Below are 262,777 nucleotides of genomic sequence, written 5' to 3'. Positions count from 1 at the left end.
GCCCGCCTGCCTTGTCTGGCTGGCTGGAGTCCTGGCTCCTGCCTGCCTGCCTTGGCTGGCTGACTGGAGTCCTGGCTCCTGCCTGCCTGCCTTGGCTAGCTGACTGGACTCCTGACTCCTGCCGGCCTGCCTTGGCTGGCTGGCTGGACTCTGGGCCGCTGCCTGCCTGCCTTGTCTGGCTGACTGGAGTCCGGACTCCTGCCTGCCTGCCTTGGCTGGCTGACTGGAGTTCTGACTCCTGCCTGCCTGCATTGGCTGGCTGACTGGAGTCCTGTCTCCTGCCTGCCTGCCTTGGCTAGCTGGCTGGAGTCCTGCCTCCTGCCTGCCTGCCTTGGCTGGCTGACTGGAGTCATGGTCCTTGCCTGCCTGCCTTGGCAGCCTGGCTGGATTCCTGGCCCCTGCCTGCCTGCCTTGGCTGGCTGGCTGGAGTCCTGGCTGCTGCGTGCCTGCCATGGCTGGCTGGCTGGAGTCCTGGCTCCTGCCTGTCTGCCTTGGCTGGCTGACTGGATTCGTGGTCCTTGCCTTCCTGCATTGGCTGTCTGGCTGGAACCGTGGCCGTCCTTTCCTGCCTTGTCTGGCTGGCTGCAGTCCTGGCTCCTGCCTGCCTGCCTTGGCTAGCTGGCTGGAGTCCTGGCTCCTGCCTGCCTGCCTTGGCTGGCTGGCTGGAACCGTGGCCCTCCTTGCCTGCCATGTCTGGCTGGCTGGAGTCCTGGCTCCTGCCTGCCTGCCTTGGCTGGCTAACTGGAGTCCTGGCTCCTGCCTGCCTGCCTTGGCTAGCTGACTGGAGTCCTGGCTCCTGCCTGCCTGCCTTGGCTAGCTGACTGGACTCCTGGCTCCTGCCTGCCAGCATTCGCTTGCTGACTGGAGTCCTGGCTCCTGCCTGCCTGCCTTGGCTGGCTGGCTGGAGTCCTGGCTCCTGCCTGCCTGCCTTGGCTGCCTGACTGGAGTCCTGGCTCCTGCCTGCCTGCCCTGGCTGGCTGACTGGAGTCCTGGCCCCTGCCTGCCTGCCTTGGCTGGCTGACTGGACTCCTGGCTCCTGCCTGCCAGCATTCGCTTGCTGACTGGAGTCCTGGCTCCTGCCTGCCTGCCTTGGCTGGCTGGCTGGAGTCCTGGCTCCTGCCTGCCTGCCTTGGCTGCCTGCCTGGAGTCCTGGCTCCTGCCTGCCTGCGATGGCTGGCTGACTGGAGTCCTGACTCCTGCCCGCCTGCCTTGACTGGCAGCCTGTAGTCGTGGTCCTTGCCTGCCTGCCTTGGCTGGCTGGAGTCCGGGCCCCTGCCTGCCTGCCTTGGCTGGCTGACTGGAGTCCTGGCTTCTGCCTGCCTGCCTTGGCTGGCTGGCTGGAGTCCTGGCTCCTGCCTGCCTGCCTTCGCTGGCTGACTGGAGTCCTGGCTCCTGCCTGCATGCCTTGGCTGGCTGACTGGAGTCATGGTCCTTGCCTGTCTGCCTTGTCTGGCTAGCTAAAGTCCTGGCCCCTGCCTGCCTGCCTTGGCTGTCTGACTGGAGTCCTGACTCCAGCCCGCCTGCCTTGGCTGGCTGGCTGGAGTCCTGGCTCCTGCCTGCCTGCCTTGGCTGGCTGACTGGAGTCCTGGCTCCTGCCTGCCTGCCTTGGCTAGCTGACTGGACTCCTGACTCCTGCCGGCCTGCCTTGGCTGGCTGGCTGGACTCTGGGCCGCTGCCTGCCTGCCTTGTCTGGCTGACTGGAGTCCGGACTCCTGCCTGCCTGCCTTGGCTGGCTGACTGGAGTCCTGACTCCTGCCTGCCTGCATTGGCTGGCTGACTGGAGTCCTGTCTCCTGCCTGCCTGCCTTGGCTAGCTGGCTGGAGTCCTGCCTCCTGCCTGCCTGCCTTGGCTGGCTGACTGGAGTCATGGTCCTTGCCTGCCTGCCTTGGCAGCCTGGCTGGATTCCTGGCCCCTGCCTGCCTGCCTTGGCTGGCTGGCTGGAGTCCTGGCTGCTGCGTGCCTGCCATGGCTGGCTGGCTGGAGTCCTGGCTCCTGCCTGTCTGCCTTGGCTGGCTGACTGGATTCGTGGTCCTTGCCTTCCTGCATTGGCTGTCTGGCTGGAACCGTGGCCGTCCTTTCCTGCCTTGTCTGGCTGGCTGCAGTCCTGGCTCCTGCCTGCCTGCCTTGGCTAGCTGGCTGGAGTCCTGGCTCCTGCCTGCCTGCCTTGGCTGGCTGGCTGGAACCGTGGCCCTCCTTGCCTGCCATGTCTGGCTGGCTGGAGTCCTGGCTCCTGCCTGCCTGCCTTGGCTGGCTGGCTGGAATCCTGGCTCCTGCCCGCCTGCCTTGGCTGGCTGACTGGAGTCCTGGCTCCTGCCTGCCTGCCTTGGCTAGCTGACTGGAATCCTGGCTCCTGCCTGCCTGCCTTGGCTGGCTGAATGGAGTCATGGTCCTTGCCTGCCTGCCTTGGCAGGCTGGCTGGAGTCCCGGCCCCTGCCTGCCTGCCTTGGCTGGCTCACTGGAGTCATGGTCCTTGCTTGCCTGCATTGGCTGGCTGGCTGGAGTCCTGGCTCCTGCCTGCCTGCCTTGGCTGGCTGACTGGAGTCATGGTCCTTGCCTGCCTGCCTTGGCAGGCGGGCTGGAGTCCTGGCCCCTGCCTGCCTGCCTTGGCTGGCTGACTGGAGTCCTGACTCCTGCCTGCCTGCCTTGGCTGGCTGACTGGAGTCCTGGCTCCTGCCTTCCTGCCTGGGCTGGCTGACTGGAGTCCTTCCTCATGCCTGCCTGCCTTGGCTGGCTGACTGGAGTCCTGGTCCTTGCCTGCCTGCCTTGGCTGGCTGGCTGGAGTCCTGGCCCCTGCCTGCCTGCCTTGGCTGGCTGGCTGGATTCGTGATCCTTGCCTGCCTGCATTGGCTGTCTGGCTGGAACCGTCGCCCTCCTTGCCTGCCTTGTCTGGCTGGCTGGAGTCCTGGCCACTGCCTGCCTGCCTTGTCTGGCAGCCTGTAGTCGTGGTCCTTGCTTGCCTGCATTGGCTGGCTGACTGCAGTCCTGGCTCCTGCCTGCCTGCCTTGGCTGGCTGGCTGGAGTCCTGGCTCCTGCCTGCCTATCTAGGCTGGCTGGCTGGAGTCAAGGTCCTTGCCTGCCTGCCTTGTCTGGCTGGCTGGAGTCCTGGCCCCTGCCTGCCTGCCTTGGCTGGATGGCTGGAGTCCTGACTCCAGCCCGCCTGCCTTGGCTGGCTGAATGGAGTCATGGTCCTTGCCTGCCTGCCTTGGCAGGCTGGCTGGAGTCCCGGCCCCTGCCTGCCTGCCTTGGCTGGATCACTGGAGTCATGGTCCTTGCCTGCCTGCCTTGGCAGGCTGGCTGGATTCCTGGCCCCTGCCTGCCTGCCTTGGCTGGCTGGCTGGAGTCCTGGCTCCTGCCTGTCTGCCTTGGCTGGCTGGCTGGATTCGAGGTCCTTGCCTGCCTGCATTGGCTGTCTGGCTGGAACCGTGGCCGTCCTTTCCTGCCTTGTCTGGCTGGCTGGAGTCCTGGCTCCTGCCTGCCTGCCTTGTCTGGCTGACTGGAGTCCTGGCTCCTGCCTGCCTGCCTTGGCTGGCTGACTGGAGTCCTGGCTCCTGCCTGCCTACCTTGGCTGGCTGGCTGGAGTCATGGTCCTTGCCTGTCTGCCTTGTCTGGCTGGCTGGAGTCCTGGCCCCTGCCTGCCTGCCTTGGCTGGCTGACTGGAGTCATGGTCCTTGCCTGCCTGCCTTGTCTGGCTGGCTGGAGTCCTGGCTCCTGCCTTCCTGCCATGGCTGGCTGACTGGAGTCCTGGCTCCTGCCTGCCTGCCTTGGCTAGCTGACTGGAGTCCTGGCTCCTGCCTGCCTGCATTCGCTTGCTGACTGGAGTCCTGGCTCCTGCCTGCCTGCCTTGGCTGGCTGGCTGGAGTCCTGGCTCCTGCCTGCCGGCCTTGTCTGGCTGACTGGAGTTCTGACTCCTGCCTGCCTGCCTTGGCTAGCTGGCTGGAGTCCTGGCTCCTGCCTGCCTGCATTGGCTTGCTGACTGGAGTCCTGGCTCCTGCCTGCCTGCCTTGGCTGGCTGACTGGAGTCATGGTCCTTCCCTGTTTGACTTGACAGGCTGGCTGGAGTCCTGGCTCGTGCCTGCCTGCATTCGTTTGCTGACTGGAGTCCTGGCTTCTGCCTGCCTGCCCTGGCTGGCTGACTGGAGTCCTGGCTCCTGCCTGCCTGCCTCGGCTGGCTGACTGGAGTCCTGGCTCCTGCCTGCCTGCCTTGGCTGGCTGACTGGAGTCATGGTCCTTGCCTGTCTGCCTTGTCTGGCTGACTGGAGTCCTGGCTCCTGCCTGCCTGCCTTGGCTGGCTGAATGGAGTCATGGGCCTTGCCTGCCTGCCTTGTCTGGCTGGCTGGAGTCCTGGCCCCTGCCTGCCTGCCTTGGCTGGGTGACTGGAGTCCTGACTCCTGCCCGCCTGCGTTGGCTGGCTGACTGGAGTCATGGTCCTTGCCTGCCTGCCTTGTATGGCTGGCTGGAGTCCTGGCCCCTGCCTGCCTGCCTTGGCTGGCTGGCTGGAGTCCTGGCTCCTGCCTGCCTGCCATGGGAGGCTGACTGGAGTCCTGGCTCCTGCCTGCCGGCCTTGGCTAGCTGACTGGAGTCCTGGCTCCTGCCTTCCTGCCTTTGCAGGCTTGCTGGAAACGTGGCCCTCCTTGCCTGCCATGTCTGGCTGGCTGGAGTTCTGCGCACTGCCTCCCTGCCTTGTCTGGCCGCCTGTAGTCATGGTCCTTGCTTGCCTGCCTTGGCTGGCTGGCTGGAGTCCTGGCTCCTGCCTGCCTACCTTGGCTGGCGGACTGGAGTCCTGACTGCTGCCTGCCTGCCTTGGCTAGCTGGCTGGAGTCATGGCTCCTGCCTGCCTGCATTCGCTAGCTGACTGGAGTCCTGGCTCCTGCCTGCCTGCCATGGCTGGCTGACTGGAGTCCTGCCTCCTGCCTGCCTGCCTTGGCTAGCTGACTGGAGTCCTGGCCCCTGCCTGCCTGCCTTGGCTGGCTGGCTGGAATCCTGGCTCCTGCCTGCCTTCCTTGGCTGGCTGATTGGAGTCATGGTCCTTGCCTGCCTGCCTTGGCTGGCTGACTGGAGTCCTGGCTCCTGCCTGCCTGCCTTGGCTGGGTGGCTAGAGTCCTGGCTCCTGCCTGCCTGCCATGGCTGGCTGGCTGGAGTCCTGGCTCCTGCCTGTCTGCCTTGGCTGGCTGGCTGGAGTCGTGGTCCTTGCCTGCCTGCATTGGCTGTCTGGCTGGAGTCCTGGCTCCTGCCTGCATGCCTTGGCTAGCTGGCTGGAGTCCTGGCTCCTGCCTGCCTGCCTGCATGCATTGGCTTGCTGACGGGAGTCCTGCCTCCTGCCTGCCTGCCTTGGCTAGCTGGCTGGAGTCCTGGCTCCTGCCTGCCTGCCTTGGCTGGGTGGCTAGAGTCCTGGCTCCTGCCTGCCTTGGCTGGATGGCTGGCTGTGGTTGTGGCCCCTGCCTGCCTGCCATGGCTGGCTTGCTGAAACCGTGGCCCTCCTTGCCTGCCGTGTCTGGCTGGCTGGAGTCCTGGCTCCTGCCTACCGGCCTTGGCTGGCTGACTGGAGTCATGGTCCTTGCCTGCCTGCCTTGGCAGGCGGGATGGAGTCCTGGCCCCTGCCTGCCTGCCTTGGCTGGCTGACTGGAGTCCTGACTCCTGCCTGCCTGCCTTGGCTAGCTGGCTGGAGTCCTGGCTCCTGCCTGCCTGCCATGGCTAGCTGGCTGGAATCCTGGCTCCTGCCTGCCTTCCTTGGCTGGCTGACTGGAGTCCTGGCTCCTGCCTGTCTGACTTGGCAGGCTGGCTGGAGTCCTGGCTCCTGCCTGCCTGCATTCGCTTTCTGACTGGAGTCCTGGCTCCTGCCTGCCTGCATTGTCAGGCAGCCTGTAGTCGTGGTCCTTGCTTGCCTGCCTTGGCTGGCTGACTGGAGTCCTGGCTCCTGCCTGCCTGCATTGGCTGGCTGACTGGAGTCCTGGCTCCTGCCTGCCTGCCTTGGCTGGCTGACTGGAGTCATGGCCCATGCCTACCTGCCTTGGCAGGCTGACTGGAGTCCTGACTCCTGCCTGCCTTCCTTGGCTGGCTGACTGGAGTCCTGGCCCCTGCCCGTCTGACTTGGCAGGCCGGCTTGAGTCCTGGCTCCTGCCTGCCTGCATTCACTTGCTGACTGGAGTCCTGGCTCCTGCCTGCCTGCCATGGCTGGCTGGCTGGAATCCTGGCTCCTGCCTGCCTGCATTGGCTGGCTGGCTAGAGTCCTGGCTCCAGTCTTCCTGCCTGCCTTGGCTGGCTGGCTGGAGTCCTGGCTCCTGCCTGCCTTCCTTGGCTGGGTGGCTAGAGTCCTGGCTCCTGCCTACCTGCCTGCCTTGGCTGGATGGCTGGCTGTGGTTGTGGCCCCTACCTGCCTGCCATGGCTGGCTTGCTGAAACCGTGGCCCTCCTTGCCTGCCATGTCTGGCTGGCTGGAGTCCTGGGCACTACCTGCCGGCCTTGTCTGGCAGCCTGTAGTCGTGGTCCTTCCTTGCCTGCGTTGGCTGACTGGCTGGAGTCCTGCCTCCTGCCTGCCTGCCATGGCTGGCTGACTGGAGTCCTGGCTCCTGCCTGCCTGCCTTGGCAGGCTGCCTGGAGTCCTGACTCCTGCCTGCCTTCCTTGGCTGGCTGACTGGAGTCCTGGCCCCTGCCCGTCTGACTTGGCAGGCCGGCTTGAGTCCTGGCTCCTGCCTGCCTGCATTCACTTGCTGACTGGAGTCCTGGCTCCTGCCTGACTGCCTTGGCTGGGTGGATAGAGTCCTGGCTCCTGTCTTCCTGCCTGCCTTGGCTGGCTGGCTGGAGTTCTGGCTCCTTCCTGCCTGCCTTGGCTGGCTGACTGGAGTCCTGGCTCCTGCCTGCCTGCCTTGGCTGGCAGACTGCAGTCATGGTCCTTGCCTTCCTGCCTTGGCTGGCTGACTGCAGTCCTGGCTCCTGCCTTCCTGCCTTGGCTGGCTGACTGGAGTCCTGCCACCTGCCTGCCTGCCTTGGCTGGCTGACTGGAGTCATGGTCCTTGCCTGTCTGCCTTGTCTGGCTGGCTGGAGTCCTGGCTCCTGCCTGCCTGCCTTGGCTGGCTGACTGGAGTCCTGGCTCCTGCCTGCCTTCCTTGCCTGGCTGACTGGAGTCATGGTCCTTGCCTGTCTGACTTGGCAGGCTGGCTGGAGTCCTGGCTCCTGCCTGCCTGCATTCGCTTTCTGACTGGAGTCCTGGCTCCTGCCTGCCTGCCTTGGCTGGCTGACTCGAGTCCTGGCTCCTGCCTGCCTGCCTTGGCTGGCTGGCTGGAGTCCTGGCCCCTGCCTGCCTGCCTTGGCTGGCTGACTCGAGTCCTGGCTCCTGCCTGCCTGCCATGGCTGGCTGGCTGGAGTCCTGGCTCCTGCCTGTCTGCCTTGGCTGGCTGGCTGGAGTCGTGGTCCTTGCCTGCCTGCATTGGCTGTCTGGCTGGAACAGTGGCCCTCCTTGCCTACCTTGTCTGGCTGACTGGAGTCCTGGCTCCTGCCTGCCTGCCTTGGCTGGCTGACTGGAGTCCTGGCTCCTGCCTGCCTGCCTTGGCTGGCTGACTGGAGTCCTGGCCCATGCCTGCCTGCCGTGGAAGGCTGGCTGGAGTCCTGGCCCCTGCCTGCCTGCCTTGGCTGGCTGGCTGGAGTCATGGTCCTTGCCTGCCTGCCTTGGCTGGCTGACTGGAGTCATGGTCCTTGCCTGCCTGCCTTGGCAGGCTGGCTGGAGTCCTGGCTCCTGCCTGCCTGCCTTGGCTAGCTGACTGGAGTCCTGGCTCCTGCCTGCCTGCCTTGGCTGGCTTGCTGGAACCGTGGCCCTCCTTGCCTGCCATGTCTGGCTGTCTGGAGTCCTGGCTCCTGCCTGCCTGCCTTGGCTGGCTGACTGGAGTCATGGTCCTTGCCTGCCTGCCTTGGCAGGCTGGCTGGAGTCCTGGCCCCTGCCTGCCTGCCTTGCCTGGCTGGCTGGAGTCCTGGCTCCTGCCTGCCTGCCATGGCTAGCTGGCTGGAATCCTGGCTCCTGCCTGCCTTTCTTGGCTCGCTGACTAGATTCATGGTCCTTGCCTGCCTGCCTTGGCTGGCTGACTGGAGTCCTGGCTCCTGCCTGCCTGCATTCACTTGCTGACTGGAGTCCTGGCTCCTGCCTGCCTGCCTTGGCTGGGTGGATAGAGTCCTGGCTCCTGTCTTCCTGCCTGCCTTGTCTGGCTGGCTGGAGTTCTGGCTCCTTCCTGCCTGCCATGGCTGGCTGGCTGGAATCCTGGCTCCTGCCTGCCTGCCTTGGCTGGCTGGCTAGAGTCCTGGCTCCTGTCCACCTGCCTGCCTTGGCTGGCTGGATGGAGTCCTGGCTCCTGCCTGCCTTCCTTGGCTGGGTGGCTAGAGTCCTGGCTCCTGCCTACCTGCCTGCCTTGGCTGGATGGCTGGCTGTGGTTGTGGCCCCTGCCTGCCTGCCATGGCTGGCTTGCTGAAACCGTGGCCCTCCTTGCCTGCCATGTCTGGCTGGTTGGAGTCCTGTCTCCTGCCTGCCTGCCTTTTCTGGCTGGCTGGAGTCCTGGCTTCTGCCTGCCTGCCTTGGCTGGCTGACTGGAGTCCTGGCTCCTGCCTGCCTTCCTTGCCTGGCTGACTGGAGTCCTGGCCACTGCCTGCCTGCGTTGTCTGGCAGCCTGTAGTCGTGGTCCTTGCTTGCCTGCCTTGGCTAGCTGGCTGGAGTCCTGGCCCCTGCCTGCCTGCCTTGGCTGGCTGACAGGAGTCCTGGCCACTGCCTGCCTACCTTGGCTGGCTGGCTGGAGTCCGGGCCCCTGCCTGCCTGCACTTGATTGCTGTCTGGAGTCCTGGCTCCTGCCTGCCTGCCTTGGCTGGCTGGCTGGAGTCCTGGCTCCTTCCTTCCTGCCTTGGCTGGATGGCTGGAGTCCTGGCTCCTGCCTGCCTGCCTTGGCTACCTGGCTGGAGTCCTGGCTCCTGCCTGCCTGCCTTGGCTGGCTGGCTGGATACCGGGCCCCTGCCTGCCTGCCTTGGCTGGCTGACTGGAGTCCTGGCTCCTGCCTGCCTGCCTTGGCTAGCTGGCTGGAGTCCTGGCCACTGCCTGCCTGCCCTGTCTGGCAGCCTGTAGTCGTGGTCCTAGCTTGCCTGCCTTGGCTTGCTGGCTGGAGTCCTGGCTCCTGCCTGGCTGCCTTGGCTGGCTGGCTGGAGTCCTGGCTCCTGCCTGCCTACCTTGGCTTGCTTACGGGAGTCCTGGCTCCTGCCTGCCTGCCTTGGCTGGCTGGCTGGAGTCCTGGCTCCTGCCTGCCTGCCTTGGCTAGCTGGCTGTAGTCCTGGCTCCTGTCTGCCTGCCTTGGCTAGCTGGCTGGATTCCAGACCACTGCCTGCCTGCCTTGGCTTGCTGGCTGGAGTCCTGGCTCCTGCCTGGATGCCTTGGCTTGCTGGCTGGAGTCCTGGCTCCTGCCTGGCTGCCTTGGCTACCTGGCTGGAGTCCTTGCTCCTGCCTGCCTGCCTTGGCTGGCTGGCTGGTGTCCTGGCTCCTGCCTGGCTGCCTTGGCTTGCTGACTGGAGTCCTGGCTCCTGCCTGCCTGCCGTGTCTGGCTGGCTGGAGTCTTGGCTCCTGCCTGCCTGCCTTGGCTGGCTGACTGGAGTCCTGGCCTCTGCCTGCCTGGCTTGGGTGGCTGGCTGGAGTCCGGGCCCCTGCCTGCCTGCCTTGGCTGGCTGGCTGGAGTCTTGGCTCCTGCCTGCCTGCCTTGGCTACCTGGCTGGAGTTCTGGCTCCTGCCTGCCTGCATTGGCTTGCTGACTGGAGTCCTGGCTCCTGCCTGCCTGGCTTGGCTAGCTGGCTGGAGTCCTGGCTCCTGCCTGCCTGCCTTGACTGGATGGCTGGAGTCCTGGCTCCTGCCTGGCTGCCTTGGCTTGCTGACTGGAGTTCTGGCCCCTGCCTACCTGCCTTGGCTGGCTGGCTGGAGTCCGGGCCCCTGCCTGGCTGCCTTGGCTGGCTGGCTGGAGTCCTGGCTCCTGCCTGCCTGCCTTGGCTACCTGGCTGGAGTCCTGGCTGTTGCCTGCCTGCATTGACTTGCTGACTGGAGTCCTGGCTCCTGCCTGCCTGCCTTGGCTAGGTGGCTGGAGTCCTGGCTCTTGCCTGCCTGCCATGTCCGGCTGGCTGGATTCCTGGCCACTGCCTGCCTGCCTTGGCTGGCAGCCTGTAGTCGTGGTCCTTGCTTGCCTGCCTTGGCTTGCTGGCTGGAGTCCTGGCTCCTGCCTGCCTGCATTGGCTTGCGGACTGGAGTCCTGGCTCCTGCCTGCCTGGCTTGGCTGGCTGGCTGGAGTCCTGGCTCCTGCCTGGCTGCCTTGGCTTGCTGACTGGAGTCCTGGCTCCTGCCTGCCTGCCGTGTCTGGCTGGCTGGAGTCTTGGCTCCTGCCTGCCTGCCTTGGCTGGCTGACTGGAGTCCTGGCCCCTGCCTGCCTGGCTTGGCTGGCTGGCTGGAGTCCGGGCCCCTGCCTGCCTGCCTTGGCTGGCTGGCTGGAGTCTTGGCTCCTGCCTGCCTGCCTTGGCTTCCTGGCTGGAGTCCTGGCTCCTGCCTGGCTGCCTTGGCTAGCTGGCTGGAGTCCTGGCTCTTGCCTGCCTGCCTTGGCTAACTGGCTGGAGTCCTGGCTCCTGCCTGCATGCATTGGCTTGCTGGCTGGAGTCCTGGCTCCTGCCTGCCTGCCATGTCTGGCTGGCTGGAGTCCTGGCCACTGCCTGCCTGCGTTGTCTGGCAGCCTGTAGTCGTGGTCCTTGCTTGCCTGCCTTTGCTTGCCGGCTGGAGTCCTGGCTCCTGCCTTGCTGCCGTGGTAGGCTGGCTGGAGTCCTGGCTCCTGCCTGCCTGCCTTGGCTGGCTGGCTGGATTCCTGGCTCCTGCCTGGCTGCCTTGGCTAGCTCGCTGGAGTCCTGGCCCCTGCCTGCCTGCCTTGCCTGGCTGACAGGAGTCCTGGCCACTGCCTGCCTACCTTGGCTGGCTGGCTGGAGTCCGGGCCCCTGCCTGCCTGCACTTGATTGCTGTCTGGAGTCCTGGCTCCTGCCTGCCTGCCTTGGCTGGCTGGCTGGAGTCCTGGCTCCTTCCTTCCTGCCTTGGCTGGATGGCTGGAGTCCTGGCTCCTGCCTGCCTGCCTTGGCAACCTGGCTGGAGTCCTGACCCCTGCCTGCCTGCCTTGGCTGGCTGGCTGGATACCGGGCCCCTGCCTGCCTGCCTTGGCTGGCTGACTGGAGTCCTGGCTCCTGCCTGCCTGCCTTGGCTAGCTGGCTGGAGTCCTGGCTCCTGCCTGCCTGCCATATCTGGCTGGCTGGAGTCCTGGCCACTGCCTGCCTGCCCTGTCTGGCAGCCTGTAGTCGTGGTCCTAGCTTGCCTGCCTTGTCTTGCTGGCTGGAGTCCTGGCTCCTGCCTGGCTGCCTTGGCTGGCTGGCTGGAGTCCTGGCTCCTGCCTGCCTACCTTGGCTGGCTGGCTGGAGTCCTGGCTCCTGCCTGCCTGCCTTGGCTGGCTGGCTGGAGTCCTGGCTCCTGCCTGCCTGCCTTGGCTGGCTGGCTGGAGTCCTGGCTCCTGCCTGCCTGCCTTGGCTAGCTGGCTGTAGTCCTGGCTCCTGTCTGCCTGCCTTGGCTAGCTGGCTGGATTCCAGACCACTGCCTGCCTGCCTTGGCTGGGTGGCTGGAGTCCTGGCTCCTGCCTGCCTGCCTTGGCTACCTGGCTGGAGTTCTGGCTCCTGCCTGCCTGCATTGGCTTGCTGACTGGAGTCCTGGCTCCTGCCTGCCTGGCTTGGCTAGCTGGCTGGAGTCCTGGCTCCTGCCTGTTTGCCTTGACTGGATGGCTGGATTCCTGGCCACTGCCTGCCTGCCTTGGCTGGCAGCCTGTAGTCGTGGTCCTTGCTTGCCTGCCTTGGCTTGCTGGCTGGAGTCCTGGCTCCTGCCTGCCTGCATTGGCTTGCGGACTGGAGTCCTGGCTCCTGCCTGCCTGGCTTGGCTGGCTGGCTGGAGTCCTGGCTCCTGCCTGCCTGCCTTGGCTACCTGGCTGGAGTCCTTGCTCCTGCCTGCCTGCCTTGGCTGGCTGGCTGGTGTCCTGGCTCCTGCCTGGCTGCCTTGGCTTGCTGACTGGAGTCCTGGCTCCTGCCTGCCTGCCGTGTCTGGCTGGCTGGAGTCTTGGCTCCTGCCTGCCTGCCTTGGCTGGCTGACTGGAGTCCTGGCCCCTGCCTGCCTGGCTTGGCTGGCTGGCTGGAGTCCGGGCCCCTGCCTGCCTGCCTTGGCTGGCTGGCTGGAGTCTTGGCTCCTGCCTGCCTGCCTTGGCTACCTGGCTGGAGTTCTGGCTCCTGCCTGCCTGCATTGGCTTGCTGAATGGAGTCCTGGCTCCTGCCTGCCTGGCTTGGCTAGCTGGCTGGAGTCCTGGCTCCTGCCTGGCTGCCTTGGCTTGCTGACTGGAGTTCTGGCCCCTGCCTACCTGCCTTGGCTGGCTGGCTGGAGTCCGGGCCCCTGCCTGGCTGCCTTGGCTGGCTGGCTGGAGTCCTGGCTCCTGCCTGCCTGCCTTGGCTACCTGGCTGGAGTCCTGGCTGTTGCCTGCCTGCATTGACTTGCTGACTGGAGTCCTGGCTCCTGCCTGCCTGCCTTGGCTAGGTGGCTGGAGTCCTGGCTCCTGCCTGCCTGCCTTGACTGGATGGCTGGAGTCCTGGCTCTTGCCTGCCTGCCATGTCCGGCTGGCTGGATTCCTGGCCATTGCCTGCCTGCCTTGGCTGGCAGCCTGTAGTCGTGGTCCTTGCTTGCCTGCCTTGGCTTGCTGGCTGGAGTCCTGGCTCCTGCCTGGCTGCCTTGGCTACCTGGCTGGAGTCCTGGCTCCTGCCTGCCTGCCTTGGCTGGCTGGCTGGAGTCCTGGCTCCTGCCTGCCTGCCTTGGCTTGCTGACTGGAGTCCTGGCTCCTGCCTGCCTGCCTTGGCTGGCTGGCTGGAATCTTGGCTCCTGCCTGCCTGCCTTGGCTGGCTGACTGGAGTCCTGGCCCCTGCCTGCCTGCCTTGGCTGGCTGGCTGGAGTCCTGGCTCCTGCCTGCCTGCCTTGGCTGGCTGGCTGGAGTCCTGGCTCCTGCCTGCCTGCCTTGGCTACCTGGCTGGAGTCCTGGCTCCTGCCTGTCTGCATTGGCTTGCTGACTGGAGTCCTGGCTCCTGCCTGCCTAGCTTGGCTGGCTGGCTGGAGTCTGGGCCCCTGCCTGCCTGCCTTGGCTGGCTGGCTGGAGTCCGGGACCCTGCCTGCCTGCCTTGGCTGGCTTTCTGGAGTCCTGGCTCCTGCCTGCCTGCATTGGCTTGCTGGCTGGAGTCCTGGCTCCTGCCTGCCTGCCTTGGCTAGCTGGCTGGAGTCCTGGCTCCTGCCTGCCTGCCTTGGCTGGCTGGCTGAAGTCTTGTCTCCTGCCTGCCTGCCTTGGCTGGCTGACTGGAGTCCTGGCTCTTGCCTGCCTGCCTTGGATACCTGGCTGGAGTCCTGGCTCCTGCCTGCCTGCATTGGCTTGCTGACTGGAGTCCTGGCTCCTGCCTGCCTGCCTTGGCTGGCTGGCTGGAGTCCGGGCCCCTGCCTGCCTGCCTTGGCTGGCTGGCTGGAGTCCTGGCCACTGCCTGCCTGCCTTGGCTGGCTGACTGGAGTCCTGGCCCCTGCCTGCCTGCCTTGGCTGGCTGACTGGAGTCCTGGCACCTGCCTGCCTACCTTGGCTGGCAGCCTGTAGTCGTGGTCCTTGCTTGCCTGCCTTGGCTTGCTAGTGGGAGTCCTGGCTCCTGCCTGGCTGCCTTGGCTACCTGGCTGGAGTCCTGGCTCCTGCCTGCCTGCCTTGGCTTGCTGACTGGAGTCCTGGCTCCTGCCTGCCTGCCTTGCCTGGCTGGCTGGAGTCTTGGATCCTGCCTGCCTGCCTTGGCTGGCTGACTGGAGTCCTGGCCCCTGCCTGCCTGCCTGCCTTGGCTGGCTGGAGTCCTGGCTCCTGCCTGCCTGCCTTGGCTGGCTGACTGGAGTCCTGGCCCCTGCCTGCCAGCCTTAGCTGGCTGGCTGGAGTCCGGGCTCCTGCCTGCCTGCATTGGCTTGCTGACTGGAGTCCTGGCTCCTGCCTGGCTGCCTTGGCTACCTGGCTGGAGTCCTCGCTCCTGCCTGCCTGCCTTGGCTGGCTGACTGGAGTCCTGGCCCCTGCCTGCCTGTCTTGGATACCTTGCTGGAGTCCTGGCTCCTGCCTGCCTGCCTTGGCTACCTGGCTGGAGTCCTGGCTCTTGCCTGCCTGCATTGGCTTGCTGACTGGAGTCCTGGCTCCTGCCTGCCTGGCTTGGCTAGCTGGCTGGAGTCCTGGCTCCTGCCTGCCTGCCTTGACTGGATGGCTGGAGTCCTGGCTCTTGCCTGACTGCCATGTCCGGCTGGCTGGAGTCCTGGCCACTGCCTGCCTGCCTTGTCTGGCAGCCTGTAGTCGAGGTCCTTGCTTACCTGCCTTGGATTGCTGGCTGGAGTCCTGGCTCCTGCCTGGCTGCACTGGATTTCTGTCTGGAGTCCTGGCTCCTGCCTGCCTGCCTTGGCTACCTGGCTGGAGTCCTGGCCACTGCCTGCCTGCCTTGGCTGGCTGGCTGGAGTCCGGGCCCCTGCCTGCCTGCTTTGGCTGGCTGGCTGGAGTCCTGGCTCCTGCCTGCCTGCCTTTGCTAGCTGGCTGTAGTCCTGGCCCCTCCTTGCCTGCCTTGGCTGGCTGACTGGAGTCCTGGCCCCTGCCTGCCTACCTTGGCTGACTGGCTGGAGTCCGGGCCCCTGCCTGCCTGCCTTGGATTGCTGTCTGGAGTCCTGGCTCCTGCCTGCCTGCCTTGGCTGGGTGGCTGGAGTCCTGGCCCCTGCCTGCCAGCCTTGGCTGGCTGGCTGGATGCCGGGCCCCTGCCTGCCTGCCTTGGCTGGCTTTCTGGAGTCCTGGCTCCTGGCTGCCTGCCTCGGCTACCTGGCTGGAGTCCTGGCTCCTGCCTGGCTGCCTTGGCTACCTGGCTGTTGTCCTGGCTCCTGCCTGGCTGCCTTGGCTACCTGGCTGGAGTCCTGGCTCGTGCCTGCCTGCCTTTGCTGGCTGGCTGGAGTCCTGGCTCCTGCCTGCCTGCCTTGGCTACCTGGCTGGAGTCATGGCTGTTGCCTGCCTGCATTGACTTGCTGACTGGAGTCCTGGCTCCTGCCTGCCTGCCTTGGCTAGGTGGCTTGAGTCCTGGCTCCTGCCTGCCTGCCTTGACTGGATGGCTGGAGTCCTGGCTCTTGCCTGCCTGCCATGTCCGGCTGGCTGGATTCCTGGCCACTGCCTGCCTGCCTTGGCTGGCAGCCTGTAGTCGTGGTCCTTGCTTGCCTGCCTTGGCTTGCTGGCTGGAATCCTGGCTCCTGCCTGCCTGCCTTGGCTGGCTGGCTGGAGTCCTGGCTCCTGCCTGCCTGCCTTGGCTTGCTGACTGGAGTCCTGGCTCCTGCCTGCCTGCCTTGGCTTGCTGACTGGAGTCCTGGCCCCTGCCTGCCTGCCTTGGCTGGCTGGCTGGAGTCCGGGCCCCTGCCTGCCTGCCTTGGCTGGCTGGCTGGAGTCCTGGCTCCTGCCTGCCTGCCTTGGCTACCTGGCTGGAGTCCTGGCTCCTGCCTGCCTGCAATGGCTTGCTGACTGGAGTCCTGGCTCCTGCCTGCCTAGCTTGGCTGGTGGCTGGAGTCCGGGCCCCTGCCTGCCTGCCTTGGCTGGCTTTCTGGAGTCCTGGCTCCTGCCTGCCTGCCTTGGCTAGCTGGCTGGAGTCCTGGCTCCTGCCTGCCTGCCTTGGCTACCTGGCTGGAGTCCGGGCCCCTGCCTGCCTGCATTGGATTGCTGTCTGGAGTCCTGGCTCCTGCCTGCCTGCCTTGGCTAGCTGGCTGGAGTCCTGACCACTGCCTGCCTGCCTTGGCTGGGTGGCTGGAGTCCTGGCTCCTGCCTGCCTGCCTTGGCTGGCTGACTGGAGTCCTGGCCCCTGCCTGCCAGCCTTGGCTGGCTGGCTGGAGTCCGGGCCCCTGCCTGCCTGCCTTGGCTGGCTTTCTGGAGTCCTGGCTCCTGCCTGGCTGCCTTGGCTTTCTGGCTGAAGTCCTGGCTCCTGCCTGGCTGCCTTGGCTACCTGGCTGGAGTCCTGGCTCCTGCCTGCCTGCCTTTGCTGGCTGGCTGGAGTCCTGGCTCCTGCCTGCCTGCCTTGGCTTGCTGACTGGAGTCCTGGCTCCTGCCTGCCTGCCTTGCCTGGCTGGCTGGAGTCTTGGCTCCTGCCTGCCTGCCTTGGCTGGCTGACTGGAGTCCTGGCCCCTGCCTGCCTGCCTTGGCTGGCTGGCTGGAGTCCTGGCCCCTGCCTGCCTGCCTTGGCTGGCTTTCTGGAGTCCTGGCTCCTGCCTGCCTGCCTTGGCTACCTGGCTGGATTCCTGGCTCCTGCCTGCCTGCATTGGCTAGCTGGCTGGAGTCCTGGCTCCTGCCTGCCTGCCTTGGCTAGCTGGCTGGAGTCCTGGCTCCTGCCTGGCTGCCTTGGCTACCTGGCTGGAGTCCTTGCTCCTGCCTGCCTAACTTGGCTTGCTGACTGGAGTCCTGGCTCCTGTCTGCCTGCCTTGTCTGGCTGGCTGGAGTCTTGGCTCCTGCCTGCCTGCCTTGGCTGGCTGACTGGAGTCCTGGCCCATGCCTGCCTGTCTTGGATACCTTGCTGGATTCCTGGCTCCTGCCTGCCTGCATTGTCTTGCTGACTGGAGTCCTGGCTCCTGCCTGCCTGCCTTGGCTAGCTGGCTGGAGTCCTGGCTCCTGCCTGCCTGCCTTGACTGGATGGCTGGAGTCCTGGCTCTTGCCTGACTGCCATGTCCGGCTGGCTGGAGTCCTGGCCACTGCCTGCCTGCCTTGTCTGGCAGCCTGTAGTCGAGGTCCTTGCTTACCTGCCTTGGATTGCTGGCTGGAGTCCTGGCTCCTGCCTGCCTGCCTTGGCTACCTGGCTGGAGTCCTGGCTCCTGCCTGGCTGCATTGGATTTCTGTCTGGAGTCCTGGCTCCTGCCTGCCTGCCTTGGCTACCTGGCTGGAGTCCTGGCCACTGCCTGCCTGCCTTGGCTGGCTGACTGGAGTCCTGGCACCTGCCTGCCTACCTTGGCAGGCTGCCTGGAGTCCGGGCCCCTGCCTGCCTGCCTTGGCTTGCTTACTGGAGTCCTGGCTCCTGCCTGCCTGCCTTGGCTGGCTGGCTGGAGTCCTGGCTCCTGCCTGCCTGCCTTTGCTAGCTGGCTGTAGTCCTGGCCCCTCCTTGCCTGCCTTGGCTGGCTGGCTGGAGTCCTGGCTCCTGCCTGCCTGCCTTTGCTAGCTGGCTGTAGTCCTGGCCCCTCCTTGCCTGCCTTGGCTGACTGGCTGGAGTCCGGGCTCCTGCCTGCCTGCATTGGACTGCTGTCTGGAGTCCTGGCTCCTGCCTGCCTCCCTTGGCTAGCTGGCTGGAGTCCTGACCACTGCCTGCCTGCCTTGGCTGTCTGACTGGAGTCCTGGCCCCTGCCTGCCAGCCTTGGCTGGCTGGCTGGAGTCCGGGCCCCTGCTTGCCTGCCTTGGCTGGCTTTCTGGAGTCCTGGCTCCTAGCTGCCTGCCTTGGCTACCTGGCTGGAGTCCTGGCTCCTGCCTGGCTGCCTTGGCTTGCTGGCTGGAGTCCTGGCTCCTGCCTGCCTGCCTTTGCTGGCTGGCTGGAGTCCTGGCTCCTGCCTGCCTGGCTTGGATACCTGGCTGGAGTCCTGCCTCCTGCCTGCCTGCATTGTTTTGCTGACTGGAGTCCTGGCCCCTGCCTGCCTGCCTTGGCTAGCTGGCTGGAGTCCTGGCCACTGCCTGCCTGCCTTGGCTGGCTGGCTGGAGTCCTGGCTCCTGCCTGGCTGCCTTGGCTGGCTGGCTGGAGTCCGGGCCCCTGCCTGCCTGCCTTCGCTGGCTGGCTGGAGTCCTGGCCACTGCCTGCCTGCCTTGGCTGGCTGGCTGGAGTCCTGGCTCATGCCTGCCTGCCATGTCCGGCTGGCTGGATTCGTGGCCACTGCCTGCCTGCCTTGGCTGGCTGGCTGGAGTCCTGGCTCCTGCCTGCCTGCACTGTTTTGCTGACTGGAGTCCTGGCCCCTGCCTGCCTGGCTTGGCTAGCTGGCTGGAGTCCTGGCCACGGCCTGCCTGCCTTGGCTGGCTGGCTGGAGTCCTGGCTCCTGCCTGGCTGCCTTGGCTGGCTGACTGGAGTCCTGGCCCCTGCCTGTCTACCTTGGCTGGCTGGCTGGAGTCCGGGCCCCTGCCTGGCTGCCTTGGCTGGCTGGCTGGAGTCCTGGCTCCTGCCTGGCTGCCTTGCCTGGCTGGCTGGAGTCCGGGCCCCTGCCTGCCTGCCTTCGCTGGCTGGCTGGAGTCCTGGCCACTGCCTGCCTGCCTTGGCTGGCTGGCTGGAGTCCTGGCTCCTGCCTGCCTGCCTTGGCTGGCTGACTGGAGTCCTGGCACCTGCCTGCCTGCCTTGGCTGGCTGGCTGGCTGGAGTCCGGGCCCCTGCCTGCCTGCCTTGGCTAGCTGGCTGGAGTCCTGACTCCTGCCTTCCTGCCTTGGCTGGATGGCTGGAGTCCGGGCCCCTGCCTCCCTGCCATGTCCGGCTGGCTGGATTCCTGGCCACTGCCTGCCTGCCTTGGCTGGCTGGCTGGAGTCCTGGCTCCTGCCTGCCTGCATTGTTTTGCTGACTGGAGTCCTGGCCCCTGCCTGCCTGGCTTGTCTAGCTGGCTGGAGTCCTGGCCACGGCCTGCCTGCCTTGGCTGGCTGGCTGGAGTCCTGGCTCCTGCCTGGCTGCCTTGGCTGGCTGACTGGAGTCCTGGCCCCTGCCTGTCTACCTTGGCTGGCTGGCTGGAGTCCGGGCCCCTGCCTGGCTGCCTTGGCTGGCTGGCTGGAGTCCTGGCTCCTGCCTGGCTGCCTTGCCTGGCTGGCTGGAGTCCGGGCCCCTGCCTGCCTGCCTTCGCTGGCTGGCTGGAGTCCTGGCCACTGCCTGCCTGCCTTGGCTGGCTGGCTGGAGTCCTGGCTCCTGCCTGCCTGCCTTGGCTGGCTGACTGGAGTCCTGGCACCTGCCTGCCTGCCTTGGCTGGCTGGCTGGAGTCCGGGCCCCTGCCTGCCTGCCTTGGCTAGCTGGCTGGAGTCCTGACTCCTGCCTTCCTGCCTTGGCTGGATGGCTGGAGTCCTGGCCCCTTCCTGCCTGCATTGGCTAGCTGACTGGAGTCCTGGCTCTTGCCTGCCTGCTGTGGTAGGCTGGCTGGAGTCCTGGCCCCTGCCTGCCTGCCTTGGCTGGCTGGCTAGAGTCCGGGCCTTTGCCTGCCTGCCTTGGCTAGCTGGCTGGAGTCCTGACTCCTGCCTTCCTGCCTTGGCTGGATGGCTGGAGTCCTGGCTCCTGCCTGCCTGCCTTGACAGGATGTCTGGAGTCCTGGCTCATGCCTGCCTGCCATGTCCGGCTGGCTGGATTCCTGGCTCCTGCCTGCCTGCATTGTTTTGCTGACTGGAGTCCTGGCCCCTGCCTGCCTGGCTTGGCTAGCTGGCTGGAGTCCTGGCCACGGCCTGCCTGCCTTGGCTGGCTGGCTGGAGTCCTGGCACCTGCCTGCCTACCTTGGCTGGCTGGCTGGAGTCCGGGCCCCTGCCTGCCTGCCTTGGCTTGCTTACTGGAGTCCTGGCTCCTGCCTGCCTGCCTTTGCTAGCTGGCTGTAGTCCTGGCCCCTCCTTGCCTGCCTTGGCTGGCTGACTGGAGTCCTGGCCCCTGCCTGCCTACCTTGGCTGACTGGCTGGAGTCCGGGCTCCTGCCTGCCTGTATTGGACTGCTGTCTGGAGTCCTGGCTCCTGCCTGCCTCCCTTGGCTAGCTGGCTGGAGTCCTGACCACTGCCTGCCTGCCTTGGCTGGGTGGCTGGAGTCCTGGCTCCTGCCTGCCTGCCTTGGCTGTCTGACTGGAGTCCTGGCCCCTGCCTGCCAGCCTTGGCTGGCTGGCTGGAGTCCGGGCCCCTGCTTGCCTGCCTTGGCTGGCTTTCTGGAGTCCTGGCTCCTAGCTGCCTGCCTTGGCTACCTGGCTGGATTTCTGGCCCCTGCCTACCTGCCTTGGCTGGCTGGCTGGAGTCCGGGCCCCTGCCTGCCTGCCTTGCCTGGCTGGCTGGAGTCCTGGCTCCTGCCTGCCTGGCTTGGATACCTGGCTGGAGTCCTGCCTCCTGCCTGCCTGCATTGTTTTGCTGACTGGAGTCCTGGCCCCTGCCTGCCTGCCTTGGCTAGCTGGCTGGAGTCCTGGCCACTGCCTGCCTGCCTTGGCTGGCTGGCTGGAGTCCTGGCTCCTGCCTGGCTGCCTTGGCTGGCTGACTGGAGTCCGGGCCCCTGCCTGCCTGCCTTGGCTGGCTTTCTGGAGTCCTGGCTCCTGCCTGCCTGCATTGGATTGCTGACTGGAGTCCTGGCTCCTGCCTGCCTGCCTTGGCTAGCTGGCTGGAGTCCTGGCTCATGCCTGCCTGCCATGTCCGGCTGGCTGGATTCCTGGCCACTGCCTGCCTGCCTTGTCTGGCAGCCTGTAGTCGTGGTCCTTGCCTGCCTGCCTTGGCTGGCTGGCTGGAGTCCGGGCCCCTGCCTGCCTGCCTTCGCTGGCTGGCTGGAGTCCTGGCCACTGCCTGCCTGCCTTGGCTGGCTGGCTGGAGTCCTGGCTCCTGCCTGCCTGCCTTGGCTGGCTGGCTGGAGTCCGGGCCCCTGCCTGCCTGCCTTGGCTAGCTGGCTGGAGTCCTGACTCCTGCCTTCTTGCCTTGGCTGGATGGCTGGAGTCCTGGCTCCTGCCTGCCTGCATTGTTTTGATGACTGGAGTCCTGGCCCCTGCCTGCCTGGCTTGGCTAGCTGGCTGGAGTCCTGGCCACGGCCTGCCTGCCTTAGCTGGCTGGCTGGAGTCCTGGCTCCTGCCTGGCTGCCTTGGCTGGCTGACTGGAGTCCTGGCCCCTGCCTGCCTGCCTTGGCTGGCTGGCTGGAGTCCGGGCCCCTGCCTGCCTGCCTTCGCTGGCTGGCTGGAGTCCTGGCCCCTGCCTTCCTGCCTTGGCTGGCTGGCTGGAGTCCTGGCTCCTGCCTGGCTGCCTTGCCTGGCTGGCTGGAGTCCGGGCCCCTGCCTGCCTGCCTTCGCTGGCTGGCTGGAGTCCTGGCCACTGCCTGCCTGCCTTGGCTGGCTGGCTGGAGTCCTGGCTCCTGCCTGCCTGCCTTGGCTGGCTGACTGGAGTCCTGGCACCTGCCTGCCTGCCTTGGCTGGCTGGCTGGAGTCCGGGCCCCTGCCTGCCTGCCTTGGCTAGCTGGCTGGAGTCCTGACTCCTGCCTTCCTGCCTTGGCTGGATGGCTGGAGTCCTGGCCCCTTCCTGCCTGCATTGGCTAGCTGACTGGAGTCCTGGCTCTTGCCTGCCTGCTGTGGTAGGCTGGCTGGAGTCCTGGCCCCTGCCTGCCTGCCTTGGCTGGCTGGCTAGAGTCCGGGCCTTTGCCTGCCTGCCTTGGCTAGCTGGCTGGAGTCCTGACTCCTGCCTTCCTGCCTTGGCTGGATGGCTGGAGTCCTGGCTCCTGCCTGCCTGCCTTGACAGGATGTCTGGAGTCCTGGCTCATGCCTGCCTGCCATGTCCGGCTGGCTGGATTCCTGGCTCCTGCCTGCCTGCATTGTTTTGCTGACTGGAGTCCTGGCCCCTGCCTGCCTGGCTTGGCTAGCTGGCTGGAGTCCTGGCCACGGCCTGCCTGCCTTGGCTGGCTGGCTGGAGTCCTGGCACCTGCCTGCCTACCTTGGCTGGCTGGCTGGAGTCCGGGCCCCTGCCTGCCTGCCTTGGCTTGCTTACTGGAGTCCTGGCTCCTGCCTGCCTGCCTTTGCTAGCTGGCTGTAGTCCTGGCCCCTCCTTGCCTGCCTTGGCTGGCTGACTGGAGTCCTGGCCCCTGCCTGCCTACCTTGGCTGACTGGCTGGAGTCCGGGCTCCTGCCTGCCTGTATTGGACTGCTGTCTGGAGTCCTGGCTCCTGCCTGCCTCCCTTGGCTAGCTGGCTGGAGTCCTGACCACTGCCTGCCTGCCTTGGCTGGGTGGCTGGAGTCCTGGCTCCTGCCTGCCTGCCTTGGCTGTCTGACTGGAGTCCTGGCCCCTGCCTGCCAGCCTTGGCTGGCTGGCTGGAGTCCGGGCCCCTGCTTGCCTGCCTTGGCTGGCTTTCTGGAGTCCTGGCTCCTAGCTGCCTGCCTTGGCTACCTGGCTGGATTTCTGGCCCCTGCCTACCTGCCTTGGCTGGCTGGCTGGAGTCCGGGCCCCTGCCTGCCTGCCTTGCCTGGCTGGCTGGAGTCCTGGCTCCTGCCTGCCTGGCTTGGATACCTGGCTGGAGTCCTGCCTCCTGCCTGCCTGCATTGTTTTGCTGACTGGAGTCCTGGCCCCTGCCTGCCTGCCTTGGCTAGCTGGCTGGAGTCCTGGCCACTGCCTGCCTGCCTTGGCTGGCTGGCTGGAGTCCTGGCTCCTGCCTGGCTGCCTTGGCTGGCTGACTGGAGTCCGGGCCCCTGCCTGCCTGCCTTGGCTGGCTTTCTGGAGTCCTGGCTCCTGCCTGCCTGCATTGGATTGCTGACTGGAGTCCTGGCTCCTGCCTGCCTGCCTTGGCTAGCTGGCTGGAGTCCTGGCTCATGCCTGCCTGCCATGTCCGGCTGGCTGGATTCCTGGCCACTGCCTGCCTGCCTTGTCTGGCAGCCTGTAGTCGTGGTCCTTGCCTGCCTGCCTTGGCTGGCTGGCTGGAGTCCTGGCCCCTGCCTGCCTGCCTTGGCTGGCTGGCTGGAGTCCGGGCCCCTGCCTGCCTGCCTTCGCTGGCTGGCTGGAGTCCTGGCCACTGCCTGCCTGCCTTGGCTGGCTGGCTGGAGTCCTGGCCCCTGCCTGCCTGCCTTGGCTGGCTGGCTGGAGTCCGGGCCCCTGCCTGCCTGCCTTGGCTAGCTGGCTGGAGTCCTGACTCCTGCCTTCTTGCCTTGGCTGGATGGCTGGAGTCCTGGCTCCTGCCTGCCTGCATTGTTTTGATGACTGGAGTCCTGGCCCCTGCCTGCCTGGCTTGGCTAGCTGGCTGGAGTCCTGGCCACGGCCTGCCTGCCTTAGCTGGCTGGCTGGAGTCCTGGCTCCTGCCTGGCTGCCTTGGCTGGCTGACTGGAGTCCTGGCCCCTGCCTGCCTGCCTTGGCTGGCTGGCTGGAGTCCGGGCCCCTGCCTGCCTGCCTTCGCTGGCTGGCTGGAGTCCTGGCCACTGCCTGCCTGCCTTGGCTGGCTGGCTGGAGTCCTGGCTCCTGCCTGGCTGCCTTGGCTGGCTGGCTGGAGTCCTGGCCCCTGCCTGCCTGCCTTGGCTGCCTGGCTGGAGTCCGGGCCCCTGCCTGCCTGCCATGTCCGGCTGGCTGGATTCCTGGCCACTGCCTGCCTGCCTTGGCTGGCTGACTGGAGTCCTGGCCCCTGCCTGCCTGCCTTGACTGGATGGCTGGAGTTCGGGCCCCTGCCTGCCTGCCTTCGCTGGCTGGCTGGAGTCCTGGCCACTGCCTGCCTGCCTTGGCTGGCAGGCTGGAGTCCTGGCTCCTGCCTGCCTGCCTTGGCTGGCTGACTGGAGTCCTGGCACCTGCCTGCATGCGTTGGCTGGCTGGCTGGAGTCCGGGCCCCTGCCTGCCTGCCTTGGCTAGCTGGCTGGAGTCCTGACTCCTGCCTTCCTGCCTTGGCTGGATGGCTGGAGTCCTGGCCCCTGCCTGCCTGCCTTGGCTGGCTGGCTGGAGTCCGGGCCCCTGCCTGCCTGCCTTGGCTGGCTTTCTGGAGTCCTGGCTCCTGCCTGCCTGCCTTGGCTGGCTGGCTGGAGTCCTGGCTCCTGCCTGGCTGCCTTGGCTGGCTGGCTGGAGTCCTGGCCCCTGCCTGCCTGCCTTGGCTGCCTGGCTGGAGTCCGGGCCCCTGCCTGCCTGCCTTGGCTGGATGGCTGGAGTCCTGGCTCCTGCCTGGCTGCCTTGGCTGGCTGGCTGGAGTCCTGGCTCCTGCCTGGCTGCCTTGGCTGGCTGGCTGGAGTCCGGGCCCCTGCCTGCCTGCCTTGGCTGGCTGGCTGGAGTCCGGGCCCCTGCCTGCCTGCCTTGGCTGGCTGGCTGGAGTCCGGGCCCCTGCCTGCCTGCCTTCGCTGGCTGGCTGGAGTCCTGGCCACTGCCTGCCTGCCTTGGCTGGCTGGCTGGAGTCCTGGCCCCTGCCTGCCTGCCTTGGCTGGCTGGCTGGAGTCCGGGCCCCTGCCTGCCTGCCTTGGCTAGCTGGCTGGAGTCCTGACTCCTGCCTTCCTGCCTTGGCTGGATGGCTGGAGTCCTGGCTCCTGCCTGCCTGCCTTGACAGGATGGCTGGAGTCCTGGCTCATGCCTGCCTGCCATGTCCGGCTGGCTGGATTCCTGGCCACTGCCTGCCTGCCTTGGCTGGCAGCCTGTAGTCGTGGTCCTTGCTTGCCTGCCTTGGCTACCTGGCTGGAGTCCTGTCTCCTGCCTGCCTGCCTTGGCTTGCTGACTGGAGTCCAGGCTCCTGCCTGCCTGCTTTGGCTACCTGGCTGGAATCCTGGCTCCTGCCTGCCTGCATTGGCTAGCTGACTGGAGTCCTGGCTCCTGCCTGCCTGCCTTGGCTGGCTGACTGGAGTCCTGGCTCCTGCCTGCCTGCCTTGGCTGGCTGACTGGAGTCCTGGCTCCTGCCTGCCTGCCTTGCCTGGCTGGCTGGAGTCCTGGCTCCTGCCTGCCTGCATTGGCTAGCTGACTGGAGTCCTGGCTCCTGCCTGCCTGCCTTGGCTACCTGGCTGGAGTCCTGGCCACTGCCTGCCTGCCTTGGTTGGCTGACTGGAGTCCTGGCACCTGCCTGCCTACCTTGGCTGGCTTTCTGGAGTCCTGGCTCCTGGCTGTGTGCCTTGGCTACCTGGCTGGAGTCCTGGCTCCTGCCTGGCTGCCTTGTCTACCTGGCTGGAGTCCTGGCTCCTGCCTGGCTGCCTTGGCTACCTGGCTGGAGTCCTGGCTCCTGCCTGCCTGCCTTGGCTGGCTGTCTGGAGTCCTGGCTCCTGCCTTCCTGCCTTGGCTGGATGGCTGGTGTCCGGGGCCCTGCCTGCCTGCCTTGGATGGCTGGCTGGAGTCCTGGCTCCTGCCTGCCTACCTTGGCTGGCTGCCTGGAGTCCGGGCCCCTGCCTGCCTGCCTTGGCTAGCTGGCTGGAGTCCTGGCTCCTGCCTGGCTGCCTTGGCTGGCTGACTGGAGTCCTGGCCCCTGCCTGCCTGCCTTGGTTACCTGGCGGGAGTCCTGGCTCTTGCCTGCCTGCCTTGGCTGGGTGGCTAGAGTCCTGGCTCCTGCCTGCCTGCCATGTCCGGCTGGCTGGATTCCTGGCCACTGCCTGCCTGCCTTGTCTGGCAGCCTGTAGTCGTGGTCCTTGCTTGCCTGCCTTGGCTACCCGGCTGGAGTCCTGGCTCCTGCCTGGCTGCCTTGGCTACCTGGCTGGAGTCCTGGCTCCTGCCTGCCTGCCTTGGCTTGCTGACTGGAGTCCTGGCTCCTGCCTGCCTGCTTTGGCGGGCTGGCTGGAGTCTTTGCTCCTGCCTGCCTGCCTTGGCTGGCTGACTGGAGTCCTGGATCCTGCCTGCCTGCCTTGGCTATTTGGCTGGAGTCCTGGCTCATGCCTGCCTGCATTGGCTAGCTGACTGGAGTCCTGGCTCCTGCCTGCCTGCATTGACAGGATGGCTGGAGTCCTGGCTATTGCCTGCCAGCCATGTCCGGCTGGCTGGAGTCCTGGCCACTGCCTGCCTGCCTTGTCTCGCAGCCTGTAGTCGAGGTCCTTGCTTGCCTGCCTTGGATTGCTGGCTGGAGTCCTGGCTCCTGCCTGCCTGCCTTGGCTGGCTGACTGGAGTCCTGGCACCCGCCTGCCTACCTTGGCTGGCTGCCTGGAGTCCGGGCCCCTGCCTGCCTGCCTTGGCTGGATGGCTGGAGTCCTGCCTCCGGCCTGCCTGCCTTGGCTGGCTGGCTGGAGTCCTGGCTCCTGCCTGGCTGCCTTGGCTTGCTGACTGGAGTCCTGGCCCCTGCCTGCCTGCCTTGGCTGGATGGCTGGAGTCCTGGCTCCGGCCTGCCTGCCTTGTCTGGCTGGCTGGAGTCCTGGCTCCTGCCTGGCTGCCTTGGCTTGCTGGCTGGAGTCCTGGCCCCTGCCTGCCTGCCTTGGCTGGCTGGCTGGAGTCCGGGCCCCTGCCTGCCTGCCTTCGCTGGCTGGCTGGAGCCCTGGCCACTGCCTCCCTGCCTTGGCTGGCTGGCTGGAGTCCTGGCCCCTGCCTGCCTGCCTTGGCTGGCTGACTGGAGTCCTGGCACCTGCCTGCCTGCCTTGGCTGGCTGGCTGGAGTCCGGGCCCCTGCCTGCCTGCCTTGGCTAGCTGGCTGGAGTCCTGACTCCTGCCTGCCTGCCTTGGCTGGATGGCTGGAGTCCTGGCCCCTGCCTGCCTGCCTTGGCTGGCTGGCTGGAGTCCGGGCCCCTGCCTGCCTGCCTTGGCTGGCTGGCTGGAGTCCTGACTCCTGCCTGGCTGCCTTGGCTGGCTGGCTGGAGTCCTGGCCCCTGCCTGCCTGCCTTGGCAGGCTGGCTGCAGTCCGGGCCCCTGCCTGCCTGCCTTGGCTGGCTGGCTGGAGTCCTGGCTCCTGCGTGGCTGCCTTGGCTGGCTGGCTGGAGTCCTGGCCCCTGCCTGCCTGCCTTGGCTGCCTGGCTGGAGTCCGGGCCCCTGCCTGCCTGCCTTGGCTGGATGGCTGGAGTCCTGGCTCCTGCCTGCCTAACTTGGCTGGCTGGCTGGAGTCCTGGCTCCTGCCTGCCTAACTTGGCTGGATGGCTGGAGTCCTGGCTCCTGCCTTCCTGCCTTGGCTGGATGGCTGGAGTCCTGGCTCCTGCCTGCCTGCCTTGACAGGATGGCTGGAGTCCTGGCTCATGCCTGCCTGCCATGTCCGGCTGGCTGGATTCCTGGCCACTGCCTGCCTGCCTTGTCTGGCAGCCTGTAGTCGTGGTCCTTGCTTGCCTGCCTTGGCTACCCGGCTGGAGTCCTGGCTCCTGCCTGGCTGCCTTGGATACCTGGCTGGAGTCCTGGCTCCTGCCTGCCTGCCTTGGCTTGCTGACTGGAGTCCTGGCTCCTGCCTGCCTGCTTTGGCGGGCTGGCTGGAGTCTTGGCTCCTGCCTGCCTGCCTTGGCTGGCTGACTGGAGTCCTGGCCTCTGCCTGCCTGCCTTGTCTGGCAGCCTGTAGTCGAGGTCCTTGCTTGCCTGCCTTGGATTGCTGGCTGGAGTCCTGGCTCCTGGCTGCCTACCTTGGCTGGCTGGCTGGAGTCCTGGCTCCTGGCTGCCTACCTTGGCTGGCTGGCTGGAGTCCTGGCCACTGCCTGCCTGCCTTGGCTGGCTGGCTGGAGTCCGGGCCCCTGCCTGCCTGCGTTCGCTGGCAGCCTGTAGTCGTGGTCCTTGCTTGCCTGCCTTGGCTACCTGGCTGGAGTCCTGGCTCCTGCCTGCCTGCCTTGGCTTGCTGACTGGAGTCCAGGCTCCTGCCTGCCTGCTTTGGCTACCTGGCTGGAGTCCTGGCTCCTGCCTGCCTGCATTGGCTAGCTGACTGGAGTCCTGGCTCCTGCCTGCCTGCCTTGGCTGGCTGACTGGAGTCCTGGCTCCTGCCTGCCTGTCTTGGCTGGCTGGCTGGAGTCCTGGCTCCTGCCTGCCTGCATTGGCTGGCTGACTGGAGTCCTGGCACCTGCCTGCCTACCTTGGCTGGCTGCCTGGAGTCCGGGCCCCTGCCTGGCTGCCTTGGCTGGCTGGCTGGAGTCCTGGCCCCTGCCTGCCTGCCTTGGCTGGCTGGCTGGAGTCCGGGCCCCTGCCTGCCTGCCTTGGCTAGCTGGCTGGAGTCCTGACTCCTGCCTTCCTGCCTTGGCTGGCTGGCTGGAGTCCTGGCTCCTGCCTGGCTGCCGTGGTAGGCTGGCTGGAGTCCTGGCTCCTGCCTGCCTGCCTTGGCTGGCTGGCTGGAGTCCTGGCCCCTGCCTACCTGCCTTGGCTGGCTGACTGGAGTCCTGGCCCCTGCCTGCCTACCTTGGCTGGCTGTCTGGAGTCCGGGCCCCTGCCTGCCTACCTTGGCTGGCTGGCTGGAGTCCTGGCTCCTGACTTCCTGCCTTGGCTGGATGGCTGGAGTCCTGGCTCATGCCTGCCTGCCTTGGCTGGGTGGCTAGAGTCCTGGCTCCTGCCTACCTGCCTGCCTTGACTGGATGGCTGGAGTCCTGGCTCCTGCCTGCCTGCCTTGGCGGGCTAGCTGGAACTGCGGACCATGCCTGCCTCTTTTGTCTGGCTGGCTGTGGTTGTGGCCCCTGCCTGCCTGCCTTGGCTGGCTTGATGGAACCGTGGCCCTCCTTGCCTGCCTTGGCTGGCTGGCTGGAGTCTTGGCTCCTGCCTGCCTGCCTTGGTTGGCTGACTGGAGTCCTGGCTCCTGCCTGCCTGCCTTGGCTGGCTGCCTGGAGTCTGGGCCCCTGCCTGCCTGCCTTGGCTGGCTGGCTGGAGTCCGGGCCCCTGCCTGCCTGCCTTGGCTGGCTTTCTGGAGTCCTGGCTCCTGCCTGCCTGCCTTGGCTACCTGGCTGGAGTCCTGGCTCCTGCCTGCCTGCATTGGCTTGCTGACTGGAGTCCTGGCTCCTGCCTGCCTGCCTTGTCTGGATGGCTGCAGTCCTGTCTCTTGCCTGCCTGCCATGTCCGGCTGGCAGGATTCCTGGCCACGGCCTGCCTGCCTTGTCTGGCAGCCTGTAGTCGTGGTCCTTGCTTGCCTGCCTTGGCTTGCTGGCTGGAGTCCTGGCCCTGCCTGGCTGCCTTGGCTACCTGGCTGGAGTCCTGGCTCCTGCCTGGCTGCCTTGGCTTGCTGGCTGGAGTCCTGGCTCCTGCCTGCCTGCCTTGGCTACCTGGCTGGAGTCCTGGCTCCTGCCTGCCTGCCTTGGCTGGCTGGCTGGAGTCCTGGCTCCTGCCTGCCTGCCTTGGCTTGCTGACTGGAGTCTTGGCTCCTGCCTGCCTGCCTTGGCTGGCTGACTGGAGTCCTGGCCTCTGCCTGCCTGCCTTGGTTGGCTGGCTGGAGTCCGGGCCCCTGCCTGCCTGCCTTGGCTGGCTGGCTGGAGTCGTGGACCTTGCTTGCCTGCCTTGGCTTGCTAGTGGGAGTCCTGGCTCCTGCCTGGCTGCCTTGGCTAACTGGCTGGAGTCCTGGCTCCTGCCTGCCTGCCTTGGCTTGCTGACTGGAGTCCTGGCTCCTGCCTGCCTGCCTTGCCTGGCTGGCTGGAGTCCTGGCCCCTGCCTGCCTGCCTTGGCTGGCTGGAGTCCGTGCCCCTGCCTGCCTGCCTTGGCTGGCTGGCTGGAGTCCTGGCCCCTGCCTGCCTGCCTTGGCTGGCTGGCTGGAGTCCGGGCCCCTGCCTGCCTGCCTTGGCTTGCTGACTGGAGTCCTGGCTCCTACCTGCCTGCCTTGGCTAGCTGGCTGGAGTCCTGGCTCCTGCCTGCCTGCCTTGACTGGATGGCTGCAGTCCTGTCTCTTGCCTGCCTGCCATGTCCGGCTGGCAGGATTCCTGGCCACTGCCTGCCTGCCTTGTCTGGCAGCCTGTAGTCGTGGTCCTTGCTTGCCTACCTTGGCTTGCTGGCTGGAGTCCTGGCTCCTGCCTGGCAGCCTTGGCTACCTGGCTGGAGTCCTGGCTCCTGCCTGCCTGCCTTGGCTTGCTGACTGGAGTCCTGGCTCCTGCCTGCCTGCCTTGGCTGGCTTGCTGGAGTCTTGGCTCCTGCCTGCCTGCCTTGGCTGGCTGACTGGAGTCCTGGCTCCTGCCTGCCTGCATTGGCTTGCTGACTGGAGTCCTGGCTCCTGCCTGCCTGGCTTGGCTAGCTGGCTGGAGTCCTGGCTCCTGCCTGCCTGCCTTGACTGGATGGCTGGAGTCCTGGCTCTTGCCTGCCTGCCATGTCCGGCTGGCTGGAGTCCTGGCGACTGCCTGCCTGCCTTGTCTGGCAGCCTGTAGTCGAGGTCCTTGCTTGCCTGCCTTGGATTGCTGGCTGGAGTCCTGGCTCCTGCCTGCCTGCCTTGGCTACCTGGCTGGAGTCCTGGCCACTGCCTGCCTGCCTTGGCTGGCTGATTGTAGTCCTGGCACCTGCCTGCCTACCTTGGCTGGCTGCCTGGAGTCCGGGCCCCTGCCTGCCTGCCTTGGCTGGATGGCTGGAGTCCTGGCTCCTGCCTGCATGCCTTGGCTGGCTGGTTGGAGTCCTGGCCCCTGCCTGCCTGCATTGGCTGGCTGGCTGGAGTCCGGGCCCCTGCCTGCCTACCTTGGCTGGCTGGCTGGAGTCCTGGCTCCTGACTTCCTGCCTTGGCTGGATGGCTGGAGTCCTGGCTCCGGCCTGGCTGCCTTGGCTGGGTGGCTAGAGTCCTGGCTCCTGCCTACCTGCCTGCCTTGACTGGATGGCTGGAGTCCTGGCTCCTGCCTGCCTGCCTTGGCGGGCTAGCTGGAACTGCGGACCATGCCTGCCTCTTTTGTCTGGCTGGCTGTGGTTGTGGCCCCTGCCTGCCTGCCTTGGCTGGCTTGATGGAACCGTGGCCCTCCTTGCCTGCCTTGGCTGGCTGGCTGGAGTCTTAGCTCCTGCCTGCCTGCCTTGGTTGGCTGACTGGAGTCCTGGCCCCTGCCTGCCTGCCTTGGCTGGCTGGCTGGAGTCCGGGCCCCTGCCTGCCTGCCTTGCCTGGCTGGCTGGAGTCCTGGCTCCTGCCTGCCTGGCTTGGCTAGCTGGCTGGAGTCCTGGCTCCTCCCTGCCTGCATTGGCTTGCTGACTGGAGTCCTTGCTCCTGCCTGGCTGCCTTGTCTGGCTGACTGGAGTCCTGGCTCCTGCCTGCCTGCCTTGTCTTGCTGACTGGAGTCCTGGCTCCTGCCTGCCTGCCTTGGCTACCTGGCTGGAGTCTTGGCTCCTGCCTGCCTGCATTGGCTTGCTGACTGGAGTCCTGGCTCCTGCCTGCCTGGCTTGGCTAGCTGGCTGGAGTCCTGGCTCCTGCCTGCCTGCCTTGACTGGATGGCTGGAGTCCTGGCTCTTGCATGACTGCCATGTCCGGCTGGCCGGAGTCCTGGCCACTGCCTGCCTGCCTTGTCTGGCAGCCTGTAGTCGAGGTCCTTGCTTGCCTGCCTTGTATTGCTGGCTGGAGTCCTGGCTCCTGCCTGCCTGCCTTGGCTACGCGGCTGGAGTCCTGGCTCCTGCCTGCCTGCATTGGATTTCTGTCTGGAGTCCTGGCTCCTGCCTGCCTGCCTTGGCTGGATGACTGGAGTCCTGGCCACTGCCTGCCTGCCTTGGCTGGCTGACTGGAGTCCTGGCACCTGCCTGCCTACCTTCGCTACCCGGCTGGAGTCCAGGCCCCTGCCTGCCTGCCTTGGCTGGCTGGCTGGAGTTCTGTCCACTGCCTGCCTGCCATGGCTACCTGGCTGGAGTCCTAGCCCCTGCCTGCCTGCCTTGGCTGGCTGACGGGAGTCCTGGCACCTGCCTGCCTACCTTGGCTTCCTGGCTGGAGTCCGGGCCACTGCCTGCCTACCTTGGCTGGCTGGCTGGAGTCCTGGCTCCTGCCTTCCTGCTTTGGCTGGATGGCTGGAGACCTGGCTCCTGCCTGCCTGCCTTGGCTGGCTGGCTGGAGTCCTGGCTCCTGCCTGACTGCCTTGGCTGGCTGGCTGGAGTCCTGGCCCCTGCCTGCCTGCCTTGGCTGGCTGGCTGGATTCCTGGCTCCTGCCTGCCTGCCTTGGCTGGCTGGCTGGAGTCCTGGCTTCTGCCTGCCTGCCTTGGCTACCTGGCGGGAGTCCTGGCTCCTGCCTGCCTGCCTTGGCTGGATGACTGGAGTCCTAGCTCCTGCCTGCCTGCCATGACTGGCTGGCTGGAGTCCTGGCCACTGCCTGCCTGCCTTGTCTGGCAGCCTGTAGTCGTGGTCCTTGCTTGCCTGTCATGGCTTGCTGGCTGGAGTCCTGGCTCCTGCCTGGCTGCCGTGGAAGGCAGGCTGGAGTCCTGGCTCCTGCCTGCCTGCCTTGGCTGGCTGGCTGGAGTCCTGGCCCCTGCCTCCCTGCCTTGGCTGGCTGACTGGAGTCCTGGCCCCTGCCTGCCTAACTTGGCTGGCTGACTGGAGTCCTGGCCCCTGCCTGCCTACCTTGGCTGGCTGGCTGGAGTCCGGGCCCCTGCCTGCCTAAGTTGGCTGGCTGGCTGCAGTCCTGGCTCCTGCCTTCCTGCCTTGGCTGGATGGCTGGAGTCCTGGCTCCTACCTGCCTGCATTGGCTTGCTGACTGGAGTCCTGGCTCCTGCCTGCCTGCATTGGCTTGCTGACTGGAGTCCTGGCTCCTGCCTGCCTGCCTTGGCTTGCTGACTGGAGTCCTGGCTCCTGCCTGCCTGCCGTGGTAGGCTGGCTGGAGTCCTGGCCCCTGCCTGCCTGCCTTGGCTGGCTAACTGGAGTCCTGGCCCCTGTCTGCCTACCTTGGCTGGCTGGCTGGAGTCCGGGCCCCTGCCTGCCTGCCTTGGCTGGCTAGCTGAAACTGTGGACCCTGCCTGCCTCTTTTGGCTGGCTGGCTGTGGTTGTGGCCCCTGCCTGCCTGCCTTGGCTGGATGACTGGAGTCCTGGCTCCAGCCTGCCTGCCTTGGCTACCTGGCTGGAGTCCTGGCTCCTGCCTGGCTGCCTTGGCTGTGTGGCTAGAGTCCTGGCTCCTGCCTACCTGCCTGCCCTGACTGCCTGGCTAGAATCCTGGCTCCTACCTTCCTGCCCTGGCTACCCGGCTGGAGTCCTGGCTCCTGCCTGCCTGCCTTGGCTACCTGGCTGGAGTCCTGGCTCCTGCCTGCCTGCCTTGGCTAGCTGGCTGGAGTCCTGGCTCCTGCCTGGCTGCCTTGGCTGGCTGGCTGGAGTCCTGGCTCCTGCCTGCCTGCCTTGGATACCTGGCTGGAGTCCGGGCCACTGCCTGCCTGCCTTGGCTGGATGGCTGGAGTCCTGGCTCCTGCCTACCTGCCTGCCTTGACTGCCTGGCTAGAATCCTGGCTCCTGAATGCCTGCCTTGGCTACCCTGCTGCAGTCTTGGCTCCTGCCTGCTTGCAATGGATTGCTGTCTGGAGTACTGGCCACTGCCTGCCTGCCTTGGCTGGCTGACTGGAGTCCTGGCCCCTGCCTGCCTACCTTGGCTACCTGGCTGGAGTCCTGGCTCCTGCCTGCCTGCCTTGGCTATCTGGCTGGAGTCCTGGCCCCTGCCTGCCTGCCTTGACTGGATGGCTGGAGTCCTGGCTCCTGCCTGCCTGCCATGTCTGGCTGGCTGGAGTCCTGGCCACTGCCTGCCTGCCTTGTCTGGCAGCCTGTATTCGTGGTCCTTGCTTGCCTGCCTTGGCTGGCTGGCTGGATTCCTGGCTCCTGCCTGGCTGCCTTGGCTACCTGGCTGGAGTCCTGGCTCCTGCCTGCCTGCATTGGCTTGCTGACTGGAGTCCTGGCTCCTGCCTGCCTGCCGTGGTAGGCTGGCTGGAGTCCTGGCTCCTGCCTGCCTGCCTTGGCTGGCTGGCTGGAGTCCTGGCTCCTGCCTGACTGCCTTGGCTTGCTGACTGGAGTCCTGGCTCCTGCCTGCCTGCCTTGGCTGGCTGGCTGGAGTCCTGGCTCCTGCCTGCCTGCCTTGGCTAGCTGGCTGGAGTCCTGGCCCCTGCCTGCCTGCCTTGGCTGGCTGACTGGAGTCCTGGCCCCTGCCTGCCTACCTTGGCTGGCTGGCTGGAGTCCGGGCCCCTGCCTGCCTGCCTTGGCTGGCTGGCTGGAGTCCTGGCTCCTGCCTTCCTGCCTTGGAAGGATGGCTGGAGTCCTGGCTCCTGCCTGGCTGCCTTGCCTGGCTAGCTGAAACTATGGACCCTGCCTGCCTCTTTCGGCTGGCTGGCTGTGGTTGTGTCCCCTGCCTGCCTGCCTTGGCTGGATGACTGGAGTCCTGGCTCCTGCCTGCCTGCCTTGGCTACCTGGCTGGAGTCCTGGCTCCTGCCTGCCTGCCTTGGCTGGGTGGCTAGAGTCCTGGCTCCTGCCTACCTGCCTGCCTTGACTGGCTGGCTAGAATCCTGGCTCCTGCCTGCCTGCCTTGGCTACCCGGCTGGAGTCTTGGCTCCTGCCTGCTTGCATTGGATTGCTGTCTGGAGTCCTGGCCACTGCCTGCCTGCCTTGGCTAGCTGGCTGGAGTCCTGGCCCCTGCCTGCCTGTCTTGCCTGGCTGACTGGAGCCCAGGCCCCTGCCTGCCTACCTTGGCTGGCTTGCTGGAGTCCTGGCTCCTGCCTGGCTGCCTTGGCTGGCTGGCTGGAGTCCTGGCCCTTGCCTGCCTGCCTTGGCTGGCTGGCTGGAGTTAGGGACCCTGCCTGCCTGCCTTGGCTGGCTGACTGGAGTCCTGGCTCCTGCCTGCCTGCCTTGGCTTGCTGACTGGAGTCCTGGCTCCTGCCTGCCTGCCTTGACTGGATGGCTGGAGTCCTGGCTCCTGCCTGCCTGCCATGTCTGGCTGGCTGGAGTCCTGGCCACTGCCTGCCTGCCTTGTCTGACAGCCTGTAGTCGTGGTCCTTCCTTGCCTGCCTTGGATTGCTGTCTGGAGTCCTGGCTCCTGCCTGCCTGCGTTGGCTTGCTGACTGGAGTCCTGGCCCCTGCCTGCCTGCCTTGGCTAGCTGGCTGGAGTCCTGGCTCCTGCCTGCCTGCTGTGGTAGGCTGGCTGGAGTCCTGGCTCCTGCCTGCCTGCCTTGGCTTGCTGACTGGAGTCCTGGCTCCTGCCTGCCTGCCTTGGCTTGCTGACTGGAGTCCTGGCTCCTGCCTGCCTGCCTTGGCTAGCTGGCTGGAGTCCTGGCTCCTGCATGCCTGCCTTGGCTGGCTGTCTGGAGTCCTGACTCCTGCCTGCCTGCCTTGGCTGGCTGAGTGGAGTCATGGTCCTTGCCTGCCTGCATTGGCTTGCTGACTGGAGTCCTGGCTCCTTCCTTCCTGCCTTGGCTATCTGGCTGGAGTCCTGACTCTTGCCTGCCTGCCTTGGCTAGCTGGCTGGAGTCCTGGCTCCTGCCTGCCTGCCTTGGCTGGCTGACTGGAGTCATGGTCCTGGCCTGCCTGCCTTGGCAGGCTGGCTGGAGTCCTGGCCAATGCCTGCCTGCCTTGGCTGGCTGACTGGAGTCCTGGCTCCTGCCTGCCTGCCTTGGCTGGCTTGCTGGAGTCCTGGCTCCTGCCTGCCTGCCATGGCTGGCTGACTGGAGTCCTGACTCCTGCCTGCCTGCCTTGGCTGGCTGACTGGAGTCCTTGCTCCTACCTGCCTGCCTTGGCTACCTGGCTGGAGTCCTGGCCACTGCCTGCCTGCCTTGGCTCTCTGACTGGAGTCCTGGCCCCTGCCTGCGTACCTTGGCTGGCTGGCTGGAGTCCGGGCCCCTGCCTGCCTGCCTTTGCTGGCTGGCTGGAGTCCTGGCTCCTGCCTGCCTGCCTTGGCTGGCTGGCTGGAGTCCGGGCCCCTGCCTGCCAGCCTTGGCTGGCTGGCTGGAGTCCTGGCTCCTGCCTGCCTGCCTTGGCTTCCTGGCTGGAGTCCGGGCCACTGCCTGCCTGCCTTGGCTGGATGGCTGGAGTCCTGGCTCCTGCCTTCCTGCCTTGGCTGGATGGCTGGAGACCTGGCTCCTGCCTGCCTGCCTTGGCTGGCTGGCTGGAGTCCTGGCTCCTGCCTGCCTGCCTTGGCTGGCTGGCTGGAGTCCTGGCTCCTGCCTGCCTGCCTTGGCTGGCTGGCTGGAGTCCTGGCTCCTGCCTGCCTGCCTTGGCTGGATGGCTGGAGTCCTGGCTCCTGCCTGCCTGCCTTGGCTACCTGGCGGGAGTCCTGGCTCCTGCCTGCCTGCCTTGGCTACCTGGCTGGAGTCCTGGCTCCTGCCTGCCTGCCATGTCTGCCTGCCTGGAGTCCTGGCCACTGCCTGCCTGCCTTGTCTGGCAGCCTGTAGTCGTGGTCCTTGCTTACCTGTCTTGGCTTGCTGGCTGGAGTCCTGGCTCCTGCCTGGCTGCCGTGGTAGGCTGGCTGGAGTCCTGGCTCCTGCCTGGCTGCCTTGGCTGGTGGCTGCAGTCCTGGCTCCTACCTGCCTGCATTGGCTTGCTGACTGGAGTCCTGGCTCCTGCCTGCCTGCATTGGCTTGCTGACTGCAGTCCTGGCTCCTGCCTGCCTGCCTTGGCTTGCTGACTGGAGTCCTGGCTCCTGCCTGCCTGCCGTGGTAGGCTGGCTGGAGTCCTGGCCCCTGCCTGCCTGCCTTGGCTGGATGACTGGAGTCCTGGCTCCTGCCTGCCTGCCTTGGCTACCTGGCTGGAGTCCTGGCTCCTGCCTGCCTGCCTTGGCTGGATGACTGGAGTCCTGGCTCCTGCCTGCCTGCCTTGGCTACCTGACTGGAGTCCTGGCTCCTGCCTGGCTGCCGTGGCTGTGTGGCTAGAGTCCTGGCTCCTGCCTACCTGCCTGTCCTGACTGCCTGGCTACAATCCTGGCCCCTGCCTGCGTGCCATGGCTACCTGGCAGGAGTCCTGGCTCCTGCCTGCCTGCATTGGCTTGCTGACTGGAGTCCTGGCTCCTGCCTGCCTGCCATGTCTGGCTGGCTGGAGTCCTGGCCACTGCCTGCCTGCCATGACTGGCTGGCTCCAGTCCTGGCCACTGCCTGCCTGCCTTGTCTGGCAGCCTGTAGTCGTGGTCCTTGCTTGCCTGCCTTGGCTTGCTGGCTGGACTCCTGGCTCCTGCCTGCCTGCCTTGGCTACCTGGCTGGAGTCCTGGCTCCTGCCTGCCTGCATTGGCTTGCTGACTGGAGTCCTGGCCCCTGCCTGCCTGGCTTGGCTGGCTGACTGGAGTCCTGCTCCCTGCCTTCCTACCTTGGCTGGCCGGCTGGAGTCCTGGCCACTGCCTGCCTGCCTTGTCTGGCAGCCTGTAGTCGAGGTCCTTGCTTGCCTGCCTTGGATTGCTGGCTGGAGTCCTGGCTCCTGCCTGCCTGCCTTGGCTACCCGGCTGGAGTCCTGGCTCCTGCCTGCCTGCATTGGATTTCTGTCTGGAGTCCTGGCTCCTGCCTGCCTGCCTTGGCTGGCTGGCTGGAGTCTTGGCTCCTACCTGCCTGCATTGGCTGTCTGACTGGAGTCCTGGCACCTGCCTGCCTACCTTGGCTGGCTGGCTGGAGGCCGGGCCCCTGCCTGCCTGCCTTGGTAGCTGGCTGGAGTCCTGGCTCCTGCCTTCCTGCCTTGGCTGGCTGGCTGGAGTCCGGGCCACTGCCTGCCTGCCTTGGCTGGCTGGCTGGAGTCCTGGCTCCTGCCTGCCTGCCTTGGCTACCTGGCTGGAGTCCTGGCCGCTGCCTGCCTGCCTTGGATGGCTGACTGGAGTCCTGGCACCTGCCTGCCTACCTTGGCTTCCTGGCTGGAGTCCGGGCCACTGCCTGCCTGCATTGGCTGGATGGCTGGAGTCCTGGCACCTGCCTTCCTGCATTGGCTGGATGGCTGGAGACCTGGCTCCTGCCCGCCTGCCTTGGCTGGCTGGCTGGAGTCCTGGCACCTGCCTGCCTACCTTCGCTACCCGGCTGGAGTCCAGGCCCCTGCCTGCCTGCCTTGGCTGGCTGGCTGGAGTTCTGTCCACTGCCTGCCTGCCATGGCTACCTGGCTGGAGTCCTAGCCCCTGCCTGCCTGCCTTGGCTGGCTGACGGGAGTCCTGGCACCTGCCTGCCTACCTTGGCTTCCTGGCTGGAGTCCGGGCCACTGCCTGCCTACCTTGGCTGGCTGGCTGGAGTCCTGGCTCCTGCCTTCCTGCCTTGGCTGGATGGCTGGAGACCTGGCTCCTGCCTGCCTGCCTTGGCTGGCTGGCTGGAGTCCTGGCTCCTGCCTGACTGCCTTGGCTGGCTGGCTGGAGTCCTGGCCCCTGCCTGCCTGCCTTGGCTGGCTGGCTGGATTCCTGGCTCCTGCCTGCCTGCCTTGGCTGGCTGGCTGGAGTCCTGGCTTCTGCCTGCCTGCCTTGGCTACCTGGCGGGAGTCCTGGCTCCTGCCTGCCTGCCTTGGCTGGATGACTGGAGTCCTAGCTCCTGCCTGCCTGCCATGACTGGCTGGCTGGAGTCCTGGCCACTGCCTGCCTGCCTTGTCTGGCAGCCTGTAGTCGTGGTCCTTGCTTGCCTGTCATGGCTTGCTGGCTGGAGTCCTGGCTCCTGCCTGGCTGCCGTGGAAGGCAGGCTGGAGTCCTGGCTCCTGCCTGCCTGCCTTGGCTGGCTGGCTGGAGTCCTGGCCCCTGCCTCCCTGCCTTGGCTGGCTGACTGGAGTCCTGGCCCCTGCCTGCCTAACTTGGCTGGCTGACTGGAGTCCTGGCCCCTGCCTGCCTACCTTGGCTGGCTGGCTGGAGTCCGGGCCCCTGCCTGCCTAAGTTGGCTGGCTGGCTGCAGTCCTGGCTCCTGCCTTCCTGCCTTGGCTGGATGGCTGGAGTCCTGGCTCCTACCTGCCTGCATTGGCTTGCTGACTGGAGTCCTGGCTCCTGCCTGCCTGCATTGGCTTGCTGACTGGAGTCCTGGCTCCTGCCTGCCTGCCTTGGCTTGCTGACTGGAGTCCTGGCTCCTGCCTGCCTGCCGTGGTAGGCTGGCTGGAGTCCTGGCCCCTGCCTGCCTGCCTTGGCTGGCTAACTGGAGTCCTGGCCCCTGTCTGCCTACCTTGGCTGGCTGGCTGGAGTCCGGGCCCCTGCCTGCCTGCCTTGGCTGGCTAGCTGAAACTGTGGACCCTGCCTGCCTCTTTTGGCTGGCTGGCTGTGGTTGTGGCCCCTGCCTGCCTGCCTTGGCTGGATGACTGGAGTCCTGGCTCCAGCCTGCCTGCCTTGGCTACCTGGCTGGAGTCCTGGCTCCTGCCTGGCTGCCTTGGCTGTGTGGCTAGAGTCCTGGCTCCTGCCTACCTGCCTGCCCTGACTGCCTGGCTAGAATCCTGGCTCCTACCTTCCTGCCCTGGCTACCCGGCTGGAGTCCTGGCTCCTGCCTGCCTGCCTTGGCTACCTGGCTGGAGTCCTGGCTCCTGCCTGCCTGCCTTGACTGGATGGCTGGAGTCCTGGCTCCTGCCTGCCTGCCATGTCTGGCTGGCTGGAGTCCTGGCCACTGCCTGCCTGCCTTGTCTGACAGCCTGTAGTCGTGGTCCTTCCTTGCCTGCCTTGGATTGCTGTCTGGAGTCCTGGCTCCTGCCTGCCTGCGTTGGCTTGCTGACTGGAGTCCTGGCCCCTGCCTGCCTGCCTTGGCTAGCTGGCTGGAGTCCTGGCTCCTGCCTGCCTGCTGTGGTAGGCTGGCTGGAGTCCTGGCTCCTGCCTGCCTGCCTTGGCTTGCTGACTGGAGTCCTGGCTCCTGCCTGCCTGCCTTGGCTTGCTGACTGGAGTCCTGGCTCCTGCCTGCCTGCCTTGGCTAGCTGGCTGGAGTCCTGGCTCCTGCATGCCTGCCTTGGCTGGCTGACTGGAGTCCTGACTCCTGCCTGCCTGCCTTGGCTGGCTGAGTGGAGTCATGGTCCTTGCCTGCCTGCATTGGCTTGCTGACTGGAGTCCTGGCTCCTTCCTTCCTGCCTTGGCTATCTGGCTGGAGTCCTGACTCTTGCCTGCCTGCCTTGGCTAGCTGGCTGGAGTCCTGGCTCCTGCCTGCCTGCCTTGGCTGGCTGACTGGAGTCATGGTCCTGGCCTGCCTGCCTTGGCAGTCTGGCTGGAGTCCTGGCCAATGCCTGCCTGCCTTGGCTGGCTGACTGGAGTCCTGGCTCCTGCCTGCCTGCCTTGGCTGGCTTGCTGGAGTCCTGGCTCCTGCCTGCCTGCCATGGCTGGCTGACTGGAGTCCTGACTCCTGCCTGCCTGCCTTGGCTGGCTGACTGGAGTCCTTGCTCCTACCTGCCTGCCTTGGCTACCTGGCTGGAGTCCTGGCCACTGCCTGCCTGCCTTGGCTCTCTGACTGGAGTCCTGGCCCCTGCCTGCGTACCTTGGCTGGCTGGCTGGAGTCCGGGCCCCTGCCTGCCTGCCTTTGCTGGCTGGCTGGAGTCCTGGCTCCTGCCTGCCTGCCTTGGCTGGCTGGCTGGAGTCCGGGCCCCTGCCTGCCAGCCTTGGCTGGCTGGCTGGAGTCCTGGCTCCTGCCTGCCTGCCTTGGCTTCCTGGCTGGAGTCCGGGCCACTGCCTGCCTGCCTTGGCTGGATGGCTGGAGTCCTGGCTCCTGCCTTCCTGCCTTGGCTGGATGGCTGGAGACCTGGCTCCTGCCTGCCTGCCTTGGCTGGCTGGCTGGAGTCCTGGCTCCTGCCTGCCTGCCTTGGCTGGCTGGCTGGAGTCCTGGCTCCTGCCTGCCTGCCTTGGCTGGCTGGCTGGAGTCCTGGCTCCTGCCTGCCTGCCTTGGCTGGATGGCTGGAGTCCTGGCTCCTGCCTGCCTGCCTTGGCTACCTGGCGGGAGTCCTGGCTCCTGCCTGCCTGCCTTGGCTACCTGGCTGGAGTCCTGGCTCCTGCCTGCCTGCCATGTCTGCCTGCCTGGAGTCCTGGCCACTGCCTGCCTGCCTTGTCTGGCAGCCTGTAGTCGTGGTCCTTGCTTACCTGTCTTGGCTTGCTGGCTGGAGTCCTGGCTCCTGCCTGGCTGCCGTGGTAGGCTGGCTGGAGTCCTGGCTCCTGCCTGGCTGCCTTGGTTGGTGGCTGCAGTCCTGGCTCCTACCTGCCTGCATTGGCTTGCTGACTGGAGTCCTGGCTCCTGCCTGCCTGCATTGGCTTGCTGACTGCAGTCCTGGCTCCTGCCTGCCTGCCTTGGCTTGCTGACTGGAGTCCTGGCTCCTGCCTGCCTGCCGTGGTAGGCTGGCTGGAGTCCTGGCCCCTGCCTGCCTGCCTTGGCTGGATGACTGGAGTCCTGGCTCCTGCCTGCCTGCCTTGGCTACCTGGCTGGAGTCCTGGCTCCTGCCTGCCTGCCTTGGCTGGATGACTGGAGTCCTGGCTCCTGCCTGCCTGCCTTGGCTACCTGACTGGAGTCCTGGCTCCTGCCTGGCTGCCGTGGCTGTGTGGCTAGAGTCCTGGCTCCTGCCTACCTGCCTGTCCTGACTGCCTGGCTACAATCCTGGCCCCTGCCTGCGTGCCATGGCTACCTGGCAGGAGTCCTGGCTCCTGCCTGCCTGCATTGGCTTGCTGACTGGAGTCCTGGCTCCTGCCTGCCTGCCATGTCTGGCTGGCTGGAGTCCTGGCCACTGCCTGCCTGCCATGACTGGCTGGCTCCAGTCCTGGCCACTGCCTGCCTGCCTTGTCTGGCAGCCTGTAGTCGTGGTCCTTGCTTGCCTGCCTTGGCTTGCTGGCTGGACTCCTGGCTCCTGCCTGCCTGCCTTGGCTACCTGGCTGGAGTCCTGGCTCCTGCCTGCCTGCATTGGCTTGCTGACTGGAGTCCTGGCCCCTGCCTGCCTGGCTTGGCTGGCTGACTGGAGTCCTGCTCCCTGCCTTCCTACCTTGGCTGGCCGGCTGGAGTCCTGGCCACTGCCTGCCTGCCTTGTCTGGCAGCCTGTAGTCGAGGTCCTTGCTTGCCTGCCTTGGATTGCTGGCTGGAGTCCTGGCTCCTGCCTGCCTGCCTTGGCTACCCGGCTGGAGTCCTGGCTCCTGCCTGCCTGCATTGGATTTCTGTCTGGAGTCCTGGCTCCTGCCTGCCTGCCTTGGCTGGCTGGCTGGAGTCTTGGCTCCTACCTGCCTGCATTGGCTGTCTGACTGGAGTCCTGGCACCTGCCTGCCTACCTTGGCTGGCTGGCTGGAGGCCGGGCCCCTGCCTGCCTGCCTTGGTAGCTGGCTGGAGTCCTGGCTCCTGCCTTCCTGCCTTGGCTGGCTGGCTGGAGTCCGGGCCACTGCCTGCCTGCCTTGGCTGGCTGGCTGGAGTCCTGGCTCCTGCCTGCCTGCCTTGGCTACCTGGCTGGAGTCCTGGCCGCTGCCTGCCTGCCTTGGATGGCTGACTGGAGTCCTGGCACCTGCCTGCCTACCTTGGCTTCCTGGCTGGAGTCCGGGCCACTGCCTGCCTGCATTGGCTGGATGGCTGGAGTCCTGGCACCTGCCTTCCTGCATTGGCTGGATGGCTGGAGACCTGGCTCCTGCCCGCCTGCCTTGGCTGGCTGGCTGGAGTCCTGGCTCCTGCCTGGCTGCCTTGGCTGGCTGGCTGGAGTCCTGGCCCCTGCCTGCATGCCTTGGCTGGCTACCTGGAGTCCTGGCTCCTGCCTGCCTGTCTTGGCTGGCTGGCTGGAGTCCTGGCTCCTGCCTGCCTGCCTTGGCTACCTGGCGGGAGTCCTGGCTCCTGCCTGCCTGCCTTGGCTACCTGGCTGGAGTCCTGGCTCCTGCCTGCCTGCCATGTCTGGCTGGCTGGAGTCCTGGCCACTGCCTGCCTGCCTTGTCTGGCAGCCTGTAGTCGTGTTCCTTGCTTGCCTGTCTTGGCTTGCTGGCTGGAGTCCTGGCTCCTGCCTGGCTGCCGTGGTAGGCTGGCTGGAGTCCTGGCTCCTGCCTGCCTGCCTTGGCTGGCTGGCTGGAGTCCTGGCCCCTGCCTGCCTGCCTTGGCTGGCTGACTGGGGTCCTGGCCCCTGCCTGCCTACCTTGGCTGGCTGGCTGGAGTCCGGGCCCCTGCCTGCCTACCTTGGCTGGCTGGCTGCAGTCCTGGCTCCTGCCTTCCTGCCTTGGCTGGATGGCTGGAGTCCTGGCCCCTGCCTGCCTGCCTTGGCTGCGTGGCTGGAGTCCTGGCTCCTACCTGCCTGCATTGGCTTGCTGACTGGAGTCCTGGCTCCTGCCTGCCTGCCGTGGTAGGCTGGCTGGAGTCCTGGCTCCTGCCTGCCTGCCTTGGCTTGCTGACTGGAGTCCTGGCTCCTGCCTGCCTGCCTTGGCTATCTGGCTGGAGTCCTGGCCCCTGCCTGCCTGCCTTGGCTGGCTGACAGGAGTCCTGGCCCCTGTCTGCCTACCTTGGCTGGCTGGCTGGAGTTCAGGCCCCTGCCTGCCTGCCTTGGCTGGCTGGCTGGAGTCCTGGCTCCTGCCTTCCTGCCTTGGCTGGATGGCTGGAGTCCTGGCTCCTGCCTGGCTGCCTTGGCTGGGTGGCTAGAGTCCTGGCTCCTGCCTACCTGCCTGCCTTGGCTGGCTGGCTGGAGTCCTGGCTCCTGCCTGCCTGCCTTGGCTGGCTAGCTGAAACTGTGGACCCTGCCTGCCTCTTTTGGCTGGCTGGCTGTGGTTGTGGCCCCTGCCTGCCTGCCTTGGCTGGATGACTGGAGTCCTGGCTCCTGCCTGCCTGCCTTGGCTGGATGACTGGAGTCCTGGCTCCTGCCTGCCTGCCTTGTCTGGCAGCCTGTAGTCGTGTTCCTTGCTTGCCTGTCTTGGCTTGCTGGCTGGAGTCCTGGCTCCTGCCTGGCTGCCGTGGTAGGCTGGCTGGAGTCCTGGCTCCTGCCTGCCTGCCTTGGCTGGCTGGCTGGAGTCCTGGCTCCTGCCTGCCTGCCTTGGCTGGTGGCTGGAGTCCTGGCTCCTACCTGCCTGCATTGGCTTGCTGACTGGAGTCCTGGCTCCTGCCTGCCTGCATTGGCTTGCTGACTGCAGTCCTGGCTCCTGCCTGCCTGCCTTGGCTTGCTGACTGGAGTCCTGGCTCCTGCCTGCCTGCCGTGGTAGGCTGGCTGGAGTCCTGGCCCCTGCCTGCCTGATTTGGCTGGCTGACAGGAGTCCTGGCCCCTGTCTGCCTACCTTGGCTGGCTGGCTGGAGTCCGGGCCCCTGCCTGCCTGCCTTGGCTGGCTAGCTGAAACTGTGGACCCTGCCTGCCTCTTTTGGCTGGCTGGCTGTGGTTGTGGCCCCTGCCTGCCTGCCTTGGCTGGATGACTGGAGTCCTGGCTCCTGCCTGCCTGCCTTGGCTACCTGGCTGGAGTCCTGGCTCCTGCCTGCCTGCCTTGGCTGGATGACTGGAGTCCTGGCTCCTGCCTGCCTGCCTTGGCTACCTGACTGGAGTCCTGGCTCCTGCCTGGCTGCCTTGGCTGTGTGGCTAGAGTCCTGGCTCCTGCCTACCTGCCTGTCCTGACTGCCTGGCTAGAATCCTGGCCCCTGCCTGCGTGCCATGGCTACCTGGCAGGAGTCCTGGCTCCTGCCTGCCTGCCATGTCTGGCTGGCTGTAGTCCTGGCCACTGCCTGCCTGCCATGACTGGCTGGCTCCAGTCCTGGCCACTGCCTGCCTGCCTTGTCTGGCAGCCTGTAGTCGTGGTCCTTGCTTGCCTGCCTTGGCTTGCTGGCTGGAGTCCTGGCTCCTGCCTGCCTGCATTGGCTTGCTGACTGGAGTCCTGGCCCCTGCCTGCCTGGCTTGGCTGGCTGACTGGAGTCCTGCTCCCTGCCTTCCTACCTTGGCTGGCCGGCTGGAGTCCTGGCCACTGCCTGCCTGCCTTGTCTGGCAGCCTGTAGTCGAGATCCTTGCTTGCCTGCCTTGGATTGCTGGCTGGAGTCCTGGCTCCTGACTGCCTTCCTTGGCTACCCGGCTGGAGTCCTGGCTCCTGCCTGCCTGCATTGGATTTCTGTCTGGAGTCCTGGCTCCTGCCTGCCTGCCTTGGCTACCTGGCTGAAGTCCTGGCTCCTGCCTGCCTGCCTTGGCTGGCTGACTGGAGTCCTGGCACCTGCCTGCCTACCTTGGCTGGCTGGCTGGAGGCCGGGCCCCTGCCTGCCTGCCTTGGTAGCTGGCTGGAGTCCTGGCTCCTGCCTTCCTGCCTTGGCTGGCTGGCTGGAGTCCGGGCCCCTGCCTGCCTGCCTTGGCTGGCTGGCTGGAGTCCTGGCTCCTGCCTGCCTGCCTTGGCTACCTGGCTGGAGTCCTGGCCGCTGCCTGCCTGCCTTGGCTGGCTGACTGGAGTCCTGGCACCTGCCTGCCTACCTTGGCTTCCTGGCTGGAGTCCGGGCCACTGCCTGCCTGCATTGGCTGGATGGCTGGAGACCTGGCTCCTGCCCGCCTGCCTTGGCTGGCTGGCTGGAGTCCTGGCTCCTGCCTGGCTGCCTTCGCTGGCTGGCTGGAGTCCTGGCCCCTGCCTGCCTGCCTTGGCTGGCTGGCTGGAGTCCTGGCTCCTGCCTGCCTGCCTTGGCTGGCTGGCTGGAGTCCTGGCTCCTGCCTGCCTGCCTTGGCTACCTGGCGGGAGTCCTGGCTCCTGCCTGCCTGCCTTGGCTACCTGGCTGGAGTCCTGGCTCCTGCCTGCCTGCCATGTCTGGCTGGCTGGAGTCCTGGCCACTGCCTGCCTGCCTTGTCTGGCAGCCTGTAGTCGTGTTCCTTGCTTGCCTGTCTTGGCTTGCTGGCTGGAGTCCTGGCTCCTGCCTGGCTGCCGTGGTAGGCTGGCTGGAGTCCTGGCTCCTGCCTGCCTGCCTTGGCTGGCTGGCTGGAGTCCTGGCTCCTGCCTGCCTGCCTTGGCTGGCTGGCTGGAGTCCTGGCCCCTGCCTGCCTGCCTTGGCTGGCATACTGGGGTCCTGGCCCCTGCCTGCCTACCTTGGCTGGCTGGCTGGAGTCCGGGCCCCTGCCTGCCTACCTTGGCTGGCTGGCTGCAGTCCTGGCTCCTGCCTTCCTGCCTTGGCTGGATGGCTGGAGTCCTGGCTCCTGCCTGGCTGCCTTGGCTGGGTGGCTGGAGTCCTGGCTCCTACCTGCCTGCATTGGCTTGCTGCCTGGAGTCCTGGCTCCTGCCTGCCTGCCTTGGTAGGCTGGCTGGAGTCCTGGCTCCTGCCTGCCTGCCTTGGCTTGCTGACTGGAGTCCTGGCTCCTGCCTGCCTGCCTTGGCTATCTGGCTGGAGTCCTGGCCCCTGCCTGCCTGCCTTGGCTGGCTGACAGGAGTCCTGGCCCCTGTCTGCCTACCTTGGCTGGCTGGCTGGAGTTCGGGCCCCTGCCTGCCTGCCTTGGCTGGCTGGCTGGAGTCCTGGCTCCTGCCTGGCTGCCTTGGCTGGGTGGCTAGAGTCCTGGCTCCTGCCTACCTGCCTGCCTTGGCTGGCTGGCTGGAGTCCTGGCTCCTGCCTGCCTGCCTTGACTGGATGGCTGGAGTCCTGGCTCCTGCCTACCTGCCTGCCTTGGCTGGCTGGCTGGAGTCCTGGCCAATGCCTGCCTGCCTTGTCTGGCAGTCTGTAGTCGTGGTCCCTCCTTGCCTGCCTTGGCTTGCTGGCTGGAGTCCTGGCTCCTGCCTGCCTGCCTTGGCTACCTGCCTGGAGTCCTGGCTCCTGCCTGCCTGCATTGGCTTGCTGACTGGAGTCCTGGCCCCTGCCTGCCTGCATTGGCTTGCTGACTGGAGTCCTGGCTCCTGCCTGCCTGCCTTAGCAAGCTGACTGGAGTCCTGGCTCCCGCCTGACTGCCTTGGCTAGCTGGCTGGAGTCCGGGCCCCTGCCTGCCTGCCTTGGCTAGCTGGCTGGAGTCCTGGCTCCTGCCTGGCTGCCTTGGCTGGCTGGCTGGAGTCCTGGCTCCTGCCTGGCTGCCTTGGCTACCTGGCTGGAGTCCTGGCTCCTGCCTGCCTGCATTGGCATGCTGACTGGAGTGCTGGCTCCTCCCTGCCTGCCTTGGATACCTGGCTGGTGTCCTGGTTCCTGCCTGCCTGCATTGTCTTGCTGACTGGAGTCCTGGCTCCTGCCTGCCTGCCTTGGCTGGCTGGCTGGAGTCCTGGCTCCTGCCTGCCTGCCTTGGCTGGCTGACTGGAGTCCTGGCTCCTGCCTGCCTGCATTGGCTTGCTGACTGGAGTCCTGGCTCCTGCCTGCCTGCCTTATCAAGCTGACTGGAGTCCTGGCTCCCGCCTGCCTGCCTTGGCTAGCTGGCTGGAGTCCGGGCCCATGCCTGCCTGCCTTGGCTACCTGGCTGGAGTACTGGTTCCTGCCTGCCTGCATTGGGTTGCTGAGTGGAGTCATGGCTCCTGCCTGCCTGCCTTGACTGGAAGGCTCCAGTCCTGGCTCCTGCCTACCTGCCTGCTTTGACTGGACGGCTGGAGTCCTGGCTCCAGCCTGCCTGCCATGTCTGGCTGGCTGGAGTCCTGGCCACTGCCTGCCTGCCTTGGCTGGCTGATTGGAGTCCTGGCCCCTGCCTGTCTACCTTGGCTGGCTGGCTGGAGTCCGGGACCCTGCCTGCCTGCCTTGGTTGGCTGGCTGGAGTCCTGGCCCCTGCCTGTCTACCTTGGCTGGCTGGCTGGAGTCCTGGCTCCTGCCTGCCTGCCTTGGCTGGCTGACTGGAGTCCTGGCTCCTGCCTGCCTGCCTTGGCTGGCTGGCTGGAGTCCTGGCTCCTGCCTGCCTGCATTGGCTTGCTGAGTGGAGTCATGGCTCCTGCCTGCCTGCCTTCGCTACCTGGCTGGAGTCCTGGCCCCTGCCTGCCTGCCTTGGCAACCTGGCTGGAGTCCAGGCTCCTGCCTACCTGCCTTGGGTAGCTGGCTGGAGTCCTGGCTCCATCCTGCCTGCCTTGGCTGGCTTGCTGGAGTCCTGGCTCCTGCCTGGCTGCCTTGGCTGGCTGGCTGGAATCCTGGCCCCTGCCTGCCTGCCTTGGCTGGCTGGCTGGAGTCCGGGCCCCTGCCTGCCTGCCTTGGCTACCTGGCTGGAGTCCTGGCTCCTGCCAGCCTGCCTTGGCTACCTGGCAGGAGTCCTGGCTCCTGCCTGCCTGCATTGGCTTGCTGACTGGAGTACTGGCTCCTGCCTGCCTGCCATGTCTGGCTGGCTGTAGTCCTGGCCACTGCCTGCCTGCCTTGTCTGGCAGCCTGTAGTCGTGGTCCTTGCTTGTCTGCCTTGGCTTGCTGGCTGGAGTCCTGGCTCCTGCCTGCCTGCATTGGCTGGCTGACTGGAGTCCTGGCCCCTGCCTGCCTGCCTTGGCTGGCTGACTGGAGTCCTGGCCCCTGCTTGCCTACCTTGGCTGGCTGGCTGGAGTCCAGGCCCCTGCCTGCCTGCCTTGGCTGGCTGGCTGGAGTCCTGGCTCCTGCCTTCCTGCCTTGGCTGGATGGCTGGTGTCTGGCTCCTGCCTGCCTGCCTTGGCTGGCTTGATGGAACCGTGGCCCTCCTTGCCTGCCATGTCTGGCTGGCTGGAGTCCTGGCTCCTGCCTGCCTGCCTTGGCTAGCTGGCTGGAGTCCTGGCCCCTGCCTGCCTGCCTTGGCTGGCTGGCTGGAGTCCGGGCCCCTGCCTGCCTGCCTTGGCTGGCTGGCTGGAGTCCTGGCTCCTGCCTGCCTGCCTTTGCTAGCTGGCTGTAGTCCTGGCCCCTCCTTGCCTGCCTTGGCTGGCTGACTGGAGTCCTGGCCCCTGCCTGCCTACCTTGGCTGACTGGCTGGAGTCCGGGCCCCTGCCTGCCTGCCTTGGATTGCTGTCTGGAGTCCTGGCTCCTGCCTGCCTGCCTTGGCTGGGTGGCTGGAGTCCTGGCCCCTGCCTGCCAGCCTTGGCTGGCTGGCTGGATGCCGGGCCCCTGCCTGCCTGCCTTGGCTGGCTTTCTGGAGTCCTGGCTCCTGGCTGCCTGCCTCGGCTACCTGGCTGGAGTCCTGGCTCCTGCCTGGCTGCCTTGGCTACCTGGCTGTTGTCCTGGCTCCTGCCTGGCTGCCTTGGCTACCTGGCTGGAGTCCTGGCTCGTGCCTGCCTGCCTTTGCTGGCTGGCTGGAGTCCTGGCTCCTGCCTGCCTGCCTTGGCTACCTGGCTGGAGTCATGGCTGTTGCCTGCCTGCATTGACTTGCTGACTGGAGTCCTGGCTCCTGCCTGCCTGCCTTGGCTAGGTGGCTTGAGTCCTGGCTCCTGCCTGCCTGCCTTGACTGGATGGCTGGAGTCCTGGCTCTTGCCTGCCTGCCATGTCCGGCTGGCTGGATTCCTGGCCACTGCCTGCCTGCCTTGGCTGGCAGCCTGTAGTCGTGGTCCTTGCTTGCCTGCCTTGGCTTGCTGGCTGGAATCCTGGCTCCTGCCTGCCTGCCTTGGCTGGCTGGCTGGAGTCCTGGCTCCTGCCTGCCTGCCTTGGCTTGCTGACTGGAGTCCTGGCTCCTGCCTGCCTGCCTTGGCTTGCTGACTGGAGTCCTGGCCCCTGCCTGCCTGCCTTGGCTGGCTGGCTGGAGTCCGGGCCCCTGCCTGCCTGCCTTGGCTGGCTGGCTGGAGTCCTGGCTCCTGCCTGCCTGCCTTGGCTACCTGGCTGGAGTCCTGGCTCCTGCCTGCCTGCATTGGCTTGCTGACTGGAGTCCTGGCTCCTGCCTGCCTAGCTTGGCTGGTGGCTGGAGTCCGGGCCCCTGCCTGGCTGCCTTGGCTGGCTGGCTGGAGTCCGGGACCCTGCCTGCCTGCCTTGGCTGGCTTTCTGGAGTCCTGGCTCCTGCCTGCCTGCCTTGGCTAGCTGGCTGGAGTCCTGGCTCCTGCCTGCCTGCCTTGGCTACCTGGCTGGAGTCCGGGCCCCTGCCTGCCTGCATTGGATTGCTGTCTGGAGTCCTGGCTCCTGCCTGCCTGCCTTGGCTAGCTGGCTGGAGTCCTGACCACTGCCTGCCTGCCTTGGCTGGGTGGCTGGAGTCCTGGCTCCTGCCTGCCTGCCTTGGCTGGCTGACTGGAGTCCTGGCCCCTGCCTGCCAGCCTTGGCTGGCTGGCTGGAGTCCGGGCCCCTGCCTGCCTGCCTTGGCTGGCTTTCTGGAGTCCTGGCTCCTGGCTGCCTGCCTTGGCTACCTGGCTGGAGTCCTGGCTCCTGCCTGGCTGCCTTGGCTTGCTGGCTGAAGTCCTGGCTCCTGCCTGGCTGCCTTGGCTACCTGGCTGGAGTCCTGGCTCCTGCCTGCCTGCCTTTGCTGGCTGGCTGGAGTCCTGGCTCCTGCCTGCCTGCCTTGGCTTGCTGACTGGAGTCCTGGCTCCTGCCTGCCTGCCTTGCCTGGCTGGCTGGAGTCTTGGCTCCTGCCTGCCTGCCTTGGCTGGCTGACTGGAGTCCTGGCCCCTGCCTGCCTGCCTTGGCTGGCTGGCTGGAGTCCTGGCCCCTGCCTGCCTGCCTTGGCTGGCTGGCTGGAGTCCGGGCCCCTGCCTGCCTGCCTTGGCTGGCTTTCTGGAGTCCTGGCTCCTGCCTGCCTGCCTTGGCTACCTGGCTGGATTCCTGGCTCCTGCCTGCCTGCATTGGCTAGCTGGCTGGAGTCCTGGCTCCTGCCTGCCTGCCTTGGCTACCTGGCTGGAGTCCTTGCTCCTGCCTGCCTAACTTGGCTTGCTGACTGGAGTCCTGGCTCCTGTCTGCCTGCCTTGTCTGGCTGGCTGGAGTCTTGGCTCCTGCCTGCCTGCCTTGGCTGGCTGACTGGAGTCCTGGCCCATGCCTGCCTGTCTTGGATACCTTGCTGGAGTCCTGGCTCCTGCCTGCCTGCATTGTCTTGCTGACTGGAGTCCTGGCTCCTGCCTGCCTGCCTTGGCTAGCTGGCTGGAGTCCTGGCTCCTGCCTGCCTGCCTTGACTGGATGGCTGGAGTCCTGGCTCTTGCCTGACTGCCATGTCCGGCTGGCTGGAGTCCTGGCCACTGCCTGCCTGCCTTGTCTGGCAGCCTGTAGTCGAGGTCCTTGCTTACCTGCCTTGGATTGCTGGCTGGAGTCCTGGCTCCTGCCTGCCTGCCTTGGCTACCTGGCTGGAGTCCTGGCTCCTGCCTGGCTGCATTGGATTTCTGTCTGGAGTCCTGGCTCCTGCCTGCCTGCCTTGGCTACCTGGCTGGAGTCCTGGCCACTGCCTGCCTGCCTTGGCTGGCTGACTGGAGTCCTGGCACCTGCCTGCCTACCTTGGCAGGCTGCCTGGAGTCCGGGCCCCTGCCTGCCTGCCTTGGCTTGCTTACTGGAGTCCTGGCTCCTGCCTGCCTGCCTTGGCTGGCTGGCTGGAGTCCTGGCTCCTGCCTGCCTGCCTTTGCTAGCTGGCTGTAGTCCTGGCCCCTCCTTGCCTGCCTTGGCTGGCTGGCTGGAGTCCTGACCACTGCCTGCCTGCCTTGGCTGTCTGACTGGAGTCCTGGCCCCTGCCTGCCAGCCTTGGCTGGCTGGCTGGAGTCCGGGCCCCTGCTTGCCTGCCTTGGCTGGCTTTCTGGAGTCCTGGCTCCTAGCTGCCTGCCTTGGCTACCTGGCTGGAGTCCTGGCTCCTGCCTGGCTGCCTTGGCTTGCTGGCTGGAGTCCTGGCTTCTGCCTGGCTGCCTTGGCTACCTGGCTGGAGTCCTGGCTCCTGCCTGCCTGCCTTTGCTGGCTGGCTGGAGTCCTGGCTCCTGCCTGCCTGGCTTGGATACCTGGCTGGAGTCCTGCCTCCTGCCTGCCTGCATTGTTTTGCTGACTGGAGTCCTGGCCCCTGCCTGCCTGCCTTGGCTAGCTGGCTGGAGTCCTGGCCACTGCCTGCCTGCCTTGGCTGGCTGGCTGGAGTCCTGGCTCCTGCCTGGCTGCCTTGGCTGGCTGGCTGGAGTCCGGGCCCCTGCCTGCCTGCCTTCGCTGGCTGGCTGGAGTCCTGGCCACTGCCTGCCTGCCTTGGCTGGCTGGCTGGAGTCCTGGCTCATGCCTGCCTGCCATGTCCGGCTGGCTGGATTCCTGGCCACTGCCTGCCTGCCTTGGCTGGCTGGCTGGAGTCCTGGCTCCTGCCTGCCTGCACTGTTTTGCTGACTGGAGTCCTGGCCCCTGCCTGCCTGGCTTGGCTAGCTGGCTGGAGTCCTGGCCACGGCCTGCCTGCCTTGGCTGGCTGGCTGGAGTCCTGGCTCCTGCCTGGCTGCCTTGGCTGGCTGACAGGAGTCCTGGCCCCTGCCTGTCTACCTTGGCTGGCTGGCTGGAGTCCGGGCCCCTGCCTGTCTACTTTGGCTGGCTGGCTGGAGTCCTGGCTCCTGCCTGGCTGCCTTGCCTGGCTGGCTGGAGTCCGGGCCCCTGCCTGCCTGCCTTCGCTGGCTGGCTGGAGTCCTGGCCACTGCCTGCCTGCCTTGGCTGGCTGGCTGGAGTCCTGGCTCCTGCCTGCCTGCCTTGGATGGCTGACTGGAGTCCTGGCACCTGCCTGCCTGCCTTGGCTGGCTGGCTGGAGTCCGGGCCCCTGCCTGCCTGCCTTGGCTAGCTGGCTGGAGTCCTGACTCCTGCCTTCCTGCCTTGGCTGGATGGCTGGAGTCCTGGCCCCTTCCTGCCTGCATTGGCTAGCTGACTGGAGTCCTGGCTCTTGCCTGCCTGCTGTGGTAGGCTGGCTGGAGTCCTGGCCCCTGCCTGCCTGCCTTGGCTGGCTGGCTGGAGTCCGGGCCTTTGCCTGCCTGCCTTGGCTAGCTGGCTGGAGTCCTGACTCCTGCCTTCCTGCCTTGGCTGGATGGCTGGAGTCCTGGCTCCTGCCTGCCTGCCTTGACAGGATGTCTGGAGTCCTGGCTCATGCCTGCCTGCCATGTCCGGCTGGCTGGATTCCTGGCTCCTGCCTGCCTGCATTGTTTTGCTGACTGGAGTCCTGGCCCCTGCCTGCCTGGCTTGGCTAGCTGGCTGGAGTCCTGGCCACGGCCTGCCTGCCTTGGCTGGCTGGCTGGAGTCCTGGCACCTGCCTGCCTACCTTGGCTGGCTGGCTGGAGTCCGGGCCCCTGCCTGCCTGCCTTGGCTTGCTTACTGGAGTCCTGGCTCCTGCCTGCCTGCCTTTGCTAGCTGGCTGTAGTCCTGGCCCCTCCTTGCCTGCCTTGGCTGGCTGACTGGAGTCCTGGCCCCTGCCTGCCTACCTTGGCTGACTGGCTGGAGTCCGGGCTCCTGCCTGCCTGCATTGGACTGCTGTCTGGAGTCCTGGCTCCTGCCTGCCTCCCTTGGCTAGCTGGCTGGAGTCCTGACCACTGCCTGCCTGCCTTGGCTGGGTGGCTGGAGTCCTGGCTCCTGCCTGCCTGCCTTGGCTGTCTGACTGGAGTCCTGGCCCCTGCCTGCCTGCCTTGGCTGGCTGGCTGGAGTCCGGGCCCCTGCCTGCCTGCCTTGGCTGGCTTTCTGGAGTCCTGGCCCCTGCCTGCCTGCCTTGGCTGCCTGGCTGGAGTCCGGGCCCCTGCCTGCCTGCCTTGGCTGGATGGCTGGAGTCCTGGCTCCTGCCTGCCTGCCTTGGCTGGCTGGCTGGAGTCCTGGCTCCTGCCTGGCTGCCTTGGCTGGCTGGCTGGAGTCCTGGCCCCTGCCTGCCTGCCATGGCTGGCTGGCTGGAGTCCGGGCCCCTGCCTGCCTGCCTTCGCTGGCTGGCTGGAGTCCTGGCCGCTGCCTGCCTGCCTTGGCTGGCTGGCTGGAGTCCGGGCCCCTGCCTGCCTGCCTTGGCTAGCTGGCTGGAGTCCTGACTCCTGCCTTCCTGCCTTGGCTGGATGGCTGGAGTCCTGGCTCCTGCCTGCCTGCCTTGACAGGATGGCTGGAGTCCTGGCTCATGCCTGCCTGCCATGTCCGGCTGGCTGGATTCCTGGCCACTGCCTGCCTGCCTTGGCTGGCAGCCTGTAGTCGTGGTCCTTGCTTGCCTGCCTTGGCTACCTGGCTGGAGTCCTGTCTCCTGCCTGCCTGCCTTGGCTTGCTGACTGGAGTCCAGGCTCCTGCCTGCCTGCTTTGGCTACCTGGCTGGAATCCTGGCTCCTGCCTGCCTGCATTGGCTAGCTGACTGGAGTCCTGGCTCCTGCCTGCCTGCCTTGGCTGGCTGACTGGAGTCCTGGCTCCTGCCTGCCTGCCTTGGCTGGCTGACTGGAGTCCTGGCTCCTGCCTGACTGCCTTGCCTGGCTGGCTGGAGTCCTGGCTCCTGCCTGCCTGCATTGGCTAGCTGACTGGAGTCCTGGCTCCTGCCTGCCTGCCTTGGCTGGCTGACTGGAGTCCGGGCCCCTGCCTGCCTGCCTTGGCTGGCTGGCTGGAGTCCTGGCTCCTGCCTGTCTGCCTTGACTGGATGGCTGGATTTCTGGCCCCTGCCTACCTGCCTTGGCTGGCTGGCTGGAGTCCGGGCCCCTGCCTGCCTGCCTTGCCTGGCTGGCTGGAGTCCTGGCTCCTGCCTGCCTGGCTTGGATACCTGGCTGGAGTCCTGCCTCCTGCCTGCCTGCATTGTTTTGCTGACTGGAGTCCTGGCCCCTGCCTGCCTGCCTTGGCTAGCTGGCTGGAGTCCTGGCCACTGCCTGCCTGCCTTGGCTGGCTGGCTGGAGTCCTGGCTCCTGCCTGGCTGCCTTGGCTGGCTGACTGGAGTCCGGGCCCCTGCCTGCCTGCCTTGGCTGGCTTTCTGGAGTCCTGGCTCCTGCCTGCCTGCATTGGATTGCTGACTGGAGTCCTGGCTCCTGCCTGCCTGCCTTGGCTAGCTGGCTGGAGTCCTGGCTCCTGCCTGCCTGCCTTGGCTGGATGGCTGGAGTCCTGGCTCCTGCCTGCCTGCCTTGGCTGGCTGGCTGGAGTCCTGGCTCCTGCCTGGCTGCCTTGGCTGGCTGGCTGGAGTCCTGGCCCCTGCCTGCCTGCCTTGGCTGGCTGGCTGGAGTCCGGGCCCCTGCCTGCCTGCCTTCGCTGGCTGGCTGGAGTCCTGGCCACTGCCTGCCTGCCTTGGCTGGCTGGCTGGAGTCCTGGCCCCTGCCTGCCTGCCTTGGCTGGCTGGCTGGAGTCCGGGCCCCTGCCTGCCTGCCTTGGCTAGCTGGCTGGAGTCCTGACTCCTGCCTTCCTGCCTTGGCTGGATGGCTGGAGTCCTGGCTCCTGCCTGCCTGCCTTGACAGGATGGCTGGAGTCCTGGCTCATGCCTGCCTGCCATGTCCGGCTGGCTGGATTCCTGGCCACTGCCTGCCTGCCTTGGCTGGCAGCCTGTAGTCGTGGTCCTTGCTTGCCTGCCTTGGCTACCTGGCTGGAGTCCTGTCTCCTGCCTGCCTGCCTTGGCTTGCTGACTGGAGTCCAGGCTCCTGCCTGCCTGCTTTGGCTACCTGGCTGGAATCCTGGCTCCTGCCTGCCTGCATTGGCTAGCTGACTGGAGTCCTGGCTCCTGCCTGCCTGCCTTGGCTGGCTGACTGGAGTCCTGGCTCCTGCCTGCCTGCCTTGGCTGGCTGACTGGAGTCCTGGCTCCTGCCTGCCTGCCTTGCCTGGCTGGCTGGAGTCCTGGCTCCTGCCTGCCTGCATTGGCTAGCTGACTGGAGTCCTGGCTCCTGCCTGCCTGCCTTGGCTGGCTGACTGGAGTCCGGGCCCCTGCCTGCCTGCCTTGGCTGGCTGGCTGGAGTCCTGGCTCCTGCCTGTCTGCCTTGACTGGATGGCTGGATTTCTGCCCCCTGCCTACCTGCCTTGGCTGGCTGGCTGGAGTCCGGGCCCCTGCCTGCCTGCCTTGCCTGGCTGGCTGGAGTCCTGGCTCCTGCCTGCCTGGCATGGATACCTGGCTGGAGTCCTGCCTCCTGCCTGCCTGCATTGTTTTGCTGACTGGAGTCCTGGCCCCTGCCTGCCTGCCTTGGCTAGCTGGCTGGAGTCCTGGCCACTGCCTGCCTGCCTTGGCTGGCTGGCTGGAGTCCTGGCTCCTGCCTGCCTGCATTGGATTGCTGACTGGAGTCCTGACTCCTGCCTGCCTGCCTTGGCTAGCTGGCTGGAGTCCTGGCTCCTGCCTGCCTGCCTTGACAGGATGGCTGGAGTCCTGGCTCATGCCTGCCTGCCATGTCCGGCTGGCTGGATTCCTGGCCACTGCCTGCCTGCCTTGGATGGCTGGCTGGAGTCCGGGCCCCTGCCTGCCTGCCTTGGCTAGCTGGCTGGAGTCCTGACTCCTGCCTTCTTGCCTTGGCTGGATGGCTGGAGTCCTGGCTCCTGCCTGCCTGCATTGTTTTGATGACTGGAGTCCTGGCCCCTGCCTGCCTGGCTTGGCTAGCTGGCTGGAGTCCTGGCCACGGCCTGCCTGCCTTAGCTGGCTGGCTGGAGTCCTGGCTCCTGCCTGGCTGCCTTGGCTGGCTGACTGGAGTCCTGGCCCCTGCCTGCCTGCCTTGGCTGGCTGGCTGGAGTCCGGGCCCCTGCCTGCCTGCCTTCGCTGGCTGGCTGGAGTCCTGGCCACTGCCTGGCTGCCTTGGCTGGCTGGCTGGAGTCCTGGCCACTGCCTGGCTGCCTTGGCTGGCTGGCTGGAGTCCTGGCCCCTGCCTGCCTGCCTTGGCTGCCTGGCTGGAGTCCGGGCCCCTGCCTGCCTGCCATGTCCGGCTGGCTGGATTCCTGGCCACTGCCTGCCTGCCTTGGCTGGCTGGCTGGAGTCCTGGCTCCTGCCTGCCTGCATTGTTTTGCTGACTGGAGTCCTGGCCCCTGCCTGCCTGCCTTGACTGGATGGCTGGAGTTCGGGCCCCTGCCTGCCTGCCTTCGCTGGCTGGCTGGAGTCCTGGCCACTGCCTGCCTGCCTTGGCTGGCAGGCTGGAGTCCTGGCTCCTGCCTGCCTGCCTTGGCTGGCTGGCTGGAGTCCTGGCCCCTGCCTGCCTGCCTTGGCTGGCTGGCTGGAGTCCGGGCCCCTGCCTGCCTGCCTTGGCTGGCTTTCTGGAGTCCTGGCTCCTGCCTGCCTGCCTTGGCTGGCTGGCTGGAGTCCTGGCTCCTGCCTGGCTGCCTTGGCTGGCTGGCTGGAGTCCTGGCCCCTGCCTGCCTGCCTTGGCTGCCTGGCTGGAGTCCGGGCCCCTGCCTGCCTGCCTTGGCTGGATGGCTGGAGTCCTGGCTCCTGCCTGGCTGCCTTGGCTGGCTGGCTGGAGTCCTGGCTCCTGCCTGGCTGCCTTGGCTGGCTGGCTGGAGTCCGGGCCCCTGCCTGCCTGCCTTGGCTGGCTGGCTGGAGTCCGGGCCCCTGCCTGCCTGCCTTCGCTGGCTGGCTGGAGTCCTGGCCACTGCCTGCCTGCCTTGGCTGGCTGGCTGGACTCCTGGCCCCTGCCTGCCTGCCTTGGCTGGCTGGCTGGAGTCCGGGCCCCTGCCTTCCTGCCTTGGCTGGATGGCTGGAGTCCTGGCTCCTGCCTGCCTGCCTTGACAGGATGGCTGGAGTCCTGGCTCATGCCTGCCTGCCATGTCCGGCTGGCTGGATTCCTGGCCACTGCCTGCCTGCCTTGGCTGGCAGCCTGTAGTCGTGGTCCTTGCTTGCCTGCCTTGGCTACCTGGCTGGAGTCCTGTCTCCTGCCTGCCTGCCTTGGCTTGCTGACTGGAGTCCAGGCTCCTGCCTGCCTGCTTTGGCTACCTGGCTGGAATCCTGGCTCCTGCCTGCCTGCATTGGCTAGCTGACTGGAGTCCTGGCTCCTGCCTGCCTGCCTTGGCTTGCTGACTGGAGTCCTGGCTCCTGCCTGCCTGCCTTGGCTGGCTGACTGGAGTCCTGGCTCCTGCCTGCCTGCCTTGCCTGGCTGGCTGGAGTCCTGGCTCCTGCCTGCCTGCATTGGCTAGCTGACTGGAGTCCTGGCTCCTGCCTGCCTGCATTGGCTACCTGGCTGGAGTCCTGGCCACTGCCTGCCTGCCTTGGCTGGCTGACTGGAGTCCTGGCACCTGCCTGCCTACCTTGGCTGGCTTTCTGGAGTCCTGGCTCCTGGCTGTGTGCCTTGGCTACCTGGCTGGAGTCCTGGCTCCTGCCTGGCTGCCTTGTCTACCTGGCTGGAGTCCTGGCTCCTGCCTGGCTGCCTTGGCTACCTGGCTGGAGTCCTGGCTCCTGCCTGCCTGCCTTGGCTGGCTGTCTGGAGTCCTGGCTCCTGCCTTCCTGCCTTGGCTGGATGGCTGGTGTCCGGGGCCCTGCCTGCCTGCCTTGGATGGCTGGCTGGAGTCCTGGCTCCTGCCTGCCTACCTTGGCTGGCTGCCTGGAGTCCGGGCCCCTGCCTGCCTGCCTTGGCTAGCTGGCTGGAGTCCTGGCTCCTGCCTGGCTGCCTTGGCTGGCTGACTGGAGTCCTGGCCCCTGCCTGCCTGCCTTGGTTACCTGGCGGGAGTCCTGGCTCTTGCCTGCCTGCCTTGGCTGAATGGCTAGAGTCCTGGCTCCTGCCTGCCTGCCATGTCCGGCTGGCTGGATTCCTGGCCACTGCCTGCCTGCCTTGTCTGGCAGCCTGTAGTCGTGGTCCTTGCTTGCCTGCCTTGGCTACCCGGCTGGAGTCCTGGCTCCTGCCTGGCTGCCTTGGCTACCTGGCTGGAGTCCTGGCTCCTGCCTGCCTGCCTTGGCTTGCTGACTGGAGTCCTGGCTCCTGCCTGCCTGCTTTGGCGGGCTGGCTGGAGTCTTTGCTCCTGCCTGCCTGCCTTGGCTGGCTGACTGGAGTCCTGGATCCTGCCTGCCTGCCTTGGCTATTTGGCTGGAGTCCTGGCTCATGCCTGCCTGCATTGGCTAGCTGACTGGAGTCCTGGCTCCTGCCTGCCTGCATTGACAGGATGGCTGGAGTCCTGGCTATTGCCTGCCAGCCATGTCCGGCTGGCTGGAGTCCTGGCCACTGCCTGCCTGCCTTGTCTCGCAGCCTGTAGTCGAGGTCCTTGCTTGCCTGCCTTGGATTGCTGGCTGGAGTCCTGGCTCCTGCCTGCCTGCCTTGGCTGGCTGACTGGAGTCCTGGCACCCGCCTGCCTACCTTGGCTGGCTGCCTGGAGTCCGGGCCACTGCCTGCCTGCCTTGGCTGGATGGCTGGAGTCCTGCCTCCGGCCTGCCTGCCTTGGCTGGCTGGCTGGAGTCCTGGCTCCTGCCTGGCTGCCTTGGCTTGCTGACTGGAGTCCTGGCCCCTGCCTGCCTGCCTTGGCTGGCTGGCTGGAGTCCGGGCCCCTGCCTGCCTGCCTTGGCTGGATGGCTGGAGTCCTGGCTCCGGCCTGCCTGCCTTGTCTGGCTGGCTGGAGTCCTGGCTCCTGCCTGGCTGCCTTGGCTGGCTGGCTGGAGTCCGGGCCCCTGCCTGCCTGCCTTCGCTGGCTGGCTGGAGCCCTGGCCACTGCCTGCCTGCCTTGGCTGGCTGGCTGGAGTCCTGGCCCCTGCCTGCCTGCCTTGGCTGGCTGACTGGAGTCCTGGCACCTGCCTGCCTGCCTTGGCTGGCTGGCTGGAGTCCGGGCCCCTGCCTGCCTGCCTTGGCTAGCTGGCTGGAGTCCTGACTCCTGCCTGCCTGCCTTGGCTGGATGGCTGGAGTCCTGGCCCCTGCCTGCCTGCCTTGGCTGGATGGCTGGAGTCCGGGCCCCTGCCTGCCTGCCTTGGCTGGATGGCTGGAGTCCTGGCTCCTGCCTGCCTGCCTTGGCTGGCTGGCTGGAGTCCTGGCTCCTGCCTGGCTGCCTTGGCTGGCTGGCTGGAGTCCTGGCCCCTGCCTGCCTGCCTTGGCAGGCTGGCTGCAGTCCGGGCCCCTGCCTGCCTGCCTTGGCTGGCTGGCTGGAGTCCTGGCTCCTGCGTGGCTGCCTTGGCTGGCTGGCTGGAGTCCTGGCCCCTGCCTGCCTGCCTTGGCTGCCTGGCTGGAGTCCGGGCCCCTGCCTGCCTGCCTTGGCTGGATGGCTGGAGTCCTGGCTCCTGCCTGCCTGCCTTGGCTGGCTGGCTGGAGTCCGGGCCCCTGCCTGCCTGCCTTGGCTGGATGGCTGGAGTCCTGGCTCCTGCCTGCCTGCCTTGGCTGGCTGGCTGGAGTCCTGGCTCCTGCCTGGCTGCCTTGGCTGGCTGGCTGGAGTCCTGGCCCCTGCCTGCCTGCCTTGGCAGGCTGGCTGCAGTCCGGGCCCCTGCCTGCCTGCCTTGGCTGGCTGGCTGGAGTCCTGGCTCCTGCGTGGCTGCCTTGGCTGGCTGGCTGGAGTCCTGGCCCCTGCCTGCCTGCCTTGGCTGCCTGGCTGGAGTCCGGGCCCCTGCCTGCCTGCCTTGGCTGGATGGCTGGAGTCCTGGCTCCTGCCTGCCTGCCTTGGCTGGATGGCTGGAGTCCTGCCTCCGGCCTGCCTGCCTTGGCTGGCTGGCTGGAGTCCTGGCTCCTGCCTGGCTGCCTTGGCTTGCTGACTGGAGTCCTGGCCCCTGCCTGCCTGCCTTGGCTGGCTGGCTGGAGTCCGGGCCCCTGCCTGCCTGCCTTGGCTGGATGGCTGGAGTCCTGGCTCCGGCCTGCCTGCCTTGTCTGGCTGGCTGGAGTCCTGGCTCCTGCCTGGCTGCCTTGGCTGGCTGGCTGGAGTCCGGGCCCCTGCCTGCCTGCCTTCGCTGGCTGGCTGGAGCCCTGGCCACTGCCTGCCTGCCTTGGCTGGCTGGCTGGAGTCCTGGCCCCTGCCTGCCTGCCTTGGCTGGCTGACTGGAGTCCTGGCACCTGCCTGCCTGCCTTGGCTGGCTGGCTGGAGTCCGGGCCCCTGCCTGCCTGCCTTGGCTAGCTGGCTGGAGTCCTGACTCCTGCCTGCCTGCCTTGGCTGGATGGCTGGAGTCCTGGCCCCTGCCTGCCTGCCTTGGCTGGCTGGCTGGAGTCCGGGCCCCTGCCTGCCTGCCTTGGCTGGATGGCTGGAGTCCTGGCTCCTGCCTGCCTGCCTTGGCTGGCTGGCTGGAGTCCTGGCTCCTGCCTGGCTGCCTTGGCTGGCTGGCTGGAGTCCTGGCCCCTGCCTGCCTGCCTTGGCAGGCTGGCTGCAGTCCGGGCCCCTGCCTGCCTGCCTTGGCTGGCTGGCTGGAGTCCTGGCTCCTGCGTGGCTGCCTTGGCTGGCTGGCTGGAGTCCTGGCCCCTGCCTGCCTGCCTTGGCTGCCTGGCTGGAGTCCGGGCCCCTGCCTGCCTGCCTTGGCTGGATGGCTGGAGTCCTGGCTCCGGCCTGCCTGCCTTGTCTGGCTGGCTGGAGTCCTGGCTCCTGCCTGGCTGCCTTGGCTGGCTGGCTGGAGTCCGGGCCCCTGCCTGCCTGCCTTCGCTGGCTGGCTGGAGCCCTGGCCACTGCCTGCCTGCCTTGGCTGGCTGGCTGGAGTCCTGGCCCCTGCCTGCCTGCCTTGGCTGGCTGACTGGAGTCCTGGCACCTGCCTGCCTGCCTTGGCTGGCTGGCTGGAGTCCGGGCCCCTGCCTGCCTGCCTTGGCTAGCTGGCTGGAGTCCTGACTCCTGCCTGCCTGCCTTGGCTGGATGGCTGGAGTCCTGGCCCCTGCCTGCCTGCCTTGGCTGGATGGCTGGAGTCCGGGCCCCTGCCTGCCTGCCTTGGCTGGATGGCTGGAGTCCTGGCTCCTGCCTGCCTGCCTTGGCTGGCTGGCTGGAGTCCTGGCTCCTGCCTGGCTGCCTTGGCTGGCTGGCTGGAGTCCTGGCCCCTGCCTGCCTGCCTTGGCAGGCTGGCTGCAGTCCGGGCCCCTGCCTGCCTGCCTTGGCTGGCTGGCTGGAGTCCTGGCTCCTGCGTGGCTGCCTTGGCTGGCTGGCTGGAGTCCTGGCCCCTGCCTGCCTGCCTTGGCTGCCTGGCTGGAGTCCGGGCCCCTGCCTGCCTGCCTTGGCTGGATGGCTGGAGTCCTGGCTCCTGCCTGCCTGCCTTGGCTGGCTGGCTGGAGTCCGGGCCCCTGCCTGCCTGCCTTGGCTGGATGGCTGGAGTCCTGGCTCCTGCCTGCCTGCCTTGGCTGGCTGGCTGGAGTCCTGGCTCCTGCCTGGCTGCCTTGGCTGGCTGGCTGGAGTCCTGGCCCCTGCCTGCCTGCCTTGGCAGGCTGGCTGCAGTCCGGGCCCCTGCCTGCCTGCCTTGGCTGGCTGGCTGGAGTCCTGGCTCCTGCGTGGCTGCCTTGGCTGGCTGGCTGGAGTCCTGGCCCCTGCCTGCCTGCCTTGGCTGCCTGGCTGGAGTCCGGGCCCCTGCCTGCCTGCCTTGGCTGGATGGCTGGAGTCCTGGCTCCTGCCTGCCTGCCTTGGCTGGATGGCTGGAGTCCTGCCTCCGGCCTGCCTGCCTTGGCTGGCTGGCTGGAGTCCTGGCTCCTGCCTGGCTGCCTTGGCTTGCTGACTGGAGTCCTGGCCCCTGCCTGCCTGCCTTGGCTGGCTGGCTGGAGTCCGGGCCCCTGCCTGCCTGCCTTGGCTGGATGGCTGGAGTCCTGGCTCCGGCCTGCCTGCCTTGTCTGGCTGGCTGGAGTCCTGGCTCCTGCCTGGCTGCCTTGGCTGGCTGGCTGGAGTCCGGGCCCCTGCCTGCCTGCCTTCGCTGGCTGGCTGGAGCCCTGGCCACTGCCTGCCTGCCTTGGCTGGCTGGCTGGAGTCCTGGCCCCTGCCTGCCTGCCTTGGCTGGCTGACTGGAGTCCTGGCACCTGCCTGCCTGCCTTGGCTGGCTGGCTGGAGTCCGGGCCCCTGCCTGCCTGCCTTGGCTAGCTGGCTGGAGTCCTGACTCCTGCCTGCCTGCCTTGGCTGGATGGCTGGAGTCCTGGCCCCTGCCTGCCTGCCTTGGCTGGCTGGCTGGAGTCCGGGCCCCTGCCTGCCTGCCTTGGCTGGATGGCTGGAGTCCTGGCTCCTGCCTGCCTGCCTTGGCTGGCTGGCTGGAGTCCTGGCTCCTGCCTGGCTGCCTTGGCTGGCTGGCTGGAGTCCTGGCCCCTGCCTGCCTGCCTTGGCAGGCTGGCTGCAGTCCGGGCCCCTGCCTGCCTGCCTTGGCTGGCTGGCTGGAGTCCTGGCTCCTGCGTGGCTGCCTTGGCTGGCTGGCTGGAGTCCTGGCCCCTGCCTGCCTGCCTTGGCTGCCTGGCTGGAGTCCGGGCCCCTGCCTGCCTGCCTTGGCTGGATGGCTGGAGTCCTGCCTCCTGCCTGTCTGCCTTGACAGGATGGCTGGAGTCCTGGCTCATGCCTGCCTGCCATGTCCGGCTGGCTGGATTCCTGGCCACTGCCTGCCTGCCTTGTCTGGCAGCCTTTAGTCGTGGTCCTTGCTTGCCTGCCTTGGCTACCCGGCTGGAGTCCTGGCTCCTGCCTGGCTGCCTTGGATACCTGGCTGGAGTCCTGGCTCCTGCCTGCCTGCCTTGGCTTGCTGACTGGAGTCCTGGCTCCTGCCTGCCTGCTTTGGCGGGCTGGCTGGAGTCTTGGCTCCTGCCTGCCTGCCTTGGCTGGCTGACTGGAGTCCTGGCTCCTGCCTGCCTGCCTTGGCTACCTGGCTGGAGTCCTGGCTCCTGCCTGCCTGCATTGGCTAGCTGACTGGAGTCCTGGCTCCTGCCTGCCTGGCTTGGCTAGCTGGCTGGAGTCCTGGCTCCTGCCTGCCTGCATTGACTGGATGGCTGGAGTCCTGGCTATTGCCTGCCAGCCATGTCCGGCTGGCTGGAGTCCTGGCCACTGCCTGCCTGCCTTGTCTGGCAGCCTGTAGTCGAGGTCCTTGCTTGCCTGCCTTGGATTGCTGGCTGGAGTCCTGGCTCCTGGCTGCCTACCTTGGCTGGCTGGCTGGATTCCTGGCTCCTGGCTGCCTACCTTGGTTGGCTGGCTGGAGTCCTGGCCACTGCCTGCCTGCCTTGGCTGGCTGGCTGGAGTCCGGGCCCCTGCCTGCCTGCGTTCGCTGGCAGCCTGTAGTCCTGGTCCTTGCTTGCCTGCCTTGGCTACCTGGCTGGAGTCCTGGCTCCTGCCTGCCTGCCTTGGCTTGCTGACTGGAGTCCAGGCTCCTGCCTGCCTGCTTTGGCTACCTGGCTGGAGTCCTGGCTCCTGCCTGCCTGCATTGGCTAGCTGACTGGAGTCCTGGCTCCTGCCTGCCTGCCTTGGCTGGCTGACTGGAGTCCTGGCTCCTGCCTGCCTGCCTTGGCTGGATGGCTGGAGTCCTGGCTCCTGCCTGCCTGCCTTGGCTGGCTGGCTGGAGTCCTGGCTCCTGCCTGCCTGCCTTGGCTGGCTGGCTGGAGTCCTGGCCCCTGCCTGCCTGCCTTGGCTGCCTGGCTGGAGTCCGGGCCCCTGCCTGCCTGCCTTGGCTAGCTGGCTGGAGTCCTGACTCCTGTCTTCCTGCCTTGGCTGGCTGGCTGGAGTCCTGGCTCCTGCCTGGCTCCCGTGGTAGGCTGGCTGGAGTCCTGGCTCCTGCCTGCCTACCTTGGCTGGCTGGCTGGAGTCCGGGCCCCTGCCTGCCTACCTTGGCTGGCTGGCTGCAGTCCTGGCTCCTGACTTCCTGCCTTGGCTGGATGGCTGGAGTCCTGGCTCCTGCCTGGCTGCCTTGGCTGGGTGGCTAGAGTCCTGGCTCCTGCCTACCTGCCTGCCTTGACTGGATGGCTGGAGTCCTGGCTCCTGCCTGCCTGCCTTGGCGGGCTAGCTGGAACTGCGGACCATGCCTGCCTCTTTTGTCTGGCTGGCTGTGGTTGTGGCCCCTGCCTGCCTGCCTTGGCTGGCTTGATGGAACCGTGGCCCTCCTTGCCTGCCTTGGCTGGCTGGCTGGAGTCTTGGCTCCTGCCTGCCTGCCTTGGTTGGCTGACTGGAGTCCGGGCCCCTGCCTGCCTGCCTTGGCTGGCTTTCTGGAGTCCTGGCTCCTGCCTGCCTGCCTTGGCTACCTGGCTGGAGTCCTGGCTCCTGCCTGCCTGCATTGGCTTGCTGACTGGAGTCCTGGCTCCTACCTGCCTGCCTTGGCTAGCTGGCTGGAGTCCTGGCTCCTGCCTGCCTGCCTTGTCTGGATGGCTGCAGTCCTGTCTCTTGCCTGCCTGCCATGTCCGGCTGGCAGGATTCCTGGCCACGGCCTGCCTGCCTTGTCTGGCAGCCTGTAGTCGTGGTCCTTGCTTGCCTGCCTTGGCTTGCTGGCTGGAGTCCTGGCTCCAGCCTGGCTGCCTTGGCTACCTGGCTGGAGTCCTGGCTCCTGCCTGGCTGCCTTGGCTTGCTGGCTGGAGTCCTGGCTCCTGCCTGCCTGCCTTGGCTACCTGGCTGGAGTCCTGGCTCCTGCCTGCCTGCCTTGGCTGGCTGGCTGGAGTCCTGGCTCCTGCCTGCCTGCCTTGGCTTGCTGACTGGAGTCCTGGCACCTGCCTGCCTGCCTTGGCTTGCTGGCTGGAGTCTTGGCTCCTGCCTGCCTGCCTTGGCTGGCTGACTGGAGTCCTGGCCTCTGCCTGCCTGCCTTGGTTGGCTGGCTGGAGTCCGGGCCCCTGCCTGCCTGCCTTGGCTGGCTGGCTGGAGTCGTGGACCTTGCTTGCCTGCCTTGGCTTGCTAGTGGGAGTCCTGGCTCCTGCCTGGCTGCCTTGGCTACCTGGCTGGAGTCCTGGCTCCTGCCTGCCTGCCTTGGCTGGCTGACTGGAGTCCTGGCTCCTGCCTGCCTGCCTTGCCTGGCTGGCTGGAGTCCTGGCTCCTGCCTGCCTGCATTGGCTAGCTGACTGGAGTCCTGGCTCCTGCCTGCCTGCCTTGGCTACCTGGCTGGAGTCCTGGCCACTGCCTGCCTGCCTTGGCTGGCTGACTGGAGTCCTGGCACCTGCCTGCCTACCTTGGCTGGCTTTCTGGAGTCCTGGCTCCTGGCTGCCTGCCTTGGCTACCTGGCTGGAGTCCTGGCTCCTGCCTGGCTGCCTTGTCTACCTGGCTGGAGTCCTGGCTCCTGCCTGGCTGCCTTGGCTACATGGCTGGAGTCCTGGCTCCTGCCTGCCTGCCTTGGCTGGCTGTCTGGAGTCCTGGCTCCTGCCTTCCTGCCTTGGCTGGATGGCTGGTGTCCGAGGCCCTGCCTGCCTGCCTTGGATGGCTGGCTGGAGTCCTGGCTCCTGCCTGCCTGCCTTGGCTGGCTGGCTGGAGTCCTGGCTCCTGCCTGCCTACCTTGGCTGGCTGCCTGGAGTCCGGGCCCCTGCCTGCCTGCCTTGGCTAGCTGGCTGGAGTCCTGGCTCCTGCCTGGCTGCCTTGGCTGGCTGACTGGAGTCCTGGCCCCTGCCTGCCTGCCTTGGTTACCTGGCTAGAGTCCTGGCTCCTGCCTGCCTGCCATGTCCGGCTGGCTGGATTCCTGGCCACTGCCTGCCTGCCTTGTCTGGCAGCCTGTAGTCGTGGTCCTTGCTTGCCTGCCTTGGCTACCCGGCTGGAGTCCTGGCTCCTGCCTGGCTGCCTTGGCTACCTGGCTGGAGTCCTGGCTCCTGCCTGCCTGCCTTGGCTGGCTGACTGGAGTCCTGGATCCTGCCTGCCTGCCTTGGCTATTTGGCTGGAGTCCTGGCTCATGCCTGCCTGCATTGGCTAGCTGACTGGAGTCCTGGCTCCTGCCTGCCTGCATTGACAGGATGGCTGGAGTCCTGGCTATTGCCTGCCAGCCATGTCCGGCTGGCTGGAGTCCTGGCCACTGCCTGCCTGCCTTGTCTCGCAGCCTGTAGTCGAGGTCCTTGCTTGCCTGCCTTGGATTGCTGGCTGGAGTCCTGGCTCCTGCCTGCCTGCCTTGGCTGGCTGACTGGAGTCCTGGCACCCGCCTGCCTACCTTGGCTGGCTGCCTGGAGTCCGGGCCCCTGCCTGCCTGCCTTGGCTGGATGGCTGGAGTCCTGCCTCCGGCCTGCCTGCCTTGGCTGGCTGGCTGGAGTCCTGGCTCCTGCCTTGCTGCCTTGGCTTACTGACTGGAGTCCTGGCCCCTGCCTGCCTGCCTTGGCTGGCTGGCTGGAGTCCGGGCCCCTGCCTGCCTGCCTTGGCTGGATGGCTGGAGTCCTGGCTCCGGCCTGCCTGCCTTGTCTGGCTGGCTGGAGTCCTGGCTCCTGCCTGGCTGCCTTGGCTTGCTGGCTGGAGTCCTGGCCCCTGCCTGCCTGCCTTGGCTGGCTGGCTGGAGTCCGGGCCCCTGCCTGCCTGCCTTCGCTGGCTGGCTGGAGCCCTGGCCACTGCCTCCCTGCCTTGGCTGGCTGGCTGGAGTCCTGGCCCCTGCCTGCCTGCCTTGGCTGGCTGACTGGAGTCCTGGCACCTGCCTGCCTGCCTTGGCTGGCTGGCTGGAGTCCGGGCCCCTGCCTGCCTGCCTTGGCTAGCTGGCTGGAGTCCTGACTCCTGCCTGCCTGCCTTGGCTGGATGGCTGGAGTCCTGGCCCCTGCCTGCCTGCCTTGGCTGGCTGGCTGGAGTCCGGGCCCCTGCCTGCCTGCCTTGGCTGGCTGGCTGGAGTCCTGACTCCTGCCTGGCTGCCTTGGCTGGCTGGCTGGAGTCCTGGCCCCTTCCTGCCTGCCTTGGCAGGCTGGCTGCAGTCCGGGCCCCTGCCTGCCTGCCTTGGCTGGCTGGCTGGAGTCCTGGCTCCTGCGTGGCTGCCTTGGCTGGCTGGCTGGAGTCCTGGCCCCTGCCTGCCTGCCTTGGCTGCCTGGCTGGAGTCCGGGCCCCTGCCTGCCTGCCTTGGCTGGATGGCTGGAGTCCTGGCTCCTGCCTGCCTAACTTGGCTGGCTGGCTGGAGTCCTGGCTCCTGCCTGCCTAACTTGGCTGGATGGCTGGAGTCCTGGCTCCTGCCTTCCTGCCTTGGCTGGATGGCTGGAGTCCTGGCTCCTGCCTGCCTGCCTTGACAGGATGGCTGGAGTCCTGGCTCATGCCTGCCTGCCATGTCCGGCTGGCTGGATTCCTGGCCACTGCCTGCCTGCCTTGTCTGGCAGCCTGTAGTCGTGGTCCTTGCTTGCCTGCCTTGGCTACCCGGCTGGAGTCCTGGCTCCTGCCTGGCTGCCTTGGATACCTGGCTGGAGTCCTGGCTCCTGCCTGCCTGCCTTGGCTTGCTGACTGGAGTCCTGGCTCCTGCCTGCCTGCTTTGGCGGGCTGGCTGGAGTCTTGGCTCCTGCCTGCCTGCCTTGGCTGGCTGACTGGAGTCCTGGCTCCTGCCTGCCTGCCTTGGCTACCTGGCTGGAGTCCTGGCTCCTGCCTGCCTGCATTGGCTAGCTGACTGGAGTCCTGGCTCCTGCCTGCCTGGCTTGGCTAGCTGGCTGGAGTCCTGGCTCCTGCCTGCCTGCATTGACTGGATGGCTGGAGTCCTGGCTATTGCCTGCCAGCCATGTCCGGCTGGCTGGAGTCCTGGCCACTGCCTGCCTGCCTTGCCTGGCAGCCTGTAGTCGAGGTCCTTGCTTGCCTGCCTTGGATTGCTGGCTGGAGTCCTGGCTCCTGGCTGCCTACCTTGGCTGGCTGGCTGGAGTCCTGGCTCCTGGCTGCCTACCTTGGCTGGCTGGCTGGAGTCCTGGCCACTGCCTGCCTGCCTTGGCTGGCTGGCTGGAGTCCGGGCCCCTGCCTGCCTGCGTTCGCTGGCAGCCTGTAGTCGTGGTCCTTGCTTGCCTGCCTTGGCTACCTGGCTGGAGTCCTGGCTCCTGCCTGCCTGCCTTGGCTTGCTGACTGGAGTCCAGGCTCCTGCCTGCCTGCTTTGGCTACCTGGCTGGAGTCCTGGCTCCTGCCTGCCTGCATTGGCTAGCTGACTGGAGTCCTGGCTCCTGCCTGCCTGCCTTGGCTGGCTGACTGGAGTCCTGGCTCCTGCCTGCCTGCCTTGGCTGGCTGGCTGGAGTCCTGGCTCCTGCCTGCCTGCATTGGCTGGCTGACTGGAGTCCTGGCACCTGCCTGCCTACCTTGGCTGGCTGCCTGGAGTCCGGGCCCCTGCCTGCCTGCCTTGGCTGGATGGCTGGAGTTCTGTCCACTGCCTGCCTGCCATGGCTACCTGGCTGGAGTCCTGGCACCTGCCTGCCTGCCTTGTCTGGCAGCCTGTAGTCGAGGTCCTTGCTTGCCTGCCTTGTATTGCTGGCTGGAGTCCTGGCTCCTGCCTGCCTGCCTTGGCTACGCGGCTGGAGTCCTGGCCACTGCCTGCCTGCCTTGGCTGGCTGACTGGAGTCCTGGCACCTGCCTGCCTACCTTCGCTACCCGGCTGGAGTCCAGGCCCCTGCCTGCCTGCCTTGGCTGGCTGGCTGGAGTTCTGTCCACTGCCTGCCTGCCATGGCTACCTGGCTGGAGTCCTGGCCCCTGCCTGCCTGCCTTGGCTGGCTGACGGGAGTCCTGGCACCTGCCTGCCTACCTTGGCTTCCTGGCTGGAGTCCGGGCCACTGCCTGCCTACCTTGGCTGGCTGGCTGGAGTCCTGGCTCCTGCCTTCCTGCCTTGGCTGGATGGCTGGAGACCTGGCTCCTGCCTGCCTGCCTTGGCTGGCTGGCTGGAGTCCTGGCCCCTGCCTGCCTGCCTTGGCTGGCTGGCTGGATTCCTGGCTCCTGCCTGCCTGCCTTGGCTGGCTGGCTGGAGTCCTGGCTTCTGCCTGCCTGCCTTGGCTACCTGGCGGGAGTCCTGGCTCCTGCCTGCCTGCCTTGGCTGGATGACTGGAGTCCTAGCTCCTGCCTGCCTGCCATGACTGGCTGGCTGGAGTCCTGGCCACTGCCTGCCTGCCTTGTCTGGCAGCCTGTAGTCGTGGTCCTTGCTTGCCTGTCATGGCTTGCTGGCTGGAGTCCTGGCTCCTGCCTGGCTGCCGTGGAAGGCAGGCTGGAGTCCTGGCTCCTGCCTGCCTGCCTTGGCTGGCTGGCTGGAGTCCTGGCCCCTGCCTGCCTGCCTTGGCTGGCTGACTGGAGTCCTGGCCCCTGCCTGCCTAAGTTGGCTGGCTGGCTGCAGTCCTGGCTCCTGCCTTCCTGCCTTGGCTGGATGGCTGGAGTCCTGGCTCCTGCCTGGCTGCCTTGGCTGGGTGGCTGGAGTCCTGGCTCCTACCTGCCTGCATTGGCTTGCTGACTGGAGTCCTGGCTCCTGCCTGCCTGCATTGGCTTGCTGACTGGAGTCCTGGCTCCTGCCTGCCTGCCTTGGCTTGCTGACTGGAGTCCTGGCTCCTGCCTGCCTGCCGTGGTAGGCTGGCTGGAGTCCTGGCCCCTGCCTGCCTGCCTTGGCTGGCTAACTGGAGTCCTGGCCCCTGTCTGCCTACCTTGGCTGGCTGGCTGGAGTCCGGGCCCCTGCCTGCCTGCCTTGGCTGGCTAGCTGAAACTGTGGACCCTGCCTGCCTCTTTTGGCTGGCTGGCTGTGGTTGTGGCCCCTGCCTGCCTGCCTTGGCTGGATGACTGGAGTCCTGGCTCCAGCCTGCCTGCCTTGGCTACCTGGCTGGAGTCCTGGCTCCTGCCTGGCTGCCTTGGCTGTGTGGCTAGAGTCCTGGCTCCTGCCTACCTGCCTGCCCTGACTGCCTGGCTAGAATCCTGGCTCCTACCTTCCTGCCCTGGCTACCCGGCTGGAGTCCTGGCTCCTGCCTGCCTGCCTTGGCTACCTGGCTGGAGTCCTGGCTCCTGCCTGCCTGCCTTGGCTAGCTGGCTGGAGTCCTGGCTCCTTCCTGCTTGCCTTGGCTGGCTTGCTGGAGTCCTGGCTCCTGCCTGCCTGCCTTGGATACCTGGCTGGAGTCCGGGCCACTGCCTGCCTGCCTTGGCTGGATGGCTGGAGTCCTGGCTCCTGCCTACCTGCCTGCCTTGACTGCCTGGCTAGAATCCTGGCTCCTGCATGCCTGCCTTGGCTACCCTGCTGCAGTCTTGGCTCCTGCCTGCTTGCAATGGATTGCTGTCTGGAGTCCTGGCCACTGCCTGCCTGCCTTGGCTGGCTGACTGGAGTCCTGGCCCCTGCCTGCCTACCTTGGCTACCTGGCTGGAGTCCTGGCTCCTGCCTGCCTGCCTTGGCTATCTGGCTGGAGTCCTGGCCCCTGCCTGCCTGCCTTGGCTGGCTGACAGGAGTCCTGGCTCCTGCCTTCCTGCCTTGGCTGGATGGCTGGAGTCCTGGCTCCTGCCTGCCTGCCTTGGCTGGCTGGCTAGAGTCCTGGCTCCTGCCTACCTGCCTGCCTTGGCTGGCTGGCTGGAGTCCTGGCTCCTGCCTGCCTGCCTTGGCTGGCTAGCTGAAACTGTGGACCCTGCCTGCCTCTTTTGGCTGGCTGGCTGTGGTTGTGGCCCCTGCCTGCCTACCTTGGCTGGCTGGCTGGAGTTCGGGCCCCTGCCTTCCTGACTTGGCTACCTGGCTGGAGTCCTGGCTCCTGCCTGCCTGCCTTGGCTAGCTGGCTGGAGTCCTGGCTCCTTCCTGCCTGCCTTGGCTGGCTTGCTGGAGTCCTGGCTCCTGCCTGCCTGCCTTGGCTACCTGGCTGGAGTCCTGGCTCCTGCCTGCCTGCCTTGGCTGGCTGACTGGAGTCCTGGCTCCTGCCTGCCTGCCATGTCTGGCTGGCTGTAGTCCTGGCCACTGCCTGCCTGCCATGACTGGCTGGCTCTAGTCCTGGCCACTGCCTGCCTGCCTTGTCTGGCAGCCTGTAGTCGTGGTCCATGCTTGACTGCCTTGGCTGGCTGGCTGGAGTCCTGTCTCCTGCCTGGCTGTCTTGGCTACCTGGCTGGAGTCCTGGCTCCTGCCTGCCTGCATTGGCTTGCTGACTGGAGTCCTGGCCCCTGCCTGCCTACCTTGGCTGGCCAGCACGAGTCCGGGCCCCTGCCTGCCTGCCTTGGCTGGCTGGCTGAAGACCTGGCTCCTACCTGCCTGCCTTCGATACCTGGCTGGAGTCCTGGCTCCTGCCTGCCTGCCTTGACTGGATGGCTGGAGTCCTGGCTCCTGCCTGCCTGCCATGTCTGGCTGGCTGGAGTCCTGGCCACTGCCTGCCTGCCTTGTCTGGCAGCCTGTATTCGTGGTCCTTGCTTGCCTGCCTTGGCTGGCTGGCTGGATTCCTGGCTCCTGCCTGGCTGCCTTGGCTACCTGGCTGGAGTCCTGGCTCCTGCCTGCCTGCATTGGCTTGCTGACTGGAGTCCTGGCTCCTGCCTGCCTGCCGTGGTAGGCTGGCTGGAGTCCTGGCTCCTGCCTGCCTGCCTTGGCTGGCTGGCTGGAGTCCTGGCTCCTGCCTGACTGCCTTGGCTTGCTGACTGGAGTCCTGGCTCCTGCCTGCCTGCCTTGGCTGGCTGGCTGGAGTCCTGGCTCCTGCCTGCCTGCCTTGGCTAGCTGGCTGGAGTCCTGGCCCCTGCCTGCCTGCCTTGGCTGGCTGACTGGAGTCCTGGCCCCTGCCTGCCTACCTTGGCTGGCTGGCTGGAGTCCGGGCCCCTGCCTGCCTGCCTTGGCTGGCTGGCTGGAGTCCTGGCTCCTGCCTTCCTGCCTTGGAAGGATGGCTGGAGTCCTGGCTCCTGCCTGGCTGCCTTGCCTGGCTAGCTGAAACTATGGACCCTGCCTGCCTCTTTCGGCTGGCTGGCTGTGGTTGTGTCCCCTGCCTGCCTGCCTTGGCTGGATGACTGGAGTCCTGGCTCCTGCCTGCCTGCCTTGGCTACCTGGCTGGAGTCCTGGCTCCTGCCTGCCTGCCTTGACTGGCTGGCTAGAATCCTGGCTCCTGCCTGCCTGCCTTGGCTACCCGGCTGGAGTCTTGGCTCCTGCCTGCTTGCATTGGATTGCTGTCTGGAGTCCTGGCCACTGCCTGCCTGCCTTGGCTAGCTGGCTGGAGTCCTGGCCCCTGCCTGCCTGTCTTGCCTGGCTGACTGGAGCCCAGGCCCCTGCCTGCCTACCTTGGCTGGCTTGCTGGAGTCCTGGCTCCTGCCTGGCTGCCTTGGCTGGCTGGCTGGAGTCCTGGCCCTTGCCTGCCTGCCTTGGCTGGCTGGCTGGAGTTAGGGACCCTGCCTGCCTGCCTTGGCTGGCTGACTGGAGTCCTGGCTCCTGCCTGCCTGCATTGGCTTGCTGACTGGAGTCCTGGCTCCTGCCTGCCTGCCTTGACTGGATGGCTGGAGTCCTGGCTCCTGCCTGCCTGCCATGTCTGGCTGGCTGGAGTCCTGGCCACTGCCTGCCTGCCTTGTCTGACAGCCTGTAGTCGTGGTCCTTCCTTGCCTGCCTTGGATTGCTGTCTGGAGTCCTGGCTCCTGCCTGCCTGCGTTGGCTTGCTGACTGGAGTCCTGGCCCCTGCCTGCCTGCCTTGGCTAGCTGGCTGGAGTCCTGGCTCCTGCCTGCCTGCTGTGGTAGGCTGGCTGGAGTCCTGGCTCCTGCCTGCCTACCTTGGCTTGCTGACTGGAGTCCTGGCTCTTGCCTGCCTGCCTTGGCTTGCTGACTGGAGTCCTGGCTCCTGCCTGCCTGCCTTGGCTAGCTGGCTGGAGTCCTGGCTCCTGCATGCCTGCCTTGGCTGGCTGACTGGAGTCCTGACTCCTGCCTGCCTGCCTTGGCTGGCTGAGTGGAGTCATGGTCCTTGCCTGCCTGCATTGGCTTGCTGACTGGAGTCCTGGCTCCTTCCTTCCTGCCTTGGCTATCTGGCTGGAGTCCTGACTCTTGCCTGCCTGCCTTGGCTACCTGGCTGGAGTCCTGGCCACTGCCTGCCTGCCTTGGCTCTCTGACTGGAGTCCTGGCCCCTGCCTGCGTACCTTGGCTGGCTGGCTGGAGTCCGGGCCCCTGCCTGCCTGCCTTGGCTCTCTGGCTGGAGTCCTGGCTCCTGCCTGCCTGCCTTGGCTGGCTGGCTGGAGTCCGGGCCCCTGCCTGCCAGCCTTGGCTGGCTGGCTGGAGTCCTGTCCACTGCCTGCCTGCCTTGGATACCTGGCTGGAGTCCTGGCCCCTGCCTGCCTGCCTTGGCTGGCTGACTGGAGTCCTGGCACCTGCCTGCCTACCTTGGCTTCCTGGCTGGAGTCCGGGCCACTGCCTGCCTGCCTTGGCTGGATGGCTGGAGTCCTGGCTCCTGCCTTCCTGCCTTGGCTGGATGGCTGGAGACCTGGCTCCTGCCTGCCTGCCTTGGCTGGCTGGCTGGAGTCCTGGCTCCTGCCTGCCTGCCTTGGCTGGCTGGCTGGAGTCCTGGCTCCTGCCTGCCTGCCTTGGCTGGCTGGCTGGAGTCCTGGCTCCTGCCTGCCTGCCTTGGCTGGATGGCTGGAGTCCTGGCTCCTGCCTGCCTGCCTTGGCTACCTGGCGGGAGTCCTGGCTCCTGCCTGCCTGCCTTGGCTACCTGGCTGGAGTCCTGGCTCCTGCCTGCCTGCCATGTCTGCCTGCCTGGAGTCCTGGCCACTGCCTGCCTGCCTTGTCTGGCAGCCTGTAGTCGTGGTCCTTGCTTACCTGTCTTGGCTTGCTGGCTGGAGTCCTGGCTCCTGCCTGGCTGCCGTGGTAGGCTGGCTGGAGTCCTGGCTCCTGCCTGCCTGCCTTGGCTGGCTGGCTGGAGTCCTGGCTCCTGCCTGGCTGCCTTGGCTGGTGGCTGCACTCCTGGCTCCTACCTGCCTGCATTGGCTTGCTGACTGGAGTCCTGGCTCCTGCCTGCCTGCATTGGCTTGCTGACTGCAGTCCTGGCTCCTGCCTGCCTGCCTTGGCTTGCTGACTGGAGTCCTGGCTCCTGCCTGCCTGCCGTGGTAGGCTGGCTGGAGTCCTGGCCCCTGCCTGCCTGCCTTGGCTGGATGACTGGAGTCCTGGCTCCTGCCTGCCTGCCATGTCTGGCTGGCTGGAGTCCTGGCCACTGCCTGCCTGCCATGACTGGCTGGCTCCAGTCCTGGCCACTGCCTGCCTGCCTTGTCTGGCAGCCTGTAGTCGTGGTCCTTGCTTGCCTGCCTTGGCTTGCTGGCTGGACTCCTGGCTCCTGCCTGCCTGCCTTGGCTACCTGGCTGGAGTCCTGGCTCCTGCCTGCCTGCATTGGCTTGCTGACTGGAGTCCTGGCCCCTGCCTGCCTGGCTTGGCTGGCTGACTGGAGTCCTGCTCCCTGCCTTCCTACCTTGGCTGGCCGGCTGGAGTCCTGGCCACTGCCTGCCTGCCTTGTCTGGCAGCCTGTAGTCGAGGTCCTTGCTTGCCTGCCTTGGATTGCTGGCTGGAGTCCTGGCTCCTGCCTGCCTGCCTTGGCTACCCGGCTGGAGTCCTGGCTCCTGCCTGCCTGCATTGGATTTCTGTCTGGAGTCCTGGCTCCTGCCTGCCTGCCTTGGCTACCTGGCTGGAGTCCTGGCTCCTGCCTGCCTGCATTGGCTGTCTGACTGGAGTCCTGGCACCTGCCTGCCTACCTTGGCTGGCTGGCTGGAGGCCGGGCCCCTGCCTGCCTGCCTTGGTAGCTGGCTGGAGTCCTGGCTCCTGCCTTCCTGCCTTGGCTGGCTGGCTGGAGTCCGGGCCACTGCCTGCCTGCCTTGGCTGGCTGGCTGGAGTCCTGGCTCCTGCCTGCCTGCCTTGGCTACCTGGCTGGAGTCCTGGCCGCTGCCTGCCTGCCTTGGATGGCTGACTGGAGTCCTGGCACCTGCCTGCCTACCTTGGCTTCCTGGCTGGAGTCCGGGCCACTGCCTGCCTGCATTGGCTGGATGGCTGGAGTCCTGGCACCTGCCTTCCTGCATTGGCTGGATGGCTGGAGACCTGGCTCCTGCCCGCCTGCCTTGGCTGGCTGGCTGGAGTCCTGGCTCCTGCCTGGCTGCCTTGGCTGGCTGGCTGGAGTCCTGGCCCCTGCCTGCATGCCTTGGCTGGCTACCTGGAGTCCTGGCTCCTGCCTGCCTGTCTTGGCTGGCTGGCTGGAGTCCTGGCTCCTGCCTGCCTGCCTTGGCTACCTGGTGGGAGTCCTGGCTCCTGCCTGCCTGCCTTGGCTACCTGGCTGGAGTCCTGGCTCCTGCCTACCTGCCATGTCTGGCTGGCTGGAGTCCTGGCCACTGCCTGCCTGCCTTGTCTGGCAGCCTGTAGTCGTGTTCCTTGCTTGCCTGTCTTGGCTTGCTGGCTGGAGTCCTGGCTCCTGCCTGGCTGCCGTGGTAGGCTGGCTGGAGTCCTGGCTCCTGCCTGCCTGCCTTGGCTGGCTGGCTGGAGTCCTGGCCCCTGCCTGCCTGCCTTGGCTGGCTGACTGGGGTCCTGGCCCCTGCCTGCCTACCTTGGCTGGCTGGCTGGAGTCCGGGCCCCTGCCTGCCTACCTTGTCTGGCTGGCTGCAGTCCTGGCTCCTGCCTTCCTGCCTTGGCTGGATGGCTGGAGTCCTGGCTCCTGCCTGGCTGCCTTGGCTGCGTGGCTGGAGTCCTGGCTCCTACCTGCCTGCATTGGCTTGCTGACTGGAGTCCTGGCTCCTGCCTGCCTGCCGTGGTAGGCTGGCTGGAGTCCTGGCTCCTGCCTGCCTGCCTTGGATTGATGACTGGAGTCCTGGCTCCTGCCTGCCTGCCTTGGCTATCTGGCTGGAGTCCTGGCCCCTGCCTGCCTGCCTTGGCTGGCTGACAGGAGTCCTGGCCCCTGTCTGCCTACCTTGGCTGGCTGGCTGGAGTTCAGGCCCCTGCCTGCCTGCCTTGGCTGGCTGGCTGGAGTCCTGGCTCCTGCCTTCCTGCCTTGGCTGGATGGCTGGAGTCCTGGCTCCTGCCTGGCTGCCTTGGCTGGGTGGCTAGAGTCCTGGCTCCTGCCTACCTGCCTGCCTTGGCTGGCTGGCTGGAGTCCTGGCTCCTGCCTGCCTGCCTTGGCTGGCTAGCTGAAACTGTGGACCCTGCCTGCCTCTTTTGGCTGGCTGGCTGTGGTTGTGGCCCCTGCCTGCCTGCCTTGGCTGGATGACTGGAGTCCTGGCTCCTGCCTGCCTGCCTTGGCTGGATGACTGGAGTCCTGGCTCCTGCCTGCCTGCCTTGTCTGGCAGCCTGTAGTCGTGTTCCTTGCTTGCCTGTCTTGGCTTGCTGGCTGGAGTCCTGGCTCCTGCCTGCCGGCCTTGGCTGGCTGGCTGGAGTCCTGGCTCCTGCCTGGCTGCATTGGCTGGTGGCTGGAGTCCTGGCTCCTACCTGCCTGCATTGGCTTGCTGACTGGAGTCCTGGCTCCTGCCTGCCTGCATTGGCTTGCTGACTGCAGTCCTGGCTCCTGCCTGCCTGCCTTGGCTTGCTGGCTGGAGTCCTGGCCCCTGCCTGCCTGATTTGGCTGGCTGACAGGAGTCCTGGCCCCTGTCTGCCTACCTTGGCTGGCTGGCTGGAGTCCGGGCCCCTGCCTGCCTGCCTTGGCTGGCTAGCTGAAACTGTGGACCCTGCCTGCCTCTTTTGGCTGGCTGGCTGTGGTTGTGGCCCCTGCCTGCCTGCCTTGGCTGGATGACTGGAGTCCTGGCTCCTGCCTGCCTGCCTTGGCTACCTGGCTGGAGTCCTGGCTCCTGCCTGCCTGCCTTGGCTGGATGACTGGAGTCCTGGCTCCTGCCTGCCTGCCTTGGCTACCTGACTGGAGTCCTGGCTCCTGCCTGGCTGCCTTGGCTGTGTGGCTAGAGTCCTGGCTCCTGCCTACCTGCCTGTCCTGACTGCCTGGCTAGAATCCTGGCCCCTGCCTGCGTGCCATGGCTACCTGGCAGGAGTCCTGGCTCCTGCCTGCCTGCCTTGGCTACCTGGCTGGAGTCCTGGCTCCTGCCTGCCTGCCATGTCTGGCTGGCTGTAGTCCTGGCCACTGCCTGCCTGCCTTGTCTGACAGCCTGTAGTCGTGGTCCTTCCTTGCCTGCCTTGGATTGCTGTCTGGAGTCCTGGCTCCTGCCTGCCTGCGTTGGCTTGCTGACTGGAGTCCTGGCCCCTGCCTGCCTGCCTTGGCTAGCTGGCTGGAGTCCTGGCTCCTGCCTGCCTGCTGTGGTAGGCTGGCTGGAGTCCTGGCTCCTGCCTGCCTGCCTTGGCTTGCTGACTGGAGTCCTGGCTCCTGCCTGCCTGCCTTGGCTTGCTGACTGGAGTCCTGGCTCCTGCCTGCCTGCCTTGGCTGGCTGACTGGAGTCCTGACTCCTGCCTGCCTGCCTTGGCTGGCTGAGTGGAGTCATGGTCCTTGCCTGCCTGCATTGGCTTGCTGACTGGAGTCCTGGCGCCTGCCTGCCTGCCTTTGCTAGTTGGCTGGAGTCCTGGCTCCTGCCTGCCTGCATTGGCTTGCTGACTGGAGTCCTGGCTCCTGCCTGCCTGCCTTGGCTGGCTTGCTGGAACCGTGGCCCTCTTTGCCTGCCATGTCTGGCTAGCTGGACTCCTGGCCACTGCCTGCCTGCCTTGTCTGGCAGCCTGTAGTCGTGGTCCTTGCTTGCCTGCCTTGGCTGGCTGGCTGCAGTCCTGGCTCCTGCCTGCCTGCCTTGGCTGGCTGACTGGAGTCCTGACTCCTGCCTGCCTGCATTGGCTTGCTGACTGGAGTCCTGGATCCTTCCTGCCTGCCTTTGCTAGCTGGCTGGAGTCCTGGCTCCTCACTGCCTACCTTGGCTGGCTGACTGGAGTTATGGTCCTTGCCTGCCTGCCTTGGCAGGCTGGCTGGAGTCCGGGCCCCTGCCTGCCTGCCTTGGCTGGCTTACTGGAGTCATGACTCCTGCCTGCCTGCCATGGCTGGCTGACTGGAGTCCTAGCTCCTGCCTGCCTGCCATTGCTGGCTGGCTGGATTCCTCGCTCCTGACTGCCTGCCATGGCTGAGTGGCTGGAGTCCTGGCTCCTGCCTGACTGCCTTGGCTGGCTAGCTGGAACTGTGGACCATGCCTGCCTCTTTTGGCTGGCTGGCTGTGGTTGTGGCCCCTGCCTGCCTGCCTTGGCTGGAACCGTGGCCCTCCTTGCCTGCCATGTCTGGCTGGCTGGAGTCCTGGCCACTGCCTGCCTGCCTTGTCTGGCAGCCTGTAGTCGTGGTCCTTGCTTGCCAGCCTTGGCTGGCTGGCTGGAGTCCTGGCTCCTGCCTGCCTGCCTTGGCTAGCTGGCTGGAGTGCTGGCTCCTACCTGCCTGCATTGGCTTGCTGACGGGAGTCCTGGCTCCTGCCTGCCTGCCTTGGCTAGCTGGCTGGAGTCCTGGCTCCTGCCTGCCTGCCTTGGCTGGCTGACTGCAGTCCTGGCTCCTGCCTGCCTGCCTTGGCTGGCTGACTGGAGTCCTGGCTCCTGCCTGCCTGCCTTGGCTGGCTGACTGGAGTCCTGACTCCTGCCTGTCTGCCTTGGCTAGCTGGCTGGAGTCCTGGCTCCTGCTTGCCTGCCTTGGCTGGCTGACTGGAGTCATGGTCCTTGCCTGTCTGCTTTGGCAGGCTGTCTGGAGTCCTGGCACCTGCCTGCCTGCCTTGGCTGGCTGGCTGGAGCCCGGGCCCCTGCCAGCCTGCCTTGGCTGGCTTGCTGGAGTCCTGGCTCCTGCCTGCCTGCCATGGCTGGCTGACTGGAGTCCTGACTCCTGCCTGCCTGCCTTGGCTGGCTGACTGGAGTCCTGGCTCCTGCCTGCCTGCCATGTCTATCTGGCTGGAGTCCTGGCTCCTTCCTTCCTACCTTGGCTATCTGGCTGGAGTCCTGACTCTTGCCTGCCTGCCTTGGCTGGCTGACTGGAGTCATGGTCCTGGCCTGCCTGCCTTGGCAGGCTGGCTGGAGTCCTGGCCAATGCCTGCCTGCCTTGGCTGGCTGACTGGAGTCCTGGCTCTTGCCTGCCTGCCTTGGCTGGCTTGCTGGAGTCCTGGCTCCTGCCTGCCTGCCATGGCTGGCTGACTGGAGTCCTGACTCCTGCCTGCCTGCCTTGGCTGGCTGACTGGAGTCCTTGCTCCTACCTGCCTGCCTTGGCTACCTGGCTGGAGTCCTGGCCACTGCCTGCCTGCCTTGGCTCTCTGACTGGAGTCCTGGCCCCTGCCTGCGTACCTTGGCTGGCTGGCTGGAGTCCGGGCCCCTGCCTGCCTGCCTTGGCTCTCTGGCTGGAGTCCTGGCTCCTGCCTGCCTGCCTTGGCTGGCTGGCTGGAGTCCGGGCCCCTGCCTGCCAGCCTTGGCTGGCTGGCTGGAGTCCTGTCCACTGCCTGCCTGCCTTGGCTGGCTGGCTGGAGTCCTGGCCCCTGCCTGCCTGCCTTGGCTGGCTGACTGGAGTCCTGGCACCTGCCTGCCTACCTTGGCTTCCTGGCTGGAGTCCGGGCCACTGCCTGCCTGCCTTGGCTGGATGGCTGGAGTCCTGGCTCCTGCCTTCCTGCCTTGGCTGGATGGCTGGAGACCTGGCTCCTGCCTGCCTGCCTTGGCTGGCTGGCTGGAGTCCTGGCTCCTGCCTGCCTGCCTTGGCTGGCTGGCTGGAGTCCTGGCTCCTGCCTGCCTGCATTGGCTGGATGGCTGGAGTCCTGGCTCCTGCCTGCCTGCCTTGGCTACCTGGCGGGAGTCCTGGCTCCTGCCTGCCTGCCTTGGCTACCTGGCTGGAGTCCTGGCTCCTGCCTGCCTGCCATGTCTGCCTGCCTGGAGTCCTGGCCACTGCCTGCCTGCCTTGTCTGGCAGCCTGTAGTCGTGGTCCTTGCTTACCTGTCTTGGCTTGCTGGCTGGAGTCCTGGCTCCTGCCTGGCTGCCGTGGTAGGCTGGCTGGAGTCCTGGCTCCTGCCTGCCTGCCTTGGCTGGCTGGCTGGAGTCCTGGCTCCTGCCTGGCTGCCTTGGCTGGTGGCTGCAGTCCTGGCTCCTACCTGCCTGCATTGGCTTGCTGACTGGAGTCCTGGCTCCTGCCTGCCTGCATTGGCTTGCTGACTGCAGTCCTGGCTCCTGCCTGCCTGCCTTGGCTTGCTGACTGGAGTCCTGGCTCCTGCCTGCCTGTCCTGACTGCCTGGCTACAATCCTGGCCCCTGCCTGCCTGCCTTGGCTGGATGACTGGAGTCCTGGCTCCTGCCTGCCTGCCTTGGCTACCTGGCTGGAGTCCTGGCTCCTGCCTGCCTGCCTTGGCTGGATGACTGGAGTCCTGGCTCCTGCCTGCCTGCCTTGGCTGTGTGGCTAGAGTCCTGGCTCCTGCCTACCTGCCTGTCCTGACTGCCTGGCTACAATCCTGGCCCCTGCCTGCGTGCCATGGCTACCTGGCAGGAGTCCTGGCTCCTGCCTGCCTGCATTGGCTTGCTGACTGGAGTCCTGGCTCCTGCCTGCCTGCCATGTCTGGCTGGCTGGAGTCCTGGCCACTGCCTGCCTGCCATGACTGGCTGGCTCCAGTCCTGGCCACTGCCTGCCTGCCTTGTCTGGCAGCCTGTAGTCGTGGTCCTTGCTTGCCTGCCTTGGCTTGCTGGCTGGAGTCCTGGCTCCTGCCTGCCTGCCTTGGCTACCTGGCTGGAGTCCTGGCTCCTGCCTGCCTGCATTGGCTTGCTGACTGGAGTCCTGGCCCCTGCCTGCCTGGCTTGGCTGGCTGACTGGAGTCCTGCTCCCTGCCTTCCTACCTTGGCTGGCCGGCTGGAGTCCTGGCCACTGCCTGCCTGCCTTGTCTGGCAGCCTGTAGTCGAGGTCCTTGCTTGCCTGCCTTGGATTGCTGGCTGGAGTCCTGGCTCCTGCCTGCCTGCCTTGGCTACCCGGCTGGAGTCCTGGCTCCTGCCTGCCTGCATTGGATTTCTGTCTGGAGTCCTGGCTCCTGCCTGCCTGCCTTGGCTGTCTGACTGGAGTCCTGGCACCTGCCTGCCTACCTTGGCTGGCTGGCTGGAGGCCGGGCCCCTGCCTGCCTGCCTTGGTAGCTGGCTGGAGTCCTGGCTCCTGCCTTCCTGCCTTGGCTGGCTGGCTGGAGTCCGGGCCACTGCCTGCCTGCCTTGGCTGGCTGGCTGGAGTCCTGGCTCCTGCCTGCCTGCCTTGGCTACCTGGCTGGAGTCCTGGCCACTGCCTGCCTGCCTTGGATGGCTGACTGGAGTCCTGGCACCTGCCTGCCTACCTTGGCTTCCTGGCTGGAGTCCGGGCCACTGCCTGCCTGCATTGGCTGGATGGCTGGAGTCCTGGCACCTGCCTTCCTGCATTGGCTGGATGGCTGGAGACCTGGCTCCTGCCCGCCTGCCTTGGCTGGCTGGCTGGAGTCCTGGCTCCTGCCTGGCTGCCTTGGCTGGCTGGCTGGAGTCCTGGCCCCTGCCTGCATGCCTTGGCTGGCTACCTGGAGTCCTGGCTCCTGCCTGCCTGCCTTGGCTGGCTGGCTGGAGTCCTGGCTCCTGCCTGCCTGCCTTGGCTACCTGGCGGGAGTCCTGGCTCCTGCCTGCCTGCCTTGGCTACCTGGCTGGAGTCCTGGCTCCTGCCTGGCTGCCGTGGTAGGCTGGCTGGAGTCCTGGCCCCTGCCTGCCTGCCTTGGCTGGCTGACTGGGGTCCTGGCCCCTGCCTGCCTACCTTGGCTGGCTGGCTGGAGTCCGGGCCCCTGCCTGCCTACCTTGGCTGGCTGGCTGCAGTCCTGGCTCCTGCCTTCCTGCCTTGGCTGGATGGCTGGAGTCCTGGCTCCTGCCTGGCTGCCTTGGCTGGGTGGCTGGAGTCCTGGCTCCTACCTGCCTGCATTGGCTTGCTGACTGGAGTCCTGGCTCCTGCCTGCCTGCCGTGGTAGGCTGGCTGGAGTCCTGGCTCCTGCCTGCCTGCCTTGGCTTGCTGACTGGAGTCCTGGCTCCTGCCTGCCTGCCTTGGCTATCTGGCTGGAGTCCTGGCCCCTGCCTGCCTGCCTTGGCTGGCTGACAGGAGTCCTGGCCCCTGTCTGCCTACCTTGGCTGGCTGGCTGGAGTTCGGGCCCCTGCCTGCCTGCCTTGGCTGGCTGGCTGGAGTCCTGGCTCCTGCCTGGCTGCCTTGGCTGGATGGCTGGAGTCCTGGCTCCTGCCTGCCTGCCATGTCTGGCTGGCTGGAGTCCTGGCCAATGCCTGCCTGCCTTGTCTGGCAGTCTGTAGTCGTGGTCCCTCCTTGCCTGCCTTGGCTTGCTGGCTGGAGTCCTGGCTCCTGCCTGCCTGCCTTGGCTACCTGCCTGGAGTCCTGGCTCCTGCCTGCCTGCATTGGCTTGCTGACTGGAGTCCTGGCCCCTGCCTGCCTGCATTGGCTTGCTGACTGGAGTCCTGGCTCCTGCCTGCCTGCCTTAGCAAGCTGACTGGAGTCCTGGCTCCCGCCTGACTGCCTTGGCTAGCTGGCTGGAGTCCGGGCCCCTGCCTGCCTGCCTTGGCTAGCTGGCTGGAGTCCTGGCTCCTGCCTGGCTGCCTTGGCTGGCTGGCTGGAGTCCTGGCTCCTGCCTGGCTGCCTTGGCTACCTGGCTGGAGTCCTGGCTCCTGCCTGCCTGCATTGGCATGCTGACTGGAGTGCTGGCTCCTCCCTGCCTGCCTTGGATACCTGGCTGGAGTCCTGGCTCCTGCCTGCCTGCCTTGGCTGGCTAGTTGAAACTGTGCACCCTGCCTGCCTCTTAGGCTGGCTGGCTGTGGTTGTGGCCCCTGCCTGCCTGCCTTGGCTGGATGACTGGAGTCCTGGCTCCTGCCTGCCTGCCTTGGCTGGCTGGCTGGAGTCCTGGCTCCTGCCTGCCTGCCTTGTCAGGCTGACTGGAATCCTGGCTCCTGCCTGCCTGCCTTAGATACCTGGCTGGTGTCCTGGTTCCTGCCTGCCTGCATTGTCTTGCTGACTGGAGTCCTGGCTCCTGCCTGCCTGCCTTGGCTGGCTGGCTGGAGTCCTGGCTCCTGCCTGCCTGCCTTGGCTGGCTGACTGGAGTCCTGGCTCCTGCCTGCCTGCATTGGCTTGCTGACTGGAGTCCTGGCTCCTGCCTGCCTGCCTTATCAAGCTGACTGGAGTCCTGGCTCCTGCCTGCCTGCCTTGGCTGGCTGGCTGGAATCCGGGCCCATGCCTGCCTGCCTTGGCTACCTGGCTGGAGTCCTGGTTCCTGCCTGCCTGCATTGGGTTGCTGAGTGGAGTCATGGCTCCTGCCTGCCTGCCTTGACTTCAAGGCTCCAGTCCTGGCTCCTGCCTACCTGCCTGCCTTGACTGGATGGCTGGAGTCCTGGCTCCAGCCTGCCTGCCATGTCTGGCTGGCTGGAGTCCTGGCCACTGCCTGCCTGCCTTGGCTGGCTGATTGGAGTCCTGGCCCCTGCCTGTCTACCTTGGCTGGCTGGCTGGAGTCCTGGCCCCTGCCTGCCTGCCTTGGCAACCTGGCTGGAGTCCAGGCTCCTGCCTACCTGCCTTGGGTAGCTGGCTGGAGTCCTGGCTCCATCCTGCCTGCCTTGGCTGGCTTGCTGGAGTCCTGGCTCCTGCCTGGCTGCCTTGGCTGGCTGGCTGGAATCCTGGCCCCTGCCTGCCTGCCTTGGCTGGCTGGCTGGAGTCCGGGCCCCTGCCTGCCTGCCTTGGCTACCTGGCTGGAGTCCTGGCTCCTGCCTGCCTGCATTGGCTTGCTGACTGGAGTACTGGCTCCTGCCTGCCTGCCATGTCTGGCTGGCTGTAGTCCTGGCCACTGCCTGCCTGCCTTGTCTGGCAGCCTGTAGTCGTGGTCCTTGCTTGTCTGCCTTGGCTTGCTGGCTGGAGTCCTGGCTCCTGCCTGCCTGCATTGGCTGGCTGACTGGAGTCCTGGCCCCTGCCTGCCTGCCTTGGCTGGCTGACTGGAGTCCTGGCCCCTGCTTGCCTACCTTGGCTGGCTGGCTGGAGTCCGGGCCCCTGCCTGCCTGCCTTGGCTGGCTGGCTGGAGTCCTGGCTCCTGCCTTCCTGCCTTGGCTGGATGGCTGGTGTCTGGCTCCTGCCTGCCTGCCTTGGCTGGCTTGATGGAACCGTGGCCCTCCTTGCCTGCCATGTCTGGCTGGCTGGAGTCCTGGCTCCTGCCTGCCTGCCTTGGCTAGCTGGCTGGAGTCCTGGCCCCTGCCTGCCTGCCTTGGCTGGCTGACTGGAGTCCTGGCCCCTGCCTGCCTACCTTGGTTGGCTTGCTGGAGTCCTGGCTCCTGTCTGCCTGCCTTGGTTGGCTGGCTGGAGTCCTAGCCACTGCCTGCCTGCCTTGTCTGGCTGCCTGGAGTCCTGGCTCCTGCCTTCCTGCCTTGGCTGGATGGCTGGAGTCCTCGCTCCTGCCCGGCTGCCTTCGCTACCTGGCTGGAGTCCTGGCTCCTGCCTGCCTGCCTTGGCTGGCTGACTGGAGTCCTGGCACCTGCCTGCCTGCCTTGGCTGGCTGACTGGAGTCCTGGCACCTGCCTGCCTACCTTGGCTGGCTGGCTGGAGTCCTGGCTCCTGCCTGCCTGCCTTGGCTGGATGGCTGGAGTCCTGGCTCCTGCCTTCCTGCCTTGGCTAGCTGGCTGTTGTCCTGGCTCCTGCCTGGCTGCCTTGGCTGGCTGGCTGGAGTCCGGGCCCCTACCTGCCTGCCTTGGCTGGCTGGCTGGAGTCCTGGCTCCTGCCTGACTGCCTTGGCTACCTGGCTGGAGTCCTGGCTCCTGCCTGCCTGCATTGGATTGCTGACTAGAGTCCTGGCTCCTGCCTGCCTGCCTTGACTGGATGGCTGGAGTCCTGGCCCCTGCCTGCCTGCCTTGGCTGGCTGGCTGGAGTCCTGGCTCCTGCCTGCCTGCCTTGGCTTGCTGACTGGAGTCCTGGCTCCTGCCTCCCTGCCTTGGCTGGCTGGCTGGAGTCCTGGCTCCTGCCTGCCTGCCTTGGCTAGCTGGCTGGAGTCCTGGCCCCTGCCTGCCTGCCTTGGCTGGCTGACTGGAATCCTGGCCCCTGCCTGCCTACCTTGGCTGGCTGGCTGGAGTCCTGGCTCCTGCCTGCCTGCCTTGGCTAGCTGGCTGGAGTCCTGGCCCCTGCCTGCCTGCCTTGGCTGGCTGACTGGAGTCCTGGCCCCTGCCTGCCTACATTGGTTGGCTGGCTGGAGTCTGGGCCCCTGCCTGCCTACCTTGGTTGGCTAGCTGGAGTCCTGGCCACTGCCTGCCTGCCTTGTCTGGCAGCCTGTAGTCGTGGTCCTTGCTTGCCTGCCTTGGCAGGCTGGCTGGAGTCCTGGCTCCTGCCTGCCTGCCTTGCCTAGCTGGCTGGAGTCCTGGCTCCTGCCTGCCTGCCATGTCTGGCTGGCTGGAGTCCTGGCCCCTGCCTGCCTGCCTTGGCTGGCTGGCTGGAGTCCTGGCCCCTGCCTGCCTGCCTTGGCTGGCTGACTGGAGTCCTGGCACCTGCCTGCCTACCTTGGCTGGCTGGCTGGAGTCCTGGCTCCTGCCTTCCTGCCTTAGCTAGATGGCTGGAGTCCGGGCCCCTGCCTGCCTGCCTTGGCTGGCTGGCTGGAGTCCTGGTTCCTGCCTGCCTGCCTTGGCTACCTGGCTGGAGTCCTGGCCACTGCCTGCCTGCATTGGATTGCTGACTGGAGTCCTGGCTCCTGCCTGCCTGCCTTGGCTAGCTGGCTGGAGTTCTGGCTCCTGCCTGCCTGCCTTGAATGGATGGCTGGAGTCCTGGCTCCTGCCTGCCTGCCATGTCTGGCTGGCTGGAGTCCTGGCCACTGCCTGCCTGCCTTGTCTGGCAGCCTGTATTCGTGGTCCTTGCTTGCCTGCCTTGGCTGGCTGACTGGAGTCCTGGCTCCTGCCTGCCTGCATTGTCTTGCTGACTGGAGTCCTGGCTCCTGCCTGCCTGCCTTGGCTATCTGGCTGGAGTCCTGGCTCCTGCCTGCCTGCCTTGGCTAGCTGGCTGGAGTCCGGGCCCCTGCCTGCCTGCATTGACTGGATGGCTAGAGTCCTGGCTCCTGCCTGTCTGCCTTGGCTGGCTAGCTGGAACTGTGGAACCTGACAGCCTCTTTTGGCTGGCTTGCTGGAACCGTGGCCCTCCTTGCCTGCCATGTCTGGCTGGCTGGAGTCCTGGCCACTCCCTGCCTGCCTTGTCTGGCAGCCTGTAGACGTGGTCCTTCCTTGCCTGCCTTGGCTGGCTGGCTAGAATCCTGGCTCCTGCCTGCCTGCCTTGTCTGGCTGACTGGAGTACTGGCTCCTGCCTGCCTGCATTGTCTTGCTGACTGGAGTCCTGGCTCCTGCCTGCCTGCCTTGGCTACCTGGCTGGAGTCCTGGCTCCTGCCTGCCTGCCTTGGCTAGCTGGCTGGAGTCCGGGCCCCTGCCTGCCTGCTTTGGCTACCTGGCTGGAGTCCTGGCTCCTGCCTGCCTGCATTGGCTTGCTGACTGGAGTCATGGCTCCTGCCTGCCTGCCTTGGCTAGCTGGCTGGAGTCCGGGCCCCTTCCTGCCTGCTTTGGCTACCTGGCTGGAGTCCTGGCTACTGCCTGCCTCCATTGGCTTGCTGACTGGAGTCATGGCTCCTGCCTGCCTGCCTTGACTGGATGCCTCCAGTCCTGGCTCCTGCCTGCCTGCCATGCATGGCTGGCTGGGATCCTGGCCACTGCCTTCCTGCCTTGTCTGGCAGCCTGTAGTCGTGGTCCTTGCTTGCCTGCCTTGGCTGGCTGGCTGGAGTCCTGGCTCCTGCCCGGCTGCCTTGGCTACGTGGCTGGAGTCCTGGCTCCTGCCTGCCTGCATTGGCTTGCTGACTGGAGTCCTGGCTCCTGCCTGCCTGCCTTGGCTGGCTGGCTGGAGTCCTGGCCCCTGCCTGCCTGCCTTGGCTGGCTGACTGGAGTCCTGGCACCTGCCTGCCTACCTTGGCTGGCTGGCTGGCGTCCGGGCCCCTGCCTGCCTGCCTTGGCTGGCTGGCTGGAGTCCTGTCTCCTGCCTTCCTGCCTTGGCTGGACGGCTGGAGTCCTGGCTCCTTCCTGCGTGCCTTGGCTGGCTGGCTGGAGTCCGGGCCCCTGCCTGCCTGCCTTGGCTGGCTGGCTGGAGTCCTGGCTCCTGCCTGCCTGCCTTGGCTAGCTGGCTGGAGTCCGGACCCCTGCCTGCCTGCTTTGGCTTGCTGACTGGAGTCCTGGCTCCTGCCTGCCTGCCTTGGATAGCTGGCTGGAGTCCTGGCTCCTGCCTGCCTGCCTTGAATGGATGGCTGGAGTCCTGGCCACTGCCTGCCTGCCTTGTCTGGCAGCCTGTATTCGTGGTCCTTGCTTGCCTGCCTTGGCTTGCTGGCTGGAGTCCTGGCCCCTGCCTGCCTGCCTTGGCTGGCTGACTGGAGTCCTGGTCCCTGCCTGCCTACCTTGGCTGGCTGGCTGGAGTCCGGGCCCCTGCCTGCCTGCCTTGGCTGTCTGGCTGGAGTCCTGGCTCCTGCCTTCCTGCCTTGGCTGGATGGCTGGAGTCCTGGCTCCTGCCTGGCTGCCTTGGCTGGGTGGCTAGAGTCCTGGCTCCTGCCTACCTGCCTGCCTTGACTGGATGGCTGGAGTCCTGGCTCCTGCCTGCCTGCCTTGGCTGCCTTGATGGAACCGTGGCCCTCCTTCCCTGCCATGTCTGGCTGGCTGGAGTCCTGGCCACTGCCTGCCTGCCTTGTCTGGCAGCCTGTAGTCGTGGTCCTTGATTGCCTGCCTTGGCTGGCAGGCTGGAGTCCTGGCTCCTGCCTGCCTGCCTTGGCTGGCTAGCTGGAACTGTGGCCCCTGCCTGCCTGCCTTGGCTACGTGGCTGGAGTCCTGGCTCTTGCCTGCCTGCATTGGCTTGCTGACTGGAGTCCTGGCTCCTGCCTGCCTGCCTTGGCTAGCTGGCTGGAGTCCTGGCTCCTGCCTGCCTGCCTTGACTGGATGGCTGGAGTCCTGGCTCCTGCCTGCCTGCCATGTCTGGCTGGCTGGAGTCCTGGCCACTGCCTGCCTGCCTTGGCTGGCAGCCTGTATTCGTGGTCCTTCCTTGCCTGCCTTGGCTGGTTGGCTAGAATCCTGGCTCCTGCCTGCCTGCCTTGTCTGGCTGACTGGAATCCTGGCTCCTGCCTGCCTGCCTTGGATACCTGGCTGGAGTCCTGGCTCTTGCCTGCCTGCATTGTCTTGCTGACTGGAGTCCTGGCTCCTGCCTGCCTGCCTTGGCTGGCTGGCTGGAGTCCTGGCTCCTGCCTGCCTGCCTCAGCTAGCTGGCTGGAGTCCTGGCTCCTGCCTGCCTGCCTTGGCTACCTGGCTGGAGTCCTGGCTCCTGCCTGCCTGCATTGGCTTGCTGACTGGAGTCATGGCTCCTGCCTGCCTGCCTTGACTGGATGCCTCCAGTCCTGGCTCCTGCCTGCCTGCCATGCATGGCTGGCTGGGATCCTGGCCACTGCCTGCCTGCCTTGTCTGGCAGCCGGTAGTCGTGGTCCTTGCTTGCCTGCCTTGGCTACCTGGCTGGAGTCCTGGCTCCTGCCTGCCTGCCTTGGCTTGCTGACTGGAGTCCTGGCCCCTGCCTGCCTGCCTTGGCTGGCTGGCTGGAGTCCGGGCTCCTGCCTGCCTGCCTTGGCTGGCTGGCTGGAGTCCTGGCTCCTGCCTGCCTGCCTTGAATGGATGGCTGGAGTCCTGGCTCCTGCCTACTTGCCATGTCTGGCTGGCTGGAGTCCTGGCCACTACCTGCCTGCCTTCTCTGGCAGCCTGTATTCGTGGTCCTTGCTTGCCTACCTTGGCTTGCTGGCTGGAGTCCTGGCTCCTGCCTGGCTGCCTTGGCTACCTGGCTGGAGTCCTGGCTCCTGCCTGCCTGCCGTGGTAGGCTGGCTGGAGTCCTGGCTCCTGCCTGGCTGCCTTGGCTGTCTGGCTGGAGTCCTGGCCCCTGCCTGCCTGCCTTGGCTTGCTGACTGGAGTCCTGGCCCCTGCCTGCCTGCCTTGGCTGGCTGGCTGGAGTCCTGGCTCCTGCCTGCCTGCCTTGGCTAGCTGGCTGGAGTCCTGGCCCCTGCCTTCCTGCCTTGGCTGGCTGGCTGGAGTCCTGGCTCGTGCCTTCCTGCCTTGGCTGGATGGCTGGAGTCCTGGCTCCTGCCTGGCTGCCTTGGCTGGGTGGCTAGAGTCCTGGCTCCTGCCTACCTGCCTGCCTTGACTGGATGGCAGGAGTCCTGGCTCCAGCCTGCCTGCCTTGGCTGGACGGCTGGAGTCCTGGCTCCTGCCTGCCTGCCATGTGTGGCTGGCTGGAGTCCTGGCCACTGCCTGCCTGCCTTGGCTGGCAGCCTGTAGTCGTGGTCCTTGCTTGCCTGCCTTGGCTGGCTGGCTGGAGTCCTGGCCACTGCCTGCCTGCCTTGGCAGGCTGACTGTAGTCCTGGCTCCTGCCTGCCTGCCTGCCTGCATTGGCTTGCTGACTGTAGTCCTGGCTCCTGCCTGCCAGCCTTAGCTAGCTGGCTAGAGTCCTGCCTCCAGCATGCCTGCCTTGGCTGGCTAGCTGGAACTGTGGACCCTGCCTGCCACTTTTTGCTGGCTGGTTGTGGCTGTGTCCCCTGCCTGCCTGCCTTGGCTGGCTGGCTGGAGTCCTGGCTCCTGCCTGCATGCCTTGGCTGGCTGAGTGGAGTCCTGGTTCCTGCCTGCCTGCCATGGCTGGCTGGCTGTGGTTGTGGCCCCTGCCTGCCTGCCTTGGCTGGCTTGTTGGACCCGTGGCCCACCTTGCCTGCCATGTCTGGCTGGCTGGAGTCCTGGCTCCTGCCTGCCTGCCTTGGCTACCTGGCTGGAGTCCTGGCTCCTGCCTGCCTGCCATAGCTGGCTGGCTGGAGTCCTAGCTCCTGCCTGCCTGCCTTGGCTGGCTGACTGGAATCCTGACTCCTGCCTGCCTGCCTGGCTAACTGGCTGGAGTCCTGGCTCCTGCCTGCCTGCATTGGCTTGCTGACTGGAGTCCTGGCTCCTTCCTGCCTGCATTGGCTAGCTGGCTGGAGTCCTGGCTCCTGCCTGCCTACCTTGGCTGGCTGTCTGGAGTCATGGTCCTTGCCTGCCTGCCTTGGCAGGCTGGCTGGAGTCCTGGCCCCTGCCTGCCTGCCTTGTCTGGCTGATTGGAGTCCTGGCTCCTGCCTGCCTGCCTTGGCTGTGTGGCTGGAGTCCTGGCTCCTGCCTGCCTGCCTTGGCTGGCTAGCAGGAACTGTGGACACTACCTGCCTCTTTTGGCTGGCTGGCTGTGGTTGTGGCCCCTGCCTGCCTGCCTTGGCTGGCTTGCTGGAATTGTGGCCCTCCTTGCCTGCCATGTCTGGCTGGGTGGAGTCCTGGCCCCTGCCTGCCTGCCTTCTCTGGCAGCCTGTAGTCGTGGTCCTTGATTGCCTGCCTTGGCTGGGTGGATGTAGTCCTGGCTCCTGCCTGCCTGCCTTGGCTAGCTGACTGGAGTCCTGACTCATGCCGGCCTGCCTTGGCTGGCTGACTTGAGTCCTGGCCCCTGCCTGCCTTGGCTGGCTGGCTGGAGTCGTGGTCCTTGCCTGCCTGCATTGGCTGTCTGGCTGGAACCGTGGACCTCCTTGCCATCCTTGTCTGGCTGACTGGAGTCCTGGCTCCTGCCTGCCTGCCTTGGCTGGCTGACTGCAGTCCTGGCTCCTGCCTGCCTGCCTTTGCTGGGTGGCTAGAGTCCTGGCTCCTGCCTGACTGCCATGGCTGGCTGACTGGAGTCCTGGCTCCTGCCTGCCTGCCTTTGCTGGGTGGCTAGAGTCCTGGCTCCTGTCTACCTGCCAGCCTTGACTGGATGGCTGGAGTCCTGGCTCCTGCCTGCTTGCCTTTGCTAGCTGGCTGGAGTCCAGGCTCCTGCCTGCCTGCCTTGGCTGGCTTGCTGGAACCGTGGCCCTCCTTGCCTGCCATGTCTGGCTGGCTGGAGTCCTGGCCCCTGCCTGCCTGCCTTGGCTGGCAGCCTGTAGTCGTGGTCCTTGATTGCCTGCCTTGGCTGTCTGGCTGGAGTCAGGGCCCCTGCCTGCCTGCCTTGGCTAGCTGACTGGAGTCATGGTCGTTGCCTGCCTGCCTTCGCTGTCTGGCTGGAGTCCTGGTTCCTGCCTGCCTGCCTTGGCTGGCTGACTGGAGTCCTGGCTCCTGCCTGCCTGCCTTGCCTGGCTGACTGGAGTCCTGGTTGCTGTCTGCCTGCCTTGGCTAGCTGACTGGAGCCCTGGCTCCTGCCTGCCTGCCTTGGCTGGCTTGCTGGAACCGTGGCCCTCCTTGCCTGCCATGTCTGGCTTTCTGCAGTGCTGGCCACTGCCTGCCTGCCTTGTCTTGCAGCCTCTAGTCGTGGTCCTTGCTTGCCTGCCTTGGCTGGCTGACTGGAGTCCTGGCTCCTGCCTGCCAGCCTTTGCTGGCTGACTGGAGTCCTGACTCCTTCCGGCCTGCCTTGACTGGATGGCTGGAGTCCTGGCTCCTGCCTGCCTGCCTTGGCTGGCTAGCTGGAACTGTGGACCCTGCCTGCCACTTTTGGCTGGCTGGTTGTGTTTGTGGCCCCTGCCTGCCTGCCTTGGCTGGCTTGCTGGAACCGTGGCCCTCCTTGCCAGCCATGTCTGGCTGGCTGGAGTCCTGGCTCCTGCCTGCCTGCCTTGGCTGGATGGCTGCAGTCCTAGCCCCTGCCTGCCTGCCTTCGCTGTCTGGCTGGAGTCCTGTCTCCTGCCTACCTGCCTGCCTTGACTGGATGGCTGGAGTCCTGGCTCCTGCCTGCCTGCCTTGGCTGGCTAGCTGGAACTGTGGGCCCTGCCTTCCTCTTTTGGCTGGCTGGCTGTGGTTGTGGCCCCTGCCTGCCTGCCTTGGCTGGCTTGATGGAACCGTGGCCCTCCTTGCCTGCCATGTCTGGCTGGATGCATTCCTGGCCACTGCCTGCCTGCCTTGTCTGGCAACCTGTAGTCGTGGTCCTTGCTTGCCTGCCTTGGCTGGCTGGCTGCAGTCCTGGCTCCTGCCTGCCTGCCTTGGCTGGTTGAGTGGAGTCATGGTCCTTGCCTTCCTGCCTTGGCAGGCTGGCTGGAGTCCTGGCCTCTGCCTGCCTACCTTGGCTGGCTGACTGGAGTCCTGGGTCCTGTCTTCCTGCCATGGCTGGCTGACTGGAGTCCTGGCTCCTGTCTACCTGCCTGCCTTGACTGGATGGCTGGAGTCCTAGCTCCTGCCTGCCTGCCTTGGCTGGCTGGCTGGAACTGTCGACCCTGCCTGTCTCTTTTGGCTGGCTGGCTATGGTTGTGGCCCCTGCCTGCCTGCCTTGGCTGGCTGGCAGTCTGGAACCGTAGCCCTCCTTGCCTGCCCTGTCTGGCTGGGTGGAGTCCTGGCCACTGCCTGCCTAACTTGTCTGGCAGCCTGTAGTCGTGGTCCTTGCTTGCCTGCCTTGGCTGGCTGGCTGGAGTCCTGGCTCCTGCCTGCCTGCCTTGGCTAGCTGATTGGAGTCCTGACCCCTGCCTGCCTGCCTTGTCTGGCTGGCTGGAGTCCTGGCTCCCGCCTGCCTGCCTTGGCTGCGTGACTGGAGTCATGGTCCTTGCCTGCCTGCCTTGGCTGGCTGGCTGGAGTCCTGGCTCCTGCCTGCCTGCCCTGGCTTGCTGACTAGAGACCTGGCTCCTGCCTGCCTGCCTTGGCTAGCTGGCTGGAGTCCTGGCTCCTGCCTACCTGCCTGCCTTAGCTGGATGGCTGGAGTCCTGGCTCCTGCCTACCTGCCTTGGCTGGCTGGCTGGAACTGTGGACTCTGCCTGCCTGCCTAGGCTGGCTGGCTGTGGTTGTGGCCCCTGCCTGCCTGCCTTGGCTGGCTGACTGGAGTCCTGGTTGCTGCCTGCCTGCCTTGGCTAGCTTGCTGGAACCGTGGCCCTCCTTGCCTGCCATGTCTGGCTTTCTGCAGTCCTGGCCACTGCCTGCCTGCCTTGTCTGGCAGCCTGTAGTCGTGGTCCTTGCTTGCCTGCCTTGGCTGGCTGACTGGAGTCCTGGCTCCTGCCTGCCTGCCTTGGCTGGATGGCTGGAGTCCTGGCTCCTGCCTGCCTGCCTTGGCTAGCTGGCTGGAGTCCTGGCTCCTGCCTACCTGCTTGCCTTGACTGGATGGCTGGAGTCCTGGCTCCTGCCTGCTTGCTTTGGCTGGCTAGCTGGAACTGTGGAGCCTGCCTGCCTCTTTTGGCTGGCTGGCTGTGGTTGTGGCCCCTGCCTGCCTGCCTTGGCTGACTTGATGGAACCGTGGCCCTCCTTGCCTGCCATGTCTGGCTGGCTGCAGTCCTGGCCACTGCCTGCCTGCCTTGTCTGGCAGCCTGTAGTCGTGGTCCTTGCTTGCCTGCCATGTCTGGCTGGCTGGATTCCTGGCTCCTGCCTGCCTGCCTTGGCTGGATGGCTGCAGTCCTAGCCCCTGCCTGCCTGCCTTCGCTGTCTGGCTGGAGTCCTGACTCCTGCCTACCTGCCTGCCTTGACTGGATGGCTGGAGTCCTGGCTCCTGCCTGCCTGCCTTGGCTGGCTAGCTGGAACTGTGGACCCTGCCTTCCTCTTTTGGCTGGCTGGCTGTGGTTGTGGCCCCTACCTGCCTGCCTTGGCTGGCTTGATGGAACCGTGGCCCTCCTTGCCTGCCATGTCTGGCTGGCTGCAGTCCTGGCCACTGCCTGCCTGCCTTGTCTGGCAGCCTGTAGTCGTGGTCCTTGCTTGCCTGCCTTGGCTGGCTGGCTGCAGTCCTGGCTCCTGCCTGCCTGCATTGGCTGGCTGACTGGAGTCCTGGCTCCTGCCTGCCTGCCTTGGCTGGCTGACTGGAGTCATGGTCCTTGCCTGCCTGCCTTGGCAGGCTGGCTGCAGTCCTGGCCTCTGCCTGCCTGCCTTGGCTGGGTGCCTAGAGTCCTGGCTCCTGTCTACCTGCCTGCCTTGGCTGGATGGCTGTAGACATGTTTCTTACCTACCTGCCTTGGCTGGCTGGCTGGAACCGTGGCTCTTGTATGTCTGCCTGCCTTGGCTGGATGGCTGGAGTCCTGGTTCCTGCTTGCCTGTCTTGGCTGGCTGGATGGAGTCCTGGCCCCTGCCTGCCTTCCTTGGCTGGCTGGCTGGCTGGCTGGCTGGAGTTCTGGCCCCTGAGTGCGTGCCTTTGTTGGCTGGCTGCCTTGCATCACAGCTGGTGTTCTGTTGCCAGGTTTCCCAGATCTCGAGCTTTTGTCAGGGAGGTGGCTCATGGCATCATAAAGCCTTGGCTATGCATGCCTTAGAATGTCCCTTGACAACTAAAACATGGCTGCACTGGAGGATTCGGTGACTTTGTCCTGACAGTTGCCCTGTGTGTCTGATGAACCTGTTGAATTCTGCTGGGCTCCATTTTAAGGCCATTTCTCTATCTTGTTTTTACTGTTGGTTCCACTAAAGATCTGTTGGTTGTATCAATCAGTTTGTGGATGATGCTAAGCTGGGAGGAGTTTAGACCTGCTTGAGGATAAAGAGGCCTTGCCTTGAGATCTGGACAAAATGGCCTGGGCAATGGCCTCATCAGCACAGCCGCAGCCCTCGACCACCGCCTGCACACCCCATGCGCTTCTTCCTCCTCAGCCTCGCCCTCCTCGCCCTGGGCTGCATCTCCACCACTCTGCCCAAAGCCGTGGCAGGGTGCCCCGCTGTGCCAGAGCTGGCCTCCCTGGTGGAACTGTTGTAACGAAAGGGGAAATAGTGTCCGAGTAAGAGAGGGGAGATTTAGATTGCATTAAAGGAAAAAGTCTTTCATGACAAGAGCGGTGAGGCAGTGGCACATGTTGCCCAGGGAGGTGGTGGAAGCTCAATCCTTGGAGGCATTCAGGGAGAGGCTGGAGCAGGCTCTGAGCGCCTGACCCAGCGTAGGGTCCCAGTTCACTGCAGGGAGGTTGGACCAGATGACCTGTAAGGTAAAGCATTCTATCATTCTGTCATTCTGTGACTCCTTGCATTGCTCAGTTGCCTGTCGAGCCTTTAGAGGCACCCCTGGGTCCTGCCCAGCACCGTCCTTGGCTGCTGATTTATCAGGGCAGATGGAGAGGGACTCAGCAGCAGAGATCCCCAGCCAGCTGAGTCTGCTTCTCCCTGGAGCAGCACAGCCAGGGAAGGTCATCCTGGGGTCCAGGGCAGCGCAGCCCCCGCCTCTGCAGAGCAGCCCTGCCAACTCGTGGCCCTGCAAGGAGCACAGGGAGAAAAGCAGGAGCAGCCAGCCAGGCCAGCACCAACACACTGCCCTGGGCAAGGCTCTCTGGGAACAGGGGTGGCCCTGGAGAAGGGCGTGGGAGCACTGGAGCCTGCAGGGAGGCTCACAGGAGAAAGGGAAAGTCATTTCTGCGGGCGGCTGCTGGGGGCAGGCTGCTCTGTTGCTGGCACAGCGAGGTGGGAGGCACGTAGGAGGTGCGCACACCACGGCTGGGTGCTGAGCTTCAGGGGCAATTTTGGATCCCAACCCTGGGGAAGCTCCCTGCAGCACGGGAGCTGCTGGGCACCGCCGGGCACAGCCCGGCTCCGTCCTCTCCGCGCCTCCCTGCGCGGACCGGTGGCCGCGCCCGGGATCGCCCCGAGCCTCCTCTTCTGCAGGCGGAGCCGCCCCAGCTCTCCCGGAATCCCACCCCAGCCATTTCCCACGCGGTGCCGAGGAGGGGAGGGGATGCGGGGGAGGAACGGGGCCGGCGCTCGCAGTGCTACGACACGGCCGTTTGCGCCGCCCCGTCCTTACCCGGCGGAGGGCACGGGGACGGGGCGGCTTATTGGAGCTGCAGAAACGACCGCGGGCAGAAGCGCCGAGAAACGAACGGGAAACGTTGAATCGTTGTCAGAACTGAAAGGAAAGCAGGCTGAAGAAAAACCTTAGGTAAATCCATACAGGACAGCAAAGCAGGGAGGACAAAGGACAGGGACTGATCCTGAACTGAACGCATTAGAGAACAAGAGCCTTGAGAGCAGTAATTGGCTATACAGGTAAGCGATACGCACGTCTGAAATGGTGATTTCTTCAGAAGACTGCAGGGTGTTCCTCATCAAGACAAAGGACAGTACATAAAAATATCAGGATGGATACAAGTTGAAAATTCTTTTCAGCTGGCCTGGCATCCTGGGGCAAGCTGAAGACTAGACAGGACACCAACACAGAAAGAGAACTAACAGCACAGGGGGTGCCACAGAGAAACTGGAAAGTGACCAAATCTCTGCTGTGTGAGGTAGAAAGCTGAGGGTGATACCTGCTGCCAATGAGGGGCACAGTGGAACGACAGGACGGATGCCACCTGCAGCACAGACATTCACACCAGGGGCACAGCGCAGAGCTACGATCCCAAAGCCATTATAAGGTTTGATTTAACAGTGCTGTGTGGGACGATTCAACTGCTTCAAGCTCAAACAAGCTGCAAGTGATTGATTAATCCGTACATCTCAGTGACCTCAAAACCTGACGTCTTGGAAAAAATAAACAGAACAGACCATCTCAAGGAGCAAATCTACACAACTTAATCCAGCAGGCAGTCCTGTGGCCAAATTCTGTGCTGGCAGCAAAGACTTTTTATGACCATTAGGAACATTCCCAGTTACAGAGCTACCACAACTTGGGCACTAAATACACAGACCCACCTGGGAGAACAGCAAATAAAGAAGCAACTTACCCTCCCCTTATCCAACTCCACTCACATTTAGAAGTGAAACTACAAGTTCAAATGCCAGGAAAAAATGAGGGAAAAAAATCACCTGGTATTTTCCAGGCAAACCACCAAGATCATAGAATCACAGAACATCCCAAATTGTAAGGGATCCACAAGGATCACCAAGTCCAACCTGATGCTCCAGGAAGGACAACCCAAACGCAGATGGTCTTTAAGCTGCAGCAGCTCAGGACCAGGCCCACAGCCCTGGGGAGCCTGGCCACCACCACTGGTATCAGATGCAGCAAGCACAGGGAGCAGGCAGGCAGGCACAGCAAGCAGCAAGCAAAAACCAATCTGAGAGGGGGCCTGCTTACAGAAATAAATCCGGGGCCTGCCTACAGAAAGCTCACACCTTTCACTCCAGTAAAGCTCCACCATTTTGACAGCCAAAACACAAACTGCCATTTCACTTCTCATGGCTCTTCCCTGAACTCCCACACAAACAGTTACTTCACGTCCCCTATCGCACTGCAACTGCTCAATCAATAATCTAGATTATATCTTTCACGACATAAGAAGCTCACTTCTGCTTGGTGGCAATGACAGTCCATTCCCATTGCATCCTTTCATGTGAGGAAAATCACAGCTGGCTTTCTGACAGCCTCCTTCATGATTCCCCCAAAAGCACCCAGCACTTCTTCTGAAGAGTGAAAGAAAGGAAGGTTCATGGAAATGGGCACACAAGGCTTGCAAGAGATGCAGTGCTCCAGATCATAGACAGGACCATCACAGTGCCAAGACACAGCTTATCACTAAAGGAAACATTTGAGAGCATTTTCACAACTTCTGCATAAGCTGTAATGATTCAGCATATCCAGCTTTCTTATTGTTCAGTTGGAGAAGGCAGATGCTCTCACACATCAGTCAGCAAGCACTTGGATGAGCCAGCCCTCTGCTTTTCACAACGACAGAAATCGTTACTGCCAGCTCTGACACCTTACCAGGAGATGCTTCAGCTCATTACCGTGGACTTCATTCCTTCCATCAGCAGCTGCTCCTGAACTGACCTTCATTCATACAGTGACACCACCAACTTCCAACACGAGCTGACCTGCAAAACAGAGAAAAGAGAGCAGGATGACAACCAACACGGAGATAACACGTTTTAATATTCACGAACAAAAAAAGCAGTAACAATACAGAAGGGCAGCTGCAGCAACACAGCAGTACATAAAGAAATGAAAACCTGGCCCGGCCCTGGAGCGGAGCGGCCCGGCCCCAGAGCCCCCACCTCCAGATGCCTCATTCAGCAGAGATCCATCATCTCAGCAACCACCCACTACCCAACCCGCCAGCGTTCCTGTGACCTGCCATCAGCTGACGAGACAGAAGTAAGATCACCATGATCTTCCAAGCCACGAGATGGGCCAGGACACCACAAGAGGATTCACAGTACTTTAGATGGAGCCTCATGAAGGCAGAGTAGAGAAGGACGATTGCCTCCCTCGCCCTGCTGCCCACCGCTCTTTTGTTGCAGTCCAGAATACTGTTGGCTTTCTGGGCTGCCAGCACACACTGCTGACACAGGTAAAGCTTTTTGTCTCCCAGGGAAGCCCAAGACCTTCTTGGCAGGGCTGCTGTCGAGGAGTTCTCCCACCATTTGGCAGTTGTGCTCTGGAATCCTGCCTTCAGGCATGAAAGCCAGGGAAGCGTTGCTGGTGAAGACAGAGGCAAAGAAGCCGTGAGGTACATCAGCCCTCTCTGCTCCTGTGCTTATTAACACAACAGTAGGCCCGCACCACCCCTGTCTACTCCTTTACTTGTAAGGAAACTCTATCAGCTGGAGCCTTCACACTCCTCTGTGAGTATCAGGTCCATGTCAGGTGAAAGCAGCCAAAGCTGCCCTGACTGTCACAGCCCTGACCAGCTCCCTGTCGGCCAGTGTGAGACCCAGCTGAGCATCGCCTGTGTTTCCCCCCAGCAGCTGTGTGAAGAAGTTGGCTGAACTCAGTGGCCTGTTGTTCTGCTCGGCCAGAGAATGCCAGGGCAATTGCAGCTCCCATAGTCCAAGATAGTCCACTCTTCCAGTCCAAGAGGTTTCTAGAGTGTGTGGAAGATAGCTTCCTTACACAGCTGGTACGAGAGCCTACCAGGGGTGGTGCCCTGCTTGACCTGCTCTTTGCTAACAAAGAAGGTCTGGTAGGTGATGTGAAGGTTGGAGACTGTCTAGGGCAGAGCGACCATGAAATTGTAGAGTTCTCTATTCTTGGAGATGTCAGAAGGGTGACTACCAAAACTGCTATCTTGAACCTCAAGAGGGCGGACTTTGACCTGCTCAGGACGCTTGTAGCACGGGTCCCTTGGGAGTCGCTCCTTAAGGGTAAAGGGGTCCAGGAAGCCTGGACACTCCTCAAGATGGAAATCTTAAAGGCACAAAAACAGGCTGTCCCTGAATACTGTAAGGCGAGCCATAGGGGGAGAAGACCGGTGTGGATGAGCCGGGAATTACTGTCAAGACTCAGGAAGAAAAAGAGAGTCCATGTCCTATGGAAGAAGGGACAGGCTACTAGGGGAGATTACAAGGAAGTTGCTAAGGTATGCAGGGAGGAAGTCCGGAAGGCGAAAGCCCATCTTGAACTTACATTGGCCACTGCAATAAAGCAGAATAAGAAATCCTTTTACAAATATATCAGTGGCAAGAGAAAAACCAAGGATAATCTCTATCCTTTAATTGATGCGGCGGGGAATGTGACCACAGATGACAAGGAGAAGGCTGAGGTCCTCAACGCCTTCTTTACATCTGCCTTTAATAGTCAGACCAGCTATCTTCAGGGCACTTTGTGCCCTGATCTGGATATCTGGGCTGACACGCAGAATGTCTCCCCGGAGATCGAGGTGGAGACAGTTAGAGAGCTCCTCCTCCATCTGGACAGTCACAAGTCCATGGGACCGGATGGGCTTCATCCTAGGGTGCTGAGGGAGTTGGCGGGGGTGATTGCTAAGCCGCTCTCGGCTCTACCAGTGCTCCTGGTTGACTGGAGAGGTTCCAGAGGATTGGAGGCTTGCTGATGTGACGCCCATCTACAAGAAGGGCCGTAAGGAGGATCCGGGGAACTACAGGCCTGTCAGCCTGACATCAGTGCCAGGGAAGGTCATGGAACAAATCCTCCTGGGAGAGATCACACGGCTCGTGCGCGGCGTTCACGGGATCAGGCCTAGCCAGCATGGGTTCATGAAAGGCAGGTCGTGTTTGACCAACCTCATCTCCTTCTACGACTGGGTGACCAGACTGGTAGATGAGGGAAAGGCAGTTGATGTAGTCTACCTGGACTTCAGCAAAGCCTTTGACACGGTCTCTCACAGTATCCTTCTGCGGAGACTGGCTGCCCGTGGCTTGGACAGTTTTACCCTCCGTTGGATAAGGAACTGGCTGGAGGGCCATGCTCAACGGGTGGTGGTCAATGGAGTGAAGTCTAGCTGGAGACCTGTTACAAGTGGTGTCCCCCAAGGGTCGGTACTGGGGCCCATCCTGTGTAATATCTTCATTGACGACTTAGATGAAGGGATTGAGTGTACCCTGAGTAAGTTTGCAGATGACACCAAGTTGGGAGGTGGTGTCGATCTGCCTGAGGGCAGGGAGGCCCTGCAGAGGGATCTAGATAAGCTGGATCGCTGGGCTGAGGTGAATGGGGTGAGGTTTAACAAGGCCAAGTGTCGGGTTCTGCACTTTGGCCACAACAACCCCATGCAGCGTTACAGGCTTATGGATGAGTGGTTGGATGATTGTGAAGAGGAAAGGGACCTGGGGGTGTTGGTTGATGCTTGGCTGAACAGGAGCCGACAGTGTGCCCAGGTGGCCAAGAGGGCCAACGGCATCCTGGCCTGCATTAGAAATAGTGTGGCCAGCAGGAGCAGGGAGGTGATCATCCCCCTCTACTCAGCACTGGTGAGGCTGCACCTCGAGTACTGTGTTCAGTTTTGGGCCCCTCACTACAAGAAAGACATTGAGGCCCTGGAACGTGTCCAGAGAAGGGCAACGAAACTGGTGAGGGGTCTGGAGCACAAGTCTTATGAGGAGCGGCTGAGGGAGCTGGGATTGTTCAGTCTGGAGAAGAGGAGGCTCAGGGGAGACCTCACTGCACTCTACAACTTCCTGAAGGGAGGTTGTGGTACAAAAAGGTCTGGCCTCTTCTACCAGGCAAATAGTAGGACCCGAGGAAACGGCCAGAAGTTGTACCAGAGGAGGTTTAGGTTGGATATTAGGAGAAACTTTTTCTCTCAAAGGGTGGTCAGGCACTGGAATGGCTGCCCAGGGAGGTGGTGGAGTTGCCGTCCCTGGTAGTGTTCAAGAAGTGCCTGGATGAGGAGCAACGAGAGATGGTTTGGTGCTTGTGGTACTAATAGGAATGGGAGGGTGGTTGGACTAGATGATCTTGCAGGTCATTTCCAACCTTGTGATTCTGTGTGTGTGTGTGAAATAGGCAGCTGCTCATTGATCTGCAGACACCTCAGATTGCTGACAAAAGGCTTCTGCCTGCTCTCCTTGATCAAGCAGTTGGGAAGCAGCCTGATCAAGACCACGCAACAGTTAATGATGTTATCCTATAATAGCTCAACTGACCAAAATGAGAGAATCTTTTTCATGGTGTACTGCACGTGAGTCATAGGCTCTTTCACATCTGGTCACTTAAGGATACAGTTTGCAAAAGAATCCCTCGTTTTATCTCCATCTATCACTAGCTGTATCCAATAAAGTCCTGCAAGAAGACACAAAAGCTGGGACAAGCTTGCTGATAACTGCTGAGGACACGCAGGAATGTCCATGACACAACAGCCACTGCAGTCAAGGAAGATCTAGAAAATACAGGTGATAAAGGAGAAGAGAAAGAAATAAGCTTAGTCATGCTCCAGTGGCACACGACTCCACTTGTTCGGCTAAATCCCTTTATAGGCTGCCCCCATTATGCACAGCAGGGACAGCTTCGGTTGTCCCAGATGTGGATATCTACTGACAGTGCAGGTGTTGTTGGACAAGGGAATGTCCTGCCACGCTCTGGGAGTAACAGCCTACATTTCAACAGATATTTGCATCTGCACAGCTCCTTCCTATCCTTAATCTCCACATGTGAGCATTAGTGGCTCACAAATTAGCAGTAGTGAGGTACCTCACAGGGAGGTGTCTATGTTGTGGACATCTGATCTGAGGCAAGAGGAACTGAGGGGAGTATTGGGAGGGGGGACAGAGGATCAGAATGGGGGAATAAGGAGGGGAGGGATGAGGTGAGGGTGGGGAAGGGACCCGGGAGTAAAAATGGAGAACTGGGTGGGAGGCGGGGGGGGGGGGGGGGTTGAAAAGGAATGGGGGAACTGGAGTTGGGGGGGCTCTAAAGGTCAGTGTTGGGGGGGATTGGGGGGACAGTGTGACCCTGGGGGTCAGAAAGAGGGACTGGGGGAGTTTATGGCCGAACCGTGGAGGGGAACGAGGCAGCGATGTAGCCTGGATTGGGGGGGGACGGGGACACAGCGCACCTCCCCACACCGAGCAGAGGCCCCGAACACCACAGAGGCCCCACGGGGCCAACGCAGAGCGGCCCCCGCCCCGGTGCCCCCGCGAACACCCACTTGTAGAAGCTGAAGCGGCGCTCGGAGCCCGGAGCTGCCCTGCGGCGTTGGAGCATCGCGCGGCCCCGCACTACCTCCTCACGGCCGGCTCGGCCTCGCGGCGCAGGGTGATGACGTCACACGGCCCCAACGCGCCGCTCCAGTAACCGCCCTCAGCGCGGGCAGAAAGTAACCGAGCTTTTATTCTCATTATTGCTACTAAAAATCTCTGCTGTCTTTTGCGAATTGCCGTAAATTTCCACTCGGCACACGCAGGTGCGTTCTGCGTTTCCCCAGTTGCTCCGCGCCTCCAATCTGGCACGGCCGAAGGCTTTGCGGGGCTCCTCCTGCTGATACAAAGCGGGAAGCGCCGCGGCACATCCGCACGGCTCCCTTTGCCAGCCACAGAACCCCGGCTTGCTCTGCTCCGCTCCCTGGGCTGCCGTGGGACGCCAGAGCGGCGCTGCTGATGGGGGAAGGCAGCTGCACTCCTCCCTCCCGCCAGCAGTCGTCCCTCCACACCCGCAGGAGGACGGTTTCCCTCCCAGCAGCCCACCGCACGCACTGGCCGTACCTGCGCGTGGAAGGTGTGGGCGATCTCTCCGTCCACATCGTAAACAACCAACCCCAGGAGAGTTTCACCTTCATCCTCATCTGCTCCCTCAAAGACAAGAGATGACGGCAGTCACACTTAGGCAGGCCGTGCGAAAAAGAACATGCAGAGGCCAAAGGTGGGAGCCCCTCTCCCCCACATCAGCTCTGGCAGGATTGGAGCACAAAGGAGGGTGAGCCTGAGTCAGGGCACCTGGAGCAATTGCTCCCAGCTGCTCGGCCATGAAGAGGGGCTCAATGGGGTTTTATGGGGCTCTGTGGCAAAGCTTTTCCTCGGGGCTTTCCTCCTGAAGAAGCAGTGGGCAGAGACTTACTGAGACAGCAAACTCTTTGGGGGCACTGCTGACTTCCCCAGAGGGAGAAACTGCCTTGGAGATGTGCCAGGCGGTGAAAGCCATGGGCTGGAGATGCTGATTCTGAAGGTGCTTGTGCTGGAGCTTGAATTTCAGCCTGCAGATAGCTGGCTGTGGTGGTTGGTGATGCCCGCAGCACATGGCGTAGGGGGCTTGCATAGGAGCTGAGGAGGCATGAGAGGGTCGACACCCTCCAGTTCCTGGGAGGTCCCAAATGTCCTTGGGCAACGGAGGGGGTGACAGTGGATGTGGGTGGCTGGGACAGCAGACTTTGCCTGAGCTCAGGATTGGAGTAACTCAGTTCCCGATGAGAGCACATCACATCCAATCCTACTGTCCTGCTTTCTTTCTAAAGGAACTGACCAAGAAACTGAGCAGGATGCACTGCAGGAAGGCAGCCATCCCACCCTGCCGGTCTCGGACAGTGGAACGCAGGCAGCGTCAACAGCTGGCACGCCAGGTAATTTCTGTGCTGCGTAATTTCATCCAGCATCACTAACCAGGTCAGCAACCTTGCACACCAGGTCAGCAGCCAAACCTGAGCGTGTGGGCACAGAGCACGTGTCAAAGAAGCCAGGGACGGCCCTGTGAAAATGGCTGACCTCAGTGGGGTGTGGAGAGTTGTTCCAGCGGCGTGCCAGAGGGGGGACGTGCAGACCTCTGTGACGCTGCTCAGCTCCCACCACTCGCAGTTCCCAGAGAGTTGTGTAGCAGGTGAAGGGACTGTGGGACATTGTCTCGTTTCTTCCAGGCATGAATGCAGGAAAGCACAGAGGCTGCTGTTCACAAATCTGAGCAGAAGTGCCACGTCACAGCCATGGTAATGTTCTCAGCTGTGCTGCTGTCTGCATGCTGCTGGCCTGTGGTGCTGTGATGTGGATGTGCCAGAAATACCTGGGAGTTGGCTTTTCCCCAAAACACCCGATTGCTGCACTTGGCAATGAAGCATCTGTAGTGCCAGGATCCTGGACGGCCAGATCAGCTGCTGGCAGCGCACTGCCAGGACTAACAGCTCAGATTTATCTGAAGATGAAATTGCTAACCGGAGATACGGATTGTTGTACCAGGAAATGGAGGCTGATAAAGCAGAGGTACCTACCCCAGTGTGTAGCCTAGTCTAGACAAAGAGTTCCTTAGGTCAAGCATAACCTTGTCGTTTAAAACCAGTCCATCTGTGTGTTTCCTGCTACCCCTCCTAAGTCCTTGCAATTTTTTCTTGGAAAGTTGTCATGCAGCTGTTCATAGTGTGGTGCCCTTCAGTCATGTAATGAAGCAGGCTGGCAGAAATGCATTTCAGGAAGGTGAATGAAGCTTCACACTGTGAAGGCACACGGTGTCTCACAGCTTTTGTACTTTACATGTATAATTTAAAATGCATTTCCAGTCTTTTCTTCTTTCTTTTTATAAAAATACTGAAGTCACTGCGCTTTTTTTATTGGTTTTGGTGTTCTCTTTAAGCCTGTAAAATCTGTTATCGAATTGCACTGTCATCAAGTATCTTTCTGCCTTGCCCTTCCTTTTGTTATTTCTTTTGTTTTATGTCTGGCCTATTTTTATTTTGCAAATAGAAATGTTTTCCCCATGTTCTTGTTTACTAAACAAATGATGACTTGTTCTGATCTTCACTTCTACTTGGGCATCCAGCACGGCATTTAATGGATTTGCACAGGTTAGAAACAAGCAAATTTTGAGTGTTTTCTTCTGTTTTGTTGGGAGGAGATTAAGACTGGCTGTACAGTTTTGAAAACTCTGCTCTGCAGACCAGCTACACAGTAATGTCCTGCTGACACGAATCCTGAACTTGTCTGCCCTCAGAAAGTCTTCCTGGATGTTCCTAGAAGGCTGCTAATATTCTTGGCGCTCTTGGCCTAGCTGAATTTAATTGGAAAACTCCCACTAGCTTAGCAGGACTGTCTTCTTATTTTCCAAATGAAAGAACTGGATTCGTATTTTTCTTTCTCTCTTTTTTGGATTTTTCTAACAATCTCAAAATCCGGTTGTACAATCAATGGATATTAAGATGTTATAATCACAAAAGAACAAGAGAGTGAGGCAAAGTAGACTAAGATAACAAGAGAGAATAAACGGAAGGCTTACCCGCATGCTAGGCTCACTTACAAAACCCCCAGAAGAGGGGATCTCCAGAAGAGATCCTTCCCCACTGGCAGCCAGCTCTTCAATAGGTCTAGGAGGGGTGGAGCCAGGCAGCACAGGTGGATTGCCTTCACTGTGCTCCTCTGGCTGACTCGTGGCTCGTCTCCGGTGATCAATCAGAGGTTCAGGCTGTGACTCAGCAGTTCCCAAACACCTGTGAAGCATGGCTTCCTCACAGCTTTCACACCTGTTCAGTGACTCTGTGTATTTATGCATTTATACATGAAATGACTTTATTTGTTTCTGCAATGTTGCTTTCACCTATCGTATGTTTTAGTCTGGGAGTTCAATCTGAGTTGTTTATTTAGTGCTGTGATAATGCTGAGGATCTGCTCGAGGCGCTGCAGCAGTGCAGTGCACGCTTACGTCTCAAACCCCAGGGCCCCCATCCCAAGTGATAATGCAGATAATCTGGGGCCTTCTTAAATTCCAGCACCTTTCAGAGGCTGGCTTACCCACAGCATGCTCTGCACACCACTGTTTACATATGCACACAAAAAAGCTGGGCATCTGCAAGGCTGAAAACGAGTCTTTCAGTGCTTATTAATTTTGCTCCAGGCCTTTGACATTAGTAAAGTATTCAGAAGGAAGGGCTAAAATACAAAGCTGCCACCACTTTCTCTAGTTAATGCATGCGAAGCTTCACCTCTCTAATTCCTGAGCAGTGTGCGCTGTGCAAATAAAAGCCCAGAGTCCAGAGGATGTGTAAGGAGCTCCGAGCTCTGCACTCCCTGTGCAGTGCAGTCTGGCAAAATCAACTTCTGGCATTCGCTGTTCAGAAGTGCAGTGTGCCTGAAGCAAAGTCCTTGCAATTCGCTTCTATTCAGTGAAGGATTCTTCACCTGTTTGAACAACTTGAAACATTTTAGAGTCGTGGAACACTTTTGAAAAAGGAAGGTCTTTAATATTGACATTCATGCCTGTTTAGATTATCGATTTTCCATCCAAGCTCACCTATTGGTGGTTATGCCTGAGTAAGCCATAAAAATCAGGTCTTTACTGGATACATCCCATGCCAAATATTGTTGCTGTGTTGTTTTTATTTTCTATAGGTAGGATGCCGCTGCATTTACAGTGCAATCAAATGAGAATGTGACAGAGACTCTGTAAGTGGTGGATTTGGCTTCTTTTCTAAATGGTGTGTAAAAAAAAAGGGTACTGTTTTTTGCTTTGTACAAAAATATTTGCTCCTTTGTACAAAAACATGGGTGTTTTCCATCCTCTAAATCATTAAATCTTGACCTGAAAGAATAGGTGGGTATACCATTGCAGCTGTGAATCTGTACTTTCTGAAAGTCTTTCACTAGGATAGCACTGCAAAAAAGGAAAAACAGGATGCCTAGATACTTTTAGTTTATGAAGGTACAGTCAGTTTACTTATTTATTGCACTTCAGAAAATCAAGAATGAGTGCTTTGGTCCAGGGTACAGCAGGAAGTGCTCACATGTGCTGTTGGTACACATACCTCTAATATCACTGCAGCTTTATCTATCTTCCACATTTTAGTAGGTACCATCTTTTAAGGGGGGGAATACTGTTGAAAGCATCATGCTTTGGTGGTTTCTGGGCTCCTCTTGCTGAATCCAGTTAGCCTGAATGAAGGATATGGAGTGGCAGCATTGCTGGGTGAACGCTGCCGTTACTGAGAGCAGAAGAGTGATTCTGTCTGTTGATGTGCCTTTGGTCACTGAGCACCGTGAGAGCATTCTGAGTATTTGTGTTTCTAGTTCAGATGGCAGGTAGCCTAAAGACTGCTTGTGCACAAGTGACTCAGAGCACATCGGTGCCATCTGCATTGGAACACATTACCTGTGATTTTAAGCCTGAAAGTTCCTTCCAGTATAAAGGCCCAGGAAACTCATTAGCCATCTGACCTGGGACAGATCTGCCTTTTGTTTCTCATTACAATTATCCCACAGGACAGACTTCTGCACAGTGTGGTGTAATATAATGAACATTTCTTGCTGGAACCGTGGCCCTCCTTACCTGCCATGTCTGGCTGGCTAGAGTCCTGGCCACTGCCTGCCTGCCTTGCCTGGCAGCCTGTATTAGTGGTACTTGCTTGCCTGCCTTGGCTGGGTGGCTGTAGTCCTGGCTCCTGCCTGCCTTCCTTGGCTGGCTGACTGGAGTCCTGGCTCCTGCCTACCTGCCTGCCTTGACTGGATGGCTGGAGTCCTGGCTCCTGCCTGCCTGCCTTGGCTGGCTAGCGGGAACTGTGGACCCTGCCTGCCTCTTTTGGCTGGCTGGCTGTGGTTGTGGCCCCTGCCTGCCTGCCTTGGCTGGCTTGCTGGAACCGTGGCCCTCCTTGCCTGCCATGTCTGGCTGGCGGGAGTCCTGGCCACTGCCTGCCTGCCTTGTCTGGCAGCCTGTATTCGTGGTCCTTGCCTGCCTGCCTTGGCTGGCTGGCTGGAGGCCTGGCTCCTGCCTGCCTGCCTTGGCTAGCTGGCTGGAGTCCTGGCTCCTACCTGCCTGCGTTGGCTAGCTGGCTGGAGTCCTGGCTCCTGCCTGCCTGCCTTGGCTGGCTGAGTGGAGTCATGGTCCTTGCCTGCCAGCCTTGGCAGGCTGGCTGGAGTCCTGGCTCCTGCCTGCCTGCCATGGCTGGGTGGCTGGAGTCCTGGCTCCTGCCTGCCTGCCTTGACCGGCTGGCTGGAGTCCTGGCCCCTACCTGCCTGCCTTGGCTGGCTGACTGGAGTCCTGGCCCCTACCTGCCTGCCTTGGCTGGCTGGCTGGATACCTGGCTCCTGCCTGCATGCCTTAGCTGGGTGGCTGGAACTGTGGACCCTGCCTGCCTCTTTTGGCTGGCTGGCTGTGGTTGTGGCCCCTGCCTGCCTGCCTTGGCTGGCTTGCTGAAACCGTGGCCCTCCTTGCCTGCCATGTCTGTCTGGCTGGATTCCTGGCTCCCGCCTGCCTGCCTTGGCTGGCAGAGTGGAGTCATGGTCCTTGCCTGCCTGCCTTGGCAGAGTGGCGGGACTCCGGGCCCCTGCCTGCCTGCCTTGGCTGGCTGACTGGATTCCTGGCTCCTGCCTGCCTACCTTGGCTGGCTGGATGGAGTCATGGCCTCTGCCTGCCTGCTTTTGCTGACTACATGGAGTCCTGGTTGCTGCCTGCCTCCCTTGGCTGGCTTGCTGTAAAAATGGACCTTGCCTTCCTGTATGCCTTGGCTGCCTGGCAGTCTGGAACCGTGGTCCCTGCCTGCCTACCTTGGCTCGCTGGCTGCAGTCATGGCTCCTGCATACCTGCTTTGGCTGGATGGCTGCTGTCCTGGCTCCTGCCTGCCTGCCAGCCTTGACTGGATGGCTGGAGTCCTGGCTCCTGCCTGCCTGCATTGGCTTGCTGACTGGAGTCCTGGCTCCTGCCTGCCTGCCTTGGCTAGCTGTCTGGAGTCCTGGCTCCTGCCTGCCTGCCTTGGCTGACTTGGTGGAACTGTGGACCCTGCCTGCCTGCCTTGGCTGGCTGGCTGTAGTTGTGGCCCCTGTCTGCATGCCTTGGCAGGCTTGCTGAAACCGTGGCCCTCCTTGCCTGCCATGTCTGGCTGGCTGGATTCCTGGCCACTGCCTGCCTGCCTTGTCTGGCTGCCTGTAGTCGTGGTCCTAGCTTGCCTGCCTTGGCTGGCTGGCTGAAGTCCTGGCTCCTGCCTGCCTGCCTTGGCTAGCTGGCTGGAGTCCTGGCTCCTGCCTGCCTGCCTTGGCTGGCTGACTGGAGTCATGGTCCTTGCCTGACTGCATTGTTTGGCTGGCTGGAGTCCTGGCCCCTGCCTGCCTGCTTTGGCTGGCTGACTGGAATTCTGGCTCCTGCCTGCCTGCCTTGGCTGGCTGACTGGAGTCCTGGCCCCTGCCTGCCTGGCTTGGCTGGCTGTCTGGAGTCCTGGCTCCTGCCTGCCTGCCTTGGCTGGCTGGCTGGAGTCCTGTCTCCTACCTGCCTGCGTTGGCTAGCTGGCTGGAGTCCTGGCTCCTGCCTGCCTTCCTTGGCTGGCTGACTGGAGTCATAGTCCTTGCCTGCCTGCCTTGGCAGGCTGGCTGGAGTCCTGGCTCCTGCCTGCCTGCCTTGGCTACCTGGCTGGAGTCCTGGCTCCTGCCTGCCTGCCTTGGCTAGCTGGCTGGAGTCCTGGCTCCTGCCTGCCTGCCTTGGCTGGCTAGCTGGAACTGTGGACCCTGCCTGCCTCTTTTGGCTGGCTGGCTGTGGTTGTCACCCCTGCCTGCCTGCCTAGGCTGGCTTGCTGGAACCGTGGCCCTCCTTGCCTGCCATGTCTGTCTGGCTGGAGTCCTGGCCACTGCCTGCCTGCCTTGGCTGGGTGGCTGGAGTCCTGGCTCCTGCCTGCCTGCCTTGGCTGGCTAGCTGGAACTGTGGACCCTGCCTGCCTCTTTTGTCTTGCTGGCTGTGGTTGTGCCCCCAGCCTGCCTGCCTAGGCTGGCTTGCTGGAATCGTGGCCCTCCTTGCCTGCCATGTCTGGCTGGCTGGAGTCCTGGCCACTGCCTGCCTGCCTTGTCTGGCAGCCTGTAGTCGTGGTCCTTGCTTGCCTGCAATGGCTGGGTGGCTGGAGTCCTGGCTCCTGCCTGCCTGCCTTGGCTAGCTGGCTGGAGTCCTGGCTCCTGCCTGCCTGCCTTGGCTGGCTAGCTGGAACTGTGGACCCTGCCTGCCTCTTTTGGCTGGCTGGCTGTGGTTGTCGCCCCTGCCTGCCAGCCTAGGCTGGCTTGCTGGAACCGTGGCCCTCCTTGCCTGCCATGTCTGTCTGGCTGGAGTCCTGGCCACTGCCTGCCTGCCTTGGCTGGCTGCCTGTATTAGTGGTCCTTGCTTGCCTGCCTTGGCTGGGTGGGTGTAGTCCTGGCTCCTGCCTGCCTTCCATGGCTGACTGGCTGCAGTCCTAGCTCCTGCCTGCCTGCCATGGCTGGCTGGCAGGAGTCCTGGCCCCTGCCTACCTGCCTGCCATGGCTGGCTGCCTGGAGTCCTACCCATTCCTGCCTGCCTTGGCTGGCTGGCTGGAGTCCTGGCCCCTGCCTGCCTTCCTTGGCTGGCTGGCTGGCTGGTGTCGTGGCCCCTGTTTGCCTGCCTTGGCTGGCTGGCTGGTGTCGTGGCCCCTGTTTGCCTGCCTTGGCTGGCTGACTGGAGTCCTGGCTCCTGCCTGCCTGCCTTAGCTGGCTGACTGGAGTCCTGGCTCCTGCCTGCCTGCCTTAGCTGGCTGACTGGAGTCCTGGCTCCTGCCTGCCTGCCTTGGCTGGCTGACTGGAGTCCTGGCTCCTGCCTATCTGCCTGCCTTGGCTGGCTAGCTGGAACTGTGGACCCTGCCTGCCTCTTTTGGCTGGCTGGCTGTGGTTGTCGCCCCTGCCTGCCTGCCTTGGCTGGCTTGCTTGAACCGTGGCCCTCCTTGCCTGCCATGTCTGGCTGGCTGGAGTCCTGGCCACTGCATGCCTACCTTATCTGGCTGCCGGTAGTCGTGGTCATTGCTTGCCTGCCTTGGCTGGCTGGCTGGAGTCCTGGCTCCTGCCTGCCTGCCTTGGCTGGCTGAGTGGAGTCCTGGCTCCTGCCTGCCTGCCATGCCTGGCTGGCTGGAGTCCTGGCCCCTGCTTGCCTGCCATGGCTGGGTGGCTGGAGTTCGGGCCCCTGCCTGCCTGCCTTGGCTGGCTGGATGGAGTCATGGCCCCTGCCTGCCTGCCTTGGCTGGCTGGCTGGAACCGTGGACCCTGCGTGCCTGCCCTGGCTGGTTTGCTGGAACCATGGCTCTCCTTGCCTGCCTTGGCTGGCTAGCTGGAACTGTGGCCCTGCCTGCCTGCCCTGGCTGTCATGCTGGAGTCGTGGCCCTGCGTTCCTGCCATTCCTGGCTTGCTGGAGTCATATTCCTTTCCTGGCTGCCATGGCTGGCTGGCTGGAGCCGTGGCCCCTGCCTGCCTTGTTTGGATGGCTGGCGTCCTGGCTCCTGCCTGCCTGCCTTGGCTGGCTGGCTGGAGTCGTGGTCCTTGCCTGCCTGCCTTGGCTTGCTGGCTGTAGTCGTGGTCCTTGCCTGCCTGCCTTGGCTTGCTGGCTGGATTCCTGGCCCCTGCCTGCCTTCCTTGTCTGGCTGGCTGGCTGGAGTCGTGGCCCCTGTTTGCCTGCCTTGGCTGGCTGACTGGAGTCCTGGCTCCTGCCTGCATGCCTTGGCTGGCTGGCTGGAATCCGGGCCCCTGCCTGCCTGCCTAGGCTGGCTGGCAGTCTGGAACCGTGGCCCCTGCCTTCCTACCTTGGCTAGCTGGCTGGAGTCATGGCTCCTGCTTACCTACCTTGGCTGGATGTTTGTAGTCCTGGTCCTGCCTGCCTGAATTGACTGGCTGGCTGGAGTCGTGGTCCTTGCCTGGCTGCCGTGGCTGGGTGGCTGTGGTTGTGGCCCCTGCCTGCTTGCCTTGGCTGGCTTGCTCGAACCGTGGCCCTCCTTGCCAGCCATGTCTGGCTGGCTGGAGTCCTGGCTCCTGCCTGCCTGCCTTGGCTAGCTGGCTGGGGTCCTGGCTTCTGCCTGCCTGCCTTGGCTGGCAGAGTGGAGTCATGGTCCTTGCCTGCCTGCCTTGGCAGGCTGGCGGTAGTCCGGGCCCCTGCCTGCCTGCCTTGGTTGGCTGACTGGATTCCTGGCTCCTGCCTGCCTACCTTGGCTGGCTGGATGGAGTCATGGCCTCTGCCTGCCTGCTTTTGCTGACTAGATGGATTCCTGGTTGCTGCCTGCCTCCCTTGCCTGGCTTGCTGGAACAATGGACCTTGCCTGCCTGTCTGCCTTGGCTGGCTGGCAGTCTGGAACCGTGGCCCCTGCCTGCCTACCTTGGCTCGCTGGCTGCAGTCATGGCTCCTGCATACCTGCTTTGGCTGGATGGCTGCTGTCCTGGCTCTTGCCTGCCTGCCTTGGCTGGCTGACTGGAGTCCTGGCTCCTGCCTACCTGCCTGTCTTGGCTGGCTGGCTGGAACCGTGGTCCTTGCTTGCCTGCCTTGGCTAGCTGGCTAGAGTCAAGGCTCCTGCATGACTGCCTTGGCTGGATGGCTGCAGTCCTAGCCCCTGCCTGCCTGCCTCGGCTGGCTGGCTGGAGTCCTGGCTCCTGCCTGCCTGCCTTGGCTGGCTAGCTGGAACTGTGGACCCTGCCTGCCTCTTTTGGCTGGCTGGCTGTGGTTGTGGCCCCTGCCTGCCTGCCTTGGCTGGCTTGCTGGAACCGTGGTCCTCCTTGCCTGCCATGTCTGGCTGGCTGGAGTCCTGGCCACTGCCTGCCTGCCTTATCTGGCTGCCTGTTCTCGTGGTCCTAGCTTGCGTGCCTTGGCTGGCTGGTTAGAGTCCTGGCCAATGCCTACCTGCCTGCCATGGCTGGCTGCCTGGAGTCCTACCCATGCCTGCCTGCCTTGGCTGGCTGGCTGGAGTCCTACCCATGCCTGCCTGCCTTGACTGGCTGACTGGAGTCCTGGCTCCTGCCTGCCTGCCTTGGCTGGTTGACTGGAGTAATGGCTCATGCCTGAATGCCTTGGCTGGCTGGCTGGAGTCCTGGCTCCTGCCTCCATGCCTTGGCTGGACGGCTGGAGTCCGGGCCCCTGCCTGCCTACCTTGTCTAGCAGGCGGGAGTCCGGGCCACTGCCTGCCCGGTTTAGCTAGGAGGTTGTAGTCCTTGCCCCTGCCTCCCTGCCTTGGCTGGCTTGCTTAATTCCTGGCTCCTGCCTGCATGCCACGGCTGGCTGGCTTGAACCATGGACCCTGCCTGCCTTCCATGTCTGGCTGGCTGGAGTCATGGCCCCTACTTGCCTGCCTTGGCTGGCTGACTGGAGTCCTGGCTCCTGCCTGCCTGCCTTGGCTAGCTTACTGGAGTCCTGGCTCCTGCCTGCCTGCCTTGGCTGGCTTGCTGGAGTCCTAGCCACTGCCTGCCTGCCTTGGCTGGCTGACTGGAGTCCTGGCTCCTGCCTGTCTGTCTTGGCTGGCTGGATGGAGTTATGGCCTCTGCCTGCCTGCTTTTGCTGACTGGATGGAGTCCTGGTTGCTGCCTGCCTCCCTTGGCTGAATTGCTGGAACAATGGATCTTGCCTGCCTGTCTGCGTTGGCTGGCTGGCTGGAGTCCTGGCCCCTGCCTGCCTGCCTTGGCATGCTGGCAGTCTGGAACCGTGGCCCCTGCCTGCCTGCCTTGGTAGCTGGCTGGAGTCATGGCTTCTGCATACCTTCCTTGGCTGGATGGCTGCAGTCCTGGCTCCTGCCTGCCTGCATTGCCTGGCTGGCTAGAGTCCTGGCTCCTGTCTACCTGCCTGCCTTGGCTGGCTGGCTGGAACCGTGGACCCTGCGTGCCTGCCTTGGCTTGCTGGCTAGAGTCAAGGCTCCTGCATGACTCCCTTGGCTGCATGGCTGCAGTCCTAGCCCCTGCCTGCCTGCCTTGGCTGGCTGGCTGGAACTGTGGACCCTGCCTGCCTCTTTTGGCTGGCTGGCTGTGGTTGTGGCCCCTGCCTGCCTGCCTTGGCTGGCTTGCTGGAACCGTGGCCCTCCTTGCCTGCCATTTCTGGCTGGCTGGAGTCCTGGCCACTGCCTGCCTGCCTTGGCTGGCAGCCTGTAGTCGTGGTCCTTGCTTGCCTGCCTCTGCTGTCTGGCTGGAGTGCTGGCTCCTGCCTGCCAGCCTTGGCTGGCTGACTGGAGTCCTGACTCCTGCCTGCCTGCCTTGGCTGGCTGGCTGGAAACGTGGAACCTGCCTGCCTGCCTTGGCTAGCTGGCTGGAGTCATGGCTCCTGCATCCCTGCCTAGGCTGGATGGCTGCAGTCCTAGCCCCTGCCTGCCTGTCTTGGCTGGCTGGCTGGAGTCCTGGCTCCTGCCTACCTGCCTGCCTTGGCTGGCTGGCTGGAATCCTGGCCACTGTCTGCCTGCCTTGTCTGGCACCCTGTATTCCTGGTCCTTTCTTGCCTGCCTTGGCTGGCTGGCTGTAGTCATTGTCCATGCCTGCCTGCCTTGGCTGGCTGGCTGGCTGGCTGGCTGGAGTTCTGGCCCCTGCCTGCGTGCCTTTGTTGGCTGGCTTCCTTGCATCACAGCTGGTGTTCTGTTGCCAGGTTTCCCAGATCTAGAGCTTTTGTCACGGAGGTGGCTCATGGCATCATAAAGCCTTGGCTATGCATGGCTTAGAATGTCCCTTGACAACTTAAACATGGCTGCACTGGAGGATTCGGTGACTTTGTCCTGACAGTTGCCCTGTGTGTGTGATGAACCTGTTGAATTCTGCTGGGCTCCATTTTAAGGCCATTTCTCTATCTTGTTTTTACTGTTGGTTCCACTAAAGATCTGTTGGTTGTATCAATCAGTTTGTGGATGATGCTAAGCTGGGAGGAGTTTAGACCTCCTTGAGGATAAAGAGGCCTTGCCTTGAGATCTGGACAAAATGGGGGTGGTTCCCATCTGCACGAAGAAGGGCAAGCGCTGGGTTCTGCACCTGGGACGGGGTGCCCTGGCTCTGTGTGCAGACATGAGGGGGGAAGTTCTGGAGCGCAGCCTGGCAAAAAGGGATCTGGTTTGATGGCCAATGGAATCTGAGCCGGCAGTGCGCCTGGCAGTCACAAGGGTCAACCGTACCCTGGGCTGCGTCAGGCCCAGCACTGCGTCAGGCCAGGGAAGCGGCTGTCCCGCTCTGCTCTGCGCTGTGCGGCCTCGTCTCCAGCGCTGGGGGCAGCTTGGGCTGCCACTCCATGAGATGCTAGGAGAGAGTGTCCAAAGGAGGGCTCCAGAGGTGGATAAGTTTACATCACTGATCCTCTGGACGAACCTTCCCAGGCACGCACACTCTGTATAGAGGTGTATAGATGTATATTTTGTCATACACACTGCAAGAATATCCTGAACGAGAGCAAACCAGAGAACAGTGATGGCAGCCCGAGGAAGCGCCTCGAGAGACATCGGAAGGCCTGGCATCATCCCCAGCGCTCTTTGTTCAACGAAGACTTTAAGGAATATCATATCAACAGGACCAGGAGAGCACCAAGACAGCTTGGAAACAACAGGATGGCTGTTGACTGACACCAGGTAACAAATAAATTAACAAGTAAATAGCAAATGTCAACCTTCTGATAAGGTTGTGAACCTGGAGTACCCAGCCAGTGGGGAAACAGGGGAGGGGGGAGGCAAGGGGGAGAAAGCAGGGTCTAAAGGCTGTCATGTCGTGTCCATAGGCGCTGCTGCTTGCGGGACACCGCCATTGCAATCGTGAATAAGATCTGCTTTTATCAGAGATACCGTCCTGACAAACATGACTTGGATATTTCCAACAAGACCATTCCCCTTTGTCCTAGCACTGCGACCCTCATAATCAGCCATTCCCCTCCTCTTTATACGCTCCCCTCAAGGACTGGAAGGACCTGGAGCCTTCTCTTCTCCAGGCTAAACAAGCCCAGTTCCTTCAACCTTTCTGCATAGGAGAGGTGCTCCAGCCCTCTCATCATCTTATTGGCCCTCATCTGGACCCACTCCAAGAAAGTGACTCGATTTAGACAGTGCCTTAACATATACCAAAACAAAACAAAAACACACAAACAAACAAACAAAAAGAAGACAAAAAACACCCAACTAGTTGTGTCTCTGAAAAGTTGTTATAGGGAGAATCTGCCGTATTGAGAATCGTATTGAGTATTGAGAAACCAGGCATGAACAAGGATTGTTTAATTCTTTTTTTTGTTTGTTTGTTTATTTCATTATTTTGCATCCTGGCTGGCATCACAGCCACTTCCGGACCACATCCTGCCTGCCGTGGCTAGCTGGCTAGAGTCATGGCTCCTGCATGACTGCCTTGGCTGGATGGCTGCAGTCCTGGCTCCTGCCTGCCTGCATTGGATGGCTGGCTGGAGTCCTGGCTCCTGCCTGCCTGCCTTGGCTAGCTCGCTGGAGTCCTAGATCCTTCCTGCCTGCCTTGGCTGGCTGGCTGGAACTGTGGACTCTGCCTGCCTGCCTTGGCTGGCTGGCTGGAGTCCTGGCTCCTGCCTGCCTGCCTTGGCTGGCTGCCTGGAGTCCTGGCTCCTGCCTGCCTGCCTTGGCTGGCTAGCTGAAACTGTGGACCCTGCCTGCCTCTTTTGGCTGGCTGGCTGTGGTTGTGGCCCCTGCCTGCCTGCCTTGGCTGGCTTGCTGGAACCCTTGCCCTCCTTGCCTGCCATGTCTGGCTGGCTGCAGTCCTGGCCAATGCCTGCCTGCCTTGTCTGGCAGCCTGTATTCGTGGTCCTTGCTTGCCTGCCTTCGCTGGCAGGCTGGAGTCATGGCTCCTGCCTACCTGCCTTGGCTGGCTGACTGGAGTCCTGACTCCTGCCTGCCTGCCTTGGCTGGCTGGCTGGAGTCCTGGCTCCTGCCTGCCTGCCTTGGCTGGTTGACTGCAGTCATGCTACTTGCCTGTCTGCCTTGGCAGGCTGGCTGAAGTACTGGCCCCTGCCTGCCTGCCTTGGCTGGCTGGCTGGAACTGTGGACTCTGCCGGCTTGCGTTGGCTGGCTGGCTGGAGTCCTGGCTGCTGCCTGCCTGCATTGGCTGCCTGGCTGGAGTCCTGCATCCTGCCTGCCTGCCTTGGCTGGCTGGCTGGAGTCCTGGCTCATGCCTGCCTGCATTGGCTGGCTGGCTGGAGTCCTGGATCCTGCCTGCCTGCCTTGGCTGGCTGACTGGAGTCCTGACTCCTGCCTGCCTCCCTTGGCTGGCTGGCTGGAGTCCTGGCCCCTGGCTGCCTGCCTTGGCTGGGTGGCTAGACTCCCAGCTCCTGCATACCTGCCTGCCTTGACTGGATGTCTGGATTCCTGGCTCCTGCCTGCCTGCCTTGGCTGGCTGGCTGGAACTGTGGACTTTGTCAGCCTGCGTTGGCTGGCTGGCTGCGGTTGTGGCCCCTGCCTGCCTGCCTTGGCTGGCTTGCTGGAACCCTTGCCCTCCTTGCCTGCCATGTCTGGCTGGCTGGAGTCCTGGCCACTGCCTGCCTGCCTTGTCTGGCAGCCTGTAGTCATGGTTCTTGCTTCCCTGCCTTGGCTGGCTGGCTGGAGTCCTGGCTCCTGCCTGCCTGCCTTGGCTGGGTAGCTAGAGTCCTGGCTCCTGCCTACCTGCCTGCCTTGACTGGATGGCTGGAGTCCTGGCTCCTGCCTGCCTGCATTGGCTAGGTGACTGGAGTCCTGGCCACTGCCTGCCTGCCTTGGTTGGCTGACTGGAGTCATGGTCCTTGCCTGCCTGCCTTGGCAGGCTGGCTGGAGTCCTGGCCCCTGCCTGCCTGCCTTGCCTACCTGGCTGGAGTCCTGGCTCCTGCCTGCCTGCCTTGGTTGGCTAACTGGAGTCATGGTCCTTGCCTGTCTGCCTTGGCAGGCTGGCTGGAGTCCTGGCCCCTGCCTGCCTGCCTTGGCTGGGTGGCTAGAGTCCTGGCTCCTGCCTACCTGCCTGCCTTTACTGGATGGCTGGAGTCCTGGCTCCTGCCTGCCTGCCTTGGCTGGGTGACTGGAGTCCTGGCCACTGCCTTCCTGCCTTGGCTGGGTGGCTAGAGTCCTGGCTCCTGCCTGCCTGCCTTGGCTGGCTAGCTGGAAGTGTGGACCCGGCCTGCCTCTTTTGGCTGGCTAGCTGGAACCGTGGCCCTCCTTGCCGGCCATGTCTGGCTGGCTGGAGTCCTGGCCACTGCCTGCCTGCCTTGTCTGGCAGCCTGTAGTCGTGGTCCTTGCCTACCTGCCTTGGCTGGCTGGCTGGAGTCCTGGGTCCTGCCTGCCTGCCTTGGCTAGCTGGCTGGAGTCCTGGCTCCTGCCTGCCTGCCTTGGCTTGCTGACTGGAGTCCTGGCTCCTGCCTGCCTGCCTTGGCTGGCTGACTGCAGTCATTGTCCTTGCCTGTCTGCCTTGGCAGGCTGGCTGGAGTTCTGGCTCCTGCCTGCCTGCCTTGGCTGGCTGGCTGGAGTCCTGGCTCCAGCTTGCCTGCCTGCCTTTACTGGATGTCTGGAGTCCTGGCTCCTGCCTACCTGCCTGCCTTGACTGGCTGGCTGGAGTCCTGGCTCCTGCCTGCCTGCCTTGGCTGGCTAGCTGGAACTGTGGACCCTGCCTGCCCCTTTTGTCTTGCTGGCTGTGGTTGTGGCCCCTGCCTGCCTGCCTTGGATGGCTTGTTGGAACCGTGGCCTTACTTGCCTGCCATGTCTGGCTGGCTGGAGTCCTGGCCACTGCCTGCCTGCCTTGTCTGGCAGCCTGTAGTCGTGGTCCTTGCTTGCCTGCCTTGGCTTGCTGGCTGGAGTCCTGGCTCCTGCCTGGCTGCCTTGGCTACCTGGCTGGAGTCCTGGCTCCTGCCTGCCTGCCTTTGCTGTCTGGCTGGAGTCCTGGCTCCTGCCTGCCTGCTTTGGATTGCTGACTGGAGTCCTGGCTCCTGCCTGGCTGCCTTGGCTACCTGGCTGGAGTCCTGGATCCTGCCTGGCTGCCTTGGCTGGCCGGCTGGAGTTCTGGTCCCTGCCTGCCTGCCTTGGCTGGCTGGCTGGAGTCCGGGCCCCTGCCTGCCTGCCTTGGCTACCTGGCTGGATTCCTGGATCCTGCCTGCCTGCATTGGTTTCCTGACTGGAGTCCTGGCTCCTGCCTGCCTGCCTTGGCTAGCTGGCTGGAATCCTAGCTCCTGCCTGCCTGCCTTGACTGGATGGCTGGAGTGCTGGCTCTTGCCTGCCTGCCATGTCCGGCTGGCTGGATTCCTGGCCACTGCCTGCCTGCCTTGGCTGGCAGCCTGTAGTCGTGGTCCTTGCTTGCCTGCCTTGGCTTGCTGGCTGGAGTCCTGGCTCCTGCCTGGCTGCCTTGGCTACCCGGCTGGAGTCCTGGCTCCTGCCTGCCTGCATTGGATTGCTGTCTGGAGTCCTGGCCCCTGCCTGCCTGCCTTGGCTGGCTGTCTGGAGTCCTGGCCCCTGCCTGCCTGCCTTGGCTTGCTGGCTGGAGTCCTGGCTCCTGCCTTCCTGCCTGGGCTGGATGGCTGGGGTCCTGGCTCCTGCCTGCCTTCCTTGGCTGGCTGGCTGGAGTCCTGGCTCCTGCCTGCCTGCCTTGGCTGGCTGGCTGGAGTCCTGGCCCCTGCCTGCATGCCTTGGCTGGCTGGCTGGAGTCCGGGCCACTGCCTGACTGCCATGGCTGGCTTTCTGGAGTCCTGGCTCCTGCCTGCCTGCCTTGGCTACCTGGCTGGAGTCCTGGCTCCTGCATACCTGCTTTGGCTGGATGGCTGCTGTCCTGGCTCCTGCCTGCCTGCCAGCCTTGACTGGATGGCTGGAGTCCTGGCTCCTGCCTGCCTGCATTGGCTTGCTGACTGGAGTCCTGGCTCCTGCCTGCCTGCCTTGGCTGACTTGGTGGAACTGTGGACCCTGCCTGCCTGCCTTGGCTGGCTGGCTGTAGTTGTGGCCCCTGTCTGCATGCCTTGGCAGGCTTGCTGAAACCGTGGCCCTCCTTGCCTGCCATGTCTGGCTGGCTGGATTCCTGGCCACTGCCTGCCTGCCTTGTCTGGCTGCCTGTAGTCGTGGTCCTAGCTTGCCTGCCTTGGCTGGCTGGCTGAAGTCCTGGCTCCTGCCTGCCTGCCTTGGCTGGCTGACTGGAGTCATGGTCCTTGCCTGACTGCATTGTTTGGCTGGCTGGAGTCCTGGCCCCTGCCTGCCTGCTTTGGCTGGCTGACTGGAATTCTGGCTCCTGCCTGCCTGCCTTGGCTGGCTGACTGGAGTCCTGGCCCCTGCCTGCCTGGCTTGGCTGGCTGTCTGGAGTCCTGGCTCCTGCCTGCCTGCCTTGGCTGGCTGGCTGGAGTCCTGTCTCCTACCTGCCTGCGTTGGCTAGCTGGCTGGAGTCCTGGCTCCTGCCTGCCTTCCTTGGCTGGCTGACTGGAGTCATAGTCCTTGCCTGCCTGCCTTGGCAGGCTGGCTGGAGTCCTGGCTCCTGCCTGCCTGCCTTGGCTACCTGGCTGGAGTCCTGGCTCCTGCCTGCCTGCCTTGGCTAGCTGGCTGGAGTCCTGGCTCCTGCCTGCCTGCCTTGGCTGGCTAGCTGGAACTGTGGACCCTGCCTGCCTCTTTTGGCTGGCTGGCTGTGGTTGTCACCCCTGCCTGCCTGCCTAGGCTGGCTTGCTGGAACCGTGGCCCTCCTTGCCTGCCATGTCTGTCTGGCTGGAGTCCTGGCCACTGCCTGCCTGCCTTGGCTGGGTGGCTGGAGTCCTGGCCACTGCCTGCCTGCCTTGTCTGGCAGCCTGTAGTCGTGGTCCTTGCTTGCCTGCAATGGCTGGGTGGCTGGAGTCCTGGCTCCTGCCTGCCTGCCTTGGCTAGCTGGCTGGAGTCCTGGCTCCTGCCTGCCTGCCTTGGCTGGCTAGCTGGAACTGTGGACCCTGCCTGCCTCTTTTGGCTGGCTGGCTGTGGTTGTCGCCCCTGCCTGCCAGCCTAGGCTGGCTTGCTGGAACCGTGGCCCTCCTTGCCTGCCATGTCTGTCTGGCTGGAGTCCTGGCCACTGCCTGCCTGCCTTGGCTGGCTGCCTGTATTAGTGGTCCTTGCTTGCCTGCCTTGGCTGGGTGGGTGTAGTCCTGGCTCCTGCCTGCCTTCCATGGCTGACTGGCTGCAGTCCTAGCTCCTGCCTGCCTGCCATGGCTGGCTGGCAGGAGTCCTGGCCCCTGCCTACCTGCCTGCCATGGCTGGCTGCCTGGAGTCCTACCCATTCCTGCCTGCCTTGGCTGGCTGGCTGGAGTCCTGGCCCCTGCCTGCCTTCCTTGGCTGGCTGGCTGGCTGGTGTCGTGGCCCCTGTTTGCCTGCCTTGGCTGGCTGGCTGGTGTCGTGGCCCCTGTTTGCCTGCCTTGGCTGGCTGACTGGAGTCCTGGCTCCTGCCTGCCTGCCTTAGCTGGCTGACTGGAGTCCTGGCTCCTGCCTGCCTGCCTTAGCTGGCTGACTGGAGTCCTGGCTCCTGCCTGCCTGCCTTGGCTGGCTGACTGGAGTCCTGGCTCCTGCCTATCTGCCTGTCTTGGCTGGATCGCTGGAGTCCTGGTTCCTGCCTGCCTGCCTTGGCTGGCTAGCTGGAACTGTGGACCCTGCCTGCCTCTTTTGGCTGGCTGGCTGTGGTTGTCGCCCCTGCCTGCCTGCCTTGGCTGGCTTGCTGGAACCGTGGCCCTCCTTGCCTGCCATGTCTGGCTGGCTGGAGTCCTGGCCACTGCATGCCTACCTTATCTGGCTGCCGGTAGTCGTGGTCATTGCTTGCCTGCCTTGGCTGGCTGGCTGGAGTCCTGGCTCCTGCCTGCCTGCCTTGGCTGGCTGAGTGGAGTCCTGGCTCCTGCCTGCCTGCCATGCCTGGCTGGCTGGAGTCCTGGCCCCTGCTTGCCTGCCATGGCTGGGTGGCTGGAGTTCGGGCCCCTGCCTGCCTGCCTTGGCTGGCTGGATGGAGTCATGGCCCCTGCCTGCCTGCCTTGGCTGGCTGGCTGGAACCGTGGACCCTGCGTGCCTGCCCTGGCTGGTTTGCTGGAACCATGGCTCTCCTTGCCTGCCTTGGCTGGCTAGCTGGAACTGTGGCCCTGCCTGCCTGCCCTGGCTGTCATGCTGGAGTCGTGGCCCTGCGTTCCTGCCATTCCTGGCTTGCTGGAGTCATATTCCTTTCCTGGCTGCCATGGCTGGCTGGCTGGAGCCGTGGCCCCTGCCTGCCTTGTTTGGATGGCTGGCGTCCTGGCTCCTGCCTGCCTGCCTTGGCTGGCTGGCTGGAGTCGTGGTCCTTGCCTGCCTGCCTTGGCTTGCTGGCTGTAGTCGTGGTTCTTGCCTGCCTGCCTTGGCTTGCTGGCTGGATTCCTGGCCCCTGCCTGCCTTCCTTGTCTGGCTGGCTGGCTGGAGTCGTGGCCCCTGTTTGCCTGCCTTGGCTGGCTGACTGGAGTCCTGGCTCCTGCCTGCATGCCTTGGCTGGCTGGCTGGAATCCGGGCCCCTGCCTGCCTGCCTAGGCTGGCTGGCAGTCTGGAACCGTGGCCCCTGCCTTCCTACCTTGGCTAGCTGGCTGGAGTCATGGCTCCTGCTTACCTACCTTGGCTGGATGTTTGTAGTCCTGGTCCTGCCTGCCTGAATTGACTGGCTGGCTGGAGTCGTGGTCCTTGCCTGGCTGCCGTGGCTGGGTGGCTGTGGTTGTGGCCCCTGCCTGCTTGCCTTGGCTGGCTTGCTCGAACCGTGGCCCTCCTTGCCAGCCATGTCTGGCTGGCTGGAGTCCTGGCTCCTGCCTGCCTGCCTTGGCTAGCTGGCTGGGGTCCTGGCTTCTGCCTGCCTGCCTTGGCTGGCAGAGTGGAGTCATGGTCCTTGCCTGCCTGCCTTGGCAGGCTGGCGGTAGTCCGGGCCCCTGCCTGCCTGCCTTGGTTGGCTGACTGGATTCCTGGCTCCTGCCTGCCTACCTTGGCTGGCTGGATGGAGTCATGGCCTCTGCCTGCCTGCTTTTGCTGACTAGATGGATTCCTGGTTGCTGCCTGCCTCCCTTGCCTGGCTTGCTGGAACAATGGACCTTGCCTGCCTGTCTGCCTTGGCTGGCTGGCAGTCTGGAACCGTGGCCCCTGCCTGCCTACCTTGGCTCGCTGGCTGCAGTCATGGCTCCTGCATACCTGCTTTGGCTGGATGGCTGCTGTCCTGGCTCTTGCCTGCCTGCCTTGGCTGGCTGACTGGAGTCCTGGCTCCTGCCTACCTGCCTGTCTTGGCTGGCTGGCTGGAACCGTGGTCCTTGCTTGCCTGCCTTGGCTAGCTGGCTAGAGTCAAGGCTCCTGCATGACTGCCTTGGCTGGATGGCTGCAGTCCTAGCCCCTGCCTGCCTGCCTCGGCTGGCTGGCTGGAGTCCTGGCTCCTGCCTGCCTGCCTTGGCTGGCTTGCTGGAGTCCTAGCCACTGCCTGCCTGCCTTGGCTGGCTGACTGGAGTCCTGGCTCCTGCCTGTCTGTCTTGGCTGGCTGGATGGAGTTATGGCCTCTGCCTGCCTGCTTTTGCTGACTGGATGGAGTCCTGGTTGCTGCCTGCCTCCCTTGGCTGAATTGCTGGAACAATGGATCTTGCCTGCCTGTCTGCGTTGGCTGGCTGGCTGGAGTCCTGGCCCCTGCCTGCCTGCCTTGGCATGCTGGCAGTCTGGAACCGTGGCCCCTGCCTGCCTGCCTTGGTAGCTGGCTGGAGTCATGGCTTCTGCATACCTTCCTTGGCTGGATGGCTGCAGTCCTGGCTCCTGCCTGCCTGCATTGCCTGGCTGGCTAGAGTCCTGGCTCCTGTCTACCTGCCTGCCTTGGCTGGCTGGCTGGAACCGTGGACCCTGCGTGCCTGCCTTGGCTTGCTGGCTAGAGTCAAGGCTCCTGCATGACTCCCTTGGCTGCATGGCTGCAGTCCTAGCCCCTGCCTGCCTGCCTTGGCTGGCTGGCTGGAGTACTGGCTCCTGCCTGCCTGCCTTGGCTGGCTGGCTGGAACTGTGGACCCTGCCTGCCTCTTTTGGCTGGCTGGCTGTGGTTGTGGCCCCTGCCTGCCTGCCTTGGCTGGCTTGCTGGAACCGTGGCCCTCCTTGCCTGCCATTTCTGGCTGGCTGGAGTCCTGGCCACTGCCTGCCTGCCTTGGCTGGCAGCCTGTAGTCGTGGTCCTTGCTTGCCTGCCTCTGCTGTCTGGCTGGAGTGCTGGCTCCTGCCTGCCAGCCTTGGCTGGCTGACTGGAGTCCTGACTCCTGCCTGCCTGCCTTGGCTGGCTGGCTGGAAACGTGGAACCTGCCTGCCTGCCTTGGCTAGCTGGCTGGAGTCATGGCTCCTGCATCCCTGCCTAGGCTGGATGGCTGCAGTCCTAGCCCCTGCCTGCCTGTCTTGGCTGGCTGGCTGGAGTCCTGGCTCCTGCCTACCTGCCTGCCTTGGCTGGCTGGCTGGAATCCTGGCCACTGTCTGCCTGCCTTGTCTGGCACCCTGTATTCCTGGTCCTTTCTTGCCTGCCTTGGCTGGCTGGCTGTAGTCATTGTCCATGCCTGCCTGCCTTGGCTGGCTGGCTGGCTGGCTGGCTGGAGTTCTGGCCCCTGCCTGCGTGCCTTTGTTGGCTGGCTTCCTTGCATCACAGCTGGTGTTCTGTTGCCAGGTTTCCCAGATCTAGAGCTTTTGTCACGGAGGTGGCTCATGGCATCATAAAGCCTTGGCTATGCATGGCTTAGAATGTCCCTTGACAACTTAAACATGGCTGCACTGGAGGATTCGGTGACTTTGTCCTGACAGTTGCCCTGTGTGTGTGATGAACCTGTTGAATTCTGCTGGGCTCCATTTTAAGGCCATTTCTCTATCTTGTTTTTACTGTTGGTTCCACTAAAGATCTGTTGGTTGTATCAATCAGTTTGTGGATGATGCTAAGCTGGGAGGAGTTTAGACCTCCTTGAGGATAAAGAGGCCTTGCCTTGAGATCTGGACAAAATGGGGGTGGTTCCCATCTGCACGAAGAAGGGCAAGCGCTGGGTTCTGCACCTGGGACGGGGTGCCCTGGCTCTGTGTGCAGACATGAGGGGGGAAGTTCTGGAGCGCAGCCTGGCAAAAAGGGATCTGGTTTGATGGCCAATGGAATCTGAGCCGGCAGTGCGCCTGGCAGTCACAAGGGTCAACCGTACCCTGGGCTGCGTCAGGCCCAGCACTGCGTCAGGCCAGGGAAGCGGCTGTCCCGCTCTGCTCTGCGCTGTGCGGCCTCGTCTCCAGCGCTGGGGGCAGCTTGGGCTGCCACTCCATGAGATGCTAGGAGAGAGTGTCCAAAGGAGGGCTCCAGAGGTGGATAAGTTTACATCACTGATCCTCTGGACGAACCTTCCCAGGCACGCACACTCTGTATAGAGGTGTATAGATGTATATTTTGTCATACACACTGCAAGAATATCCTGAACGAGAGCAAACCAGAGAACAGTGATGGCAGCCCGAGGAAGCGCCTCGAGAGACATCGGAAGGCCTGGCATCATCCCCAGCGCTCTTTGTTCAACGAAGACTTTAAGGAATATCATATCAACAGGACCAGGAGAGCACCAAGACAGCTTGGAAACAACAGGATGGCTGTTGACTGACACCAGGTAACAAATAAATTAACAAGTAAATAGCAAATGTCAACCTTCTGATAAGGTTGTGAACCTGGAGTACCCAGCCAGTGGGGAAACAGGGGAGGGGGGAGGCAAGGGGGAGAAAGCAGGGTCTAAAGGCTGTCATGTCGTGTCCATAGGCGCTGCTGCTTGCGGGACACCGCCATTGCAATCGTGAATAAGATCTGCTTTTATCAGAGATACCGTCCTGACAAACATGACTTGGATATTTCCAACAAGACCATTCCCCTTTGTCCTAGCACTGCGACCCTCATAATCAGCCATTCCCCTCCTCTTTATACGCTCCCCTCAAGGACTGGAAGGACCTGGAGCCTTCTCTTCTCCAGGCTAAACAAGCCCAGTTCCTTCAACCTTTCTGCATAGGAGAGGTGCTCCAGCCCTCTCATCATCTTATTGGCCCTCATCTGGACCCACTCCAAGAAAGTGACTTGATTTAGACAGTGCCTTAACATATACCAAAACAAAACAAAAACACACAAACAAACAAACAAAAAGAAGACAAAAAACACCCAACTAGTTGTGTCTCTGAAAAGTTGTTATAGGGAGAATCTGCCGTATTGAGAATCGTATTGAGTATTGAGAAACCAGGCATGAACAAGGATTGTTTAATTCTTTTTTTTGTTTGTTTGTTTATTTCATTATTTTGCATCCTGGCTGGCATCACAGCCACTTCCGGACCACATCCTGCCTGCCGTGGCTAGCTGGCTAGAGTCATGGCTCCTGCATGACTGCCTTGGCTGGATGGCTGCAGTCCTGGCTCCTGCCTGCCTGCATTGGATGGCTGGCTGGAGTCCTGGCTCCTGCCTGCCTGCCTTGGCTAGCTCGCTGGAGTCCTAGATCCTTCCTGCCTGCCTTGGCTGGCTGGCTGGAACTGTGGACTCTGCCTGCCTGCCTTGGCTGGCTGGCTGGAGTCCTGGCTCCTGCCTGCCTGCCTTGGCTGGCTGCCTGGAGTCCTGGCTCCTGCCTGCCTGCCTTGGCTGGCTAGCTGAAACTGTGGACCCTGCCTGCCTCTTTTGGCTGGCTGGCTGTGGTTGTGGCCCCTGCCTGCCTGCCTTGGCTGGCTTGCTGGAACCCTTGCCCTCCTTGCCTGCCATGTCTGGCTGGCTGCAGTCCTGGCCAATGCCTGCCTGCCTTGTCTGGCAGCCTGTATTCGTGGTCCTTGCTTGCCTGCCTTCGCTGGCAGGCTGGAGTCATGGCTCCTGCCTACCTGCCTTGGCTGGCTGACTGGAGTCCTGACTCCTGCCTGCCTGCCTTGGCTGGCTGGCTGGAGTCCTGGCTCCTGCCTGCCTGCCTTGGCTGGTTGACTGCAGTCATGCTACTTGCCTGTCTGCCTTGGCAGGCTGGCTGAAGTACTGGCCCCTGCCTGCCTGCCTTGGCTGGCTGGCTGGAACTGTGGACTCTGCCGGCTTGCGTTGGCTGGCTGGCTGGAGTCCTGGCTGCTGCCTGCCTGCATTGGCTGCCTGGCTGGAGTCCTGCATCCTGCCTGCCTGCCTTGGCTGGCTGGCTGGAGTCCTGGCTCATGCCTGCCTGCATTGGCTGGCTGGCTGGAGTCCTGGATCCTGCCTGCCTGCCTTGGCTGGCTGACTGGAGTCCTGACTCCTGCCTGCCTCCCTTGGCTGGCTGGCTGGAGTCCTGGCCCCTGGCTGCCTGCCTTGGCTGGGTGGCTAGACTCCCAGCTCCTGCATACCTGCCTGCCTTGACTGGATGTCTGGATTCCTGGCTCCTGCCTGCCTGCCTTGGCTGGCTGGCTGGAACTGTGGACTTTGTCAGCCTGCGTTGGCTGGCTGGCTGCGGTTGTGGCCCCTGCCTGCCTGCCTTGGCTGGCTTGCTGGAACCCTTGCCCTCCTTGCCTGCCATGTCTGGCTGGCTGGAGTCCTGGCCACTGCCTGCCTGCCTTGTCTGGCAGCCTGTAGTCATGGTTCTTGCTTCCCTGCCTTGGCTGGCTGGCTGGAGTCCTGGCTCCTGCCTGCCTGCCTTGGCTGGGTAGCTAGAGTCCTGGCTCCTGCCTACCTGCCTGCCTTGACTGGATGGCTGGAGTCCTGGCTCCTGCCTGCCTGCCTTGGCTAGGTGACTGGAGTCCTGGCCACTGCCTGCCTGCCTTGGTTGGCTGACTGGAGTCATGGTCCTTGCCTGCCTGCCTTGGCAGGCTGGCTGGAGTCCTGGCCCCTGCCTGCCTGCCTTGCCTACCTGGCTGGAGTCCTGGCTCCTGCCTGCCTGCCTTGGTTGGCTAACTGGAGTCATGGTCCTTGCCTGTCTGCCTTGGCAGGCTGGCTGGAGTCCTGGCCCCTGCCTGCCTGCCTTGGCTGGGTGGCTAGAGTCCTGGCTCCTGCCTACCTGCCTGCCTTTACTGGATGGCTGGAGTCCTGGCTCCTGCCTGCCTGCCTTGGCTGGGTGACTGGAGTCCTGGCCACTGCCTTCCTGCCTTGGCTGGGTGGCTAGAGTCCTGGCTCCTGCCTGCCTGCCTTGGCTGGCTAGCTGGAAGTGTGGACCCGGCCTGCCTCTTTTGGCTGGCTAGCTGGAACCGTGGCCCTCCTTGCCGGCCATGTCTGGCTGGCTGGAGTCCTGGCCACTGCCTGCCTGCCTTGTCTGGCAGCCTGTAGTCGTGGTCCTTGCTTGCCTGCCTTGGCTGGCTGGCTGGAGTCCTGGGTCCTGCCTGCCTGCCTTGGCTAGCTGGCTGGAGTCCTGGCTCCTGCCTGCCTGCCTTGGCTTGCTGACTGGAGTCCTGGCTCCTGCCTGCCTGCCTTGGCTGGCTGACTGCAGTCATTGTCCTTGCCTGTCTGCCTTGGCAGGCTGGCTGGAGTTCTGGCTCCTGCCTGCCTGCCTTGGCTGGCTGGCTGGAGTCCTGGCTCCAGCTTGCCTGCCTGCCTTTACTGGATGTCTGGAGTCCTGGCTCCTGCCTGCCTGCCTTGGCTGGTTGGCTAGAGTCCTGGCTCCTGCCTACCTGCCTGCCTTGACTGGCTGGCTGGAGTCCTGGCTCCTGCCTGCCTGCCTTGGCTGGCTAGCTGGAACTGTGGACCCTGCCTGCCCCTTTTGTCTTGCTGGCTGTGGTTGTGGCCCCTGCCTGCCTGCCTTGGATGGCTTGTTGGAACCGTGGCCTTACTTGCCTGCCATGTCTGGCTGGCTGGAGTCCTGGCCACTGCCTGCCTGCCTTGTCTGGCAGCCTGTAGTCGTGGTCCTTGCTTGCCTGCCTTGGCTTGCTGGCTGGAGTCCTGGCTCCTGCCTGGCTGCCTTGGCTACCTGGCTGGAGTCCTGGCTCCTTCCTGCCTGCCTTTGCTGTCTGGCTGGAGTCCTGGCTCCTGCCTGCCTGCTTTGGATTGCTGACTGGAGTCCTGGCTCCTGCCTGGCTGCCTTGGCTACCTGGCTGGAGTCCTGGATCCTGCCTGGCTGCCTTGGCTGGCCGGCTGGAGTTCTGGTCCCTGCCTGCCTGCCTTGGCTGGCTGGCTGGAGTCCGCGCCCCTGCCTGCCTGCCTTGGCTACCTGGCTGGATTCCTGGATCCTGCCTGCCTGCATTGGTTTCCTGACTGGAGTCCTGGCTCCTGCCTGCCTGCCTTGGCTAGCTGGCTGGAATCCTAGCTCCTGCCTGCCTGCCTTGACTGGATGGCTGGAGTGCTGGCTCTTGCCTGCCTGCCATGTCCGGCTGGCTGGAGTCCTGGCCACTGCCTGCCTGCCTTCTCTGGCAGCCTGTAGTCGTGGTCCTTGCTTGCCTGCCTTGGCTTGCTGGCTGGAGTCCTGGCTCCTGCCTGGCTGCCTTGGCTACCTGGCTGGAGTCCTGGCTCCTGCCTGCCTGCATTGGATTGCTGTCTGGAGTCCTGGCCCCTGCCTGCCTGCCTTGGCTGGCTGTCTGGAGTCCTGGCCCCTGCCTGCCTGCCTTGGCTTGCTGGCTGGAGTCCTGGCTCCTGCCTTCCTGCCTGGGCTGGATGGCTGGGGTCCTGGCTCCTGCCTGCCTTCCTTGGCTGGCTGGCTGGAGTCCTGGCTCCTGCCTGCCTGCCTTGGCTGGCTGGCTGGAGTCCTGGCCCCTGCCTGCATGCCTTGGCTGGCTGGCTGGAGTCCGGGCCACTGCCTGACTGCCATGGCTGGCTTTCTGGAGTCCTGGCTCCTGCCTGCCTGCCTTGGCTACCTGGCTGGAGTCCTGGCTCCTGCCTGCCTGCTTTGGCGTGCTGACTGGAGTCCTGGCTCCTGCCTGCCTGCCTAGACTGGATGGCTGGAGTCCTGGCCACTGCCTGCCTGGCTTGGCTGGCAGCCTATAGTCGTGGTCCTTGCTTGCCTGCCTTGGCTGGCTGGCTGGAGTCCTGGCTCCTGCCTGGCTGCCTTGGCTACCTGGCTGGAGTCCTGGCTCCTGCCTGCCTGCCTTGGCTGGCTGGCTGGAGTCCTGGCTCCTGCCTGCCTGCCTTGGCTGGCTGGCTGGAGTCCGGGCCCCTGCCTGCCTGCCTTGGCTGGCTGACTGGAGTCCTGGCTCCTGCCTGCCTGCCTTGGCTGGCTGGCTGGAGTCCTGGCTCCTGCCTGCCTGGCTTAGCTAGCTGGCTGGAGTCCTGGCTCCTGCCTGCCTGCCTTGGCTGGGTGGCTGTTCTCATGGCACCTGCCTACCTGCCTGCCTTGACTGGCTGGCTGGAGTCCTGGCTCCTGCCTGCCTGCCTTGGCTGGCTAGCTGGAACTGTGGACCCTGCCTGCCTCTTTTGGCTGGCTGGCTGTGGTTGTGGCCCCTGCCTGCCTGCCATGGCTGGCTTGTTGGAACCGTGGCCCTCCTTGCCTGCCATGTCTGGCCGGCTGGAGTCCTGGCCACTGCTTGCCTGCCTCGTCTGGCAGCCTGTATTCGTGGTCCTTGCTTGCCTGCCTTGGCTGGCTGGCTGGAGTCCTGGCTCCTGCCTGCCTGCCTTGGCTACCCGGCTGGAGTCCTGGCTCCTGCCTGCCTGCCCTGGCTGGCTGGCTGGAGTCCTGGCTCCTGCCTGCCTGCATTGGCTTGCTGATTGGAGTCCTGGCTCCTGCCTGCCTGCCTTGCCTAGCTGGCTGGAGTCCTGGCTCCTGCCTGCCTGCCATGTCTGGCTGGCTGGAGTCCTGGCCACTGCCTGCCTGCCTTGTCTGGCAGCCTGTAGTCGTGGTCCATGCTTGCCTGCCTTGGCTGGATGGCTGGAGTCCTGGCTCCTGCCTGCCTGCCTTGGCTTGCTGACTGGAGTCCTGGCTCCTGCCTGCCTGCCTTGGCTGGCTGGCTGGAGTCCTGGCTCCTGCCTGCCTGCCTTGGCTAGCTGGCTGGAGTCCTGGCTCCTGCCTGCCTGCATTGGCTTGCGGACTGGAGTCCTGGCTCCTGCCTGCCTGCCTTGTCTAGCTGGCTGGAGTCCTGGCTCCTGCCTGCCTGCCATGTCTGGCTGGCTGGAGTCCTGGCCACTGCCTGCCTGCCTTGTCTGGCAGCCTGTTGACGTGGTCCTAGATTGCCTGCCTTGGCTTGCTGGCTGGAGTCCTGGCTCCTGCCTGCCAGCCTTGGCTGGCTGGATGGAGTCCGGGCCCCTGCCTGCCTGCCTTGGGTTGCTTACTGGAGTCCTGGCTCCTGCCTGCCTGCCTTGACTGGATGGCTGGAGTCCTGGCTCCTGCCTGCCTGCCTTGTCTGGCAGCCTGTTGACGTGGTCCTTGCTTGCCTTCCTTGGCTGGCTGCCTGGAGTCCTGGCTCCTGCCTGCCTGCCTTGGCTACCTGGCTAGAGTCCTGGCTCCTGCCTGCCTGGCTTGGCTAGCTGGCTGGAGTCCTGGCTCCTGCCTGGCTGCCGTGGTAGGCTGACTGGAGTCCTGGCTCCTGCCTGCCTGCCTTGCCTAGCTGGCTGGAGTCCTGGCTCCTGCCTGCCTGCCATGTCTGGCTGGCTGGAGTCCTGGCCAGTGCATGCCAGCCTTGTCTGGCAGCCTGTAATTGTGGTCCTTGCTTGCCTGCCTTGGCTGGCTGGCTGGAGTCCGGTCCCCTGCCTGCCTGCCTTGGCTGGCTGGCTGGAGTCCTGGCTCCTGCCTGCCTGCCTTGGCTGGCTGGCTGGAGTCCTGGCTCCTGCCTGCCTGCATTGGCTTGCTGACTGGAGTCCTGGCTCCTGCCTGCCTGCCTTGCCTAGCTGGCTGGAGTCCTGGCTCCTGCCTGCCTGCCATGTCTGGCTGGCTGGAGTCCTGGCCACTGCCTGCCTGCCTTGGCTGGCTGGCTGGAGTCCGGGCCCCTGCCTTCCTGCCTTGGCTGGATGGCTGGAGTCCTGGCTCCTGCCTGGCTGCCTTGGCTGGGTGGCTAGAGTCCTGGCTCCTGCCTACCTGCCTGCCTTGACTGGCTGGCTGGAGCCCTGGCTCCTGCCTGCCTGCCTTGGCTGGCTAGCTGGAGTCCTGGCCCCTGCCTGCCTGCCTTGGCTGGCTGACAGGAGTCCTGGCTCCTGCCTGCCTGCCTTGGCTGGCTAGCTGAAACTGTGGACCCTGCCTGCCTCTTTTGGCTGGCTGGCTGTGGTTGTGGCCCCTGCCTGCCTGCCTTGGCTGGCTTGCTGGAACCGTGGCCCTCCTTGCCTGCTATGTCTGGCTGACTGGAGTCCTGGCTCCTGCCTGCCTGCCTTGGCTGGCTGGCTGGAGTCCTGGCTCCTGCCTGCCTGCATTGGATTGCTGTCTGGAGTCCTGGCTCCTGCCTGCCTGCCTTGGCTACCTGGCTGGAGTCCTGGCCCCTGCATGCCTGCCTTGGCTGGCTGGCTGGAGTCCTGGCCCCTGCCTGCCTGCCTTGGCTGGCTGGCTGGAGTCCTGGCTCCTGCCTGCCTGCCTTGGCTACCTGGCTGGAGTCCTGGCTCCTGCCTGCCTGCATTGGCTTGCGGACTGGAGTCCTGGCTCCTGCCTGCCTGCCTTGTCTAGCTGGCTGGAGTCCTGGCTCCTGCCTGCCTGCCATGTCTGGCTGGCTGGAGTCCTGGCCACTGCCTGCCTGCCTTGTCTGGCAGCCTGTAGTCGTGGTCCTAGATTGCCTGACTTGGCTTGCTGGCTGGAGTCCTGGCTCCTGCCTGGCTGCCGTGGTAGGCTGGCTGGAGTCCTGGCTCCTGCCTGCCTGCCTTGGCTGGCTGGCTGGAGTCCTGGCTCCTGCCTGCCTGCCTTGGGTTGCTTACTGGAGTCCTGGCTCCTGCCTGCCTGCCTTGGCTACCTGGCTAGAGTCCTGGCTCCTGCCTGCCTGCATGGGCATGCTGACTGGAGTCCTGGCTCCTGCCTGCCTGGCTTGGCTAGCTGGCTGGAGTCCTGGCTCTTGCCTGCCTGCCTTGTCTGGCAGCCTGTAGTCGTGGTCCTTGCTTGCCTGCCTTGGCTTGCTGGCTGGAGTCCTGGCTCCTGCCTGGCTGCCGTGGTAGGCTGGCTGGAGTCCTGGCTCCTGCCTGCCTGCCTTGGCTGGCTGGCTGGAGTCCTGGCTCCTGCCTGCCTGCCTTGGCTAGCTGGCTGGAGTCCTGGCTCCTGCCTGCCTGCCATGTCTGGCTGGCTGGAGTCCTGGCCACTGCCTGCCTGCCTTGTCTGGCAGCCTGTAGTCGTGGTCCTTGCTTGCCTGCCTTGGCTGGCTGGCTGGAGTCCTGGCTCCTGCCTGGCTGCCTTGGCTTGCTGACTGGAGTCCTGGCTCCTGCCTGCCTGCCTTGGCTTGCTGACAGGAGTCCTGGCCCCTGCCTGCCTACCTTGGCTGGCTGGCTGGAGTCCGGGCCCCTGCCTTACTGCCTTGGCTGGATGGCTGGAGTCCTGGCTCCTGCCTGGCTGCCTTGGCTGGGTGGCTAGAGTCCTGGCTCCTGCCTACCTGCCTGCCTTGACTGGATGGCTGGAGTCCTGGCTCCTGCCTGCCTGCCTTGGCTGGCTAGCTGGAACTGTGGACCCTGCCTGCCTCTTTTGTCTTGCTGGCTGTGCTTGTGGCCCCTGCCTGCCTGCCTTGGCTTGCTTGTTGGAACCGTGGCCGTCCTTGTCTGCCATGTCTGGCTGGCTGTAGTCCTGGCCACTGCCTGCCTGCCTTGTCTGGCAGCCTCTAATCGTGGTCCTTGCTTGCCTGCCTTGGCTGGCTGGCTGGAGTCCTGGCTCCTGCCTGGCTGTCTTGGCTACCTGGCTGGAGTCCTGGCTCCTGCCTGCCTGCATTGGCTTGCTGACTGGAGTCCTGGTTCCTGCCTCCCTGCCTTGGATACCTGGCTGGAGTCCTGGCTCCTGCCTGCCTGCCTTGGCTGGCTAGCTGAAACTGTGGACCCTGCCTGCCTCTTTTGGCTGGCTGGCTGTGGTTGTGGCCCCTGCCTGCCTGCCTTGGCTGGATGACTGGAGTCCTGGCTCCTGCCTGCCGGCCTTGGTTACCTGGCGGGAGTCCTGGCTCTTGCCTGCCTGCCTTGGCTACCCTGCTGGAGTCCTGGCTCCTGCCTGCCTGCATTCGATTGCTGTCTGGAGTCCTGGCTCCTGCCTGGCTGCCTTGGCTACCTGGCTGGAGTCCTGGCTCCTGCCTGCCTGCCTTGGCTACCTGGCTGGAGTCCTGGCCCCTGCCTGCCTGCCTTGGCTGGCTGGCTGGAGTCCGGGACCCTCCCTGCCTGCCTTGGCTGGCTGGCTGGAGTCCTGGCTTCTGCCTTCATGCCTTGGCTGGATGGCTGGAGTCCTGGCTCCTGCCTGCCTGCCTTGGCTTCCTGGCTGGAGTCCTGGCTCCTGCCTGGCTGCCTTGGCTAGCTGGCTGGAGTCCTGGCTCTTGCCTGCCTGCCTTGGCTAACTGGCTGGAGTCCTGGCTCCTGCCTGCATGCATTGGCTTGCTGACTGGAGTCCTGGCTCCTGCCTGCCTGCCTTGGCTAGCTGGCTGGAGTCCTGGCTCCTGCCTGCCTGCCATGTCTGGCTGGCTGGAGTCCTGGCCACTGCCTGCCTGCGTTGTCTGGCAGCCTGTAGTCGTGGTCCTTGCTTGCCTGCCTTGGCTAGCTGGCTGGAGTCCTGGCCCCTGCCTGCCTGCCTTGGCTGGCTGACAGGAGTCCTGGCCACTGCCTGCCTACCTTGGCTGGCTGGCTGGAGTCCGGGCCCCTGCCTGCCTGCACTTGATTGCTGTCTGGAGTCCTGGCTCCTGCCTGCCTGCCTTGGCTGGCTGGCTGGAGTCCTGGCTCCTTCCTTCCTGCCTTGGCTGGATGGCTGGAGTCCTGGCTCCTGCCTGCCTGCCTTGGCTACCTGGCTGGAGTCCTGGCTCCTGCCTGCCTGCCTTGGCTGGCTGGCTGGATACCGGGCCCCTGCCTGCCTGCCTTGGCTGGCTGACTGGAGTCCTGGCTCCTGCCTGCCTGCCTTGGCTAGCTGGCTGGAGTCCTGGCCACTGCCTGCCTGCCCTGTCTGGCAGCCTGTAGTCGTGGTCCTAGCTTGCCTGCCTTGGCTTGCTGGCTGGAGTCCTGGCTCCTGCCTGGCTGCCTTGGCTGGCTGGCTGGAGTCCTGGCTCCTGCCTGCCTACCTTGGCTTGCTTACGGGAGTCCTGGCTCCTGCCTGCCTGCCTTGGCTGGCTGGCTGGAGTCCTGGCTCCTGCCTGCCTGCCTTGGCTAGCTGGCTGTAGTCCTGGCTCCTGTCTGCCTGCCTTGGCTAGCTGGCTGGATTCCAGACCACTGCCTGCCTGCCTTGGCTTGCTGGCTGGAGTCCTGGCTCCTGCCTGGATGCCTTGGCTTGCTGGCTGGAGTCCTGGCTCCTGCCTGGCTGCCTTGGCTACCTGGCTGGAGTCCTTGCTCCTGCCTGCCTGCCTTGGCTGGCTGGCTGGTGTCCTGGCTCCTGCCTGGCTGCCTTGGCTTGCTGACTGGAGTCCTGGCTCCTGCCTGCCTGCCGTGTCTGGCTGGCTGGAGTCTTGGCTCCTGCCTGCCTGCCTTGGCTGGCTGACTGGAGTCCTGGCCCCTGCCTGCCTGGCTTGGGTGGCTGGCTGGAGTCCGGGCCCCTGCCTGCCTGCCTTGGCTGGCTGGCTGGAGTCTTGGCTCCTGCCTGCCTGCCTTGGCTACCTGGCTGGAGTTCTGGCTCCTGCCTGCCTGCATTGGCTTGCTGACTGGAGTCCTGGCTCCTGCCTGCCTGGCTTGGCTAGCTGGCTGGAGTCCTGGCTCCTGCCTGCCTGCCTTGACTGGATGGCTGGAGTCCTGGCTCCTGCCTGGCTGCCTTGGCTTGCTGACTGGAGTTCTGGCCCCTGCCTACCTGCCTTGGCTGGCTGGCTGGAGTCCGGGCCCCTGCCTGGCTGCCTTGGCTGGCTGGCTGGAGTCCTGGCTCCTGCCTGCCTGCCTTGGCTACCTGGCTGGAGTCCTGGCTGTTGCCTGCCTGCATTGACTTGCTGACTGGAGTCCTGGCTCCTGCCTGCCTGCCTTGGCTAGGTGGCTGGAGTCCTGGCTCCTGCCTGCCTGCCTTGACTGGATGGCTGGAGTCCTGGCTCTTGCCTGCCTGCCATGTCCGGCTGGCTGGATTCCTGGCCACTGCCTGCCTGCCTTGGCTGGCAGCCTGTAGTCGTGGTCCTTGCTTGCCTGCCTTGGCTTGCTGGCTGGAGTCCTGGCTCCTGCCTGCCTGCATTGGCTTGCGGACTGGAGTCCTGGCTCCTGCCTGCCTGGCTTGGCTGGCTGGCTGGAGTCCTGGCTCCTGCCTGGCTGCCTTGGCTACCTGGCTGGAGTCCTTGCTCCTGCCTGCCTGCCTTGGCTGGCTGGCTGGTGTCCTGGCTCCTGCCTGGCTGCCTTGGCTTGCTGACTGGAGTCCTGGCTCCTGCCTGCCTGCCGTGTCTGGCTGGCTGGAGTCTTGGCTCCTGCCTGCCTGCCTTGGCTGGCTGACTGGAGTCCTGGCCCCTGCCTGCCTGGCTTGGCTGGCTGGCTGGAGTCCGGGCCCCTGCCTGCCTGCCTTGGCTGGCTGGCTGGAGTCTTGGCTCCTGCCTGCCTGCCTTGGCTTCCTGGCTGGAGTCCTGGCTCCTGCCTGGCTGCCTTGGCTAGCTGGCTGGAGTCCTGGCTCTTGCCTGCCTGCCTTGGCTAACTGGCTGGAGTCCTGGCTCCTGCCTGCATGCATTGGCTTGCTGGCTGGAGTCCTGGCTCCTGCCTGCCTGCCATGTCTGGCTGGCTGGAGTCCTGGCCACTGCCTGCCTGCGTTGTCTGGCAGCCTGTAGTCGTGGTCCTTGCTTGCCTGCCTTTGCTTGCCGGCTGGAGTCCTGGCTCCTGCCTTGCTGCCGTGGTAGGCTGGCTGGAGTCCTGGCTCCTGCCTGCCTGCCTTGGCTAGCTCGCTGGAGTCCTGGCCCCTGCCTGCCTGCCTTGCCTGACTGACAGGAGTCCTGGCCACTGCCTGCCTACCTTGGCTGGCTGGCTGGAGTCCGGGCCCCTGCCTGCCTGCACTTGATTGCTGTCTGGAGTCCTGGCTCCTGCCTGCCTGCCTTGGCTGGCTGGCTGGAGTCCTGGCTCCTTCCTTCCTGCCTTGGCTGGATGGCTGGAGTCCTGGCTCCTGCCTGCCTGCCTTGGCAACCTGGCTGGAGTCCTGACCCCTGCCTGCCTGCCTTGGCTGGCTGGCTGGATACCGGGCCCCTGCCTGCCTGCCTTGGCTGGCTGACTGGAGTCCTGGCTCCTGCCTGCCTGCCTTGGCTAGCTGGCTGGAGTCCTGGCTCCTGCCTGCCTGCCATATCTGGCTGGCTGGAGTCCTGGCCACTGCCTGCCTGCCCTGTCTGGCAGCCTGTAGTCGTGGTCCTAGCTTGCCTGCCTTGTCTTGCTGGCTGGAGTCCTGGCTCCTGCCTGGCTGCCTTGGCTGGCTGGCTGGAGTCCTGGCTCCTGCCTGCCTACCTTGGCTGGCTGGCTGGAGTCCTGGCTCCTGCCTGCCTGCCTTGGCTGGCTGGCTGGAGTCCTGGCTCCTGCCTGCCTGCCTTGGCTGGCTGGCTGGAGTCCTGGCTCCTGCCTGCCTGCCTTGGCTAGCTGGCTGTAGTCCTGGCTCCTGTCTGCCTGCCTTGGCTAGCTGGCTGGATTCCAGACCACTGCCTGCCTGCCTTGGCTGGGTGGCTGGAGTCCTGGCTCCTGCCTGCCTGCCTTGGCTACCTGGCTGGAGTTCTGGCTCCTGCCTGCCTGCATTGGCTTGCTGACTGGAGTCCTGGCTCCTGCCTGCCTGGCTTGGCTAGCTGGCTGGAGTCCTGGCTCCTGCCTGTTTGCCTTGACTGGATGGCTGGATTCCTGGCCACTGCCTGCCTGCCTTGGCTGGCAGCCTGTAGTCGTGGTCCTTGCTTGCCTGCCTTGGCTTGCTGGCTGGAGTCCTGGCTCCTGCCTGCCTGCATTGGCTTGCGGACTGGAGTCCTGGCTCCTGCCTGCCTGGCTTGGCTGGCTGGCTGGAGTCCTGGCTCCTGCCTGCCTGCCTTGGCTACCTGGCTGGAGTCCTTGCTCCTGCCTGCCTGCCTTGGCTGGCTGGCTGGTGTCCTGGCTCCTGCCTGGCTGCCTTGGCTTGCTGACTGGAGTCCTGGCTCCTGCCTGCCTGCCTTGGCTACCTGGCTGGAGTTCTGGCTCCTGCCTGCCTGCATTGGCTTGCTGAATGGAGTCCTGGCTCCTGCCTGCCTGGCTTGGCTAGCTGGCTGGAGTCCTGGCTCCTGCCTGCCTGCCTTGACTGGATGGCTGGAGTCCTGGCTCCTGCCTGGCTGCCTTGGCTTGCTGACTGGAGTTCTGGCCCCTGCCTACCTGCCTTGGCTGGCTGGCTGGAGTCCGGGCCCCTGCCTGGCTGCCTTGGCTGGCTGGCTGGAGTCCTGGCTCCTGCCTGCCTGCCTTGGCTACCTGGCTGGAGTCCTGGCTGTTGCCTGCCTGCATTGACTTGCTGACTGGAGTCCTGGCTCCTGCCTGCCTGCCTTGGCTAGGTGGCTGGAGTCCTGGCTCCTGCCTGCCTGCCTTGACTGGATGGCTGGAGTCCTGGCTCTTGCCTGCCTGCCATGTCCGGCTGGCTGGATTCCTGGCCATTGCCTGCCTGCCTTGGCTGGCAGCCTGTAGTCGTGGTCCTTGCTTGCCTGCCTTGGCTTGCTGGCTGGAGTCCTGGCTCCTGCCTGGCTGCCTTGGCTACCTGGCTGGAGTCCTGGCTCCTGCCTGCCTGCCTTGGCTGGCTGGCTGGAGTCCTGGCTCCTGCCTGCCTGCCTTGGCTTGCTGACTGGAGTCCTGGCTCCTGCCTGCCTGCCTTGGCTGGCTGGCTGGAATCTTGGCTCCTGCCTGCCTGCCTTGGCTGGCTGACTGGAGTCCTGGCCCCTGCCTGCCTGCCTTGGCTGGCTGGCTGGAGTCCTGGCTCCTGCCTGCCTGCCTTGGCTGGCTGGCTGGAGTCCTGGCTCCTGCCTGCCTGCCTTGGCTACCTGGCTGGAGTCCTGGCTCCTGCCTGTCTGCATTGGCTTGCTGACTGGAGTCCTGGCTCCTGCCTGCCTAGCTTGGCTGGCTGGCTGGAGTCTGGGCCCCTGCCTGCCTGCCTTGGCTGGCTGGCTGGAGTCCGGGACCCTGCCTGCCTGCCTTGGCTGGCTTTCTGGAGTCCTGGCTCCTGCCTGCCTGCATTGGCTTGCTGGCTGGAGTCCTGGCTCCTGCCTGCCTGCCTTGGCTTGCTGGCTGGAGTCCTGGCTCCTGCCTGCCTGCCTTGGCTGGCTGGCTGAAGTCTTGTCTCCTGCCTGCCTGCCTTGGCTGGCTGACTGGAGTCCTGGCTCTTGCCTGCCTGCCTTGGATACCTGGCTGGAGTCCTGGCTCCTGCCTGCCTGCATTGGCTTGCTGACTGGAGTCCTGGCTCCTGCCTGCCTGCCTTGGCTGGCTGGCTGGAGTCCGGGCCCCTGCCTGCCTGCCTTGGCTGGCTGACTGGAGTCCTGGCACCTGCCTGCCTGCCTTGGCTGGCTGACTGGAGTCCTGGCACCTGCCTGCCTGCCTTGGCTGGCTGACTGGAGTCCTGGCACCTGCCTGCCTACCTTGGCTGGCAGCCTGTAGTCGTGGTCCTTGCTTGCCTGCCTTGGCTTGCTAGTGGGAGTCCTGGCTCCTGCCTGGCTGCCTTGGCTACCTGGCTGGAGTCCTGGCTCCTGCCTGCCTGCCTTGGCTTGCTGACTGGAGTCCTGGCTCCTGCCTGCCTGCCTTGCCTGGCTGGCTGGAGTCTTGGATCCTGCCTGCCTGCCTTGGCTGGCTGACTGGAGTCCTGGCCCCTGCCTGCCTGCCTGCCTTGGCTGGCTGGAGTCCTGGCTCCTGCCTGCCTGCCTTGGCTGGCTGACTGGAGTCCTGGCCCCTGCCTGCCAGCCTTAGCTGGCTGGCTGGAGTCCGGGCTCCTGCCTGCCTGCATTGGCTTGCTGACTGGAGTCCTGGCTCCTGCCTGGCTGCCTTGGCTACCTGGCTGGAGTCCTCGCTCCTGCCTGCCTGCCTTGGCTGGCTGACTGGAGTCCTGGCCCCTGCCTGCCTGTCTTGGATACCTTGCTGGAGTCCTGGCTCCTGCCTGCCTGCCTTGGCTACCTGGCTGGAGTCCTGGCTCTTGCCTGCCTGCATTGGCTTGCTGACTGGAGTCCTGGCTCCTGCCTGCCTGGCTTGGCTAGCTGGCTGGAGTCCTGGCTCCTGCCTGCCTGCCTTGACTGGATGGCTGGAGTCCTGGCTCTTGCCTGACTGCCATGTCCGGCTGGCTGGAGTCCTGGCCACTGCCTGCCTGCCTTGTCTGGCAGCCTGTAGTCGAGGTCCTTGCTTACCTGCCTTGGATTGCTGGCTGGAGTCCTGGCTCCTGCCTGGCTGCACTGGATTTCTGTCTGGAGTCCTGGCTCCTGCCTGCCTGCCTTGGCTACCTGGCTGGAGTCCTGGCCACTGCCTGCCTGCCTTGGCTGGCTGGCTGGAGTCCGGGCCCCTGCCTGCCTGCCTTGGCTGGCTGGCTGGAGTCCTGGCTCCTGCCTGCCTGCCTTTGCTAGCTGGCTGTAGTCCTGGCCCCTCCTTGCCTGCCTTGGCTGGCTGACTGGAGTCCTGGCCCCTGCCTGCCTACCTTGGCTGACTGGCTGGAGTCCGGGCCCCTGCCTGCCTGCCTTGGATTGCTGTCTGGAGTCCTGGCTCCTGCCTGCCTGCCTTGGCTGGGTGGCTGGAGTCCTGGCCCCTGCCTGCCAGCCTTGGCTGGCTGGCTGGATGCCGGGCCCCTGCCTGCCTGCCTTGGCTGGCTTTCTGGAGTCCTGGCTCCTGGCTGCCTGCCTCGGCTACCTGGCTGGAGTCCTGGCTCCTGCCTGGCTGCCTTGGCTACCTGGCTGTTGTCCTGGCTCCTGCCTGGCTGCCTTGGCTGGATGGCTGGAGTCCTGGCTCGTGCCTGCCTGCCTTTGCTGGCTGGCTGGAGTCCTGGCTCCTGCCTGCCTGCCTTGGCTACCTGGCTGGAGTCATGGCTGTTGCCTGCCTGCATTGACTTGCTGACTGGAGTCCTGGCTCCTGCCTGCCTGCCTTGACTGGATGGCTGGAGTCCTGGCTCTTGCCTGCCTGCCATGTCCGGCTGGCTGGATTCCTGGCCACTGCCTGCCTGCCTTGGCTGGCAGCCTGTAGTCGTGGTCCTTGCTTGCCTGCCTTGGCTTGCTGGCTGGAATCCTGGCTCCTGCCTGCCTGCCTTGGCTGGCTGGCTGGAGTCCTGGCTCCTGCCTGCCTGCCTTGGCTTGCTGACTGGAGTCCTGGCTCCTGCCTGCCTGCCTTGGCTTGCTGACTGGAGTCCTGGCCCCTGCCTGCCTGCCTTGGCTGGCTGGCTGGAGTCCGGGCCCCTGCCTGCCTGCCTTGGCTGGCTGGCTGGAGTCCTGGCTCCTGCCTGCCTGCCTTGGCTACCTGGCTGGAGTCCTGGCTCCTGCCTGCCTGCAATGGCTTGCTGACTGGAGTCCTGGCTCCTGCCTGCCTAGCTTGGCTGGTGGCTGGAGTCCGGGCCCCTGCCTGCCTGCCTTGGCTGGCTTTCTGGAGTCCTGGCTCCTGCCTGCCTGCCTTGGCTAGCTGGCTGGAGTCCTGGCTCCTGCCTGCCTGCCTTGGCTACCTGGCTGGAGTCCGGGCCCCTGCCTGCCTGCATTGGATTGCTGTCTGGAGTCCTGGCTCCTGCCTGCCTGCCTTGGCTAGCTGGCTGGAGTCCTGACCACTGCCTGCCTGCCTTGGCTGGGTGGCTGGAGTCCTGGCTCCTGCCTGCCTGCCTTGGCTGGCTGACTGGAGTCCTGGCCCCTGCCTGCCAGCCTTGGCTGGCTGGCTGGAGTCCGGGCCCCTGCCTGCCTGCCTTGGCTGGCTTTCTGGAGTCCTGGCTCCTGCCTGGCTGCCTTGGCTTTCTGGCTGAAGTCCTGGCTCCTGCCTGGCTGCCTTGGCTACCTGGCTGGAGTCCTGGCTCCTGCCTGCCTGCCTTTGCTGGCTGGCTGGAGTCCTGGCTCCTGCCTGCCTGCCTTGGCTTGCTGACTGGAGTCCTGGCTCCTGCCTGCCTGCCTTGCCTGGCTGGCTGGAGTCTTGGCTCCTGCCTGCCTGCCTTGGCTGGCTGACTGGAGTCCTGGCCCCTGCCTGCCTGCCTTGGCTGGCTGGCTGGAGTCCTGGCCCCTGCCTGCCTGCCTTGGCTGGCTTTCTGGAGTCCTGGCTCCTGCCTGCCTGCCTTGGCTACCTGGCTGGATTCCTGGCTCCTGCCTGCCTGCATTGGCTAGCTGGCTGGAGTCCTGGCTCCTGCCTGCCTGCCTTGGCTAGCTGGCTGGAGTCCTGGCTCCTGCCTGGCTGCCTTGGCTACCTGGCTGGAGTCCTTGCTCCTGCCTGCCTAACTTGGCTTGCTGACTGGAGTCCTGGCTCCTGTCTGCCTGCCTTGTCTGGCTGGCTGGAGTCTTGGCTCCTGCCTGCCTGCCTTGGCTGGCTGACTGGAGTCCTGGCCCATGCCTGCCTGTCTTGGATACCTTGCTGGAGTCCTGGCTCCTGCCTGCCTGCATTGTCTTGCTGACTGGAGTCCTGGCTCCTGCCTGCCTGCCTTGGCTAGCTGGCTGGAGTCCTGGCTCCTGCCTGCCTGCCTTGACTGGATGGCTGGAGTCCTGGCTCTTGCCTGACTGCCATGTCCGGCTGGCTGGAGTCCTGGCCACTGCCTGCCTGCCTTGTCTGGCAGCCTGTAGTCGAGGTCCTTGCTTACCTGCCTTGGATTGCTGGCTGGAGTCCTGGCTCCTGCCTGCCTGCCTTGGCTACCTGGCTGGAGTCCTGGCTCCTGCCTGGCTGCATTGGATTTCTGTCTGGAGTCCTGGCTCCTGCCTGCCTGCCTTGGCTACCTGGCTGGAGTCCTGGCCACTGCCTGCCTGCCTTGGCTGGCTGACTGGAGTCCTGGCACCTGCCTGCCTACCTTGGCAGGCTGCCTGGAGTCCGGGCCCCTGCCTGCCTGCCTTGGCTTGCTTACTGGAGTCCTGGCTCCTGCCTGCCTGCCTTGGCTGGCTGGCTGGAGTCCTGGCTCCTGCCTGCCTGCCTTTGCTAGCTGGCTGTAGTCCTGGCCCCTCCTTGCCTGCCTTGGCTGGCTGGCTGGAGTCCTGGCTCCTGCCTGCCTGCCTTTGCTAGCTGGCTGTAGTCCTGGCCCCTCCTTGCCTGCCTTGGCTGACTGGCTGGAGTCCGGGCTCCTGCCTGCCTGCATTGGACTGCTGTCTGGAGTCCTGGCTCCTGCCTGCCTCCCTTGGCTAGCTGGCTGGAGTCCTGACCACTGCCTGCCTGCCTTGGCTGTCTGACTGGAGTCCTGGCCCCTGCCTGCCAGCCTTGGCTGGCTGGCTGGAGTCCGGGCCCCTGCTTGCCTGCCTTGGCTGGCTTTCTGGAGTCCTGGCTCCTAGCTGCCTGCCTTGGCTACCTGGCTGGAGTCCTGGCTCCTGCCTGGCTGCCTTGGCTTGCTGGCTGGAGTCCTGGCTCCTGCCTGCCTGCCTTTGCTGGCTGGCTGGAGTCCTGGCTCCTGCCTGCCTGGCTTGGATACCTGGCTGGAGTCCTGCCTCCTGCCTGCCTGCATTGTTTTGCTGACTGGAGTCCTGGCCCCTGCCTGCCTGCCTTGGCTAGCTGGCTGGAGTCCTGGCCACTGCCTGCCTGCCTTGGCTGGCTGGCTGGAGTCCTGGCTCCTGCCTGGCTGCCTTGGCTGGCTGGCTGGAGTCCGGGCCCCTGCCTGCCTGCCTTCGCTGGCTGGCTGGAGTCCTGGCCACTGCCTGCCTGCCTTGGCTGGCTGGCTGGAGTCCTGGCTCATGCCTGCCTGCCATGTCCGGCTGGCTGGATTCGTGGCCACTGCCTGCCTGCCTTGGCTGGCTGGCTGGAGTCCTGGCTCCTGCCTGCCTGCACTGTTTTGCTGACTGGAGTCCTGGCCCCTGCCTGCCTGGCTTGGCTAGCTGGCTGGAGTCCTGGCCACGGCCTGCCTGCCTTGGCTGGCTGGCTGGAGTCCTGGCTCCTGCCTGGCTGCCTTGGCTGGCTGACTGGAGTCCTGGCCCCTGCCTGTCTACCTTGGCTGGCTGGCTGGAGTCCGGGCCCCTGCCTGGCTGCCTTGGCTGGCTGGCTGGAGTCCTGGCTCCTGCCTGGCTGCCTTGCCTGGCTGGCTGGAGTCCGGGCCCCTGCCTGCCTGCCTTCGCTGGCTGGCTGGAGTCCTGGCCACTGCCTGCCTGCCTTGGCTGGCTGGCTGGAGTCCTGGCTCCTGCCTGCCTGCCTTGGCTGGCTGACTGGAGTCCTGGCACCTGCCTGCCTGCCTTGGCTGGCTGGCTGGAGTCCGGGCCCCTGCCTGCCTGCCTTGGCTAGCTGGCTGGAGTCCTGACTCCTGCCTTCCTGCCTTGGCTGGATGGCTGGAGTCCTGGCCCCTTCCTGCCTGCATTGGCTAGCTGACTGGAGTCCTGGCTCTTGCCTGCCTGCTGTGGTAGGCTGGCTGGAGTCCTGGCCCCTGCCTGCCTGCCTTGGCTGGCTGGCTAGAGTCCGGGCCTTTGCCTGCCTGCCTTGGCTAGCTGGCTGGAGTCCTGACTCCTGCCTTCCTGCCTTGGCTGGATGGCTGGAGTCCTGGCTCCTGCCTGCCTGCCTTGACAGGATGTCTGGAGTCCTGGCTCATGCCTGCCTGCCATGTCCGGCTGGCTGGATTCCTGGCTCCTGCCTGCCTGCATTGTTTTGCTGACTGGAGTCCTGGCCCCTGCCTGCCTGGCTTGGCTAGCTGGCTGGAGTCCTGGCCACGGCCTGCCTGCCTTGGCTGGCTGGCTGGAGTCCTGGCACCTGCCTGCCTACCTTGGCTGGCTGGCTGGAGTCCGGGCCCCTGCCTGCCTGCCTTGGCTTGCTTACTGGAGTCCTGGCTCCTGCCTGCCTGCCTTTGCTAGCTGGCTGTAGTCCTGGCCCCTCCTTGCCTGCCTTGGCTGGCTGACTGGAGTCCTGGCCCCTGCCTGCCTACCTTGGCTGACTGGCTGGAGTCCGGGCTCCTGCCTGCCTGTATTGGACTGCTGTCTGGAGTCCTGGCTCCTGCCTGCCTCCCTTGGCTAGCTGGCTGGAGTCCTGACCACTGCCTGCCTGCCTTGGCTGGGTGGCTGGAGTCCTGGCTCCTGCCTGCCTGCCTTGGCTGTCTGACTGGAGTCCTGGCCCCTGCCTGCCAGCCTTGGCTGGCTGGCTGGAGTCCGGGCCCCTGCTTGCCTGCCTTGGCTGGCTTTCTGGAGTCCTGGCTCCTAGCTGCCTGCCTTGGCTACCTGGCTGGATTTCTGGCCCCTGCCTACCTGCCTTGGCTGGCTGGCTGGAGTCCGGGCCCCTGCCTGCCTGCCTTGCCTGGCTGGCTGGAGTCCTGGCTCCTGCCTGCCTGGCTTGGATACCTGGCTGGAGTCCTGCCTCCTGCCTGCCTGCATTGTTTTGCTGACTGGAGTCCTGGCCCCTGCCTGCCTGCCTTGGCTAGCTGGCTGGAGTCCTGGCCACTGCCTGCCTGCCTTGGCTGGCTGGCTGGAGTCCTGGCTCCTGCCTGGCTGCCTTGGCTGGCTGACTGGAGTCCGGGCCCCTGCCTGCCTGCCTTGGCTGGCTTTCTGGAGTCCTGGCTCCTGCCTGCCTGCATTGGATTGCTGACTGGAGTCCTGGCTCCTGCCTGCCTGCCTTGGCTAGCTGGCTGGAGTCCTGGCTCATGCCTGCCTGCCATGTCCGGCTGGCTGGATTCCTGGCCACTGCCTGCCTGCCTTGTCTGGCAGCCTGTAGTCGTGGTCCTTGCCTGCCTGCCTTGGCTGGCTGGCTGGAGTCCGGGCCCCTGCCTGCCTGCCTTCGCTGGCTGGCTGGAGTCCTGGCCACTGCCTGCCTGCCTTGGCTGGCTGGCTGGAGTCCTGGCCCCTGCCTGCCTGCCTTGGCTGGCTGGCTGGAGTCCGGGCCCCTGCCTGCCTGCCTTGGCTAGCTGGCTGGAGTCCTGACTCCTGCCTTCTTGCCTTGGCTGGATGGCTGGAGTCCTGGCTCCTGCCTGCCTGCATTGTTTTGATGACTGGAGTCCTGGCCCCTGCCTGCCTGGCTTGGCTAGCTGGCTGGAGTCCTGGCCACGGCCTGCCTGCCTTAGCTGGCTGGCTGGAGTCCTGGCTCCTGCCTGGCTGCCTTGGCTGGCTGGCTGGAGTCCGGGCCCCTGCCTGCCTGCCTTCGCTGGCTGGCTGGAGTCCTGGCCCCTGCCTGCCTGCCTTGGCTGGCTGGCTGGAGTCCTGGCTCCTGCCTGGCTGCCTTGCCTGGCTGGCTGGAGTCCGGGCCCCTGCCTGCCTGCCTTCGCTGGCTGGCTGGAGTCCTGGCCACTGCCTGCCTGCCTTGGCTGGCTGGCTGGAGTCCTGGCTCCTGCCTGCCTGCCTTGGCTGGCTGACTGGAGTCCTGGCACCTGCCTGCCTGCCTTGGCTGGCTGGCTGGAGTCCGGGCCCCTGCCTGCCTGCCTTGGCTAGCTGGCTGGAGTCCTGACTCCTGCCTTCCTGCCTTGGCTGGATGGCTGGAGTCCTGGCCCCTTCCTGCCTGCATTGGCTAGCTGACTGGAGTCCTGGCTCTTGCCTGCCTGCTGTGGTAGGCTGGCTGGAGTCCTGGCCCCTGCCTGCCTGCCTTGGCTGGCTGGCTAGAGTCCGGGCCTTTGCCTGCCTGCCTTGGCTAGCTGGCTGGAGTCCTGACTCCTGCCTTCCTGCCTTGGCTGGATGGCTGGAGTCCTGGCTCCTGCCTGCCTGCCTTGACAGGATGTCTGGAGTCCTGGCTCATGCCTGCCTGCCATGTCCGGCTGGCTGGATTCCTGGCTCCTGCCTGCCTGCATTGTTTTGCTGACTGGAGTCCTGGCCCCTGCCTGCCTGGCTTGGCTAGCTGGCTGGAGTCCTGGCCACGGCCTGCCTGCCTTGGCTGGCTGGCTGGAGTCCTGGCACCTGCCTGCCTACCTTGGCTGGCTGGCTGGAGTCCGGGCCCCTGCCTGCCTGCCTTGGCTTGCTTACTGGAGTCCTGGCTCCTGCCTGCCTGCCTTTGCTAGCTGGCTGTAGTCCTGGCCCCTCCTTGCCTGCCTTGGCTGGCTGACTGGAGTCCTGGCCCCTGCCTGCCTACCTTGGCTGACTGGCTGGAGTCCGGGCTCCTGCCTGCCTGTATTGGACTGCTGTCTGGAGTCCTGGCTCCTGCCTGCCTCCCTTGGCTAGCTGGCTGGAGTCCTGACCACTGCCTGCCTGCCTTGGCTGGGTGGCTGGAGTCCTGGCTCCTGCCTGCCTGCCTTGGCTGTCTGACTGGAGTCCTGGCCCCTGCCTGCCAGCCTTGGCTGGCTGGCTGGAGTCCGGGCCCCTGCTTGCCTGCCTTGGCTGGCTTTCTGGAGTCCTGGCTCCTAGCTGCCTGCCTTGGCTACCTGGCTGGATTTCTGGCCCCTGCCTACCTGCCTTGGCTGGCTGGCTGGAGTCCGGGCCCCTGCCTGCCTGCCTTGCCTGGCTGGCTGGAGTCCTGGCTCCTGCCTGCCTGGCTTGGATACCTGGCTGGAGTCCTGCCTCCTGCCTGCCTGCATTGTTTTGCTGACTGGAGTCCTGGCCCCTGCCTGCCTGCCTTGGCTGGCTGGCTGGAGTCCTGGCCACTGCCTGCCTGCCTTGGCTGGCTGGCTGGAGTCCTGGCTCCTGCCTGGCTGCCTTGGCTGGCTGACTGGAGTCCGGGCCCCTGCCTGCCTGCCTTGGCTGGCTTTCTGGAGTCCTGGCTCCTGCCTGCCTGCATTGGATTGCTGACTGGAGTCCTGGCTCCTGCCTGCCTGCCTTGGCTAGCTGGCTGGAGTCCTGGCTCATGCCTGCCTGCCATGTCCGGCTGGCTGGATTCCTGGCCACTGCCTGCCTGCCTTGTCTGGCAGCCTGTAGTCGTGGTCCTTGCCTGCCTGCCTTGGCTGGCTGGCTGGAGTCCTGGCCCCTGCCTGCCTGCCTTGGCTGGCTGGCTGGAGTCCGGGCCCCTGCCTGCCTGCCTTCGCTGGCTGGCTGGAGTCCTGGCCACTGCCTGCCTGCCTTGGCTGGCTGGCTGGAGTCCTGGCCCCTGCCTGCCTGCCTTGGCTGGCTGGCTGGAGTCCGGGCCCCTGCCTGCCTGCCTTGGCTAGCTGGCTGGAGTCCTGACTCCTGCCTTCTTGCCTTGGCTGGATGGCTGGAGTCCTGGCTCCTGCCTGCCTGCATTGTTTTGATGACTGGAGTCCTGGCCCCTGCCTGCCTGGCTTGGCTAGCTGGCTGGAGTCCTGGCCACGGCCTGCCTGCCTTAGCTGGCTGGCTGGAGTCCTGGCTCCTGCCTGGCTGCCTTGGCTGGCTGACTGGAGTCCTGGCCCCTGCCTGCCTGCCTTGGCTGGCTGGCTGGAGTCCGGGCCCCTGCCTGCCTGCCTTCGCTGGCTGGCTGGAGTCCTGGCCACTGCCTGCCTGCCTTGGCTGGCTGGCTGGAGTCCTGGCTCCTGCCTGGCTGCCTTGGCTGGCTGGCTGGAGTCCTGGCCCCTGCCTGCCTGCCTTGGCTGCCTGGCTGGAGTCCGGGCCCCTGCCTGCCTGCCATGTCCGGCTGGCTGGATTCCTGGCCACTGCCTGCCTGCCTTGGCTGGCTGGCTGGAGTCCTGGCTCCTGCCTGCCTGCATTGTTTTGCTGACTGGAGTCCTGGCCCCTGCCTGCCTGCCTTGACTGGATGGCTGGAGTTCGGGCCCCTGCCTGCCTGCCTTCGCTGGCTGGCTGGAGTCCTGGCCACTGCCTGCCTGCCTTGGCTGGCAGGCTGGAGTCCTGGCTCCTGCCTGCCTGCCTTGGCTGGCTGACTGGAGTCCTGGCACCTGCCTGCATGCGTTGGCTGGCTGGCTGGAGTCCGGGCCCCTGCCTGCCTGCCTTGGCTAGCTGGCTGGAGTCCTGACTCCTGCCTTCCTGCCTTGGCTGGATGGCTGGAGTCCTGGCCCCTGCCTGCCTGCCTTGGCTGGCTGGCTGGAGTCCGGGCCCCTGCCTGCCTGCCTTGGCTGGCTTTCTGGAGTCCTGGCTCCTGCCTGCCTGCCTTGGCTGGCTGGCTGGAGTCCTGGCTCCTGCCTGGCTGCCTTGGCTGGCTGGCTGGAGTCCTGGCCCCTGCCTGCCTGCCTTGGCTGCCTGGCTGGAGTCCGGGCCCCTGCCTGCCTGCCTTGGCTGGATGGCTGGAGTCCTGGCTCCTGCCTGGCTGCCTTGGCTGGCTGGCTGGAGTCCTGGCTCCTGCCTGGCTGCCTTGGCTGGCTGGCTGGAGTCCGGGCCCCTGCCTGCCTGCCTTGGCTGGCTGGCTGGAGTCCGGGCCCCTGCCTGCCTGCCTTGGCTGGCTGGCTGGAGTCCGGGCCCCTGCCTGCCTGCCTTCGCTGGCTGGCTGGAGTCCTGGCCACTGCCTGCCTGCCTTGGCTGGCTGGCTGGAGTCCTGGCCCCTGCCTGCCTGCCTTGGCTGGCTTTCTGGAGTCCTGGCTCCTGCCTGCCTGCATTGGATTGCTGACTGGAGTCCTGGCTCCTGCCTGCCTGCCTTGGCTAGCTGGCTGGAGTCCTGGCTCATGCCTGCCTGCCATGTCCGGCTGGCTGGATTCCTGGCCACTGCCTGCCTGCCTTGTCTGGCAGCCTGTAGTCGTGGTCCTTGCCTGCCTGCCTTGGCTGGCTGGCTGGAGTCCTGGCCCCTGCCTGCCTGCCTTGGCTGGCTGGCTGGAGTCCGGGCCCCTGCCTGCCTGCCTTCGCTGGCTGGCTGGAGTCCTGGCCACTGCCTGCCTGCCTTGGCTGGCTGGCTGGAGTCCTGGCCCCTGCCTGCCTGCCTTGGCTGGCTGGCTGGAGTCCGGGCCCCTGCCTGCCTGCCTTGGCTAGCTGGCTGGAGTCCTGACTCCTGCCTTCTTGCCTTGGCTGGATGGCTGGAGTCCTGGCTCCTGCCTGCCTGCATTGTTTTGATGACTGGAGTCCTGGCCCCTGCCTGCCTGGCTTGGCTAGCTGGCTGGAGTCCTGGCCACGGCCTGCCTGCCTTAGCTGGCTGGCTGGAGTCCTGGCTCCTGCCTGGCTGCCTTGGCTGGCTGACTGGAGTCCTGGCCCCTGCCTGCCTGCCTTAGCTGGCTGGCTGGAGTCCGGGCCCCTGCCTGCCTGCCTTCGCTGGCTGGCTGGAGTCCTGGCCACTGCCTGCCTGCCTTGGCTGGCTGGCTGGAGTCCTGGCTCCTGCCTGGCTGCCTTGGCTGGCTGGCTGGAGTCCTGGCCCCTGCCTGCCTGCCTTGGCTGCCTGGCTGGAGTCCGGGCCCCTGCCTGCCTGCCATGTCCGGCTGGCTGGATTCCTGGCCACTGCCTGCCTGCCTTGGCTGGCTGGCTGGAGTCCTGGCTCCTGCCTGCCTGCATTGTTTTGCTGACTGGAGTCCTGGCCCCTGCCTGCCTGCCTTGACTGGATGGCTGGAGTTCGGGCCCCTGCCTGCCTGCCTTCGCTGGCTGGCTGGAGTCCTGGCCACTGCCTGCCTGCCTTGGCTGGCAGGCTGGAGTCCTGGCTCCTGCCTGCCTGCCTTGGCTGGCTGACTGGAGTCCTGGCACCTGCCTGCATGCGTTGGCTGGCTGGCTGGAGTCCGGGCCCCTGCCTGCCTGCCTTGGCTAGCTGGCTGGAGTCCTGACTCCTGCCTTCCTGCCTTGGCTGGATGGCTGGAGTCCTGGCCCCTGCCTGCCTGCCTTGGCTGGCTGGCTGGAGTCCGGGCCCCTGCCTGCCTGCCTTGGCTGGCTTTCTGGAGTCCTGGCTCCTGCCTGCCTGCCTTGGCTGGCTGGCTGGAGTCCTGGCTCCTGCCTGGCTGCCTTGGCTGGCTGGCTGGAGTCCTGGCCCCTGCCTGCCTGCCTTGGCTGCCTGGCTGGAGTCCGGGCCCCTGCCTGCCTGCCTTGGCTGGATGGCTGGAGTCCTGGCTCCTGCCTGGCTGCCTTGGCTGGCTGGCTGGAGTCCTGGCTCCTGCCTGGCTGCCTTGGCTGGCTGGCTGGAGTCCGGGCCCCTGCCTGCCTGCCTTGGCTGGCTGGCTGGAGTCCGGGCCCCTGCCTGCCTGCCTTGGCTGGCTGGCTGGAGTCCGGGCCCCTGCCTGCCTGCCTTCGCTGGCTGGCTGGAGTCCTGGCCACTGCCTGCCTGCCTTGGCTGGCTGGCTGGAGTCCTGGCCCCTGCCTGCCTGCCTTGGCTGGCTGGCTGGAGTCCGGGCCCCTGCCTGCCTGCCTTGGCTAGCTGGCTGGAGTCCTGACTCCTGCCTTCCTGCCTTGGCTGGATGGCTGGAGTCCTGGCTCCTGCCTGCCTGCCTTGACAGGATGGCTGGAGTCCTGGCTCATGCCTGCCTGCCATGTCCGGCTGGCTGGATTCCTGGCCACTGCCTGCCTGCCTTGGCTGGCAGCCTGTAGTCGTGGTCCTTGCTTGCCTGCCTTGGCTACCTGGCTGGAGTCCTGTCTCCTGCCTGCCTGCCTTGGCTTGCTGACTGGAGTCCAGGCTCCTGCCTGCCTGCTTTGGCTACCTGGCTGGAATCCTGGCTCCTGCCTGCCTGCATTGGCTAGCTGACTGGAGTCCTGGCTCCTGCCTGCCTGCCTTGGCTGGCTGACTGGAGTCCTGGCTCCTGCCTGCCTGCCTTGGCTGGCTGACTGGAGTCCTGGCTCCTGCCTGCCTGCCTTGCCTGGCTGGCTGGAGTCCTGGCTCCTGCCTGCCTGCATTGGCTAGCTGACTGGAGTCCTGGCTCCTGCCTGCCTGCCTTGGCTACCTGGCTGGAGTCCTGGCCACTGCCTGCCTGCCTTGGTTGGCTGACTGGAGTCCTGGCACCTGCCTGCCTACCTTGGCTGGCTTTCTGGAGTCCTGGCTCCTGGCTGTGTGCCTTGGCTACCTGGCTGGAGTCCTGGCTCCTGCCTGGCTGCCTTGTCTACCTGGCTGGAGTCCTGGCTCCTGCCTGGCTGCCTTGGCTACCTGGCTGGAGTCCTGGCTCCTGCCTGCCTGCCTTGGCTGGCTGTCTGGAGTCCTGGCTCCTGCCTTCCTGCCTTGGCTGGATGGCTGGTGTCCGGGGCCCTGCCTGCCTGCCTTGGATGGCTGGCTGGAGTCCTGGCTCCAGCCTGCCTACCTTGGCTGGCTGCCTGGAGTCCGGGCCCCTGCCTGCCTGCCTTGGCTAGCTGGCTGGAGTCCTGGCTCCTGCCTGGCTGCCTTGGCTGGCTGACTGGAGTCCTGGCCCCTGCCTGCCTGCCTTGGTTACCTGGCGGGAGTCCTGGCTCTTGCCTGCCTGCCTTGGCTGGGTGGCTAGAGTCCTGGCTCCTGCCTGCCTGCCATGTCCGGCTGGCTGGATTCCTGGCCACTGCCTGCCTGCCTTGTCTGGCAGCCTGTAGTCGTGGTCCTTGCTTGCCTGCCTTGGCTACCCGGCTGGAGTCCTGGCTCCTGCCTGGCTGCCTTGGCTACCTGGCTGGAGTCCTGGCTCCTGCCTGCCTGCCTTGGCTTGCTGACTGGAGTCCTGGCTCCTGCCTGCCTGCTTTGGCGGGCTGGCTGGAGTCTTTGCTCCTGCCTGCCTGCCTTGGCTGGCTGACTGGAGTCCTGGATCCTGCCTGCCTGCCTTGGCTATTTGGCTGGAGTCCTGGCTCATGCCTGCCTGCATTGGCTAGCTGACTGGAGTCCTGGCTCCTGCCTGCCTGCATTGACAGGATGGCTGGAGTCCTGGCTATTGCCTGCCAGCCATGTCCGGCTGGCTGGAGTCCTGGCCACTGCCTGCCTGCCTTGTCTCGCAGCCTGTAGTCGAGGTCCTTGCTTGCCTGCCTTGGATTGCTGGCTGGAGTCCTGGCTCCTGCCTGCCTGCCTTGGCTGGCTGACTGGAGTCCTGGCACCCGCCTGCCTACCTTGGCTGGCTGCCTGGAGTCCGGGCCCCTGCCTGCCTGCCTTGGCTGGATGGCTGGAGTCCTGCCTCCGGCCTGCCTGCCTTGGCTGGCTGGCTGGAGTCCTGGCTCCTGCCTGGCTGCCTTGGCTTGCTGACTGGAGTCCTGGCCCCTGCCTGCCTGCCTTGGCTGGATGGCTGGAGTCCTGGCTCCGGCCTGCCTGCCTTGTCTGGCTGGCTGGAGTCCTGGCTCCTGCCTGGCTGCCTTGGCTTGCTGGCTGGAGTCCTGGCCCCTGCCTGCCTGCCTTGGCTGGCTGGCTGGAGTCCTGGCACCTGCCTGCCTGCCTTGGCTGGCTGGCTGGAGTCCGGGCCCCTGCCTGCCTGCCTTGGCTAGCTGGCTGGAGTCCTGACTCCTGCCTGCCTGCCTTGGCTGGATGGCTGGAGTCCTGGCCCCTGCCTGCCTGCCTTGGCTGGCTGGCTGGAGTCCGGGCCCCTGCCTGCCTGCCTTGGCTGGCTGGCTGGAGTCCTGACTCCTGCCTGGCTGCCTTGGCTGGCTGGCTGGAGTCCTGGCCCCTGCCTGCCTGCCTTGGCAGGCTGGCTGCAGTCCGGGCCCCTGCCTGCCTGCCTTGGCTGGCTGGCTGGAGTCCTGGCTCCTGCGTGGCTGCCTTGGCTGGCTGGCTGGAGTCCTGGCCCCTGCCTGCCTGCCTTGGCTGCCTGGCTGGAGTCCGGGCCCCTGCCTGCCTGCCTTGGCTGGATGGCTGGAGTCCTGGCTCCTGCCTGCCTAACTTGGCTGGCTGGCTGGAGTCCTGGCTCCTGCCTGCCTAACTTGGCTGGATGGCTGGAGTCCTGGCTCCTGCCTTCCTGCCTTGGCTGGATGGCTGGAGTCCTGGCTCCTGCCTGCCTGCCTTGACAGGATGGCTGGAGTCCTGGCTCATGCCTGCCTGCCATGTCCGGCTGGCTGGATTCCTGGCCACTGCCTGCCTGCCTTGTCTGGCAGCCTGTAGTCGTGGTCCTTGCTTGCCTGCCTTGGCTACCCGGCTGGAGTCCTGGCTCCTGCCTGGCTGCCTTGGATACCTGGCTGGAGTCCTGGCTCCTGCCTGCCTGCCTTGGCTTGCTGACTGGAGTCCTGGCTCCTGCCTGCCTGCTTTGGCGGGCTGGCTGGAGTCTTGGCTCCTGCCTGCCTGCCTTGGCTGGCTGACTGGAGTCCTGGCCTCTGCCTGCCTGCCTTGTCTGGCAGCCTGTAGTCGAGGTCCTTGCTTGCCTGCCTTGGATTGCTGGCTGGAGTCCTGGCTCCTGGCTGCCTACCTTGGCTGGCTGGCTGGAGTCCTGGCTCCTGGCTGCCTACCTTGGCTGGCTGGCTGGAGTCCTGGCCACTGCCTGCCTGCCTTGGCTGGCTGGCTGGAGTCCGGGCCCCTGCCTGCCTGCGTTCGCTGGCAGCCTGTAGTCGTGGTCCTTGCTTGCCTGCCTTGGCTACCTGGCTGGAGTCCTGGCTCCTGCCTGCCTGCCTTGGCTTGCTGACTGGAGTCCAGGCTCCTGCCTGCCTGCTTTGGCTACCTGGCTGGAGTCCTGGCTCCTGCCTGCCTGCCTTGGCTGGCTGACTGGAGTCCTGGCTCCTGCCTGCCTGTCTTGGCTGGCTGGCTGGAGTCCTGGCTCCTGCCTGCCTGCATTGGCTGGCTGACTGGAGTCCTGGCACCTGCCTGCCTACCTTGGCTGGCTGCCTGGAGTCCGGGCCCCTGCCTGCCTGCCTTGGCTGGATGGCTGGAGTCCTGGCTCCGGCCTGCCTGCCTTGGCTGGCTGGCTGGAGTCCTGACTCCTGCCTGGCTGCCTTGGCTGGCTGGCTGGAGTCCTGGCCCCTGCCTGCCTGCCTTGGCTGGCTGGCTGGAGTCCGGGCCCCTGCCTGCCTGCCTTGGCTAGCTGGCTGGAGTCCTGACTCCTGCCTTCCTGCCTTGGCTGGCTGGCTGGAGTCCTGGCTCCTGCCTGGCTGCCGTGGTAGGCTGGCTGGAGTCCTGGCTCCTGCCTGCCTGCCTTGGCTGGCTGGCTGGAGTCCTGGCCCCTGCCTACCTGCCTTGGCTGGCTGACTGGAGTCCTGGCCCCTGCCTGCCTACCTTGGCTGGCTGTCTGGAGTCCGGGCCCCTGCCTGCCTACCTTGGCTGGCTGGCTGGAGTCCTGGCTCCTGACTTCCTGCCTTGGCTGGATGGCTGGAGTCCTGGCTCATGCCTGCCTGCCTTGGCTGGGTGGCTAGAGTCCTGGCTCCTGCCTACCTGCCTGCCTTGACTGGATGGCTGGAGTCCTGGCTCCTGCCTGCCTGCCTTGGCGGGCTAGCTGGAACTGCGGACCATGCCTGCCTCTTTTGTCTGGCTGGCTGTGGTTGTGGCCCCTGCCTGCCTGCCTTGGCTGGCTTGATGGAACCGTGGCCCTCCTTGCCTGCCTTGGCTGGCTGGCTGGAGTCTTGGCTCCTGCCTGCCTGCCTTGGTTGGCTGACTGGAGTCCTGGCTCCTGCCTGCCTGCCTTGGCTGGCTGCCTGGAGTCTGGGCCCCTGCCTGCCTGCCTTGGCTGGCTGGCTGGAGTCCGGGCCCCTGCCTGCCTGCCTTGGCTGGCTTTCTGGAGTCCTGGCTCCTGCCTGCCTGCCTTGGCTACCTGGCTGGAGTCCTGGCTCCTGCCTGCCTGCATTGGCTTGCTGACTGGAGTCCTGGCTCCTGCCTGCCTGCCTTGTCTGGATGGCTGCAGTCCTGTCTCTTGCCTGCCTGCCATGTCCGGCTGGCAGGATTCCTGGCCACGGCCTGCCTGCCTTGTCTGGCAGCCTGTAGTCGTGGTCCTTGCTTGCCTGCCTTGGCTTGCTGGCTGGAGTCCTGGCCCTGCCTGGCTGCCTTGGCTACCTGGCTGGAGTCCTGGCTCCTGCCTGGCTGCCTTGGCTTGCTGGCTGGAGTCCTGGCTCCTGCCTGCCTGCCTTGGCTACCTGGCTGGAGTCCTGGCTCCTGCCTGCCTGCCTTGGCTGGCTGGCTGGAGTCCTGGCTCCTGCCTGCCTGCCTTGGCTTGCTGACTGGAGTCTTGGCTCCTGCCTGCCTGCCTTGGCTGGCTGACTGGAGTCCTGGCCTCTGCCTGCCTGCCTTGGTTGGCTGGCTGGAGTCCGGGCCCCTGCCTGCCTGCCTTGGCTGGCTGGCTGGAGTCGTGGACCTTGCTTGCCTGCCTTGGCTTGCTAGTGGGAGTCCTGGCTCCTGCCTGGCTGCCTTGGCTAACTGGCTGGAGTCCTGGCTCCTGCCTGCCTGCCTTGGCTTGCTGACTGGAGTCCTGGCTCCTGCCTGCCTGCCTTGCCTGGCTGGCTGGAGTCCTGGCCCCTGCCTGCCTGCCTTGGCTGGCTGGAGTCCGTGCCCCTGCCTGCCTGCCTTGGCTGGCTGGCTGGAGTCCTGGCCCCTGCCTGCCTGCCTTGGCTGGCTGGCTGGAGTCCGGGCCCCTGCCTGCCTGCCTTGGCTGGCTTTCTGGAGTCTTGGCTCCTGCCTGCCTGCCTTGGCTTGCTGACTGGAGTCCTGGCTCCTACCTGCCTGCCTTGGCTAGCTGGCTGGAGTCCTGGCTCCTGCCTGCCTGCCTTGACTGGATGGCTGCAGTCCTGTCTCTTGCCTGCCTGCCATGTCCGGCTGGCAGGATTCCTGGCCACTGCCTGCCTGCCTTGTCTGGCAGCCTGTAGTCGTGGTCCTTGCTTGCCTACCTTGGCTTGCTGGCTGGAGTCCTGGCTCCTGCCTGGCAGCCTTGGCTACCTGGCTGGAGTCCTGGCTCCTGCCTGCCTGCCTTGGCTTGCTGACTGGAGTCCTGGCTCCTGCCTGCCTGCCTTGGCTGGCTTGCTGGAGTCTTGGCTCCTGCCTGCCTGCCTTGGCTGGCTGACTGGAGTCCTGGCTCCTGCCTGCCTGCATTGGCTTGCTGACTGGAGTCCTGGCTCCTGCCTGCCTGGCTTGGCTAGCTGGCTGGAGTCCTGGCTCCTGCCTGCCTGCCTTGACTGGATGGCTGGAGTCCTGGCTCTTGCCTGCCTGCCATGTCCGGCTGGCTGGAGTCCTGGCGACTGCCTGCCTGCCTTGTCTGGCAGCCTGTAGTCGAGGTCCTTGCTTGCCTGCCTTGGATTGCTGGCTGGAGTCCTGGCTCCTGCCTGCCTGCCTTGGCTACCTGGCTGGAGTCCTGGCCACTGCCTGCCTGCCTTGGCTGGCTGATTGTAGTCCTGGCACCTGCCTGCCTACCTTGGCTGGCTGCCTGGAGTCCGGGCCCCTGCCTGCCTGCCTTGGCTGGATGGCTGGAGTCCTGGCTCCTGCCTGCATGCCTTGGCTGGCTGGTTGGAGTCCTGGCCCCTGCCTGCCTGCCTTGGCTGGCTGGCTGGAGTCCGGGCCCCTGCCTGCCTACCTTGGCTGGCTGGCTGGAGTCCTGGCTCCTGACTTCCTGCCTTGGCTGGATGGCTGGAGTCCTGGCTCCGGCCTGGCTGCCTTGGCTGGGTGGCTAGAGTCCTGGCTCCTGCCTACCTGCCTGCCTTGACTGGATGGCTGGAGTCCTGGCTCCTGCCTGCCTGCCTTGGCGGGCTAGCTGGAACTGCGGACCATGCCTGCCTCTTTTGTCTGGCTGGCTGTGGTTGTGGCCCCTGCCTGCCTGCCTTGGCTGGCTTGATGGAACCGTGGCCCTCCTTGCCTGCCTTGGCTGGCTGGCTGGAGTCTTAGCTCCTGCCTGCCTGCCTTGGTTGGCTGACTGGAGTCCTGGCCCCTGCCTGCCTGCCTTGGCTGGCTGGCTGGAGTCCGGGCCCCTGCCTGCCTGCCTTGCCTGGCTGGCTGGAGTCCTGGCTCCTGCCTGCCTGGCTTGGCTAGCTGGCTGGAGTCCTGGCTCCTCCCTGCCTGCATTGGCTTGCTGACTGGAGTCCTTGCTCCTGCCTGGCTGCCTTGTCTGGCTGACTGGAGTCCTGGCTCCTGCCTGCCTGCCTTGTCTTGCTGACTGGAGTCCTGGCTCCTGCCTGCCTGCCTTGGCTACCTGGCTGGAGTCTTGGCTCCTGCCTGCCTGCATTGGCTTGCTGACTGGAGTCCTGGCTCCTGCCTGCCTGGCTTGGCTAGCTGGCTGGAGTCCTGGCTCCTGCCTGCCTGCCTTGACTGGATGGCTGGAGTCCTGGCTCTTGCATGACTGCCATGTCCGGCTGGCCGGAGTCCTGGCCACTGCCTGCCTGCCTTGTCTGGCAGCCTGTAGTCGAGGTCCTTGCTTGCCTGCCTTGTATTGCTGGCTGGAGTCCTGGCTCCTGCCTGCCTGGCTTGGCTACGCGGCTGGAGTCCTGGCTCCTGCCTGCCTGCATTGGATTTCTGTCTGGAGTCCTGGCTCCTGCCTGCCTGCCTTGGCTGGATGACTGGAGTCCTGGCCACTGCCTGCCTGCCTTGGCTGGCTGACTGGAGTCCTGGCACCTGCCTGCCTACCTTCGCTACCCGGCTGGAGTCCAGGCCCCTGCCTGCCTGCCTTGGCTGGCTGGCTGGAGTTCTGTCCACTGCCTGCCTGCCATGGCTACCTGGCTGGAGTCCTGGCCCCTGCCTGCCTGCCTTGGCTGGCTGACGGGAGTCCTGGCACCTGCCTGCCTACCTTGGCTTCCTGGCTGGAGTCCGGGCCACTGCCTGCCTACCTTGGCTGGCTGGCTGGAGTCCTGGCTCCTGCCGTCCTGCCTTGGCTGGCTGGCTGGAGTCCTGGCTCCTGCCTGACTGCCTTGGCTGGCTGGCTGGAGTCCTGGCCCCTGCCTGCCTGCCTTGGCTGGCTGGCTGGATTCCTGGCTCCTGCCTGCCTGCCTTGGCTGGCTGGCTGGAGTCCTGGCTTCTGCCTGCCTGCCTTGGCTACCTGGCGGGAGTCCTGGCTCCTGCCTGCCTGCCTTGGCTGGATGACTGGAGTCCTAGCTCCTGCCTGCCTGCCATGACTGGCTGGCTGGAGTCCTGGCCACTGCCTGCCTGCCTTGTCTGGCAGCCTGTAGTCGTGGTCCTTGCTTGCCTGTCATGGCTTGCTGGCTGGAGTCCTGGCTCCTGCCTGGCTGCCGTGGAAGGCAGGCTGGAGTCCTGGCTCCTGCCTGCCTGCCTTGGCTGGCTGGCTGGAGTCCTGGCCCCTGCCTCCCTGCCTTGGCTGGCTGACTGGAGTCCTGGCCCCTGCCTGCCTAACTTGGCTGGCTGACTGGAGTCCTGGCCCCTGCCTGCCTACCTTGGCTGGCTGGCTGGAGTCCGGGCCCCTGCCTGCCTAAGTTGGCTGGCTGGCTGCAGTCCTGGCTCCTGCCTTCCTGCCTTGGCTGGATGGCTGGAGTCCTGGCTCCTACCTGCCTGCATTGGCTTGCTGACTGGAGTCCTGGCTCCTGCCTGCCTGCATTGGCTTGCTGACTGGAGTCCTGGCTCCTGCCTGCCTGCCTTGGCTTGCTGACTGGAGTCCTGGCTCCTGCCTGCCTGCCGTGGTAGGCTGGCTGGAGTCCTGGCCCCTGCCTGCCTGCCTTGGCTGGCTAACTGGAGTCCTGGCCCCTGTCTGCCTACCTTGGCTGGCTGGCTGGAGTCCGGGCCCCTGCCTGCCTGCCTTGGCTGGCTAGCTGAAACTGTGGACCCTGCCTGCCTCTTTTGGCTGGCTGGCTGTGGTTGTGGCCCCTGCCTGCCTGCCTTGGCTGGATGACTGGAGTCCTGGCTCCAGCCTGCCTGCCTTGGCTACCTGGCTGGAGTCCTGGCTCCTGCCTGGCTGCCTTGGCTGTGTGGCTAGAGTCCTGGCTCCTGCCTACCTGCCTGCCCTGACTGCCTGGCTAGAATCCTGGCTCCTACCTTCCTGCCCTGGCTACCCGGCTGGAGTCCTGGCTCCTGCCTGCCTGCCTTGGCTACCTGGCTGGAGTCCTGGCTCCTGCCTGCCTGCCTTGGCTAGCTGGCTGGAGTCCTGGCTCCTTCCTGCTTGCCTTGGCTGGCTTGCTGGAGTCCTGGCTCCTGCCTGGCTGCCTTGGCTGGCTGGCTGGAGTCCTGGCTCCTGCCTGCCTGCCTTGGATACCTGGCTGGAGTCCGGGCCACTGCCTGCCTGCCTTGGCTGGATGGCTGGAGTCCTGGCTCCTGCCTACCTGCCTGCCTTGACTGCCTGGCTAGAATCCTGGCTCCTGCATGCCTGCCTTGGCTACCCTGCTGCAGTCTTGGCTCCTGCCTGCTTGCAATGGATTGCTGTCTGGAGTACTGGCCACTGCCTGCCTGCCTTGGCTGGCTGACTGGAGTCCTGGCCCCTGCCTGCCTACCTTGGCTACCTGGCTGGAGTCCTGGCTCCTGCCTGCCTGCCTTGGCTATCTGGCTGGAGTCCTGGCCCCTGCCTGCCTGCCTTGACTGGATGGCTGGAGTCCTGGCTCCTGCCTGCCTGCCATGTCTGGCTGGCTGGAGTCCTGGCCACTGCCTGCCTGCCTTGTCTGGCAGCCTGTATTCGTGGTCCTTGCTTGCCTGCCTTGGCTGGCTGGCTGGATTCCTGGCTCCTGCCTGGCTGCCTTGGCTACCTGGCTGGAGTCCTGGCTCCTGCCTGCCTGCATTGGCTTGCTGACTGGAGTCCTGGCTCCTGCCTGCCTGCCGTGGTAGGCTGGCTGGAGTCCTGGCTCCTGCCTGCCTGCCTTGGCTGGCTGGCTGGAGTCCTGGCTCCTGCCTGACTGCCTTGGCTTGCTGACTGGAGTCCTGGCTCCTGCCTGCCTGCCTTGGCTGGCTGGCTGGAGTCCTGGCTCCTGCCTGCCTGCCTTGGCTAGCTGGCTGGAGTCCTGGCCCCTGCCTGCCTGCCTTGGCTGGCTGACTGGAGTCCTGGCCCCTGCCTGCCTACCTTGGCTGGCTGGCTGGAGTCCGGGCCCCTGCCTGCCTGCCTTGGCTGGCTGGCTGGAGTCCTGGCTCCTGCCTTCCTGCCTTGGAAGGATGGCTGGAGTCCTGGCTCCTGCCTGGCTGCCTTGCCTGGCTAGCTGAAACTATGGACCCTGCCTGCCTCTTTCGGCTGGCTGGCTGTGGTTGTGTCCCCTGCCTGCCTGCCTTGGCTGGATGACTGGAGTCCTGGCTCCTGCCTGCCTGCCTTGGCTACCTGGCTGGAGTCCTGGCTCCTGCCTGCCTGCCTTGGCTGGGTGGCTAGAGTCCTGGCTCCTGCCTACCTGCCTGCCTTGACTGGCTGGCTAGAATCCTGGCTCCTGCCTGCCTGCCTTGGCTACCCGGCTGGAGTCTTGGCTCCTGCCTGCTTGCATTGGATTGCTGTCTGGAGTCCTGGCCACTGCCTGCCTGCCTTGGCTAGCTGGCTGGAGTCCTGGCCCCTGCCTGCCTGTCTTGCCTGGCTGACTGGAGCCCAGGCCCCTGCCTGCCTACCTTGGCTGGCTTGCTGGAGTCCTGGCTCCTGCCTGGCTGCCTTGGCTGGCTGGCTGGAGTCCTGGCCCTTGCCTGCCTGCCTTGGCTGGCTGGCTGGAGTTAGGGACCCTGCCTGCCTGCCTTGGCTGGCTGACTGGAGTCCTGGCTCCTGCCTGCCTGCATTGGCTTGCTGACTGGAGTCCTGGCTCCTGCCTGCCTGCCTTGACTGGATGGCTGGAGTCCTGGCTCCTGCCTGCCTGCCATGTCTGGCTGGCTGGAGTCCTGGCCACTGCCTGCCTGCCTTGTCTGACAGCCTGTAGTCGTGGTCCTTCCTTGCCTGCCTTGGATTGCTGTCTGGAGTCCTGGCTCCTGCCTGCCTGCGTTGGCTTGCTGACTGGAGTCCTGGCCCCTGCCTGCCTGCCTTGGCTAGCTGGCTGGAGTCCTGGCTCCTGCCTGCCTGCTGTGGTAGGCTGGCTGGAGTCCTGGCTCCTGCCTGCCTGCCTTGGCTTGCTGACTGGAGTCCTGGCTCCTGCCTGCCTGCCTTGGCTTGCTGACTGGAGTCCTGGCTCCTGCCTGCCTGCCTTGGCTAGCTGGCTGGAGTCCTGGCTCCTGCATGCCTGCCTTGGCTGGCTGACTGGAGTCCTGACTCCTGCCTGCCTGCCTTGGCTGGCTGAGTGGAGTCATGGTCCTTGCCTGCCTGCATTGGCTTGCTGACTGGAGTCCTGGCTCCTTCCTTCCTGCCTTGGCTATCTGGCTGGAGTCCTGACTCTTGCCTGCCTGCCTTGGCTAGCTGGCTGGAGTCCTGGCTCCTGCCTGCCTGCCTTGGCTGGCTGACTGGAGTCATGGTCCTGGCCTGCCTGCCTTGGCAGGCTGGCTGGAGTCCTGGCCAATGCCTGCCTGCCTTGGCTGGCTGACTGGAGTCCTGGCTCCTGCCTGCCTGCCTTGGCTGGCTTGCTGGAGTCCTGGCTCCTGCCTGCCTGCCATGGCTGGCTGACTGGAGTCCTGACTCCTGCCTGCCTGCCTTGGCTGGCTGACTGGAGTCCTTGCTCCTACCTGCCTGCCTTGGCTACCTGGCTGGAGTCCTGGCCACTGCCTGCCTGCCTTGGCTCTCTGACTGGAGTCCTGGCCCCTGCCTGCGTACCTTGGCTGGCTGGCTGGAGTCCGGGCCCCTGCCTGCCTGCCTTTGCTGGCTGGCTGGAGTCCTGGCTCCTGCCTGCCTGCCTTGGCTGGCTGGCTGGAGTCCGGGCCCCTGCCTGCCAGCCTTGGCTGGCTGGCTGGAGTCCTGGCTCCTGCCTGCCTGCCTTGGCTTCCTGGCTGGAGTCCGGGCCACTGCCTGCCTGCCTTGGCTGGATGGCTGGAGTCCTGGCTCCTGCCTTCCTGCCTTGGCTGGATGGCTGGAGACCTGGCTCCTGCCTGCCTGCCTTGGCTGGCTGGCTGGAGTCCTGGCTCCTGCCTGCCTGCCTTGGCTGGCTGGCTGGAGTCCTGGCTCCTGCCTGCCTGCCTTGGCTGGCTGGCTGGAGTCCTGGCTCCTGCCTGCCTGCCTTGGCTGGATGGCTGGAGTCCTGGCTCCTGCCTGCCTGCCTTGGCTACCTGGCGGGAGTCCTGGCTCCTGCCTGCCTGCCTTGGCTACCTGGCTGGAGTCCTGGCTCCTGCCTGCCTGCCATGTCTGCCTGCCTGGAGTCCTGGCCACTGCCTGCCTGCCTTGTCTGGCAGCCTGTAGTCGTGGTCCTTGCTTACCTGTCTTGGCTTGCTGGCTGGAGTCCTGGCTCCTGCCTGGCTGCCGTGGTAGGCTGGCTGGAGTCCTGGCTCCTGCCTGGCTGCCTTGGCTGGTGGCTGCAGTCCTGGCTCCTACCTGCCTGCATTGGCTTGCTGACTGGAGTCCTGGCTCCTGCCTGCCTGCATTGGCTTGCTGACTGCAGTCCTGGCTCCTGCCTGCCTGCCTTGGCTTGCTGACTGGAGTCCTGGCTCCTGCCTGCCTGCCGTGGTAGGCTGGCTGGAGTCCTGGCCCCTGCCTGCCTGCCTTGGCTGGATGACTGGAGTCCTGGCTCCTGCCTGCCTGCCTTGGCTACCTGGCTGGAGTCCTGGCTCCTGCCTGCCTGCCTTGGCTGGATGACTGGAGTCCTGGCTCCTGCCTGCCTGCCTTGGCTACCTGACTGGAGTCCTGGCTCCTGCCTGGCTGCCGTGGCTGTGTGGCTAGAGTCCTGGCTCCTGCCTACCTGCCTGTCCTGACTGCCTGGCTACAATCCTGGCCCCTGCCTGCGTGCCATGGCTACCTGGCAGGAGTCCTGGCTCCTGCCTGCCTGCATTGGCTTGCTGACTGGAGTCCTGGCTCCTGCCTGCCTGCCATGTCTGGCTGGCTGGAGTCCTGGCCACTGCCTGCCTGCCATGACTGGCTGGCTCCAGTCCTGGCCACTGCCTGCCTGCCTTGTCTGGCAGCCTGTAGTCGTGGTCCTTGCTTGCCTGCCTTGGCTTGCTGGCTGGACTCCTGGCTCCTGCCTGCCTGCCTTGGCTACCTGGCTGGAGTCCTGGCTCCTGCCTGCCTGCATTGGCTTGCTGACTGGAGTCCTGGCCCCTGCCTGCCTGGCTTGGCTGGCTGACTGGAGTCCTGCTCCCTGCCTTCCTACCTTGGCTGGCCGGCTGGAGTCCTGGCCACTGCCTGCCTGCCTTGTCTGGCAGCCTGTAGTCGAGGTCCTTGCTTGCCTGCCTTGGATTGCTGGCTGGAGTCCTGGCTCCTGCCTGCCTGCCTTGGCTACCCGGCTGGAGTCCTGGCTCCTGCCTGCCTGCATTGGATTTCTGTCTGGAGTCCTGGCTCCTGCCTGCCTGCCTTGGCTACCTGGCTGGAGTCCTGGCTCCTACCTGCCTGCATTGGCTGTCTGACTGGAGTCCTGGCACCTGCCTGCCTACCTTGGCTGGCTGGCTGGAGTCCGGGCCACTGCCTGCCTGCATTGGCTGGATGGCTGGAGTCCTGGCACCTGCCTTCCTGCATTGGCTGGATGGCTGGAGACCTGGCTCCTGCCCGCCTGCCTTGGCTGGCTGGCTGGAGTCCTGGCTCCTGCCTGGCTGCCTTGGCTGGCTGGCTGGAGTCCTGGCCCCTGCCTGCATGCCTTGGCTGGCTACCTGGAGTCCTGGCTCCTGCCTGCCTGTCTTGGCTGGCTGGCTGGAGTCCTGGCTCCTGCCTGCCTGCCTTGGCTACCTGGCGGGAGTCCTGGCTCCTGCCTGCCTGCCTTGGCTACCTGGCTGGAGTCCTGGCTCCTGCCTGCCTGCCATGTCTGGCTGGCTGGAGTCCTGGCCACTGCCTGCCTGCCTTGTCTGGCAGCCTGTAGTCGTGTTCCTTGCTTGCCTGTCTTGGCTTGCTGGCTGGAGTCCTGGCTCCTGCCTGGCTGCCGTGGTAGGCTGGCTGGAGTCCTGGCTCCTGCCTGCCTGCCTTGGCTGGCTGGCTGGAGTCCTGGCCCCTGCCTGCCTGCCTTGGCTGGCTGACTGGGGTCCTGGCCCCTGCCTGCCTACCTTGGCTGGCTGGCTGGAGTCCGGGCCCCTGCCTGCCTACCTTGGCTGGCTGGCTGCAGTCCTGGCTCCTGCCTTCCTGCCTTGGCTGGATGGCTGGAGTCCTGGCCCCTGCCTGCCTGCCTTGGCTGCGTGGCTGGAGTCCTGGCTCCTACCTGCCTGCATTGGCTTGCTGACTGGAGTCCTGGCTCCTGCCTGCCTGCCGTGGTAGGCTGGCTGGAGTCCTGGCTCCTGCCTGCCTGCCTTGGCTTGCTGACTGGAGTCCTGGCTCCTGCCTGCCTGCCTTGGCTATCTGGCTGGAGTCCTGGCCCCTGCCTGCCTGCCTTGGCTGGCTGACAGGAGTCCTGGCCCCTGTCTGCCTACCTTGGCTGGCTGGCTGGAGTTCAGGCCCCTGCCTGCCTGCCTTGGCTGGCTGGCTGGAGTCCTGGCTCCTGCCTTCCTGCCTTGGCTGGATGGCTGGAGTCCTGGCTCCTGCCTGGCTGCCTTGGCTGGGTGGCTAGAGTCCTGGCTCCTGCCTACCTGCCTGCCTTGGCTGGCTGGCTGGAGTCCTGGCTCCTGCCTGCCTGCCTTGGCTGGCTAGCTGAAACTGTGGACCCTGCCTGCCTCTTTTGGCTGGCTGGCTGTGGTTGTGGCCCCTGCCTGCCTGCCTTGGCTGGATGACTGGAGTCCTGGCTCCTGCCTGCCTGCCTTGGCTGGATGACTGGAGTCCTGGCTCCTGCCTGCCTGCCTTGTCTGGCAGCCTGTAGTCGTGTTCCTTGCTTGCCTGTCTTGGCTTGCTGGCTGGAGTCCTGGCTCCTGCCTGGCTGCCGTGGTAGGCTGGCTGGAGTCCTGGCTCCTGCCTGCCTGCCTTGGCTGGCTGGCTGGAGTCCTGGCTCCTGCCTGCCTGCCTTGGCTGGTGGCTGGAGTCCTGGCTCCTACCTGCCTGCATTGGCTTGCTGACTGGAGTCCTGGCTCCTGCCTGCCTGCATTGGCTTGCTGACTGCAGTCCTGGCTCCTGCCTGCCTGCCTTGGCTTGCTGACTGGAGTCCTGGCTCCTGCCTGCCTGCCGTGGTAGGCTGGCTGGAGTCCTGGCCCCTGCCTGCCTGATTTGGCTGGCTGACAGGAGTCCTGGCCCCTGTCTGCCTACCTTGGCTGGCTGGCTGGAGTCCGGGCCCCTGCCTGCCTGCCTTGGCTGGCTAGCTGAAACTGTGGACCCTGCCTGCCTCTTTTGGCTGGCTGGCTGTGGTTGTGGCCCCTGCCTGCCTGCCTTGGCTGGATGACTGGAGTCCTGGCTCCTGCCTGCCTGCCTTGGCTACCTGGCTGGAGTCCTGGCTCCTGCCTGCCTGCCTTGGCTGGATGACTGGAGTCCTGGCTCCTGCCTGCCTGCCTTGGCTACCTGACTGGAGTCCTGGCTCCTGCCTGGCTGCCTTGGCTGTGTGGCTAGAGTCCTGGCTCCTGCCTACCTGCCTGTCCTGACTGCCTGGCTAGAATCCTGGCCCCTGCCTGCGTGCCATGGCTACCTGGCAGGAGTCCTGGCTCCTGCCTGCCTGCCATGTCTGGCTGGCTGTAGTCCTGGCCACTGCCTGCCTGCCATGACTGGCTGGCTCCAGTCCTGGCCACTGCCTGCCTGCCTTGTCTGGCAGCCTGTAGTCGTGGTCCTTGCTTGCCTGCCTTGGCTTGCTGGCTGGAGTCCTGGCTCCTGCCTGCCTGCCTTGGCTTGCTGGCTGGAGTCCTGGCTCCTGCCTGCCTGCATTGGCTTGCTGACTGGAGTCCTGGCCCCTGCCTGCCTGGCTTGGCTGGCTGACTGGAGTCCTGCTCCCTGCCTTCCTACCTTGGCTGGCCGGCTGGAGTCCTGGCCACTGCCTGCCTGCCTTGTCTGGCAGCCTGTAGTCGAGATCCTTGCTTGCCTGCCTTGGATTGCTGGCTGGAGTCCTGGCTCCTGACTGCCTTCCTTGGCTACCCGGCTGGAGTCCTGGCTCCTGCCTGCCTGCATTGGATTTCTGTCTGGAGTCCTGGCTCCTGCCTGCCTGCCTTGGCTACCTGGCTGAAGTCCTGGCTCCTGCCTGCCTGCCTTGGCTGGCTGACTGGAGTCCTGGCACCTGCCTGCCTACCTTGGCTGGCTGGCTGGAGGCCGGGCCCCTGCCTGCCTGCCTTGGTAGCTGGCTGGAGTCCTGGCTCCTGCCTTCCTGCCTTGGCTGGCTGGCTGGAGTCCGGGCCCCTGCCTGCCTGCCTTGGCTGGCTGGCTGGAGTCCTGGCTCCTGCCTGCCTGCCTTGGCTACCTGGCTGGAGTCCGGGCCACTGCCTGCCTGCCTTGGCTGGCTGGCTGGAGTCCTGGCTCCTGCCTGCCTACCTTGGCTTCCTGGCTGGAGTCCGGGCCACTGCCTGCCTGCATTGGCTGGATGGCTGGAGACCTGGCTCCTGCCCGCCTGCCTTGGCTGGCTGGCTGGAGTCCTGGCTCCTGCCTGGCTGCCTTCGCTGGCTGGCTGGAGTCCTGGCCCCTGCCTGCCTGCCTTGGCTGGCTGGCTGGAGTCCTGGCTCCTGCCTGCCTGCCTTGGCTGGCTGGCTGGAGTCCTGGCTCCTGCCTGCCTGCCTTGGCTACCTGGCGGGAGTCCTGGCTCCTGCCTGCCTGCCTTGGCTACCTGGCTGGAGTCCTGGCTCCTGCCTGCCTGCCATGTCTGGCTGGCTGGAGTCCTGGCCACTGCCTGCCTGCCTTGGCTGGCAGCCTGTAGTCGTGTTCCTTGCTTGCCTGTCTTGGCTTGCTGGCTGGAGTCCTGGCTCCTGCCTGGCTGCCGTGGTAGGCTGGCTGGAGTCCTGGCTCCTGCCTGCCTGCCTTGGCTGGCTGGCTGGAGTCCTGGCTCCTGCCTGCCTGCCTTGGCTGGCTGGCTGGAGTCCTGGCCCCTGCCTGCCTGCCTTGGCTGGCATACTGGGGTCCTGGCCCCTGCCTGCCTACCTTGGCTGGCTGGCTGGAGTCCGGGCCCCTGCCTGCCTACCTTGGCTGGCTGGCTGCAGTCCTGGCTCCTGCCTTCCTGCCTTGGCTGGATGGCTGGAGTCCTGGCTCCTGCCTGGCTGCCTTGGCTGGGTGGCTGGAGTCCTGGCTCCTACCTGCCTGCATTGGCTTGCTGACTGGAGTCCTGGCTCCTGCCTGCCTGCCGTGGTAGGCTGGCTGGAGTCCTGGCTCCTGCCTGCCTGCCTTGGCTTGCTGACTGGAGTCCTGGCTCCTGCCTGCCTGCCTTGGCTATCTGGCTGGAGTCCTGGCCCCTGCCTGCCTGCCTTGGCTGGCTGACAGGAGTCCTGGCCCCTGTCTGCCTACCTTGGCTGGCTGGCTGGAGTTCGGGCCCCTGCCTGCCTGCCTTGGCTGGCTGGCTGGAGTCCTGGCTCCTGCCTGGCTGCCTTGGCTGGGTGGCTAGAGTCCTGGCTCCTGCCTACCTGCCTGCCTTGGCTGGCTGGCTGGAGTCCTGGCTCCTGCCTGCCTGCCTTGACTGGATGGCTGGAGTCCTGGCTCCTGCCTGCCTGCCATGTCTGGCTGGCTGGAGTCCTGGCCAATGCCTGCCTGCCTTGTCTGGCAGTCTGTAGTCGTGGTCCCTCCTTGCCTGCCTTGGCTTGCTGGCTGGAGTCCTGGCTCCTGCCTGCCTGCCTTGGCTACCTGCCTGGAGTCCTGGCTCCTGCCTGCCTGCATTGGCTTGCTGACTGGAGTCCTGGCCCCTGCCTGCCTGCATTGGCTTGCTGACTGGAGTCCTGGCTCCTGCCTGCCTGCCTTAGCAAGCTGACTGGAGTCCTGGCTCCCGCCTGACTGCCTTGGCTAGCTGGCTGGAGTCCGGGCCCCTGCCTGCCTGCCTTGGCTAGCTGGCTGGAGTCCTGGCTCCTGCCTGGCTGCCTTGGCTGGCTGGCTGGAGTCCTGGCTCCTGCCTGGCTGCCTTGGCTACCTGGCTGGAGTCCTGGCTCCTGCCTGCCTGCATTGGCATGCTGACTGGAGTGCTGGCTCCTCCCTGCCTGCCTTGGATACCTGGCTGGTGTCCTGGTTCCTGCCTGCCTGCATTGTCTTGCTGACTGGAGTCCTGGCTCCTGCCTGCCTGCCTTGGCTGGCTGGCTGGAGTCCTGGCTCCTGCCTGCCTGCCTTGGCTGGCTGACTGGAGTCCTGGCTCCTGCCTGCCTGCATTGGCTTGCTGACTGGAGTCCTGGCTCCTGCCTGCCTGCCTTATCAAGCTGACTGGAGTCCTGGCTCCCGCCTGCCTGCCTTGGCTAGCTGGCTGGAGTCCGGGCCCATGCCTGCCTGCCTTGGCTACCTGGCTGGAGTACTGGTTCCTGCCTGCCTGCATTGGGTTGCTGAGTGGAGTCATGGCTCCTGCCTGCCTGCCTTGACTGGAAGGCTCCAGTCCTGGCTCCTGCCTACCTGCCTGCTTTGACTGGACGGCTGGAGTCCTGGCTCCAGCCTGCCTGCCATGTCTGGCTGGCTGGAGTCCTGGCCACTGCCTGCCTGCCTTGGCTGGCTGATTGGAGTCCTGGCCCCTGCCTGTCTACCTTGGCTGGCTGGCTGGAGTCCGGGACCCTGCCTGCCTGCCTTGGTTGGCTGGCTGGAGTCCTGGCCCCTGCCTGTCTACCTTGGCTGGCTGGCTGGAGTCCTGGCTCCTGCCTGCCTGCCTTGGCTGGCTGACTGGAGTCCTGGCTCCTGCCTGCCTGCCTTGGCTGGCTGGCTGGAGTCCTGGCTCCTGCCTGCCTGCATTGGCTTGCTGAGTGGAGTCATGGCTCCTGCCTGCCTGCCTTGGCTGGATGACTGGAGTCCTGGCTCCTGCCTGCCTGCCTTCGCTACCTGGCTGGAGTCCTGGCCCCTGCCTGCCTGCCTTGGCAACCTGGCTGGAGTCCAGGCTCCTGCCTACCTGCCTTGGGTAGCTGGCTGGAGTCCTGGCTCCATCCTGCCTGCCTTGGCTGGCTTGCTGGAGTCCTGGCTCCTGCCTGGCTGCCTTGGCTGGCTGGCTGGAATCCTGGCCCCTGCCTGCCTGCCTTGGCTGGCTGGCTGGAGTCCGGGCCCCTGCCTGCCTGCCTTGGCTACCTGGCTGGAGTCCTGGCTCCTGCCAGCCTGCCTTGGCTACCTGGCAGGAGTCCTGGCTCCTGCCTGCCTGCATTGGCTTGCTGACTGGAGTACTGGCTCCTGCCTGCCTGCCATGTCTGGCTGGCTGTAGTCCTGGACACTGCCTGCCTGCCTTGTCTGGCAGCCTGTAGTCGTGGTCCTTGCTTGTCTGCCTTGGCTTGCTGGCTGGAGTCCTGGCTCCTGCCTGCCTGCATTGGCTGGCTGACTGGAGTCCTGGCCCCTGCCTGCCTGCCATGGCTGGCTGACTGGAGTCCTGGCCCCTGCTTGCCTACCTTGGCTGGCTGGCTGGAGTCCGGGCCCCTGCCTGCCTGCCTTGGCTGGCTGGCTGGAGTCCTGGCTCCTGCCTTCCTGCCTTGGCTGGATGGCTGGTGTCTGGCTCCTGCCTGCCTGCCTTGGCTGGCTTGATGGAACCGTGGCCCTCCTTGCCTGCCATGTCTGGCTGGCTGGAGTCCTGGCTCCTGCCTGCCTGCCTTGGCTAGCTGGCTGGAGTCCTGGCCCCTGCCTGCCTGCCTTGGCTGGCTGGCTGGAGTCCGGGCCCCTGCCTGCCTGCCTTGGCTGGCTGGCTGGAGTCCTGGCTCCTGCCTGCCTGCCTTTGCTAGCTGGCTGTAGTCCTGGCCCCTCCTTGCCTGCCTTGGCTGGCTGACTGGAGTCCTGGCCCCTGCCTGCCTACCTTGGCTGACTGGCTGGAGTCCGGGCCCCTGCCTGCCTGCCTTGGATTGCTGTCTGGAGTCCTGGCTCCTGCCTGCCTGCCTTGGCTGGGTGGCTGGAGTCCTGGCCCCTGCCTGCCAGCCTTGGCTGGCTGGCTGGATGCCGGGCCCCTGCCTGCCTGCCTTGGCTGGCTTTCTGGAGTCCTGGCTCCTGGCTGCCTGCCTCGGCTACCTGGCTGGAGTCCTGGCTCCTGCCTGGCTGCCTTGGCTACCTGGCTGTTGTCCTGGCTCCTGCCTGGCTGCCTTGGCTACCTGGCTGGAGTCCTGGCTCGTGCCTGCCTGCCTTTGCTGGCTGGCTGGAGTCCTGGCTCCTGCCTGCCTGCCTTGGCTACCTGGCTGGAGTCATGGCTGTTGCCTGCCTGCATTGACTTGCTGACTGGAGTCCTGGCTCCTGCCTGCCTGCCTTGGCTAGGTGGCTTGAGTCCTGGCTCCTGCCTGCCTGCCTTGACTGGATGGCTGGAGTCCTGGCTCTTGCCTGCCTGCCATGTCCGGCTGGCTGGATTCCTGGCCACTGCCTGCCTGCCTTGGCTGGCAGCCTGTAGTCGTGGTCCTTGCTTGCCTGCCTTGGCTTGCTGGCTGGAATCCTGGCTCCTGCCTGCCTGCCTTGGCTGGCTGGCTGGAGTCCTGGCTCCTGCCTGCCTGCCTTGGCTTGCTGACTGGAGTCCTGGCTCCTGCCTGCCTGCCTTGGCTTGCTGACTGGAGTCCTGGCCCCTGCCTGCCTGCCTTGGCTGGCTGGCTGGAGTCCGGGCCCCTGCCTGCCTGCCTTGGCTGGCTGGCTGGAGTCCTGGCTCCTGCCTGCCTGCCTTGGCTACCTGGCTGGAGTCCTGGCTCCTGCCTGCCTGCATTGGCTTGCTGACTGGAGTCCTGGCTCCTGCCTGCCTAGCTTGGCTGGTGGCTGGAGTCCGGGCCCCTGCCTGGCTGCCTTGGCTGGCTGGCTGGAGTCCGGGACCCTGCCTGCCTGCCTTGGCTGGCTTTCTGGAGTCCTGGCTCCTGCCTGCCTGCCTTGGCTAGCTGGCTGGAGTCCTGGCTCCTGCCTGCCTGCCTTGGCTACCTGGCTGGAGTCCGGGCCCCTGCCTGCCTGCATTGGATTGCTGTCTGGAGTCCTGGCTCCTGCCTGCCTGCCTTGGCTAGCTGGCTGGAGTCCTGACCACTGCCTGCCTGCCTTGGCTGGGTGGCTGGAGTCCTGGCTCCTGCCTGCCTGCCTTGGCTGGCTGACTGGAGTCCTGGCCCCTGCCTGCCAGCCTTGGCTGGCTGGCTGGAGTCCGGGCCCCTGCCTGCCTGCCTTGGCTGGCTTTCTGGAGTCCTGGCTCCTGGCTGCCTGCCTTGGCTACCTGGCTGGAGTCCTGGCTCCTGCCTGGCTGCCTTGGCTTGCTGGCTGAAGTCCTGGCTCCTGCCTGGCTGCCTTGGCTACCTGGCTGGAGTCCTGGCTCCTGCCTGCCTGCCTTTGCTGGCTGGCTGGAGTCCTGGCTCCTGCCTGCCTGCCTTGGCTTGCTGACTGGAGTCCTGGCTCCTGCCTGCCTGCCTTGCCTGGCTGGCTGGAGTCTTGGCTCCTGCCTGCCTGCCTTGGCTGGCTGACTGGAGTCCTGGCCCCTGCCTGCCTGCCTTGGCTGGCTGGCTGGAGTCCTGGCCCCTGCCTGCCTGCCTTGGCTGGCTGGCTGGAGTCCGGGCCCCTGCCTGCCTGCCTTGGCTGGCTTTCTGGAGTCCTGGCTCCTGCCTGCCTGCCTTGGCTACCTGGCTGGATTCCTGGCTCCTGCCTGCCTGCATTGGCTAGCTGGCTGGAGTCCTGGCTCCTGCCTGCCTGCCTTGGCTAGCTGGCTGGAGTCCTGGCTCCTGCCTGGCTGCCTTGGCTACCTGGCTGGAGTCCTTGCTCCTGCCTGCCTAACTTGGCTTGCTGACTGGAGTCCTGGCTCCTGTCTGCCTGCCTTGTCTGGCTGGCTGGAGTCTTGGCTCCTGCCTGCCTGCCTTGGCTGGCTGACTGGAGTCCTGGCCCATGCCTGCCTGTCTTGGATACCTTGCTGGAGTCCTGGCTCCTGCCTGCCTGCATTGTCTTGCTGACTGGAGTCCTGGCTCCTGCCTGCCTGCCTTGGCTAGCTGGCTGGAGTCCTGGCTCCTGCCTGCCTGCCTTGACTGGATGGCTGGAGTCCTGGCTCTTGCCTGACTGCCATGTCCGGCTGGCTGGAGTCCTGGCCACTGCCTGCCTGCCTTGTCTGGCAGCCTGTAGTCGAGGTCCTTGCTTACCTGCCTTGGATTGCTGGCTGGAGTCCTGGCTCCTGCCTGCCTGCCTTGGCTACCTGGCTGGAGTCCTGGCTCCTGCCTGGCTGCATTGGATTTCTGTCTGGAGTCCTGGCTCCTGCCTGCCTGCCTTGGCTACCTGGCTGGAGTCCTGGCCACTGCCTGCCTGCCTTGGCTGGCTGACTGGAGTCCTGGCACCTGCCTGCCTACCTTGGCAGGCTGCCTGGAGTCCGGGCCCCTGCCTGCCTGCCTTGGCTTGCTTACTGGAGTCCTGGCTCCTGCCTGCCTGCCTTGGCTGGCTGGCTGGAGTCCTGGCTCCTGCCTGCCTGCCTTTGCTAGCTGGCTGTAGTCCTGGCCCCTCCTTGCCTGCCTTGGCTGGCTGGCTGGAGTCCTGACCACTGCCTGCCTGCCTTGGCTGTCTGACTGGAGTCCTGGCCCCTGCCTGCCAGCCTTGGCTGGCTGGCTGGAGTCCGGGCCCCTGCTTGCCTGCCTTGGCTGGCTTTCTGGAGTCCTGGCTCCTAGCTGCCTGCCTTGGCTACCTGGCTGGAGTCCTGGCTCCTGCCTGGCTGCCTTGGCTTGCTGGCTGGAGTCCTGGCTTCTGCCTGGCTGCCTTGGCTACCTGGCTGGAGTCCTGGCTCCTGCCTGCCTGCCTTTGCTGGCTGGCTGGAGTCCTGGCTCCTGCCTGCCTGGCTTGGATACCTGGCTGGAGTCCTGCCTCCTGCCTGCCTGCATTGTTTTGCTGACTGGAGTCCTGGCCCCTGCCTGCCTGCCTTGGCTAGCTGGCTGGAGTCCTGGCCACTGCCTGCCTGCCTTGGCTGGCTGGCTGGAGTCCTGGCTCCTGCCTGGCTGCCTTGGCTGGCTGGCTGGAGTCCGGGCCCCTGCCTGCCTGCCTTCGCTGGCTGGCTGGAGTCCTGGCCACTGCCTGCCTGCCTTGGCTGGCTGGCTGGAGTCCTGGCTCATGCCTGCCTGCCATGTCCGGCTGGCTGGATTCCTGGCCACTGCCTGCCTGCCTTGGCTGGCTGGCTGGAGTCCTGGCTCCTGCCTGCCTGCACTGTTTTGCTGACTGGAGTCCTGGCCCCTGCCTGCCTGGCTTGGCTAGCTGGCTGGAGTCCTGGCCACGGCCTGCCTGCCTTGGCTGGCTGGCTGGAGTCCTGGCTCCTGCCTGGCTGCCTTGGCTGGCTGACTGGAGTCCTGGACCCTGCCTGTCTACCTTGGCTGGCTGGCTGGAGTCCGGGCCCCTGCCTGTCTACTTTGGCTGGCTGGCTGGAGTCCTGGCTCCTGCCTGGCTGCCTTGCCTGGCTGGCTGGAGTCCGGGCCCCTGCCTGCCTGCCTTCGCTGGCTGGCTGGAGTCCTGGCCACTGCCTGCCTGCCTTGGCTGGCTGGCTGGAGTCCTGGCTCCTGCCTGCCTGCCTTGGATGGCTGACTGGAGTCCTGGCACCTGCCTGCCTGCCTTGGCTGGCTGGCTGGAGTCCGGGCCCCTGCCTGCCTGCCTTGGCTAGCTGGCTGGAGTCCTGACTCCTGCCTTCCTGCCTTGGCTGGATGGCTGGAGTCCTGGCCCCTTCCTGCCTGCATTGGCTAGCTGACTGGAGTCCTGGCTCTTGCCTGCCTGCTGTGGTAGGCTGGCTGGAGTCCTGGCCCCTGCCTGCCTGCCTTGGCTGGCTGGCTGGAGTCCGGGCCTTTGCCTGCCTGCCTTGGCTAGCTGGCTGGAGTCCTGACTCCTGCCTTCCTGCCTTGGCTGGATGGCTGGAGTCCTGGCTCCTGCCTGCCTGCCTTGACAGGATGTCTGGAGTCCTGGCTCATGCCTGCCTGCCATGTCCGGCTGGCTGGATTCCTGGCTCCTGCCTGCCTGCATTGTTTTGCTGACTGGAGTCCTGGCCCCTGCCTGCCTGGCTTGGCTAGCTGGCTGGAGTCCTGGCCACGGCCTGCCTGCCTTGGCTGGCTGGCTGGAGTCCTGGCACCTGCCTGCCTACCTTGGCTGGCTGGCTGGAGTCCGGGCCCCTGCCTGCCTGCCTTGGCTTGCTTACTGGAGTCCTGGCTCCTGCCTGCCTGCCTTTGCTAGCTGGCTGTAGTCCTGGCCCCTCCTTGCCTGCCTTGGCTGGCTGACTGGAGTCCTGGCCCCTGCCTGCCTACCTTGGCTGACTGGCTGGAGTCCGGGCTCCTGCCTGCCTGCATTGGACTGCTGTCTGGAGTCCTGGCTCCTGCCTGCCTCCCTTGGCTAGCTGGCTGGAGTCCTGACCACTGCCTGCCTGCCTTGGCTGGGTGGCTGGAGTCCTGGCTCCTGCCTGCCTGCCTTGGCTGTCTGACTGGAGTCCTGGCCCCTGCCTGCCTGCCTTGGCTGGCTGGCTGGAGTCCGGGCCCCTGCCTGCCTGCCTTGGCTGGCTTTCTGGAGTCCTGGCTCCTGCCTGCCTGCCTTGGCTGGCTGGCTGGAGTCCTGGCTCCTGCCTGGCTGCCTTGGCTGGCTGGCTGGAGTCCTGGCCCCTGCCTGCCTGCCTTGGCTGCCTGGCTGGAGTCCGGGCCCCTGCCTGCCTGCCTTGGCTGGATGGCTGGAGTCCTGGCTCCTGCCTGCCTGCCTTGGCTGGCTGGCTGGAGTCCTGGCTCCTGCCTGGCTGCCTTGGCTGGCTGGCTGGAGTCCTGGCCCCTGCCTGCCTGCCATGGCTGGCTGGCTGGAGTCCGGGCCCCTGCCTGCCTGCCTTCGCTGGCTGGCTGGAGTCCTGGCCGCTGCCTGCCTGCCTTGGCTGGCTGGCTGGAGTCCGGGCCCCTGCCTGCCTGCCTTGGCTAGCTGGCTGGAGTCCTGACTCCTGCCTTCCTGCCTTGGCTGGATGGCTGGAGTCCTGGCTCCTGCCTGCCTGCCTTGACAGGATGGCTGGAGTCCTGGCTCATGCCTGCCTGCCATGTCCGGCTGGCTGGATTCCTGGCCACTGCCTGCCTGCCTTGGCTGGCAGCCTGTAGTCGTGGTCCTTGCTTGCCTGCCTTGGCTACCTGGCTGGAGTCCTGTCTCCTGCCTGCCTGCCTTGGCTTGCTGACTGGAGTCCAGGCTCCTGCCTGCCTGCTTTGGCTACCTGGCTGGAATCCTGGCTCCTGCCTGCCTGCATTGGCTAGCTGACTGGAGTCCTGGCTCCTGCCTGCCTGCCTTGGCTGGCTGACTGGAGTCCTGGCTCCTGCCTGCCTGCCTTGGCTGGCTGACTGGAGTCCTGGCTCCTGCCTGACTGCCTTGCCTGGCTGGCTGGAGTCCTGGCTCCTGCCTGCCTGCATTGGCTAGCTGACTGGAGTCCTGGCTCCTGCCTGCCTGCCTTGGCTGGCTGACTGGAGTCCGGGCCCCTGCCTGCCTGCCTTGGCTGGCTGGCTGGAGTCCTGGCTCCTGCCTGTCTGCCTTGACTGGATGGCTGGATTTCTGGCCCCTGCCTACCTGCCTTGGCTGGCTGGCTGGAGTCCGGGCCCCTGCCTGCCTGCCTTGCCTGGCTGGCTGGAGTCCTGGCTCCTGCCTGCCTGGCTTGGATACCTGGCTGGAGTCCTGCCTCCTGCCTGCCTGCATTGTTTTGCTGACTGGAGTCCTGGCCCCTGCCTGCCTGCCTTGGCTAGCTGGCTGGAGTCCTGGCCACTGCCTGCCTGCCTTGGCTGGCTGGCTGGAGTCCTGGCTCCTGCCTGGCTGCCTTGGCTGGCTGACTGGAGTCCGGGCCCCTGCCTGCCTGCCTTGGCTGGCTTTCTGGAGTCCTGGCTCCTGCCTGCCTGCATTGGATTGCTGACTGGAGTCCTGGCTCCTGCCTGCCTGCCTTGGCTAGCTGGCTGGAGTCCTGGCTCCTGCCTGCCTGCCTTGGCTGGATGGCTGGAGTCCTGGCTCCTGCCTGCCTGCCTTGGCTGGCTGGCTGGAGTCCTGGCTCCTGCCTGGCTGCCTTGGCTGGCTGGCTGGAGTCCTGGCCCCTGCCTGCCTGCCTTGGCTGGCTGGCTGGAGTCCGGGCCCCTGCCTGCCTGCCTTCGCTGGCTGGCTGGAGTCCTGGCCACTGCCTGCCTGCCTTGGCTGGCTGGCTGGAGTCCTGGCCCCTGCCTGCCTGCCTTGGCTGGCTGGCTGGAGTCCGGGCCCCTGCCTGCCTGCCTTGGCTAGCTGGCTGGAGTCCTGACTCCTGCCTTCCTGCCTTGGCTGGATGGCTGGAGTCCTGGCTCCTGCCTGCCTGCCTTGACAGGATGGCTGGAGTCCTGGCTCATGCCTGCCTGCCATGTCCGGCTGGCTGGATTCCTGGCCACTGCCTGCCTGCCTTGGCTGGCAGCCTGTAGTCGTGGTCCTTGCTTGCCTGCCTTGGCTACCTGGCTGGAGTCCTGTCTCCTGCCTGCCTGCCTTGGCTTGCTGACTGGAGTCCAGGCTCCTGCCTGCCTGCTTTGGCTACCTGGCTGGAATCCTGGCTCCTGCCTGCCTGCATTGGCTAGCTGACTGGAGTCCTGGCTCCTGCCTGCCTGCCTTGGCTGGCTGACTGGAGTCCTGGCTCCTGCCTGCCTGCCTTGGCTGGCTGACTGGAGTCCTGGCTCCTGCCTGCCTGCCTTGCCTGGCTGGCTGGAGTCCTGGCTCCTGCCTGCCTGCATTGGCTAGCTGACTGGAGTCCTGGCTCCTGCCTGCCTGCCTTGGCTGGCTGACTGGAGTCCGGGCCCCTGCCTGCCTGCCTTGGCTGGCTGGCTGGAGTCCTGGCTCCTGCCTGTCTGCCTTGACTGGATGGCTGGATTTCTGCCCCCTGCCTACCTGCCTTGGCTGGCTGGCTGGAGTCCGGGCCCCTGCCTGCCTGCCTTGCCTGGCTGGCTGGAGTCCTGGCTCCTGCCTGCCTGGCATGGATACCTGGCTGGAGTCCTGCCTCCTGCCTGCCTGCATTGTTTTGCTGACTGGAGTCCTGGCCCCTGCCTGCCTGCCTTGGCTAGCTGGCTGGAGTCCTGGCCACTGCCTGCCTGCCTTGGCTGGCTGGCTGGAGTCCTGGCTCCTGCCTGCCTGCATTGGATTGCTGACTGGAGTCCTGACTCCTGCCTGCCTGCCTTGGCTAGCTGGCTGGAGTCCTGGCTCCTGCCTGCCTGCCTTGACAGGATGGCTGGAGTCCTGGCTCATGCCTGCCTGCCATGTCCGGCTGGCTGGATTCCTGGCCACTGCCTGCCTGCCTTGTCTGGCAGCCTGTAGTCGTGGTCCTTGCCTGCCTGCCTTGGCTGGCTGGCTGGAGTCCTGGCCCCTGCCTGCCTGCCTTGGCTGGCTGGCTGGAGTCCGGGCCCCTGCCTGCCTGCCTTCGCTGGCTGGCTGGAGTCCTGGCCCCTGCCTGCCTGCCTTGGATGGCTGGCTGGAGTCCTGGCCCCTGCCTGCCTGCCTTGTCTGGCTGGCTGGAGTCCGGGCCCCTGCCTGCCTGCCTTGGCTAGCTGGCTGGAGTCCTGACTCCTGCCTTCTTGCCTTGGCTGGATGGCTGGAGTCCTGGCTCCTGCCTGCCTGCATTGTTTTGATGACTGGAGTCCTGGCCCCTGCCTGCCTGGCTTGGCTAGCTGGCTGGAGTCCTGGCCACGGCCTGCCTGCCTTAGCTGGCTGGCTGGAGTCCTGGCTCCTGCCTGGCTGCCTTGGCTGGCTGACTGGAGTCCTGGCCCCTGCCTGCCTGCCTTGGCTGGCTGGCTGGAGTCCGGGCCCCTGCCTGCCTGCCTTCGCTGGCTGGCTGGAGTCCTGGCCACTGCCTGGCTGCCTTGGCTGGCTGGCTGGAGTCCTGGCCACTGCCTGGCTGCCTTGGCTGGCTGGCTGGAGTCCTGGCCCCTGCCTGCCTGCCTTGGCTGCCTGGCTGGAGTCCGGGCCCCTGCCTGCCTGCCATGTCCGGCTGGCTGGATTCCTGGCCACTGCCTGCCTGCCTTGGCTGGCTGGCTGGAGTCCTGGCTCCTGCCTGCCTGCATTGTTTTGCTGACTGGAGTCCTGGCCCCTGCCTGCCTGCCTTGACTGGATGGCTGGAGTTCGGGCCCCTGCCTGCCTGCCTTCGCTGGCTGGCTGGAGTCCTGGCCACTGCCTGCCTGCCTTGGCTGGCAGGCTGGAGTCCTGGCTCCTGCCTGCCTGCCTTGGCTGGCTGGCTGGAGTCCTGGCCCCTGCCTGCCTGCCTTGGCTGGCTGGCTGGAGTCCGGGCCCCTGCCTGCCTGCCTTGGCTGGCTTTCTGGAGTCCTGGCTCCTGCCTGCCTGCCTTGGCTGGCTGGCTGGAGTCCTGGCTCCTGCCTGGCTGCCTTGGCTGGCTGGCTGGAGTCCTGGCCCCTGCCTGCCTGCCTTGGCTGCCTGGCTGGAGTCCGGGCCCCTGCCTGCCTGCCTTGGCTGGATGGCTGGAGTCCTGGCTCCTGCCTGGCTGCCTTGGCTGGCTGGCTGGAGTCCTGGCTCCTGCCTGGCTGCCTTGGCTGGCTGGCTGGAGTCCGGGCCCCTGCCTGCCTGCCTTGGCTGGCTGGCTGGAGTCCGGGCCCCTGCCTGCCTGCCTTCGCTGGCTGGCTGGAGTCCTGGCCACTGCCTGCCTGCCTTGGCTGGCTGGCTGGACTCCTGGCCCCTGCCTGCCTGCCTTGGCTGGCTGGCTGGAGTCCGGGCCCCTGCCTGCCTGCCTTGGCTAGCTGGCTGGAGTCCTGACTCCTGCCTTCCTGCCTTGGCTGGATGGCTGGAGTCCTGGCTCCTGCCTGCCTGCCTTGACAGGATGGCTGGAGTCCTGGCTCATGCCTGCCTGCCATGTCCGGCTGGCTGGATTCCTGGCCACTGCCTGCCTGCCTTGGCTGGCAGCCTGTAGTCGTGGTCCTTGCTTGCCTGCCTTGGCTACCTGGCTGGAGTCCTGTCTCCTGCCTGCCTGCCTTGGCTTGCTGACTGGAGTCCAGGCTCCTGCCTGCCTGCTTTGGCTACCTGGCTGGAATCCTGGCTCCTGCCTGCCTGCATTGGCTAGCTGACTGGAGTCCTGGCTCCAGCCTGCCTGCCTTGGCTTGCTGACTGGAGTCCTGGCTCCTGCCTGCCTGCCTTGGCTGGCTGACTGGAGTCCTGGCTCCTGCCTGCCTGCCTTGCCTGGCTGGCTGGAGTCCTGGCTCCTGCCTGCCTGCATTGGCTAGCTGACTGGAGTCCTGGCTCCTGCCTGCCTGCATTGGCTACCTGGCTGGAGTCCTGGCCACTGCCTGCCTGCCTTGGCTGGCTGACTGGAGTCCTGGCACCTGCCTGCCTACCTTGGCTGGCTTTCTGGAGTCCTGGCTCCTGGCTGTGTGCCTTGGCTACCTGGCTGGAGTCCTGGCTCCTGCCTGGCTGCCTTGTCTACCTGGCTGGAGTCCTGGCTCCTGCCTGGCTGCCTTGGCTACCTGGCTGGAGTCCTGGCTCCTGCCTGCCTGCTTTGGCTGGCTGTCTGGAGTCCTGGCTCCTGCCTTCCTGCCTTGGCTGGATGGCTGGTGTCCGGGGCCCTGCCTGCCTGCCTTGGATGGCTGGCTGGAGTCCTGGCTCCTGCCTGCCTACCTTGGCTGGCTGCCTGGAGTCCGGGCCCCTGCCTGCCTGCCTTGGCTAGCTGGCTGGAGTCCTGGCTCCTGCCTGGCTGCCTTGGCTGGCTGACTGGAGTCCTTGCCCCTGCCTGCCTGCCTTGGTTACCTGGCGGGAGTCCTGGCTCTTGCCTGCCTGCCTTGGCTGAATGGCTAGAGTCCTGGCTCCTGCCTGCCTGCCATGTCCGGCTGGCTGGATTCCTGGCCACTGCCTGCCTGCCTTGTCTGGCAGCCTGTAGTCGTGGTCCTTGCTTGCCTGCCTTGGCTACCCGGCTGGAGTCCTGGCTCCTGCCTGGCTGCCTTGGCTACCTGGCTGGAGTCCTGGCTCCTGCCTGCCTGCCTTGGCTTGCTGACTGGAGTCCTGGCTCCTGCCTGCCTGCTTTGGCGGGCTGGCTGGAGTCTTTGCTCCTGCCTGCCTGCCTTGGCTGGCTGACTGGAGTCCTGGATCCTGCCTGCCTGCCTTGGCTATTTGGCTGGAGTCCTGGCTCATGCCTGCCTGCATTGGCTAGCTGACTGGAGTCCTGGCTCCTGCCTGCCTGCATTGACAGGATGGCTGGAGTCCTGGCTATTGCCTGCCAGCCATGTCCGGCTGGCTGGAGTCCTGGCCACTGCCTGCCTGCCTTGTCTCGCAGCCTGTAGTCGAGGTCCTTGCTTGCCTGCCTTGGATTGCTGGCTGGAGTCCTGGCTCCTGCCTGCCTGCCTTGGCTGGCTGACTGGAGTCCTGGCACCCGCCTGCCTACCTTGGCTGGCTGCCTGGAGTCCGGGCCCCTGCCTGCCTGCCTTGGCTGGATGGCTGGAGTCCTGCCTCCGGCCTGCCTGCCTTGGCTGGCTGGCTGGAGTCCTGGCTCCTGCCTGGCTGCCTTGGCTTGCTGACTGGAGTCCTGGCCCCTGCCTGCCTGCCTTGGCTGGCTGGCTGGAGTCCGGGCCCCTGCCTGCCTGCCTTGGCTGGATGGCTGGAGTCCTGCCTCCGGCCTGCCTGCCTTGTCTGGCTGGCTGGAGTCCTGGCTCCTGCCTGGCTGCCTTGGCTGGCTGGCTGGAGTCCGGGCCCCTGCCTGCCTGCCTTCGCTGGCTGGCTGGAGCCCTGGCCACTGCCTGCCTGCCTTGGCTGGCTGGCTGGAGTCCTGGCCCCTGCCTGCCTGCCTTGGCTGGCTGACTGGAGTCCTGGCACCTGCCTGCCTGCCTTGGCTGGCTGGCTGGAGTCCGGGCCCCTGCCTGCCTGCCTTGGCTAGCTGGCTGGAGTCCTGACTCCTGCCTGCCTGCCTTGGCTGGATGGCTGGAGTCCTGGCCCCTGCCTGCCTGCCTTGGCTGGCTGGCTGGAGTCCGGGCCCCTGCCTGCCTGCCTTGGCTGGATGGCTGGAGTCCTGGCTCCTGCCTGCCTGCCTTGGCTGGCTGGCTGGAGTCCTGGCTCCTGCCTGGCTGCCTTGGCTGGCTGGCTGGAGTCCTGGCCCCTGCCTGCCTGCCTTGGCAGGCTGGCTGCAGTCCGGGCCCCTGCCTGCCTGCCTTGGCTGGCTGGCTGGAGTCCTGGCTCCTGCGTGGCTGCCTTGGCTGGCTGGCTGGAGTCCTGGCCCCTGCCTGCCTGCCTTGGCTGCCTGGCTGGAGTCCGGGCCCCTGCCTGCCTGCCTTGGCTGGATGGCTGGAGTCCTGGCTCCTGCCTGCCTAACTTGGCTGGATGGCTGGAGTCCTGGCTCCTGCCTTCCTGCCTTGGCTGGATGGCTGGAGTCCTGCCTCCTGCCTGTCTGCCTTGACAGGATGGCTGGAGTCCTGGCTCATGCCTGCCTGCCATGTCCGGCTGGCTGGATTCCTGGCCACTGCCTGCCTGCCTTGTCTGGCAGCCTTTAGTCGTGGTCCTTGCTTGCCTGCCTTGGCTACCCGGCTGGAGTCCTGGCTCCTGCCTGGCTGCCTTGGATACCTGGCTGGAGTCCTGGCTCCTGCCTGCCTGCCTTGGCTTGCTGACTGGAGTCCTGGCTCCTGCCTGCCTGCTTTGGCGGGCTGGCTGGAGTCTTGGCTCCTGCCTGCCTGCCTTGGCTGGCTGACTGGAGTCCTGGCTCCTGCCTGCCTGCCTTGGCTACCTGGCTGGAGTCCTGGCTCCTGCCTGCCTGCATTGGCTAGCTGACTGGAGTCCTGGCTCCTGCCTGCCTGGCTTGGCTAGCTGGCTGGAGTCCTGGCTCCTGCCTGCCTGCATTGACTGGATGGCTGGAGTCCTGGCTATTGCCTGCCAGCCATGTCCGGCTGGCTGGAGTCCTGGCCACTGCCTGCCTGCCTTGTCTGGCAGCCTGTAGTCGAGGTCCTTGCTTGCCTGCCTTGGATTGCTGGCTGGAGTCCTGGCTCCTGGCTGCCTACCTTGGCTGGCTGGCTGGATTCCTGGCTCCTGGCTGCCTACCTTGGTTGGCTGGCTGGAGTCCTGGCCACTGCCTGCCTGCCTTGGCTGGCTGGCTGGAGTCCGGGCCCCTGCCTGCCTGCGTTCGCTGGCAGCCTGTAGTCGTGGTCCTTGCTTGCCTGCCTTGGCTACCTGGCTGGAGTCCTGGCTCCTGCCTGCCTGCCTTGGCTTGCTGACTGGAGTCCAGGCTCCTGCCTGCCTGCTTTGGCTACCTGGCTGGAGTCCTGGCTCCTGCCTGCCTGCATTGGCTAGCTGACTGGAGTCCTGGCTCCTGCCTGCCTGCCTTGGCTGGCTGACTGGAGTCCTGGCTCCTGCCTGCCTGCCTTGGCTGGATGGCTGGAGTCCTGGCTCCTGCCTGCCTGCCTTGGCTGGCTGGCTGGAGTCCTGGCTCCTGCCTGCCTGCCTTGGCTGGCTGGCTGGAGTCCTGGCCCCTGCCTGCCTGCCTTGGCTGCCTGGCTGGAGTCCGGGCCCCTGCCTGCCTGCCTTGGCTAGCTGGCTGGAGTCCTGACTCCTGTCTTCCTGCCTTGGCTGGCTGGCTGGAGTCCTGGCTCCTGCCTGGCTCCCGTGGTAGGCTGGCTGGAGTCCTGGCTCCTGCCTGCCTGCCTTGGCTGGCTGGCTGGAGTCCTGGCCCCTGCCTACCTGCCTTGGCTGGCTGACTGGAGTCCTGGCCCCTGCCTGCCTACCTTGGCTGGCTGGCTGGAGTCCGGGCCCCTGCCTGCCTACCTTGGCTGGCTGGCTGCAGTCCTGGCTCCTGACTTCCTGCCTTGGCTGGATGGCTGGAGTCCTGGCTCCTGCCTGGCTGCCTTGGCTGGGTGGCTAGAGTCCTGGCTCCTGCCTACCTGCCTGCCTTGACTGGATGGCTGGAGTCCTGGCTCCTGCCTGCCTGCCTTGGCGGGCTAGCTGGAACTGCGGACCATGCCTGCCTCTTTTGTCTGGCTGGCTGTGGTTGTGGCCCCTGCCTGCCTGCCTTGGCTGGCTTGATGGAACCGTGGCCCTCCTTGCCTGCCTTGGCTGGCTGGCTGGAGTCTTGGCTCCTGCCTGCCTGCCTTGGTTGGCTGACTGGAGTCCGGGCCCCTGCCTGCCTGCCTTGGCTGGCTTTCTGGAGTCCTGGCTCCTGCCTGCCTGCCTTGGCTACCTGGCTGGAGTCCTGGCTCCTGCCTGCCTGCATTGGCTTGCTGACTGGAGTCCTGGCTCCTACCTGCCTGCCTTGGCTAGCTGGCTGGAGTCCTGGCTCCTGCCTGCCTGCCTTGTCTGGATGGCTGCAGTCCTGTCTCTTGCCTGCCTGCCATGTCCGGCTGGCAGGATTCCTGGCCACGGCCTGCCTGCCTTGTCTGGCAGCCTGTAGTCGTGGTCCTTGCTTGCCTGCCTTGGCTTGCTGGCTGGAGTCCTGGCTCCAGCCTGGCTGCCTTGGCTACCTGGCTGGAGTCCTGGCTCCTGCCTGGCTGCCTTGGCTTGCTGGCTGGAGTCCTGGCTCCTGCCTGCCTGCCTTGGCTACCTGGCTGGAGTCCTGGCTCCTGCCTGCCTGCCTTGGCTGGCTGGCTGGAGTCCTGGCTCCTGCCTGCCTGCCTTGGCTTGCTGACTGGAGTCCTGGCACCTGCCTGCCTGCCTTGGCTTGCTGGCTGGAGTCTTGGCTCCTGCCTGCCTGCCTTGGCTGGCTGACTGGAGTCCTGGCCTCTGCCTGCCTGCCTTGGTTGGCTGGCTGGAGTCCGGGCCCCTGCCTGCCTGCCTTGGCTGGCTGGCTGGAGTCGTGGACCTTGCTTGCCTGCCTTGGCTTGCTAGTGGGAGTCCTGGCTCCTGCCTGGCTGCCTTGGCTACCTGGCTGGAGTCCTGGCTCCTGCCTGCCTGCCTTGGCTGGCTGACTGGAGTCCTGGCTCCTGCCTGCCTGCCTTGCCTGGCTGGCTGGAGTCCTGGCTCCTGCCTGCCTGCATTGGCTAGCTGACTGGAGTCCTGGCTCCTGCCTGGCTGCCTTGTCTACCTGGCTGGAGTCCTGGCTCCTGCCTGGCTGCCTTGGCTACATGGCTGGAGTCCTGGCTCCTGCCTGCCTGCCTTGGCTGGCTGTCTGGAGTCCTGGCTCCTGCCTTCCTGCCTTGGCTGGATGGCTGGTGTCCGAGGCCCTGCCTGCCTGCCTTGGATGGCTGGCTGGAGTCCTGGCTCCTGCCTGCCTGCCTTGGCTGGCTGGCTGGAGTCCTGGCTCCTGCCTGCCTACCTTGGCTGGCTGCCTGGAGTCCGGGCCCCTGCCTGCCTGCCTTGGCTAGCTGGCTGGAGTCCTGGCTCCTGCCTGGCTGCCTTGGCTGGCTGACTGGAGTCCTGGCCCCTGCCTGCCTGCCTTGGTTACCTGGCGGGAGTCCTGGCTCTTGCCTGCCTGCCTTGGCTGGGTGGCTAGAGTCCTGGCTCCTGCCTGCCTGCCATGTCCGGCTCGCTGGATTCCTGGCCACTGCCTGCCTGCCTTGTCTGGCAGCCTGTAGTCGTGGTCCTTGCTTGCCTGCCTTGGCTACCCGGCTGGAGTCCTGGCTCCTGCCTGGCTGCCTTGGCTACCTGGCTGGAGTCCTGGCTCCTGCCTGCCTGCCTTGGCTTGCTGACTGGAGTCCTGGCTCCTGCCTGCCTGCTTTGACGGGCTGGCTGGAGTCTTTGCTCCTGCCTGCCTGCCTTGGCTGGCTGACTGGAGTCCTGGATCCTGCCTGCCTGCCTTGGCTATTTGGCTGGAGTCCTGGCTCATGCCTGCCTGCATTGGCTAGCTGACTGGAGTCCTGGCTCCTGCCTGCCTGCATTGACAGGATGGCTGGAGTCCTGGCTATTGCCTGCCAGCCATGTCCGGCTGGCTGGAGTCCTGGCCACTGCCTGCCTGCCTTGTCTCGCAGCCTGTAGTCGAGGTCCTTGCTTGCCTGCCTTGGATTGCTGGCTGGAGTCCTGGCTCCTGCCTGCCTGCCTTGGCTGGCTGACTGGAGTCCTGGCACCCGCCTGCCTACCTTGGCTGGCTGCCTGGAGTCCGGGCCCCTGCCTGCCTGCCTTGGCTGGATGGCTGGAGTCCTGCCTCCGGCCTGCCTGCCTTGGCTGGCTGGCTGGAGTCCTGGCTCCTGCCTTGCTGCCTTGGCTTACTGACTGGAGTCCTGGCCCCTGCCTGCCTGCCTTGGCTGGCTGGCTGGAGTCCGGGCCCCTGCCTGCCTGCCTTGGCTGGATGGCTGGAGTCCTGCCTCCGGCCTGCCTGCCTTGGCTGGCTGGCTGGAGTCCTGGCTCCTGCCTTGCTGCCTTGGCTTACTGACTGGAGTCCTGGCCCCTGCCTGCCTGCCTTGGCTGGCTGGCTGGAGTCCGGGCCCCTGCCTGCCTGCCTTGGCTGGATGGCTGGAGTCCTGGCTCCGGCCTGCCTGCCTTGTCTGGCTGGCTGGAGTCCTGGCTCCTGCCTGGCTGCCTTGGCTTGCTGGCTGGAGTCCTGGCCCCTGCCTGCCTGCCTTGGCTGGCTGGCTGGAGTCCGGGCCCCTGCCTGCCTGCCTTCGCTGGCTGGCTGGAGCCCTGGCCACTGCCTCCCTGCCTTGGCTGGCTGGCTGGAGTCCTGGCCCCTGCCTGCCTGCCTTGGCTGGCTGACTGGAGTCCTGGCACCTGCCTGCCTGCCTTGGCTGGCTGGCTGGAGTCCGGGCCCCTGCCTGCCTGCCTTGGCTAGCTGGCTGGAGTCCTGACTCCTGCCTGCCTGCCTTGGCTGGATGGCTGGAGTCCTGGCCCCTGCCTGCCTGCCTTGGCTGGCTGGCTGGAGTCCGGGCCCCTGCCTGCCTGCCTTGGCTGGCTGGCTGGAGTCCTGACTCCTGCCTGGCTGCCTTGGCTGGCTGGCTGGAGTCCTGGCCCCTTCCTGCCTGCCTTGGCAGGCTGGCTGCAGTCCGGGCCCCTGCCTGCCTGCCTTGGCTGGCTGGCTGGAGTCCTGGCTCCTGCGTGGCTGCCTTGGCTGGCTGGCTGGAGTCCTGGCCCCTGCCTGCCTGCCTTGGCTGCCTGGCTGGAGTCCGGGCCCCTGCCTGCCTGCCTTGGCTGGATGGCTGGAGTCCTGGCTCCTGCCTGCCTAACTTGGCTGGCTGGCTGGAGTCCTGGCTCCTGCCTGCCTAACTTGGCTGGATGGCTGGAGTCCTGGCTCCTGCCTTCCTGCCTTGGCTGGATGGCTGGAGTCCTGGCTCCTGCCTGCCTGCCTTGACAGGATGGCTGGAGTCCTGGCTCATGCCTGCCTGCCATGTCCGGCTGGCTGGATTCCTGGCCACTGCCTGCCTGCCTTGTCTGGCAGCCTGTAGTCGTGGTCCTTGCTTGCCTGCCTTGGCTACCCGGCTGGAGTCCTGGCTCCTGCCTGGCTGCCTTGGATACCTGGCTGGAGTCCTGGCTCCTGCCTGCCTGCCTTGGCTTGCTGACTGGAGTCCTGGCTCCTGCCTGCCTGCTTTGGCGGGCTGGCTGGAGTCTTGGCTCCTGCCTGCCTGCCTTGGCTGGCTGACTGGAGTCCTGGCTCCTGCCTGCCTGCCTTGGCTACCTGGCTGGAGTCCTGGCTCCTGCCTGCCTGCATTGGCTAGCTGACTGGAGTCCTGGCTCCTGCCTGCCTGGCTTGGCTAGCTGGCTGGAGTCCTGGCTCCTGCCTGCCTGCATTGACTGGATGGCTGGAGTCCTGGCTATTGCCTGCCAGCCATGTCCGGCTGGCTGGAGTCCTGGCCACTGCCTGCCTGCCTTGCCTGGCAGCCTGTAGTCGAGGTCCTTGCTTGCCTGCCTTGGATTGCTGGCTGGAGTCCTGGCTCCTGGCTGCCTACCTTGGCTGGCTGGCTGGAGTCCTGGCTCCTGGCTGCCTACCTTGGCTGGCTGGCTGGAGTCCTGGCCACTGCCTGCCTGCCTTGGCTGGCTGGCTGGAGTCCGGGCCCCTGCCTGCCTGCGTTCGCTGGCAGCCTGTAGTCGTGGTCCTTGCTTGCCTGCCTTGGCTACCTGGCTGGAGTCCTGGCTCCTGCCTGCCTGCCTTGGCTTGCTGACTGGAGTCCAGGCTCCTGCCTGCCTGCTTTGGCTACCTGGCTGGAGTCCTGGCTCCTGCCTGCCTGCATTGGCTAGCTGACTGGAGTCCTGGCTCCTGCCTGCCTGCCTTGGCTGGCTGACTGGAGTCCTGGCTCCTGCCTGCCTGCCTTGGCTGGCTGGCTGGAGTCCTGGCTCCTGCCTGCCTGCATTGGCTGGCTGACTGGAGTCCTGGCACCTGCCTGCCTACCTTGGCTGGCTGCCTGGAGTCCGGGCCCCTGCCTGCCTGCCTTGGCTGGATGGCTGGAGTCCTGGCTCCGGCCTGCCTGCCTTGGCTGGCTGGCTGGAGTCCTGACTCCTGCCTGGCTGCCTTGGCTGGCTGGCTGGAGTCCTGGCCCCTGCCTGCCTGCCTTGGCTGGCTGGCTGGAGTCCGGGCCCCTGCCTGCCTGCCTTGGCTAGCTGGCTGGAGTCCTGACTCCTGCCTTCCTGCCTTGGCTGGCTGGCTGGAGTCCTGGCTCCTGCCTGGCTGCCGTGGTAGGCTGGCTGGAGTCCTGGCTCCTGCCTGCCTGCCTTGGCTGGCTGGCTGGAGTCCTGGCCCCTGCCTACCTGCCTTGGCTGGCTGACTGGAGTCCTGGCCCCTGCCTGCCTACCTTGGCTGGCTGTCTGGAGTCCGGGCCCCTGCCTGCCTACCTTGGCTGGCTGGCTGGAGTCCTGGCTCCTGACTTCCTGCCTTGGCTGGATGGCTGGAGTCCTGGCTCATGCCTGCCTGCCTTGGCTGGGTGGCTAGAGTCCTGGCTCCTGCCTACCTGCCTGCCTTGACTGGATGGCTGGAGTCCTGGCTCCTGCCTGCCTGCCTTGGCGGGCTAGCTGGAACTGCGGACCATGCCTGCCTCTTTTGTCTGGCTGGCTGTGGTTGTGGCCCCTGCCTGCCTGCCTTGGCTGGCTTGATGGAACCGTGGCCCTCCTTGCCTGCCTTGGCTGGCTGGCTGGAGTCTTGGCTCCTGCCTGCCTGCCTTGGTTGGCTGACTGGAGTCCTGGCTCCTGCCTGCCTGCCTTGGCTGGCTGCCTGGAGTCTGGGCCCCTGCCTGCCTGCCTTGGCTGGCTGGCTGGAGTCCGGGCCCCTGCCTGCCTGCCTTGGCTGGCTTTCTGGAGTCCTGGCTCCTGCCTGCCTGCCTTGGCTACCTGGCTGGAGTCCTGGCTCCTGCCTGCCTGCATTGGCTTGCTGACTGGAGTCCTGGCTCCTACCTGCCTGCCTAGGCTAGCTGGCTGGAGTCCTGGCTCCTGCCTGCCTGCCTTGTCTGGATGGCTGCAGTCCTGTCTCTTGCCTGCCTGCCATGTCCGGCTGGCAGGATTCCTGGCCACGGCCTGCCTGCCTTGTCTGGCAGCCTGTAGTCGTGGTCCTTGCTTGCCTGCCTTGGCTTGCTGGCTGGAGTCCTGGCCCTGCCTGGCTGCCTTGGCTACCTGGCTGGAGTCCTGGCTCCTGCCTGGCTGCCTTGGCTTGCTGGCTGGAGTCCTGGCTCCTGCCTGCCTGCCTTGGCTACCTGGCTGGAGTCCTGGCTCCTGCCTGCCTGCCTTGGCTGGCTGGCTGGAGTCCTGGCTCCTGCCTGCCTGCCTTGGCTAGCTGGCTGGAGTCCTGACTCCTGCCTGCCTGCCTTGGCTATCTGGCTGGAGTCCTGGCCCCTGCCTGCCTGCCTTGGCTGGCTGGCTGGAGTCCGGGCCCCTGCCTGCCTGCCTTGGCTGGCTGGCTGGAGTCCTGACTCCTGCCTGGCTGCCTTGGCTGGCTGGCTGGAGTCCTGGCCCCTTCCTGCCTGCCTTGGCAGGCTGGCTGCAGTCCGGGCCCCTGCCTGCCTGCCTTGGCTGGCTGGCTGGAGTCCTGGCTCCTGCGTGGCTGCCTTGGCTGGCTGGCTGGAGTCCTGGCCCCTGCCTGCCTGCCTTGGCTGCCTGGCTGGAGTCCGGGCCCCTGCCTGCCTGCCTTGGCTGGATGGCTGGAGTCCTGGCTCCTGCCTGCCTAACTTGGCTGGCTGGCTGGAGTCCTGGCTCCTGCCTGCCTAACTTGGCTGGATGGCTGGAGTCCTGGATCCTGCCTTCCTGCCTTGGCTGGATGGCTGGAGTCCTGGCTCCTGCCTGCCTGCCTTGACAGGATGGCTGGAGTCCTGGCTCATGCCTGCCTGCCATGTCCGGCTGGCTGGATTCCTGGCCACTGCCTGCCTGCCTTGTCTGGCAGCCTGTAGTCGTGGTCCTTGCTTGCCTGCCTTGGCTACCCGGCTGGAGTCCTGGCTCCTGCCTGGCTGCCTTGGATACCTGGCTGGAGTCCTGGCTCCTGCCTGCCTGCCTTGGCTTGCTGACTGGAGTCCTGGCTCCTGCCTGCCTGCTTTGGCGGGCTGGCTGGAGTCTTGGCTCCTGCCTGCCTGCCTTGGCTGGCTGACTGGAGTCCTGGCTCCTGCCTGCCTGCCTTGGCTACCTGGCTGGAGTCCTGGCTCCTGCCTGCCTGCATTGGCTAGCTGACTGGAGTCCTGGCTCCTGCCTGCCTGGCTTGGCTAGCTGGCTGGAGTCCTGGCTCCTGCCTGCCTGCATTGACTGGATGGCTGGAGTCCTGGCTATTGCCTGCCAGCCATGTCCGGCTGGCTGGAGTCCTGGCCACTGCCTGCCTGCCTTGCCTGGCAGCCTGTAGTCGAGGTCCTTGCTTGCCTGCCTTGGATTGCTGGCTGGAGTCCTGGCTCCTGGCTGCCTACCTTGGCTGGCTGGCTGGAGTCCTGGCTCCTGGCTGCCTACCTTGGCTGGCTGGCTGGAGTCCTGGCCACTGCCTGCCTGCCTTGGCTGGCTGGCTGGAGTCCGGGCCCCTGCCTGCCTGCGTTCGCTGGCAGCCTGTAGTCGTGGTCCTTGCTTGCCTGCCTTGGCTACCTGGCTGGAGTCCTGGCTCCTGCCTGCCTGCCTTGGCTTGCTGACTGGAGTCCAGGCTCCTGCCTGCCTGCTTTGGCTACCTGGCTGGAGTCCTGGCTCCTGCCTGCCTGCATTGGCTAGCTGACTGGAGTCCTGGCTCCTGCCTGCCTGCCTTGGCTGGCTGACTGGAGTCCTGGCTCCTGCCTGCCTGCCTTGGCTGGCTGGCTGGAGTCCTGGCTCCTGCCTGCCTGCATTGGCTGGCTGACTGGAGTCCTGGCACCTGCCTGCCTACCTTGGCTGGCTTCCTGGAGTCCGGGCCCCTGCCTGCCTGCCTTGGCTGGATGGCTGGAGTCCTGGCTCCGGCCTGCCTGCCTTGGCTGGCTGGCTGGAGTCCTGACTCCTGCCTGGCTGCCTTGGCTGGCTGGCTGGAGTCCTGGCCCCTGCCTGCCTGCCTTGGCTGGCTGGCTGGAGTCCGGGCCCCTGCCTGCCTGCCTTGGCTAGCTGGCTGGAGTCCTGACTCCTGCCTTCCTGCCTTGGCTGGCTGGCTGGAGTCCTGGCTCCTGCCTGGCTGCCGTGGTAGGCTGGCTGGAGTCCTGGCTCCTGCCTGCCTGCCTTGGCTGGCTGGCTGGAGTCCTGGCCCCTGCCTACCTGCCTTGGCTGGCTGACTGGAGTCCTGGCCCCTGCCTGCCTACCTTGGCTGGCTGTCTGGAGTCCGGGCCCCTGCCTGCCTACCTTGGCTGGCTGGCTGGAGTCCTGGCTCCTGACTTCCTGCCTTGGCTGGATGGCTGGAGTCCTGGCTCATGCCTGCCTGCCTTGGCTGGGTGGCTAGAGTCCTGGCTCCTGCCTACCTGCCTGCCTTGACTGGATGGCTGGAGTCCTGGCTCCTGCCTGCCTGCCTTGGCGGGCTAGCTGGAACTGCGGACCATGCCTGCCTCTTTTGTCTGGCTGGCTGTGGTTGTGGCCCCTGCCTGCCTGCCTTGGCTGGCTTGATGGAACCGTGGCCCTCCTTGCCTGCCTTGGCTGGCTGGCTGGAGTCTTGGCTCCTGCCTGCCTGCCTTGGTTGGCTGACTGGAGTCCTGGCTCCTGCCTGCCTGCCTTGGCTGGCTGCCTGGAGTCTGGGCCCCTGCCTGCCTGCCTTGGCTGGCTGGCTGGAGTCCGGGCCCCTGCCTGCCTGCCTTGGCTGGCTTTCTGGAGTCCTGGCTCCTGCCTGCCTGCCTTGGCTACCTGGCTGGAGTCCTGGCTCCTGCCTGCCTGCATTGGCTTGCTGACTGGAGTCCTGGCTCCTACCTGCCTGCCTAGGCTAGCTGGCTGGAGTCCTGGCTCCTGCCTGCCTGCCTTGTCTGGATGGCTGCAGTCCTGTCTCTTGCCTGCCTGCCATGTCCGGCTGGCAGGATTCCTGGCCACGGCCTGCCTGCCTTGTCTGGCAGCCTGTAGTCGTGGTCCTTGCTTGCCTGCCTTGGCTTGCTGGCTGGAGTCCTGGCCCTGCCTGGCTGCCTTGGCTACCTGGCTGGAGTCCTGGCTCCTGCCTGGCTGCCTTGGCTTGCTGGCTGGAGTCCTGGCTCCTGCCTGCCTGCCTTGGCTACCTGGCTGGAGTCCTGGCTCCTGCCTGCCTGCCTTGGCTGGCTGGCTGGAGTCCTGGCTCCTGCCTGCCTGCCTTGGCTTGCTGACTGGAGTCCTGGCACCTGCCTGCCTGCCTTGGCTTGCTGGCTGGAGTCTTGGCTCCTGCCTGCCTGCCTTGGCTGGCTGACTGGAGTCCTGGCCTCTGCCTGCCTGCCTTGGTTGGCTGGCTGGAGTCCGGGCCCCTGCCTGCCTGCCTTGGCTGGCTGGCTGGAGTCGTGGACCTTGCTTGCCTGCCTTGGCTTGCTAGTGGGAGTCCTGGCTCCTGCCTGGCTGCCTTGGCTAACTGGCTGGAGTCCTGGCTCCTGCCTGCCTGCCTTGGCTTGCTGACTGGAGTCCTGGCTCCTGCCTGCCTGCCTTGCCTGGCTGGCTGGAGTCCTGGCCCCTGCCTGCCTGCCTTGGCTGGCTGGAGTCCGTGCCCCTGCCTGCCTGCCTTGGCTGGCTGGCTGGAGTCCTGGCCCCTGCCTGCCTGCCTTGGCTGGCTGGCTGGAGTCCGGGCCCCTGCCTGCCTGCCTTGGCTGGCTTTCTGGAGTCTTGGCTCCTGCCTGCCTGCCTTGGCTTGCTGACTGGAGTCCTGGCTCCTACCTGCCTGCCTTGGCTAGCTGGCTGGAGTCCTGGCTCCTGCCTGCCTGCCTTGACTGGATGGCTGCAGTCCTGTCTCTTGCCTGCCTGCCATGTCCGGCTGGCAGGATTCCTGGCCACTGCCTGCCTGCCTTGTCTGGCAGCCTGTAGTCGTGGTCCTTGCTTGCCTACCTTGGCTTGCTGGCTGGAGTCCTGGCTCCTGCCTGGCAGCCTTGGCTACCTGGCTGGAGTCCTGGCTCCTGCCTGCCTGCCTTGGCTTGCTGACTGGAGTCCTGGCTCCTGCCTGCCTGCCTTGGCTGGCTTGCTGGAGTCTTGGCTCCTGCCTGCCTGCCTTGGCTGGCTGACTGGAGTCCTGGCTCCTGCCTGCCTGCCTTGGCTACCTGGCTGGAGTCCTGGCTCCTGCCTGCCTGCATTGGCTTGCTGACTGGAGTCCTGGCTCCTGCCTGCCTGCCTTGGCTAGCTGGCTGGAGTCCTGGCTCCTGCCTGCCTGCCTTGACTGGATGGCTGGAGTCCTGGCTCTTGCCTGCCTGCCATGTCCGGCTGGCTGGAGTCCTGGCGACTGCCTGCCTGCCTTGTCTGGCAGCCTGTAGTCGAGGTCCTTGCTTGCCTGCCTTGGATTGCTGGCTGGAGTCCTGGCTCCTGCCTGCCTGCCTTGGCTACCTGGCTGGAGTCCTGGCCACTGCCTGCCTGCCTTGGCTGGCTGATTGTAGTCCTGGCACCTGCCTGCCTACCTTGGCTGGCTGCCTGGAGTCCGGGCCCCTGCCTGCCTGCCTTGGCTGGATGGCTGGAGTCCTGGCTCCTGCCTGCCTGCATTGGCTTGCAGACTGGAGTCCTGGCTCCTGCCTGCCTGCCTTGGTTGGCTGACTGGAGTCCTGGCCCCTGCCTGCCTGCCTTGGCTGGCTGGCTGGAGTCCGGGCCCCTGCCTGCCTGCCTTGCCTGGCTGGCTGGAGTCCTGGCTCCTGCCTGCCTGGCTTGGCTAGCTGGCTGGAGTCCTGGCTCCTCCCTGCCTGCATTGGCTTGCTGACTGGAGTCCTTGCTCCTGCCTGGCTGCCTTGTCTGGCTGACTGGAGTCCTGGCTCCTGCCTGCCTGCCTTGTCTTGCTGACTGGAGTCCTGGCTCCTGCCTGCCTGCCTTGGCTACCTGGCTGGAGTCTTGGCTCCTGCCTGCCTGCATTGGCTTGCTGACTGGAGTCCTGGCTCCTGCCTGCCTGGCTTGGCTAGCTGGCTGGAGTCCTGGCTCCTGCCTGCCTGCCTTGACTGGATGGCTGGAGTCCTGGCTCTTGCATGACTGCCATGTCCGGCTGGCCGGAGTCCTGGCCACTGCCTGCCTGCCTTGTCTGGCAGCCTGTAGTCGAGGTCCTTGCTTGCCTGCCTTGTATTGCTGGCTGGAGTCCTGGCTCCTGCCTGCCTGCCTTGGCTACGCGGCTGGAGTCCTGGCCACTGCCTGCCTGCCTTGGCTGGCTGACTGGAGTCCTGGCACCTGCCTGCCTACCTTCGCTACCCGGCTGGAGTCCAGGCCCCTGCCTGCCTGCCTTGGCTGGCTGGCTGGAGTTCTGTCCACTGCCTGCCTGCCATGGCTACCTGGCTGGAGTCCTGGCCCCTGCCTGCCTGCCTTGGCTGGCTGACGGGAGTCCTGGCACCTGCCTGCCTACCTTGGCTTCCTGGCTGGAGTCCGGGCCACTGCCTGCCTACCTTGGCTGGCTGGCTGGAGTCCTGGCTCCTGCCTTCCTGCCTTGGCTGGATGGCTGGAGACCTGGCTCCTGCCTGCCTGCCTTGGCTGGCTGGCTGGAGTCCTGGCCCCTGCCTGCCTGCCTTGGCTGGCTGGCTGGATTCCTGGCTCCTGCCTGCCTGCCTTGGCTGGCTGGCTGGAGTCCTGGCTTCTGCCTGCCTGCCTTGGCTACCTGGCGGGAGTCCTGGCTCCTGCCTGCCTGCCTTGGCTGGATGACTGGAGTCCTAGCTCCTGCCTGCCTGCCATGACTGGCTGGCTGGAGTCCTGGCCACTGCCTGCCTGCCTTGTCTGGCAGCCTGTAGTCGTGGTCCTTGCTTGCCTGTCATGGCTTGCTGGCTGGAGTCCTGGCTCCTGCCTGGCTGCCGTGGAAGGCAGGCTGGAGTCCTGGCTCCTGCCTGCCTGCCTTGGCTGGCTGGCTGGAGTCCTGGCCCCTGCCTGCCTGCCTTGGCTGGCTGACTGGAGTCCTGGCCCCTGCCTGCCTAACTTGGCTGGCTGACTGGAGTCCTGGCCCCTGCCTGCCTGCATTGGCTGGATGGCTGGAGTCCGGGCCCCTGCCTGCCTAAGTTGGCTGGCTGGCTGCAGTCCTGGCTCCTGCCTTCCTGCCTTGGCTGGATGGCTGGAGTCCTGGCTCCTGCCTGGCTGCCTTGGCTGGGTGGCTGGAGTCCTGGCTCCTACCTGCCTGCATTGGCTTGCTGACTGGAGTCCTGGCTCCTGCCTGCCTGCATTGGCTTGCTGACTGGAGTCCTGGCTCCTGCCTGCCTGCCTTGGCTTGCTGACTGGAGTCCTGGCTCCTGCCTGCCTGCCGTGGTAGGCTGGCTGGAGTCCTGGCCCCTGCCTGCCTGCCTTGGCTGGCTAACTGGAGTCCTGGCCCCTGTCTGCCTACCTTGGCTGGCTGGCTGGAGTCCGGGCCCCTGCCTGCCTGCCTTGGCTGGCTAGCTGAAACTGTGGACCCTGCCTGCCTCTTTTGGCTGGCTGGCTGTGGTTGTGGCCCCTGCCTGCCTGCCTTGGCTGGATGACTGGAGTCCTGGCTCCAGCCTGCCTGCCTTGGCTACCTGGCTGGAGTCCTGGCTCCTGCCTGGCTGCCTTGGCTGTGTGGCTAGAGTCCTGGCTCCTGCCTACCTGCCTGCCCTGACTGCCTGGCTAGAATCCTGGCTCCTACCTTCCTGCCCTGGCTACCCGGCTGGAGTCCTGGCTCCTGCCTGCCTGCCTTGGCTACCTGGCTGGAGTCCTGGCTCCTGCCTGCCTGCCTTGGCTAGCTGGCTGGAGTCCTGGCTCCTTCCTGCTTGCCTTGGCTGGCTTGCTGGAGTCCTGGCTCCTGCCTGCCTGCCTTGGATACCTGGCTGGAGTCCGGGCCACTGCCTGCCTGCCTTGGCTGGATGGCTGGAGTCCTGGCTCCTGCCTACCTGCCTGCCTTGACTGCCTGGCTAGAATCCTGGCTCCTGCATGCCTGCCTTGGCTACCCTGCTGCAGTCTTGGCTCCTGCCTGCTTGCAATGGATTGCTGTCTGGAGTCCTGGCCACTGCCTGCCTGCCTTGGCTGGCTGACTGGAGTCCTGGCCCCTGCCTGCCTACCTTGGCTACCTGGCTGGAGTCCTGGCTCCTGCCTGCCTGCCTTGGCTATCTGGCTGGAGTCCTGGCCCCTGCCTGCCTGCCTTGGCTGGCTGACAGGAGTCCTGGCTCCTGCCTTCCTGCCTTGGCTGGATGGCTGGAGTCCTGGCTCCTGCCTGCCTGCCTTGGCTGGCTGGCTAGAGTCCTGGCTCCTGCCTACCTGCCTGCCTTGGCTGGCTGGCTGGAGTCCTGGCTCCTGCCTGCCTGCCTTGGCTGGCTAGCTGAAACTGTGGACCCTGCCTGCCTCTTTTGGCTGGCTGGCTGTGGTTGTGGCCCCTGCCTGCCTACCTTGGCTGGCTGGATGGAGTTCGGGCCCCTGCCTTCCTGACTTGGCTACCTGGCTGGAGTCCTGGCTCCTGCCTGCCTGCCTTGGCTAGCTGGCTGGAGTCCTGGCTCCTTCCTGCCTGCCTTGGCTGGCTTGCTGGAGTCCTGGCTCCTGCCTGCCTGCCTTGGCTACCTGGCTGGAGTCCTGGCTCCTGCCTGCCTGCCTTGGCTGGCTGACTGGAGTCCTGGCTCCTGCCTGCCTGCCATGTCTGGCTGGCTGTAGTCCTGGCCACTGCCTGCCTGCCATGACTGGCTGGCTCTAGTCCTGGCCACTGCCTGCCTGCCTTGTCTGGCAGCCTGTAGTCGTGGTCCTTGCTTGCCTGCCTTGGCTGGCTGGCTGGAGTCCTGTCTCCTGCCTGGCTGTCTTGGCTACCTGGCTGGAGTCCTGGCTCCTGCCTGCCTGCATTGGCTTGCTGACTGGAGTCCTGGCCCCTGCCTGCCTACCTTGGCTGGCCAGCTGGAGTCCGGGCCCCTGCCTGCCTGCCTTGGCTGGCTGGCTGAAGACCTGGCTCCTACCTGCCTGCCTTCGCTACCTGGCTGGAGTCCTGGCTCCTGCCTGCCTGCCTTGACTGGATGGCTGGAGTCCTGGCTCCTGCCTGCCTGCCATGTCTGGCTGGCTGGAGTCCTGGCCACTGCCTGCCTGCCTTGTCTGGCAGCCTGTATTCGTGGTCCTTGCTTGCCTGCCTTGGCTGGCTGGCTGGATTCCTGGCTCCTGCCTGGCTGCCTTGGCTACCTGGCTGGAGTCCTGGCTCCTGCCTGCCTGCATTGGCTTGCTGACTGGAGTCCTGGCTCCTGCCTGCCTGCCGTGGTAGGCTGGCTGGAGTCCTGGCTCCTGCCTGCCTGCCTTGGCTGGCTGGCTGGAGTCCTGGCTCCTGCCTGACTGCCTTGGCTTGCTGACTGGAGTCCTGGCTCCTGCCTGCCTGCCTTGGCTGGCTGGCTGGAGTCCTGGCTCCTGCCTGCCTGCCTTGGCTAGCTGGCTGGAGTCCTGGCCCCTGCCTGCCTGCCTTGGCTGGCTGACTGGAGTCCTGGCCCCTGCCTGCCTACCTTGGCTGGCTGGCTGGAGTCCGGGCCCCTGCCTGCCTGCCTTGGCTGGCTGGCTGGAGTCCTGGCTCCTGCCTTCCTGCCTTGGAAGGATGGCTGGAGTCCTGGCTCCTGCCTGGCTGCCTTGCCTGGCTAGCTGAAACTATGGACCCTGCCTGCCTCTTTCGGCTGGCTGGCTGTGGTTGTGTCCCCTGCCTGCCTGCCTTGGCTGGATGACTGGAGTCCTGGCTCCTGCCTGCCTGCCTTGGCTACCTGGCTGGAGTCCTGGCTCCTGCCTGCCTGCCTTGACTGGCTGGCTAGAATCCTGGCTCCTGCCTGCCTGCCTTGGCTACCCGGCTGGAGTCTTGGCTCCTGCCTGCTTGCATTGGATTGCTGTCTGGAGTCCTGGCCACTGCCTGCCTGCCTTGGCTAGCTGGCTGGAGTCCTGGCCCCTGCCTGCCTGTCTTGCCTGGCTGACTGGAGCCCAGGCCCCTGCCTGCCTACCTTGGCTGGCTTGCTGGAGTCCTGGCTCCTGCCTGGCTGCCTTGGCTGGCTGGCTGGAGTCCTGGCCCTTGCCTGCCTGCCTTGGCTGGCTGGCTGGAGTTAGGGACCCTGCCTGCCTGCCTTGGCTGGCTGACTGGAGTCCTGGCTCCTGCCTGCCTGCATTGGCTTGCTGACTGGAGTCCTGGCTCCTGCCTGCCTGCCTTGACTGGATGGCTGGAGTCCTGGCTCCTGCCTGCCTGCCATGTCTGGCTGGCTGGAGTCCTGGCCACTGCCTGCCTGCCTTGTCTGACAGCCTGTAGTCGTGGTCCTTCCTTGCCTGCCTTGGATTGCTGTCTGGAGTCCTGGCTCCTGCCTGCCTGCGTTGGCTTGCTGACTGGAGTCCTGGCCCCTGCCTGCCTGCCTTGGCTAGCTGGCTGGAGTCCTGGCTCCTGCCTGCCTGCTGTGGTAGGCTGGCTGGAGTCCTGGCTCCTGCCTGCCTGCCTTGGCTTGCTGACTGGAGTCCTGGCTCTTGCCTGCCTGCCTTGGCTTGCTGACTGGAGTCCTGGCTCCTGCCTGCCTGCCTTGGCTAGCTGGCTGGAGTCCTGGCTCCTGCATGCCTGCCTTGGCTGGCTGACTGGAGTCCTGACTCCTGCCTGCCTGCCTTGGCTGGCTGAGTGGAGTCATGGTCCTTGCCTGCCTGCATTGGCTTGCTGACTGGAGTCCTGGCTCCTTCCTTCCTGCCTTGGCTATCTGGCTGGAGTCCTGACTCTTGCCTGCCTGCCTTGGCTACCTGGCTGGAGTCCTGGCCACTGCCTGCCTGCCTTGGCTCTCTGACTGGAGTCCTGGCCCCTGCCTGCGTACCTTGGCTGGCTGGCTGGAGTCCGGGCCCCTGCCTGCCTGCCTTGGCTCTCTGGCTGGAGTCCTGGCTCCTGCCTGCCTGCCTTGGCTGGCTGGCTGGAGTCCGGGCCCCTGCCTGCCAGCCTTGGCTGGCTGGCTGGAGTCCTGTCCACTGCCTGCCTGCCTTGGATACCTGGCTGGAGTCCTGGCCCCTGCCTGCCTGCCTTGGCTGGCTGACTGGAGTCCTGGCACCTGCCTGCCTACCTTGGCTTCCTGGCTGGAGTCCGGGCCACTGCCTGCCTGCCTTGGCTGGATGGCTGGAGTCCTGGCTCCTGCCTTCCTGCCTTGGCTGGATGGCTGGAGACCTGGCTCCTGCCTGCCTGCCTTGGCTGGCTGGCTGGAGTCCTGGCTCCTGCCTGCCTGCCTTGGCTGGCTGGCTGGAGTCCTGGCTCCTGCCTGCCTGCCTTGGCTGGCTGGCTGGAGTCCTGGCTCCTGCCTGCCTGCCTTGGCTGGATGGCTGGAGTCCTGGCTCCTGCCTGCCTGCCTTGGCTACCTGGCGGGAGTCCTGGCTCCTGCCTGCCTGCCTTGGCTACCTGGCTGGAGTCCTGGCTCCTGCCTGCCTGCCATGTCTGCCTGCCTGGAGTCCTGGCCACTGCCTGCCTGCCTTGTCTGGCAGCCTGTAGTCGTGTTCCTTGCTTGCCTGTCTTGGCTTGCTGGCTGGAGTCCTGGCTCCTGCCTGGCTGCCGTGGTAGGCTGGCTGGAGTCCTGGCTCCTGCCTGCCTGCCTTGGCTGGCTGGCTGGAGTCCTGGCCCCTGCCTGCCTGCCTTGGCTGGCTGACTGGGGTCCTGGCCCCTGCCTGCCTACCTTGGCTGGCTGGCTGGAGTCCGGGCCCCTGCCTGCCTACCTTGTCTGGCTGGCTGCAGTCCTGGCTCCTGCCTTCCTGCCTTGGCTGGATGGCTGGAGTCCTGGCTCCTGCCTGGCTGCCTTGGCTGCGTGGCTGGAGTCCTGGCTCCTACCTGCCTGCATTGGCTTGCTGACTGGAGTCCTGGCTCCTGCCTGCCTGCCGTGGTAGGCTGGCTGGAGTCCTGGCTCCTGCCTGCCTGCCTTGGCTTGCTGACTGGAGTCCTGGCTCCTGCCTGCCTGCCTTGGCTATCTGGCTGGAGTCCTGGCCCCTGCCTGCCTGCCTTGGCTGGCTGACAGGAGTCCTGGCCCCTGTCTGCCTACCTTGGCTGGCTGGCTGGAGTTCAGGCCCCTGCCTGCCTGCCTTGGCTGGCTGGCTGGAGTCCTGGCTCCTGCCTTCCTGCCTTGGCTGGATGGCTGGAGTCCTGGCTCCTGCCTGGCTGCCTTGGCTGGGTGGCTAGAGTCCTGGCTCCTGCCTACCTGCCTGCCTTGGCTGGCTGGCTGGAGTCCTGGCTCCTGCCTGCCTGCCTTGGCTGGCTAGCTGAAACTGTGGACCCTGCCTGCCTCTTTTGGCTGGCTGGCTGTGGTTGTGGCCCCTGCCTGCCTGCCTTGGCTGGATGACTGGAGTCCTGGCTCCTGCCTGCCTGCCTTGGCTGGATGACTGGAGTCCTGGCTCCTGCCTGCCTGCCTTGTCTGGCAGCCTGTAGTCGTGTTCCTTGCTTGCCTGTCTTGGCTTGCTGGCTGGAGTCCTGGCTCCTGCCTGCCGGCCTTGGCTGGCTGGCTGGAGTCCTGGCTCCTGCCTGGCTGCATTGGCTGGTGGCTGGAGTCCTGGCTCCTACCTGCCTGCATTGGCTTGCTGACTGGAGTCCTGGCTCCTGCCTGCCTGCATTGGCTTGCTGACTGCAGTCCTGGCTCCTGCCTGCCTGCCTTGGCTTGCTGACTGGAGTCCTGGCTCCTGCCTGCCTGCCGTGGTAGGCTGGCTGGAGTCCTGGCCCCTGCCTGCCTGATTTGGCTGGCTGACAGGAGTCCTGGCCCCTGTCTGCCTACCTTGGCTGGCTGGCTGGAGTCCGGGCCCCTGCCTGCCTGCCTTGGCTGGCTAGCTGAAACTGTGGACCCTGCCTGCCTCTTTTGGCTGGCTGGCTGTGGTTGTGGCCCCTGCCTGCCTGCCTTGGCTGGATGACTGGAGTCCTGGCTCCTGCCTGCCTGCCTTGGCTACCTGGCTGGAGTCCTGGCTCCTGCCTGCCTGCCTTGGCTGGATGACTGGAGTCCTGGCTCCTGCCTGCCTGCCTTGGCTACCTGACTGGAGTCCTGGCTCCTGCCTGGCTGCCTTGGCTGTGTGGCTAGAGTCCTGGCTCCTGCCTACCTGCCTGTCCTGACTGCCTGGCTAGAATCCTGGCCCCTGCCTGCGTGCCATGGCTACCTGGCAGGAGTCCTGGCTCCTGCCTGCCTGCCTTGGCTACCTGGCTGGAGTCCTGGCTCCTGCCTGCCTGCCATGTCTGGCTGGCTGTAGTCCTGGCCACTGCCTGCCTGCCTTGTCTGACAGCCTGTAGTCGTGGTCCTTCCTTGCCTGCCTTGGATTGCTGTCTGGAGTCCTGGCTCCTGCCTGCCTGCGTTGGCTTGCTGACTGGAGTCCTGGCCCCTGCCTGCCTGCCTTGGCTTGCTGACTGGAGTCCTGGCTCCTGCCTGCCTGCCTTGGCTTGCTGACTGGAGTCCTGGCTCCTGCCTGCCTGCCTTGGCTGGCTGACTGGAGTCCTGACTCCTGCCTGCCTGCCTTGGCTGGCTGAGTGGAGTCATGGTCCTTGCCTGCCTGCATTGGCTTGCTGACTGGAGTCCTGGCGCCTGCCTGCCTGCCTTTGCTAGTTGGCTGGAGTCCTGGCTCCTGCCTGCCTGCATTGGCTTGCTGACTGGAGTCCTGGCTCCTGCCTGCCTGCCTTGGCTGGCTTGCTGGAACCGTGGCCCTCTTTGCCTGCCATGTCTGGCTAGCTGGACTCCTGGCCACTGCCTGCCTGCCTTGTCTGGCAGCCTGTAGTCGTGGTCCTTGCTTGCCTGCCTTGGCTGGCTGGCTGCAGTCCTGGCTCCTGCCTGCCTGCCTTGGCTGGCTGACTGGAGTCCTGACTCCTGCCTGCCTGCATTGGCTTGCTGACTGGAGTCCTGGATCCTTCCTGCCTGCCTTTGCTAGCTGGCTGGAGTCCTGGCTCCTCACTGCCTACCTTGGCTGGCTGACTGGAGTTATGGTCCTTGCCTGCCTGCCTTGGCAGGCTGGCTGGAGTCCGGGCCCCTGCCTGCCTGCCTTGGCTGGCTTACTGGAGTCATGACTCCTGCCTGCCTGCCATGGCTGGCTGACTGGAGTCCTAGCTCCTGCCTGCCTGCCATTGCTGGCTGGCTGGATTCCTCGCTCCTGACTGCCTGCCATGGCTGAGTGGCTGGAGTCCTGGCTCCTGCCTGACTGCCTTGGCTGGCTAGCTGGAACTGTGGACCATGCCTGCCTCTTTTGGCTGGCTGGCTGTGGTTGTGGCCCCTGCCTGCCTGCCTTGGCTGGAACCGTGGCCCTCCTTGCCTGCCATGTCTGGCTGGCTGGAGTCCTGGCCACTGCCTGCCTGCCTTGTCTGGCAGCCTGTAGTCGTGGTCCTTGCTTGCCAGCCTTGGCTGGCTGGCTGGAGTCCTGGCTCCTGCCTGCCTGCCTTGGCTAGCTGGCTGGAGTGCTGGCTCCTACCTGCCTGCATTGGCTTGCTGACGGGAGTCCTGGCTCCTGCCTGCCTGCCTTGGCTAGCTGGCTGGAGTCCTGGCTCCTGCCTGCCTGCCTTGGCTGGCTGACTGCAGTCCTGGCTCCTGCCTGCCTGCCTTGGCTGGCTGACTGGAGTCCTGACTCCTGCCTGTCTGCCTTGGCTAGCTGGCTGGAGTCCTGGCTCCTGCTTGCCTGCCTTGGCTGGCTGACTGGAGTCATGGTCCTTGCCTGTCTGCTTTGGCAGGCTGTCTGGAGTCCTGGCACCTGCCTGCCTGCCTTGGCTGGCTGGCTGGAGCCCGGGCCCCTGCCAGCCTGCCTTGGCTGGCTTGCTGGAGTCCTGGCTCCTGCCTGCCTGCCATGGCTGGCTGACTGGAGTCCTGACTCCTGCCTGCCTGCCTTGGCTGGCTGACTGGAGTCCTGGCTCCTGCCTGCCTGCCATGTCTATCTGGCTGGAGTCCTGGCTCCTTCCTTCCTACCTTGGCTATCTGGCTGGAGTCCTGACTCTTGCCTGCCTGCCTTGGCTGGCTGACTGGAGTCATGGTCCTGGCCTGCCTGCCTTGGCAGGCTGGCTGGAGTCCTGGCCAATGCCTGCCTGCCTTGGCTGGCTGACTGGAGTCCTGGCTCTTGCCTGCCTGCCTTGGCTGGCTTGCTGGAGTCCTGGCTCCTGCCTGCCTGCCATGGCTGGCTGACTGGAGTCCTGACTCCTGCCTGCCTGCCTTGGCTGGCTGACTGGAGTCCTTGCTCCTACCTGCCTGCCTTGGCTACCTGGCTGGAGTCCTGGCCACTGCCTGCCTGCCTTGGCTCTCTGACTGGAGTCCTGGCCCCTGCCTGCGTACCTTGGCTGGCTGGCTAAAGTCCGGGCCCCTGCCTGCCTGCCTTGGCTCTCTGGCTGGAGTCCTGGCTCCTGCCTGCCTGCCTTGGCTGGCTGGCTGGAGTCCGGGCCCCTGCCTGCCAGCCTTGGCTGGCTGGCTGGAGTCCTGTCCACTGCCTGCCTGCCTTGGCTGGCTGGCTGGAGTCCTGGCCCCTGCCTGCCTGCCTTGGCTGGCTGACTGGAGTCCTGGCACCTGCCTGCCTACCTTGGCTTCCTGGCTGGAGTCCGGGCCACTGCCTGCCTGCCTTGGCTGGATGGCTGGAGTCCTGGCTCCTGCCTTCCTGCCTTGGCTGGATGGCTGGAGACCTGGCTCCTGCCTGCCTGCCTTGGCTGGCTGGCTGGAGTCCTGGCTCCTGCCTGCCTGCCTTGGCTGGCTGGCTGGAGTCCTGGCTCCTGCCTGCCTGCATTGGCTGGATGGCTGGAGTCCTGGCTCCTGCCTGCCTGCCTTGGCTACCTGGCGGGAGTCCTGGCTCCTGCCTGCCTGCCTTGGCTACCTGGCTGGAGTCCTGGCTCCTGCCTGCCTGCCATGTCTGCCTGCCTGGAGTCCTGGCCACTGCCTGCCTGCCTTGTCTGGCAGCCTGTAGTCGTGGTCCTTGCTTACCTGTCTTGGCTTGCTGGCTGGAGTCCTGGCTCCTGCCTGGCTGCCGTGGTAGGCTGGCTGGAGTCCTGGCTCCTGCCTGCCTGCCTTGGCTGGCTGGCTGGAGTCCTGGCTCCTGCCTGGCTGCCTTGGCTGGTGGCTGCAGTCCTGGCTCCTACCTGCCTGCATTGGCTTGCTGACTGGAGTCCTGGCTCCTGCCTGCCTGCATTGGCTTGCTGACTGCAGTCCTGGCTCCTGCCTGCCTGCCTTGGCTTGCTGACTGGAGTCCTGGCTCCTGCCTGCCTGTCCTGACTGCCTGGCTACAATCCTGGCCCCTGCCTGCCTGCCTTGGCTGGATGACTGGAGTCCTGGCTCCTGCCTGCCTGCCTTGGCTACCTGGCTGGAGTCCTGGCTCCTGCCTGCCTGCCTTGGCTGGATGACTGGAGTCCTGGCTCCTGCCTGCCTGCCTTGGCTGTGTGGCTAGAGTCCTGGCTCCTGCCTACCTGCCTGTCCTGACTGCCTGGCTACAATCCTGGCCCCTGCCTGCGTGCCATGGCTACCTGGCAGGAGTCCTGGCTCCTGCCTGCCTGCATTGGCTTGCTGACTGGAGTCCTGGCTCCTGCCTGCCTGCCATGTCTGGCTGGCTGGAGTCCTGGCCACTGCCTGCCTGCCATGACTGGCTGGCTCCAGTCCTGGCCACTGCCTGCCTGCCTTGTCTGGCAGCCTGTAGTCGTGGTCCTTGCTTGCCTGCCTTGGCTTGCTGGCTGGAGTCCTGGCTCCTGCCTGCCTGCCTTGGCTACCTGGCTGGAGTCCTGGCTCCTGCCTGCCTGCATTGGCTTGCTGACTGGAGTCCTGGCCCCTGCCTGCCTGGCTTGGCTGGCTGACTGGAGTCCTGCTCCCTGCCTTCCTACCTTGGCTGGCCGGCTGGAGTCCTGGCCACTGCCTGCCTGCCTTGTCTGGCAGCCTGTAGTCGAGGTCCTTGCTTGCCTGCCTTGGATTGCTGGCTGGAGTCCTGGCTCCTGCCTGCCTGCCTTGGCTACCCGGCTGGAGTCCTGGCTCCTGCCTGCCTGCATTGGATTTCTGTCTGGAGTCCTGGCTCCTGCCTGCCTGCCTTGGCTGTCTGACTGGAGTCCTGGCACCTGCCTGCCTACCTTGGCTGGCTGGCTGGAGGCCGGGCCCCTGCCTGCCTGCCTTGGTAGCTGGCTGGAGTCCTGGCTCCTGCCTTCCTGCCTTGGCTGGCTGGCTGGAGTCCGGGCCACTGCCTGCCTGCCTTGGCTGGCTGGCTGGAGTCCTGGCTCCTGCCTGCCTGCCTTGGCTACCTGGCTGGAGTCCTGGCCACTGCCTGCCTGCCTTGGATGGCTGACTGGAGTCCTGGCACCTGCCTGCCTACCTTGGCTTCCTGGCTGGAGTCCGGGCCACTGCCTGCCTGCATTGGCTGGATGGCTGGAGTCCTGGCACCTGCCTTCCTGCATTGGCTGGATGGCTGGAGACCTGGCTCCTGCCCGCCTGCCTTGGCTGGCTGGCTGGAGTCCTGGCTCCTGCCTGGCTGCCTTGGCTGGCTGGCTGGAGTCCTGGCCCCTGCCTGCATGCCTTGGCTGGCTACCTGGAGTCCTGGCTCCTGCCTGCCTGCCTTGGCTGGCTGGCTGGAGTCCTGGCTCCTGCCTGCCTGCCTTGGCTACCTGGCGGGAGTCCTGGCTCCTGCCTGCCTGCCTTGGCTACCTGGCTGGAGTCCTGGCTCCTGCCTGGCTGCCGTGGTAGGCTGGCTGGAGTCCTGGCCCCTGCCTGCCTGCCTTGGCTGGCTGACTGGGGTCCTGGCCCCTGCCTGCCTACCTTGGCTGGCTGGCTGGAGTCCGGGCCCCTGCCTGCCTACCTTGGCTGGCTGGCTGCAGTCCTGGCTCCTGCCTTCCTGCCTTGGCTGGATGGCTGGAGTCCTGGCTCCTGCCTGGCTGCCTTGGCTGGGTGGCTGGAGTCCTGGCTCCTACCTGCCTGCATTGGCTTGCTGACTGGAGTCCTGGCTCCTGCCTGCCTGCCGTGGTAGGCTGGCTGGAGTCCTGGCTCCTGCCTGCCTGCCTTGGCTTGCTGACTGGAGTCCTGGCTCCTGCCTGCCTGCCTTGGCTATCTGGCTGGAGTCCTGGCCCCTGCCTGCCTGCCTTGGCTGGCTGACAGGAGTCCTGGCCCCTGTCTGCCTACCTTGGCTGGCTGGCTGGAGTTCGGGCCCCTGCCTGCCTGCCTTGGCTGGCTGGCTGGAGTCCTGGCTCCTGCCTGGCTGCCTTGGCTGGATGGCTGGAGTCCTGGCTCCTGCCTGCCTGCCATGTCTGGCTGGCTGGAGTCCTGGCCAATGCCTGCCTGCCTTGTCTGGCAGTCTGTAGTCGTGGTCCCTCCTTGCCTGCCTTGGCTTGCTGGCTGGAGTCCTGGCTCCTGCCTGCCTGCCTTGGCTACCTGCCTGGAGTCCTGGCTCCTGCCTGCCTGCATTGGCTTGCTGACTGGAGTCCTGGCCCCTGCCTGCCTGCATTGGCTTGCTGACTGGAGTCCTGGCTCCTGCCTGCCTGCCTTAGCAAGCTGACTGGAGTCCTGGCTCCCGCCTGACTGCCTTGGCTAGCTGGCTGGAGTCCGGGCCCCTGCCTGCCTGCCTTGGCTAGCTGGCTGGAGTCCTGGCTCCTGCCTGGCTGCCTTGGCTGGCTGGCTGGAGTCCTGGCTCCTGCCTGGCTGCCTTGGCTACCTGGCTGGAGTCCTGGCTCCTGCCTGCCTGCATTGGCATGCTGACTGGAGTGCTGGCTCCTCCCTGCCTGCCTTGGATACCTGGCTGGAGTCCTGGCTCCTGCCTGCCTGCCTTGGCTGGCTAGTTGAAACTGTGCACCCTGCCTGCCTCTTAGGCTGGCTGGCTGTGGTTGTGGCCCCTGCCTGCCTGCCTTGGCTGGATGACTGGAGTCCTGGCTCCTGCCTGCCTGCCTTGGCTGGCTGGCTGGAGTCCTGGCTCCTGCCTGCCTGCCTTGTCAGGCTGACTGGAATCCTGGCTCCTGCCTGCCTGCCTTAGATACCTGGCTGGTGTCCTGGTTCCTGCCTGCCTGCATTGTCTTGCTGACTGGAGTCCTGGCTCCTGCCTGCCTGCCTTGGCTGGCTGGCTGGAGTCCTGGCTCCTGCCTGCCTGCCTTGGCTGGCTGACTGGAGTCCTGGCTCCTGCCTGCCTGCATTGGCTTGCTGACTGGAGTCCTGGCTCCTGCCTGCCTGCCTTATCAAGCTGACTGGAGTCCTGGCTCCTGCCTGCCTGCCTTGGCTGGCTGGCTGGAGTCCGGGCCCATGCCTGCCTGCCTTGGCTACCTGGCTGGAGTCCTGGTTCCTGCCTGCCTGCATTGGGTTGCTGAGTGGAGTCATGGCTCCTGCCTGCCTGCCTTGACTTCAAGGCTCCAGTCCTGGCTCCTGCCTACCTGCCTGCCTTGACTGGATGGCTGGAGTCCTGGCTCCAGCCTGCCTGCCATGTCTGGCTGGCTGGAGTCCTGGCCACTGCCTGCCTGCCTTGGCTGGCTGATTGGAGTCCTGGCCCCTGCCTGTCTACCTTGGCTGGCTGGCTGGAGTCCTGGCCCCTGCCTGCCTGCCTTGGCAACCTGGCTGGAGTCCAGGCTCCTGCCTACCTGCCTTGGGTAGCTGGCTGGAGTCCTGGCTCCATCCTGCCTGCCTTGGCTGGCTTGCTGGAGTCCTGGCTCCTGCCTGGCTGCCTTGGCTGGCTGGCTGGAATCCTGGCCCCTGCCTGCCTGCCTTGGCTGGCTGGCTGGAGTCCGGGCCCCTGCCTGCCTGCCTTGGCTACCTGGCTGGAGTCCTGGCTCCTGCCTGCCTGCATTGGCTTGCTGACTGGAGTACTGGCTCCTGCCTGCCTGCCATGTCTGGCTGGCTGTAGTCCTGGCCACTGCCTGCCTGCCTTGTCTGGCAGCCTGTAGTCGTGGTCCTTGCTTGTCTGCCTTGGCTTGCTGGCTGGAGTCCTGGCTCCTGCCTGCCTGCATTGGCTGGCTGACTGGAGTCCTGGCCCCTGCCTGCCTGCCTTGGCTGGCTGACTGGAGTCCTGGCCCCTGCTTGCCTACCTTGGCTGGCTGGCTGGAGTCCGGGCCCCTGCCTGCCTGCCTTGGCTGGCTGGCTGGAGTCCTGGCTCCTGCCTTCCTGCCTTGGCTGGATGGCTGGTGTCTGGCTCCTGCCTGCCTGCCTTGGCTGGCTTGATGGAACCGTGGCCCTCCTTGCCTGCCATGTCTGGCTGGCTGGAGTCCTGGCTCCTGCCTGCCTGCCTTGGCTAGCTGGCTGGAGTCCTGGCCCCTGCCTGCCTGCCTTGGCTGGCTGACTGGAGTCCTGGCCCCTGCCTGCCTACCTTGGTTGGCTTGCTGGAGTCCTGGCTCCTGTCTGCCTGCCTTGGTTGGCTGGCTGGAGTCCTAGCCACTGCCTGCCTGCCTTGTCTGGCTGCCTGGAGTCCTGGCTCCTGCCTTCCTGCCTTGGCTGGATGGCTGGAGTCCTCGCTCCTGCCCGGCTGCCTTCGCTACCTGGCTGGAGTCCTGGCTCCTGCCTGCCTGCCTTGGCTGGCTGACTGGAGTCCTGGCACCTGCCTGCCTGCCTTGGCTGGCTGACTGGAGTCCTGGCACCTGCCTGCCTACCTTGGCTGGCTGGCTGGAGTCCTGGCTCCTGCCTGCCTGCCTTGGCTGGATGGCTGGAGTCCTGGCTCCTGCCTTCCTGCCTTGGCTAGCTGGCTGTTGTCCTGGCTCCTGCCTGGCTGCCTTGGCTGGCTGGCTGGAGTCCGGGCCCCTACCTGCCTGCCTTGGCTGGCTGGCTGGAGTCCTGGCTCCTGCCTGACTGCCTTGGCTACCTGGCTGGAGTCCTGGCTCCTGCCTGCCTGCATTGGATTGCTGACTAGAGTCCTGGCTCCTGCCTGCCTGCCTTGACTGGATGGCTGGAGTCCTGGCCCCTGCCTGCCTGCCTTGGCTGGCTGGCTGGAGTCCTGGCTCCTGCCTGCCTGCCTTGGCTTGCTGACTGGAGTCCTGGCTCCTGCCTCCCTGCCTTGGCTGGCTGGCTGGAGTCCTGGCTCCTGCCTGCCTGCCTTGGCTAGCTGGCTGGAGTCCTGGCCCCTGCCTGCCTGCCTTGGCTGGCTGACTGGAATCCTGGCCCCTGCCTGCCTACCTTGGCTGGCTGGCTGGAGTCCTGGCTCCTGCCTGCCTGCCTTGGCTAGCTGGCTGGAGTCCTGGCCCCTGCCTGCCTGCCTTGGCTGGCTGACTGGAGTCCTGGCCCCTGCCTGCCTACATTGGTTGGCTGGCTGGAGTCTGGGCCCCTGCCTGCCTACCTTGGTTGGCTAGCTGGAGTCCTGGCCACTGCCTGCCTGCCTTGTCTGGCAGCCTGTAGTCGTGGTCCTTGCTTGCCTGCCTTGGCAGGCTGGCTGGAGTCCTGGCTCCTGCCTGCCTGCCTTGCCTAGCTGGCTGGAGTCCTGGCTCCTGCCTGCCTGCCATGTCTGGCTGGCTGGAGTCCTGGCCCCTGCCTGCCTGCCTTGGCTGGCTGGCTGGAGTCCTGGCCCCTGCCTGCCTGCCTTGGCTGGCTGACTGGAGTCCTGGCACCTGCCTGCCTACCTTGGCTGGCTGGCTGGAGTCCTGGCTCCTGCCTTCCTGCCTTAGCTAGATGGCTGGAGTCCGGGCCCCTGCCTGCCTGCCTTGGCTGGCTGGCTGGAGTCCTGGTTCCTGCCTGCCTGCCTTGGCTACCTGGCTGGAGTCCTGGCCACTGCCTGCCTGCATTGGATTGCTGACTGGAGTCCTGGCTCCTGCCTGCCTGCCTTGGCTAGCTGGCTGGAGTTCTGGCTCCTGCCTGCCTGCCTTGAATGGATGGCTGGAGTCCTGGCTCCTGCCTGCCTGCCATGTCTGGCTGGCTGGAGTCCTGGCCACTGCCTGCCTGCCTTGTCTGGCAGCCTGTATTCGTGGTCCTTGCTTGCCTGCCTTGGCTGGCTGACTGGAGTCCTGGCTCCTGCCTGCCTGCATTGTCTTGCTGACTGGAGTCCTGGCTCCTGCCTGCCTGCCTTGGCTATCTGGCTGGAGTCCTGGCTCCTGCCTGCCTGCCTTGGCTAGCTGGCTGGAGTCCGGGCCCCTGCCTGCCTGCATTGACTGGATGGCTAGAGTCCTGGCTCCTGCCTGTCTGCCTTGGCTGGCTAGCTGGAACTGTGGAACCTGACAGCCTCTTTTGGCTGGCTTGCTGGAACCGTGGCCCTCCTTGCCTGCCATGTCTGGCTGGCTGGAGTCCTGGCCACTCCCTGCCTGCCTTGTCTGGCAGCCTGTAGACGTGGTCCTTCCTTGCCTGCCTTGGCTGGCTGGCTAGAATCCTGGCTCCTGCCTGCCTGCCTTGTCTGGCTGACTGGAGTACTGGCTCCTGCCTGCCTGCATTGTCTTGCTGACTGGAGTCCTGGCTCCTGCCTGCCTGCCTTGGCTACCTGGCTGGAGTCCTGGCTCCTGCCTGCCTGCCTTGGCTAGCTGGCTGGAGTCCGGGCCCCTGCCTGCCTGCTTTGGCTACCTGGCTGGAGTCCTGGCTCCTGCCTGCCTGCATTGGCTTGCTGACTGGAGTCATGGCTCCTGCCTGCCTGCCTTGGCTAGCTGGCTGGAGTCCGGGCCCCTTCCTGCCTGCTTTGGCTACCTGGCTGGAGTCCTGGCTACTGCCTGCCTCCATTGGCTTGCTGACTGGAGTCATGGCTCCTGCCTGCCTGCCTTGACTGGATGCCTCCAGTCCTGGCTCCTGCCTGCCTGCCATGCATGGCTGGCTGGGATCCTGGCCACTGCCTTCCTGCCTTGTCTGGCAGCCTGTAGTCGTGGTCCTTGCTTGCCTGCCTTGGCTGGCTGGCTGGAGTCCTGGCTCCTGCCCGGCTGCCTTGGCTACGTGGCTGGAGTCCTGGCTCCTGCCTGCCTGCATTGGCTTGCTGACTGGAGTCCTGGCTCCTGCCTGCCTGCCTTGGCTGGCTGGCTGGAGTCCTGGCCCCTGCCTGCCTGCCTTGGCTGGCTGACTGGAGTCCTGGCACCTGCCTGCCTACCTTGGCTGGCTGGCTGGCGTCCGGGCCCCTGCCTGCCTGCCTTGGCTGGCTGGCTGGAGTCCTGTCTCCTGCCTTCCTGCCTTGGCTGGACGGCTGGAGTCCTGGCTCCTTCCTGCGTGCCTTGGCTGGCTGGCTGGAGTCCGGGCCCCTGCCTGCCTGCCTTGGCTGGCTGGCTGGAGTCCTGGCTCCTGCCTGCCTGCCTTGGCTAGCTGGCTGGAGTCCGGACCCCTGCCTGCCTGCTTTGGCTTGCTGACTGGAGTCCTGGCTCCTGCCTGCCTGCCTTGGATAGCTGGCTGGAGTCCTGGCTCCTGCCTGCCTGCCTTGAATGGATGGCTGGAGTCCTGGCCACTGCCTGCCTGCCTTGTCTGGCAGCCTGTATTCGTGGTCCTTGCTTGCCTGCCTTGGCTTGCTGGCTGGAGTCCTGGCCCCTGCCTGCCTGCCTTGGCTGGCTGACTGGAGTCCTGGTCCCTGCCTGCCTACCTTGGCTGGCTGGCTGGAGTCCGGGCCCCTGCCTGCCTGCCTTGGCTGTCTGGCTGGAGTCCTGGCTCCTGCCTTCCTGCCTTGGCTGGATGGCTGGAGTCCTGGCTCCTGCCTGGCTGCCTTGGCTGGGTGGCTAGAGTCCTGGCTCCTGCCTACCTGCCTGCCTTGACTGGATGGCTGGAGTCCTGGCTCCTGCCTGCCTGCCTTGGCTGCCTTGATGGAACCGTGGCCCTCCTTCCCTGCCATGTCTGGCTGGCTGGAGTCCTGGCCACTGCCTGCCTGCCTTGTCTGGCAGCCTGTAGTCGTGGTCCTTGATTGCCTGCCTTGGCTGGCAGGCTGGAGTCCTGGCTCCTGCCTGCCTGCCTTGGCTGGCTAGCTGGAACTGTGGCCCCTGCCTGCCTGCCTTGGCTACGTGGCTGGAGTCCTGGCTCTTGCCTGCCTGCATTGGCTTGCTGACTGGAGTCCTGGCTCCTGCCTGCCTGCCTTGGCTAGCTGGCTGGAGTCCTGGCTCCTGCCTGCCTGCCTTGACTGGATGGCTGGAGTCCTGGCTCCTGCCTGCCTGCCATGTCTGGCTGGCTGGAGTCCTGGCCACTGCCTGCCTGCCTTGGCTGGCAGCCTGTATTCGTGGTCCTTCCTTGCCTGCCTTGGCTGGTTGGCTAGAATCCTGGCTCCTGCCTGCCTGCCTTGTCTGGCTGACTGGAATCCTGGCTCCTGCCTGCCTGCCTTGGATACCTGGCTGGAGTCCTGGCTCTTGCCTGCCTGCATTGTCTTGCTGACTGGAGTCCTGGCTCCTGCCTGCCTGCCTTGGCTGGCTGGCTGGAGTCCTGGCTCCTGCCTGCCTGCCTCAGCTAGCTGGCTGGAGTCCTGGCTCCTGCCTGCCTGCCTTGGCTACCTGGCTGGAGTCCTGGCTCCTGCCTGCCTGCATTGGCTTGCTGACTGGAGTCATGGCTCCTGCCTGCCTGCCTTGACTGGATGCCTCCAGTCCTGGCTCCTGCCTGCCTGCCATGCATGGCTGGCTGGGATCCTGGCCACTGCCTGCCTGCCTTGTCTGGCAGCCGGTAGTCGTGGTCCTTGCTTGCCTGCCTTGGCTACCTGGCTGGAGTCCTGGCTCCTGCCTGCCTGCCTTGGCTTGCTGACTGGAGTCCTGGCCCCTGCCTGCCTGCCTTGGCTGGCTGGCTGGAGTCCGGGCTCCTGCCTGCCTGCCTTGGCTGGCTGGCTGGAGTCCTGGCTCCTGCCTGCCTGCCTTGAATGGATGGCTGGAGTCCTGGCTCCTGCCTACTTGCCATGTCTGGCTGGCTGGAGTCCTGGCCACTACCTGCCTGCCTTCTCTGGCAGCCTGTATTCGTGGTCCTTGCTTGCCTACCTTGGCTTGCTGGCTGGAGTCCTGGCTCCTGCCTGGCTGCCTTGGCTACCTGGCTGGAGTCCTGGCTCCTGCCTGCCTGCCGTGGTAGGCTGGCTGGAGTCCTGGCTCCTGCCTGGCTGCCTTGGCTGTCTGGCTGGAGTCCTGGCCCCTGCCTGCCTGCCTTGGCTTGCTGACTGGAGTCCTGGCCCCTGCCTGCCTGCCTTGGCTGGCTGGCTGGAGTCCTGGCTCCTGCCTGCCTGCCTTGGCTAGCTGGCTGGAGTCCTGGCCCCTGCCTTCCTGCCTTGGCTGGCTGGCTGGAGTCCTGGCTCGTGCCTTCCTGCCTTGGCTGGATGGCTGGAGTCCTGGCTCCTGCCTGGCTGCCTTGGCTGGGTGGCTAGAGTCCTGGCTCCTGCCTACCTGCCTGCCTTGACTGGATGGCAGGAGTCCTGGCTCCAGCCTGCCTGCCTTGGCTGGACGGCTGGAGTCCTGGCTCCTGCCTGCCTGCCATGTGTGGCTGGCTGGAGTCCTGGCCACTGCCTGCCTGCCTTGGCTGGCAGCCTGTAGTCGTGGTCCTTGCTTGCCTGCCTTGGCTGGCTGGCTGGAGTCCTGGCCACTGCCTGCCTGCCTTGGCAGGCTGACTGTAGTCCTGGCTCCTGCCTGCCTGCCTGCCTGCATTGGCTTGCTGACTGTAGTCCTGGCTCCTGCCTGCCAGCCTTAGCTAGCTGGCTAGAGTCCTGCCTCCAGCATGCCTGCCTTGGCTGGCTAGCTGGAACTGTGGACCCTGCCTGCCACTTTTTGCTGGCTGGTTGTGGCTGTGTCCCCTGCCTGCCTGCCTTGGCTGGCTGGCTGGAGTCCTGGCTCCTGCCTGCATGCCTTGGCTGGCTGAGTGGAGTCCTGGTTCCTGCCTGCCTGCCATGGCTGGCTGGCTGTGGTTGTGGCCCCTGCCTGCCTGCCTTGGCTGGCTTGTTGGACCCGTGGCCCACCTTGCCTGCCATGTCTGGCTGGCTGGAGTCCTGGCTCCTGCCTGCCTGCCTTGGCTACCTGGCTGGAGTCCTGGCTCCTGCCTGCCTGCCATAGCTGGCTGGCTGGAGTCCTAGCTCCTGCCTGCCTGCCTTGGCTGGCTGACTGGAATCCTGACTCCTGCCTGCCTGCCTGGCTAACTGGCTGGAGTCCTGGCTCCTGCCTGCCTGCATTGGCTTGCTGACTGGAGTCCTGGCTCCTTCCTGCCTGCATTGGCTAGCTGGCTGGAGTCCTGGCTCCTGCCTGCCTACCTTGGCTGGCTGTCTGGAGTCATGGTCCTTGCCTGCCTGCCTTGGCAGGCTGGCTGGAGTCCTGGCCCCTGCCTGCCTGCCTTGTCTGGCTGATTGGAGTCCTGGCTCCTGCCTGCCTGCCTTGGCTGTGTGGCTGGAGTCCTGGCTCCTGCCTGCCTGCCTTGGCTGGCTAGCAGGAACTGTGGACACTACCTGCCTCTTTTGGCTGGCTGGCTGTGGTTGTGGCCCCTGCCTGCCTGCCTTGGCTGGCTTGCTGGAATTGTGGCCCTCCTTGCCTGCCATGTCTGGCTGGGTGGAGTCCTGGCCCCTGCCTGCCTGCCTTCTCTGGCAGCCTGTAGTCGTGGTCCTTGATTGCCTGCCTTGGCTGGGTGGATGTAGTCCTGGCTCCTGCCTGCCTGCCTTGGCTAGCTGACTGGAGTCCTGACTCATGCCGGCCTGCCTTGGCTGGCTGACTTGAGTCCTGGCCCCTGCCTGCCTTGGCTGGCTGGCTGGAGTCGTGGTCCTTGCCTGCCTGCATTGGCTGTCTGGCTGGAACCGTGGACCTCCTTGCCATCCTTGTCTGGCTGACTGGAGTCCTGGCTCCTGCCTGCCTGCCTTGGCTGGCTGACTGCAGTCCTGGCTCCTGCCTGCCTGCCTTTGCTGGGTGGCTAGAGTCCTGGCTCCTGCCTGACTGCCATGGCTGGCTGACTGGAGTCCTGGCTCCTGCCTGCCTGCCTTTGCTGGGTGGCTAGAGTCCTGGCTCCTGTCTACCTGCCAGCCTTGACTGGATGGCTGGAGTCCTGGCTCCTGCCTGCTTGCCTTTGCTAGCTGGCTGGAGTCCAGGCTCCTGCCTGCCTGCCTTGGCTGGCTTGCTGGAACCGTGGCCCTCCTTGCCTGCCATGTCTGGCTGGATGGAGTCCTGGCCCCTGCCTGCCTGCCTTGGCTGGCTGGCTGGAGTCCTGGCCCCTGCCTGCCTGCCTTGTCTGGCAGCCTGTAGTCGTGGTCCTTGATTGCCTGCCTTGGCTGTCTGGCTGGAGTCAGGGCCCCTGCCTGCCTGCCTTGGCTAGCTGACTGGAGTCATGGTCGTTGCCTGCCTGCCTTCGCTGTCTGGCTGGAGTCCTGGTTCCTGCCTGCCTGCCTTGCCTGGCTGACTGGAGTCCTGGCTCCTGCCTGCCTGCCTTGCCTGGCTGACTGGAGTCCTGGTTGCTGTCTGCCTGCCTTGGCTAGCTGACTGGAGCCCTGGCTCCTGCCTGCCTGCCTTGGCTGGCTTGCTGGAACCGTGGCCCTCCTTGCCTGCCATGTCTGGCTTTCTGCAGTGCTGGCCACTGCCTGCCTGCCTTGTCTTGCAGCCTCTAGTCGTGGTCCTTGCTTGCCTGCCTTGGCTGGCTGACTGGAGTCCTGGCTCCTGCCTGCCAGCCTTTGCTGGCTGACTGGAGTCCTGACTCCTTCCGGCCTGCCTTGACTGGATGGCTGGAGTCCTGGCTCCTGCCTGCCTGCCTTGGCTGGCTAGCTGGAACTGTGGACCCTGCCTGCCACTTTTGGCTGGCTGGTTGTGTTTGTGGCCCCTGCCTGCCTGCCTTGGCTGGCTTGCTGGAACCGTGGCCCTCCTTGCCAGCCATGTCTGGCTGGCTGGAGTCCTGGCTCCTGCCTGCCTGCCTTGGCTGGATGGCTGCAGTCCTAGCCCCTGCCTGCCTGCCTTCGCTGTCTGGCTGGAGTCCTGTCTCCTGCCTACCTGCCTGCCTTGACTGGATGGCTGGAGTCCTGGCTCCTGCCTGCCTGCCTTGGCTGGCTAGCTGGAACTGTGGGCCCTGCCTTCCTCTTTTGGCTGGCTGGCTGTGGTTGTGGCCCCTGCCTGCCTGCCTTGGCTGGCTTGATGGAACCGTGGCCCTCCTTGCCTGCCATGTCTGGCTGGATGCATTCCTGGCCACTGCCTGCCTGCCTTGTCTGGCAACCTGTAGTCGTGGTCCTTGCTTGCCTGCCTTGGCTGGCTGGCTGCAGTCCTGGCTCCTGCCTGCCTGCCTTGGCTGGTTGAGTGGAGTCATGGTCCTTGCCTTCCTGCCTTGGCAGGCTGGCTGGAGTCCTGGCCTCTGCCTGCCTACCTTGGCTGGCTGACTGGAGTCCTGGGTCCTGTCTTCCTGCCATGGCTGGCTGACTGGAGTCCTGGCTCCTGTCTACCTGCCTGCCTTGACTGGATGGCTGGAGTCCTAGCTCCTGCCTGCCTGCCTTGGCTGGCTGGCTGGAACTGTCGACCCTGCCTGTCTCTTTTGGCTGGCTGGCTATGGTTGTGGCCCCTGCCTGCCTGCCTTGGCTGGCTGGCAGTCTGGAACCGTAGCCCTCCTTGCCTGCCCTGTCTGGCTGGGTGGAGTCCTGGCCACTGCCTGCCTAACTTGTCTGGCAGCCTGTAGTCGTGGTCCTTGCTTGCCTGCCTTGGCTGGCTGGCTGGAGTCCTGGCTCCTGCCTGCCTGCCTTGGCTAGCTGATTGGAGTCCTGACTCCTGCCTGCCTGCCTTGTCTGGCTGGCTGGAGTCCTGGCTCCCGCCTGCCTGCCTTGGCTGCGTGACTGGAGTCATGGTCCTTGCCTGCCTGCCTTGGCTGGCTGGCTGGAGTCCTGGCTCCTGCCTGCCTGCCCTGGCTTGCTGACTAGAGACCTGGCTCCTGCCTGCCTGCCTTGGCTAGCTGGCTGGAGTCCTGGCTCCTGCCTACCTGCCTGCCTTAGCTGGATGGCTGGAGTCCTGGCTCCTGCCTACCTGCCTTGGCTGGCTGGCTGGAACTGTGGACTCTGCCTGCCTGCCTAGGCTGGCTGGCTGTGGTTGTGGCCCCTGCCTGCCTGCCTTGGCTGGCTGACTGGAGTCCTGGTTGCTGCCTGCCTGCCTTGGCTAGCTTGCTGGAACCGTGGCCCTCCTTGCCTGCCATGTCTGGCTTTCTGCAGTCCTGGCCACTGCCTGCCTGCCTTGTCTGGCAGCCTGTAGTCGTGGTCCTTGCTTGCCTGCCTTGGCTGGCTGACTGGAGTCCTGGCTCCTGCCTGCCTGCCTTGGCTGGATGGCTGGAGTCCTGGCTCCTGCCTGCCTGCCTTGGCTAGCTGGCTGGAGTCCTGGCTCCTGCCTACCTGCCTGCCTTGACTGGATGGCTGGAGTCCTGGCTCCTGCCTGCTTGCTTTGGCTGGCTAGCTGGAACTGTGGAGCCTGCCTGCCTCTTTTGGCTGGCTGGCTGTGGTTGTGGCCCCTGCCTGCCTGCCTTGGCTGACTTGATGGAACCGTGGCCCTCCTTGCCTGCCATGTCTGGCTGGCTGCAGTCCTGGCCACTGCCTGCCTGCCTTGTCTGGCAGCCTGTAGTCGTGGTCCTTGCTTGCCTGCCATGTCTGGCTGGCTGGATTCCTGGCTCCTGCCTGCCTGCCTTGGCTGGATGGCTGCAGTCCTAGCCCCTGCCTGCCTGCCTTCGCTGTCTGGCTGGAGTCCTGACTCCTGCCTACCTGCCTGCCTTGACTGGATGGCTGGAGTCCTGGCTCCTGCCTGCCTGCCTTGGCTGGCTAGCTGGAACTGTGGACCCTGCCTTCCTCTTTTGGCTGGCTGGCTGTGGTTGTGGCCCCTACCTGCCTGCCTTGGCTGGCTTGATGGAACCGTGGCCCTCCTTGCCTGCCATGTCTGGCTGGCTGCAGTCCTGGCCACTGCCTGCCTGCCTTGTCTGGCAGCCTGTAGTCGTGGTCCTTGCTTGCCTGCCTTGGCTGGCTGGCTGCAGTCCTGGCTCCTGCCTGCCTGCATTGGCTGGCTGACTGGAGTCCTGGCTCCTGCCTGCCTGCCTTGGCTGGCTGACTGGAGTCATGGTCCTTGCCTGCCTGCCTTGGCAGGCTGGCTGCAGTCCTGGCCTCTGCCTGCCTGCCTTGGCTGGGTGCCTAGAGTCCTGGCTCCTGTCTACCTGCCTGCCTTGGCTGGATGGCTGTAGACATGTTTCTTACCTACCTGCCTTGGCTGGCTGGCTGGAACCGTGGCTCTTGTATGTCTGCCTGCCTTGGCTGGATGGCTGGAGTCCTGGTTCCTGCTTGCCTGTCTTGGCTGGCTGGATGGAGTCCTGGCCCCTGCCTGCCTTCCTTGGCTGGCTGGCTGGCTGGCTGGCTGGAGTTCTGGCCCCTGAGTGCGTGCCTTTGTTGGCTGGCTGCCTTGCATCACAGCTGGTGTTCTGTTGCCAGGTTTCCCAGATCTCGAGCTTTTGTCAGGGAGGTGGCTCATGGCATCATAAAGCCTTGGCTATGCATGCCTTAGAATGTCCCTTGACAACTAAAACATGGCTGCACTGGAGGATTCGGTGACTTTGTCCTGACAGTTGCCCTGTGTGTCTGATGAACCTGTTGAATTCTGCTGGGCTCCATTTTAAGGCCATTTCTCTATCTTGTTTTTACTGTTGGTTCCACTAAAGATCTGTTGGTTGTATCAATCAGTTTGTGGATGATGCTAAGCTGGGAGGAGTTTAGACCTGCTTGAGGATAAAGAGGCCTTGCCTTGAGATCTGGACAAAATGGCCTGGGCAATGGCCTCATCAGCACAGCCGCAGCCCTCGACCACCGCCTGCACACCCCATGCGCTTCTTCCTCCTCAGCCTCGCCCTCCTCGCCCTGGGCTGCATCTCCACCACTCTGCCCAAAGCCGTGGCAGGGTGCCCCGCTGTGCCAGAGCTGGCCTCCCTGGTGGAACTGTTGTAACGAAAGGGGAAATAGTGTCCGAGTAAGAGAGGGGAGATTTAGATTGCATTAAAGGAAAAAGTCTTTCATGACAAGAGCGGTGAGGCAGTGGCACATGTTGCCCAGGGAGGTGGTGGAAGCTCAATCCTTGGAGGCATTCAGGGAGAGGCTGGAGCAGGCTCTGAGCGCCTGACCCAGCGTAGGGTCCCAGTTCACTGCAGGGAGGTTGGACCAGATGACCTGTAAGGTAAAGCATTCTATCATTCTGTCATTCTGTGACTCCTTGCATTGCTCAGTTGCCTGTCGAGCCTTTAGAGGCACCCCTGGGTCCTGCCCAGCACCGTCCTTGGCTGCTGATTTATCAGGGCAGATGGAGAGGGACTCAGCAGCAGAGATCCCCAGCCGGCTGAGTCTGCTTCTCCCTGGAGCAGCACAGCCAGGGAAGGTCATCCTGGGGTCCAGGGCAGCGCAGCCCCCGCCTCTGCAGAGCAGCCCTGCCAACTCGTGGCCCTGCAAGGAGCACAGGGAGAAAAGCAGGAGCAGCCAGCCAGGCCAGCACCAACACACTGCCCTGGGCAAGGCTCTCTGGGAACAGGGGTGGCCCTGGAGAAGGGCGTGGGAGCACTGGAGCCTGCAGGGAGGCTCACAGGAGAAAGGGAAAGTCATTTCTGCGGGCGGCTGCTGGGGGCAGGCTGCTCTGTTGCTGGCACAGCGAGGTGGGAGGCACGTAGGAGGTGCGCACACCACGGCTGGGTGCTGAGCTTCAGGGGCAATTTTGGATCCCAACCCTGGGGAAGCTCCCTGCAGCACGGGAGCTGCTGGGCACCGCCGGGCACAGCCCGGCTCCGTCCTCTCCGCGCCTCCCTGCGCGGACCGGTGGCCGCGCCCGGGATCGCCCCGAGCCTCCTCTTCTGCAGGCGGAGCCGCCCCAGCTCTCCCGGAATCCCACCCCAGCCATTTCCCACGCGGTGCCGAGGAGGGGAGGGGATGCGGGGGAGGAACGGGGCCGGCGCTCGCAGTGCTACGACACGGCCGTTTGCGGCCACCTGCCACCTGCAGCACAGACATTCACACCAGGGGCACAGCGCAGAGCTACGATCCCAAAGCCATTATAAGGTTTGATTTAACAGTGCTGTGTGGGACGATTCAACTGCTTCAAGCTCAAACAAGCTGCAAGTGATTGATTAATCCGTACATCTCAGTGACCTCAAAACCTGACGTCTTGGAAAAAATAAACAGAACAGACCATCTCAAGGAGCAAATCTACACAACTTAATCCAGCAGGCAGTCCTGTGGCCAAATTCTGTGCTGGCAGCAAAGACTTTTTATGACCATTAGGAACATTCCCAGTTACAGAGCTACCACAACTTGGGCACTAAATACACAGACCCACCTGGGAGAACAGCAAATAAAGAAGCAACTTACCCTCCCCTTATCCAACTCCACTCACATTTAGAAGTGAAACTACAAGTTCAAATGCCAGGAAAAAATGAGGGAAAAAAATCACCTGGTATTTTCCAGGCAAACCACCAAGATCATAGAATCACAGAACATCCCAAATTGTAAGGGATCCACAAGGATCACCAAGTCCAACCTGATGCTCCAGGAAGGACAACCCAAACGCAGATGGTCTTTAAGCTGCAGCAGCTCAGGACCAGGCCCACAGCCCTGGGGAGCCTGGCCACCACCACTGGTATCAGATGCAGCAAGCACAGGGAGCAGGCAGGCAGGCACAGCAAGCAGCAAGCAAAAACCAATCTGAGAGGGGGCCTGCTTACAGAAATAAATCCGGGGCCTGCCTACAGAAAGCTCACACCTTTCACTCCAGTAAAGCTCCACCATTTTGACAGCCAAAACACAAACTGCCATTTCACTTCTCATGGCTCTTCCCTGAACTCCCACACAAACAGTTACTTCACGTCCCCTATCGCACTGCAACTGCTCAATCAATAATCTAGATTATATCTTTCACGACATAAGAAGCTCACTTCTGCTTGGTGGCAATGACAGTCCATTCCCATTGCATCCTTTCATGTGAGGAAAATCACAGCTGGCTTTCTGACAGCCTCCTTCATGATTCCCCCAAAAGCACCCAGCACTTCTTCTGAAGAGTGAAAGAAAGGAAGGTTCATGGAAATGGGCACACAAGGCTTGCAAGAGATGCAGTGCTCCAGATCATAGACAGGACCATCACAGTGCCAAGACACAGCTTATCACTAAAGGAAACATTTGAGAGCATTTTCACAACTTCTGCATAAGCTGTAATGATTCAGCATATCCAGCTTTCTTATTGTTCAGTTGGAGAAGGCAGATGCTCTCACACATCAGTCAGCAAGCACTTGGATGAGCCAGCCCTCTGCTTTTCACAACGACAGAAATCGTTACTGCCAGCTCTGACACCTTACCAGGAGATGCTTCAGCTCATTACCGTGGACTTCATTCCTTCCATCAGCAGCTGCTCCTGAACTGACCTTCATTCATACAGTGACACCACCAACTTCCAACACGAGCTGACCTGCAAAACAGAGAAAAGAGAGCAGGATGACAACCAACACGGAGATAACACGTTTTAATATTCACGAACAAAAAAAGCAGTAACAATACAGAAGGGCAGCTGCAGCAACACAGCAGTACATAAAGAAATGAAAACCTGGCCCGGCCCTGGAGCGGAGCGGCCCGGCCCCAGAGCCCCCACCTCCAGATGCCTCATTCAGCAGAGATCCATCATCTCAGCAACCACCCACTACCCAACCCGCCAGCGTTCCTGTGACCTGCCATCAGCTGACGAGACAGAAGTAAGATCACCATGATCTTCCAAGCCACGAGATGGGCCAGGACACCACAAGAGGATTCACAGTACTTTAGATGGAGCCTCATGAAGGCAGAGTAGAGAAGGACGATTGCCTCCCTCGCCCTGCTGCCCACCGCTCTTTTGTTGCAGTCCAGAATACTGTTGGCTTTCTGGGCTGCCAGCACACACTGCTGACACAGGTAAAGCTTTTTGTCTCCCAGGGAAGCCCAAGACCTTCTTGGCAGGGCTGCTGTCGAGGAGTTCTCCCACCATTTGGCAGTTGTGCTCTGGAATCCTGCCTTCAGGCATGAAAGCCAGGGAAGCGTTGCTGGTGAAGACAGAGGCAAAGAAGCCGTGAGGTACATCAGCCCTCTCTGCTCCTGTGCTTATTAACACAACAGTAGGCCCGCACCACCCCTGTCTACTCCTTTACTTGTAAGGAAACTCTATCAGCTGGAGCCTTCACACTCCTCTGTGAGTATCAGGTCCATGTCAGGTGAAAGCAGCCAAAGCTGCCCTGACTGTCACAGCCCTGACCAGCTCCCTGTCGGCCAGTGTGAGACCCAGCTGAGCATCGCCTGTGTTTCCCCCCAGCAGCTGTGTGAAGAAGTTGGCTGAACTCAGTGGCCTGTTGTTCTGCTCGGCCAGAGAATGCCAGGGCAATTGCAGCTCCCATAGTCCAAGATAGTCCACTCTTCCAGTCCAAGAGGTTTCTAGAGTGTGTGGAAGATAGCTTCCTTACACAGCTGGTACGAGAGCCTACCAGGGGTGGTGCCCTGCTTGACCTGCTCTTTGCTAACAAAGAAGGTCTGGTAGGTGATGTGAAGGTTGGAGACTGTCTAGGGCAGAGCGACCATGAAATTGTAGAGTTCTCTATTCTTGGAGATGTCAGAAGGGTGACTACCAAAACTGCTATCTTGAACCTCAAGAGGGCGGACTTTGACCTGCTCAGGACGCTTGTAGCACGGGTCCCTTGGGAGTCGCTCCTTAAGGGTAAAGGGGTCCAGGAAGCCTGGACACTCCTCAAGATGGAAATCTTAAAGGCACAAAAACAGGCTGTCCCTGAATACTGTAAGGCGAGCCATAGGGGGAGAAGACCGGTGTGGATGAGCCGGGAATTACTGTCAAGACTCAGGAAGAAAAAGAGAGTCCATGTCCTATGGAAGAAGGGACAGGCTACTAGGGGAGATTACAAGGAAGTTGCTAAGGTATGCAGGGAGGAAGTCCGGAAGGCGAAAGCCCATCTTGAACTTACATTGGCCACTGCAATAAAGCAGAATAAGAAATCCTTTTACAAATATATCAGTGGCAAGAGAAAAACCAAGGATAATCTCTATCCTTTAATTGATGCGGCGGGGAATGTGACCACAGATGACAAGGAGAAGGCTGAGGTCCTCAACGCCTTCTTTACATCTGCCTTTAATAGTCAGACCAGCTATCTTCAGGGCACTTTGTGCCCTGATCTGGATATCTGGGCTGACACGCAGAATGTCTCCCCGGAGATCGAGGTGGAGACAGTTAGAGAGCTCCTCCTCCATCTGGACAGTCACAAGTCCATGGGACCGGATGGGCTTCATCCTAGGGTGCTGAGGGAGTTGGCGGGGGTGATTGCTAAGCCGCTCTCGGCTCTACCAGTGCTCCTGGTTGACTGGAGAGGTTCCAGAGGATTGGAGGCTTGCTGATGTGACGCCCATCTACAAGAAGGGCCGTAAGGAGGATCCGGGGAACTACAGGCCTGTCAGCCTGACATCAGTGCCAGGGAAGGTCATGGAACAAATCCTCCTGGGAGAGATCACACGGCTCGTGCGCGGCGTTCACGGGATCAGGCCTAGCCAGCATGGGTTCATGAAAGGCAGGTCGTGTTTGACCAACCTCATCTCCTTCTACGACTGGGTGACCAGACTGGTAGATGAGGGAAAGGCAGTTGATGTAGTCTACCTGGACTTCAGCAAAGCCTTTGACACGGTCTCTCACAGTATCCTTCTGCGGAGACTGGCTGCCCGTGGCTTGGACAGTTTTACCCTCCGTTGGATAAGGAACTGGCTGGAGGGCCATGCTCAACGGGTGGTGGTCAATGGAGTGAAGTCTAGCTGGAGACCTGTTACAAGTGGTGTCCCCCAAGGGTCGGTACTGGGGCCCATCCTGTGTAATATCTTCATTGACGACTTAGATGAAGGGATTGAGTGTACCCTGAGTAAGTTTGCAGATGACACCAAGTTGGGAGGTGGTGTCGATCTGCCTGAGGGCAGGGAGGCCCTGCAGAGGGATCTAGATAAGCTGGATCGCTGGGCTGAGGTGAATGGGGTGAGGTTTAACAAGGCCAAGTGTCGGGTTCTGCACTTTGGCCACAACAACCCCATGCAGCGTTACAGGCTTATGGATGAGTGGTTGGATGATTGTGAAGAGGAAAGGGACCTGGGGGTGTTGGTTGATGCTTGGCTGAACAGGAGCCGACAGTGTGCCCAGGTGGCCAAGAGGGCCAACGGCATCCTGGCCTGCATTAGAAATAGTGTGGCCAGCAGGAGCAGGGAGGTGATCATCCCCCTCTACTCAGCACTGGTGAGGCTGCACCTCGAGTACTGTGTTCAGTTTTGGGCCCCTCACTACAAGAAAGACATTGAGGCCCTGGAACGTGTCCAGAGAAGGGCAACGAAACTGGTGAGGGGTCTGGAGCACAAGTCTTATGAGGAGCGGCTGAGGGAGCTGGGATTGTTCAGTCTGGAGAAGAGGAGGCTCAGGGGAGACCTCACTGCACTCTACAACTTCCTGAAGGGAGGTTGTGGTACAAAAAGGTCTGGCCTCTTCTACCAGGCAAATAGTAGGACCCGAGGAAACGGCCAGAAGTTGTACCAGAGGAGGTTTAGGTTGGATATTAGGAGAAACTTTTTCTCTCAAAGGGTGGTCAGGCACTGGAATGGCTGCCCAGGGAGGTGGTGGAGTTGCCGTCCCTGGTAGTGTTCAAGAAGTGCCTGGATGAGGAGCAACGAGAGATGGTTTGGTGCTTGTGGTACTAATAGGAATGGGAGGGTGGTTGGACTAGATGATCTTGCAGGTCATTTCCAACCTTGTGATTCTGTGTGTGTGTGTGAAATAGGCAGCTGCTCATTGATCTGCAGACACCTCAGATTGCTGACAAAAGGCTTCTGCCTGCTCTCCTTGATCAAGCAGTTGGGAAGCAGCCTGATCAAGACCACGCAACAGTTAATGATGTTATCCTATAATAGCTCAACTGACCAAAATGAGAGAATCTTTTTCATGGTGTACTGCACGTGAGTCATAGGCTCTTTCACATCTGGTCACTTAAGGATACAGTTTGCAAAAGAATCCCTCGTTTTATCTCCATCTATCACTAGCTGTATCCAATAAAGTCCTGCAAGAAGACACAAAAGCTGGGACAAGCTTGCTGATAACTGCTGAGGACACGCAGGAATGTCCATGACACAACAGCCACTGCAGTCAAGGAAGATCTAGAAAATACAGGTGATAAAGGAGAAGAGAAAGAAATAAGCTTAGTCATGCTCCAGTGGCACACGACTCCACTTGTTCGGCTAAATCCCTTTATAGGCTGCCCCCATTATGCACAGCAGGGACAGCTTCGGTTGTCCCAGATGTGGATATCTACTGACAGTGCAGGTGTTGTTGGACAAGGGAATGTCCTGCCACGCTCTGGGAGTAACAGCCTACATTTCAACAGATATTTGCATCTGCACAGCTCCTTCCTATCCTTAATCTCCACATGTGAGCATTAGTGGCTCACAAATTAGCAGTAGTGAGGTACCTCACAGGGAGGTGTCTATGTTGTGGACATCTGATCTGAGGCAAGAGGAACTGAGGGGAGTATTGGGAGGGGGGACAGAGGATCAGAATGGGGGAATAAGGAGGGGAGGGATGAGGTGAGGGTGGGGAAGGGACCCGGGAGTAAAAATGGAGAACTGGGTGGGAGGCGGGGGGGGGGGGGGGGTTGAAAAGGAATGGGGGAACTGGAGTTGGGGGGGCTCTAAAGGTCAGTGTTGGGGGGGATTGGGGGGACAGTGTGACCCTGGGGGTCAGAAAGAGGGACTGGGGGAGTTTATGGCCGAACCGTGGAGGGGAACGAGGCAGCGATGTAGCCTGGATTGGGGGGGGACGGGGACACAGCGCACCTCCCCACACCGAGCAGAGGCCCCGAACACCACAGAGGCCCCACGGGGCCAACGCAGAGCGGCCCCCGCCCCGGTGCCCCCGCGAACACCCACTTGTAGAAGCTGAAGCGGCGCTCGGAGCCCGGAGCTGCCCTGCGGCGTTGGAGCATCGCGCGGCCCCGCACTACCTCCTCACGGCCGGCTCGGCCTCGCGGCGCAGGGTGATGACGTCACACGGCCCCAACGCGCCGCTCCAGTAACCGCCCTCAGCGCGGGCAGAAAGTAACCGAGCTTTTATTCTCATTATTGCTACTAAAAATCTCTGCTGTCTTTTGCGAATTGCCGTAAATTTCCACTCGGCACACGCAGGTGCGTTCTGCGTTTCCCCAGTTGCTCCGCGCCTCCAATCTGGCACGGCCGAAGGCTTTGCGGGGCTCCTCCTGCTGATACAAAGCGGGAAGCGCCGCGGCACATCCGCACGGCTCCCTTTGCCAGCCACAGAACCCCGGCTTGCTCTGCTCCGCTCCCTGGGCTGCCGTGGGACGCCAGAGCGGCGCTGCTGATGGGGGAAGGCAGCTGCACTCCTCCCTCCCGCCAGCAGTCGTCCCTCCACACCCGCAGGAGGACGGTTTCCCTCCCAGCAGCCCACCGCACGCACTGGCCGTACCTGCGCGTGGAAGGTGTGGGCGATCTCTCCGTCCACATCGTAAACAACCAACCCCAGGAGAGTTTCACCTTCATCCTCATCTGCTCCCTCAAAGACAAGAGATGACGGCAGTCACACTTAGGCAGGCCGTGCGAAAAAGAACATGCAGAGGCCAAAGGTGGGAGCCCCTCTCCCCCACATCAGCTCTGGCAGGATTGGAGCACAAAGGAGGGTGAGCCTGAGTCAGGGCACCTGGAGCAATTGCTCCCAGCTGCTCGGCCATGAAGAGGGGCTCAATGGGGTTTTATGGGGCTCTGTGGCAAAGCTTTTCCTCGGGGCTTTCCTCCTGAAGAAGCAGTGGGCAGAGACTTACTGAGACAGCAAACTCTTTGGGGGCACTGCTGACTTCCCCAGAGGGAGAAACTGCCTTGGAGATGTGCCAGGCGGTGAAAGCCATGGGCTGGAGATGCTGATTCTGAAGGTGCTTGTGCTGGAGCTTGAATTTCAGCCTGCAGATAGCTGGCTGTGGTGGTTGGTGATGCCCGCAGCACATGGCGTAGGGGGCTTGCATAGGAGCTGAGGAGGCATGAGAGGGTCGACACCCTCCAGTTCCTGGGAGGTCCCAAATGTCCTTGGGCAACGGAGGGGGTGACAGTGGATGTGGGTGGCTGGGACAGCAGACTTTGCCTGAGCTCAGGATTGGAGTAACTCAGTTCCCGATGAGAGCACATCACATCCAATCCTACTGTCCTGCTTTCTTTCTAAAGGAACTGACCAAGAAACTGAGCAGGATGCACTGCAGGAAGGCAGCCATCCCACCCTGCCGGTCTCGGACAGTGGAACGCAGGCAGCGTCAACAGCTGGCACGCCAGGTAATTTCTGTGCTGCGTAATTTCATCCAGCATCACTAACCAGGTCAGCAACCTTGCACACCAGGTCAGCAGCCAAACCTGAGCGTGTGGGCACAGAGCACGTGTCAAAGAAGCCAGGGACGGCCCTGTGAAAATGGCTGACCTCAGTGGGGTGTGGAGAGTTGTTCCAGCGGCGTGCCAGAGGGGGGACGTGCAGACCTCTGTGACGCTGCTCAGCTCCCACCACTCGCAGTTCCCAGAGAGTTGTGTAGCAGGTGAAGGGACTGTGGGACATTGTCTCGTTTCTTCCAGGCATGAATGCAGGAAAGCACAGAGGCTGCTGTTCACAAATCTGAGCAGAAGTGCCACGTCACAGCCATGGTAATGTTCTCAGCTGTGCTGCTGTCTGCATGCTGCTGGCCTGTGGTGCTGTGATGTGGATGTGCCAGAAATACCTGGGAGTTGGCTTTTCCCCAAAACACCCGATTGCTGCACTTGGCAATGAAGCATCTGTAGTGCCAGGATCCTGGACGGCCAGATCAGCTGCTGGCAGCGCACTGCCAGGACTAACAGCTCAGATTTATCTGAAGATGAAATTGCTAACCGGAGATACGGATTGTTGTACCAGGAAATGGAGGCTGATAAAGCAGAGGTACCTACCCCAGTGTGTAGCCTAGTCTAGACAAAGAGTTCCTTAGGTCAAGCATAACCTTGTCGTTTAAAACCAGTCCATCTGTGTGTTTCCTGCTACCCCTCCTAAGTCCTTGCAATTTTTTCTTGGAAAGTTGTCATGCAGCTGTTCATAGTGTGGTGCCCTTCAGTCATGTAATGAAGCAGGCTGGCAGAAATGCATTTCAGGAAGGTGAATGAAGCTTCACACTGTGAAGGCACACGGTGTCTCACAGCTTTTGTACTTTACATGTATAATTTAAAATGCATTTCCAGTCTTTTCTTCTTTCTTTTTATAAAAATACTGAAGTCACTGCGCTTTTTTTATTGGTTTTGGTGTTCTCTTTAAGCCTGTAAAATCTGTTATCGAATTGCACTGTCATCAAGTATCTTTCTGCCTTGCCCTTCCTTTTGTTATTTCTTTTGTTTTATGTCTGGCCTATTTTTATTTTGCAAATAGAAATGTTTTCCCCATGTTCTTGTTTACTAAACAAATGATGACTTGTTCTGATCTTCACTTCTACTTGGGCATCCAGCACGGCATTTAATGGATTTGCACAGGTTAGAAACAAGCAAATTTTGAGTGTTTTCTTCTGTTTTGTTGGGAGGAGATTAAGACTGGCTGTACAGTTTTGAAAACTCTGCTCTGCAGACCAGCTACACAGTAATGTCCTGCTGACACGAATCCTGAACTTGTCTGCCCTCAGAAAGTCTTCCTGGATGTTCCTAGAAGGCTGCTAATATTCTTGGCGCTCTTGGCCTAGCTGAATTTAATTGGAAAACTCCCACTAGCTTAGCAGGACTGTCTTCTTATTTTCCAAATGAAAGAACTGGATTCGTATTTTTCTTTCTCTCTTTTTTGGATTTTTCTAACAATCTCAAAATCCTGTTGTACAATCAATGGATATTAAGATGTTATAATCACAAAAGAACAAGAGAGTGAGGCAAAGTAGACTAAGATAACAAGAGAGAATAAACGGAAGGCTTACCCGCATGCTAGGCTCACTTACAAAACCCCCAGAAGAGGGGATCTCCAGAAGAGATCCTTCCCCACTGGCAGCCAGCTCTTCAATAGGTCTAGGAGGGGTGGAGCCAGGCAGCACAGGTGGATTGCCTTCACTGTGCTCCTCTGGCTGACTCGTGGCTCGTCTCCGGTGATCAATCAGAGGTTCAGGCTGTGACTCAGCAGTTCCCAAACACCTGTGAAGCATGGCTTCCTCACAGCTTTCACGCCTGTTCAGTGACTCTGTGTATTTATGCATTTATACATGAAATGACTTTATTTGTTTCTGCAATGTTGTTTTCACCTATCGTATGTTTTAGTCTGGGAGTTCAATCTGAGTTGTTTATTTAGTGCTGTGATAATGCTGAGGATCTGCTCGAGGCACTGCAGCAGTGCAGTGCACGCTTACGTCTCAAACCCCAGGGCCCCCATCCCAAGTGATAATGCAGATAATCTGGGGCCTTCTTAAATTCCAGCACCTTTCAGAGGCTGGCTTACCCACAGCATGCTCTGCACACCACTGTTTACATATGCACACAAAAAAGCTGGGCATCTGCAAGGCTGAAAACGAGTCTTTCAGTGCTTATTAATTTTGCTCCAGGCCTTTGACATTAGTAAAGTATTCAGAAGGAAGGGCTAAAATACAAAGCTGCCACCACTTTCTCTAGTTAATGCATGCGAAGCTTCACCTCTCTAATTCCTGAGCAGTGTGCGCTGTGCAAATAAAAGCCCAGAGTCCAGAGGATGTGTAAGGAGCTCCGAGCTCTGCACTCCCTGTGCAGTGCAGTCTGGCAAAATCAACTTCTGGCATTCGCTGTTCAGAAGTGCAGTGTGCCTGAAGCAAAGTCCTTGCAATTCGCTTCTATTCAGTGAAGGATTCTTCACCTGTTTGAACAACTTGAAACATTTTAGAGTCGTGGAACACTTTTGAAAAAGGAAGGTCTTTAATATTGACATTCATGCCTGTTTAGATTATCGATTTTCCATCCAAGCTCAGCTATTGGTGGTTATGCCTGAGTAAGCCATAAAAATCAGGTCTTTACTGGATACATCCCATGCCAAATATTGTTGCTGTGTTGTTTTTATTTTCTATAGGTAGGATGCCGCTGCATTTACAGTGCAATCAAATGAGAATGTGACAGAGACTCTGTAAGTGGTGGATTTGGCTTCTTTTCTAAATGGTGTGTAAAAAAAAGGGTACTGTTTTTTGCTTTGTACAAAAATATTTGCTCCTTTGTACAAAAACATGGGTGTTTTCCATCCTCTAAATCATTAAATCTTGACCTGAAAGAATAGGTGGGTATACCATTGCAGCTGTAAATCTGTACTTTCTGAAAGTCTTTCACTAGGATAGCACTGCAAAAAAGGAAAAACAGGATGCCTAGATACTTTTAGTTTATGAAGGTACAGCCAGTTTACTTATTTATTGCACTTCAGAAAATCAAGAATGAGTGCTTTGGTCCAGGGTACAGCAGGAAGTGCTCACATGTGCTGTTGGTACACATACCTCTAATATCACTGCAGCTTTATCTATCTTCCACATTTTAGTAGGTACCATCTTTTAAGGGGGGGAATACTGTTGAAAGCGATCATGCTTTGGTGGTTTCTGGGCTCCTCTTGCTGAATCCAGTTAGCCTGAATGAAGGATATGGAGTGGCAGCATTGCTGGGTGAACGCTGCCGTTACTGAGAGCAGAAGAGTGATTCTGTCTGTTGATGTGCCTTTGGTCACTGAGCACCGTGAGAGCATTCTGAGTATTTGTGTTTCTAGTTCAGATGGCAGGTAGCCTAAAGACTGCTTGTGCACAAGTGACTCAGAGCACATCGGTGCCATCTGCATTCTAACACATTACCTCTGATTTTAAGCCTGAAAGTTCCTTCCAGTATTAAGGCCCAGGAAACTCATTAGCCATCTGACCTGGGACAGATCTGCCTTTTGTTTCTCATTACAATTATCCCACAGGACAGACTTCTGCACAGTGTGGTGTAATATAATGAACATTTCTTTATTCTTTGCCAAATCCTGAAGGTGGTGCTTAGGCAGATTTCTCTATACCTCACTAAAAACAAGCCTGCTAAAGGAATAGATGAGGAAAGAATTGAAAGGACGTGTTTTGGTGTGGAGGTGGGTTTTTCTGTTTGGTTTTGTTTTGTTGTTGTTTTCTGACAAATGTCAGGGAGCAGATTTTCGTATTTTGAAGAATTTCAGAGATGTCTCTTCATTACAGAAGGCCTTCTGACCAGCTGCATCTTATCAACTGCAAAGCAGCTGCGTAGATTTGAGGTTCATGTTATGCTGAGCAATGTGTTCATGGCAAATTGATCTACTGGGGTTATTTAATCTGGCTGAGTCAGCCATCTTTATAGCTGGAATATGCTGAGCACAGCTTGCAGCTCTCTCCTTTAGCTGTGTGTGTTTGTGTATGGCAACTGCTGAGTCACGGCCTGAACCTCTGATTAATCACCTGAGGTGAGCCATGAGTCAGCCAGAGGAGCACAGGTGAAGGCAATTCACCTGTGCTGCCGGAAGGGGTGGAGCCAGGCTGCACCCCTCCTGGACCTATTTAAGAGCTGGCTACCAGAGGGGAAGGATCTCTTCTGGAGATCCTCCTCTTTGATATCTTCTAGTGAGCTCAACCCAAGGGTAAGCTCTTCTACTTATTCTCTTTTGTGATCCCTGTTTGCTTTGCCTTACTCTTTTGATTATATTGCAATTATAACATCTTGGTTATACACTTGGCGAGCCAGGCAGGCTGAATATACTAAAATTAACATGTCTTTCCTGTGGAATTTCTATAAATGGGTCAAGGGGGAGAACAATACTCCCCTGGAGAAAATGATTCCAGGGCAGATCCCAGGGTTTGAGGGATCGCCCTATTACGAGTTAGCTGCCATCATTGAAAAATGGGGTCCCTTACGTGTTATGGGCAATCTCTCCCCATATCGCATGGCAGACTATTTTCAAGGACTTGGCAAGGACATTCTCATTACCAAAGAAAGACAATTGGCTGCCTCCATGGTGGCATGGCCACTATTAACCGCTTTAAATCATGCGGACTCAAGAAATAATACTTTAGAAACTGAAAATCAGCTTTTGAAAGATCGCATTGAAAAGTTAGAGCACGAACTTGGCGTTTTAACGGGGAAGAAGCCAATTCTACATCTTCCTGTAAGCCAAATTCGTAATATTTCAATAAATGATGACCAGGCTCCTGAATCAACAGACTTCGTTGATCAGGACAACAAGAAATCCAAATCAGACCTTGAATGTCCAATTCAAACTGATCCATTGGAGGTCCGTCCTGTGATAACCCAAAAAACAAAAAAAGTACAGGACAGACCGGCAGGGGTGCCGCCTGATCAATGGCCCCCTGCCCAGACTCATTTACATGTGACAGCTCGGCCATACACAGCAACAGAATTAATGGACTTAGTACAACGATTTCGGCAGAAGCCCAGAGAAAGTGTGCCGGCTTGGTTATTGAGACTGTGGGATTCTGGGGCAGAAAGTGTCGTGGTGAATGGCCCAGAAATATTTAAGTTGGCCACCATGACTGTCCATCCTGCTCTTAGGCAAAGGTTATACGTGGGCAATCAATATCGTGATGAAAACCATTCCATACTAGAATGGTTAATGGCGGCCTGCCGTATGGTATGGCCGAATAAATCAGACATACCGTTACATACAGGTATGTGGTCCTCCATGGAGGACCTTCAGAACTATATCCGTGAACTGGGTGTAAGAGAGGCCATCTATGAAGATACATTTGATGGCCCTGATATGGTTAAATTTTCGGCAGGGATGAGAGATTTAATTCTACAGCAAGCTCCCTCCCATCTGTACGGCACCCTAGTTTCGATATTAAATCCCCTTGTAGCATCAGAAGCCGTAGTCCAGCAGGCTGCCCAGTTAGTTGCCGATTTGGGAGAAACAGAACGCCTGCGGACTAGGCGCAATATTCGGTTTTTGGAGGAAGCAGAGGTCCTGCCGGTAAATAAAACCAGAATGCCGGCTACTCGAGCTCCTCGATCGGGACCCATAAGGGTATCCCGAAAACAAATGTTTAATGATTTAATTCGGGCTGGGGTCCAATTTGCTAAGATCGACCGCCAGCCCAACCACGTCCTTCTCCAGCTCTGGAGACAACTAAAGGACAATCAAAAATTCCAGAGCTACCCTAAGAAATCAAGGGTAAGAGCTATAGAGAGGGTTCCAACAACAACATGGAACCTAGAAGATTTTATTATTCCTAACAGGAAAAAGAAGCCACCTCAGGTGTCTCGGGCCACAATGCCTGAGCCATCAGAAGCAAAAGAACTGGCCCTAGCACAATTCATGCAGTGACGAGGGGTGTTAGTCCCCGTAGGGCCTCCAGACGGGACCGGAGGCCCTATGTAGAATTAACAATTTATTGGTCCCGAAAAAATATTCAGAGAGTTATGGCATTAGTGGATACTGGAGCAGAAACATCAATTATCTATGGAGATCCAGGAAAATTTCATGGCGACAGAGTGATGATTGGTGGTTTTGGGGGACAGACTATTCCTGTCACCCAAACATGGTTAAAATTGGGGGTTGGGCGTCTCCCACCCCGGGAGTACAAGGTGTCTATTGCCCCAGTCCAAGAATACATCCTGGGCATAGACATTCTATGGGGTCTGGCTCTCCAAACAACTGTGGGAGAGTTCAGACTTCGACAAAGATGTATCAGTATCCGGGCGGTGCAGGCAATATTAAGAGGCCATGCGAAACATGAGCCTGTTTGCCTGCCGAAACCGCGCCAGATTACTAATGTTAGACAGTATAGACTCCCGGGTGGGCAAGATGAAATATCGAGAACGGTGCAGGAATTAGAAAAAGTGGGCATTATAAGACCTGCACACAGCCCGTATAACTCCCCCATATGGCCAGTGCGAAAGTCGGATGGCACATGGAGGATGACAGTAGATTACAGAGAATTAAATAAGGTCACGCCGCCTATTCATGCGGCCGTACCCAATATTGCTTCCCTAATGGACACATTGAGTAGGGAGATAAAAACCTATCATTGTGTCCTAGATCTAGCAAATGCATTCTTCAGTATCCCAATTGCTGAGGAATCGCAAGATCAGTTTGCGTTTACGTGGGGAGGCAGGCAGTGGACCTTTCAGGTCCTGCCACAGGGGTACGTGCATTCACCAACGTATTGTCATAATCTAGTGGCGCGTGACCTGGCTGACTGGAGAAAACCTGATGATGTTAACCTATATCATTATATTGATGATCTCCTGTTGACATCCGACTCACTGGAGGTAGTTGGACAGGCAGCTGATTCATTAACTGCCTATTTGCAACAAAGGGGATGGGCTATAAATCCCCAAAAGGTGCAAGGTCCAGGCCTGTCCGTAAAATTCCTGGGGGTGGTTTGGTCAGGAAAGACCAAAGTGCTACCCAGTGCTGTTATAGATAAGGTTCAGGCATTTCCAGTCCCTACAACATCAAAGCAGCTGCAAGAGTTTCTAGGTATATTGGGTTATTGGCGTTCCTTTATACCTCACCTAGCGCAGCTGCTAAGGCCATTATACAGACTCACAAAAAAGGGGCAGCTATGGGACTGGGGGAAAACCGAACAGGATGCTTTCCAACAAGCAAAACTGGCAGTTAAACAAGCTCAGGCATTGGGTATATTCGATCCTACCCTCCCAGCCGAGTTGGACGTTCATGTTACTCAAGACGGCTTCGGTTGGGGCCTGTGGCAGCGCCAGAGTTCTGTTCGGATCCCCATTGGTTTCTGGTCTCAGGTTTGGCACGGAGCAGAAGAAAGATACAGTATGATTGAAAAACAGTTATTGGCTGCCTATTCGGCATTACAGGCAGTAGAGCCAATAACTCAGACAGCTGCAGTTATAGTCAAGACCACTCTGCCAATTCAGGGGTGGGTGAAGGATCTGACCCACCTTCCTAAGACAGGGGTGGCCCAAGCACAAACAGTGGCACGATGGGTCGCCTATCTCAGCCAAAGGAGCAGTCTGTCTTCATCCCCCTTGAAAGAAGAACTTCAGAAGATCGTAGGCCCAGTTACATATCACAGTGATGCACCAAAAGAAATACTGGTCGCTCCACCAGAGAAGAGTCCCGTTCACGAGGGAAAATATCCTATCCCTGAAGATGCCTGGTACACAGATGGGTCCAGCAAGGGCAACCCGAGCAAGTGGAGAGCAATAGCATACCATCCTTCCACCGAGACAATCTGGTTCGATGAGGGGGATGGTCAGAGCAGCCAATGGGCAGAACTGCGAGCCGTGTGGATGGTTATAACCAAGGAACCCGGTGATGGTATCCTGAACATCTGCACAGATAGTTGGGCTGTGTACCGGGGGCTCACTCTCTGGATTGCACAGTGGGCCACCCAGGAATGGACTATCCACGCCCGACCGATCTGGGGCAAAGACATGTGGTTAGATATATGGAATACGGTCAAACACAGGACTGTACGTGTCTACCATGTTTCTGGTCATCAGCCCCTACAGTCACCGGGAAACGATGAAGCCGACACATTGGCCCGAGTTCGATGGATTGAGAATTCACCATCTGAGAACATCGCCCGCTGGCTACATCAGAAGCTACGGCATGCTGGACAAAAGACAATGTGGGCAGCTGCTAAAGCATGGGGACTGCCCATACAACTATCTGATATCGTCCAGGCATGCCAGGATTGCGACGCTTGCTCCAAGATGAGACCGAGATCGTTGCCCGAAACAACAGCCCATCTTGCTAGGGGACACAATCCTCTCCAGCGATGGCAGGTCGATTACATCGGGCCCCTTCCTCGTTCCGAAGGGGCAAGATATGCCCTGACCTGTGTCGACACTGCAAGTGGGCTACTGCAGGCCTATCCAGTACCGAAAGCAAACCAGGCATATACCATCAAGGCACTCACTAAACTGATGTCTGCCTACGGGACACCTCAAGTCATCGAGAGCGACCAAGGGACTCATTTTACTGGTGCAACGATACAGCGCTGGGCAGAAGAAAATAACATCGAATGGCGATTCCACCTGCCATATAATCCAACAGGGGCAGGCCTCATCGAACGTTATAATGGTATTCTTAAGGCTGCCCTGAAGACAGACTCCCAGTCCTTGCAGGAGTGGACAAAAAGACTGTATGAAACCCTGCGGGACCTGAATGAAAGACCTCGAGATGGCAGACCCAGTGCCCTGAGAATGTTGCAGACGACATGGGCCACCCCGCTTAGGATCCAAATTACGGGCACTGATCATCAGGTAAGACCCCAAATTGGTAATGAAAATAATCTTCTGCTCCCTGCCCCTGAAAACTTAGAGCCAGGTACCCATAAAATAAAATGGCCCTGGAAGGTGCAGGTAGGACCCAAGTGGTGTGGCCTACTTGCACCTTGGGGGAGACTATTGGAGGTGGGAGGCTCAGTAGTCCCTCCAGTAATAGGTACATGGCCTACTGATGTTATGGTCAACACTCCGATCTTTATTGCTAAAGGGACCCCCATTATGTCCCTGTGGCAGATCAGGGCACCTCCTTTGGTGCCTGATATCGTTATGCAGCCGCAGATATCCGGCAAAAAGGTGTGGTACAGGCGGCCAGGACGTGCCCCAGTACAAGCGGAAGTGTTGACCCAAGACAGAAATACGGCCTGTATCTTGCCCTGGAGAGCAGACCTTCCCCTCCTGGTACCTGTAAAACATCTGTATTACTCCCCGTGAGTCTGTGAGCCTTCAGGACCACCGGAAGGAACAAAATGCCATCAAGCGTTCCAGTGTTGCTGTCAGATCACGTACAACACCCGGTGATGGTCTGCATGGGACTGATGGAACATAGAATGGACTTGCACCTCAGGACCTCATGCCTCCAGGCACATCATCGAGCACTGGCCCATAGAAGAGTATGGACATCCACTAATCATCACTTGTCTTGAACTGTACCAACATACGTCGCGATAAAATTGTATAAGCGTCGCGATATACCGGATCTCTGTATTAGGGAAAGCTTACCCTTTTGTTAACCTGATCATTGGTTCACGCCGTGAAGGGGTGGAGTGTATGGCAACTGCTGAGTCACGGCCTGAACCTCTGATTGATCACCTGAGGTGAGCCATGAGTCAGCCAGAGGAGCACAGGTGAAGGCAATTCACCTGTGCTACCGGAAGGGGTGGAGCCAGGCTCCACCCCTCCTGGACCTTTTAAGAGCTGGCTACCAGAGGGGAAGGATCTCTTCTGGAGATCCTCCTCTTTGATATCTTCTAGTGAGCTCAACCCAAGGGTAAGCTCTTCTACTTATTCTCTTTTGTGATCCCTGTTTGCTTTGCCTTACTCTTTTGATTATATTGCAATTATAACATCTTGGTTATACAGTTTGCAAGGCTTTGTCCCCAGCAGAAATAGCACTTCTGCTGTTTTGCTGCAGGACCAAACATCTTGCAGGACTGGTGATGTTTACCAGATACGCTTCCTAAAGAATAAGCATAGGCCAGAATTGTAGAGGGTAAGAATTGCAGAAGAAGCGTGGCCCATAAACGGAAGCTTTGTAGGTGACTGAGGTCTCAGGATGCAATAAGCATTAAAAGAAACTAGGGATGACTTTTTTCACTCAGAAGGTGGTGAGGTACTGGAACAGGCTGCCTGGAAAAGCTCTGGATGCCTCTGGTCCTGATCATCCTGATCTAATGGTGACCCATAGAAGGGGGATTGGAACTGAATGGTCTTTAGGTGCCTTGCAATTTGAGCCATTCTATGATTCTATGATGTTCAATGTCAGAATTCGTGCAGTTAGTACTTGCCTATGTGAAAACGGAGTCTGCAACGTGTTTCTTACTTTCAGCAGAGAAGGGATCTTTTTGTCTGAGAACTAGTGGAATTAGGGGGATAGGGGATAATTTCAAAAATCCTGTTTGAAATCATACTTTGGGACACTCCTCACTTTGCCCTCACTTTCTAGAGCATTTCTGAGCAAACTGAGTACTTCTCCCCCACTTCTGCTGCTGCTTTCAATAACTCAGGAAGCTAGCACTCTCTTTCCTTGCAAGGGAGGGATGTAGGGCTGACTCAGTTTCTGTGCAGGACACTGAGAATGAAGATGCTCTGTAGGTGATCATTGGTAATGTAAGGCTGTCCTCTTCCTGGCAAAGCCATTGGCACTGAGTCTGCTAGGAGTGAAGCAGCACTGTAATGCCAGGCAGAGCTCCCATTCCCTTCTTCCCTCCCCACCATCATGAGCTCCTCAACAAATTTTCCACTGTTTACTTAGAAATCCGTAAAACAAAAGACTGAGGCTGAAGAAGCTCCACCTGGGGAAGTCAAGGTGGAGGAAACCTCTGCTGCTGCTGTTGTGGGAAAGGAGGCCATCCCTGCTGAGCCAGATGAGCCAACAGAGCAGGCTGTGCTGAGTGATCTGTCCCCCATGTCCATCTCCCAGCCTCATCTGGGCCATCTCTCATCACAGTGAGTGTGCCTGCTGTATTCCAGCCATCCCCTCCGTTCCTCATCATGGCTGGTTTTGTCAGCGTCCAGCTGTGTCACAGCATGCCTCTCCAGCAACAGTTGCTCCTGTTGGTCCCAAAATGTCATTCCTTTTAAGACTGGCATTTTAGCTGGAAGTTCACCTGCATGGTCTTACAGGCAGTCAGAGGTCAGTGCAGAGCATCAACAAAAGGTTTTCAGATATGTAGATACTCTAGCCTTGCATGGATCTTGCTGTGGAGCTGATTGTGTTTCACATTCCTGCTAGGGGCAATGGCTCAGGCACTGCAAGCCTGATTGTGACATTTATTAACAGAGGGGAACAGCGTTAGGAAAGCGTACAAACAGAAGTGAAGAGTGGCTTGGAAATGGTCTGAAGCTCTACTCAACCAGTGTCAGGTTGGTTGTGTGCTGGTGGTGTTGGACCACTGCAGAAGCCACTCATGATACCACGCAAACTGTGTGCAGCAGAAGGCTCTGGAGTACAGCTGTAGTTTAAAGGACTTCTCAAGGACAGAGAGATGATTTTGCCTGGATAGTTGCAACTGTGTCACTGGATCAAAAACTGGTATCAAATGTGCATGAAATGAAAAGGCAGGCTGAGCTTTAGTTGCAGCACCTGCCTGGTTATCATTTCTCCCTTGCTCCTATCTTCCTAACAGGGTAAAAAGAATTTGCTGTAGATGGAAATAGGGACAGTTTTCTGCGTGCTGTTCTGGAAAACTTTGAGAGAGAGGGAGGATGATCCCTGTCCTTGTCAAATCCTTCCTATTTGCTCTGGATTCCTATCTGTGAGAGCAGCATCGTAACGGTAGAGGAAAGCAATGCCAGTGTGTTCCCTAGAATTATGAATTGGACTTGATTCTAATTAAATCATGAATATTGACTGTGTTTAATTTTAATTTACTCCTTGTTCATGTCTATAGCAAACCCTAGAGCGAGTGACCTCAGCATCATCTTCTTATAATAACAGACACAAAGAAAGGCCCCATGGTCTGCAGAGATCAGGCTTTTCCCCATGCGTGTTTTCTTTTGAGTTGATCTAAATCACTGTAATAACTTGTCCACTCTATAGCAAAGCAAACAATGAAACTGCCTATCTGAAGCACGTTGTTCCAACAGACTGTTGTCCAAAATCCTCCATGGCTAGGCAGAGTAAATGTGACGGTTTGGAATAAAGAAGAAAGAAAGGATGGCGAGTAGAGGAAGGATGGGACATCAGTCATTGGTCAGGAGGTCTCTTCTGGTACTCACTCTACTGAGTGGCAGTAAGTAAAGTGAAGATCAGGTATCAGAGAAGCTTATTTCTGTACGGTTTGAGTTTGTTTTTTCTGTAAGGATTTCAGGAAGGAAAGAAAAATTGTGACGGAAATATTTTTTTCTAAAAGGAAGCCAACTGCTTTTCTTGTACGAAGACAAAGCTCCAAAATCTTCATTGTCTGAGCTGCTAATTAGATGGCAGGCTGGGGTGCAGCACCACTCATCCGCTCACTGGCTCTGTCCTGTGACCTGTTTTGCTGCCTCACCATCACTGAGGCATTCTCAGTCCGTGTTCTTTCATGCTCCAAATGGCTGCAGAGCTTTTGGAGAGGAAGACAGTGAGAGATGGGCAAGAGAGTGGCAATCCAGGAGGAAGTCATAGGCATTAAATAGAAGTCAGACAGTTCCAACTGGGTTTATTTTCATTTTCTGTTACCTTTAGAATACAAAGTTGTCTTTACCAATTTGGAAGAGATGTCTAGGAAAACGAGCTCAGTACTGATTTCTTAAAAATCGAGAAGTAGAATTATTCTTCATTTGGCTCTGAGGGGCAATGATTCCAGGAATTGCTTTCCAGGACTGGCAAAGGAGAGTCTTGAACATCAGGATTAACAACAGCCGTGATCAAAGCTGAGGACATTTCACTGAGATGCAGAATATGAAAGCACGTCATTTGTCAGCAGCAGTTCAGCGTTCATTCACTTTATGAGTGATGAGTTACTTAAAAGTGGAGTGGTAAAATGTTAATAATATCTTTCTGATAGGAATCTTTTATTGATTTTAGTAATTGCAAGTTTGTGGTGACAGCCCCTATTCAGCACAATTTCTCTGTGATGAATTTAGTGTCAAGCCCCGTTAATTGGTAGAATGTATGGCAGTCATTAGTTGTTGCAGGAGCTTTGAGTCAATTTTCTGGTAGGGCTCTCATTTAAACTAGGAGGGGTAGTGCAGAGAACAGGGTACAATTCCCTGCTCAGGAGTTTTGGGTTCTGTTACTTACAGTTTCGTAATCAGCCTGAAGTGCATTGCCAAACACTTCATTCCCAGAGCTCATCTTAATTGCTGCATAGAATCTTACTACATGTCCTTGTTGTGATCCATCGGTGCCACAGAACAAATAAATTTCTGTTAGGTGCTGGCAACCATTGATTCTTATTTTGGTTGCAGGGAACAAAATTCTTCACAGTGAAAGGGACAGAATCACCACGTGCTGCAGAAGAGCTGAAGCGAATGGTAAGAAGTCCTTCTTGCGTGGACTTTTGCCCACAGAAACTGTTTTGTTTTTTCTTCCCGTAGTATGCAAAATCCAAAGGATGCAGTCTAAAAGATATGGTTTATTAACCACTGATTGATTTCAGTTTCAAATAATAATATCCCTCTCACCACATCAATTTTTCAAAGTCAGGCAAAGATGACAAGTGTACAGAACAAAGAGAAATCGTAGCAAGTCTTGTTATTTTGTTGTCCTATCTGTGAAATGCTGCACCCAGAGTTCACAGCATTACTCAGAGATCAGCTGTTTTGACTTCCAGATGCTCCTTGGTTTGGAAAGAGCCTTTTTGTGCTTTGGGTCTGATGCTTGCCTGGACTTTAATATTCTCTCATTCCATCAGTCAGACACTCAGCTAAACGCAGTGATTTTCAAAGCTTTGTGTAGGCACATGTGAAACTGCCAGCTGGAAGCTCTCTCAGACACTGAACAGTGACAGAGGCCAAGAAAGAGCCTTCAGCTTAGAGATGTGTAATGATGGCTGAATCCCACCGTAGGTACAACTCATGGCACCCAAACTGCAGACTGTATGATCTGGGAGAGCAGTGCAAAGAAGAGTGGTCAGCTGTGTCCGAAAGCTGAGCATGGAGCCAAGTACAGGTACAGCACTGGAGTATGAGGCCTTTTAAAGGTAAAATATTTCTTTCAAAAATGGGGGAGAACTGACGTAGAACAGTGTTCTTCTTTCTAAGTCAGCAGAGGCAGATTGCACTCTGTTCATGGAAGTGCAGCATTACTTAGGCATTGTTTCAGTAATCCTGTTAGTCCCAGGTATCCTACTGAAGAGCTGACTGCCAGCAGGGAAGGATCTCTTTCTGGAGATCCCTCCTTTGGAGTTTTCCAGTGAGCCCAGGATAAGGGTAAGCCCTTCATCTCTTCTTTGTGGTGTAATGACCTGCTTAGCCAAACTCTCTTGTATGCTTCTTAATTATAACACCTGCATCATCATTGATTTACAGAAGACTAAAGAGATTAAATGAGAACTTAAGACACAGAAAAGCATTCCAGCTCACTGCTCCATCACAACATTTTTTATTGGAAGAGTCACAGAATAACTTTTATTTACATATTCTGTAAATAATATAATATAATATAATTATTTATATTTAATTAAGGCATATGTAAATAAATAATATAATACGTTTATTTATATTTAATTAAGGCATATAACTTCAGAATTAACTTAAATCCTATGGAATTAAGACATATAACTTCAGAATTAACTTAAATCCTTATCATATAAAAGCTCTGCAGGTGGTGGTCTCAGGGACCTTTCCTAGCGTGAACTTGGCTCTGAACTGCTCCAGCTCTCCGGCCGTTCGTTCCCTCCTCGGTGTGCAGAGCTGCCTGCTCTGATGCCGTGTGGATGCAGAGGCGCGGACGCGGCGCTGTGTGCAGAGGCACCGGCAGTCGGTGCGGCCGAAGCACTGCTTGCACCCGGGTGAGAAGGTTCTGTAGCTGCCTTGGGAGCAGCGACAGCAAGCGGAGCGGTGCTGGAAGGATTTGCTGCAGCAGGGCTCCCAGGGCCCGGAAGCCCAGAAGTCCACGGCCAGCGGCCGTTCCAGGAGCGTGAAGTGAGGCTGCGGATGGAGCTGCAGAATCCCCAGTCCCAACGGAATGGGGACAGCTGTGGGAGGACGTCACCCCAAGGGCAGGAGGACTGGAGGCAGCAGCAGAGCTCCCCACAGCTGGAGCGCTTCCAGATGAGACGCTGGGATTTGCAAGGACAAGCGGGCAGCACCGCTGCTGTTGGCTGGAGAGCCTGCAGTGAGGAAATGGATGGGAAGGCTCAGGATGGGTGCACCTGCCATACTGAAACACTGCTGCGTTTCAGTGCTGCAGAAGAACGCTTATCAGCGCCTGTTTAATCGCTGGTTCCTTATGCAGAAACTTACTTGGGAACCCAGGGCTTGGTGCTTGCTGTCCTCCCAGTCCAAGAGAAGGTAATGGTGGAGTGACCGCTTTCTCTCTCCAAAGTAGCTGAAAAAGTTCCAAATACATCCATGAAAACTACATTCCAACACAGGCAAGCATCTTTCAATCCACGCTTAAAGCAAAAACCCACGTGTGCCGACCAACTGAACGTAACTGAGAAACTGAACCAAACGCTGGCCACAAGCAATGGCAGCTTTAAACAAAATGCTCTCAGGCTGCTGTCTGCAAACAGCCTAGAAGCAGGAATCTGTTGGCAAAAAGTAATTGCCATCACCAGAACCTCTGGAGCTCTCATTCTTCTCTCCCTTGCTCTAGTTTGTTCCGTGACTCTATCTGCATCGCTGCTTTGGCTCAGTCTGCTCTCTGAGCACGGAACAATCATCTGTGCTGAAGTCTGAACCCTGAGCTCTGCCTAAAATGGGAATCCTAAGAAAAACCTTCACTCCAAATTTAAGAGAAAAGCAACATCAGGAACAGAAGTATTTTACCTTTCCTTAACTCTTACCATCGATGCTGTTCTCCAGGCATTTAAAGCCTTCAGCTCCTGCAGCCTGGTTCTCCATTGTTGCACATACTGATGGACAGCGTGTATCTAAACGTGGGAAAACACAAACATGCTTTTGTTAAGCATGGCTTTTGGTTTTTTCTTATTTGGGTCTTTTTTTTTCTTCTTTCTTTTTTTTCCTTCTTTAAAAGGGGGAACAAGAGTGATCTGAGCTACTGCAAGGAAATTTCAGACTGGACAATTCAGGTCTTGCCCCACTTCATGAGCAGAAACTCCTGCTTTGGATAATACGTTTTGTACCTGCATCATTGGTGAGGCCTGTGCCACACAGTTATCAGGAAGAGGCAGGGAGAATCATAGACCTGTTTGAGTCAGGAGGGACCTTTAAAGCCATCTGACCCAACTCCCCTGCAGTGAACAGGGACACCTATGGCCACATCAGGTTGCTCAGTGATGGCAAAGCCTTCAGGCCAGCAGCTCCTGCTGTTTTCTACTCGCTGCACAGAACAGTGAAGGTATGAGGGCGTTCTTACGTTCCCCTCGAGTTGGGCATTCGCTGAGTCAAGAGCGGCCACCTGAAGCACAGGAACCACTGCTACCCTGAACGCGTCACAGAAAGCTCAGTTGTTCCAAATACTTACGTAGAGTCCTGTGCCCTCCTTGGCACTGCAGGTGTCATACCCCAGGCGCAGCTCCTCAGGGGAGATCTCTGGAAAGCCTGCAGGGAGGCAAACAATCAGCATGCTCCAAAGGGAATACAACACAAATACAAAATTGCCCTCTAGAGTTACAGAAGAAACTGCCCTTGCTACACTGCCTGGGACCAGTCAGCTCTACTTGGAGACACAGAAAGGACTCCTGGTGCAACTTCAGGGGTGCAAACACACCAAGGAAATACCGTAATCCAGTGCCCCTACCTGTTGCATCACAAGGCACGTCCTCACCTTGCAGTGCTTCCATTGAGGCACAGCAGTGTGGACAAGGATAGAAATGCAGCCTGAACAGTAGCAGCACTCCTAAAAACGGGACTGACCTGAAACATTAGGCTTGCCCTTCTCAGGACAGTAACACGAAAACATCCACTGTCCAGAAGATTCCCAGGTTGCCATGTCTTCTGCTACCCAGTCACTAGGAAACACAACATGACAGCAAAAGAAGAAATTACACAGTCAGAAGCCAAAGGGCAAAAAGCAAAGTCAAACTCAAATAGCCAAAGCTGTGCCAATGAATTCCATAGGACGCTGCTCAGAGGGAACAGCTGAAGAATGCTACAGCTATCTTGAAAGACACAGCAGTCGCTCTGCTGGACACACAGTTGTCCAACAAAGCGTTTTATCGCAAGTAAATCACAACAGGTCTGGAAGAGAAACAAAACCCCCGTGCTTCCTATGGTCCCCCCCACGTCCCACCTTCCATCCCCCGGAACGCATCCTCTCCATTATCCACAGGAAGCCAGTAAGCACTTAAGCAGCTCGTTGCGAGTGCTTCCCAGGGATCAGGGTCGTCACTTACGCAAGTCTCTGCTGTCCATCTCTGTGCTCATCAGCCGGGTTTGCACCGCTTAACGCAGAGCTCGCTTTCTGCAAGGACGCTGCGCCTTTCTTGCCTGCTGCTCCAACCCCGGAGGCACCAGAGAGTCCTCCTCCATTGCAGCTGCCACCTGAGGAGCTCTTTGTGAGCACAGGAGGCTGCACAACAGCTGCAGGAGCACCCCGTCCTCCTGCAGATCCTCCTTTGCGCTGCAGCACGGCTGGCTGGAGAAGGTTTGTGTTTCTCTGGGCACGAACAACACGTCCTCGTCCATCACCTCCCATGTGCTGGGGCTGGCTAGGATTTGTGTCTATCTGGGTAGCCATCACTCAATCCTTTTTCAGCTCCTTCCGTGTGCTGGATCACAGATGGCTGGCTAAGGTTAATATTTGTCGGAGAAGTGCCCCCCCATCCGGCTCCAGTTCCTTTCGTGTTCTGGAGCACAGACAGCTGGCTAAGGTTTGTCGGAGTAGAATCTCCCAATCCTCCTACTGCTCCACCCTTGTGCAGAACCATGGGTGGCTGGCTAAAATTTGTGTCTGTCTGGTTAGAAGCTTTAGATCCCCCTACAGCCCGTCCCTTACACAGGGACACGGCTGGGCGGATAGGATTTCTCTTCCTTGGGGTACCAGCACCACATTCTTCTACAGCTCTTCCCATGTGCAGCATCACAGGTGGCTGGCTAAGCTTTGTATCTGTTGGTGTAGAATCTCCCCATCCTCCTACAGCTCCTCCCGTGTGCTGGAGCACAGGTAGCTGGCTAGGATTTGTATGTGATGGAGTAGCATCTCCCCATCCTCCTACAGCTCTTCTCTTGTTCTCAAACACGGTTCCTGTCATGGTGTTATGATTTTGACTGTGCTTATCTGGTTTATGGTACGCCATCTTCCTCCACATCTTCTCAAGCGCTGGAGCACGGATGCCTGGACAGCATTTCTGCGTCTCCGGGAAGCGGCACACCATCCTCCTCTGGCTCCTCCAATGGGACCTGATAATGAAGAAGAAAGGATGCAAAGCCATTGGCACAATGCCGACCAAGCCAGCAAGAAGTTGGAAGCAAAACCTGAGTGTCCTGGTGGACGACAGGTTGCCATGAGCCAGCAGTGTGCCCTTGTGGCCAAGAGGGCCAATGGCATCCTGGGGTACCTCCACATTTAATGCTAAACCAGGCTGCCCAGGGCCCCATCCAACCTGGCCTTGAACACCTCCAAGGATGGGGCATCCACAGCCTCTCTGTTCCAGCACCTCACCACTCTCTGGGTAAAGAATTTCCCCCTGATGTCCAACCTAAATCTCCCCTCCCTCAACTTAAAACCATTTCCCCTCGTCCTACACCTATCAACCCTTTCAAAGAGTTGATTCCCCTCCTGTTTGTAGGCTCCCTGTAGGTACTGAAAGGCTGCAATGAGGTCACCCCGCAGCCTTCTCTTCTCCAGGCTGAACAAGCCCAGCTCCCTCAGCCTGTCCTCATAGGGGAGCTGCTCCAATCCCCTGATCATCCTAGTGTCCCTCCTCTGGACCCTCTCCAACAGCTCCCTGTCCTTTTTGAACTGCGGGCTCCACACTTGGACGCAGTGCTACAGATGGGGCCTCACAAGAGCAGAGCAGAGGGGGACGATCACCTCCCTGTCCCTGCTGGCCACCCCTCTTTTGATGGAGCCCAGGATCCCATTTGCCCTCTGAGCCACAAGAGCACACTGCTGGCTCATATTCAGTTTTTCATCTATCAGGAAACACACACTTCCTCGACGGCACAGCCGGCTGCACGCCTCCTGGGTGTCCTCGCCTCTTTCCTCGAGACGGACTCGAGGCTTTTCCTCTGCTGGCTGCAGCGTCCATGCCCAGTAGCTGCCCTGAGCTCCTCCTCGGCACGACGACGAGCGCTTTCCCTTCCTCCAGAGAGATGTTTGTCCTCATTACGGCTGCAGACTCCTCCACGGGCGCCGGCTGACGAAGTGCATCTCTGCTGGAGGTGCAGCACACCCAGCAGCTGCCCTTTCCTCCTGCCAGCACGGATGCTGAGCTTTTGGCTGCACCGCAGTCTCTCGTCACCTTTGCTTTGCCATCAAACTGAATCCTATTTCTTTGCTGTTCTGCTGGTTGATTTCGGTTCTTTTTGTTTCTGTTTATTGTCTCTTTCTTCATTGGGTCACATTGGTTTGCTTTCCTTTGTTCACTTGGTTTCGTTTTCTTTATTGCTCTTTTGCTTTTCTCTCCAATGTTTGTTGCCCTTGTATATTGCTGCCTTTACTTCTTTTTCCTATTTCTCCTTTTTTGTGTTTGCTTTGGATTTTTTTGTTTGTTCTTTTTTTTGTATTTTATTATTGTTTTTCCTTTTAATCTTTATTTTTGTCTTATTGTGTCCTCTGTGGAGGATTGTAAACCCGTATGCAATGGTGTAGCGACCTTGTCAGGCCCAGTAACACAGTGTGTTGCCCTGGTGTTGTATTTTTATGGTATCATAGGTTGGATTTCAAAGGGGTTTGTCTCAGGTGGAGCTTTGAGATCCAACCTTGAAGCTTTGTTTTCTGAATCACCCAGGTCCGTTGATTTAGGAGCCTGGGTATTTTCTAATGCAGTGTTCTGGACTTGTTTTATACGGGGAAGTCAAGCTTGATTTCTTTCCCGCTAATATGCCGAGTTGCTGCTTTTGTTCTCTAAGGTATTGCTTGAAAGCTCTGCTTGATTGAAGGCAATTAATAATGGCCACGGCACAGTGGACATGGCCAGCTGCCACTCTTTTGTGATCAAAATGTCTTTATCTAATCCATGGAAATAACCGGATGAGAGGGGGAATGAAGAGGGAGAGACACCAGGCACAGAAAACTGGATTGGTTAAAAAGGCCAATTTGAGTTGGGACTGTGTAAGGATGGGGTTGTGGCAACTCATAAAAACTGTGGGATTGAGAGTAACAAGGTTCTTCTTCAGAGATGCTCACCTTGAGCTGTAAGTCTCAAGAACTGCAAATAAATGAGGGTGAAGGACAGACTGATCCACTGAAAGCAGAAGTCACAGCTTGAGCCGAGAATGTTGGAGGGGCAGCAGCACGATTCCTTCAGCACAAGGTGACAGGAGTGCCACTGCTGCAACGGTTTCTGGAGCCCCGGGTGGGAGCCTGCAGGTGCTGGCCATCAGAGCCCTGCCCCAAAGCGTCCGGCTGCCAGCAGTGGGTGAGTTCACTGGGACTGTGGGGATGGGAGGTGCTAACCAGCGAGCCTTCAGTTTCCACTCCTAAATTCAGGCTTGGAAGCACGCTAAAAATGGGAAATAGATCTGGTGTAGGAGGGGGATGTCCTTAGCCAAGGTCCTGGAAAACTGGAGGAAAACTGATGAAACTGCAGATCTACCAACAAAAAGGAGAGCACACGGCGCTTGACTTGGTGGGTTTGTGGGAAGGTCAGCCTCCCTGTGTTTATATTTCAGCCATCGTTCTCCATGCTGGAGAGGCTTTACCCATTGCACGTGCATGGACAACTTGTGCAATAGCATCCTTGATCCAGACCCCATTTCCGTACGGCATCTCTTTCTCAATGGCCCGCGGTGTCACGGGGGCACCGAACTGGAAATAACGCCCTCGTGGTGTCACTGTAAAAGTTTGCTGAGCGAAGCTCTGGTTGCTCCATCCCTGGAGCTGTTCAAGGCCAGGCTGGGCAGCATGCCCCAGTGGGTGGCATTCCTGCCCAGGGCATCGGGGTTGAGCTTCTAAGTTCTGTCCTTTGCAGCCCAACTCATTCCGCTGTTCTGCGTTCCTGTGATGTAAGCAGCGGCCCTGGTGCACCACAATCACAGTGCATCACAAGCGGAGCAGCCCGCGGGGAGCCTCTGCCATCCCAGAGCTGTGAGGTCACGGTGCCCCTCTGCTGTGCTGAGCTCACAATGCCTGCCTGTGACGCTGTGCCGCAGGCTTCGCTCTGTGCGACTCACTGTGGCTGTGGCGGTGGTGGTGGAAGCATGGTGCGAGTGTGGGGGGCCATGGCCCCTGCCCGCCTTGTCTTCCTCTTCCTCCTGATGGCCGTGTGCTTCATGGAGACCTGCGCTGCTCCGTGGCGAGCACCGGGAGCAGGTGGGTGGGCAGAGACGGGACCAAACCTGAGCAGCACTGGGGCGAGAAGTCGGGCTGTGTCCCCACGGCCCTGTGCCGCTCTTCCCTGGGCTGCCTTCCAGGGCAGGGGCTGGGGGCTTTGGGCAGGGGGTGACGGGCTGCACTGCAGGAGCCGGGCAGGAGCCCGTGGCAGCGCTGCTCCCCAGGCCTGGCTCCAGCCGTGCCGCCAGGTCGGGCCGTGGCTCTGCTGCTTGCTGGCTGGAGCACAGCCTTCATCCTGGGAGGGAGGCATCCTGGGGAGAGCTCAGAAGATGTGTGCTGGAGACGCGTGAGCGTTTTCTGTCCCAGGCTTGTGGTACTCCCCATAGATGACTCCCAGTTTCCAACACAGAGCCCCGGCCCACAGCCCAGAGGAGGAGACAGATGTGCTTTCCTCCAGGGCTTCAGTGCAGCCTTCCTTTGTGTGCATCAGAGCCCTCCCAGTAAGAAAGCCCCGAGGGGCTGCATCTTCTTCCGTGCGGTCCGTGAGGGATGCGGCACGTGGCCTGGAGGGAGTCTTGTATGCCCTGCCAGGTGCCAGCCTGCAGCTCATCCTGGCTGCTCTGCAACTTTGGAAATCGGGACCCGAGTCCTTCTCCCAGCCCGTCCCACAGCCCACATCCAGTTACTGCTGGGGTAGGAGATCACGCCGTGCAGTGGGACCTTCTCTTGTCTGTTCTTGATTCTAGATGATGACCTCCTGGATCCAGATTTCACGCCTGTGCCTGAGGGACAACCCAGAGGTAAGTTGTGTCTGTTTCCTTGAAGGCAGAAACACTCATGCCCTCGTAGTTTACTCGGGTGCAAGGTCTTCCAAGTCTGTCTGTGCCTTGAAGGGCTTGCACAGATGAGCCTTGAGTGTTTCTTTGCTGGGAGAGCTGCCACATTTCGGTGGGAAGGTCACCACTGCCCCTCTTCAGCTGAGAGAGCCCAGAGCTTCATATTTGGGCTGTGCCATTCCCTGACCCACGGCCAGACCTTACAGGTCTCCCAGGGTTACAAAGGAGGCCCCCACATGCAGTGGAAGCTCTCCTCACCTGTGTCTGATCACACTTGTGCCTGCAGGCCCTGCTGGCGAATCAGAATGGAATCCTGTCCATGAGCCTGAGGGGAATGCTGGAGGTAAGTCACCAGGCTTCGTTTCCTTGATATTTGTTCATGTGTGGCTGATAGTTCAGCAAGGGTTCTGCTTTTCACCGGCCAGTGGGTTCTTCTCCACAGGAAGCATGGGGTGTTGTTGTTTCCTGGGTGCTCTGTGCTCTCGGCGTCGTGTTGGCTTTGCCTCTGTATCTCAGAGGTCTCCCAGTGAGACAATTGGAAGGAGCTGAATGCTGTGCTGTGAGGTCTCTGAGAATTGTTTCCCGTGGCCTGGGGAAAGTGTTTTGAAAGCTGTGGAATACCAGCCGTCAGGTCACCGGGCCTCTCTGCAGCTTTGGAACTTTTGCCCCATGCCATTAATTGAGCCCCTTCCATCACCTCAGGTCAGTAAGGAAGAGAGGTGGGCACATGCCATGGGAACGTCTCTCAGCTGTCCTGGATTCCAGCCATGTCTCCAGGCAGTGGCTGACCAAAGCCCAGCTTCAATCCGGTCCCTGAGATGCGGGGCGATCCCACAGCTGAGTCCCTGAGAGCTGTTAGTTTTCACTCAGGCTTTAATTTTCTTTCCGTGTGACTTCCTGCTTCCTCTGTGGAAGAGGAGGGAAGGTTCGGGTCAGGCTGTGTGCAGAGTGCAGCGCGCTGCCTCGCAAAGCTGTCGTTGCTGGCCGCTCCAGCCCTGAGCTGCTCCCGGTGCCTTGTGCAGAGCCAGCGGGCACCACGCAGTCGAGCTGAGGGCTGAGCTCCAGGAGGGCGTTCCTCTGGGCAGCCCCACGCGGTGTAAGTTCTGTAGGATCGCGGTGCCCCTGCGCGTACCTGGGAACTGTTTCCGAGGTGCTCCTGTGTGGAAGGGAGAGAGCAGTGTCACGAAGGAATCCCCTGCTTTGATTGCATCCCACGTCGTTCCGATTGGGAGGATTAGTTAGAGTTGCTCTGTGCTGCGTTTGTTTGCAGGTGTGAGTGGAGGAGGTGATCCAGCTTCCCCTCTGAGTTCCAAGACCGAAACCTGGGCGGATGGCATGGGTAAGTCACGGCTCTGTAATTCCTTGGAGAGCTCTCACTGCCCGCTTCAGTGCCACTTCATGGCACTGCTTCCCCCGTATGCTCTGCTGTTCAGCGATGCTGTTATGCATGACTGAATGGCTTTCATGGCTTGCAGAAGTGCCCCCAGGGAGGGCTTTGCTCAGTCGCTGGTTCGTTTCTGCGCTGCAGCCCAGGTGGATGCCCAGGGGTGGTGGTTTGTTTTACCGATGGCGCTGACTCAGCAATGGTCTTCAAAACCTCGTGCTCATGGCATTTAACTTCATGTGTTCCGTGCAGGTCTGGAACGGGGAAAGGATGAATCCAACAGAGGAAAGTCCTCCCAGGGGTCTTACCATCCGAGAGAGCTGCTGAAGGAAATGGAAGTGGCAGCTCCTGGTGGGTATACTTCAGTCTGTTCACTGAGACTCGGGAAGCTGAGGCCTGATGTCCGTGTGCAGCCTGCACAGCAGGAGGGCATTGCTCAGAGCCGTGCTGCAGTGCTGTTCCAAGCGATGCCTTGCAGGCACTGGGGAGCACCAGAGATGGTCTGCTGCCACTTCTGCATCCAGCTGAGACCCAGGGGCAGCTGCTCCCCCAGCACGACCATTACTTGTCAGAGCTGCTTTGTGGAGACCCAGATGGCAGCAAATGTCAAGTGCGGCAATTCTGTTAATACAAAGCCCTGCCTGCAGCTGGGCTAATTCAAGGCAGGATGAGCATCCCGAGCAGGGATGGCTGCCTTTGCTAATGCTGGAAACCATGTGCAGATGTCGATTCTGGAGGTGTTCCTATTGGAGCTTGAATTTCAGCCTGCAAGGTGCCTGGCTGTGATGGTGGAATGTGATGGTTGGTGATGCTCACAGCACAGCGTGTGAGGGCCTTGCTTAAGAGTTGATTCCTCAGGAGGCGTGAGAGGGTAGGCACCCTGCAATTCGTGGGAGTGCCCAAATGCCCGTGGCAGCAGAGGAGGTCGCAGGTGGATTTGGGGGGCGGAGGCCAGCAGACTTGGCCTGAGCTCGGGGTTGGGTCAGCTCAGATGTGCGATGTGAGAACACATCTCATCCGACTGTCCTATGTCTTTCTAAAGGGACGAACACAGGCAGCGCAAACCACTGGCATGCCAGGAGATTTCTGTCCAGTGTCACCAGAGTCACTGGGTGCCAGCAGGCGCTTCCTGCCTGCTCTCGCACATCAGGTCAGCAGCCGAACCCGAGCGTGTGAGCGCAGAGCACGTGTTGTAAAAGAGGCCAGGAGCGGCTCTCTGAAAATGGCTGAGCTCAGCGGGGTGTGCAGAGTTGTTCCAGCCGTGTGCCAGAGAAGGCCTGTGTGATGCTGCTCACCTCTCACCGCTCCCAGTTCCCAGAGGGCTGTGAGCTTTGTCCTTTTGGGAACGAAGCGGCCCGAGGGCAATGAGGTGAAGGTAAGGTGGGACGTTGTCGTTTCTTCCAGGGCTGAATGCAGGGAAAAGCACAAAGGCTGCTGCTGGCAGATCTGTGCGGCAGCGCCACGTGGCAGTGATGGTGCTGCTCTCAGCTGTGCTGCTGTCTGCGCTGGTGCTGGCCTGCGTTGCTGCGTCGCGGACGTGGAACACATGCCTGTGAGTTGTCTTTTTCCCCCAACCATTCCATTGCTGCACGTGGCAATGAAGCACTTGTGGTGCCGGGATCCTGGGCAGCTGAATCAGCTGCTGGCAGTATGCTATCACGATTTATTCGCAAGGTCTTCCAAGCTTGCCCTTATTTCTTGTCAGTGAGTAGTGCTTTCTGAAACTCATTTTCAGTGTGTGCAAGAGGGGAGAGAGAGCAGCAGAGCGAGCTCATCCTGACACCGGCTGGGAGGGAGTTCCAGCTGGAGATGAAGTGGAGAGTGGAGAGGCAACGAGAGAGATCCTTGCCCAAGCCAACAAGAACCTCAGCAATAGTTCCAGTCCGTTCCGTTCTGCCATCCCAGAGGCCAGAGGTGTTCAGACTCGTCTGGAAGACCTGGAGCGTGAACTCCAAGCCATGAAAGAGGTCCGTGGGAACAGTGGTGAGTGCTGCTTCCCGTCAGAGGACGGCCCTGGAAGTGAGAGCGGAGGATCAGCGGCAGAGCATTTGCCCTTCACCCTCCGTTCCCCAGGACGAGTATCACCAATAGTTCGAAGGTTCTTAGCTCGCCATAGCTACAATCCTTTTGAGGGTCCCAATGAGGACCCAGAAAGCGAGCTTCCTCTGACCGCCGGGCAGCACGTTTATGTCTTTGGAGATGTGGATGAGGACGGCTGGTTTCTGGGAGAGCTGACGGATGGCACGAGAGGGCTGGTCCCTTCCAGTCTGGTGACAGAGGTTTCAGATGATGAGCTGGACACAACGATGCCTCCCGAGCTCTGTGATCTGCTGGAAACGGATGATTAAGTCGATGCAAAGAGTCCATAATTCAGCAACATCCTGTCGCAATTCTTGCCTCACTCCATCTGCAAGACGACCCCCCGCTCCACTTGATGTTCAAGTGAAGTGTGAGCAGGATGTGGATGAGCTCCTCCTGGGACGATCTGAGATGACTGACAGTGCGACTGCGTGGTTTTATCGTATATTAAAAATAGTTTTAAAAACTAACAAGCAGCACTGTTCTTTTTCTTTTTTGTTGAGGTGACACTTTTTCTAGCTGAGATTTTGCAAGAGTCTTGAAGCAGACTTGAACTGGTAGAAGTTGGCCGTGTTTGCATTCTGTTTCTCCTTCTTTCCTTGCTGATCAGAGTCAAGGTGCCATGCATCCACTCCCTGCCTCTGGCTGCCCCCCTCCACTGTGAAAAGAACCGAGAGCTTCTGGCACAGAAGTTTGTCCGTGTGCAAGGCTTAAACTTCGTGCTTCTTCCTTCTCTGCTTGGTAAAACTCAGTGTTGGGCTCATTTGGAGTCTGAGTGCTGGTTTCTGGGGCAGTCCTTAGCCCCAGGAGTGCCTGTATCAGCTGTGGCGGTGCAAATCCCACGCCCCACGTTCTCCCCTTCAGCCAGGCCTCCCAGTGCTTGGTGCACTTGGACAAAAGGTGGAGGACCAGTACGTGAAGGTTCTCCTTCTGTACTTCGCCCCTGCTTGCGTCTGGGTAGCAAACGGCAGTGAATAAGGGCGTTAGGGGATGCCCTGATTGTCCCTGCCTTCTGCCTCGTGTCCCATTGCCCGGGGCCAATCCTGGAGTCAGTCGTCTCCTGGCAGCCTGGTACATCTGGACACAAATCACGGCCCATGGGGGTAGTTTGGAATGTGTGAGTTCAGCAAGTGCTCAGGTTTGTGCAGCTGGGGGAAAGAACCAGGTTTGGCCATCCAAGGGGGCCAGTATGGAAAAGCACCCGGCAGATCTCCATCATCTCAGACCCCGCAATTAGAGATTCTTAGCGAGTGTGAACATTGACCAATACCTGAGGGCAGGTGGGAGGAACATGGATGAAGCCAGGCTCTTCTCGGTGGTGTGCAGCGGTGGGACAGCGAGCAGCGGCCTAGAACTTGAACTCGGGAAGTGCCATGCAGGCATGTGGAAGCCTTTGTTATGGTAAGGGTGGGGGAGCACCGGGATGGGTTGCCCAGAGAGGTGGCGGAGGTTGTGATGGGCATCTCCTCTGGTAGGGATGCCTCCCAGGTACTGCCAAATCCTCGAGGCTGTCCGCCAATGGAGGCCAGGGCAAAGTCAGCCCACTGGAGTCAGCCTGGATTACAACCTGAGGAGGAATGGCAGCTTCTTGTATTTGCTGTAAACAGGTGCAGGCAAATTGTAAGCAGAAGCCAGCTTGCTCTTCTTCCATCCACCTCCTTCCTTCCTTATCTGTTTTAACAACACGCATTCATTTCACAGCAGTAGGTGCTGAGATAGTTCACTTGTCCACACTTGTTTTGCGTGTTTGCGTGTGTGTTCACGCGTGAGAGTATCTGCACTCATGGTTTGATACGGGATGTCCCGTCAGTGAGCGAGTGTGAATCTTGTCATCTGCAAATCTGTCATCAGGTCCCTGCTTAATTTTTCACCTATTTCTTAAACTGCTGCTAAACAGAACTGAGCAAAATAGATTTGCCATTTCCTGCCATGCCAAACTAGCAGAGTGGCAGGATGATGAGCAAAGTCGCCCAATGCTTACAAAAACGTGATGTCCAAACAAAGCCTGTGTTCCCTGAGGTTTTAGCTCCACATCTCACACTGCAGGGGGAACTTTGCAGACAGATGTCACTACAGCATTCTGGCCCCATAGCCCCTATGGCCCTATAACCACTACAACCCCCTCTCATAGCAATCCCATCCCATATCCATCATATCCACCCCATAACCATCTTGATTCCATCCCATATCTATACCCCCACATCCTATCCCCATCTTCTACTCCATATCCATCCTAAATCCATATCCCCACATCCATTCCATACATTATCATACAATCAATGAATATACAGATGACACAGTATACCCGAGAGCTCGGCTTATGCAGTCATACTAGAACAGAAAAGAAGGACACTGACCCTACCTTAGGCTCATGTGGTAAACTCCAGTGGAGCGGATCACCAGAACGGATCCTTCTCCCCTGGCAGTCAGCTCTTAAATGGGTCTCGGAGGGGTGCAGCCAGGCTCCACCACTCCCGGCAGCGCAGATGAATTGCCTTCACCTGTGCTCCCATGGCTGACTCAGGGCTGGCCTCAGGTGACCGGTCAGAGGTTCAGGCTGTGGTTCAGCAGTCCCCGTACACTTATCCATCCCATTATCACCCCAGCCCCATATTCTTCCCCAGTCCATCCCACACTCTTCCCCTGTTGATCCCACATCCATCCCAACCTAATCCCATACCCAGGGCCCATCCCATATATATTCCAATTACCGATCTCCCATTCCATAACCATCCCATATCCCACATCCCAATCCTAAATTTCACATCCTAATCCCACATCCCATCCCCATCTCCCACCTGTCAATCCCAATCCCATCTCCCACCCCCTATAGCAATAGGGCGCACCCTGAAGTCCCGCCCCCATCACCGCCCCGCCCCATGCCAGTGCTCCTCCTATCAACGGCCCCGCACCTCCCCGCCCCCGGGCTCTCATTGGTCCGGTGCAGCTCTGTCCTGCCTCCGGGCTCCCATTGGTCAGTAGCAGCGCCGCCGGCTCCCATTGGCTGAGACGCGGCGCGCGGGAACGGCCGTTAGCAGCCGGGTCGGAGCCGCCCCGCTTTCCCCTCAGGCGCTGCTACTCCCGCAGCCCGGGTCGCCCCGCGCGGCACCGCTGCTGTGCGCCGGAGCTGTCCGGAAGCACCGAGATGGAACCGCGGCACGAGCGTCGCGGTGCTGAGGACAGAGGCGCCGGAGCTGGGGGAACGGTGAGCGGCACCGGGACAGGGGACACCTGGGCAGCCGTAACCTGGCTTCATGCGGGGTGAGGGGCTGGGAGTGGGACTGGGATGCGGATGCAGACAGGATGGGATGTGGGGAAGTGGGATAAATACGGGACGGGCTGTGAATATGGGGTGGATATGAGGCTATAGGGAGCTATGGGAGAGATATAGGGGGATAATGGGGAAATAGAGGGGGGAGAGGGAGCTGTGGAGAGCTGGGGAGGGATATGGGGGAGTGGGGGCTACAGAAAGCTGTGAGGTATAGGGAGGCGTATGGATATATCGTGGGCTGTGGTGGGGAATTGGGGTATATGGGGGATTTGGGGCAATAGAGGGCTGTGAGGATCTTATGGGGAAACAGTGCTATGGGGAGCACGGGGGGTTTGGGAGGGGCTATGGGGGGCTGAATGGGGGTATAAGGTGGGCTATGGAGGGATGTGTGGCTAGAGGGTCCAGATATCATCCACTCTTTGCTGGATGAGGCTGGGAATGTGACCACTGAGGATAAGGAAAAGGCAGAGGTTCTGAATGCCTTCTTTACGTCTGTCTTTAAAAGTCAGACCAGTTATCCTCAGGATACTCCTCTCTCTGACCTGGTAATCTTGGCTGGGGACCACACTAATCCCCCTGTGATTCTGAAAGAAACAGTCAGAGACCTACTGCTCCAACTGGCCTGCCACAAGTCGATGGGGCCAGATGAGATCCACCCGAGAGTGCTGAGGGAACTGGCGGAGGTGACAGCCGAGCCGCTTTCCATCATCTGTCAGCGCTCCTTGTGCACTGGTGAGGTCCCAGAAGACTGGAGCCTTGCCAATGTGACTCCATTTACAAGAAAGGTCGTAAGGAGGATCCGGGGAACTACAGGCCTGTCAGCCTGACCTCGGTGCCAGGGAAGGTTATGGAGCAGATCACACGGCATGTGCGGGATGAGCGGGGGATCAGGCCTAGCCAGCATGGGTTCGTGAAGGGCAGGTCCTGTTTGACCAACCTGATCTCCTTCTATGATCTAGTGACCCATCTGGTGGATGAGGGAAAGGCTGTTGATGTGGTCTACCTACACTTCAGCAAAGCCTTTGACACTGTCTCCCACAGCATTCTCCTGCAGAAGCTGGCAGCCCGAGGCTTGGATGGGTGCACTCTCGGCTGGGTGAGGAGCTGGCTGGAGGGCCGGGCTCAGAGAGTGGTGGTGAATGGAGTGAAATCCAGCTGGCGACCGGTCGTGAGTGGTGTTCCCCAGGGGTCGGTGCTGGGGCCTGTCCTCTTCAATATCTTGATTGATGACCTGGATGAGGGCATCGAGTGCACCCGCAGTAAATTTGCAGATGACACCAAATTGGCTGGAAGTGTGGATCTGCCTGGGGGTAGCGAGGCCTTGCAGAGGGATCTGGACAGGCTGGAGAGCTGGGCTGGAGCCAACGGGATGAGTTTCAACAAGGCCAAATGCCGGGTCCTGCACTTCGGCTACAACAACCCCAGGCGACGCTGCAGGCTTGGGGCGGTGTGGCTGGAGGACGGCGTAGAGGAAATGGACCTGGGGGTATTGATGGATGCTCGGCTGAACAGGAGCCAGCAGTGTGCCCAGGTGGCCAAGAAGGCCAATGGCATCCTGGCTTGCATCAGAAACAGTGCAGCCAGCAGGAGCAGAGAGGTGATTGTGCCCTGTGCTCAGTACTGGTGAGGCCGCACCTCGAGTACTGTGTCCAGTTTTGGGCCCCTCACTGCAAGAAAGACATCGAGGCCCTGGAACGTGTTCAAAGGAGGGCAATGAAGCTGGTGAGGGGTCTGGAACACAGGGCTGCTGAGGAGAGGCTGAAGGAGCAGGGAATGTTCAGCCTGGAGAAGAGGAGCTCAGGGCAGACCTCACTGCTCTCTGTGACTGCTTGAAGGGAGGTTGTAGTGAGCTGGGGGTCGGCCTCTGCTCTCATGTCGTTAGTGATAGGAGCAGAGGGAATGGTTTCAAGCTGCGGCAGGGAAGATTCAGGCTGGACATGAGGAAGTATTACTTTTCAGAAAGGGTGGTCAGGCACTGGAATGGATGCCCAGGGAGGTGGTGGAGTCACCAAGCCTGGGGGTGTTCAAGGAAAGGCTGGATGTTGTGTTGAGGGACATGGTTTAGTGGGAGCTGTTGGTAAGAGGTGAACGGTTGGACTGGATGATCTTTTATGTCTTTTCCAACCTTGGTGATTCTATGATTCTATTTCCTAAGCTGTAGGGCTATCAGCTCTCATAGAAAACAAGGAAGAGCCCTGGGAGTCCTTGCCCCGAACCTTGCACCCTATTGAAGGGCAGGGGCACTGTTCTCCAAGCAGCCTGATGAGATGAGTAAGGGACGGCCGGGCACTGGAGGGCGGTGGAAAAGGACAGGGAGGAGCCCCAGCTGATAAAAGGGCTTTGGTAAGAACAGTGGTGAAAGCAGGAGTGGATATGGAAGGTTTGGATTGCTCTCGGAGGAACGGTGGGAGGGTCAAATGTTCTGCAGGTTCAGCACGCGCTGCGCCCTGCCTGCGCCCTGCCTGGTTTTTTGTCCTTTCCTTTTTAGGGTAGGAAAACAAATTTCTGGGGCAGGAGAAGAAGAAATGCAGCAGTCTTCTCTGCACGGCTCATTTTGCGTGAGTTGCCAGGTGCTCCTGTGGTGATGGGTGCTGATGAGCCAGCCTTCGTGGTAGGGCTGTGGCTTTATTTTATGTCAGAATTTGAGGCCTACGATTTTCCCACTGTGAGTGCCTGTTTTAAATGATAAAACGCGATATGAAAATTAGCTTCCCTCCTTGTATCAGAATCACGTATTGACTTTTGATATTTGTCTTTCTATTCCTTTAGCAAGTGGGGTGTTGATGCTGCTGCACGTATCTCCCATTTTGCCCTTCTGCTTTGTGTAAAAGAATAGCAAAACATGCCATCTGTGCGTGCAATTTCCTTGAAGTATTTTACTTCAAGGTTCCCTAAACTTTGGATGTGGGAGGTGACCACTCCTTTGTCTATGATGAAAGCCCAGCGGTGATGCAGGCACTTGCTGAGGTCACAGTGGTTGCCGGGCTGGGAGCGTTTGTGCCCCAGCTGGGAGCAGAGCTGGTGCTGTAGTGAGCGTGGTGCACACTGAGACCGAGCTCTGTGCTTTCATGGAGAGATCTTCCTGTGAGAGCCCACTGGAAGCAGCGCTGCGGCGTGTGTGAGAGCTGGGCCCAGCTGCGGCTGAGCAGTGGCCAGGTGAGCTGGGGTTGGTGCTGGGTGTCTCAGCAGGAAAGCTGGGCTGGGCTGGGCACGCTGCGTCAGCCCTTGTCCAGGCTGGCGGTGAGACAAAAGGAGTTTTCTTCACGACAGCAACACCAGCCGTGTGCTTCAAGGTGCAAAACTATGGAGGAGATGGAGAAGAACGCTTGCTGTCAGAACTCATGGCAGCTGTACGGGAGCTGGATGTATTTTGGAGACAGTTGTCATTAGCAGTTGGTTTTGAGTATTGCCCTGCCCGATAGCTTCAACTGCAGAGCAGAAGAAAGCTGTGAAAATGCTTTTTCCTATTTTTCCCCTGCAGGTTCTTTCTTCAGGGTTGGTTTACCAAAGGAGATTTTGGGGACTGAGGCAGTTGAAGAGTGAAGCCAGCTCTTTCCAACAGCAGGGGTCAGTCCCTGTGGAGAGGAGCCCAGGAACGTGAGCTTCCTCTGAGACATTCCCCAGCATGTCCCAGCAGGGACACAGACGCGGTTGCCATTCCTGCTTTGCGCGTGGAAAGGTATGGCTGGGTTTCTCTAACTTGGGTTTTCTTCCTTTCTCTGGTTCTGGAGGGGCAGGGGTGGAGCAGGGGGAGCCCTGCTGGTCCTTAGTGAGCTCAGTAACCAGTTGGCTTGTGCGGTGCAGCAAAAGGACAGCATTGCCAGGCTCCTTAAGCTGCTGGGGCAGGGTGGGAGCCGAGAGCGGGCGCTGCCCTCCTGCCATCTGTCCCTGGTTCTGGTTTGCCATGTTTGCTCTGGGTTTCTGCTGAGAAGTTTGTTCTAGCTGCCTGCAGCAGTACAGGGTGGGGAAGAAATGATGGTGAAGAGCTAAGGCTGCGCACGGTAATTTTGCATGGGTTGAACTGTGGCAACTGTGTTGAACCCTAACCCTAGACACTGTTTCCCTTGGAATAATGCTGGTGTTTGCAGGTGTGTTGGTGCAACCCCCTGAAGTGATGTCTGAGAGCGCCTGTCTTCTGCACCTGAACGATAAGAAAGCTGGATATGCCCAGAAATTGCAGCTTGTGCAGATGTTGTGAATGCGCTCCCAGTGTTTCCTTTAGTGATCACTCAGCGCTCTCTGGCACGATCTGGAACACTGCATCTCTTTGCAAACGTTGGTGCCTGTATCCATGGGCCCTCCTTTTTTCTCTCCTCAGAAGCAGCGCCGTGCTGTTCCCCATGCTAGGGAGCAGCAGCCAGCAGGCTGCCCCAGTGCCAGCTGGGCCTTGCAGCGCGCAGAGGGACGCGATGGGGATGGAGCATCCTTAGCACCATGCAAAAGTGAGTCTCTTCAGTCCTCTGTCATGAAGGATGGAAGAATGAGTATTACTTGTGAGTTGGTGCAGTGCTGTAGGGATGTCCAGTAACCATTGTGGAAGCATTAGGGAGGCTGACAGTGACAGCTGATGGCAGCAGTAAGACAGAAGTCTGTGTGTCAGTGGTGGCGCTCAGAGCTGAATGAATTCCCTTCAGAGACCAAAAAATCCATGTCTCAACTTGTGCAGCGTTTTGTAGAGCTGTCAGGCAGAGCTGGGTTCCTCTGCTGCCACCTGAGCAGGAATGAGAGCAGTAATGCTCTGTGTAAGCGCCCTGCAGTTTAAACATCAGTTTCTGTTTTGGCTGTAGAACAGTGTCTTTTGGTTTTGGGGGGTGGATGTGGGCTAAGAGGACAGCGCTGCTCCTGGGAAACCAACACTCAATCTGTTGTAGGGATGGAGCCTGCGCGTCCATGGAATGGTGCTGGGCATGGGGGGAAACGGAAAGCCTCCCCAGGTAAGAAGCTCTTGTGAGCTGTGGTGTGGGTACCTGCCTCTAAACAGGGCTGCGTGAAGGGGCGTGTGATGGAGGAGAGGGGAAAGGGCACTGCAGATCTCTGCTGACTGCAGAAATGGCGGACCATTGTAGCAGCAGAAGGGCAAATTGAAAATACTACGCTTGAGGAGCAGAAGTTTGTGGTTGGCTGTGCTAAAATGTTCCTGCAAAGAGATGCTCTTCATGTCTGTCTTGTTTCCTTTCTGTCAGGAGCTGATGACAACAGGCTTGCAGGGAGGCAGGGGAGGAGCAAGGAGAGTGGCACAGCACCCAAGAGAGGTACGACACGCAGCAGGCATCTGGGTTTGGTGCCCTGTCTTTCTAGTTAGGCTTTCTGTCTGCCCTTTCCTGGGCCTGTTGTCATTGCATGTTGCTTGAGGTCTTAATCCCTGGGGATTACAATTACCTTTCCTGTCCCAATTGACAATGCAAGCCCACAGTTCACCCAAGATCCTAAGGTGCATTGCTGTGAACACTGGAGATGAGATTTCCTAGTATCGTGGCCTATTTTGCAGACTGAATGTAGTGCTGGAGTCCTTAAATGTTGCTGCTTCCCCTTTCTTGTTTCTAACAGGGAGAGGTGCTGAGCCAAATGGCGAAATCTCCATGAAAACTCCTCTCCAGGCTGGAGGGCTTCCTGAAGCAGCAGGTCCCAGCAGAGGGGGAACAGCTGCTCCTGCAGTTGCCAACTGCTCCCTCTCCAAGATCATGGTGGCAAGAAAGCGCAAGGCAGTGGAAGAGGAGGAGCAGAAGGCAGAGCTGGGTCCTGCCAACAAACAAGTGAAAGTGGAGCACAATGGGGAGAAGGCTCAGAGCCCTCATCAGAGCAGAGGTGCTGTGCCAGCTCCATCAGCACAGCCTGGGCCTGCCCCAGTGCCGACCGAGCGGTTCCGGACCTCAAAGCGAAGAGGTAAGAAGGTGCTGCAGCTGCCCTGGTGAGGTGCTTCCCTTGTCAAGCACTTGGAGTTTGCTTGGGGTTTGCTTTGCTTTTTCTTCCCTTCTGCAGGGAGGGGAAAAGAGTAGAAGGCTACCAAGTCCAAAGGATGTGCCAGAATGTGTAATCCTATCTTTTCCCATGAAATCCATGCTGGCCTTCTGCTCGTCCCACTGCAAATACCCGTTCCTGAGAGATTTCCCAGTCTGTTTTCGTGGTACCCGTGTTTCCGTGGTTTTGCTATTGACAAACTGAATTTCTCTTCTCTTGCTCTATAGAAAGACGACGACGACAGAAAGAAAGGAGAGCAGAAATGAAGAAGGCTGCTCTCAGAGCTGCTGCTGCACATGCAGAGGTGAGTCCTTGGCAAGCACAGACACGGCTCTTGTTCTCTGTCTGTCAGACGTGAAGGGGGTTGTGGAATACTGGGGGAAGCGGTGTCCTGCTTTGACACTTGCCTTGTTTCTTTCCAGTTCTCCACCATAAACAGCCTTGTGGAGATGATGGAGAAGCTGCAGCTGAAGGACTGAGCGGAGGAGCATCAGCAGGCAGCGGCTTTGTGGCAGCAGCCCAACTTTCACTCTGGTTGCAGTCCATCAATAAACAATTGGAGTTTTGCATTCACAAGGAGCGCATGGCCTGATTTGTCCAGCAGCACCCAGTGAGCCACTGCTCCACCTCCTGGTTATCCCACCACCTCCTCGTTATCCCACCACCTCCTCGTTATTCCATTGGCGGCGCTGGGTCAGAACTCCCACAGCTCCATCAGGGAATGCTGCAGGGTACAGAAGCAATGGACGCACCAATCCTGGCCCTGCCCACACTGTCTGAGCAGTTAGAGAGCAGCTCCATAGAGCCGTCTGACTTTCTCGGGGCAGCACTGAGCAAAGTGAGCGTGTGCCCCTCAGCCTGCAGGCGTCTCTGCTGGGGGAAGAGAGGCTCCGCTGGCCGCCTGATCCCGGAAGGCAGAGGTGTTCTCCTGACTTCTCTGCAGTGCTGCCTTCCTTCATCGTCCCCCCTTCCTTCAGATATTTTGATGCTGCTTTTCACCCTTTTGGGCAGAGCTTGAGTGACTCTCATCATTGCATAGCTTTGTACTGAGCGGTGTGGAATTTTCTGGCTTTGTTTCTAAAAGCCTAGGCTGAAAACCGCAGCGTGCGTGCTAAATGGGAGTCCTAGCACTCTGGAAGTGGATAACTTTTGGGATGGAGCTGCTTTTGGTTTTCTAATGAGTGTATAACGAGCAAAGTTTGCCAACAGGATCGTGTTTTCTCAACTAATGACTAGGAGCGATATGCAGAGGAAGATGGCAGTTGGCAGATGGTGCCTGGCAAGAGCTGTTGTTTGTGTCCTGCAGCCGGGAATGCTCCACGCCGAGGGGTGCGGGCTGTGAGAGGAACATGTCTGTGGAAGCATGGCCGTTCCTCCCGTCTGATGGGGCAGAAGGCAGGGACAGGAGAGGAAAGCTGAACAGATGTGCATTTTCGTCACGGCTCTTACTGTGTGGGAAATGAGCTGTGCCACTGTGCTTCTTTGTGCTGGCTAGTTCTGGAGCTGTGCCTTCAACTTGATGCTCAGCTGTTCCTGTGTGCAATGCTCCACACTCGGACCCTGCAGAGCCCAGAGGCCTCCTTGGCTGCTGTCACTCACCTGGAGCTTGCAGGGTGCTGTGCGTGCTGTATGGAGCTGCTTCCAGCTGTCATTTGCAAGACCCTGTAAGTGCACTGGGTTCAAACAGCAGTCAGATAACACAGATGAGGAAGAAGCACAAAAACTTTTATTATTTTTTTTACATCACAGGCTTTGATCTCCAACCAAGCCTGTTGTGCTGTGGAGAGCAGTGGAAGCTGTTGAGTTGC

General features: G+C 62.9%; 13 protein-coding genes across 34 annotated transcripts; 4 read left to right on the top strand and 9 right to left on the bottom strand.

Annotated features, from left to right (window-relative positions):
* Positions 1-10,087: 10,087 nt before the first annotated feature.
* LOC125686014 (uncharacterized) lies at positions 10,088-13,388 on the bottom strand. 2 transcript variants are annotated; one of them, XM_048929618.1, is made up of 2 exons: positions 11,751-13,388; positions 10,088-11,674 (listed from the first exon to the last, which is right to left on the bottom strand). In XM_048929618.1, exons 1-2 carry the CDS (start codon positions 11,914-11,916, stop codon positions 10,560-10,562), a joined length of 1,281 nt encoding a protein of 426 aa, XP_048785575.1. In that variant the 5' UTR covers positions 11,917-13,388; the 3' UTR covers positions 10,088-10,559. The 2 variants fall into 2 exon arrangements, with proteins under 2 accessions (XP_048785575.1, XP_048785574.1); XM_048929617.1 differs by having other exon boundaries at positions 10,088-11,563; positions 12,004-13,388.
* An 18,212-nt stretch (positions 13,389-31,600) lies between these two features.
* LOC125686023 (filaggrin-2-like) lies at positions 31,601-81,211 on the bottom strand. 3 transcript variants are annotated; one of them, XM_048929640.1, is made up of 2 exons: positions 79,145-81,211; positions 31,601-32,783 (listed from the first exon to the last, which is right to left on the bottom strand). In XM_048929640.1, the coding sequence occupies exon 1, from the start codon at positions 80,885-80,887 to the stop codon at positions 79,940-79,942; it is 948 nt and encodes a 315-aa protein (XP_048785597.1). In that variant the 5' UTR covers positions 80,888-81,211; the 3' UTR covers positions 31,601-32,783; positions 79,145-79,939. The 3 variants fall into 3 exon arrangements, with proteins under 3 accessions (XP_048785597.1, XP_048785598.1, XP_048785599.1); XM_048929641.1 differs by lacking the exon at positions 31,601-32,783 and adding an exon at positions 68,997-69,661; XM_048929642.1 differs by lacking the exon at positions 31,601-32,783 and adding an exon at positions 75,869-75,886 and having other exon boundaries at positions 79,440-81,211.
* Positions 45,929-147,914, bottom strand: LOC125686013 (collagen alpha-1(I) chain-like). Of its 2 annotated transcripts, XM_048929615.1 has the most exons (3): positions 143,099-147,914; positions 82,841-84,926; positions 45,929-46,788 (listed from the first exon to the last, which is right to left on the bottom strand). In XM_048929615.1, the coding sequence occupies exon 1, from the start codon at positions 147,854-147,856 to the stop codon at positions 146,135-146,137; it is 1,722 nt and encodes a 573-aa protein (XP_048785572.1). In that variant the 5' UTR covers positions 147,857-147,914; the 3' UTR covers positions 45,929-46,788; positions 82,841-84,926; positions 143,099-146,134. The 2 variants fall into 2 exon arrangements, with proteins under 2 accessions (XP_048785572.1, XP_048785573.1); XM_048929616.1 differs by lacking the exons at positions 45,929-46,788; positions 82,841-84,926 and adding an exon at positions 131,463-131,496.
* On the bottom strand, positions 47,988-49,105 carry LOC125686027 (uncharacterized). The gene is made up of 2 exons (XM_048929649.1): positions 48,484-49,105; positions 47,988-48,363 (listed from the first exon to the last, which is right to left on the bottom strand). The coding sequence occupies exons 1-2, from the start codon at positions 48,994-48,996 to the stop codon at positions 48,040-48,042; spliced, it is 837 nt and encodes a 278-aa protein (XP_048785606.1). The 5' UTR covers positions 48,997-49,105; the 3' UTR covers positions 47,988-48,039.
* LOC125686012 (uncharacterized) lies at positions 64,064-137,168 on the bottom strand. 6 transcript variants are annotated; one of them, XR_007373580.1, is made up of 3 exons: positions 136,020-137,168; positions 134,429-135,979; positions 64,064-64,365 (listed from the first exon to the last, which is right to left on the bottom strand). XR_007373580.1 is itself a non-coding variant. In XM_048929613.1 (2 exons), exons 1-2 carry the CDS (start codon positions 136,340-136,342, stop codon positions 134,785-134,787), a joined length of 1,518 nt encoding a protein of 505 aa, XP_048785570.1. In that variant the 5' UTR covers positions 136,343-137,168; the 3' UTR covers positions 131,430-134,784. The 6 variants fall into 6 exon arrangements, 1 of the variants encoding a protein (XP_048785570.1); XR_007373579.1 differs by lacking the exon at positions 64,064-64,365 and adding an exon at positions 64,655-64,996 and having other exon boundaries at positions 133,740-135,979; XR_007373578.1 differs by lacking the exon at positions 64,064-64,365 and adding an exon at positions 118,430-118,505 and having other exon boundaries at positions 131,546-135,979.
* LOC125686015 (uncharacterized) lies at positions 101,729-232,358 on the top strand. 5 transcript variants are annotated; one of them, XM_048929624.1, is made up of 4 exons: positions 101,729-101,892; positions 103,024-103,128; positions 103,420-105,977; positions 228,640-232,358. In XM_048929624.1, exon 4 carries the CDS (start codon positions 230,216-230,218, stop codon positions 231,785-231,787), a length of 1,572 nt encoding a protein of 523 aa, XP_048785581.1. In that variant the 5' UTR covers positions 101,729-101,892; positions 103,024-103,128; positions 103,420-105,977; positions 228,640-230,215; the 3' UTR covers positions 231,788-232,358. The 5 variants fall into 5 exon arrangements, with proteins under 5 accessions (XP_048785581.1, XP_048785579.1, XP_048785578.1 ...); XM_048929622.1 differs by having other exon boundaries at positions 101,729-102,434; XM_048929621.1 differs by lacking the exon at positions 103,420-105,977 and adding an exon at positions 226,084-226,423 and having other exon boundaries at positions 101,729-102,488; positions 228,539-232,358.
* LOC125686022 (uncharacterized) lies at positions 154,064-167,242 on the bottom strand. Its single transcript, XM_048929639.1, has 2 exons — positions 167,037-167,242; positions 154,064-155,368 (listed from the first exon to the last, which is right to left on the bottom strand). Exons 1-2 carry the CDS (start codon positions 167,125-167,127, stop codon positions 154,467-154,469), a joined length of 993 nt encoding a protein of 330 aa, XP_048785596.1. The 5' UTR covers positions 167,128-167,242; the 3' UTR covers positions 154,064-154,466.
* LOC125686019 (protein bassoon-like) lies at positions 166,111-211,464 on the bottom strand. 6 transcript variants are annotated; one of them, XM_048929629.1, is made up of 3 exons: positions 204,780-211,464; positions 170,455-171,005; positions 166,111-166,209 (listed from the first exon to the last, which is right to left on the bottom strand). In XM_048929629.1, the coding sequence occupies exon 1, from the start codon at positions 210,343-210,345 to the stop codon at positions 209,245-209,247; it is 1,101 nt and encodes a 366-aa protein (XP_048785586.1). In that variant the 5' UTR covers positions 210,346-211,464; the 3' UTR covers positions 166,111-166,209; positions 170,455-171,005; positions 204,780-209,244. The 6 variants fall into 6 exon arrangements, with proteins under 6 accessions (XP_048785586.1, XP_048785588.1, XP_048785589.1 ...); XM_048929631.1 differs by lacking the exons at positions 166,111-166,209; positions 170,455-171,005 and adding an exon at positions 167,792-167,893 and having other exon boundaries at positions 205,908-211,464; XM_048929632.1 differs by lacking the exons at positions 166,111-166,209; positions 170,455-171,005 and adding an exon at positions 168,617-168,657 and having other exon boundaries at positions 205,908-211,464.
* Positions 169,266-170,295, bottom strand: LOC125686026 (uncharacterized). Its single transcript, XM_048929648.1, has 2 exons — positions 169,736-170,295; positions 169,266-169,615 (listed from the first exon to the last, which is right to left on the bottom strand). Exons 1-2 carry the CDS (start codon positions 170,246-170,248, stop codon positions 169,292-169,294), a joined length of 837 nt encoding a protein of 278 aa, XP_048785605.1. The 5' UTR covers positions 170,249-170,295; the 3' UTR covers positions 169,266-169,291.
* LOC125685961 (uncharacterized) lies at positions 220,461-240,057 on the top strand. Its single transcript, XM_048929500.1, has 5 exons — positions 220,461-220,507; positions 220,764-221,361; positions 225,688-225,792; positions 239,344-239,409; positions 239,944-240,057. The coding sequence occupies exons 1-5, from the start codon at positions 220,461-220,463 to the stop codon at positions 239,977-239,979; spliced, it is 852 nt and encodes a 283-aa protein (XP_048785457.1). The 3' UTR covers positions 239,980-240,057.
* Positions 240,058-240,140: 83 nt separating this feature from the next.
* Positions 240,141-243,980, bottom strand: LOC125686025 (nucleoporin NUP42-like). 4 transcript variants are annotated; one of them, XM_048929644.1, is made up of 5 exons: positions 242,920-243,980; positions 242,528-242,604; positions 241,870-241,973; positions 241,342-241,426; positions 240,141-241,208 (listed from the first exon to the last, which is right to left on the bottom strand). In XM_048929644.1, the coding sequence occupies exons 1-5, from the start codon at positions 242,993-242,995 to the stop codon at positions 240,723-240,725; spliced, it is 828 nt and encodes a 275-aa protein (XP_048785601.1). In that variant the 5' UTR covers positions 242,996-243,980; the 3' UTR covers positions 240,141-240,722. The 4 variants fall into 4 exon arrangements, with proteins under 4 accessions (XP_048785601.1, XP_048785602.1, XP_048785600.1 ...); XM_048929646.1 differs by having other exon boundaries at positions 241,087-241,208; positions 241,887-241,973; XM_048929645.1 differs by lacking the exon at positions 241,342-241,426 and having other exon boundaries at positions 240,142-241,208; positions 241,887-241,973.
* A 3,362-nt stretch (positions 243,981-247,342) lies between these two features.
* Positions 247,343-252,168, top strand: LOC125686018 (uncharacterized). Its single transcript, XM_048929627.1, has 7 exons — positions 247,343-247,480; positions 248,188-248,241; positions 248,564-248,620; positions 249,548-249,616; positions 249,914-250,012; positions 251,066-251,213; positions 251,397-252,168. The coding sequence occupies exons 1-7, from the start codon at positions 247,369-247,371 to the stop codon at positions 252,007-252,009; spliced, it is 1,152 nt and encodes a 383-aa protein (XP_048785584.1). The 5' UTR covers positions 247,343-247,368; the 3' UTR covers positions 252,010-252,168.
* A 5,131-nt stretch (positions 252,169-257,299) lies between these two features.
* Positions 257,300-261,448, top strand: LOC125685960 (zinc finger CCCH domain-containing protein 11A-like). Its single transcript, XM_048929499.1, has 7 exons — positions 257,300-258,167; positions 258,493-258,690; positions 259,330-259,453; positions 259,883-259,945; positions 260,195-260,263; positions 260,559-260,902; positions 261,392-261,448. The coding sequence occupies exons 2-7, from the start codon at positions 258,637-258,639 to the stop codon at positions 261,446-261,448; spliced, it is 711 nt and encodes a 236-aa protein (XP_048785456.1). The 5' UTR covers positions 257,300-258,167; positions 258,493-258,636.
* The last annotated feature ends 1,329 nt before the right edge of the window (positions 261,449-262,777 follow it).

The sequence above is a fragment of the Lagopus muta genome, chromosome 30 (genome assembly GCF_023343835.1).
Source record: "Lagopus muta isolate bLagMut1 chromosome 30, bLagMut1 primary, whole genome shotgun sequence".
NCBI classification, from domain to species: domain Eukaryota; kingdom Metazoa; phylum Chordata; class Aves; order Galliformes; family Phasianidae; genus Lagopus; species Lagopus muta.
This window is presented reverse-complemented; position numbering and strand designations above follow the sequence as displayed.

What these genes read in the sequence shown, in the direction of transcription:
- LOC125686015 (XM_048929624.1), top strand. Translation starts at nt 230,216, where the DNA reads ATGTCTTTCCTGTGGAATTTCTATAAATGGGTCAAGGGGGAGAACAAT.
- LOC125686018 (XM_048929627.1), top strand. Translation starts at nt 247,369, where the DNA reads ATGGTGCGAGTGTGGGGGGCCATGGCCCCTGCCCGCCTTGTCTTCCTC. An exon ending in GCCTGAGGGGAATGCTGGAG is followed by an intron (nt 248,621 to 249,547) that starts GTAAGTCACCAG and finishes GTTTGTTTGCAG; the next exon opens with GTGTGAGTGGAGGAGGTGAT. An exon ending in AATGGAAGTGGCAGCTCCTG is followed by an intron (nt 250,013 to 251,065) that starts GTGGGTATACTT and finishes CGTTTCTTCCAG; the next exon opens with GGCTGAATGCAGGGAAAAGC.
- LOC125686012 (XM_048929613.1), bottom strand. Translation starts at nt 136,342, where the DNA reads ATGGCAGGCAGGCAGGAGCCAGGACTCCAGCCAGCTAGCCAAGGCAGG. An exon ending in ACTCCAGCCAGCCAGCCAAG is followed by an intron (nt 135,980 to 136,019) that starts GTAGGCAGGCAG and finishes CAGTCAGGCAAG; the next exon opens with GCAGGCAGGCAGGGGCCAGG.
- LOC125686023 (XM_048929640.1), bottom strand. Translation starts at nt 80,887, where the DNA reads ATGCAGGAAGGCAGGTGCCAGGACTCCAGCCATCCAGCCAATGCAGGC.
- LOC125686019 (XM_048929629.1), bottom strand. Translation starts at nt 210,345, where the DNA reads ATGGCAGGGAAGGAGGGCCACGGTTCCATCAAGGCAGCCAAGGCAGGC.
- LOC125686022 (XM_048929639.1), bottom strand. Translation starts at nt 167,127, where the DNA reads ATGGCAGGCAGGCAGGAGCCAGGACTCCAGCCATCCAGTCAAGGCAGG. An exon ending in CAGCCAGCCAAGGCAGGCAG is followed by an intron (nt 155,369 to 167,036) that starts GTAGGCAGGAGC and finishes CAAGGCAGGCAG; the next exon opens with GTAGGAGCCAGGACTCCAGT.
- LOC125685960 (XM_048929499.1), top strand. Translation starts at nt 258,637, where the DNA reads ATGTCCCAGCAGGGACACAGACGCGGTTGCCATTCCTGCTTTGCGCGT. An exon ending in ATCCTTAGCACCATGCAAAA is followed by an intron (nt 259,454 to 259,882) that starts GTGAGTCTCTTC and finishes AATCTGTTGTAG; the next exon opens with GGATGGAGCCTGCGCGTCCA. An exon ending in CAAAGCGAAGAGGTAAGAAG is followed by an intron (nt 260,903 to 261,391) that starts GTGCTGCAGCTG and finishes GTTTCTTTCCAG; the next exon opens with TTCTCCACCATAAACAGCCT.
- LOC125686027 (XM_048929649.1), bottom strand. Translation starts at nt 48,996, where the DNA reads ATGCAGGCAGGCAGGAGCCAGGACTCCAGCCAGGTAGCCAAGGCAGGC. An exon ending in ACAGCCATGACTCCAGCCAG is followed by an intron (nt 48,364 to 48,483) that starts GTAGCCAAGGCA and finishes GACAACAGCCAG; the next exon opens with GTAGCCAAGGCAGCCAGGCA.
- LOC125686025 (XM_048929643.1), bottom strand. Translation starts at nt 241,763, where the DNA reads ATGATTGTTCCGTGCTCAGAGAGCAGACTGAGCCAAAGCAGCGATGCA. An exon ending in ACCAAGCCCTGGGTTCCCAA is followed by an intron (nt 241,209 to 241,341) that starts GTAAGTTTCTGC and finishes TCCTCACTGCAG; the next exon opens with GCTCTCCAGCCAACAGCAGC.
- LOC125686014 (XM_048929617.1), bottom strand. Translation starts at nt 12,703, where the DNA reads ATGGCCAGGAATCCAGCCAGCCGGACATGGCAGGCAGGCAAGAGCCAG. An exon ending in GGAGCAAGGACTCCAGCCAG is followed by an intron (nt 11,564 to 12,003) that starts GTAGCCAAGGCA and finishes GACTACAGCCAG; the next exon opens with CTAGCCAAGGCAGGCAGGCA.
- LOC125686026 (XM_048929648.1), bottom strand. Translation starts at nt 170,248, where the DNA reads ATGCAGGCAGGCAGGAGCCAGGACTCCAGCCAGGTAGCCAAGGCAGGC. An exon ending in ACAGCCATGACTCCAGCCAG is followed by an intron (nt 169,616 to 169,735) that starts GTAGCCAAGGCA and finishes GACAACAGCCAG; the next exon opens with GTAGCCAAGGCAGCCAGGCA.
- LOC125686013 (XM_048929615.1), bottom strand. Translation starts at nt 147,856, where the DNA reads ATGCAGGCAGGTGCCAGGACTCCAGTCAGCCAGCCAAGGCAGGCAGGC.
- LOC125685961 (XM_048929500.1), top strand. Translation starts at nt 220,461, where the DNA reads ATGAAAGCCAGGGAAGCGTTGCTGGTGAAGACAGAGGCAAAGAAGCC. An exon ending in ATTACAAGGAAGTTGCTAAG is followed by an intron (nt 221,362 to 225,687) that starts GTATGCAGGGAG and finishes TTCTTTCTAAAG; the next exon opens with GAACTGACCAAGAAACTGAG. An exon ending in GTCAACAGCTGGCACGCCAG is followed by an intron (nt 225,793 to 239,343) that starts GTAATTTCTGTG and finishes TTTTGGTTGCAG; the next exon opens with GGAACAAAATTCTTCACAGT.